This window comes from Apteryx mantelli, chromosome 3, assembly GCF_036417845.1.
Source record: "Apteryx mantelli isolate bAptMan1 chromosome 3, bAptMan1.hap1, whole genome shotgun sequence".
Taxonomy (NCBI): domain Eukaryota; kingdom Metazoa; phylum Chordata; class Aves; order Apterygiformes; family Apterygidae; genus Apteryx; species Apteryx mantelli.
The window spans coordinates 105,467,358-105,705,013 of record NC_089980.1 but is presented as its reverse complement, the minus strand read 5'-3'; the positions used below and the strand labels follow the sequence as shown (position 1 = coordinate 105,705,013).

The window sequence follows — 237,656 nt, the reverse complement described above, 5'->3', positions numbered from 1 at the left end:
TGAAGCAACTGTGTTCAACTTCACTTTAATACCTGTTTTTCAGTGTCCAGCTAGTGTATATGATTAGTTCCTTCTCGTATACAAACAAGCAGGCAGCTAATGCTCAGTATACCTAGGCTCTGAAGTTAACCTGATCAAAGCTTCTTCATTTAATGCTTTGACTGTGGAGGAATCACTAGATAGCTAATTTTTTTTTCTGTAGCTTTAGTTTAACATAAATTCAGTAACCACCCACTTGTGCTGCTGTGGTTTATCCAGGTTTAGCTTTCCTGTTAGCCAAACATTTAAACTATTTACTTTGTTTGTGATTCTACTACTGACGACTAAGAAAATGTGTTGCCACTGCAGCCTTCTTTCTTAACCCACGGTAGAGGGCTCCTGAATCTTTCATGGCTCTCTTTGCTGTTAGCATGCGTGCTAAATAACAGAGTGATCAGTGGAAACCCTACTTAAACAATATGGGAAAATCCATGAAGTGTAATGGAGCCTAAACAAGAACAACCTTCTTAATTCCCTGCAGCATTATTAATGGTCATCTGTTAACTTATTTTTTATGGTCTTTTATGTTAAGTACATTTGTTTCAAATAAACTGATTCAAGTTAAAGAATATGAGAACGATTGGGTTTTTTTTAGTTAAGAAAATTTCAGCAACACCTTGGAGTGTAATAATTCCTCCCCTTGCAAAAACTTGTCTTAAAAAAATAAATAGTGTATTGATAAAATTTCAAAGGTCAATAAGGCTGTTTCTGAGAACTTTATTCCACCTCCTTCTTGTATAATCTCATATGCATTGTAGATATCTATATATGTGGTTTGTATATATATACATAAACAAGTATTGTATATATCTTTGTGTATTCCTATATATATTGTGAGGATACATGCATACCAATATAAATATAGTGTATATTTTAACAGAGGAAGTACAGGGCAGACTAAAGCTCTTATGGACAACCTTACTGAGCTTTCAGATCTTTAAATCATTGAAGATAATTAAATCAGTTAAATAGTCATTACTTATGTGCTCATTTGTCTTTCCAAAAAATACAGTACACTAAAAGAACTTGCTCCTAACAACTTGGAATGTATATCTTTTGACATGCATGATGAAAAATAGAAGATGCAGGGATCTTTAATGCTATTTTTGTTACTTGTTTCCCCATAGTAACTTCACACCCTATAAGCTTGTCAAAAGTAGTCTATGCAAATTCTCCTTAGCTTCTGCTAGGGAATACTTCTGTGACTTACCACTTTTGACAAATGAATTCCAGAATTTTACAGAATCATTCAAAAGAAGCACTAAAAAGTACTAAGCTTTTTTAGCTCAGTGTTCAGAGAGAAGGAAAAAATAAAGCTACCAGATTAAGCTTTTTGTTTCCCTTTAAAGTAGTATTTTTACCACTAACAAATTCACATTCTGTTTGGTCCAATTAAATTGGTGATATAAAGCAGAGCAGCACTAACAGGAGAGCTGTAGAATGATTTCTCCCAGGAATGCTCTGTAGCCTAGCAATTAGGACATTTTCTTAGACATGGGAGATCGCTGTTGAACTCCATGGGGATTAAAGCTCGCTTTCCTAGATAGGAATATGGTGCTCTCACCACCGAAGTGAAGAGAAGCACCTTCCTATCTGATTTCTTGTGTCAGTCTCACCAAAGAAGTTAGAATGGCAAATGCTGAAAAAATTTTTTTTCTGACTTTGTTTTTATGTGAAAGTATACATTGATTTAGTATTTAGATTCAACTTTTCTGAAAATGTATTTATTAGTATTTTTTAAATCAGTAACTCTACTTGACTTTGAGAGGTGTGCCTTCACAGTAAAAGATACTAGCAAATTAAGTTCTGACATTCCACACTTTTAAAGCTAGATCTGCTTAAATAGGCGTTTTTTAAAGTAATGGGTAAGACCTCACTTTTTTTAGTGAAACATAAGTGTGTGATTTTTCACTGTTATTTAAAACAAAATCACATATGCTGAATATGTAAGAAAAGTTTAATCAGATTAAAAAAAAAGATATCAGCTTTTTTATGGTATTAAGCAGAAATGGTACAGATACCTGATCACAGTAGATGCTCCATTGTTTTGCTCATTCTACAATAAAATAATCTACTTTGCCTTCTGGGAGGACACTATCAATTTCTTTTATTTTTTCAGTGTTTGTGTTTTATAGAGTGTTTTCATTTGAACAGAGAACACTTTTTCCCAGGTTGACACTGTTTGCCCAAATGTGTGTCATTTTGTAGCACTTAAATGCTTAAGAAAAGTCTTACTTTTTTCTTATGTATTCTTATGTATTAATGAAATTTTAAAAAGTATAAAACAGGAGTATTCACTTCTCTTTTTGAACACTGTTCCTTAAAAATACTATTCCTTAACCTGGGAGTAAAATAAGATTTTGTAACTTGATTTTTAAAAAAGCTTCCAATATCTTCTGCGTCAGCAGATGTTTTCCTTTTAGTTCCTTTTTTACATTATCAGGTAATAAATACTGTTAGCTTAAATAAGCAGGTGTTGCATCAGTTGATCTATGAAAATTTGAAAGTAATAAGGATAAATGATACTAGGGGGTTGAGATATAGCTCTGGTTTTGAAAATGTAACAATATAGAAAAATATTTGTTCACTTATCCATTAAAAATGTATTAATCTATTCCCTAAATCTCTGTAAGTAAAGATTTGGGATAAGGATCTTGTGTAAGGGCAAATATTTTCCATAGCTGCATCAACTGCAAATGTGTATGGAAGAGGACAGTAAACAAAATAAATTGTAACAATTTAAACCTGAGATGAAGCTTATTGTAAATAAGTGTGTGTGTTGCACTTTAAGAAGAAAGAGCATTATGAAAGTAGAAAACATTAGCAGTGAAGTGCAATATTAAGAAGTCATGCTCATGTACCTTAAATTAGTCAACACTGTGCTATAAACAGTGAACGAGATTTGGGAGATCTCAACAGAGGGGTTATAAAATATAGGTGCTAACTACTGTCTGCATAGTTAGCTGAAACCAAAACCAATTAGAATATTGTAATTTGAACCTTTTTATAACAAAATAATAAAAGTATGTACCCATAAGTAATTGTTTACACTAAAGGCTTATGACTGTAACACTGCTACTGAATAGGTTCTGATCCCTTTCTCTTCAGCGCAGTCCAGTGTTGAAACTGAGTAAGTATGACTATATAGATTTAATATGATAATATATGTTTATCTGGTCTAAGTTAAAAGGAAGCAGCATAAACAGTTTGAATCAGACACAATTCTGATCATTCTTCATTAGTCAAAAATATTTTTATAATTTTATAAAATTAGGATAAAAGAATCAGCCAATTAAAAAAATGCTAAAATGATGCAAGGAATTGTGTTCACACACATAAAATCAGTTTTTCTTTCTACATCTCATTGCTTAGAGTTATTAATACTGAGAGGTTGAAAATATGTTAGTAGTATTTAGTCATCCTTTTTCCTGTGATTGTGCCATCAAAAAGATTTGTAGATAGCTATAATGAGAGTCATGTATACAATTAAAATCCTAAATTTAAATTAGGCATTTCTTCTTTTGGGGGGATTTCTTCTGTAACAGGACCTTTTAGAAATAAATTATTATTGCTAACTCATTGCTAACCCTCTCAGTAAACACTAAGGCTTATATTATAATAAACATTTAAGGCTTATACGGTAAATACTTAAGGCTCATATCTTCTGTTATTTTGGGGGGTAGGGTTGCTTAGATGCTGACAGCATATCTGTGTAAATGATTTTGGGCTCCAGAGTTATACAAACAATTGTTTGGGAATGTGGCCAAGTCATTCAATTGTCTTTGATACCAGCTGACACCCATTTTTCCTCCTGGAGATGGTCATTATATTTAGCTTAGCTGTTAAGTGTGCTGACTTCTATTTTGCCAGAATGTCTGTCTGTAGGTATGATAATTGTCAAAGCATGGTCACTCCATGGATCTGTTTCTACTCCTCCAGAGCTAGAGGCAGAAAGCAACACAAAGTAACCAAAGCAAAATTCAGCCTTAAATCCATGAAAATATAGTATATAGTAAGCTGCAGTTTCAACTGAGTTGTCACCATGCTCATTTGAAACTGTTCTTGCTGTCATTCAGCATATGTACGTTTAATTGTCTTAATTTTCCCTAAGATACTACTTTTTCAAGTCCTTTAATTCATTATGAGTTCCTTTGCATTTATTATTACCTTTTGATAACAAGGCAAGTCCAATCTCATTACCCTTAATGAAGAGACTCTTACCTTTCCAGCATCATATAGCCCAAAATTGCACTGGCTTTTTCATTGCCATTATCCAATTTGCAGTCATTATAATTTCTGAGTTTATTTTGCCCTATTCCATTTCAAATTAAGCCAACAATGTTCTTTGCAAGGTACTGTGTATTTATGGTGGTTTTGTTAGCTTCATTTCTGTGATGGAATAATGTGTTAGTTGTCAGCAGTACAGAAATGAGCGGTATCAGTAGAGATTTCTAAAACACTATATACCATGTATTACAAATACAGAAATTTTCTCTTTTCAATGAAATACAGAACTAATGAGCAAATACACTATGTTAATAAAAGAGGTGTAGAAGCGCATCTCATGTTGTTCGTGATATTCCATGGGAATATACTTATATTCATGATATGACCTTTAAAAAACAAATTTTTAAAATATCTGTTAGTTTAATACTTGTCTCCATTGTGCTGCATGTCATGTTTTGAATCTCAGTCTGTAAGAAGTCATCTTGGAGTACCAAACCCAGGAATTTGAAGTAAAGAGATGGCTAATCCAGAGATTGCGAATGGTATAGGTAACTTTAGTTTGTCCATGCCTAGCTCCTCTGAAATCACACTTGTATATATTTATTGTATCAAAATGTTAGGGAATAATTTTGTTTCATTAGATAGACTTACAACTGTTTGAAATTAATGATCTGAAAGGTTAGGTGGAGGACAATGTGGAAGCCAGTGTCTCCTAGCTGAGTGAGGATGGGGTGAATGTGGCTATAACCCACTTTCCCACTGTGCATCTGTACAGTGAGTCTAATAATTGGAAGTGAATTAATGTTGTGCAATGCTTTGGCAATAGAAATTCAGTAGAAGTACCATTATTGCTGTTAACAGCTGTGTAATGTATATACTTGTATTGTGTCAGATCACGGTTGCCTAATACTTACCAGCATTTGTTCATGTTCAGAGGCAACCTGATAATTGAGAAAACATGTGGCAGTTGGAATCATAGATGTGCATAATCTGGAGCTGTTCCTTGAATTTTTCACTTAAACGTATCTGAAATTCATACGTGTATCTATGAGGAGGACTGCATGTGCAACATGGCAGCTCTGGCAAGCCCAGAGAGGTTGCTTTTGTATTCCATCATCTGCAGCTTCAGGTAGGATGGGAAAAAAGTCTGGCAGTTAACATCTAAGGAAAAATTGAGTGCACACACGTGGGGAATGTCCAGGAGCATGGGGTCAAGCAGGCAGCATGTCCCAAGAAGACCTCAACATATAAGTAGAGTGTGAGGAGCTACAGCCAAGCTACAGGGGTTATAGGAAAAAACTCCAAGGGAAGACTGCAGAAGTGGTTTCATGGAAGCCACTGGAAGTTGCTGGACATGGAACAGGGCTGAAGGGAAGGGCTTACTTTGCGAAGACAAACTGGGCAGGCAAACATTTCAAACCTTCTGAATTTTAATCGATTTCACCCAAAAGCTATGAAACTTGGTATCTGTTCTAATTGATATTCTAATGGAATTTAGCCTGAGAGACTGGAGACACTGTTGGTCTCCCTTTTTTTTAAAGACAGGGTGGAGGCAGATCTGAATGTGCAGAAGACCCAGCCCAGGAAAATGCCTAGCCTTTGTTTAGGCTCAGGCCCTTGAAGGAATTTGTTATTCAGTGGGGTAGCTGGGGGGATATCATACAGCAGCAGAACTGTCTCGTCATGTCCAAACAAAGAGCTCGGTCAGAATTATTGGTCCTCCAACAGTGCCTGATGGAGGAGTTTTTTATCTGAGCAATGCACCTTCAGTTTTTTCCAGTAGCAGGCTGTTTTCTAGATATACTTGTTTCTTATTGCTGTGAAACAGTCTATCCTAGTTGAAATTGTGCCAGACAGTGGTATTTGAGAACTGTCCTCTTGTGTAAGGATACAATTTTTAACATGCTTTCATTAAAGAGTTACTGGAAGGTTTCTCCTGGTCCTGGTCTCCTGGACCATCCTTCTGTAAAAAAAGGTTTTGCTAACCGAACTGCCAGAACCCCCTGTTCAGCTTCTGACAATCTAGGTTCTTCATGGTCATTACCGAAACAGTATGCCACCCTCTCCTGAGCATGTGAGAACTCTTTCATTTAAACTCAGGTTGATTCGACAGCCCAGAATGTGCCCCTCACTCCCCTAAGAGATATTCTTAATCAGTTTATTTTCTTCTTGGAATTTATATCTTTCAGCTTGAATTATTATACCTTGATTCATGTAAGATCCTTTCAAGTGGTGGGATTTTAAACTGATATATAGATTTTTTGGACCAAGTATGACTTTATTATACATTTAATGTTTCTGTAGTTATGAATGCTGCAGAGTTACAATTCTTTGTTCTTAGTTGTTACAAAGTGATGTGGAGACATTAAACATAACTAAATTCAGCATCTGAATTATGGGGCTGTTCTGTTGAAAGATACACACATTTTCAGTATTAGTTTTAAAAAAATTGTGTTACAAAGATTTAATAAGATTTATGACATTATTAAGCATTATGAGAAACTGACAAATAAAAAAATTTCTGGAGAACAAAGTCATTATTAGGACTAGATATAATCTGTTCTCTCCATCTCTTTTTGTAATAAATAACCTTAATCCTCATCCAGGATTAAAATTCAGTGTATTTTTAGCCAGGCTATGTCCTACATAAAGGATACTTCCATCTATGTTTTTACATCTTTTATATCTTACATCCTGGAGCCTTTCATGCTTTTACTTAACAGATGGATACTGCCATCTATATATCTTCAATTCTGCAATTAGTTAGGGCTTATGACAGTTTGTCATGGATACACCTGAGGTATATGATTTTATTAAATAGAATGCATGAGGCTGAGGATAGAACTGTGTATATTAACCAAGCAAATACATAGAGAGAATTCCTGTAACTTTTTTCCATTTGGGTTTTTTTTTTTTTTTTGATTCCCTTAATGTGTGAACCCATTTACAGTTCCTTCCTATGAAGATAAATTAACAGTCTCCCCCAGCTGTTGTATAAAATGGTATGAAATATTTGTTACTGGTTGTTTAATGACTGGTTAGAGGTTAAGAAGTGAATATCTGCAGAAAATGTAATCTGTATTTCCTTAAGCAGGAGGTAAAGCCTAATCATGTTTAAATACAGACTGAGATTTCCAAAGAGTTACAAGTTCCTTAGTCCTGAAGTTTAATCATTTATTGGGCAATTTCAGTATACCGAGCTAAATATGCATCAACTAATTTTTATGTAACAGGTTTACAGAGAACCTTGGAATTAAATGTTTTTTCTTTGTGATTTATTACATTTGTAATTACCTTGCCCATAAAGCAGAGTCCCATAGCAAAAAAATTTTATTGATCAGTTTTGTGAAAATGATTGGAGATTATTGCATTGTAAAAAGTTGGGCATTTTGGGAAATATGTATTAATTATTGTAGACCAGATGTTGCTAGGAATCTCTATAAATATTTGACGCATGCACATGATGATTGTGTTGTCATGATTAGAGGAGATTTTTTGAATGTTCCTGAGATGATATTAACAGTAGTGTAACCGGCATCTCTGCAACATTTGGTAAGTGATCAAAACTCATGTATTTTATTACTTACATAGGCATGTATCAGTCAGGTTCATTTTTCTCTTCTGTAACCTTTTCTGGCCAAATAGCTTCTACAAATGGACACAGGGCAGTTGAAGATCAATCCAGCAAACTGCTCACAGGAGCTTTCACAGCCCGACAGCTTTACCCCTTAGGATAATTTGGATCAGGCTGTATATCTGCAGAGAAGTCAGCTTTCTTAGCCTGTTCCAGGGACTGATCTGACTATCTTTGTGGGTGGGTTAAAGAAACCACAGGGACAACTTCTTGGCTGTGTAGGGGCAATGCGGCAGGAAAAGCAACAAGCTGGAGTAGTGAATTAAAACAGAGGAAGATTTCTTCCCCCGCTTTTTCTGTATTGTTTTGTTTTTTTCTCACTACCCTTTTGGCATATAAATTAAGTTACTCTTGCATATCTGTGGATATCCTGTGTTGCCAGTTATACCCCTTTGCTGTATACCCCTATGCACATGTTTTTCTGATGATTCAGCTAGGATTCCAGATGAGCCTGTTGCTTACATCAAAGGAGCTACCCTCCTGGTCTTTTGTGTGGACTGTTGAAGTGAAGTCTGCTGGGGTGTCCAGGAGAGATTAGGTTAACGCACTTACCTGCCAGCCTGGGTGGGAAGCAGTTCCAGCTGAAAACCCAGCATTATATGTGAGCTGTGTCTAAGCTTTTGTTACACTTATTGGAGATGTAGTCAGTGTCCTCTGAGTGACAGGTTGCTCTGAATTACACTGAATCTGCTCTGAATCTTTCTCTGGCTCTGTTAACTGTATTGATTAAGGGCTCTGTTTGTTTGTGGAAACATAGGCAACCAGTGTCATACTAGATGCTGTAGAGTCCTAGCTTTTAGCTTTATGTATAGTAACTGCTTTCTTCAGTAAATTTACTAGATTTAATCCTTTGATTTGATGCACTAAATAATAGCTCATGTTCAGTGTAAAGAGTGTAGATTTTTGAAACTTTGCTTTGGAAAGTTGTCCTCTTGAAATCCTCATTTAATCCTTTTCTTTTTTTAAAGGGAAATAATACTTTATACAATCAGTGATATACAGTTTATCACCATCGTTATTAGTTTGTGTTCATTTTTCATTTTGTTCTCAAATTTAAGAGATAGCAATCTACATTTTATTGTTTCGTTATAGAGCTGTTCATATGCCACTAAGAACTCTCTTTTTTGGCTGCATCTATGTTATAAATGTAGATATGACAATTGTATTTTTCTATCCTTTTAAGCATATAACCTCCCCAGCAAATACTTTAACCATAATTACTATTTCTCAGCAGTTTATCTTACCGAATAGCTGAAAGGTATGTATTCTGTTAGTTTTTTTTCCTTTAGGTCTATGAGCTTTCTTGGATGGCTAACTTTAGCTGCCCAGTAATTTCCTTTTCCACTTTAAATGTCACACGTATTAAACAAGTGCAATGATTCATGTATTTCAAACAACAAGGAAAGAGAACAGTATTCAAGATTAATATAGTATATAGCAACTTTCAGGCTTCTGTCTTGTAAACTCTTTGAGGTGACTAAGTATGGCAAATACTATACATGTTTCAAAAAGAAAAATCTCTTGTGCTTGCACACCAAGTGACATAGCATAGTCTCAGCAACAATTTCAAGCAAAATGATTACATGCCTATATATAGTAATATTTCTTATGGAGGATAAGTAAATATATACAGATTTAGAAACTGAAAGGAAAAAGTCTTTTCTACTTCAATTTAGTTTGAAAGACAGCCATTAAGATCATATAAAAACTTGCTGCAATAGTCCGACTTCTATGCAAAGAGCTTGACATTCAGACAGGATCAAAGCAGCAAATGCTTCAAAAAGGAAGAACAAGACTTACGTATAAATCAAAGGCTAGAAATATTCTTATCACCAATGTTTTAAAAAAAAAGGTTTCTTCTATTGGTTGAACATGAAACTTCAGAGTAGTTCTTGTTTACTTAAAATAGGCAGGACAAAAAGAAGTAAAGGATTTGCAAATAAAAGATGGTAATCCTGAGTGATTATTACAAAAGCAGCTTGAAATGCTGTGTTTCCCTTCAGAGCTTTAGTTTCTCACTTTCAATCTGCCACTGTTTCCTACTGAGTAGTAAGAATCTTAGTAAGCTCTTTTGTTAGGTGGCTTGTTTTAGTGCACATGTGTGTGTGTAGGTTCATTAATGTCACTCTTGATTGATTTTGCATGAATAGACATAAAGCTTGCCAAAAATGCATTTGTCTTAAAAGAGAAAGAAAACCCCAAATCCCCCATATATCTTCCTTCTTTTCTGACCTCTAAAACCAAAATAAAGTATCTGAAAAACTGTAGAATGAAACTTATAAAAATCAAACAAAATACCATTTTAGGTCTGAGGAAAGGAAGAGCCATTCCCTTTGAAATAAGTTATATCTGTCCATGCATCATCTCTGTTTCAAATGAAATAACCTTTGAAGTGTGACAACATGGCAACCCCATTTTGCTGCTTCTCCAACAAACTTGCTTCGTTTCAATTTCTCGTATTTGTCTCACTTTCTCCGTATTGCCTCTCTCTGAATTTTTCTCTTCCATTTATTCTTGTCTCTTTAGATTTATTTTCCTCTTCACCGTACTTTGAACCTTTGCACCTGTTTGTCCCTATCCCTGTGGCCTTTCTTTGTTCTACACGTCTCATCCAACAGGTCTTCCCTTCTTTCTCCATATTCTTTTGTCTAGAGACAATAAAGAGCAGAAGTGGTTAAGAGAAAGTTATTAAAGAGCACAGGGCCAGAAGAGTCTGACCTCCACTAAACCAGTTGTATTTAGCTGGGATAAACCTGTGGTTTTAGTATAATCACTAAAACTTACTGAGACAACTAGAGTAGAACAGTACTAACCTTATTAATATGTACTCTATTGACTTGATTAAAGTATTTCAATACGAAGTTGAAATTAATTGTAAACTAGTGAGAAATATAAATTAATGGTTAAACTTGCATTTTAGAAACAATAGATACTAATGGAATAAAATCTTCTAGTAAACCCTAAATAAAAACCCATGTCTGTGGATGAGGGCGAAATTGTGTGATTTGTCTATTATGTCTGTTTTGGATTTAAATAAACAAAGTTGTTTTGTTTGGCTGGGCTGATGCTGGCAGGTATGTTATGTAATCTGAATTATTAAAAAATGTTCTAAAATGGATCCAGGAGAACATGCATAGGTCAAATCAGGACTGGGAGGAAAGGTACTGTGCACAAAAGATTATTGGGAATGGTTGGTTAAAATGGTCTTTTCAGCTGGAAAAAAAGGGTCAAGCTTTTTTGAATCCAGCAAAGGGCTGGGTGTATCTGAAAGCTGTTTTTTTTCAGTTGTGTTTCATGATCAACTGATAAGAAATACTGCTGCTTCCTACAAACCTCATGGCTTGTGTTTAGTGTTCAGTTATGTTAAATATGACTGAATACTTAACATTAAATACACTTAAGATGTAGGAAAGATGATTATGCTTTTACACAGGAAGAAGAGGGAAGTGTATGTCTCTACAACTCAGTAGTTATCTGGACTGTACGTTTGATCACAAAACATCTTCACCAATATATAAATGTGGACCAAGGGCTCATGGTCCCTATATTTGTACCACCATGGAGTACACATCCCTGTTTTTCTGATGCTGAAGGAGCTGGATATACTTGACTGTGACTTCTTTCCCCCCATACCCTTAAGTCATCACTACACAATGTCTTTTATTTGTTTAGGAAATACAAAGCCTCATTAGATATCTGTGAATGTACATGTAAGTGCAGAAGATCAGAATGGTTGTCTAATCATCTAGCAAAGTTCTGATCTCAATTCTTGAACCTGTTTTTGTAACAGTAGCCACATTAGATAATGAAATATCATCACTGTTTGAATTTCCCAACTGTAAAGTTCTGCACTGCTTTACATCTTCTTACCTTACTGAAACTCTCCTCTTTCCCTGTGTGATCTGCCAGTGGTATTGTAAAATCAGGACAGCAGACTTCTGAAATTGATACCAGTGATGATCTGTGGAATGGCTGTCAACAGTGCATTGTTTTAGATCAGTTCAAAAATTTAAGATATTCTTAAACTGTCATGAAACTTCTACTGCATTTTCCTGCCCTGTTTTCCTTTTTCTTATCTTCTGAATCTTCCGTGTTCAATCTCACAGTTGTTTACCCCTTTCTCAGTCATCCTGCAATCTTTACTCTCCTAAAAATCTACACTTTTCCATACCAAAAATACATTGCTTTTCCTCAGTTTTTTTTAAATATTAGATATCCACTCAATTTTGTTGTAGAACACTGATATTCTCTCTTCCCCTTCCTCAAATCTTCCATCCCAGATTTACTGAGGTTCCTTTGTGCTCGAGCTTGATAGCACAGATAGCACAGACTTAATCAACTTAGCCTCAGACTTTGCACCTGGAGCGAGAGGTGGGAGAATTAAGAGAAAGGACCATGGGCATCCCAGAAGGTAGGATCAACAAAGGTGAAATTAAAAAAAAAAAGTCTTTGTCATCCTTGCAGGAAGGGCATAACTGCAAATAACATGCTTAGCTAACTCACATGGTATGCTGTGATTTGTCAGTATAGTCAGCTTTTTCAGAAGTGGAGATCAGGCTGCTGATCTGTATAAGGCAGAATGTCACACAAAAAAGAAGCATATGTTTGTTTTCAAAATAGCTGTTGCAAATATTTAAGAAGCTACAGTGATCATATCAAAGTTGGGAAAATGTGCCTTCTGTAATATAAACACTTCATGCATTTACAGAAACTAGTTTACACCTAGCAAATAACATAAAAAACATAAGTATCTGTAATTATATGAAGGAAGCTACATCATGAATTTGTTTATCATGGATAGGGCATAATCCTGTTTTGTGTTATGTTAAAATTCTTACTGAGCAGTACTAACTGCTGCAAAATATTCTGTTATAAGTAGATGCCATCTAACACTTAACATCCCCCAAACTTGCAAAATTCTGTATATATATTTCCACTGTGGTGATATTTTTTTAATTCTGAAGACTGGATACACCAACCGCATATGAATAACCTAAAACCAATGTGCAGTCATATAATATGATTTTGCTGTTTCAGTATGAACATGTTTGCACTTGCTTAAAAATGTTAAAACATAAAGAGTCAAGTTGGTAGAATGCTACCATTATTTAATTTATTTAAGCTTACATTTCTAGGTTTATCTGGATTGTGTTCAGTCTTGTATCTGTATGTGATATTAAAGAGTATTTGTAATAAATCAGTTCAGGAGGATTGCAATGTCTTTGTTTGGCTCTCAGTCTCTGAGGGGCAGCGACAGGGGTCCTCACCATCCCCAGCAGCAGTGGTAGGGCTGGACTGGGCTGTGTGCTGGACTGCTGGGCGCAGGAGGAAGCATACCTTTTGTGCCACCCTCTCCCTCACTGAATCACGTGCAAGCTAGAGGCCTGATTTCACAATTTGGTTATAAGGCTCTGAGAGTCTTATCTAGGCTTCATGTGGAACTGAGGACATGGGAGCTCTATGCAAAACTCAACGGCCAGAATCTCCCAGCGTATGAGTTGGTGGGGAACAGAAGGAGATTCTGGGTAAGCAGAGTTAGTAATCATCCACCTTGATTGCCTGCAAGACAGCACGTAGAAAGACAGTCAGTCAAGATGGTCAGAGAAGGCCTCAGTCAAGCTGTACAGCAGAGATCACTGCAACGAAATTATTCTGCAGTGTGACAAAATTTTTCTCCCCCTCTCCCCAGCCAGAGTGCTTTGGATATTTGTTTAAATAGATAGATATGCACTGCATATGTTTCCTTACGCTCCCTGGGCAGGTAGTTCTCATGTCACCAGGAAGGATCTTTGTCCTAACAGAGTTGTTGCTCTGCTATCCATTCAACTCATGAGACATTCCCACTGGGGAACTCCTGACCTGCCAGCCTTCATCTGTTGCTTCCTGTCCCTACTTTCACAACCATCCTCTTCCTCACAACCCCTGGATTTTTGCATCCTGTCTGCATAGCGCTCAGTCACTCTCAGCTCTACTGTCCCTTCCAAGCAGTTTCTGCAAACCTCACTTATCTCTTGTGTCCACTGCTTTTTTCCCCTGAATTGTCCCTGCAGTCAGAGCCACCCAGAACAGGCCTCCTTGTCACCCCGTGCTCCTAGCAGTTGTTGAGGCCACTATGGTCTTCTGAGTTGCTCAGTAGCAATGTACATTTCACAGATTGGAAACCCTTAGTTTAAGTTTTAGGCAGACATTCTCTGGTGAATCTAGAGGGAACACCTTCAGCTCTTCACACCTTGTTTTGACACAAAATAAACAAACCAATTACTGAAATCACTAGAGATTGTGTATGATAAATTTAAGATGACCTGGTTCTCACTTACTCATATGGGAGGCTTTCAAACACTCAGTCACTGCACCAAGATGTGGTGGTGTTAATCTTCAGCTCCAGGATAGCTGAGGGAAGTAGCTTATAGATACAGACAGTTTATAGACTGTCGTACACTACTGGAAGCAAATACTTCAGCTTATTCACTGCTGTGGGCTTGCATAATCACTTGTGTGAGTACAGTGTCTCTTCAACTTTGAACTTTTCAGATTTTGTGCACTGTTTGCTTTAAGGTAGAAGTCTATGTAGATAGACAACAAAGAGGCAGACCTTCTAGCATGAAGAATTACAAGTGTAGTAATAGTTAATGTAGTTAAAAATCCACTGTGTTGAGATATTTAGATTTCTCAGTGCTTCATTCCTACAGAATCACAGAATAGTTGAGGTTGGAAGGGACCTCTAGAGATCATCTAGTCCAACCCCCTGCTCAGAGCATGCCAACTAGATTAGGCTGCCCAGGGCCATGTCCATTTAGGTTTGAATATCTCCAAGGATGGAGACTCTACAAATGTTCTGGGCAACATTATGTTTTCTTTGTTTTCTTTGAGTTGGGGAAAATAAAATCAGAATTTAGTTCATGCTTATCAGGTCTCTTATAACCTCTTTCACTTGACCCACTCACTGTTCCTTCCAACATTTTATCTTTTACCTCAAGAATTCCACTCTGCTGTTTAACTGTGTTTTCGTTTTGACTCATCTTCTTCAGCACTTCTCTGCATCTACACATTTCTAATTTCTTTCTTCATGAATTATTTTTTATTCTATAAAAAATGCTCTCTTGTCTCTCTGCTAGGTATTTTGACATAGTTTGTATGAAAGAATAGTATTGAAACATAAATAATGTTTTAGTGTAAGCTTCTGCAGAAAAGATAAACACACTCATGCACTGTTAAAGACAATCTGGTTCTGTGGGTATATTTTTACTACAATTTGTAATGATATAAGTTGATAAATGGAGTGGAAAGTTTCTGGTGGGAATCTCTGTTTTTTGAAAGACATCTAAAATTTGATATCAGTACTAACTGTAGGCTGTTTCATGACATTTATCTTAATTTGTTAGACTTCTGTCATTTTAAAAAGTATTCTTGTTGATATTCCATGTGTATCTGTAACTATGGAAACCATGAAGTAATTAAAAGGAATATAGTTGATGCCTCTGTGGCTCATCAAGGCAGTCAAATGTTCAAATAATTAGACAAATCTTTTTGTTGTTTTGTATGGTTAGAAGAAGGAACAAAAAGGACCTATCAAGATAATGATTTCTAGTGTAGTCTAATGGACTGTGGAAAATGGAGACTGATATTATGGAAAGTATGACTAGTAATTTGCAGATACTACATTACCAGAAAGATGTTAAAAAATTGAAGGAAGTTCAGGCAAGAGAAACAAAATTGAAAAAGAAATTGATAGATTGATTTATGAGGAAAATGTGAAAGCACAAACAGAGCTTTCTAAAGCAGTGATTATTGTTGGGAATTAATTCTATAGTTTCTGAGGAAGTGAAAATATAAAGATTGAAGCTAGGTATTACGGACAAGATGAGTAAGGGGGAGGGAGTATAGCAATATGGAAAAAATGGAATTAAGTGGTATAAGGCTAACTACAAGGCTTGTGGACGAACCGAACCACTGGGATGTTTGGGACTGTTGAGGAGTGTCAAGAAAAGTGGTGTAAGCCTTATCATGATGACCTGTGGATGAATAAAGACTGTACTGTCTGACACTCCATAAAATTTTCTCGAGAGTTTGCTTTGTTTCCAAAAATGAAATTCTCAAGCCCAGAACAAATCAATCCAAACTATTGACTACTACTTCCTGAGTCCCTTTGAATTTCAACCAGCCAAGTTAAGAGACAAAACTCTCCTTTCGTCCTTTCCCCCCTTCTTCTCGTATGATAGTCTCTTCCATCTTTCTCAAAATTATAAATTTATAAGTTTTGATCATTTTAGTTAGAAGCAGACCTAAAAACAGTCATCCTGAACACAAAAAGCTGAGCTGCAAGGAAGCTGAGGTCAGGATTTCAAAGATTTGTCCAAGCTGTAGTCTTGCTTTATAGGATTGCAATTGTAAGAACATCAATCAATGCAATTTTTGTAGTATGTGCTTAGTGAAATGCATTAATTCATTTATTTGTACAGTAGATAAAGAAATACTTGTAGAGAGGGAAATTTTAAAACTACTGCAGGTAAATCTGCTGGTAGGAATTTTTAGACAAAAAATATTAATTCTCCAGTAGCAATGTTGGTTTCTTCCTTGCTTGAACTGCAAAGGCTAGAGATTCTGCCGTCTTCTCAGAGAAGTACATTGTGATTCTGACTTGCACCTGGATGTGGGCTATTTTAGAGATATTATTTCCTATGATAACTTTATGGTTGCCTGAAATTATCACTTTTAATACTCAGTTTGCTGCAGGATTACTTTAGAGAATGTCTAATTTTTGTGGTAGTTGTTGGGAGCATTCAGAAAGATTGGCAGCTGTATCTGAGAGATTTTGTCAGCAAGGCATGTGTAGAAAGTCAGTTGTTTTCTGTTTTAATTTTATCTTAAGATGACTAGTAATGCTGTTGCTAGCAGCAATGTCAACAAAACTGTCTTAAAAACTTTTGGTGTTAACTCTTTGAATTATTACTCCACTGCACATTTTCCACCTGTCTGTATTGGTAGTTTGTAATTGTGCGTTTAGAAACATAGGCCAGGGATAAGTTTCTTAAGATTAATGTGGGATTCAGTTGCTTAAAAGTAGATCTCTCGTGCTATTCTTGATGCCTTTTGGTATGAGATATATGCATATGGCTGGCAAGTGTGACAGAGGTCTTGAGGTAGGCTTGTGCCCTTTTTAAGTGGCATGTGGCAGCCAGGTGGGGTATGCTGACATATTTCTAATGGCACGAGTTTATGATTAGGAAGGTGATTTCATTTTATTTTGATGTGTACACTTCAGGGTGAGTGGATTCTCTTTGGATTCTGTTGACCTTATTGACTAGACATCAGTTGACAGTAATGGGAAGTTAAATACCTGGCATGCCTATAGGCATCTACATGTAGACGAGTCTTCCTGTCATCCTTAATCATGCACAGAGGGTTTGATTTGGAAAGTTAACATCTCAGTTATTTAACTACGAAAGACAAGCGGAAAAAGAATATGAAATGATATCTCTGGTACAAGGGGAAAATTCTGATATGGTAGGCTTTTAAAGCTACCTCATGAATGTTGTCAGTGCAAACATTTAAATGACAATACAAAGTTTAAGATGACAAGTAGTTCTGTGAGCAGTGAGGCCTCTTTCCTTATGATCATGTCTTGCAGTTGAATTGCTGCATAGATTCTGTGATCCTGAAAGGATTGTACTAATGAAATATTTATAGGGCTTTTACAGAGTTGCCTATTTCATGAACTTATAGGAACATAATACCTTGAAAACTTCTGTGCTTGTGTAAAATTTTATTGCGGTTGTCCAGTGGGTTGAAACATTATTGGAGGGTGTGGGGAGAGAAAGGGGAAGGGACCAACTGTTTGCATAACATATCAAGCTGAAAACCTAAGTTCTGAAGAAAATCAGCTCCACACAGGAATGGAAGAACAAGGAATGCTAAGATGGTGCTTTATATCATGATCCTGAAGTGGCTGAGTCCCTTATATCTGATGAATACCAGTGTGGGCAAAGCAGTCGGCTGGCTCTGTTTTTTGTCTTCTGCATATGGCTTCACTTCACCTCAAGAATTTTATTGTCCTTTTGAATCCTTTGTGCTAGAGGAGAGGCTTCAGCAAAAGCAGGAACTAGACTCCTAGGCTACTTTTGTACGAGCAAACTAAACAAATCTGGGACTGTTCCTAGATGTTAGAATGTCTGAACTAGTAAGCTGACCAGTAAATTACTAAACTGAAGGTTACTTGGCAAGATTTTGGCTAGCACTTGAGTCTCATCAAGTCTTCCTGGTGGCCTGGGAGTTGGAGTGCTCCAAGGCCTGTTCCCAGGAGGCAGTTTGTATGCAGCTACCTGGTTTTGAAATACAGCAGAAATCCTAGTATAGTTGCAGGTTATTTCATGTCATTTGGCTTTGGTGCCCAAAAAATTTCTGTCCAAGTTTCATGTACTGGTATTGATATGGCTTTAAGATGTAGTTCTACAAGAGATAGTAAGCCGCTGCCATGGAAAACACTTGCTCTTCTCCCCATTTGCCTGCTTGTTCCTGGCCATATGGTTTCACTATTCATGATAAAAATGGATGTGACATAAAATGAATCCAACAAAAAATTACAGGTAAATTTCTACTACATTTTTGAGTTCAAGTGGCTCCTAGGAGGACCTGATAATCAAGAGAGGTGGTACAAGGGTGCATGTGGTACCGTGTACCTGGGAGTAAGAAAGAGAAAGGAAGAGGAAGAACAGGGAGAGGACAAACCAGTAGAGGGAGAAGAGCATTAGAGGAGGGAAGTGGTGAGAAGACCTTCCCGTTTGGTGGTCAGAAGCCACTGGATGGACTCAACTGCCTGTACAGTTTTGAAAAATGTGTTTAATGAAAACGTGTATTCACAAGTACATTTTCATAACAAAGGGAGTTGATTTGCTTGTTTTGCTTATCTAGATTTTGGATTTGTTGTGGATGGAGGGATTTGAGTAGATTTTCAGCTGCTTTTATTCAGATTTTCATGGAGTGAAGCAGTCATGAGACTTTAGCTAGGGTTATGTTACATAATTCATTTTGTAATACTGTATACTAATTCCATGTTTTGATATATATATATTATGTTATCCCAGAAAAATTAAGTGACCTTTGGTCTAACTTGATTTTATGAATGAAAAATTTCATAAGAGAAAACTGATAATGTTCCTTCCCTCTGACTTTCAAAAGACGACTTGTAGGATGTGGCAGAACTCCACTGAAGTTAATGGGGCCTCAGGCAGAGAAGAGGGTCTGCCTGATTGGGTCTGCTTGAAGTAACTAAAGTCTTCATAGAAGAAGTGGGCTAAAGGAACATGAGCAAAAGCAATAAACTGATAAGAAATTGCATATACACCCTTCAGAAGGGAAATGATTACTAATGATAGAATGAAGGTACAGTAAGGAATAGCTTGTGGCCTGCCCTTTTAACACGGCTGGTAAGCCTAATTTCCTGTACCTAGATGAAGCGGAATGCATGGGAGTCAGCATATTGTGAGTTTGTCATTCCCAAACTGAAAACCATGAAGGCATGTGTACATAATGAAGCCACCTAAGAATCTGGGCTTGCATATAGGCTATCTGTGGAAATTGCACTGACGTCAGTGAGAATTTTGCCTGGCATGTGTCAAACAAATGTAGAATAAAGTTTGTTTTCCCTCAAACATGACTTTAGCATCCCACTGCATGTTTGGAAGGAAGTCATCAAATTAGAATTCAAAGAAGCCTTTTTCTCCATTCTAAAATATAGTTTGTAAATATACAATCTTAAAGAAGTGTTCTCATTTTTCTAACTGAAAATGCTCATTTTCTCTGTGTGTATAGTTGTATATATTATTTACTATGGGATCTTTCAAGTTGGAATTTCATATTGTGTTAGTACAGGAAAACTGTTCCTACTCATTGTGGATCACATTCAACAGTACCTGTAAGAGTAAGTTTGAGGAATACTTTTTCTGTGAATGAAATACACCATATTCCACATGAAGGCAAGCATGCTAGCATGTTTTCACACAGCCTGTAATGTTTTCTATGTGAATCTGTGTGGGCATTGTTGACCCACCTCTGCCAAGTCCTGTATGTACCACTTTGTTTTTGTTATGTAGCAGTAAAGCCTAGAACCCCTTGCTGTGCTGTGAAAATGCATATTTTCCCAGAGTTGTGCATATGAATTCTTTGAATGAGGAGTACCCCTTTAGTGGTTCTCTTTAATAGCTTCATGTGCAGATATGCATTGATTTATGCAAGGGTCCAATAAACCAGAAACAAACCCAGCATCAAAAATCAGACTATGGATGTGCTGAATGACTTACTGTAGTGCTGCATCAGAGCTCACCATCCAGAAAAAAGTAAACAGAAACCATTTTTGAAGTGACAGGCCAGAGTAAAATTGTCTAACACTCTTCATTTTACTGATGCATTGCATGGAGGTCCAGAAGCCACATTAGAGCACTGTAATCCTTCATCAGAGCATTTGTTTGGTTGCCTAACATCTGTGGATTGTTAAGATAAGTTATTACACAGACCTGCTTTAGTTTAGATTAGTTTGGACCACATCCCAGTATATTCAATCAGGATATAATTCCTGCATGCTGCTAGATTGCTTGCTCCACATACTTCTCTAAAAATGTTTTTCAATATACAGTTTTATTACTGAAACTGTTTTGTCACCTCAAGTTTGGGGGGTTTTTTTTCCTCTTAAAAAAAGGCTTTTATCATTTTTCCTTTTGGACCGAATATAGCTCAAGGCAAACATAGCATTTATTAAGTCCTGAAGAGAATCTTGAACAGTGATGGTAGCGTAGCTTCTATGTGAGTATAATGCAGATTTCCTACATGTGTAATCTGTAGTGACTGGTATGTATTTTGTGTTGAAATGGTAGTGTTTAAAGACAGCTGTGGAAAAATATTTTTGTATTTACATGTCTAGTATTTCTTTCTTTTGTATTCTGTATTTATCTGTGTCTATTTGTGCATTAGCTAATCCTATTTGTTTGAATTTCATAATCTTTTCCATAAAAAGTAATTACAGTAGCAAAGGTGAATATGTAAATTAGTTTTTCTAGTTTATTACATACTTGGTATGTACTTTAAATGATCAAATACATTAAATTGTGAATAAAATCTGTCCCCATCTTTACTATTTGAAATATGCATGCATACATATATTTCAATTTTACTGTAGTATTCTTTTCCTTCCTTTAAACAAACTCCAGTTCATGTAATTTTTAGTAAAATTTGTTTTTAACATTTCTGTAAACAAGTAAAGTATAGGCAATGGCATATTTTTGGTTCATGGCTTTGGTTTATAGCATTGACATAAATTTTATACACAAACATATGCATGCACACATGCACTGTCTAATGAGCTAACAATTGTGCTAGCGTCTGTCAAGACAATTTTTTAAGTTTTTTTTTTCCTTTTAGTCTTCCCAGTATTTGAAATACCTGTAATAATAAGACCAGATAGACTAAAAATCTATTTGATTATATATATAATAATAATATTCTGTTTGTCTGATGGACTAAATCTCTGTTTTGAGATGTAAATTAGATGGAGGAAATACAGTGTTTTAGAATTAAGGGATTTTTTTTAAAGGACTAGCATTTTTTTTGAAGAAGTTGCTGTTCCTATTATCCTACTGAGGCTTATCTGTCTATTTTTAACATAAGACATGTTTGTGCCACTGCTGGAATAATTGTAGTTTTTGATTAGATTTTTTTTTTGTGAATTAATTAAAGTATTTTAATTGCTATTTTATTATCTTTCTTAAATAGAAGAAATATAACAGCCTTCTTTTGATAAAGGCACAATTCAGATACAGGAAGAAGAGAGTTTGATATTTTCACAGTGTGGTATGGTCAGACAGTGCAGAAATGGTATTGGAAGTTCTTAGGTATTCTTCAGAACTAAACAGCTGGTCTCTTCTAGGGTATCTTAAATAAATCTGAATTATGTTGAATATGCAAAATGCCTGGGAATTTTCATCTTACCTTGTAGGGCACGCACTCCCCCCCCACCAGAGAATTAGAGAGCTCCCTAACAGAGCCTTGTCCTGTCACAGTTTCTTTCCTGTAGTGGTTGTTTTTTCAGTTCCTTTTCATTACAAGCGTTTTATCATTTTACCAGTGTTGTATCATTTTTGTGTTTACACAGAGATAATAATTCAAGCATATTTTTCATTCCAACATTTGTCATCCTACTGATCTTCTTACTTCAGAATTTTACCCATTCTTTTACTCCTATCCACATTAAACTCATAAGTTTTCTTTTTTATTTTCACAAATAGCTTTCAGCCTTTTTTCTTCACATCTCTGTCTTTGCATCTGTGACAAAATTCCTGCCACTTTTATTTTCTTCAGGTATTTTGTCCTTCTTTGTTCTTCTGCCTCAGAAACTCCTTTTGTCTTTGTCTCAATTTTTAACATTCATGCACTTTAGTTTCCTGATTAACCTCTTACTTTTTCTCTTGTTACTTGCTCCTGTACATAAGACTGTCTTGTACTGTATCTAGACTTGAAGTGTAGAGTCTGGCTTTATTGTGTGTGTTGGTGTTTAGCAGTGTATCTGGAATTAAGAAAAGCATCCTAAGATTCTAAGAAGCACCCTCTATGTACACAGCTTGGTTGTGATTGCCAAGGACACATGGTTATTATTTATTTATTATCTGTAGCTGTAAACAAGACAGATGGTATATGATCATTTTCTAGTAGTACAAAATACGGTGCTTTTACATTCTATTAATTGGTACATTTAGTTCTGTATTAGTAGATTTCTTTAGGTCTTACATCTCTGGTAAGTAGTTGTTATGGATGTAGCTAAAAATGCAGGCAGTAAATGATGAATTTATTTGAAGGATAATGTTATACTTTCATACGTTATATGAAAGTAGTTATATGTTATATGAGAGTACTTAATTAAAGAGAAACACTGTATCAATTGTCTGTAGCAGGGGAGTAATTTGAGGTTGGGAGTTGGTTGCCCAGAGCTCTGGCACGCTAGACTCAAGTCCCATCACAGTTCGGTAGGCCTGTCCCGACAGTGACTCACACCAATGAAAACAAAACAAGCCCCCAACTACCCGAACACCAGCAGCAAGTGTTAGTCACGTTGTCACTGTTTACTCAGCTGACAGCTAGGGCTGGGGTGGGGGGATTGCTACAGGTAGGATTGATGTATATTGACAGCACGTTTTGGAGAAGCTCACATAGCATGTGCCTGTAGGATGCTTGGCTCTCACCAGTGCAGTTAGCACTTCCAGCAGCATGTTCTGAGCACTGTCATGAGCACAAACTTCACCAGTGCAGAGGAAAAGAAGAGATCCTATCTGATCTGTGGTAGAATAAGCGTGTATTTTAGGATCTGAGGGACAGCTGCACTGACTCTTCTTATCTTCAACTAGGTTATGTGGGTATGCAATTTATGTCGAAAGCAACAAGAAATCCTAACAAAATCTGGAGCATGGTTTTTTGGAAGTGGACCACAGCCGTCACCCAGCCAGGACGGAGCATTGAGTGATACTGCGACTGGGGGAGGTTCTGACGCACCTAGAGAAAAGAAAGCAAGACTTCAAGAACGATCAAGATCACAGACTCCCTTAAGTACGGCAACTGCCTCATCACAGGAGATCTCTTCTTCCAGTGTGCAGTCTGATAGGAGGAAAGGAGCAGAAGTATCACAGCCTGCTATGGGCCTGGACCAAAAGCAAGCTTCATCAAGGTCTAGAAGTGAACCCCCAAGAGAGAGGTAATACTTTCTGTCTTGACAGAGCCACGGAATTACAACTGCTAGATCAGTAGTATTACCCAGGGCTTTCAGCTGTGCCCTGTATATACTTAGAACCATGTAAGAACAAAGAACAACTTTTTTTACTGACCAGGAATTGATAACTGTTCACTAGGAAATGCATTGTCTGAAGCATGTGTTTCATTCTGCATAACAGAAATGGAAAAAAGAGCAATAGTTGTATTTTAAGGGTATTTCCATATACTTCAATGCATTTGGGTGTATACTTTCAATGCAGAATTATAGTTTACTTTTTAATAAAACTTTAAATGTGGCAGGTGTTTTTAAGTTACTGAACAAAAAGCAAACATTTAACTTAATGAAATAATGTACTAAATTGGAAAAATAAACCCTGTGGCATTCTGTGAGATGTCCCTACATTTGCTACTTCATTTATCATTTTATCAATGATTATATTACTATTAAGCAAACTAGTATATTAAAACTCAATGAATGAATAAACGCCTTAGCTGTATTCACTGTAATGAATTGGATGAAGAGGAACAAGTCAGCAGAAGATAATGTGATGAATCAGCTGCTGTTCTTTTGGCTGCTGACTGGCAGATGACAGAGCAATTGAGAGGAGGGAACCTCTGGCAACAAAACTGAATTTGCCATAGAAGATTCTCCCTTGATCACAATAATTGATGATTTTTTTCATAGCTATCGAAGCTGAAAATAGATGAGGAGAGTTGTCTAGTAACTTGCTGTGTGGATGAGGTCTGTCTTGGTTTAACAGGAGCAAAACTCGGGTTTGTGTTTTGTAAATGGATGACATAAACCAACAAATGATGCCCTCGCTGATTCCACTGTCATTTTTCCTCAACACTAGGAAGGCCCTCAAATCTGTCATCACCAGCTGAACGACACTTTCAGGGCACCAAAATTTTTTCTAATTCTGCTTTGCTGTTCAAAAATTAGGTGGCTATATTAATTATACAATAGCAATGTTTTCTATTTGTTACTGAGGCTTTCAAATGAAGTCCAAAGGTTCTGAATGGAGAGCATCTATGGTAAGCTCAGATCCCATGTATTGCAAATAACTCAGGAGGAAAAGGGGATAGAGAAAAAGGAGATAGATGTCTTAGGTGGATCATGCCCACCTTTGCCTGTCCATTAGGATGCATATGTGAAAAAGGTATATGTAATCTGAATATGTAACAGTTAAGGTAGGAAAGATTCAGTGACACAATACAAAGTACCGGTGCAGTTTCATCTAAAATAAAGTGTATAGCTGTGTTTGGTCTTCTTCAAAACAGATGGATTCAAATGTGAACTGGTATAAAAAAGGGCAATTGGGAGGATTAGAACGAAAAAAAAAAACAGTTCTACAAGGGGATTTGATGATTGTTTGACTTTCTTACTCTTCCAAAGCAGAAGATGAATGACGAGAGATCATAATTTTCAGGCAGCTTCATTATTCATTACTTTGTACTTCGGTTGTATAGAGAAATAAATTACATTTTTTATTCTCTTTCATTACCAGCGAAAGGAATGGTATTAATTTAGCTCAAAGAGTCAGTCTGGCTTTCTTTATATGCTAATGAAATGGGTACTTCTTTTCAGGGTTTTAATAAGATAAAGGAAACTAGATCAAATATTATTGCCTCTGAACATATTCTATCTTTTGCATTTTTTGATATCCATGTTAATTCTACTTGTAATAGAACAGATGAGAGATATTCCATTTGGTGATATTTATATTTATACTGGCAGGGTGCTTGAAATGAATTGTGTATATGAGTTTAGACCATAAGCCCAGCCTCTCCAGACTGCTCCCAGAAAAATGGAATAACCATACTCCAGTATTCTGTCATAGGGCTGCAGTTACTACAAAGATGCATTTGATTCTTTATCCACTTATATGGATAAAGATTTTTTATCTGCCTTTATAGTTGTTAATATTCTTTGCAATTTTATTACTTGGACCTACTATAATTTAGGTTTTTATAGAGTTCACACTAGCTGTTTTTTGTATTGGAAAACAGCAATACTGTTGAAAAGACTGGTAGATTCAGTCCATGTTAATAGATTCAGTACCCTTCTGTATGTTTTGCCATAGCTTTCCCCAGTTTTACAATCTAATTACCACAACAGTTTACACAAGTATTTTTATTTTGCATTAAATTCTTCAAATTAATGTACTCCTTTTCATGGTAGGAAGAAGACATTATTGGTTTCAGACCAGAATGGCAAAGGTTTAAAGAGTGAGCGTAAGCGTGTGCAAAAATCCTCACTTCAAAAAGAAGGACCAGCCGATGACAGGGAACGTAAAGAAAGGCGTGAAAGTAGAAGACTGGAGAAAGGGAAGTCACAAGAGTTGCCAGAAAAACCTGAGGAAGGCGAAGTGCCTGATGATGAAAAACAAAGGAAGGAAGATGAATATCATACTCGATACAGGAGTGACCCCAATCTGGCGAGATATCCTGTAAAACCACATCCTGAGGAACAGCAGATGCGCATGCATGCTAAAGTTTCTAAAGCACGGCATGAAAGAAGACACAGTGATGTGGCTTTGCCACATACAGAAATGGAGGAAGCGGAGGTACCTGAGAATAAATTAGGAAAACGCTCACAGTTACAGGGAACTCAGGACAGGAAATCTCTTGTGGAAACTCAGAGGTCATACTCTATAGACAGAACAGGCGATGTAAGAATTTCTGTTTCTAAACAATTATCTAATCATAGTCCACCAACTCCCAGGCATAGTCCAGTTCCTATAGAACACGTAGAATACAAGAACCATGATTCCTTTAAAAAACAGAGTCGCCTTGATCCTAGCTCTGCTATTCTCATGCGAAAAGCAAAGCGGGAGAAAATGGAGACCATGCTAAGGAATGATTCCCTTAGTTCTGACCAGTCGGAATCAGTGCGGCCATCCCCTCCAAAGCCTCATAGAGCGAAAAGAGGTGGAAAGAAAAGGCAGATGTCAGTTAGTAGCTCAGAGGAAGAAGGGGCATCAACACCAGAATATACTAGCTGTGAAGATGTGGAGATAGAAAGTGAAAGTGTCAGTGAAAAAGGTAAGGACCTTTATGTATATTATGCACATAACCATGGTTTGGGAAAAATTTTCATCTGTATTTTCTCTTTTGCCTGTTTTTTGGTTGTACACCTTTGTTTTTCTCTCTTTTTTTTTTTAATTGAGAAATGACTTATAGCTGTTTACATTTCATTTGCAGTATGTTTCCTTTTGCAGTTTTACATGAGGTGGTTATAGGTAGCATTAGCTGATCAGTTTCTTTCTCATTCTCTTTCCTCTTTCACCTAGAACTGATAGAGTTTAAGGGTTCTAGTTTATTTTCTTGATAACATCTGTTCTCCTTTGGTCATAGCTTCATTCTTTTATCAGTATGCAGAATATTTTCTGTGAATAAATTGAAACTGAAAATGAGTTCTATAAGAATCTGAGAACACCATTATAAAGCATAATCTTATTGACACCCCAGTCTTAAGTTATGCAATGTTTTACTACTTTTAATAAAATATCAAAGATCTGGCCACGTTCATCATTGACAATGATAGCAGATGCAGGGGAGAGATGAGAATTGGCCAACCCGTCATCTGGATGCATTTACTCCCAAGCTAACAAATAAATCGTCTTTCTGTTATTTCAGTTTGTCTTCATGTGTTCCTGGTAACACTCAGCAGTAAGGATTAAGTATAGTACACTGTATGGTTTTAAACATAGCCTTTCTTCTTTCTTGAACAAGAAATTAGTCAAACTCATGAATGGTAAACAGATACAATAGGCATAAGCAGAGAATGCTGTGATAGAATACTGACTGTCTCATAACAGTAACTTGTCTTTAAATGTCATTGTAGTGAGCTGAATGCTTTTTGTGTCTTTGGAAGTAGCTTTTTGCTCTTTAATTATTTATGCTTGTTACGTGAAAATTTTCTGCAGGTTTTCACAGTCAAAATGTCAATAGGTTGTCTGTTTTATTCCTGGCAGTGACATGTCTTTGATTCAGAAATGCAACTCTCTCTGTCTGTCTTTGTCTGATGGTGTGGTCTCCTGTCATCCCCTAAACCTCCACATATGCATATAAAAAGAGACAACATTTAACTCCAGTCCCATCTGGTAGCACAGTTTCTGTATGACTTTGAATAGGTGCCTGTGTAACTTTCAAAGCACAAACATTTCCAAAGTTCAAAATACAGAAACTTGCTTTTCTGCTCATTTTTAAGGATAGATGACAACCATACCTCTGCAATCTTGACCCCTATTCCACTTAAACATAAAAAAGCCTTTTTTTGCTGTGAGGGTGGTAAAACACTGAAACAGTTTGCCAGGAGAGACTGTGGAGTCTCCATCCTTGGAGATACTCAAAACCTGAATGGAGAAGGCCCTGAGCAACCTGCTGTAGTTGACCTTGCTCTGACCGGGAGGTTGGACTAGGGACCTTCAGAGGTCTTTTCCAACCTCAATAATTCTGTCATTCTAAGAGAACACATCTTTTCCCCTACTTTGTGGCAGTGTTTTATGCTGAAATTAAGATTTCAGTAAATTTCCCTGACTTTCCTCTGTTGGCATTCATGGTCTGTAACACAGCATTTACTTTCCATCTGTGTTATTTGCTTTCATTTATGTGCATCAGTTTAAAAGGTTGCTAATGAAATAGAGAGTATTTCCCATATACAGTGAGGGATATTATTGTAAACTGGAAGTTCATTTGTGTGAAAATAAAGTCCAGGCTAAAAATGATAAATACTGATATACTGGTATCAGTATATTGATATAGTAGTGTTATTGGCACAGCTGTGTCTGTTCTGCAATGGTGCTTGCTTCCTAAGTAAAATCTTTCAGGAGTTGCTTTCAGGCATGCGACTTGGGTCTCTTAGTTTTTGACAGATTTCCTGTTGCATTGTTAAAGCATTAAAGGTTGGACTTTTTGCACGCATTGTTATGAATCTTTAAGTTAGCTACCTAGTATGAATATACTGATAACACCTACCATCATAAAAGTGTTTAAAATAGGTGGGATGAATTACTTTATCCACTGATTACAGAAGAAGCCTGATTCAGTAGCTTAAATTAACTTCTAGATGCCTAGATCATGCTGTTTCACCTCCAACTGCTGCTAGAGAATGGCGCAGGTCTCCTGTGTATCCTTTGTCGTATCTGCCAGCCCTGCACAGATGTTGCCAATACATTTTGGTGGCTCAGATGAGGAGAACCTCTGTGTGAGAAGTTCAGCCTTGACACAGGCTCCATTGACTGTATTGACAAGATCTCGTAGTGGTAGCGTGCAACCTAGTGTAGCTGTCATGAAAGAACTTAAAAGAGCATCTGTATCTTGAATTGCATCCTACAAGTTTGATTTGGTTGCCTTAATAAAGGCATTTGAATATTACCATGTGAAGTTCCTTAGGATATCCTGCGTGCTGCTCCAGAAGGGCTAAATCCTTTGCCATATCTGCCAGTTCTCTGTAGCTACCTTGGAGAATCTCAAACGACACTAGATGTGTATGTTACAGATAACTGAATCAAGCCCTCGGTGTTTACATCTGAGGTAGATATTTAGGCTTCCACTGTAGACAATGGAGGCCTAGGTCTGTATCATAGGGGGCTATATGCTACCCTACAGTATTTGAGTAAACATTGCAAATAGGTAGTTGGTAGCTGACCACTACCAACTCAATAGGTGGTTAACATTGTTACTGCCTTCCTTGCTAACTTATCTCTACTTGTCAGTAATCTAGGACAGTGTTATTAATCGGATATTTTTTATATATACATATGTGTGTGTGTAAGCTTAGGGGTATGCAATACATTAATTCCAGAAGTATACTTACTCATTTAATAGCTATGAGATGTAGCTGTGTTTGTTTTTCTGCCTTATCTTGGTAAGACTGTTACAATCTTTGCCATGGAAGAAAGAAGTGGAAGGTCTTTGAAGTTGGGGTTATAGTAAAGAAAAAGAACTAGACAATGTGAATACAAATGAGAAAGCAGAAGAAGCATTTTTTGATATTAGAATATCAAATTATTTTCATAATTAGAGTGGCAGGAAAACAAAAAGATGAATCTGCTGTGTTTTTATAAGAATAGATATCAAGGCAGGAATTTTCATTACCTAAGAAAATCTTTCAGAAATCCTTAAAATAAAAAATACCACAGAAAAGGATGTGATGTTAAAAAATAATTAAAAAATAGCCCTTGTATAACTGAGATCATAATCCTATCCTGTGCAGTTAAACAGTATCATTACAAGCAGAATTTCACCCATCATTCCTTTAGTGCTTTGCATATAATTTGGGAGCGATACTGCATAGGTCCTTAGTTGAAGAGCTTTGGTTTACAAGCCCAGGAGGGTCTGGAATCCATCTACTTTCCATCCACTCTCTTATCTAATTAATGCTCAGTCAGAAATCTGGTGCCAAAGTAATGTAAATGGAGCTAGAAAGATAGAATTATTGCAAGTAAAGTTTTGAACTTGAACAGCCTTACCAATAAAACCCAAGAACTTAAAATACCTGTTTGTTACTCAATTGCTGATTGCTTTATATTGGCATTCACTAAATGTGTGCATTAATTTTAATTGTAATAACCTTTTGTACTAGCTTCTATTCTATATGAAACAGCTAAAATAGATTTACTATATAGAAAACAGTTTACAGAGGTGTTTAAAAGAAAATGATGCCCCATAGGAATGTAAGATGAAGCTAGAGTGTGTAAAACTGTATTGAAAATCAATAGCCAAAAATGACCTATAAAGTAGATATGTTTTTGCATCATGGTACCTAGATGGTTGCCCACCTTTATTTCCAATTCTAAATCTGTAAGAAAACTAACAGAAAACCTTACAAATTACTGCATGTTTAAATTACTAAGCTTGAAAATAGGTAAGCAAGTTCACCTGCAGTCAGTGAAGACAGGGAGGCACCTTCAGAGGGCAATTTGTCTAAAATTAGATAAATTGATAATCAATAAATTGAATGCCAGATCCTTAGCAGCTATTATAAAAGCCCTCTTTGTAGCTCAGATAGTGTCTCTTGGGATCAGAATCATTAGCTGTGTACTCTCTACTTTCAGAAATGCTGATTTTGCAATTTTCCAGATTGCAGTCTTGGTTGAAGCAAATTGTGTTTAACTGTACAGGGTGCTCACGAGAGATCTTTGGTCCTGAAGTTTGTTGTATGAACTGACTGGGTGAATGATCAGCGTCTGCGATACAATTAGTTCATGTAATGCTAGGCTACAGTGTTCAGGAAATGACTATTGTTTCTTTTCCTATAATTTAACATGACTTAAGAGTGGTTATTCCACTACATTTGTTCTTCCACTTCCACATTTTTTGCCATACAGAGGTAAAACTCAAATTCAGTTTTGAGATGATCACATCAAAATACATTAACATGTATTAACATCATGTATGGATCAATATAGAAATTTTCAAAAATGAATCCAATACTTTAATAATTGTTAAATTTCTCAAGACATTTGTATTCCCAGATGTCTTCAAAACTGTGCAAAAGTTACATTTGAACATTTGCATTTGCTAGAAAAGCTGTCTTTGGGCTTTCCTTAGTGTCAGGGGATCTGTTAACAGCTGTGCTACTTGAGATTTGAGAGGAATGACTGTGCCCAATTTTTATGAAGAACATGCAAACAGAAAATAAAACATAATTTTTGGCATACATTTCTATTTTATTTTTGTCATCTTTGAGCAGATGTTTATGCTCCATCAGTTTTTAGATGCAGAGTATGGAAATTAAAAATATTTTACCATTGGAAAATCACAAAAGAGTGCGAGTGAAAAAGAACTGTTACTGGGGAAATATGCAAATGCATATGCATGTACCAAGACCGCCCAAAATACTTGTTTGTAGCACATGTAAATAAAGCTGGAAAGTGAACAGTAATTCTGCCAAGGTGGGCAAAGTCTCATTTATTATGAAATCAGGTGTTATAGAAATGAAATATAAAAGTATATGAAAACATTTTGAAATGTACGGTAAATGAGAGTTAGTTCTGTTGACAAAAATACACTAACTGCTTCCAGCCCTCTAAACTCTAGAGTTTCATCAACCATTACATAAAATGTATGATGTTGTGTCCATTTCTTTTTTGGTGATTGTCAAATCTTCAGGAAAATGTTTTATGTCAGTTAATGCCATTTTGGACAGGTATATGAGGCAGTTGAAATCTTTTTTTTTTTTTTACAAGGTAAATGGATGACTTGTGGTATTAAATGAATTCACTTAGGAAATCAGTCGTGAGATTTATTTCTTGATACATATTAACTAGAGATTTCAGTTTTCCTTTTAGTGAAAAGTTGGCTGTGACAGTGGAAAGAATTCCTTCCTTTACACCAGTGAATTATTTGCATCTTACAGTTTTAACGTCTCATGATAAGCACTTTATAATTTTTAATCTCAGTATTTTAATTCTCTACAAACTATTCTGGGGATTACCCTCTCTTCTGAACATAAAAACCCCTCAAAAGGTGATATTCTTAAACACAAAACAATCAATGTAATTTAGCGAGTACGTTACCTGATCTTCACGGTAAGCATTTAATATGTATTTCATGAAAATCATTAAAAATAATTCATAAACACTGGAGGTATTTTCTTTCCAGAAGATACACGTCTTTGGCAGTCCACTGGGATTTTGTCTCTTTGGCAGAGGACCCAAAAATTTCTTTTGAGGTGTTTCTGTGTTGGAGTAAATTTAGAGACAGAATTGTTTAGCAGTGTCTAAAAAGGTCATCCCAAATTTTCTTTTAAAAAATTCTGGACCCTTTAAAGGACATTGTTAGTGATTGCCGATTAATCATTTTTATCCTGTTATTATTATAGGCTATAGGACTAGTTATTCTAAAATCTGTAATAGTTGAACATTCTGGGGACTGAGTTTCCAGTGACAACACCATCATGGGAATGCGAAAGTCCACTTAGAAGGCATAAATTACATTTATACTCACTTCAAAGGCTCCTGCTAGAATAACATAGAGCAGACCATTATAAATGAAATCCAGGCCCTCTCATTTTAAAGCTGAGACAGCTTCTGCCTACTGCCATCCAATGAAGAAACAAATCCTGTTTAGATCTGGACTAAGTTTTGACTGTTTTCTTTAAAAACAAGAATTTGTGTGGAACTAATAGATTTGTGTCCAGACAAGGTTGTACTTAACTTCTTCTTATCCCATGATAGATACAGGAGATATTCTAGATCTCTGTCATGCGGTCTTTGAAACAGGAAAATGAAATGGTGTTGAAAATTGGAGCAGTCTGAGTAGACCTTGAAAACTGCTTATATAATTTTACGTAAACAGATGTGATAATGGTTTTTACATTTCGCATTCTTGTTATTCGTAATTACCTAAACATGTATTTTATTTGCACATTTTATGTTTGAAAGTACACCTAATACCCATGTGTTGTCTGCAAAATAGTAAAAAGCAAAGTAAGACTCACTTTGTGTACTTGCAGATGGATTTTACTGGAAGAGGAGAGGTCATGGCAGAGCTGGAATCTTGGTTAAAAAAAATACTGACACTACCTTCCAGTTTCTTTTAGTGAAGAACAGACGTGAATGTTTCATTCATAATGCCTTTCTTGTGATACCAGAAGGAACAGAATGACCTAGATTAGTTTAATTCTTACAGCATTACTCTTCTGGTCAGAAAGTGTTATGGGCAAAAATTTTGCTGCATTCTCTTCTGGGTCTCAGTGTTGGTGCGTGTGTGAGATGGAAGGATTAAAAGCAAGGAGAGAGTTATTGCAAGATGAAAGGGGAAAGTGATTCCATCGTTAGCGGGCAGATGTGGCTGCACTCCCTCTGGTTCACAGAGGAGCAGACCTGACAGATCTAATCTTCCTCCCTAAGTCTTCTGAATTCTGCATTAGAAATTCATGTGTGGGGGTGCTTCCATAAGAAGGAAAGCATAAATTAAATCCCTGCTGCAATGATTTTTCTAGTGATGTAACATTATTGGCAGTAAAAATAACCTGTGGGCTAAAAGAACATGTGTACACAGCACAGTGTGTAAATGCAGTGAAAGAAAATGTCAGTAAAAGGCAACAGGGAAGAAGAGGCTCTTTTTAAGTGTTTTTAACTAACTGTTTTCACTGATGTATTTTAAATCTGTGGTGTAGGCAAGTCAAGTTGTACTGTAACATCTGTTAGCATATTTTAACATCTGCTAGCTTGGAGAGTTGGACATGAAGTTTTAAAAAGAGCTGGATTTGTTAAAAAATGCAACTGAGCTGGAACTTAGTGTAAAATGACAATCTCCCTAGAAATGGTATTTTAGTTCTTAGAAATTAGTTCCAATTTATGTTCTGGTCCTTGCGGAATAATTTAGATCTACCTCTATTTCAGATCTTAATGAAAATCTAGTAGCTGTATTTTCAGAATTTTAGTCCGTGTTAACCCTTGTCAGTGCTATCAGTATTCACAGCCACTGTTCACAGCTACTGTCCAAATTAGAGTTGGACAGTAAGAAGTAAGTTTCATGTATATGCAATTATATAAAGTTCATGCGTTCATATGCAAATGAAATGGGCTGAACATGAGTGGGAAAAAAGTCATACAGTTGCAAAGAAAACCCAACATTTTACTGACATACATAACCACATAAATGGGAGCTTCAGGGAAGATATGCGACACAATTCTCCTGTGAAGTCCTAATAAAGTCTTTTGGCTGGTTGACCTTAAGAAGGTTGTGAACCTGTTGGAGGGAGTCCAGAAAAGAGCAGTGAGAATGACCAGAGATCTATAAAACGTGATGTATAAGGAAGGATGAAAAGGATTGGGGTTGAATAGTCTAGGAAAGAAAAAAGAAGGAAAAGAAAAAGAAAAGAAAAAAAAAAAAGACTGGGAGACATCACTGGACTTTGAACAGGAAAGAGGCAGCTGTAGAGAGAGAGAGAAGCTTCTCTATTTCCCTGCAGAGTTAAGTTATAGCTAGGGAAATTTAGGCAAGCTACCAGAAACCATGTCAACTCTGAGGACAGCTAAACAAAGTTAAGGACAGTTGTGACCATAATTTCTTATTTAATTCAAATAGAGGCTGCCTGAGAACAAAATTGATTTCTTTGTAGCCTGCACTGAAGTTGTTCTGTTTTAGAAATGCTACTGTCAGTCCTAGGGCAGGCTCTGGGCCAAGGTGGTGAAATCTGGGGCTAATTTCACAGTACTCCTAACTGTAGGTTATCCTTTTGCCATCCTTTAAGTAATGACATTTGATAACCATTTCCAGTACAAACTTATTGCAGTAACAGTCTGTTTTTTTAAAAGGGAAGAAGATGTGCATTTTGTTTTATCAAGAGACATGGAAGAAAAGGATGTACCCTTCAGTCTTGAGTTCTTTCTAACAACACTGGAAGTTGGCAAGACATTGTGTTTCTTTGTTATTAAAATTCTCTATCTTCTGCATTGCTTCATTTTTGACATATTAATCATTTTATTAATTGGTTGTTCTTTGCTGCTGAACGTTCCCCTGTGCATCTAATTCATAAAATGGTAATGAAATCATCCTAACATGTCCAGTAGTTAGATTGTTATTGTCATTACGTACAGGGGAACTAAGGCCTGGAGGAATTAGGATTGTATCGTCAGAAAGACTGAACACCTCCAAGCAGAGTAGCTTTAATTTCAGCAGCCAAGTATTTGGACCTGTAGGGAAACTAAGGACTTCTCCAGGTTTCTACATGAAAGACAGATTTTCAAAAATTCTCAGTAGTCAGTACTTTGCATGCAGAATGCATTGGAAATAGGTGCTAGATAAACACTGGGAGCTGTTGGCTATGCAACACTTTCCAAGGTCTAGAGGGAGCCAAAATCTTTTGAAAAATTTGGCCCTAATTGTAGCTGTTGAGCACTTTTTAAAATGCAGCTATGCAATGAACTAGAGTTGAAACTTGGCTTGAAATAGGACATGGCATTATAGCCAGAAGATGATCCTTTTCCCCAGTCTATGCTATACAAAAGTCTATTGTGTATTTTCTATATGCATGTATTTTTGTATATACAATAAAAAGATATTTGAACAGCTACTCAGGATCTACTGTTATTCTTTTGATCTGAGAGCTTAGAGGAAAAGGCGAGCTGCGAAAGAGAACCACACTGTGTTAATTAGGAAAGCTGCCTAACTGTGGATGGTCTCTGCGGCGTACTGAAGGAAGGGAGCAGGTCCTGAGACTGGAGTCCAAACCTTTTCTTTTTCCTCCCTGTATGGAGGAACCTCCCTCTTTTGGGCAGAAAAATAAAATCCTGTGAAAGAAAAAGATAAATTAATTATAGTATAAGGCATACACTTCTTTTTTAATACGTAACTCAACTGTCATGGATCCCTGATAGTACAGTCTTTTATCTTTCCTCGTGCAGATCTGGGAATCATTTTTCTGTTCAAAGGCTGCGTAGGGAGGGAGTTGCTTAACAGCGAAGGCATAAATCAGATCTGCTCTCTGTGTCTCAGAAAACAAGAGGACTTTATTTTAGAGTTAACAAAACACAAGCAAACATCAAATTCTGTTACTTTCTGGAAAAAAAAATTCTATTTGCTTCTCTCAGTTACAGGGATTCTAATCATCATAAATGAGTATTGAGTCCAAACATAGAGACTAAGCTTGACTGGTATTATTGGTTAGTATTTTGTGTTAACATTTTTCTGGTATCTTTGGGGGTTTTTTTGCTTAGAATAGTATACTTAATTACTGTAATACACAGGAAGCAATCCAGTTTCTTTCAGTATACCTTTGGATAGACAGACTGGTGTATTTGCTGAGCTTTCTGAAGTCAGTGTGCTAGTGAATGGCCGCTATGAAAAACCTGCAGTGTGTCAGGAAGAAAGTTCATAATTATGAAGATGTCTGTCTTACCTCTGAATAAATATGCATAGTTTCATCCTCTTGCAGTCCACTCTGAATGTCTCTCTGAAAACTCTTTTCCTATCTTTGCATCGCTCTAATGTGTCCTTCCTTCCTTCCTTCTTTTTCCTATTGTACTATATATAATCTTCACATTCCAGGAAGGTGATTCTTGTCTCCATTTGACCAATGATACCAAACTCAGTAACCCAGCAGATAAGTGTTCAAATATGAGCACCTCTTATATGGCCTCATTGGCCATATTTACTGTGCTAGTAAAGTAACCATCTTTTGATGTCTTTGGCCAAGTAACAGAAGGTGGCACATTTCCATATGATGAAGCTTTTGCGTGCATCAGATGAGAAAGGCTGCATGGAAGCTACCTATGGGATTGATTGCTGGCCTGTCTCCTGCCTGCAAATAAATGAGAGTGCTAATTGACCCAGGCCAAAACTGTGTCGGGGGCTATTCTAACAATATAACAATGAAGGCAATTGAGTTGGCACTGTTTAATGCACTGGTATAAATGTAGTCACTGTTTGTCTACCTTTTTGTCTACCTGTTTTCTCTTGTCTTGCAACTAAATTGCAAGTTCAGGAGAGAGGGGTCTGGGGTTTGTTTTGTGTTTGTACAGTGCCTAACTCAGTGAGATTTTGGTCCATGACTGGGACTCCAAGTTACTATGATGATAATAAAATAGTATGCTTATTTAATGTAAGAACATATTGTTAGTAGTTACCCTTTTCTTCCATTTATCAGCATACAGAAGAAATGCAGAAAACTGTCAAATAGCCTCTTGCATTGTATTATGGATAATTCCAGGTTGCCTACTGAGTTAGGGTTCAGTTGAGTGTAGATTCCTGGTCTCAGTACTTTTTCTGTTTGGTCCCTCCCACAATTTTAAAGCCCTAAAAATAATGGTTCACTGATCACTTTGCTTCCTGGCTTCCAAGTACAGGACTATTCTAAGGTTTTAGTTTCAAAGAGAGAAGGTGTTTTGCTTTGGCTGCCCCACAGTGTTAAAGCCTCATCTTGAAAACACATCTTGGACAAAAAGTCTGTACGTCCTACACCATCTCATTCAGCCCTTCTTTCACAAGACAAAGTTTCATAGTTTTATTTTCAGTATGATTGTTGCTTTAGTCTTTTCTGCTAATGTTTATATTTAGAAAATGTTTCCTTTGCTTATTCAAGCTAGAATGTACATAATTTGCTAACTGTATATATGAGTAAAAGGCCCCCCAAACAAACAACCCTCCAGTCCAACCTCTGAACAAAAGCATCACATTCAGAACAGACTGCAAAAACATCATAGTTAGGTAGTCGATCATCCTATTACCCTCTTTTCAGCAGATCATTTTTGTTTGGGCATCTTTTACTCTGTGCATAGAGACTCTGCAAGCAGGATATGCACAATTTAAGGGCAATTATTTATTGGTTAATGCACATAGTAGACAGCTTGGACCTGTCTGCTGCTAGGATAACCATTAATAAGTTCATAACCTCCCTGTACAGACACTCAGTCTGCCCTAAATGTTAAAAAGGAGAGTTGAAGGACTTGCTTTTTAAGATACTAAAACACTTGAAGCCTCTGCATTTGTGCATAGTTAGTTTATTAAAATATCTTGTCCCTCATGCATATATCCCTCAACTCATTTCCTTGACTGACTGCAAATAGTATAGGAAAGTTTTCTAATTGTTAAACAGTTTCGGCCTTACAGGTATTTTATAAGAGAACTTAAGTCTCAGCAACACTGTGATGCTATGCTATAAATGTGTACCTATAGTAATATTTTTTAGGCCTTTGGTATTTATTATACTTCCCAGCCATGATGCAACTTCCAATAATACATTTTATTTAGAATATTTTCTTTTCGCGTTTACTTCATCTCTGTAAACATGACCTTTTATAGTTTAGAAAAGTAAATACCAGCACACTTTACTTTTGTGACCTGTAGCTTTGCCATACCTTATATGCAAATTTGATCCATTTGGTCCATTTTCCAAGTTGAGGAATATACAGTGGCATTATAGCTCATCTAAACTTCCAAATCCAATATGGCCTTTGAAAGGAAGGTGGATAATACCCTATAAGTATTTGAACATTAAGTTAAATGCCTCTTTCAGTCTAATGTGTATTGTAAGCTTCATTTGGCCTAAGGCTAGTATGGGATTATTTTACAATTCTGAATGCATTTCTGTAAGGAATTTAAGCATATGTTTAACTTTCATTACTTAAAAGACATTGGTTTCACATATGGTCCTAACTTAATCTATTTTGTTAGTTCTGGGAACTATATATAGTGGAAGAATAAATAAAGTAAAAGGGTTATATTTCTTGGCTACCTTTCAGTTTTATATGTAATTTAAGACAAACAATTTTCAGACATGTAGCAAGGGACAAAGAAATATGTAACGTATTTATCTAATTTTAATTCACTTATGTGTATTTTATCATTTAATTCCAAACACTCATTTCCAGAATTTAAGATCCAGGTTTTGAAATCTAGTAGCTTGAATTCTGATTAGTTAACATTCTCAAATTAATTATCAAAAACCGTTCCATTTAAAGCAACTTGGTCAAGTTGTTATTCCTGTATTTTTAAAGTATCTGAGTTCTCAGTGTTTTTTAGAAGAGCCATGGAAAACTCTCTGCTAAGGCAGACTTCTGGGCACGCAGAATTCCCTTTAAAAATCAGAGGTGTTCTAGATCTGTGTAGGAGTCTTCCTTCACAGGATAGGAATGGCTTTCTGAATCAGACCTGAGCTTTGAAAGTTAGTTCTTATAGATAACAGTAAGTGTATTTATTTTAATGCTTTGCTTTTTATTAATTTCGTTTTCTTACTGAAAATGTAATTTCAGGTATCTTTTTTTACTGAAAATGGGAATTCAAATATAAATGTAATTTCAAATGTAAATTTAAATTGGTAATTTTTCAACAAAGCTTTAATGATTTAATAAGCTAATAAAAATGTAAAAATAATTTTCTTAACTACGTTTATGAACTTCACTAACTTTATTAAATTTTCATGAAGTTTTTTTTATTTTTGGAGATTAATATTTTTGCATGTTATGTTATTAAAAGAACTAGGTGCCAAGAATATTTTTTCGGTGTTGCTATAAAAACAAGCAAGCGTTATACTCTGCTCCTTTTAACCCATTAGGCTACCTGTTCTTAACTATTAAAATTTTGCTTAATTAGCCGCTAGATGGAGCTGTCAAATGTCTGTTTTGTCTATCACACTCTATGCAATACAATTTCTCTTTTATCAAAGAGAAAGTCTGGAAATGCAAACACCCCTTCCCATTTGAGCTGATAATGTAGAAACCTTTCTCAGGTCTTACCTCCATCTGCATTTTTCCACCTGCAGGTTTACATTGTCTTGTGTGTTCAGTGTTGGGGACAGTATATGGAATATATTCCAGGCATGAAATTACATTAACAAGTATAGCTCAACAGTAGTACTGATTCATTGCATGGTTCCTTACTCAGAAAAAATGAGCATAGCAAGAAAAAGCTATCCTTGTTTGAGGACCGTGAGCCAAATTTTAAAAAATTATTGGGAGCTTAGAGGTACAGGCCTATAGATGACTGTCTATGCCGGTGCTTAGAAAAGCTCACTGATGCTTCTGGTTAAGAAGTCGCATATTTTTTTCCTACTCACCCACAGCCTGGTGGGATATTTTGTGTGTATCGCCTTGAGTAAACTTTCCTTGAGCAAGTCGGAAAGTTTTGGTAGAGTGGAATTTTGCTGCAGCTAATCAATACTAATACTTTGGGACATAGTTTAACAACTTACAAATGTATATAATGGAAGTGTTTAGTGTATAAAATTTATGAGTTTATTATATATTAATGAAGAGTGGACAAGATCATTATAGATTAATGAAGAATGGGCAAGAGGCAATGGTCACAATTTGCATTAATGGCTGTTGTGATGGTATATAAAGAAAAGTGGGAGTGATTAAGCTCTGGAACAGATTGTCCAAAGAGGTTGTGAAGCGTCCGTGTTCAGAGAGTTTCAAAACTCGTCTGGCCCAGTCCCTGAGCAGCCACATCTAACGTGGGAGCTGTCTCTGCTTTGAGCAGGCAGTTGGACTAGACAACCTCCGGGGTCCGTTCCAACCTAAATTTTTCTGTGATCTAATTCACAAGAAACACCTGTGTAATGAGAGCACACTGTGCTCTTTGCTTCAGCAGCTACACAATAAAGAGTGTTCACAAGCAGAATCAGTATCCTGCTTTAGAAAGAAAAGATACAATAATGTGTGTGAATGCTTTCATATTCTTTGTTTTATCACAGTTTTGTAACATCAGTAAGACTCATTTGCAGGAGGTGTACTTGCTTGTGAATATGTACACGTTTATATGAATTAGAGTGCCTGGGTGTTATTAGAACTCAGTGTGCCTTCTCATACACTCTGTTGTATTTAATTATTTAAGATGTCATGATATGTACTTTTTAGGACGTCATCCCAGAGTGCTTTTAGATACAGTGAACAGAGCTATTGAAAGAATGCTTTGTGAGTATATAATTCTGCAGTTTTTTGTTTTATTCTGTGCCTTTGTAAAACATTTGAAAGTCAGACTGTTCTGTGTTATCAGCAGATATCACAAGAGAATAAATACCATTCTAAAGCAGCTGGATATAGTCTTTGGATTGCCCAAACCCCAATCCCACATCTCAGGTGAAAATTGCAAATGCCGGCACAGGGCGCGGGAAGGTTTGGGTGGTATCGATGGGTAGCTCTGCAGAGCGGGGAGCGCAGTGCAATGCAGCACTGCTGAGCTGACTCACTTTGACCTGTATGCAGTTTATTCACACAGTTCTCACCTGAGCTGTGAGATGAGCGAGAGCCTCTACTCAGGCAGTTAATCCTCATCAGTGCCATGAGTTGAGGGCCAGTAAACAGCGAGTTTTTTCAATTCCACAAAGAGGCGTGGGTCACTCAAAGTGGTAATGCTTGTTCCTGCCTAATCCACTGTTGTGCTCCAGAGCTCTCCCACAGCAAATTCGTGTAAGTTTACATAAAAACATTTGAGATGCCAGGCAATTTGATTTTCTCTATGGGCTCAGACTTTACTTAAAATGCAGTATAAGGCGACTTGTACTAACAGATAAACAGAACCTCACAAAAGCAGCTTGCAAATACAAATTAAAATAGATGTAGACTCTCAACAGTTTCTGCCATTTGCTATTTCTACCAGTTTTTATGTAAACACTCTGAACTTTATCAGTGTATCCAGGTTGTTTTAGTTATCTATTACGGGGCAGGCATCTGCATTTGCCAACAGTGGAATCTTCATTGTGGTTAAGCGCAGACTGCTCGCAGGAGGGCAAAACAGCCAGCCGGGAACAGTAATTTAACTAACACTTAGGAACAGATCCCATTGGGCTGCTGCGTGCTCTTTTCCACAGATAAGCTGCTTGGAAATCATTTATACGAAAGGTTGATTAGTCTGTTCGTTTTTCCGAGTTTTAAATCTTATTGCCAAGGAAGTCTTAGGGGAATGGCTATTCTTGCAAGCCAGTGAAAATAAACACTCAGGAAGACGTTAATTCCTTTTCTGAAAGATTTGCTGGTGAACAGAATTTTTAACAAACAGATGTGCAATTTACATTTTGACTTCTCTTCAAATATTTCCTTCTAAAATTCTAATATATCAGTATCCTTTTCCTGTAGTCTTTTTTTTTTAAGAAAAAAACAAATAATGATATTAGTTTAGGATGAATTGTCAGAATATCAGTTATCTGTGCCATCGTGGGCCTAATCTACTTTGACCTAGAAAATTATTGTAAGGATTAAGAACTAATTTTCTGGCAATGCTTAAACAAACAGTGTGCTCACTGTTAAAGCCTGCATTTATGTGTGTGGTTTTTTGATTTGGAAGGTAAATAAAAAAAAAATAGAAAATGGTACTTAATGGAGGTTGACCTTTTAAAATGTGGTCAGCACATACAGTACTACTGCTCTAGTTTCTAGATTTAAATCTGAATTTTTTAGAGCTAATTTTTAAAATAATGTATTATCATATATAATAATATGAATTCAGTGAGGACCCAGTCATGTTTGTCAGTTTTATTGGGTCTTAGAGCGACAACATAACCATTTTAATATACAAAAATGCACTTGAAATGTAAGGATGGAGATCAACAAGTAGATTTATTTTCCTAATCAAGCCATTTCTACATGTGTCTGCTTAAATATTGCGTATTATTAATGTAATATATAATATGTAAGAATATATGAACATTATTATGTATATTTTATAAAGTGTCATTTCATTATCTTAACATACAATCAAGATGGGCAGGGTGTTTTGCACCATGCGCTAATTAGATAGTTAACACATTTTATAATGCATTAGAACAGGTTGCCCACGGAGGCTTTGGAATCTCTGTCCTTGGAGATGCTTAATACTTGACTGGACAAAGCCCAGAACAACCTCTCCCAACTTTGAAGCTGCTTTGAGGAAGGGAGGAAGGAGATTGGACAAGGTGACCTCTACAGGGCTTTTCCACCTAAACTGGTCTATGGTTCTGTGAAATATGTATTTTGACTTGGCATTAGTAGAAAATAAAGGGAACAAATATTGAAGAGATTTTAATATATTTGTTCCAATAACCTTAAACTAAATATATTTGTTCAACAATTTTTTGTCTACTAACGAAACATTCAAATTAATTTCATTGAAAAAATACAGTGAGACTTTCTTCTTCTAGTCACATTTAAATATGGCTGGTAAATCCTATATTTAATCAATATCAGTAAAATAAATTAGTAGAAATACTTAATCAATATAGGCTGTATTCTTCCCTCAGTTATAGATTTTGTAATCACAAAGGGTATAAATCACAAGGGGTATAAATAAGATCAGAATTTGTCCCAATACAGTTTATATTAAGAAGCCATCCTGAAATATATGCAAAAGTTTGTTAAGAGGATACTTTTGACAAAATGTTGTCAAAATATCGTCTATCTCTTCAGCAATTTAAGCAATACAATTTTTACATTCTTTTGGCAGATTATAGATTCTGACATATTTCCTTTGGATATATGCATCCCAGAATCCCAAGATGCATCTCCATGCCTCGTATCATACTTTACAAGATCTGTTTTCTAGAATTTCTGAATACATGGTTTCATCTAAGGCTTTTGAGAATAAGTAGTTGTGAGTTTTCTGGACAATATTTAATTCTATGTAACATGACCAAAGACATAGAAAAAGCAGAGGTGCTAAATGCCTATTTGGCCTCAGTTTTTACTGATAAGGATTGCCCTCAGGCATCCTATGTTCCTGAGCGTAGTAGCAGAGTCTGTGGGTGTATGAAACATTACCCACAATAGAGGAAGATTCAGTCTCAGTACAGTTAAGCCAGGGGTACAAACCCAAGTGCGTGCAGCCAGACAGGATACCTCCGAGGGCGCTGAGGGAGCAGCTGATGTCGTTGTGAGGCTTCTTTCTATTGACTTTGAAAGGTCATGGCTATTGTGGGAGGTTCTTGATGATTGGAACTAGGAAAATATCCCAGCTGTCTTTAAGAAGGGCAAGAAAAAGAATCTGAGAAACTATGGGCTGAGCAGCCTAACCCCCTCCCAGGGAAGGTTATGTAGCAAATCCTTCTCAAAGTCAGGTCTGAGCCCAGGAAGGACAAGAGGGTGACTAGGAACCTCCAGCATGGCTTTACCAAGGCCAAATCATGCCTGACCAACCTGATTTCTTTCTGTGGTGAGATAACTGGATTTGTAGACAAGGAGAGAGCAGTGGATGTTGTTTAATTTGACTGCAGCAAGTCTTTCAACAGTGTCTCCCATAATATCTTTGTAGCCAAATCAAGGAGAGAGGGATTGGATAAGTGGGGGATAAGGTGGGTGGAAAATCGACTGGATTGCTGGGCTCAAAGAGGTGATGAGCAGGTTCAAAGTGCAGCTTGTAGCTGGTTATAGTGGTGCCCCTCAGGGATCAATACTAAAGTCAATACTGTGTAATGTCTTTTTAATGGCCTGGACAGCGGCACAGACTGCACTCTCAGCAAGTTTGTGGAGGACACCAAATTGGAGGTTTCAATTGGGGGTACCACTGAATGGCTGAGCTAGAGAGTATATAACAGGCTGGCAGAATGGGTTAACAGGAGTCTTAATAAAGTGGAACAAAGAGAAATGCTAAGTCCTGCACCTGGGGAGGAATAAGCCCATGCACCAGTACAGATGGGGTGGCCAACTGGCTAGAAAGCAGCTTTGCAGGAAAGTACCTTGGGGTCCTGATGGACAGCAAGTTGAACAGGGGTCAGCGGGGTGTTCTTGTGGCAAAACTGGATAACTGCATACCGGGCTGTAGTAGCAGAATTATAATCAGCAGGTTGGGGGGAGTGATTCTTTCTCTTCTTGGCACTTGTGAGACTACTGCTGACTCCTTAGTGCAAGGAAGACATTGCCAGACGAGTGAGTCCAGCAGAGGGCCGCAAAGATGGTTGTAGGGCTGGAAACCATTTCATTTCCAAGGAAAGCATGAGAGAATTGGGTTTGTTCAGCCTAAAGAAGAGAAGGCTAGGGAGAGTTTTGATTTTAGTCTTCAACTACCTGATAAGAGAGCGTAGGGAAGCCAGAGAGAAACTCTTTTTGGAGATGCATAGCAGTAGGATGAGGTAACAGACAGAAGTTGGAACAAAGGAAATTCCAATTAGCTATAAGGAAAAACTTCACCATGAGGTTGCCCAGAGAGGTCGTAAAATTTCCATCCTTGGAATTACTTAAAACTTGAGTGGCAAGTGGACAGGTTGCCTTAGAAATCTGATTTAATTGGCCTTCCTGTGAACAGGGAATTGGGCTAGATGACCTCCAGATGTCCCTCCCAGCCAAAATTACTCTGTAATTCTATGATGAAAAGATTTGGTAATATTTAAGCTATGTGCTGAAACAATGAGCAAAATCTAGGAAGCTGATTACCACCAAAGTGAATGTTTAAGTAGAACTGGTGGAATTGCTTTCCAAAAGAGCCAGAGAGGTAGGAATGAACATAAGGCGTAATCTCATCCTTGGCTGGAATGATCAGACCCTTTCTCCTCCAGGAGTCTAACTGTAGCCAGCTACCAGTTACATACTTCATTTTCAGGTAGGGTTTGGCAAGAGCTGATATCTTCTGTCTCAGAGTGATCAGCTCTTGCAACTTAATTGAGTCCTGTGATATTCAGTGTCTTCTAGTCACTCCCATTCCTGTAGTCAGGCTACTAAATGGAAATTTCTGTTAAAAAAATGTTTCTGATTTGCATGGTTTCAAAGTAACATTAAAGAATTATTTTTTAAAGGATCAAAGCAGAAAAGGATCAAATGCTTTCATCAGTCCCAGCATTGTCATTTCTTACCATTTAATTGCTAAGGAAGCACATGTGAAATAGCATAGACTTGGAAGTGTCTATAAGTCAAATGTGACGTAGCTGTACCTATAAATTACATCAGGTAATTAAAAAAATTAATCAGATGCAGAGCTGATAGCAAGCATCACTATTTATCTGGAACGTAAAATGAGAAAGATGAAATAAGACAGAGGTATCCTGACAGACTTCTGTTCTCCTATATTAGCAGTTGACATTTCCTTCAGCTTTTTTGCACATATGAGGCATATCTATTTCAGTAATTGCAGAAAAAAATGAAGGTGTTCTTGTAGGAAAATGAATTTTAAAACCCTTTTTAAAACCTTTTAGATAAATAATGTAAGTTTTATCATACGTAATAACTACATAATTATGCATGTGCACATGTGTATAGGTGTATATTTGATACGTACATAACGTAATCTCATCATTCTTACTAATTATGGTTTGTGGATGAGATCAGGAGCAGACTAGATCAAATGCTCAAAAACAACATTAATAATGTAATAGAGGGATGTTTTATTTAGATGAGTGACCGACAGAATTGCACCAATATCACAGTTACATAAAAGTATGTTTGAATCAAGCACCAGTACATTATTATTTTGCTGATATTGGACACCTGTGGGCTTAGTTTATTAAGTTGCAGTATAAAGCTGCTGAATCCCAGTCAGTGGGAAGAAAGTGGGGAACTTAACCATTTGTTACAGTAACTTTTCCCCGTAATCCCTTTTTTTCTCTAATTCTAGCTTATCTGTTTTTTGAGATGCATTTACACTGAAATTACATTGGCAAAGACCTTATTGCACCAGTACCTTCATGCTATTATTATTTCAGCGATTGTTATTTGATTCAAATACAACAAATACATTTTCTAGCTTGCAGAAAATACAAATGTGTTACAACTCTACATATTCTAACCAGATCAAACTTATTTTAATTACTAGTTGGGAAATAGTATTTCTACTTAATTACAGTGGGCTGCTGTATTTTTAGAAAGTTGACTCTAGTTAAAACAGCAATGCGGTAGAAGTGACTGTGTCTGACTTACTGTCATGTATACATCACTGTGAGGTATATGAACAAGGAGGATAATCTCTCTCTCTTCCCATGTTGCCTTAAGTGGATTGGAAACCCTACTACCTTCTTTTAGCTGTAAACCCTTTTCTCAGGACTGGGTGGAAAAGACACCATGCTCTCAGAAACCCAAGGATGCCCTGACTATGTGAGAATATTCCTAAATTCCCTACAGCTGGGAAGAGGAGTCTGACTGGTGGGAAAAATTGGGAAGTAAGCCATGTTTCCAAAGCAGTAGGGGGAAAGGGAAAAAAAAGAAGGGAATGTGAATTAGGAGATCAGAGGTGACCTCAACTAGAGGACTGGAATGAACCAGTGAGATTTTGATGTCTTTCACCCTTGCCTATACACCCTTTCAACCACAGCCTGTATATGAATCAATTAAAAACATGCATTGACTTTTGTTATGTTTTGTAATGGGAAAAAAATTTTCTAGGAAGAAAAAAAGGACTTGTGTAAAGACATTTTAATAAGGTGATGTGGGTGACTCAGATCAGAGATTGTAATGATAATGTCATGATAGCTTGTACCTCCCATTTTTCTGGAACCCAAGTTTGTTGATTGCCCCTCCTGCCTAATAATACTGGCTTTTGCTTTGGCTCCTCCTTTGGCAGCAATACTCAGATGCAGGTTCAAGACATTTTGCACCTGTGATCTCTTCCTACAGGTAGTAACATCGAATTGATTTGAGCAATTTAATTCTGTGAGTTCAAGCCTCTACTTAAGCATAGCTGCCAAAGGTACTGCAGACATACTAGTGCTTCGTCCCAGCTTACCCTGCATCAGGCAGGGAAGAGACTTAGTGTGGGTCTTTCACATTCCCCGTTTATTAGGGCGTGAGAGTTTGCAGAAATCTGTTTCTTGTGAAGATTTTAGAACAACAAGTAGAAATAATAGTTGAAGTTGGGAACAAAAAGATTATTTTGATACTTTTGCTCAGTAAATTAAAAAGTCAGTGTCTGCATACCAGTTGCAGCATCTGGCTTTATCAATTGAATGGCTGAATCAAATAGGTTGAATTAGGGTTCAGTTAAAATGACTTTTGGATGAAGAAAAGGTGTCCAGCAGGTCTTTTTTAGGTATTGTAAGTTAATTTGTTAAGTATTGTTATGGTTGCAAAGAAAAATAGTCCACAAAGTTTCTTTTCTTACGGAGATCAATTCATCATGCTGTGATGTTAGGGGAAGTCCAGAAGATATTTGTCTGTAAATCTGACAATGCAGTGCTGTTGTTCTCAAACCTGATATCAGTAGCTCCTCTTTAGACAAGGAGGATCATGAAAATGATGAACCTGAGGAAATGCTAGCTTTTTTTCATACATGAAGTAACTGAGATAGATGTATTTTGAAATTACTGGATCACAAAGATCAGATAGCAGAGATCTTGGCCATTACATGTGAGATTGAATGCCCAACGTAAGTCGTCTTCTGAGTGTTCTTGTTACCTCCTTCTGAATGGTTACAACTTCTCTGTCATTATCATCTTCCTCAGATGAGTCAATACCAATCAAGTCAATCAAGGGTGGAGGATGGGGAAATAAAATAATGATGATGATAGCACCGTACTAAACTATCAGCAATGGAATTTTGGAAACAATGGATATAGAAGCAATAGATAACAGAGTGTTTCTCTACTAGCTTGTTGTGCTTGAAGGGGTCCTATTATTTGATTGTGCAGGGATAGTCTTCCAGTCTACTAAAAAAATGCCGGGTGATGTTTTGCAAAACTTCCTTTAAGGCCCCTTTGGAACAATGCTGTAAGCCACTTGAAGGGAATGCCCATGGGAAACACATTGTAGAGTAAGGTTTCCTGAAGTGTCAGACAGATGCCAGGTAACTTCACTTGCACTTTGAACTGATTGGCTGGAACTGAGGTTTGAACTAAAAGCTGTGAAGTAACGTCAGCATGACACTGATTTAGCCCAAGCTAAATAAAAGACTGAGCTTATTAGCTCAAGCATGTCACGGTCAACAATTGTCTTTGATAAGTTGTAACTATTTTGCCAAAAGCATCTGAAAAATACTCAGTCCTCTTCATTTACTAAAGGGAGGTGCTCTTCAGTTGCATGAGTGCACAGAGAACAGGAATGTTTTAATTAGTCCAGTGGCAACCGGTCTCCACCTGTGACCCTATCAGAAGCAGATACATTTTCTCCACTTAGTTTAATTCTGGAAGCACAGCCAAAGGTTACACTCAGGATTGTTATAATCCCAAGAGAGCATTTCATGGTCTGAAAGACAACTATCTAAGCAAAGGAATGACTTGATTCCTCCCCACTAATCTTTGTTCTGATACTTGCTACTAATTCTTCTAACATATGTCTCCGGTGTCTAACATATGGTTGCAAGCTGAACTTCAAACCTATGACCATTACTCCTTAAGTGAAGTGGTTCAGCCAGTTTTCCACCCACCTTGTAGAGCACTCATCAATCCATCTCTCTCTGATTTGGCTACAAAGATATTATGGGAGACACTGTTGAAAGACTTGCTGCAGTCAAATTAAACAACATCCACTGCTCTCTCCTTGTCTACAAATCCAGTTATCTCACCACAGAAAGAAATCAGGTTGGTCAGGCATGATTTGGCCTTGGTAAAGCCATGCTGGAGGTTCCTAGTCACCCTCTTGTCCTTCCTGGGCTCAGACCTGACTTTGAGAAGGATTTGCTACATAACCTTCCCTGGGAGGGGGTTAGGCTGCTCAGCCCATAGTTTCTCAGATTCTTTTTCTTGCCCTTCTTGAAGACAGGTGTGACATTTGTCTTTTTCCAGTCATCGTGAATATGCTGGACAATGGGCAGAATGCACCCTCAGCAAGTTCACAGAGGACACCAAACTGGAGGGAGTGATCAATGCAGTGGAGGATAGGCCACCAGAGGGATCTCAACAGGCTGGGGAAATGGGCTGACAAGAACTTCATGAAGTTCAATGAAGGCAAAAACAAAGTCCTCCATCTGGTGAAATAAGGCCATGCACCAATGCGGGCTGGGGTCCAACTGGCTGGAACGCAGCTGACGATCCTGGTGGGTGACAAGTTGAACATCAGTCAGAAGTGTGCCTTTTCTGCCAAGAAGGCTGATCACATCATGGGCTGTACTAGCAAGAATGTACCCAGCAGGTCAAGTGAAGTGGTTCTTTCCCTCTTTTTGGCACTCATGAGACCACATCTTGAGTACTGTTTGCAGTTTTGGGCTCCCCAGTGTAAGGAAGACATTGACAGGCTGGAATCTAGCAAGTTCAGTGGAAGGTGAGCAGATACTGGGGGGGGCTGATGAGTCTGGGTTTATTCAGCTTTAAGAAGAGGAGTCTCATGTGGGATCTATTTTCTGTCTTCAAGTGCCTAACTGGAGAGTGTAGAGAAACTAAAGCCAGACTCTTAGAAGTGCACAGGAAAAGAATGAGAGGAACATGTTGCCCGGAGAGATTGTGAACTCTCCATCCTAGGGGATACCAAAACTCAGTTGGACAGGGTCCTGAGCAACCTGATCTAGTCTTGAAGTTGGACCTAACTTTGAAGTTGGTCCTACTTTGAGCTGGGAGTTGGGCTGTGTGATCTCCAGATGTTGATTTCAACCTGAATTATTCTGTTTTTCTGTATGAAAAAGTATCTTCCTATTTTCTGCATTGAGCACCATTACTGTAGCATCTTCTGAATCTGGGAAATTCATCACTGGTGGAATGACAAATTGCACTGATGGAGTATAATTCCTTTTCTGTTTTGGGAAGGAATGCTTAAATCCTGAAAACTCTTGCTACAACTTACTACACGCAGTTAGGAATCTAATGGGCAACCGTATCTTATTTTGGAAGGTACCAGTCCCCACACATTTAATCAAGATCTATGTAGTACGCAAGATGACTATATAGTCAGTTAAACTGCCAGGGTTCAAATTTAGGTTATTCCAGCTTTCTCCTTTGATACTGAATCATCTCTATCTTAATGTTCTTGAGGATTTTCATCTCTAGAGATGTTTCAGACAGTTCTGCTGAATAGTACATGAAATCACTTAATAACATGCTCAGAGATTTCTCAAGAAAGGAAGCAGAGAAAGCACTGGCCTCCTCAGTTAATTCACACTATACTGTTTTCAATTTTTTTTTCTGATTTTAGAAATTTTATTGCACAAACAAGCATTTGATTTTGAGTAATCACAGCCAAAATAGTCAGTCTTTAGTCTCAGAACAAACAACTGAAAGCTGTGTTAGCTCCACTCCACATCACCTCATTGCATAGTTTTCCTTGGATTATCTGCTTCCCCCTTTAAAAAACAAACAAACAAACAAAAACCAAACGAAAAACAAGGAAGAGGAAGAAGCTCCCTATCTTCTTAAATGAGAATGCTCTAAAAAAGCCTAGTAGATCTGCAGCACCTTTTATTGTTCTTAAGTGTTAATTTGAATTTGCAGTGCTTTAGGTTGTTTTTCTATAATTACTGTAGTCAGACACTTAAAATTACATTAACAATCATTTTTATGCTGTCACAAGGAACAACTTCTGTAAATGTTCTTTCTTCAGTTTCTGAGGTGGGTCAGACAAGGCAACAATATGATTATGTTGCAAACAATACCTAATATTATATCTAATACCCCTGTAATTATATTAGAATGTCTACTCTGTTGTAACTTGGGTTTGAGGTTCAGAGACCATAAGATGGATCCTTTCTCTTGTTTCTCTCGTTTCCTAAAACTTCCACTTAAAACGTGTTCTTAATCCTTGAATTCCTGTTTCTGTATTATTAAATTAATGCTTGGGACCATTCTCTGGCCTTTTTCTTTCATCAAAAAGTAGTGTAAACATTTTGGTTGAGAGGAAAGCTGCATTTCACCCAGATGTAAAAGTGAATTTAATGATTGGAGTACATTTAGTAGTATATTTAAATTGTACATTTAATAGTACATTTAATGATTGGAACTAGACCTCTTAAAACTTGACAACTGGTAGAGCTGGATATCTGTGTAAGATTGTCCAGTCTTTTGTTCTTTTGTATTGATCTTCGAAAGTTTTATAATTACAGAGGTGTCATACATGGATTAAGATTTAAAACAGTTATTAGCAGGAAGATTATGAAGAAGCTAAGATATGATAGTCAAGTCTGAGCCTCAGATGCACAGTATAGTGGATGTGAGATACATCATTTATATCATCTCATATTAACCTCGGAGGACATTGGCAGTAAAATATACTATCAGTGTTTTTCCCGAAGTGTCAGATGTGACTTTGGGGGACTGAGAAAGGCTTTGAGTGTGGCTGGGAGGCATGAAAGCCATCCTTGGCGGTGTACAGCACACACTGTAGCTGGTGGCTACACTATCCTTTCTGCAGAGGGCCTTTTCTGACCTCAGGACACTGTTCGTTGCTCCTCTCTTCCCTTTTTTTCCCCAAATACTAGGAGGCATATCTATCATCTAATGCTGACACTGTTAGACACGGCTACTTAGGAAGCAGACAGATCTGATGGCTAGAGATAGTGACGGGTAGAATTGGTGTCGCGAGGACTGCCTGAGGTTGGGATGGAGGAGCACAGAGAGGTTACGCATATCTGGCACATAGGGGAATGTGAAGCAGTGAGTGCTTCAGCAACAGCACAGGGCACAAACCGCCTTTCTAAATGAAATAATGAATATTTTGGAAAAGCAGGTTTTTTTTTTTTTTTCCACAAACACATGCATGATATGGGAATGACAGGAACATTTTAAAACCTCTTCTAAAAGCTGAGAAAATTTAGGGACAAAATATGTTTTATCTGTTGAGTTGGGTCATGGCAAAATTCCCTTGCATGTTTAGTACTGGCTGTGAGGGGAGGAGAAGACTTGAGAATCCAGGCAAAATATGTTCTTTTGAAAAGGAAGCAAAGTCCTTGATGCCAGCCCTTGTAGGACAGAACAGCTAGAAGTGCAGAAGGGCCAGTGGGCGAAAGGGTGCAGACACTGTGCCTAGTCTTTTTTTGTTGCCTTTGCAAGATATGTTCTCCAGCTTTAGTAGAAATCCCAGCCTGTGTTCGCTAGTCAGTAGATGTCTAGATCATCTTCTCCTTCTGCTGGAGTATGTCAAAGCTGGACATCTTCCTCCTTCAAATGTTCATCTACTAACAAGGACATATTCAGGGAAAAATGAGGATGCAGTCGGTTATGTTGTCTTTCTGCTATGCTACTGATGACACTGAAAGTCAGCAATGAGCTGAGATGTCAGCCATGGCTTTTGCTGTTGACTGTTTGACAGGTGAGACGGTGTATGAAAGGCAATATTCAGTACCTTGTTTTTGATCATGTGACTAAGAATTACAAGGAAGCTACTTGATTTAAAAATATATTTTCATTATTACTGATAGGTCTATAGATTATTAAAGATGAAAGAATTCTAAACTCTTCTTAGCTTAATCGTTTCTTTTTCATCCCTTATTTGTTTTTCTTTGGATGGAAATTTAAACAGGTTAGTTCATCATACTTTTTTGTTCTTATATTCTGCTTTCTCTCATTTTAGTTTCAGGTTCTTTTTTATTTCCAAAGTCCTACAGTATCTAAATATACTGCAGAGAGACATATTTTCACAGTGGAAAACAAAACTGTTTCTGATAAATATTTTATTGTTCTAGGGTTTGGAAATGATTAAATTAAATTCTTCAGCAAATATGATTAGATGTAATTCTCTAATCATCTGACTTTCCCAAATCTAATGGTATACATATTCTGTTTTTCTCTTTTATTTAGAATATATGTTTCTTATACAAAGTGATATTTTCATGCACACATATATTATGTAAGAAAAGTGTTAAATCATCCCATAATTTGTAAGAAATAACAAATTAGTTTGTGGACCATTATATTTTCAGTACATTAGAAGCAAATCTACTGCTTGAGAAGTTGTATGTAACTTGTAACAGACACATTTGCTTTACATGATTGGTGTGTTTATGCAGTTTATTAAAACTTATTCAGTGTAGCACTGCTGCATACAAATAATAACTGCAGCAGTGGTATTGATTGCTCAGGTATCTGAGCCTGTGCATATTATGAGCTTTCAAAAGCTAAGAAACTCCTTTCATATTCTATCCAGAGAGGAAGCAGCAATTTTTGTCTTCTTTCCTGAGGACTGTTAGATCTGGATTCCTAAAATCGTTAGCTGCTCCTAGAGACTGAAACTCCTTAGCATTGCAGTGAGCATGTATGAACCGATGCAGTAATCGATGCTTGCACGACACTGCAGAGATTTGTTTTGATGACAAGAGCTCTCGTAGCCCTGTTTGGTGTCACCAATGTAGAATATTTGAGGCTGCAGAATAATTTGGCTTACGATCAGGACGCAAGGACCTTAGGGACTTTTTCGGTTATATCTCCTTCATACAGAAGCGGATTTTGGATTGCCTTACGGTTTTGCTACAGTTGTGGGCTGGAATTCAGCAATGTACTAGATGCCAGTTGTGCTTTTTTAACCACTCTGTTGCTGATGCTGCTATGTTTGCTGGGTTTCTTCAGTTTCTGCTCCATACGTTGCATTCAGGGACAGGTAAACAAGTGGCTTTATGGTGTTGAGCTTTTAGATATATATTTAAAATGGACAGATTTATTTAACTGTACAGTTTGAGTGGAGATGTTGGGTCCTCTGAATGTAAAATATTAACTGTAACAAATGTTCAGCTTAAGCAGGGAGTAAGGAACCATTTTACTTGTAAGTCTCTGTTTCAGTTATGTTGATATTTAGAAAGCTCATATGTCAGATATAATTTGAAACATTAGTGATGTTATGTGGTGTGTTTTCAAACACAAAGGTATATTTTGAAAGCGTACATCAAAATGTAAATGCGGTTCTTAAAAGTAATGACATTCTGATTGCCTTAAAAATATTTTGCATGTTGTAGAAATTATAGATAAAGAATTTAGAAATTTCCTTCAGGAAAATAATAATTATTCAGGTAAATTATTTTTAGCTGATTTGTTTGGGAGAAGATAATTGATATGTCCTGCATCCCTTGAATCCCCTGAATTGTGCTCTGGTTAGTAGATTTAATACCCTTAACAAATTCAGAATGGAATATGCTTCTGCTACTTTCATTTTGTATATTATTTTTGAAAAAATATTACAGAAAACATGTACATAAAACAAGAATACATTTGTTTAGCATAATATACAGTTGTGGTTATAATAATAATATAATGTTATAATAAATAACCGTACAGTTACAATTATTTTGTATATTGCCTCTGCATCACCATGTGATGCATTGCACATTCTGACCCAGTGAAGGACATCAGGCCTCTCCTCAGGACAAAAAAAGTCCAAACCCCAAACTCAGAATAAGGCTGTCAGCTAAATCACTAAGGATCATAGGGGGAAGTAAGAGGAAGGACTGATGATTGCAAAGTTCCTTGGGGATTATGCAGTGTTGAGAATAACAAAAAGCTTTAAAATCTTTTATCTACATAGCTGGTAATGCTGCTTGTAAAAGTCCATTTTGAAAAGTAACTTTTTCACTAAAAGAATGAATCCTAAAGGTTGTATGATGGCAAAAGTCATGGAAGATGGTTTACCTTCTCTAAGTTTATAGTTCTGTTAGTTACACACTTGAAAAAATCTGCGTGTGAAATTCTTTTCTTATAGCAGAAGAGCAGAAGAGTATACTGAGGGCAGAATCTGGAGAGATGCGTTAGAGAAAATGGGGTTGAATGTCAATCAGAACAGAGAGAAGAAAACAGAAAGGTGGGAATATTAATAAAGAAAGATGCTGCTAAGGTTGAAGAGACAAGGTTCAGCCTTAGCCATGAACAGAATTTAAAGGACAAGACTGGAGAAAGTCTTTGGTTAAGATCAAAGCCTTGCACTGACTCTCACACTTAGTAAGTTGTGTGGAACCACGTAAAGAAGGTGAAACCCTATTTCTTCTTCAGGGTACTCAATGTGGTAGACAGCTCTAAACTGCCTTCCAAAGACCTCTTGCAAACTTGGATAAATATGTGAAGTAGAGTTGGGATTGAAAAGTGCAGAGCTGTGACAGCATTGTGGAGATTCAAGGCTGTGCTGCAGGCATAGCATACAGCAGCACCAGGATGCTGCTGTTACACTGGGGACATCTCCAGCCTTTGGAACAGTGTGGATTTAGAAGAGCTAAAACATATTTTAAAAGCACACTAGCCCAACATTCACTGGTCCAGTCTTGTTCTCTGTTGAGAGTGTTTGACTTTATTGTGTAAAAGACTTTAGAATTAGAAAGGACTATTAGATCAGACCTTCTATATCTCACTGGCCATTAAATTTATCTCATTCATATCCTTCCTTCACAGCTACACTTCAGTTAAGCCAAACATTCAGCTCTGAAAATTAAACTGTGTGCTATAAGGAGAGAACCTGAGAGACCAAGCTGTCAGCAAGGTCACTGTCATGTTAGGGAGCTAGGTGGGTGCAAGGTGCCCAGAAGACAAACCATGATGCAGACTAAAGCGCCCCCCCCTTCCTCCCCAGACAGCGACAGCAAAAAACCTCAAGGTCCCCACCAATGTGATCTGAGGAGGTATTTAGCAGGTAAGTGGGTAGGCAAGGCACTGAGCCTGGCCTGTGGCCAACCCTGCTGGCTTCTCAAGTGCAAGGGTAATGGTTTACAGACAGCTGCCAGACTTGCCTGCTGTCCTCTCCTATTGCTGCTGTGGTCTGCTAAATCCACCTGATCTTTTTTGCGTAGCTACTCCTTACCTGGTTGACTTCCTTTCCCTGTTTCTACACTTGTTTGTTCTGGTCTAAGTGTGGAGCTTTTTACTTGTCCACTCTGAACTGTATCCTCTTCTTTCCACTTCATTTTTCCAGTTTGTGAGGGTAGATTTGAATTTCAGTCCTGCCCTCCTAAGACTAGCAGTTCCTACCTCCCTGCTTGGGATGGGGTCACCTACAAATTTAATATGCATGCTTTCTGTTTTATTGTCTAGAATGTTAATGCCAGTGTTTACTATTACTATATCCAAGACAAATATTGACGATCCCACTTAATACATCCTTTGGTTTTTATGATGACTTGCATGCTTTTTTAAACAGTTTTCCACCTTATAGTAGTTTTATTTAAACAGTTTCTGTGGTGTGACTCTAACATGGCATGCTTATGAAAAAAACCCTATTCAACTGAAGGTTTATGGCATCTGCTGTTTTTTCCCTATCAACAATCTTATTGAAGCGGTAGGAAATGAAATCATGTTGATTTGTTACTGACAATTTGACTTTAAATGTGACTTCTTTTTTTAATGTCTTGTAGGTGCTTCTTTTTCTTTTTAGTATTTTTCCAGGAATTGATACTAAGCTGACTGGTCTATAATTTCTAGCCCTGCTTTCTCTCCCTCTCTTTAAAAAATAGGTACAGTGTTTGCCCTTCTCCAGTTTTGTGGAACTTCATCCATACTCCACTGATTCTCAGAAATAATTGTTCCTGGCAATGGGATAGTTTCAGACAGGTCTGTAAGTACTCCAGGGTGAAGTGAATTAGCCCAGTGTATAACTTATTTAGATAGTCTGACCTCGTCTTTTCCTGTTTTGGCAGAAGATCTAATCTTTTTGCTACAGACGTTGTTAACTTGTTGCTGAGATTTTAGTCAAGTTTCTTTTTATGAGAACTGTAATTTAAAATAAAAAAAAGGCAGATAATCATAGCCTGCTTGGTATCATTTGCTGATAGAACCAAACGGCTGTTGTTTAACTGTTCCATAGTCTTCTTGCAGAATGATTTCTTGATCATCTTTGCATCCCTTGATGTTTACATTTACTTTGTATGTTGACCTTTCTGATTTTGTCCTGCATGCTTAATGGACTCTATCACAAACATCATAAGTTATTTGCTTACAAATAACATTCCATGGTTTGTACATCTTCTAGAAAATGAAAGACTCATGACTTGGTTAGTCAGTCGTTTACTGTACTTCTTCCTTTGTATTGGACTGGTTATGCTGCTGACCATAGTATTGTTTTTTAGAAGAACATCCATAATTCCTGGAGTTCTTTTGCTATCATATAGGAATGTTGTCAGAGTATGCAGGGATGCGACAAGAAAGGCTAAGGCCCGTTTGGAATTAAATCTGGCAAGAGATGTCAAGGACAACAAGAAGGGCTTCTTGAAATGCATCAATAGCAAAAGGAAGACTAGGGAAAGTGTGGGTCCACTGCTGAATGGGGTGGGTGCCCTGGTGATGAAGGATACAGAGAAGGCAGAGTTACTGAATGCCTTCTTTGCTTCAGTCTTTACAGCTGAGGCCAGCCCCCAGGAATCCCAGACCCTGGAGACAAGAGAGAAAGTCTGGAGAAACGGAGACTTTCCCTTGGTCGAGGAGGATCAGGTTAGAGATCATTTAGGCAAACCTGACACCCACAAATCCATGGGCCCCGATGGGATGCACCCACGAGTGCTGAGGGAGCTGGTGGATGTTATTGCTAGGCCACTCTCCATCATCTTTGAAAGGTCATGGAGAACCGGAGAGGTGCCTGAGGACTGGAAGAAAGCAAATGTCACCCCAGTCTTCCAAAAGGGCAAGAAGGAGGACCCGGGAAACTACAGGCCAGTCAGCCTCACCTGCATCCCTGGAAAGGTGATGGAGCAGCTCATCCTGGAGGCCATCTCCAAGCATGTGGAGGAAAAGAAGGTGATCAGGAGTAGTCAGCATGGCTTCCCCAAGGGGAAATCATGCTTAACCAATCTGATAGCCTTCTCTGATGGAATGACTGGCTGGGTAGATGAGGGGAGAGCAGTGGATGTTGTCTACCTAGACTTCAGCAAGGCTTTCGACACTGTCTCCCATAACATCCTCATAGACAAGCTCAGGAAGTGTGGGCTGGATGAGTGGACAGTGAGGTGGCTTGAGAACTGGTTGAATGGCAGAGCTCAGGGGGTTGTGATCAGCGGCGCAGAGTCTAGTTGGAGGCCTGTAGCTAGTGGTGTCCCCCAGGGGTCAGTACTGGGTCCAGCCCTGTTCAACTTCTTGCGGTGTCCCTGGGTGAAGGGAGAGTGCACCCTCAGCAAGTTTGCTGAGGATACAAAACTGGGAGGAGTGGCTGATACCCCAGAAGGCTGTGCTGCCATTCAGAGAGACCTGGACAGGCTGGAGAGGTGGGCGGAGAGGAACCTCATGAAGTTCAACAGAGGGAAGTGCAGGGTCCTGCACCTAGGGAGGAATAACCCCATGCACCAGTACAGGTTGGGGGTTGACCTGCTGGAAAGCAGCTTTGCAGAGAAGGACCTGGGAGTGCTGGTGGACACCAAATTAGCCATGAGGCAGCAATGCGTCCTTGTGGCCAAGAAGGCCAATGGTATCCTGGGGTGCATTAGGAAGAGTGTTGCCAGCAGGTCGAGGGAGGTGATCCTCCCCCTCTACTCAGCCCTGGTGAGGCCACATCTGGAGTACTGCGTCCAGTTCTGGGCTCCCCAGTACAAGAGGGATGTGGCACTACTGGCGTGAGTCCAGTGAAGGGCTATGAAGATGATCAGGGGACTGGAGCATCTCTCCTATGAGGAAAGACTGAGAGAGCTGGGACTCTTCAGCCTGGAGAAGACTGAGAGGGGATCTTATCAATGTGTATAAATATCTAAAAGGAGAGTTTCAAGAGGATGGGGCTGGACTATTTTCAGTGGTGCCCAGCGACAGGATGCGAGGCAACGGGCACAAACTGAAACACAGGAAGTTCCGTCTGAATATGAGGAAAAACTTCTTTCCTGTGAGGGTGACAGAGCACTGGCACAGGTTGCCCAGAGAGGTTGTGGAGTCTCCTTCTCTGGATATTCAAAACCCGCCTGGATGCAATCCTGTGCAATGTGCTCTGGGTGACCCTGCTTGAGCAGGGGGTTTGGACTACGTGATCTCCAGAGGTCCCTTCCAACCTCAACTGTTCTGTGATTCTGTGATCATATCTGCTTCATTATTTTCTCTGAGGTTTTTTTTTTTAATTCTAAAGATTTTTTTGTTTTTTAATTCTATGCTCATCCTCCTTCCCTATTTAAGGATCATAAAGCTTCACTTTCATACCCTTAACTGTTTCCTCTCCACTGGTTGGAAGCAAAGCTCAAAAAGTTCTTTTCCGATTGCTTTCTTTGTATCTGTGATTGCTCACTATGCACTCCAAGACTTTTGTCCTGCAGTATTCCCTTCTGAAGAAGAGAAAGGAATATGTTTAAAATCTCTCATTACTGTCAAATGCAGTGCTGTGGAGCAGTCTGCCAAATACTCACCAAAAACCTCACCAAGCACATCTTCATCATTTGGTGCTCTGGAGTAGATCCCATCATAATAATGCTGAAGTGTATTTCTCTTTAGTAATCAATCTTGAAGCTCAGGACAAGCAAGGCTTCTTTTTTTCTCCTCAAACTTTCTCTTTTGTAATAATATTTGAGATTAATGATCTCCCCAAGTTTTCATAATAAGTAAATCCTAACTTTGATTATTAAATGTAATTTTCTTGTTTATTTCTTGAATGGCTTATTTGTGTGTGTCTGCATGTCTGTGTGTGTGTGTATTGTATTAGATGATCAACAGAATGGCTCATTGTCTTTCTCCCTTCCCTTCCTGTGGTCCCGTGTGGACAACATGAAGCCCTGGTCCCAATTGCATTGCTCCAGTCAGCATGTTTATAACCACTGCTTGTTACCTCCTCTGTCTTTCCCCCTTCCCCACACCAGGAGAAAATGTATGTGCAAATAAGTCTCTCTGGGCCTGGCCCATTTCAGCCGCCTCTCCTTCTCTGCAGCAGGGGCTTCCAGGGCACTGGCGCCTCTCCGGGATCTCATCCCCGGGACTCGCAAGGCCTGGGCTGCGGTGTCACAGCGTTACAGCTTTTCTCATGCACGTCTCCTTGTTAAAATTCTGACCTACTGGCAATGTATATGAAACACCCTAGAGTTTGAGGGGAATTTATTTTCTGTTTGGATATTGAATTATAATACCAAAATTAAATAAATTGAATTAAATACCAAAAGAGACCTAACTGAAAATATTACCTTCTTTCACAGTTAACACTTATTCAACCATTTTTAAATCTCCACAGGAAAAAGCAAACAGTTGAAAACTATTTTGCCTATGTGGGCTTTTTAAAATACCTTTTACCACCTCTCTCTCAAAGGGAATCAAACCAAACCAAAAAAAACACAGGAAGGAAAAATTCTGTTAGTCTGAAGTGTAGCATGGCAAACTTGGCAATACTTGGATTCCTTCACAACACCAGGAGAATTATTAAGAGCTGCTCAGGCTTTTAGTCTAAAGGATAGATGTGTATCCATGTCTCCAAAATTATAAGCCCATAAGGCTTTTTGAAAGAAATAACTTGCTTTTCATTTTACAAATTTCATTATGTACTAAACAAAAATAAGATCAAGAGATCATGTCAAGGCTAAAATAGGGTTAATAATACTAAACAGGAACTCAGATAATGCATTTAAAAAAAGTTAGTGTCAGTATTGAATTGGAATTAAATAAAGTTAGTAAATCAATCAAATTAATTCAAGTAAGTTCTAAATCTCAAAAATAAGATCTACATCCATCCATCTATAGTATTAGCTCCAGCTCAAGAGTGTAATCAAAGTCAGTAAAATCAGGACTTGGAACTAGTTCTGAGAGAACAAATTTTTAAATCTTCGGATAATACAGGATCAGAAATAAATTAAAATGTTTGTCTGTTGATTTGAAGTTCTTGGTAGTACTGAACACCTTTTCTGTCATCCTCAGCAAAATGTTTCAAATAAAACTCTTAAAGGAACTTTTTGAATAAATGAAAGTTCATGTGCCTTGCTTAGTATTTTACATTTTTAAGTCCCTCTATATTCTTTAGCACTCAAAATACACTTTCTGAATATCTTACAGGACATGGTTTGAAGACCCATTCCTTTATGGGCTTTATGGCTCATCTGTGCAGACACTCACATGCATGCAACCAGACTTACACATTCTAAGAATAATATCTTAGACCATCTCTGAGATAGAAGTAAACCTTTAGCTGGAAACAGTTGATGAACTCTTCAAATCTTACAACATTTGAGTGAAGAAACTAAATACAGTCGCCCTGAATAATAAGCCCTTGGCTCAGGACTTCTCAAAAGACTCGCTAGAGATTCAGGAAGCTTAGAGTAGCTTCTTTGTGATGTGTCTTGACTTTCTCTAGGGTGGCCAGATTAAATCTGTAGAAAACTTCACAAGTCCTCAGGTTGTTAGTTGACTGGGTAGGCAGTGATTTTTGGCTTTAAATTTCAATTCGTGAGATTTGTAATCTGTACTTTCTAATACCTTCTAACAACACTTTGAGATAATTCAGGTAGGAAGTCCACCTTTGAAGCATACAAATTGGTCCAGCTGTTTTTGTGTTGGGCGGTCTTTTGCTATTACAACTTTTGGGAAACCTGCTTAATAATGAAGAAAATGCAGTAGTTCCTTATACACGGATTTGTGCATAAACTGTACTCCTAATACAAAAAAATTCACACTACACAAATAATAAAAAATGAATACTATTGATAAATAAATATCTGAATAAGAAACTCATGTTATTTTTTTTTAGCCAGTCCACAGAAAATTTACCTTATGCCCAGATAAAAAGAATACATTGAAGAAATCTTTAGTAATCAGTCACTCGCATGTTAGTCCTTAATAAAATTAAAAATAATTGTGAGCATGCATAGAGCTCACCATTCTTATAAAAAAACTTTGCAGTAGTAACTGAATGAGAAGTCAAATGGATTTCCCTTTTCACTTGACTCAGTTTAATATTTGTGTCCTTAACAAAAAAAAATAGTATTTCATTAGTGCAGAGAGCTCACATCCATGGCAATTATATATTTTCTGTACAAATAAAATCTCAACTTCATACTCATGTGGGAAATTCTTCCCAAATACCGCATGAGCTAGTCTGTCCTTGACCTGCGTGAATAGTTAAACACAGACCTCATTCTGCAAGGATTTAAATTCTTAGTTGTAGGCATATCGAGTCATTTGGTTTGTAATCAAGGAGAAAATGAACAATTTGTGAAACTTTCTGGATAAATAGGCAATAGGCAGCTTTTTGACTTCTCTGTTTGCCACTTAGATGTGAGGGTTCTATGTCAAGCCAGGGAATTCTGTGTGTTTTCTCCTTTTGTGGTTAGCCAGCATCTTGACTATAATAATTTAAACATATATTGTTTATCCAGTTAATTATTTTTTGAAGTGATAAAAAGACCTTTATCTTCTTTACTTTCTCTTCTTTTTCTTGGTCTCACAAGTGCTGTCTTAGCTTACTGTTAATGTCTTAATGATGTGATTTATCACATGTGTTATAGCAGGCAAAAGTTTTTGATGGCTGTAACAGTATCCTAAAGACATTTTCCAGTTTTTCTATTTGTAGGGTGGTCTTGTTGTAACTTTCTGTGGGTTGATAGATGGCTTCTGTTGATTTTTACATTGAGAAAATTCATCAACATTCATAAAATACTGATCCCATTGCATGAGATCTGAGGAAGACGTAACAGAGGACTAGTCCAGGTTTTCAATAAGCATTACTGTCTGTATAAGGCATGCTGTCTTTGCGCCTTTAAATTAATGAAGTTAAACGCATATATGTCTGCTCTTCATGCTAGTTGAAAGATCTGGTCTGTCCACCTTTAGGAAGGTGGTTTGCACTTTAATTTTCAGTGAAGCCTCTGAAAATAATAGTCTAAGTTTCCTAGGTACATGGTAGAACTGTGTCATTAATTAGCAGCTAAATCTTAGGCTCCCAAGAAGTGCCTAACGTGGGCAGAGTGAGCCTTACCAGTGGGCTCTGTCTGCCTGTTGTCTTAAATAACTGCTGCAGACTGGTGCACCTGCGTTTGAGCAAAACACCAGAACAGGGTTCTTCGCCAAATATCCTGGCCTTTGAATACCGCCTGGGTTTCTGGGAAACGTTTTGGGGCATTTAATCTCCAGTATTCAAGATTCTTTGGACTAGTCATACAGGATAACAATATTTCTCATATTCTGTGCACGTTTAAGCAAAGAAAAGCTTCAGCTTTGCCACAGAGACAAGGCTGTCATTTCTAGCACTTACCAGCTTTGCAGGATTTCACACAAAATCACAGCATTAGCTTGTGGTATGGGTTGTACTGTTGAAGATGAAGCGTTTTAGAGAGAGCACCGTTTCAGTGTTGTGAATTCTGCTTTCTCTCTATTTTGAAGGCATGTATGTTGCTGATAAAAAATCAACAGGAATATGTTAGAGTTATTATTCCCCATCTTGAAATTAGATTGAAGACCCCCAAACACTTCTCAAGAAATACTCAACACGTTTGTCCCTTGTAAAGTAGATGTATGATTGTATCAGTTATGTCCCAATGTACAGTAATTGAGCAGCAGTATGATATGATAATAGGAAAAGTATTTCAGTGCTGACAGGATAAACATTTTGAATTATTCCGTCAGGAAACAGGGTTTTATAAGTGTATACTTATTTCACTCCGTTAATCCTAAGTAAAGCATGAATTATAACTACAATTGTTTTTTAATCATATACATAGTATTGAGGTACGTCTATATATGTTTTATATAAATATATCAATAATGTACAACAATAATGGTACAATGTTTCTATATCTTATGTTCATAGGAGCCTATTATAGTTAATTATTTCATGTTTGTAAATTTAAGATATTATTTAAGATGTGTTTAAAAGCAGTCCAAGCCTATAAATTGATAATTTAATCATTAGAAAAGAGGATTTTTTTTTCTGTACTGCCTTAAATTTTCTTTTATTTTATTAGTTATTTTTAGTGATTTTTACCAGGGAGAGAGCACTCTGTGTATAGTTTTGTTTGGTTGTTTTTTTTTGAGAAAATACGAAATTCTGAAACACTGCTCTTAGGTTTTTGCACCTCTTTAATACTAGTGAAATTATGTGAATTCTGGGATATTGCAGTGCAAGAATGACATAAATAGATATTAGGTAGAGAAGCAACAGTGACATTGAATGATAAAGGATAAATGTTTTTTAAAACTATAGTGGTAGCAGAGTGCTTAACTGCAGATATCAAGACACTAGTTTAAGTGTTATTAGCCTTTTTAAAAATGTGGTTGTGCGCAGCTTATTTGTGGATTTTGTCCATTATGTTTTAATTTGTATGTTCTATTTTATATTAATAGATGAGGTAGGTTACCTGACACTTTCCATTGTAAAACTCTTTTTATCATTTTAGATTGAGCCAAAAATTTCCATGCCAGTGATCTATCTAATATTGAATTTTAATGGAAAGTTAAAAATTTGGTTATTTTTCAGGATTTTTTTTTCTTTTTTCTCTCCGGTTCCTTTGTGGTAGCTGCCCTCATTATCTGGAGCAGAATCTTTACTTTTGGCAGGATCTTGGCATGGTATGAGGGCATTTTTGCATCTCTCAAAATATTCTCCAAAATATAGACCAGCTGCTTTCAGTTGAGAGTTTTGATTTGATAGTTACATTTATACACTCCAAGTATATCATCGGTGCTTGCTCTCAGTCCAGCAAAGTTTGCAGTGCAATTCCTGCTCTCAGCTTCTGGGAACAGAGAGCAAAATGACCATGTCAGTGGCCAGACAGGGTGCAGGCAAAAGGCTTAAAATTTATGGAAGTGTAGAACAGATAGTAGGGGCAGAAGAAAGTAAAGATTTATGTTTGGGGAAGAAGGGCTGGTGAGGACATAGTTTAGCATGAAGAGGGATGAGGAGAAGGAGGGATTAAAATATGCAACTTACAGCCAGAAGCAGAAGGAGGCAGAAGAAGGACAATAGGAAAAAAAATGGACAGGGAGGAAGGGAGCAGAGGGTAGGCAGCTGGAGAAGAGGGAAGATTAGCAGGTAGGGGCAAGGACAGAAGATGTGTGAGGGGATCTTGCTACGGCAAGAATTTTTTGAGTTAGGATGCTAGATGCATGATCTGGGTGGTCAGGGATATGCAAAAAAACAGAGGAAGGGCCGCAGGGAGACTTGGACACAGAAGCAGAAGCTGGGGAAGGAAGAAGGGAAAAGAGAACAGGGAGCAATGGGGACAGGAGCAGAAATGTTTTTGATCACTAGGGCACACACCTTTGCATGTTGGAGATGACTGAGGCTGCTCCAGCATTGGCCTAGCAAACAGCTGTGAAACATGGAGGCGAAGCATGTTTTGTTTCCCATGTAGAAGGCCTCTTTATGTAGAAAACTGCTTTCTTCTGGACCACTGAGTCCATTACTGAAAGTTGGAGAGGGCTGTGCTGCAGCCGACTTACTGCTGACACTTGTGATGGGCAGTCTGCTTCCATGAATTTGGTGGTGGTGGTGGTGTTGCCATTTTGAAGGCTTGAAAGGTGCAAGGAACTAGACTGAAAGCAAAACTGGAAGATCTTTAATATGAAGTTAAGCCCTCAAAATTTCAGAACTGCAGTAGCTAAGGCAACCCCAAACTGCCTTATGTGGTTATGCATATGATAATAATAAGCTGTTTAAAAATAGCTTATGCATATGATCATGTATATGATAAGTTATTAAAGATTTTGTTAATTATAAAGAGTGATACAACTTGTATTTCATAATCAGCATCTAAATATTTGTGGAAAAACAGCATCATAAAAGTGGTAGAGCCTTTGTATAGATTTGTATCTTTTTCTTGCTAAATCCATCTTTGTTTGGACTTCGGTTGGTTGTCTGCGCACTAGTAGGAGTAATGATGTAACTATAGTTATAGAGATATATTTGCTAAAATAAAATAGTGAAGTTCTATTGCCTACAGTGTACATTAAAAATACAATATGTTTTCCTAAGCCATAGAACATATCAAGGGTGAAAGGTTGGGGTATCTGTAGTAAGTCACTGACTTTAATGAAAGTAACGTTTTTACCCAGTAGCTGTTAAGGGATCAGCAAAGAGTTTCTAGAAATGTCATTAGAAAGCTTATGAAGAGTTGTTCCATAATGAAACTTAAACTCTGGGACATCATTTAAAGACTTAAAAGAAAATACTCACTTGTGAGTTCAAGAAACAGTCTTGTTAAACTGTTCCGCTGACATTTCAAATGACCAAGACTCTCTACCAAAGTGAGGGTGAGAAATTACCGGAAGGGTGTCAGTATGGATATAGACCTCAGCAGTGAGAGGTGGCTGTATTTCCTCTCAGGTGAAAGTTTTGGTTTTGATTTGGTTCTTTTTTTTAAGATACTGTAAGCTAAATAGCAGAATAGTCTACTATTTCTTTTCTTGCATAAAAAATTTCACAAGTATCACTTGGCTTACTTAAGATCAAGCTTTTATGTACTGCTGTTATTTCAAGAGAACGTTATGAAGAGTTGTCCTTGTTGTTTCCAACTACTGCACTGCACTCATATACTGTGGTAATGCCCAAAGGAATAAAAAATTCCAAGGTTCAGAGATCACAGGTATGTTTTATTGAACAGGACAGAAATGCTTAGGTCTTGTTCATGTGGTATCAATCTCACGTTTACTCTCCTATTGAATCTTTTCTAACCTGTGTCTCCTAAGTCCTGCCCCAAACCATCTGCACCCTTCCCTTCCCTGAATAAAATTGCAGCCCATATTGCACTGCCCAATTCTTCCTCCTCCGATCCTTTCCTCTTCCCTTTCTTAGAGCACACAATTATATCACTCCTCTACAGCACTCCTCCCAGAGAGCAACCAGGAAAGTTGGCCATTTTTTGGTATCAAGTCGACCTCCCACAGCTGTAATATGTTAAACAACACAGCTGTAAAGCGAAGCTAGACTGAGTTTTCCTCTGCCTGCCCTCAGTTCCCGCACTGCCAGCAGTGTCCCAGCCTCACAGCTGCACCTCGGCCCTGCTCGGCCCCAGCCACCCAGGGCTTCCAGATGCCTTCATTTGTGGTTTTAGTCTCAATGTTTAAAAACTGTAAAAGTTTGTCCCGAGCAAAATGAAAGATTACAACCTTGTATTTGCTGTTTGTACTGTTTGCTCTTTTTATGTGGCTATTTAACCCTGTAATCTGTGTTCTGTTATTATTTATCAGCTTCTGTTCATCTCTGCACAGTGCCCCCTGGCACAGTATTAATCAACTCATTCGTAGTTTCTTGAGGGTGGTTTACTGGTCTGTCCTTAACTGTAGCTAAGTGCTTATTCTGTGAAGTATTCTCTCTAGTGTTATTATTAGCTGTGTCACTGTGTGTTTATTATGGAGATGGGGGAGGAGGAAGAGTGTGAATGCTATATATTGGGATCCATCCCTGGAAGATGACTGGGCAAACTGAAGAAGAGCTGGAGTACCCTGCTGATTCGGATGTGTGATTCATGAAGAAACAGAGGTCCTTTTGTTACTATGTATTTTTATTTTTAGGTTTTTAGTCTATATTTTTCAAGTTGATATGTCTAAGTTAGTTGATATGTCTAAGTTAATTTGAATCATAGTGCAAGTGTTGTATTTGCTTGATTAAACTATTGCACATTAAAAGTAATGCATACAGAAGTATCATTCATACACCTTGCTCTGTCTGAGAGATTATACATTTCTTTCCATTCATGTTCTTCCAGGTGACTTGGATTACTACTGGCTGGATCCTGCCACGTGGCACAGTAGGGAGACATCCCCTATTAGTTCGGTAAGAAATAGGGAAAAATAGGTTCATATGTATGAATTAAAATGTTTGCTGATTATTTCAGTTCAGCTTTGATATTTTGTTATTAGAACTTTATTCTATTCATAATATATGAAAACTTGGCTTAAAGATCATGGAACTCAAAATCAGAAAGAGATTTTTGTCAAAATCTATACTAGAAAAATTACCTGAGTTTTAATATAAAATGAATTCTTGTGTGTACGTTGCTACCATATTTCACCTTGCCAGTTACACACCACAAAGGAAGCTGTGAGTGTGAGGCTGCACCGACTGTGATTAGTGAATTTTTCTGTTGATTTTGAATGGAAAAGGATATTGACTTTTATTATATAGTGAACCCATATAGCAGAGCTGAATAACATATGTATTATTTTAAAGGACAGAATTTATAAAAGCACTTTTCAGGGCTATGGAATTAAATGTAAATGTTTAATTTTATTACCTAAGGTATGTTTTAAATGTTTAATTGTATTAACCTTTGAACTCCTCTATAATTTTACCTGCAGACTTAGTGTTGAGATGTTTTTGCAGTGGGCATGTTAATTATATGTTTACTAAAGCCAGAACCCAACAAATATAACAATAAAAAGCTCAGATACATCATACATCAGAAGGGTGTTTGTGTTTACCATGACATGGTGATTTAACAAATTGTATTTGTATATAAATGTACATACGAAAACAGGAAGATCGTTATTTTTTTTATTTCCACTGCTTGTTTTTTTAATAGCATCCAGTAACGTGGCAGCCTTCTAAAGAGGGAGATCGCTTAATTGGACGTGTTATTCTTAACAAGAGAACAACCATGCCAAAAGAATCAGGTGCATTACTGGGGCTAAAAGTAAGTATTAAAGGGGTTACATGGTAAAGGAATGAAATTATCACTGACCTAATATGTAGAAGCCTAACACTGAATCAGAGGCCTTTCCAATTATACTGTCATTTGGCAAAAATATATTCCACATGCTATTGCACATGCTGTATTTCCTCAAAATATGAGGTAATGCCCAATATTGACAGATCCTTTAGGATGTGAGTAGAGAGTGGGAGGTAGTGACCGCTCATCTCCCTTTTCTCATCTGTTCTGACACACAATCCTAATTCTCTAGACCTTCTCATTCCCCCCCACATTCTTGCATCTCCCTAATACTATATTCCTTTATTTCCAAGCCTGTTTGCATTGCATCTTCTACATTTGTTGTCATATAATAGGTGTTCAGGTTTTAAATGAGTTCCTGCAGCTGCTTTAGGATAGCTGCTGCTTTGCCCAAGGACAAGGTACTACCCATCCTGGTTATATGTGTGACAGCAGCCCCTGTGCCTGTACCACAGCTGGCTGATGCAGACTTGTGTCTATGAAGGTAGTGGCACCTGAAGTTTGACTGAAAATGTAGTATGGTGTTTGAATCTCAGCAGGAAATATTCCAGGGTGTTTTCCTTAAAATATGGGTCAGGAAAAGCCTTTACCCCATATTCAGGTAAAGACAACATTTATTTCCTACATATATAGTGTTATAAGCACTTGAAAAATTAAACTAGGTCCAATCAGAGCCCCACTGTAGCCCACTAGAGCCTAATACAGACCCCTAGAGCTTGAGGCTGAGCCAAAGAAACAAGCATTAGTATTTGGAAGCTGTAACAACTCATATGCTTGATGGGCTGGACACAGGGGGACACTTAATATACAGTCATCACTTCATTTCTTTATTTTTCTGTTAAATCCCTTGAATTCCAGATATTCCAGATATTGCATGCAGAAAAAAAGTAGGTATAAACCTGGGTAAACATAACATGAAATTCATGCTACTGTCTTGCCAAGCACTGAGAAGCAATTAAGGTTTGCAGGCAGTGTTTGCCTCTCAAGAGTTAGCTATAAATATGTCTTTAAACTCAAATAAAGCAAGATGCAGAAATTTTACATTTAGCTGAGGAAATTTAAAATATTTTGTTTTTAGTAAGCATTGAAAGTTATACAGATAAATTATTGATCTGAATATATTTCATCCTTTTGTGCATGTCTTCAGTCATCCATGGCAAAGGAACTGAACCATTTTGATTATGAAGTATATGTTTATTCAGCTACCTGTTTTCAAGGCATATACTATAAATTCTAGTGTGTTAATGGAGTTCTGCCTTTTCTAGCTTTACTGCTTGTATTTCAGTCAAGTAACTGTCATCTCATATTCCACATTCATTAGTGTCATCCATATGGAAATGTTTAGAAGGTCAGTGTTTAAATCTACACCGCCACTCAGAAACAGAAATCATGTACAATAAGACTCAATATTTAAGCTAAGATTTACAAAATTCCTTTTAAAAGATAGCTGAGATTGTATTAAATCCACAGTTTTTTTTCAGGAAAGCTAGTTCCAGTTAATTGAGTGACCCCAAATTAAGACATTATAAGTGACATTCAACCCACTTCATTTAAATGCCTAAATTAGGCATTGCCTGCTGGACTTTTAGGTGCTTGTCCCTCAGTTGTTTGTAAACTTAGAGAGATAGGTACTTCTGAAGCGTGGTGGGGGATCCAGTGTACTGGTTTAGGAATTTCCATCTTTTTAATTTTTAATTGGTCTACCTATTGCATTTTGGGATTTACATACCTTTGGTTTGATATGCACTTGCCGTTTACACTCATGCACATGCCAAACAGCCATCTATTTGCATAAAGTACATGTTCTTGATTATTTATCAAGAAACCCTCTTTTTGCAACAATTTTAGATACTTAGTATATTGTAACAGATTAATTAGGCAAACATATGAAAAGGAATTTCAATTTTATTAATTCTGTGTCATAGTTTTACTTCTTTTCAAGTAGGACTGGCTTTTTTGTGCATGTAACTTTCTCTTTAAGCCTCCATAAATCCCAAATTGAAAATAAAGGTTTGATTATGCATAATTTAGGTTTAGTTTAAAAATAATGCAAAAAATAATCTGTCTATAGATTTATGCTTGATGTGATGTCTGGCTTGTGGCTTGAAAACTCACAAATTTATGATTATCCAGGTTGTTGGAGGAAAAATGACAGAATTAGGACGACTCGGTGCCTTCATTACCAAAGTGAAGAAAGGTAGCTTGGCCGATGTGGTGGGGCATCTCAGAGCAGGTAAATAAACCAGTTGCACACAAAATATATTGTCTTAAATTATGGCTTTTGGAAATGCAGCTGTTAATATATATTAACATCAGTCAAGTGATAGTGATATGCTGATATCTTGTAAATACAGAAAAATATTTTTCAAGCCCTTATGGAATGCTAAAATTGCTTACATTTCTAGTTTATTATTAACTCCAGTGGCTTAGATATATGAACAAAACACAAGACGTTGTTGGTTAGGGCTGAAGTGTCAGTATTGAGTATCACCAGTGAAATTTTTGCTTGCTATCTCAGGAACTGCTTGTCACACTTCCTAAAATAAACAATGTAAACATTTTTTAAAATGGCTCATTGCAGCAACCAAACTTGCTACAGTTATTTTACTATTTTACTTATTTTTAACAGCTCCTTGGCTGACTTACGCTTGCAGCTCTGGGCTACAACAGTGTGACTTGAGACCAGGGAGCTCAGCTCACCTGAATTTGCAGCAGTGTATGGTGTTTTCCTGTTTTCCTGTCTCCATGCCTTTCACTGAGAGGAGAAATCAGAGTGCAAGCCTTAAGGACAGAATCTTAGATGAAGAAGGCAATGTAAGGCTGGTCAAAGAGGCCAAGAATTGGACCAGCTGAGCAAAAGAAAAAGTACCTCTGATGGCTGCTGGTTATCTGGTTAGAACTAGCAGGAGTGTCATCACACTTAAATCTCCATTTGGGTCTAGCCTTTAGTTCTTATTTGTAAGCATAATTAGAGCCATTTCTGTTAATTTAACATTCTGACTATGATGATATGCTTAATCAGATTGGAGATTTTTTTAACTTGTTTTCTTCCACTAGTGACTCTCCTAAGTGAAAAAGCTGCTTAGATTTCTAAAACAGCAGTACAGACATCTCACAGGTTGCTCTAGAGGGTCCTCAGCTATTGTAACCTATTCTGTCTACTTCAAAATGTGATAGATTCATTGCTCTGCAAATTAAGTTTAAATCATGTGATCTTTTTGTATTACAAATTCAGCATATCTCTCTGTTGTTTTTTGCTATTAAATTAGAAGAATTGCAAAACTTGTTCCTTTTAATGCCTGTGATGATTTTAGAAATTAAACAAATTATCTGTAAAAAAATCAGATTTTATTTTAAGGAAAAATAGTCATGTTAGTTTATAGCTGTTGTTAGCTTTAAAATATAATCAAAATCACAAAAGAAATTGGGAGTGTTTTCACTAAGTTGTATGAGTTTTTAATCAAGTTCCTCAGCAATATCTAGAATTACTACCTGTTCCCCACCCCTCTCATGATAAGACGATGTAATAAATATACAAACTATTTAAATCAGTTTCCATTAAATGATTATTTACTTTCATAGTGGAAAATTAAACTTGCCTCAGCAAGCAAGCGTTATGTCTTTCATTAGTAAACTGCCAACCCTTATGCGTTAATGAAAGCCAAAATGCTTTGTAAACTAATGTGATCCTTTTTAGAGTGCTTTCTTAAAATACCAGAATGTAGGCAGTTTGGGATGAAGGAATGACAGTCATTGAACACAAAGAGAAATTGAAGCTGCATGTTTTGGTAGTTAGGATGTCAGTTTTTATGATCATTTTCCTGGGCTTATTAACAAGCACAAGTTCTATCACTTGCTTTTTATCTCCTCGGAAGGGAGCAAAGCCAGCAGCTGACCAAATCTGATAAACGTGATATCATTCTCAGTAAAAAAATGTAAAATAAAATTATTCGTGACTTTAGATAGAGGTTGTGGAGGTTTTGACCACTGCATGATGGGATATGAGAAAGTAAACTTACCTTACGGTCCCTGCAGTTTAAATTTATATACTGATTTTTCCTTAGAAACTATATTTAAAGACTTCCCCCTTTTATAATAATGCCAAAGGACAAAGCATTATGCATATATATTTAAATTCTAGAAATGGCAAACTTTAAAAATGAGTGTTATTTAATAATTCACATTGTGTTTTGTTTTCGATCCCCTCTAACATCTTCAGGAGACATTGACTCATTCTTTGCTTTTGTTTTTTGTTTATTTGACATGGACAATGAAAGCTGTCGTTTTTTGTGGAGAAATCAAAATGCACAGTGTATAAATTGTAATAAAAGGCATGATTTTAAAAGTTTTAACATTAGATATTCACACTTTTCATTTTTGAAGATCAGCCTGTTTGCAATGTTCATTTCCACTAGTTTATAAAGGACCTCTCAAAAAGCACTGTTTTTTCATTTCACAACACAATAACTGGTGCTATATTATTTCTGAAATATTTAAAGTTTCCACAGATGGTTTCTTTAACGTGTTTTGTGGTGTACAAATTGTAGCAGTGTTCTGAGAAAGGAGCCTTGGTAGTGACTCAAAACCTTTGTCTGATTTCAACAGTGTTTTATTTTATTTCATTTTGGGGAATGAAAGTTAGTTACCTTTGATTTCATGAATGTTTTGCACTTCATTGTAAAAGAACGTGGAAATGAGATAAACTTCTTTTTAAATTCAAGGGGATGAAGTTCTAGAATGGAATGGTAAACCCCTGCCTGGAGCTACAAATGAAGAAGTTTACAACATTATTTTAGAATCAAAATCAGAACCTCAAGTTGAAATTATTGTTTCAAGGCCTATTGGGTAAGGCTAAAGACTTGCTTCTTAAGCATAGTTATTGCTTCTACTAATGCAACTTTTAAAGGGTTTTTTTGTGACTTCATTAGCTTTTATCTTTTAATAATGGAATGATTCACTTTTTATTATTAATATTGTGTATATTCCATTTTCTTTACTGCCTATTACAGTCTTGAATCTGTACAGTGATATATATTAGTATTTCTGTGTGGTCAAAATACTAACAAGGTTTTTGCCAAATGGCAAAAGAAAATTGTTTTTTATTGTTTATGATGAATTAAGCAAGGCTTCTCTCAAAACCGGGTGGACCTGCGAGTGAGTAAAACCTATTTGTCAGGTTCTTAACTTTGTTAAATCAGAATAACTTACACAAGTATTAGTGAGTAGAAGGAAGCATCAACAACATTGAGCGTTTTAGAATTTGAAATAAGTCAGTACTAGTAGAACTTTTTAGAAAGAAAAAAAAAACTTTTATCTGTTTTATTTAAAAAGGCTATATATAGTGTCAAGTGATACTGTCATCAGAATCAAAAATGGAAACATAAAAATACCTTTATGAATATAGTTTTAATCAAAAATTAACATTAACACGTGATGTTTATAGTCTTAATGTTTATTTATAATAAATCCAAGTTTGAGTTTATTGGTAACAGTTATTCTAGATTTGATTTCCCAAATAGGCATCGGAAGAGTCAGAAAATCTGATTCAGCTGGTAAGCTTAACCGGGTGGGCCCTGTCATTGTCACACTTGCTTTACATCACATCGGGCAGCCCGTCCCTGAACAGGCTGCTGCTGGGACCGTTTTGAGCTGAGTCGGACGGGTTTCAATGTGAATCATTTGTTGTATATCTCAGTGCCATGTCACGTGATTAACACCAAGAAGTGAATACTGGCTAGTTTCGAAACAAATTAAAAAGATGTAAATCTATCCGTAGTCTGTCAGCTTCCCAGAGTTCACATACAGTCACTGTGCATCTCCCAAGTCCGTATCTTGTAGGTAGATGGTAAACTATTTCCTCCATATGAATACATTTTATTATCTCATTCTGAATTTGCCAGATTTCATCCAAATATAATTTTTCTCTCTCTCAAATCTAATAACAGCTTTTAGTTTTAGAAACGTAAAACATTTCTTTTCTGACTAGAACAGTCGTCTTTTACATTTGTTTCACATTAGCTTTTGATGTTTGATTTTGTCTGTACTGTGCAAGTGTAGCTGTTTTGCAAATGAGCTCTGCCTTTTTGATGGTGATCACCATTAACAGTCCTTAAATAAAATTAACATTTGTTACTAATTTCAATTATGAGTTTGACCTTTTAATGGAAAATGAAAGCTTGATGCAATAATTTTGATTATTGAGAAGCTAATATTACCGTCCAGATGGAGACTGTGGAGGAGCAGTACATCCTTTAGTCAGATAAGTTAGGAGATATTCTTGACTGAAAATTGCAGATTCACACCTAAATCTTTATAATTAAAAAAAAAATGCCATAAGGAGATTTTTAAAAGTCTAGATTTTCATGTGTTTAAAGCAGCAGAAGAAAAATATGTTGTCCATTGGACCTGTCTTGAACTCTTTGTCTCAACTGAAGGAAAACCTGAAAAGTGTTTTGTACAGTTTTTACAAAATGAAAGTGCTAGATTGGCATTTTCTATAGGTGAGTTTTAGATACATTTATTGCTATTGAGGCATTAAGAAATGTCATATATCCTTAGACTTTTAAGATAATTTGATTATTAAAACAAATGAGTTATTGTAATTTATGTATTTTATAAACATAATTTCAAAAAATGATGTACAGAATGAAGATATTCCAGTAGCATCTTCTTGAAGAAAAATCTAGGGAAAATACCACAATTGCTGAACTGAGGCACCAAACGCAGAGTGCAGTCTAATTTCTTAGATTGAAAAGGACTTCCATATTAAAGAATATTTCTAAATCTGAACAGTGAATTTTACCCTCAGAAGTGCACTCTGAAACAAGAAAAATGTAATGTTTTGCTTTGGATGACCCATGCATATTTCTTTCCAGACAGAGGCAAAAATAGACCACCTCAGATTGCACTTTTATTATGAGACAAAATGAGTCTTGGTATGGAAGTATTTACATAGTATAACAACTTTATTCCTGACTAGGACTGGGTCCTTATTAGAGTTTTTTTTTTTTTTTTTTTTTTGAGAGCGCAAATAAATATCACAAGTGGACGAGAGAATATAACTTTGAAATTTAAAGATATCTCCTTTCCCCAATAATAAAGAATCAAAGTCCTTTTTTTGGTATCAGATGGGATTTACCTGCCTATCATTTAAAAAGAACAAAACAAAAAGTCATACCTTGTACAACAGAAGACATATTTATGTGGGTTGACAAAAAAGAACAGTGCACAAGACTTTTTGGTTTGTTTTTTGTTTTTAATTACGATGTACGTGCATTGGGTTATGTAATGCAAAATTGTTTATTTTGGATGACAGACTACCTCTTTTTTTTCCTAGCTTCTCCTTGTCTTGTTATCTGAATTATGTGGGCATTTCAAATTCATGAAAGTGACTCTCACTCAAGCCAATGAGTCAAGCTTTGTGGCTACTTCAGGTGCTGATTCGGCAAAATTTTATCTGATTAATAGCAGCAGTATGTGGTAATCCATTACACCTCAAATTCCTGTGAGGAAGCAGATTCCCGAAAGACCTGAAAAATGATATTTCGTCTGCATAATTTAAGTGTTTTCATCTCTCGGTATTAATAATGCAAATAATGTACCAGCACATTTAATGGCCTTTATTTAAAAAGTTCTAGCATATTAGGTCTAAAAAGCCCAACTATGACAGAGTTTGACTTAAGTGGAGGACTGTAAAGGCACAAATTAGATGACTGCAAGTTACAAAATTGATGCCTGAACAATTTGCTTAGTCTTGTAAATTTGGATTTCTGTGTCTATCAGCAAATGTAATTATGAGTAATGGATAATTGAAGGGTGTTTATTAGGGAAAATGTGAAAAATGTAGTGCTATTAACAGATGAAGGCACAACAACAATAAACTGTATAACCACAATAATACCATAGAAACACCATAGGAGCTAATTGACGTTAATGCTGATGATTGCAACACAAGGTAGGTAAGTAACCTATAAAAAGTAGAATTAATGGATTGGACATCTAAATATGAGGGAAAAAAATATCTGTGAATATGCGTAAAACACCAGAGGCGGTTAACATAAGACAGCATAGAAAGTCCTCTGGCAGTATGCTGTTCGGAGAAGAAATCTGGCATGGTAACTGTCTCTTGCGTGTTCCGGTGAGCTTAGAGGAGATAGTGCAGGTAAAACAAATGCTTTTTGTTTCTTCTGTTTTCTTTGTCTGATCCTAATTATCTTTGCTTGGATTTCCACAGATATTATTAATAGTGCCAAAGTTGTTGTTTCTCTGGTGTGGTTCAGCTCCTCTGTGTAGGGGTTGTTACTGTACTCTGCGTCCTCGCAAGAAGGTTCAGCCGTAACAAAGCAGGCAGTACTAAATTCCCAAGAGTTGCTCAAGTAATATAATCGGTGCAAACTACAGACTGAGCTACAGGTTCTGGTAAGAAAGAATGGTTTGGGAAAAAGGAGGATGAATATTGGGGACAGGAACTCAGGAACTCTGAAAAATATAACTTGTAGGGGATGATGCTTCCCTAATACTCAGAAAATTAGAAAGAGCTGTGCATATGTTTTACAGAATAGTGATTGACTCCAGAAGCTCACAGACCATATATCTGCACACAATAGTCTCAACCTCAGCTACAGTTTGGATTTAGGTATTCATGGAGGAGTGGAAGGGTTGGACAATAGATGTTCATATGTAACATCACATAAGACTTAGTGTTAACTTTGCCTTTCAAAGTAGAGATTAAAAGAAAGTTTAGCGTAGGCAGTTCTTTACTGCATAGTTTCTGACATTACTTTTCTGAAGTTCACATAGCTTTGAAAGGGGAGTAAAATTTTGTTTCCATTTTAAATACGTGCTTTAACTACGTCATCCTTTTTTTACCATTGCTTTGGCTAGTCAAGTTTTGAATATTTTAAGTTGTAAGGTTTCTACTATTTCTTCTAAAAAGCAGTTTTGTAAATAATGATGTCGGAGTATTTCCTGCAATCCAGAAATAGTAGTAGTCTAGATAAGACTCATTTTGTTACCTTACAAGCTTTAGATACTAGTCTATTTTTAGAAACTTTGTTCTTTAATTAGAATGCTAACATTTGAAAGAAAAAAATTACTCATACATTTGACAAAATCCAGTACACCAATAAATTTTCTTGTGGGCATATAATATTTAAGAAATGATTATATAAACTAGATTATTAAATTTTAAAAAAAATCACATACTGATACAAGTATAGCTTTAAATTCTTTCATGTAGATTTTGAAATCAATAGCACTTATAAAGTAGAGCTGTGTATGACAGAGCCTGTTAGAATACTGTGCCACAAGTTTTATGATTGGCATTGTATTGCATACTTAATTTATTGATTTCTTTGCTTTTTATGTCCTGCATTTCTGTGTGGAGCTGTACTTAAACAAGATAAATATGTTTGACATACTTGTAGAGAAGAGAAGATTTCTTAACAATAATAAAAAAAGCACTCTCCACTGTAGCACAAAATTTTAGAGATTTGCTGAGGGTAAATGAGATCTACTACAGTGGGGATGAAAGGGGTGGGTGAGAAAGTTGCCAAATAATATTTCCATTGCAAACCATGAATTTTGTCCACAGTTGAAATTTATCTTCTAGATTCCTCTGTTGCTGTGAGTTTTGCATAAGAATTATGAAGAATTTAGAAAAATATTTTATAAATTGTACTTTCAGTTCTTTCCTGTCAGATGCGTATAGTCTTTAAAAAGGACAGATTATTTTTGTCACTCACCCTTGCCTGGTGAATATTTAAAAGGATTTTTGTATTACTAGCCTTAAGTGGAGAAAATACTATCATCCTGACCAGTTCTCTCATGGTATAGCATCTTTGTCTTCATAGTAATATTTAGTTTTTCTCTTGTAAACTGTGTGGATCTGATTCTCATATTCTTTCATTATTAGACTGTTCTGTCAGTCTACCAGTGTAAAGGGGCGTTGGTGTAAAAATGAATCAATTCTTGAGTGCTTATGTGTACATAATCATTATTTGGGCTTGTTTTTAGTCTTCTTTTCTGATCCTCCAAAGCTTTACCCACTGTATTGTGTACAATACAGGAAAAATTGAAATGAATGTATTTTATTGTCTTTCTCCACCAGCCCAGGCATATGTAACTTGACTCTGGAGGTTGAACCTTCTGTGTTTAAACACTCCTTTATCTGAAATATGATATTAATACAAATAATGCTATATTGGGGAAGAGAGTGTTCATATTCTAGCACAGGAAAAAAAGTACAAACAATGTCATATTGAACAGAAAAATCAGTTTGAATATTCTAAGTAAATATTTCAGAATGATGAGAACTGAAGAAAGAAAATATTAAAAGAAAAAAATCTGCTCCACAGACCTGCTGTGTTTATGGATATATGTTTGCGAAACAATAATATGCCATGTCGAGAATGAGTAATGCCATTATGTTTCCATGAATTTGAGAAAACCACATTACTCTTGAACTACAAAGTCAAGACAAGGAGAAGCACATTCTTGTTCAGTGATATGAGATGGAAACTAAAGTGAGATATTGGCTGGGAGCTCAGATAAGCTTTATTTAATCACATGGACCAGAAATGTAAAATAAGAGGACCTGAAATGCAGATTTACGACTAGTTGATTGGGCATCTGGGCTAAGATTTTCAAAGTGCCTGTGCAGTGTCGGTGGCTGTTCTTACTGAAATTTGGTTGTATTTGGAACTGGAGTTCTAAGAGATGGGCACCATTACATGCCTTTGCTCACTTCCACAGCTGTTTCTTTTTTGACAACGACATATACACCTAGGAGCCTTAGTTTGACTCATTTCCAAGTCAGTAACATAATGTTTCACTGAACAGAGAAATGCCTGAATACCTTTAAAATGTCCAGTTTTATACTTCAAATCCTGTAAATATTCTTTAGAAATATTATTGTAGTTTCAAGTTGGTATCATCTTATTTAGATGAACAATCTTCTTAAGTAACTCATTGAAGAGTTTTATTTCCGTTTTCCTGCTCCAGTTTACTAACTTTTGTACAATAGCCATCATTTCTTACTTAGTGCTGAGAGAAGAACAGAGCCAGGAGCTAACATCATCCAGATTTTGATGGAGGAGTAATTTTGTTGATGGCAAGATTTCAATCGATGTACATGGACTTAACCAATTTGATTTTGAATATACATATGTATTTTTATGCTAGGTATTTGTACATGTATACAGAAAAATGACCATATTCATTTGTTATATGCTGTGTGATAATTTTTTAGCCTTTGAAGAAATGCATTTTTTTTTTGTTTAACACTGCTCATGTTACTTGCCTTTTCTTTTTATTATCATAAGACATTTTCATCACTTTCATTCCATGAACTCATTGAGACGTTTATATAAAGATTACTAGTGAGTTAATCTATCTCTTTGCCTCTTTTTTCTCCCAAAATACTTGAACACCAGTAGATATAGTCCCTTTTGCCACTTTTCTCTTCATAAAAGCTCTTTGTTGTTTTATTTGTAAAAATATTGTGGAATCTATCCACAATATTAACATTGTAGTGCTCATATTGTTACTTCTGCTAGTTCCTCATTTTGAAAGAAATAGTGGTTTGCATTATTAAAATTTTCATGAACGCTAGTGGAAAACAGTCAACTGCCTAAATATTTCCCCTTTCCTTCCCTCTATTCCCCAATGCATTAGAACAAAAACAGATCTGTGTTTCTAAAAAAAGTGTCCCATAACCGTTTTATTTGTTATAGCAGAAGATCATTTCAGTTGTTTCTAATTATTATATGTATATTCATGTTTTAGTGATATTCCACGGATTCCTGAGAGTTCTCATCCCCCACTGGAGTCTAGTGAGTACACACTTTGTTCCTTTTACTGATTAAGGTCTTTCACCAAGTATAATCATTTCAGCTATGAATCTTCTGAAAGATAAGCACTGGGAAACTTTGACAACTCCTAGGATTTTATATGAAAAAATTCAGAGTATTTTCTGTTTTATATGTGAAATTTGAAACAATATTCTTTTGATTAAAAGCTATACTTATTTCAAATGTTGGCAGGATTTTATTGTTTGCTTTTGCATCCCATGCTGTTAGGGCCATACAAGTGTATACTTTTTGCATTTCAAGACTGTCTATCAGTAAATCTATGCCCCCAAAGAGTCATTTACTGTGTTAGAGCAGGGCCAGTGAGTGCTGTTGCAGTGCTGCTCCTTACCTGTGATGAGCTTGTCTTCACTAGTGAGGGCTCTGCTGCACTGGCTGAGAACTGCTGATAGACTACTTCGGCAGGAATACCCTCCGTGCCAGACACGTGTCTTGCTCCCACATGTTACTACATCTCTACTCCTTGGAAATGGAAATTACATTTCAGAGGCTACTGGAATTATAAACTGCGCAATAAATATGGGCTTATTCATCAAAGATTTCACATGCATAATTCTGTCTATGGAGAATATTTTGTTTAAAACATACAGTTTGATGTGTCAGTGTTGTATGAGAAGCACCTTTTTAATATGTTATTTAGAATAGAATAAAAAATGACCGGTTTAATCTGGGATAAGGGGGGCTAGACAGTCTTTTCTACCAGCCTACCTACATCAGTTTAAAATTCTCCTATATATAAATTGAGTCATACTGTGTATTCAAGCTTTATACAATTCGAAGAAAAAGCAATTCATAAATTATCCAAATTGGCTTCAAAATTTCAGATGGAAAGTTCATGAGTTTCTCATGTGTTTTTAGGTTCAAGTTCTTTTGAGTCTCAGAAGATGGAAAGGCCTTCTATTTCTGTTATATCTCCAACCAGCCCTGGAGCTCTAAGGGATGCACCACAAGTTTTACCAGGGCAGCTTTCTGTAAGCATATTTTGTTTTTCTTGAGTTAATAATGCAAGTTTATCAGACTGTCTCAAGCATTGGTCCCAGGGCCCTCCACATTCTCTGTTAAGGTCTGTGGGGAGTTCAAGGGGAATGGCTGTTGCTGGTAAAGTCCAACAGCTTTCAAATGTTTTTTAGACCCCCTGTACACTCTCACAAACCATTACTGTAATTACATGGGAGACAGAGTTGTTGTCATATGACTCCAGAGAACGCAGGAAGTAACGTTTGTGAAGAGCCCATGAAAGTGCCTTGTAACTTGCCATCGTGTGCCCTCTACACTGCAAATAGTAACTATTCTGTACATGTCCAGTAATCTGCAGATAACAGACATAGTACCACTTTATCATCTTTATGGGAGCATTTAAAGAGCTATATTCTTGTAACTGTTATACTGTTTAGTCAGTGATGCATTTTAATTTAGATAAACGTTGCATCCTGGAGTTCTCTGTAATGCTGATTGATGCTGTGCTTATTAAAAATATTGTGAGTACTTAGACTTTGATTTGTAGATACTTACAGAGTCTCTAAAAGACTGAAATCACTTAGTGATTATATTAATTTCTGAGTATACAGCAGGCTCAAAAATGTCATGTTGTTATGATTCATTTAAGAAACAATTTAGCTGTATATTATACTTTTCATAAGAAGGCTTGCAAGATGACAAATCAGGGTAGATGCCTTTCAGCCATGCCTCAGGCTTTGCTGCAGTCTGGGCTTCCCATTTAAAATGTAACTTTAAAGGTACACAGCTGAGAAATATACTCACTTAGTTGGACTCACAGATAAAAGATTTTGCAGGGAGTATGATAAGCAATGTAAGTACAATGGGGCAGCACCATTTTACTCAGCTTTGGTAGATACGAAAGTCTGGTATAATACCAAAATCTTTTCCATCTAACTTAACAAAATATTATTGATTTGAAATAAAATAAATCTTGTTGCCTCTTGAGAAAAAATGCTTACTTTTAGATTATAGTTAATGTGATGCAGTATGAAAATTCTTTTTTTTCTCATTTTGATTAATATTTTCTGGTAACTTGATTCTTGTAGGTGAAACTGTGGTATGACAAAGTGGGACATCAGTTAATAGTAAATGTTCTGCAAGCAACAGATTTGCCACCAAGAGTAGATGGACGCCCCAGGAATCCCTATGTAAAAATGTATTTTCTTCCAGACAGAAGGTAGCATTTCAGTTTAGAAATCTATTTTATAATTGACCATTGTAAATTATTGAATCAACTGTAAAATTAATGCTTACAAATGACAGAATCCCTTTATATAACTTGTTAAAGTTAGATTAAATACAGGAAAAACTGCACTCAAGGTATGCAAGCCGGTATCAAACTAACTCTGTGGACATTTGGATGAATGTGCTACTATACAGCAAATACTTTTCTCTTTTAGGAACTATCAGATCAGAAAGAATGAAAACAGTAAGTGCTGATAAGTAGATGGCCTTTTGTGATTTATTTCTACATGCATTTTACAAGAAATATTTATGTTTCAGTGATAAGAGTAAAAGGAGGACCAAAACAGTAAAGAAAAGTCTAGAACCAAAATGGAACCAAACTTTTCTCTACTCACACGTACATCGTAGAGATTTTAGAGAACGAATGCTTGAAATAACCGTATGGGATCAGCCAAGAGTACAAGAAGAAGAAAGTGAATTTCTTGGAGAGGTGACATATAAAATTGCATTTCTCATTAGTTCATTGTTTATTTGGTTTTAAATACATATACATATATATTTTATAGATGTGGCTCTGTGTATGTGTGCATGCTACTTAATTTTATCGTTCCTTAAAAGTAAAATTAAACCTGATAATTTTTCTACTAGATTCTTATAGAGCTGGAGACAGCACTTTTAGATGATGAACCACATTGGTATAAGCTACAAACACATGATGAATCTTCACTACCTCTGCCTCAGCCATCACCCTTCATGCCAAGAAGACATGTCCATGGCGGAGAAAGTTCTAGCAAAAAATTACAGAGTATGTTCAAATTCCATTCATCTTTTAAAATTTTTAATTAGAATTTTCATATGCGAGGTAAAAACATTATTTCAAAGTCTTTCAACATGACAAAAATGTATGGCACAAAAGAGATGTGAAATTACGACATTATGACGTGTCAATGTATAACTTTTAAGTATGTGAAACATGTTGAAAATGTTTTGGTTTTCACTAGCAAAAGAGAATTATTAGAACATTTGTTTGCACAACTCTCCTTTTAAATACAAAGATGAGGTTCATCATTACTGGATTCTTTGATAATAATTAAAAGTTTTTGTTTTAGAAGAGAAAAGCCTGAAGACTTGTGAGGCCTAAAACCAGTTTTCAGCATATAGTTAGTTTCAACCTCCAATATACTTACTGTACAATCGGATGAGAAGCTACTTTTGCAGCAAAGAGAATTTCTGTGTGTGTATTTGGGAGGTATAGTTGTTTTTGAAAAGAGCTATTTTTCAGGAATCTGATTGCATATTTGTATAATGTGTATTAATTTAGTGAATATTTCAAAATATTTGAATATTATAGCTTCTCTGTTCGTTTAACTTAATATAAAGTACATTTAGAAATAAGAAGGTCATAGGGGATGATTTTTAAATATAATCCAGAGCTATTTTTCTGATTTTTCTTCAATGTGTCATTAATTTCAGCCAATGTATAGCAAATAGAGGCATGTTCAAGAATAAATTATAGAAATGTGATACTGTTATAATGGCTGCATAAGAATACATATAGAGATAGCAAATGAAAGCTTAGTTTTTGTGAGATATTTGAACTTTCCTAAAAGCTCTCAGTGCTCTTTCCTTTTCCTCTTTCTCACCATATGGTGCCACATCTCCTTTCCTGTTCAGCAAGCTGATTCAGCTTGCTCAGCTCACTGAAATAGCACAAAAGTATTCCCTTTTCTTTATATTGAGTTAGCATTTTGCTAGTTTAGTTTAGTGAGCTGAGCTGACCTAGTAGACCTGGATTAGTGAGGGGAGGGGAAGGAGAAGAAGACAGGAGGATGCAGGAGCAGCATTAAGCTGTTGGGTTGGCTCAGCTGTCTCCTGAAACATCACTGTAAATTGCTGCAGTTTAGTTCTCCTCTTCTATTGTTTACAGTTAAGATTATCTTTTGAATTTTAGCAGTACTTTAAAAGAACATATTTTTACATTTTACAGTATGACCAGATGTTCAGGTATTTGTTTACCTTACTGTTGTGCAGGATCTCGGCCAATCAGTGATAGTGACATCTCAGATTATGATGTTGATGATGGTATTGGAGTTGTTCCTCCAGGTGCGTGGGTGAACAGCATGGTCCTGCTTTCTTCTTCTTTTTCGCTTGTTTTTTCATTATATCATTTCAGATTATTGAGAATACTGATGTTGGAAAGTGCCTTGTGGAAAAAGTAATTTTACTGATTATTCTATGGTACTTGTCCTTTTAAATTATGGGGAATTAAAAGGTTCTAGTATTCATTCATTGATATTTCTTTTACATACCATTCTTCATATGTGAACCATTAGATGGTTCAAAATTGCTTGTTACTTCATAATGTTCCAAGCATTATTAAAATTAGATACTTAGCTCAAAAAATCATTTTAAAATAGTAATTAAGTTTTCAGTGTTTATTGCAAGCATTTTTTTTATTTTGCTTTTTGCTTGAAACTTAGATATAATGCAGTCTTCCATGGACTGTATTGAAAATGCATGGCTGTAGATTAAGATGCATGTAGCATGGCTATATCTTTTAGAGTTTTCATGAGCCTTCATGAACTATCATTACCCTAAATGTTCATAAGTACATATTTGTGGAGATTATTATGATTTTAACTTGAGTACAGCACTCTTTACAGACTCAAAATTTTGAGGATCATTTTTGATGCCACATATTTCTATTTCATTTGACTGTTGCCACAAATTAGATTAATATGTTTCCCAGTTGCCCCAAACTCACTGAAGAGTCATTATTCCATTACTAAATCCATTATTAAATTACTTTATTCCATGTACTAAATCAGGTTTTCTGTGGATTCTCCTGATGAAAATTGTTGAATTAAATTATGGTGGCATTTAGAAAGTTCTCTGTTTTATTGATCAGTGTTTAAAATAACCTGATTACTTGTTTATTCATTATATATTGATTTAAACAAATTAGTTATTTTATTACGGCAACATTATTTTGATATTTAGTGAGCCAAATTCTCCTTCCTTTTATGTGGTTGCATTCTTACCTTACTTTAATACAATTGCACCTGAGTAACTAAGAGCGGAATTAGTTCCATTCTCTCCAGTAATGATATTTGTTTTAATCGGGTGATTAATCTTGAAAATTTTCCATCAGCTGAGAGAGAACATTTCAAATAAAAATAAATCATATATTTCCAAATACTTTTTCCTGTTTATTATTTTGCTTTTTTAATTGGCAATGTAGATATTGGTGTATCCATGTAGGCTTACTTACCTGTAAGATTTCAGTATGCCGTATTAAGAATAGGGGCATTTCTCAGCTGCCAGTTCTTCAAGGCATCCATTTCCCATTTAAATAAATCATTTTCCATCTGACAAAGGAAATATTCAAAATTAAAATGACAGCTGAATACGTTCGATTATATTCATTGGGTCAACACATGAGTAACTATGATTCTTATGGAAATTTCTTAGGGTTGTGCATGCTCAAGTGTGCCCTCGATTTCATCTGTAACAAAAGAATTTGTAATAAACTAAGAGTCTCTAAGCAGAAATAAGAAGGGTCTGGTGAGGAAACTTTTTTTCTAAAGTCAGCTTAGAGGCATTCTGGCAGCTGATCTGACAAAGCACAAATTTGTATTTTTGGAGCTTAATGGGTACATTTTTTGTCAAATGTGGGTGGAGTTCATCTGTTTGTGATTCCTATGAGATAAGTGGCTACACATATAAGTATGTGCTTTCTTTGTAGATGCAGCCTGAATTCTTATAATGGGGCAGACTTTAGACACTGGGGACAAAGAAATTTCAGTCATAAATCACTGTTGTGTGACAGACTAGACAGCATATGAAAATGTATTTTGCAGCTAGAACTGGGAAATGTTGCTGGTCCCTTTGTGTACCGAATTGCTCGAGAATCTTAGGCACAGATTCACAAATGTGTGTGGGCACCAAGTTCAGATTTGCGTTTCTGCCTTCCTATCCAACATCTTTCCTTAGTTACCACATTGCTAAATCTTTTAAGACTGTGGCCTGCTACCTTTATTTGCATGGAGTGATACTGTTAGTATCTTCTCCATCTAACAGTCTTTTGTGTTACATCTAAGTTGTATGCAGGTTCCTTGTGCTGCAGGGTCTTTACTTCTTCTCCTCCCTATCTCTCCAAAAGTCATGGACCTCAGCAGAGTGCACTGCTGCTCTTCTCTGGTCCAGATTTCCACACATCATTAGGGAGTGGTGCACAGCCGCGTTTCTCCGTAATGCAGGATCACAGTGCAGCCCAGGTACACGCTTGGACCATTTTGGCACAGTCTTGGTTGACTTCAACTAGATTAGTCTAGGATTAAGATATTCCTTCTCAACAGAAATAAGAATATCAAAATTCAGTTCACAATATGTGATCAAAAATATAAAGCTTTTTTTAAAAGCCCCCCTTTCTTTACTACTTATTTGCTTACATTACCAACCTTGCTGCTTATATATGGTAAGAAGCTCTGTCTTTATCAAAGGTATGTTCTTACAGTTGTTAATCTGTTCTTGACTTAAAATAGTCATTCAGAACAGAAGGTTTTTTGCCTTCTTAATATCTCAAAATTTTCACAAAGGTTAGTCCTCATTTTCTAAAGAACCAAATGCATAATTGCAAAATGTACAAGTGCAAAAGCTCGGCTTCATCATCAATGTAAGTGCAGAAGTAATGATGAAAATTTTGTGATTAATTTCACAAATTTATTGGAAATTCTTAACTATAATTTCAAATGTTATGCCAGTTGCTAAGGCAAATGCAGCATTAGCATTTAGTAATATTAGGGAAGACTGTTTTCATGGAGGTTTCAGCAGCTGCAAAGAATCACAGCTTGTAGATGAAAGTAAAGACAGCTACATCAAAAATAATGGCAGTTTTACAATTTCAAGAATATTTTAAGGAAAATATTTTTCCCTGTCATATCACACATACATTCCTTATGTTTATATAATTCTACTGCCCACAGTTATCATTTCGTATCTTGCAGTAATATATATAAATCTCTTTTTTTTCAATCAATTCATAGAATTGTTAATAAAGAGAGTTTATATCAGCAACTCAAAGCACCTTTAGTTTGAAGCTCAGTTGTAACAGAATTATTTTTAACAAGTTTCTCTGTAGTATGCCTCCATCTATTTATATGAAGAAAATATTTTATTAACTGCTGCATTGCAGCAGGAGGCAATATAAAGAATTATGTGCATTTCTTAAAAAAAAAAAGAAAAGAAGTGTTTGAAGATAGAAATTGGTCCTTTGCCTAGTACAGGGACTTGTATTGTATACTTATACTACACTAAATCTCTGGATCCAAAATAATCTTTATGCAAACCATCCAAGTTCCACGTTTTGTCACATTCCACTGTTAAATAATTCCTACACTTCCTGGAAAAGTAAAAAGAAAACTACATATAGAGGAAGTATGTGATGCAGATTGAAGTAATGTTATTCCCTGGAATCAAAATGTGAAATCAGATCTTTGAGAGCTAGTGTATATTAATAAATGAAGTTTATTCCCCTTTTCCTAGTATGCTATTGTATGATTTTGGATAAAAATTCATCACTGATTCTTTACTGTAATTTACTTCATTTAATGCATTAAATTATAAGCTCTAGGATACTTAATATGTTCTGAAATAAGTAGGATTCAGCAAAGGAAAGTCCTCCTCAATCATCTACTTTTTTATTATCGTTAAATAACTTAAAAACTGCAACTGACCAATCCTCAGTTCTTTAAAAAAGATATTTCTAGTATTTGGAAAACATTTAAGATCCTGTCAACTTTTGCAGAGTGTACAGCTGATCATTTTATAGGGACGTACCTCAACATTTCCATGCATTCAAGGCTAACTTGATGAAACATTGCCTGCAAATGAAAAATGTTATTGGTAGGTGATAATAGAATTGATAATATGACAATAGAAAATTCCCTTTCCACTTTTTTAAGGTCAAAATAGAATGTACCTACAACTCATTTTGATTATTATTTAGTATTATGAGCAGGGACACTTAGCTGTAAACAAGTATTCATCCTCATTTCCAGTAACGTGTAAAGAGAAGAGGAGTTTTCAAAACTTAAGATTAGCGTTTGTAATGGTAACACATTATCTGAGTTTCACTCATGCCTTTGTAAAATAGTCTTTGCATTTTCAAATATTTCTAATATTTCTAATTTCTAATTACTGACTTGAAAATGATCAAAAACATAAATTATTATTCTGCTTACAGTTATTTATTAAAAAAAAATGGTTTAAGTCATTAGTGTCTGCAAAAACAGGTATGTCTTTTCAATCAAATCTTCAAGTAATTTCTCAATTAAATAAAATAAAAAGCTGATATATAGTTGACAATATTCAAAGGGGTATTTTTAATAAGCTATATTGCTTGTGCTATGGGTAAATCTTCAGAATAATTTAATTTTCTATCATAAGTAATTTGTATAAATGATTGTATTGTACTTACCTTCCTCCTGTAGCAGCAGGGTGACAGTAATACCTTGTCATTTTCTGTATTGTCCTTTTTTAGAAATAACAGTTAAGACTGTATCAGAACATTTCATCATCCATGCAGCTTCCATTCCATATCACACCTGAGAGTTTCCCATGAGCAACTGAGAAATTTCTACATAAACTGCCATGAGCTTTATTGCTGCTATCACGCTGGCCATGCAAAAAATTCTCTGCTCACTCTAGAGAGCACAGAGCCTTTCTATTTGAATATATTAGGAAATGTTATTGTTGCTGTCACTGTCATGGTCACTATGGAAGTAGGCATACAATTTGACCAGCTTGACAATACTTCAGCTGATATTTAAGCTAAAAGTTATTTGCTATTGCTCTGTCTGTTCTATAAGCCTTGTGTAAACAGGATGCACAGATTTCTGATATTGTTTTCCAGACAGCTTAGCTATGAAAAATATATAGCAAATATATAGCAAAAAATCATCTTTGGATATTTGGGTGTATAGGTTTACCCTCAGTATAGTTCTTTTAGGTGGATTAGAAATATTCTAGAATTATATTTTAAACTGAAATTTATAGTGAAAAAAACTAAAATGTATTTTGTTGCCTAAAGCTTGTAAAGAAGTTTTGGATTGTTTTGATTTTAGTTTTCAAATAAGTGTAAACTAGTGTTCTTTCTGATTGAAGAGACAGGATTTTATCTCAAGCAAGCTTGTTCAGAAAATGTCTTTTAGCAGATACAGCTCAGACTTAGTCATCCTGGGAGAGGGAACACATCCAGTTCCTGTCTGGTGTAGTCTTTTGTCTTCCTCTAACAAAAAACAGGCACATCTTCAGCAGCAATCTCTTAGCACTTGAGATGAGGGAATCTCCATTGCAATCTTTCTGAGGGAATCCCTGTTTTGCTTCAAAATTTGCACCCAGTCCTTGTCCTGATGTCAGCAAGAGCTTCCTATTTTTTTCTAGTTTTACTACATGACTCTGAAACTCTTTTTCAGCAGATAAAAGTATTCCAGCATCACAGTACATCAAAACCTGTGAAACACTGGTGTTCTTTGTTAAAAGGTTGATGAACCTCAGTGAAAATTTTCAGTTTTTGCTAGGTCCTCTGCATAGATACTTTCATGCATGCGATCAACTTGCACAGGGCTGTCTTGCACTCAGCACTCACTAACCTTTGCTACTAAAAATGCCCATAAGTGGCAAGCATTTGCTGTGTATATAGCTACTGATGAGCTCTCTGGGAAGTTTTTTGTCCATGCCCTTTTCTGGTTTTCAAATGATAACACCTACCCTCCCCAAACTTGGATAATGTCACATTTTAAATATGAAACTGCATTCATTATTTTTATTTCTGGTGTCAAACTCAATGTAGTCTGAGAACAGTGCACATGTGCACACAGCATAATGGTAACTGATGTTGGTTGTTTCTGAGCTATGTGATATGTTTTTATGAAGAGCAGTTTTCTCTGGGCCCAATTCTACCCTCAAAGTTCCATCAAAAGTCATAATGCTTCCTGATTCCCTGATTTGTTGACCTCCCCCTCACCCTGCTTCAACAAATGGAAGAAAAAAGGTATGTTCCATGCTCTTGCACCAACCCTGGCTAGTATGAAGTCTAAGAAGCAAGAATTAGACAAAATAATAGCTGCATTTGCAAAGGTCTGTCTGCACATGCTTTCTAGCTCTGATGGTTACCAAAAAGTCCATAGTAAAACTGTCTAGTCATCCTTTTTGTCAGCATTGTCTACGTCCCACCTGCCTTTTCTGTCTCATATTTGTAGTGATAAATGTATTAAGGCCAGGAAGAAATTAGTGAAGCTGATCTTTTTTTAGAGATTAAAGTTGCTGGCAAGTTGATATAAGTCTGGAGGCTAGTGCAGGACACTACAACACTTAGATGCTCTTCAGTTATCTTTGGATAACTTTCACTAGTTTGCTCCATATTGAAAAAGATAATCACAGTTCTTGAGCCTGTGATATTATAAGTTATATAATCAGGGAAAACAGTCTTAGAGTTCCTTGGATGATGAAATGCATAATCTAATAGGTCCCCCTTCTCATTTAGATATTATATAGATGAATCTGTTCTGTGGTGGAATATGTTCTGATCCTAGGATTACTTACCACTTTTTAAGAAAAGTCTTCCTCCAGGTCTAATGTTAAAATAATGCATGTAGATAGGTTAGATGTCCATTAGAATAGGTTGGTAAACTGATGCCTAATTTGGGGAAAAGAAGCATGAATGCCTCCTTGATATTTGTGATCAGGTTCAGACTTGCAGTGAAACAGGTTATTAAGTTTCATTGAAAACATGACCAAGCCCAATACTGATTCTATCCAGTCCATACTTTTAAGACGGCTATGACAAATTTGGTAGAAGGTCAGAAAAGAACTACAAGAATTATACAAATTATACAAAATATGAACAAAAAAAGCTTGGACCAGCATAGCAAGAGGCTTAAGAAGAGCAACTTATTTAATTTATCTAACTGAAGATAAAGAAATGGCTAGATAACGGTCCTTTCCTGTGCAGAGAGAAGATTTCTGATACAGGCTGGTTCTTTAGCTGAACAGAATAACGTATTACAGGGACAGATGTAGGAAACTGTTGCTAGATAAATTCAGAGAAGAAGCAAAATGCTTATTTTGGAATCTAAACAATAATTTGGGAAGTGACAAATTTTCTGCCAGTGAGGGTGGGATTATTGTCAGATGTCTAGAAGTTAGCAATTGAAGTCTGAAAGATAATAGGCAGTTAATCTTACTTACCTTCATTATCTAGTTTAGGATGAGATTCAAAGTGTGTATCAAGGCAAACAACATGCTAAATGGAAAAGGCACAGAAATATCAACACTTCAAATGGAATAACATTCTGATAATTGTTTTAAGTCCTAAACAGAAATGTACTACCAAAAATCTTGCAGCTCATTCATAGTATTTGGAAAAAAATATTCTACAATATATGCAACAGCCAATATTCTATAGAATGTACTCTAAATGCTCATAGTTTTTGAAACAAGGTAGCTTTGGCTAAGTTCAGCAGGAGAACATCTGTCTATTTAGCTGAAGCAAAAGTCAGAAGGACACTTTATATATGAGTAGTGCTGGTGAGTCTCTGCGGATGCCTTCACAAGGATGCCTTTTCCATTTGTTAGATGAAATAATCTATATTGCTTAGATTCCATTCAAATATTCACTACTGTATGACAATTTTGAAATGTGAGTTACTCTGGGTACTGTTCCCCAAGTCAGAAAACTAGTTCAGTCTTCTCCCCCACTCTTCTAGTACCTACTGAAAGTCATCTCAGTTTCTTTGCCTCTGTACATGTAGACATTTAAAGGTAATGCTAGTAATTTGTCCTGACTGCATGATGTGTCAAGATATCCAACAGCTGAATGACTATTTGAAAGTTATGTGAACATTTAGATGTGTATTCCTGGAAGGACTAACCATTTGAATTCTTTGCAAACCCAGACTTTTACTCTCTGATTTCCTTTTGTTGCCCTCTTACCAGTAGGTTATAGATCTAGTTCTAGAGAAAGTAAATCTACAACGCTAACTGTACCAGAACAGCAAAGAACAACACATCATCGTTCACGATCTGTATCTCCTCACCGTGGCGACGATCAGGGCAGGACCCGTTCACGTTTACCAAATGTGCCATTACAGAGGTAGGCATCATGAAACACTGAGTGTTGAAGTTTGAAGTTTGTATAATACATCACTGGTTCCTGTTAAACTTTTCTCATGTTCAGCAATTATCCATTTTTTCACAATGCTTTCGGGTTTTTTTGTATCTTAATTTAAAGTGTAGCATTTGAACCTGAAGCATGCTCTCATTAATCACTCAAGAGCACCCATGAAACAAATTCTTAATCATAACCTTATAAAACTCTTCTTATTGATATTTTCCCTGTGATTCATCATCTTTGTTTGTTGTACCATGACGAAAATGTAGGTTCAGAAATGTTTTCAGTCAGTGCCTGAATCTTCTATGAAGGTACTTGAGTATTTTTGTTTATCACTAGCAGTTGCACTTTTCCGTAATGCGTCCTCAATAGATAGAGGGGTATGGCTGTACCTAAAACAGGCTACGGCACTTACTCCTCTTCCTATAGTTGAAAGAATGAAACAGTTCCTCTTTCTTCTTTTACAAACAGATGTATGTGCTCTTGCTGGACAAAGTCTGTGTCTTTCTGTCTGTAAGCACAACACACAAAATATTTGATAATCAGCTCCACCATCCCTTAGTCTGATACTTGGTAAAACTAATGCCTCTTGCTCCAGTGCCAGTTATTACACTGAAGGCAGAATCCACCTTTCAGGAAATGAGTAGTTTCTTTTCTTGTTTTGTTCCTTATGGAGAGAGCTTTAAATTCCTGTCATGGAGGTCAGAGGCTGCCTAAGGTTGTACAGAATTATTCCCCTTCTCTATGACACTTATTTTGGGATTAATGAAGTTTTCATTTAATTTAGTGTGAAGTATTATCAGTTCTTACGTTTTCTCAGTTATTCTTTAAGTACAGGCATTAAAAATACTTTTGCTGTGTCCGTTAGTGTACATAGGAATAGACATACTTCTGATAAAGGTAGAAATGGCTTCTCTCTATGCTTTAAGAGGGACTTTTTTCTTCAGGAACCAGTATTTTTTTAAAAAAGTTTTATATTAACAATTTACTGATTAAAGACTTCCTCCAACTGACTTGTACTGTAATCCATTAAGGTATATTATTTACGGGACAAATGAAAATTTTGTACATATATCTGCCTTTCAGGAGTTTAGATGAAATTCATCAAATGAGAAGATCACGCTCTCCAACTAGACACCATGATGCCTCCAGAAGTCCAGTTGATTACAGATCCAGAGACATGGATAGTCAGTATTTGTCAGATCAAGAAAGGTACATTGTCAGCCTGAACTTGGGAACAAGTTTAGAAGTGTCTGTGTCTCTTTGCCTGATTTTCAAGTGTTCAGTAGAAAAACACAGTCTGATAATAATGGGAAAGGAGAGAGAAATCATCCTAATGGTCAAAACTAATCGTGATTAAATTATCTATGGCTCCTTTGTGGCAAAAATGTGCACTAGGCTGGCAGTAATAGCAGGTGTCTAGAATAATGGTTCTTGAGTGTTTGTCCTTGAGTGTATTCCTTTGTTTGTTTCATGAATGTAAACCCAGAGGTTTTTGCTAGAAATCCATTAATCTACATATATGCCATAGCTATCCTTGTAGCACGGAGAACACAGACACATGTTGGTCTGTTTTGGTAGTCAACAAAATACCAGGCATGCCTTCCTACTGCTTGGGAGTTGCACATACCGTAGTTTGTATTCCTATGCTAATATATTTTGGACATCTACATATGTGGTCTCACAACATCTTATATAACATTCTCTTGAACTTGGTGCAGTAACCAAAGATAGCAAGGATAGTTACGGTGCTTGTAATTAGCAAAAATCTCTAGTCTTCAATGCTTGGCATACATACATCTCTCCCCGGAATACATGCAGTGACTACACTCCTCAGAGAACACTGGTTCTCTAGCAGTAGACATGTTCTCAATTATATAGAAATATCTTTTAATAAAATGGAAGAAAAAAGAAAATTTCTGCTTAGTTTATACCTGAAAAAAGTTAAAAAGGTATTTTAGTTCAGTGCTTGGGAAACTTAATGGTGACAGTCATATAGATTATCAACGTTTGTGGGGCATTTGTTTACTTAGCAAAATATCAGATAGCTAAGCTGTAATGGCAAAGTTTTACCGTTCATAAACTATCAATTGTCCTAGTGAAAACCTTGGAATTTTTTTACAGTAAGTTAACATTTGTTATGGGTAAGGATGACAAACCTTTCCAAATGATTGAGCAAATTCAATACAGAAAATGCATTCTATAGTAATGTGAAGACATGTGATAGAAATGAAGCATAAAAATCTCTGGAACTCTTTGTCCAGTTTTGAAGCAACATAGAAACTGAATAACAGATGGCTTTTGCAGTTAAACTAGTTCAGTTTTGTATATGATCTTGCCTGCTTTGTTTTTTAATATGATAACACACATATGGGGATTAATGAGTTATTCGGAACAATTTAAAATTTCCATGTCATATTTTATAGGCAAGAAGTATGTACAGAATTGTCTGAGTTGGATTGTGGTACTGAATTTGCTTTTAGAGGTGAATTGAAATGCTTTTTACCTGTAGTAAAATCAGATTTATCGTTAAGCTAATTCAAGTAATTTCCACTGTTGCAAATGTTTCATGTTATCATTTATAAGTAGTGATATATTCAAAATATTCCTGAAAATATTTATTGAACAGTTTGCTTATTGAGCAGATTTGAAGAGGAGGAGACATTAAACAGTAACTTTTTTCACTAGGAATAAATATAGAGAGCTGTATATAAAATTATCTTACAGTAACATCTCAAAGCGTATAAATGATATATGCGTGAATTATGCTTGGAGAACAGGGCTTGCGTTGAGGCTGTCATGGGGATAAACCATCAGAACAGAGCTCAGCACCAATGGGCTTCTGAATGTGTTAAGACTGGAGTAAGAAATGGTCTTCATTTCTTGTCATTGCTCAGAAAACACTTTTCGGAAGTTAAAGGTCAAACATGAAGAATATACATGGCTTATCTGCAGGATCTAAACACAGGTCCAGTTACTGTCCTTGAGTAAGAATCTTGTTTGCAGTGGTCTCATTTTTCCCATTTTCCTTTTTCTCTTCCTCCCAGATTTCTTCAGTTGTGGAAGCTGTTTAGCTCTTACAGCTTCCACTGTCTGTCTGTCATTAAATACAACCAGCATCATAGGGAAGGCCAAAGCAGTCCTTGTTGAGGAAGATTCTTTTTCACATCCAAGGATTTTCAAAAAATCTTTATTCAGTATTACCACCAGTATTATGTATTAGTATCAGTATTAGTATCAGTATTATCTGTTGTTCATTTACTGAAACCCTCATATAAACAAGTGCCTTCATGACCATACCTAACATACACTTGGTTAGAAAAATGAGAATGGGCCCATAGGATTTTTCTGATAACAGAAACTGCAGTTCCTGATAACTTCTGGTCATTTTCTCAGTGATCTGTAATTGGTTCCTGATTACTTCTGGTCATTTTCTCAGTGATCTGTTATTGGTCCCAAATTAATATTGAATATTCTGAATAATTTGTCATAGAAGTAGTTCTTATAGCCTCCTACCAAAGCATCTGGTGTAGTACATTTCCAGGGGAACTGATTTGTCCACTTCACCTTTTTTATATATACTTACATTATATACATATAATATAATATGTATATTTATGGAAAATAATATATATATCTACTAGGAAAAGCTTTATATTAGGAAATCTAGCTAAGCAGTATATCTTTGCTCTGAATTTAGTATCATTATCTTATTCTCAAAGTGATAGCTCTTTCAATTTTTTATGTTCTTTTTATTCCTAAATAAAATCTGTTAATCTGAGTACTTAAATATTCCCATTAGAAAACACTTGTTTTAGAAGAATAATCTTTATTGCAAAACAATCTTAATTTATTATGGAACAACCAGTATATTCTGATACTATCAGTGCCCTACTGCTATGGATTCTTTTGTTTTATTTTTTAACCAGGTGCTTTCGTGCTGGATTTCCTATTTTATATCCCTTACCCCTGGATGTATTTTATATCACTGCTTGCCATGGGCCAGTTATAATAGATAGGCTTTGGCTTAGCAAAGGTAGAGTAAATATTAACAAAGTATCCTGAGATTTAAGCTGGACTTGGCATCTACTGGCTTTCAGACTGTTGGGGTTTTTATCTTCCTTCTCCCGTAGCAGTTACTGTCTCTAATAAGTAAGCAGTCCATGAAACTGCATGTTTGTAGTGCTGATGTTAAATTTCCTCAGTTCTTGCAGGAAAATCACAGAAACTCTTAAGTATCTACAGAAAATGTTAACTTTGTCTTAAAATGAATTATATTTATTTGTAATTTGGAAACCTGAAGATAAATTCTGTTAGTCCTCTGAGCTTGAATGGGTTTGTTATTTTGCGCTTTAAGAAAAACAATTCAGTTCACCTTTAATATGTTTTGTTGCATCAAAATCAGGCTAGTGGTTCCAGATGCAAACTTAAATCTCACATGTGACTTACAAGTGATTATTTCAATTTTCCAAGTTTAGAACTTTACATAAATTTTACCTATGCTGCATCAGTTAAGTTGGTCATTTTATAATGGTAAGAAGCACAAAACTCATTGAACAACTGCTCCTTTATATGTTTTGTAATCTTTTTTCTCTCTGTCGCCATAGTACTTCATATGATTCCCAGCTTTTAAAAACATGTTTCCATGAAGTTTAGCTTTACTTTCTTGTTTATGATAATTAGGAATTTTAGGGCTTCGTCTTTGTGATTGTGTTGAAGTGCATAAAACTACAAGATAAATTCAAGCGATATGTCATATCATAGTCATATTTACCATAGGCATAAATATATATTAATTTTACCATCTTGCTGGCTGTAGCATGTGTTTGGTTACAGTAAAGTAATACTATAATAAATGGCTGGTCCGTGAAATGGAAACAACTAGAAACAAAATTCTGATGGATGATTAGCAAATTTTCTGTTTCCTTAGGGACTGCATTGCAAAATACTGTGAAGAGCTTTGAGTCAGAACTTACATTTGTCCAAACGTAATATTTTCAGTGAACATATATTTTCCTTTTTCCTAAAAGGGCAACTGGTTACTCTTCCCATTGCATTTGCTACAGCATAAAACAGTTTGCAGTAAGTTAAGTAGCCCTCACTGTGTTTTCATGTATGCTTTTGTGGCTTAAAAAAACCCAGAAGACTCTGTCTTTCCTTTTTCTAAAATATTTCTCCATATTTTAATAAGCAATTACTTCTTGAAAAAGGAGATTACTAGTGAAATATAACTGGTTTGTGGATTCCTGTTAGCTTTTATCTTGAAGAACTTGGAAACAGTACTTCTGAATTTTGAAAGGAGAAAACTCACAAAATTAGGTGCCAAAGCAAAAGGAATTTGCTGCAAATGTAGTTGTCACAGGCTTTTTTTGGCTCACATTCTTTGAGAAGTGCTGCCTGGGTTTGAACATTATCAGGCTATCTATCTGGGTGCAAGCTTCTTGTTTCTTTTTATGTTTTCATTTGCATATCATTGGCATAACTCATGTCATCTAATGCTTCATAATTATATCTGTTTCACTCACCACCCATCCTGTCTGTGCAGTGAGCTTCTTATGCTGCCCAGAGCAAAACGAGGAAGAAGTGCAGAGTGCCTACATACCATCAGGTAAATACAGGAATTTGGTAATCATGAACACATCTGGTTAGTTTTGTATACTTTGCGTGCCCAACTGTTTTCCATATCTGTATTTATGTCCTAATAAGTAAAGAATTTTCTAATGTGTTGTAATTTGGGTGTCAATTATTCTTTTTCGCTGTTTTCTTTTTTTTTTTAATCAGATCGAAATAAGTGTATGTTTTTGTTAACCTCAGTAGTAAGGATAAAGTAGTTGAAGTACTGATTTTGCAGCTACGTTTTGTGGTAGATTATCTGTCTAGTCACAGAAGTCCTGATCTCCCAATGCATGCCAGTATTATTATAGTTTTATACATTCCTATTTTGTTGTTTTTTATGTTCGTTTCCATTTTTATTTATTGCACAGTGCTAAAAGCCTACATACAAAGACCCGTCTTCTTAGAGTTTTGACAGCAAGTTGTTGAAGATACATTTTCAGAAGAATGATGAGCTGGGCAAGGGTTGCAGGTTCTGTATGTTAGCATGCCAAATCCCAGACTGCAGGACTGATGTACAAAACATCTCAGACTCCTCTAAGTGCCACAGCACCTAAAATTCAAACAGAATAGATCTAGTGTAGTTCAGCTAGGCTATTACTTTATTGTGAGGAAAAAGAGAAAGTGGGATTTGGGCTTTTGTTTAGCTTTTATGTCTGAAATTAAGCTTGCCTGCAGGTTTAGAATGAGAGTCTAAAATGTTTTGATGCATTTGTAAGTGTTGTGCAATATAAGCAATTTACTACCTTGAAGGATGTAGAACCTAATTTTGATCTCTCTCCTTGCGTTATTTTGAAAGATTTTTAAAAATTGTAGTCAGGTAATTAATCTTTTAAGACCAAAATAGACTGTGCTGGTCTAAGCAGAGAACAAGTTAGAATTAGAACTTCCTGAAAATTCTTTTCATCATTTAAATGGAAAGTAATTTATTCTGAATCAGAATGAGCAAGCTGATAGGACTGACCTTGTGACATTTAAGAAGTGATACATTTCTACTTGCTAAACAAATAAATAACAAGGCCAGATACTTTTGAAAGAGCTTCTTAAAATTGCTGCTGACAGTCATATTTTATCTCTTCCTAACTTGAAAAGCATTCCATAACTATTTGTGGATTGATTCTTCAATAGAGTATACCAGTCTTATCCCATTTCATGTGTCTGATATTAGGGAATTACAGTAGCATAAAATTATAGTAATGTATTAATAAATAAAGTGTTTGGCTGCTCATCCTTATAGAATGAGGGCTTCTTTATTGCCATAATGAAAAACTTGACCTTTCCAAATATTTAACTTAAATCTTATAGAGTATTAAGTGTAGTATAGCCATGGAGAATGGTGATTATAGTCTACACTAGCTGAAAATGTCCATAGTACAGCAGAGAACAGGCCAATGATCTTTACTTTTTGTGACACCTGATACTAGGCTGGCTTTGGTCATTTGTAGAGGAAAGAACAGTGATTTATGAGGGCATGACTTAAAGGCTCCTTGGAATCCCACATCTGAGGGGATCTCATTACTTGTTCTTTCATTTCAGAATTGTGCTAAAAATTAGATCCATGCATAAAATTTGCAGTTTGGGCTCATCTTTAATCTTTAGTAGTATCTCCCCCAGTGCTTGAAGCTCCCTATTCCCAGTGTTGCAAAAGTAAATGGGACTGAAATACCCTTGACTAATAAATCTAACTCTGTCCCCCCACCTCCGCTTTTTTTTTTAGCACATCTGGTAACTTTACTAGGAATACATGTCAGCTTGCGGAAAAGATCTTTCAGTTAGAATCAATAGAATCATAGGTTTTGTCATCTGCAAGTGGTATAAATGAAGTAGTTAACCATTTTTTGGTTCAGGAACTGGGTGTTATTAAGGGTTTTTAGGTCGGTGTTATGTATTTAAAACCATGGAACTTTTAAAACCATGTTATCTAATGTACATCCCCTCTTGTAGGATTTTCTCCTACATAATAGTTTCTAGTAGTTTCTGCCTCCTTTCTACTGCCTTTTTCTTTCAGATGCATTTTCTACAGTTTCCTCCCCTCCCAGCTATGGGATTGTTCCTTTTCCTCTCAAAGGTTATAATTTGCTTTGCAGTTCTTCAGTGACAATGTTTAAATTGTCACTTAATCCATGAATTAAACATTGTGTGATGAACTTTTGATGAACTTTGCCCACCCACTATAGATTTCCAATTGCATTACAAATCTGCTACTCAGTCTGTCCTGATAACCAATTTCTGATAAAAATTTTCCATAGGCAGTCTTAGATTACGTAAGAGGAACAAGAGGAACACAAAATTCAGACAGTGCAGCCCTTGCTCACCTTTTTAGTTTGCCATTCTAGTTATTGCTGTTATTTTCTTATGTTCAAATAAGTACCAAATACTTGAATAGTTGCTTTTGGCATACTGGTTTTGCATATCTTTTCTGCTTTCTCATTTATAATGGCCTGACAAACATTTATTCATGTTAGAAATAGCATTGTATGGCATTATTTTTGTTTTCTAGACAACTTTCTGAATAATCCTTTTATGAATAGTTGACAGCTTCAGCTTAAAATGCGAAAGAAAAGTTGAGGGTCTGTCATGTTAACCTGAGATGCTCCAAGCTACCAAGTTGAGTCATGTGGTTAGTTTGCTACATCAGTTTTAAATAACACTATTCCTAGCTGTCCATCCTGTCTGTCCGCTGGCAGGTATTGCATTGTAGCAGAGGCGGTGGAAAGGAATGCATACTTGTGCTCTAGACCATGCAGCTTGCAGTCCACCTCTTAGCTCACACCTGCTTTGATTGGTAATATCTGCAGTAAGCCAGGATGAACTGAAGCATCTCATGGACACCAATTCCTTTTTTCCAACTTCAGTGACTTCAGCAGTAATGACAACTAAACCAGTACGACAGCTGTCAAAGCTCCTCTGTTAAATCCCTTAGGATTTTTCTGATCTTAGGGTTTCCAGAAAGGGGGTTGTTTCATCTCTGGATGACATAGCCAGGTTCGTAATGTTGATCTGCTGTACCTAGGTCTAAGTGTCAGTAGGAATAGAAATGTCCTATTGAGAAGGACTGTTCTTGAAGCTGGCAAAACCCTCAAAGCTGCTGGTCCTTTTGCTAACACCACCGCAGTTCTGTCCGGGTAGGGTATGTGGAAAATTGCTGGAACTTGGTTATTAACCCTTAAACCATGAAATGCTCCTGGTTATAATGTAGACAGCCACCATCTGCCTTTGCATTTCTCATTTGTTCACCTGGGCAGAACTGGATAAAGCAATCTATATCCCCTGTTCTAAAATAATATGTACTCTAAGTAATCATATGATGTTAGACAGTTGTCATATAGCACCCTTGAGCTCTGCTGTGATGACTGACATAAGAGTTCTTTTAGTTTTTAAATTAGTTTATGATTATTAATAGCATTTAATTACTATGAGGTTTTTGAAGCTGATACACCACTTCCAAAAGACTTTAGCATTCTAAAGTGCCAGATGCTAATGCATCTATAATTGACTTTGGGACACTATATATATAGATGTTTTAGCAAGCTTTTCATGCTTAGCTACTGGAGAAGTTAATGTCTTTGTAAGTCTAAATAAAGCATTACTGACAGAAATAAACAGCAAGTTTAATATCAACCTAATATTTTACAACAGCTTGTATATTTTAATTAAAAATATCTATAAAAGGAATTTAGATTACTTTTAATACAAGGACAAAATCTGGTCTGTGCTAATATTGTCATGATTTTGTCTATACTAACAAAAGTGTAAATACATAAATATGTCCCCCAAATGCCTATCACCATAGCTGAATTGAGAAAAACATATGAGAAATCTACTCATCAAGCTCTTCAACTTAGTAGAATATCCTGCATTTATTTTAAGTTCTGGTCAGTCTTGCCTTACCTTTATCTGTATTTTTATTTTTGGTATGTTTTTGTTCTGTTCTTTTCTGCTTTGTTTTCTGTTCTGCCACATTCAAGAAATTCTGTTAGGCACTATAAAACATTACCACCCAAGATGCCTTTACTAGAAAATGGTACTCATTGGAACATATACAGGTAAGAAGTATTTAGAGTCCCCTTTAAGTAGTTAGTTGTCTTTTAAAAAAATAAATAGCATTGCCTTATAAAAATTCATGTTTCATACAGTTTTGTTAATGGAGAGATAAGGGATGTAGTCCTAAAATAACTTGCTGTAAGTGTCTAAATTAACCCTTACCTATAAAAGACAAACACTTTATATTAGGGAGAATTTTCTTCATCATTAAACTGTACTAAAATATCACTGTTAACATTATATGTTACACTTTTCTTTGTTACATTCTTTTCTTTATGTATATGATTTTGGTTACATGTCAGATTTATTTTCGTTTTGTTTAAATAGTTTTAATTTACAAAGCTCAACTCTGCCTGCATGTGCTAAGACCAAATCAGTGATTAGACAGGATATTTCACTTCTTCGTGGTTGCCTTAATTCACGAATACCAAAATTTGGAGATGACCTACAGGTTAGGTAAGAAACTGAGGATTAATTCCCCCTCCTGTTTAGTATCTAATATGGCTTTGCAGAATAAATTAGCTTCACTGTAAACTGCTCTCACATAATATATAGTGTATCACATCCTTTTATGTTGGCTTAAGGTTTGCTACTGTTAATAAGGGTTTAGATTTATTGTTTGGTATTGCTCATTCTACTTTCTTACTAGTGGATATTGTTTAGACTCATTTAGTTTTAAACATTTCAAGAATTTGTAACAAAAAATTTCTAGCAGTCTTTTGTTTGGCTTTATTTTCTAAGCAAATCTTTGCACTGTCATCCAGTCAGCTCTTTTTATGTTTTTCTTAATTAAATCATTGTGATTCTACATTTTCTGTAAAGAGAGCATTATTTTATGAGTTAATATCTAACATTGTATTCCTTTCTTTGTTTTCTTTTTCTTTCTCTTCTACCATTGGATGCAATGCACTGGCACTAGTGAACTACAGCCCTCCCTTGACAGGGCTAGGAGTGCTAGTACCAACTGCTTGAGACCAGATACTAGTTTGCATTCACCAGAACGAGAAAGGTATAAAATAAAGACTTCTGAATTTTTTGTCATCTGTGCTGGTGATCTCTATCAGTTTTGTTTTTCTTCACATGAGTACTCTACATATCTGTACATTCATGTCTGCTTTGGTATTTGTAGACGTTTTTGCTCCTATATTCATGTATGTCATGTAAGTTGTGTGTTGGAGTTTATAACTGCTTCTGGCTTCTTTCCTTGTTTTAGTTCAAGCTGACGTCATTGCTTACAAAAGTCCTCAGTATGCTGATAATAGCGTTGCAGTGTTAAGTGAAGTATTTTGAAGAAGCACCACTTGATTGTTAATCTTCATCATCATTGCTAAAAAGTATAACATTTATTTCTTGCCTGTTTTGTGGACTGCTCATAAGGCAGTGACATAATCTACAAATTAGATGACAAAACTCATATTTCAAACCAGAACTTTAGTTTGTATAACGGTGTATTTTCTACAAATCAGTCAGCCAAACTTCATTGCTTTCTTAATCTAATGTGCTGCATCTGCTTTTGCATCTGTTTAAATAACAAGGTGATCAGTGCATTAGTGTTTTCACTCTGTGACTTGATATTAAGGTTCACATAAGTCTTAGGAAGACATGTTCTACAATTTAAATTAAATACTGATTAATTCCTTAAATTCTGCAGGTTTATTATGGATACTTTCTTAATTTTTCATATTATAATAGCTTGGTTCAAAATCTTAAGTGAACCAAATACTAATGATGTGTTTGATAGGTGGGATTGTTCTACAAGGGAATTTTTCAGTGCCTTCAGCATTTTTGGGTGAGAATTATTCCATTTTAGGGTGAAATTCTGGCTTCACTAAAGGCAATAACAGATTCCCATTGACTATGGTGGAAATATAATTTCATCTGTACAATTTATATTTAATTAGTATGGCAGCTAATAATATGAAGATGATCCATCAAGCAACCCACAATCTGGTTGTTAAATCAGTTGCCTCATTTTTCATTGTCAGGAGAGAGGACCTGTAACTAAAAGCAGTAAGAATTTTTTTCTTTTAGATAAATATTCTCTTCTTTTGATGGTATGTGGAATTTCCTTCTCCCTCTGCCCCCCTTCCCACTGCTCCCTGACTGGAATTTTAGTATTCTCAAAATTGTGCTCTTGTACAGGAGTGACTAAGTCTTCTACTGATGATGTCTCAACTAAATATACACTAGTTTGCTCTTTTTAAAGATCTAGCCTGAGATATCATAACTAATATATATGTGGTTACCAAAAAATATGATGGAAATAGGGCAATGCACAATGAAATCCAAGATACTGTTCTAGATTAAAAAAAATTTTTTATAGCAGCAGCAGATTAGTAACTATGTGTGTAGATATATACAGCTGCATTCATATGTAAGCAGCTGTTTAATAGTGTATGGACATAAGTAGTGTATGTTTTGTAGTTTCGTTTCAAGATGTCATCCATCAAGCTGAGCATTCAATGAAATGATAGTTGTTAATTGTAAAATATTTTGTTAAAATATTATAATTGAAACTAAATTTGTCATTGTCGCAAACTAGATCTATCATGTTCTTAGGATTCATCTCCAACAACTTTTATCCACTAGGCACTGAACAGAATCTGCAGCTTTTTTTGTGAGCGCCTCATAAAAAAAAAATTTAGTCTGTGTTAGTGGCCTCTAACATCACTAAACACTAGGTTTTGCTGAATCATCTGTGGGCATGATCCAGAAAAATAGTGTGTCACTGTGAAATTTTTCTGTCTGTGCTTTGAGAAGTCCCAGAGGGTGATTGAATAGTTGCTTTTGGCTTTGAGTTCTTCATGGGGGTAAAGAAAAGCTCTTTTTTATGACATTTATGTTCAAAATTTCCATGATGGTTTTACTGCAAATAATATGCACCTTTGTGGTTCTGTTAGGGGATTAGTGACATGCATTTCTTTCCTTTGGACACAGATGTCATTATTCCAGTGGACCAAATTTTTGGAGCAAGATGTACATACATGTACATACATAAAAAATATTGAATTTTTTTTTGGGGGGGGAAGTAGTTTTAGAAGGTTTCATCCTTTACTGTTGAATGCTTTAGCGTGAGATAAGAGATCAGTCACTTGTAATGATAGCGGTGTCTTTTAGTTTGAAGAACAAAGAATTAAGTTCAAGGTATGCAGAAAGTATTTTGTGTCTGTGCTGGACAAGACAGGAATAATGGACTTAAATTACAGTAAGATAGGTTCCTGTTAAACATCAGAAAATGCTTCTGAAAGTGAGTGTAATTAAAAACTGGAATAGATGATATGGAAAGGTTGTCTAGACTTCATTACTGGAGATGCTCTAAGAAGAGATTAGACAAAATTCTGTAGTTGGTCCTGCTTATAGCAAAGAGATATACTACATGGATTTGTGAAGTACAGTTGGTACAGCACCACTTTTTTATTATTATATGTAAGAAACATATGTTGAAGGTTTTGTTTTTTTTATTAAGTGGATTTTTTTTCCTTAGAATAGAATTGTAGATTTTATTTAAAAATACAGGCTTTTAGACCTCAAAATATAAAAATAGAATTCCAAATGTGGCATTACATATTTTCTTCGATGAAATTATGAGTATACTTATTTATGGAAAATTTTTTCTACTCCATCCCCCCAACGTTTTGTCTCAGAAAGTATAAAATAGATTGCAATTGACACCACAAGTTAAAACAGTCCACTTGACTTTTTTAATAAATGATATTAGCTCTATGTTACTGACTGGTAATAGAACACCATTTCTCTGTGTTAATGCTTTACTGGAAAAAAATTTGATCCTTGAATTCTATATAACATTCTTCTTGTCATTTGGAATGGTTGGAGCAATTGTTATTTCTAAGAAGCTGCTGTGCCAGTAAAAGTCATTGTATTGCCAGCAGAAAAGATACTTTTAGCAGTGTATGTATTAGTTTGGAATGTATAAGCCTTTTCAGTTGCACTAAAAACAAATTAGAAAAAAAGTTCTTTCTCCTGTTGTAAGCTACATCATTTGAAAAAGGAAAGTCTGCTAGTGTAACTGGACTGGCAAACTGACCTTGCCCTGATGCAGGCCTACCTAAGCACTTCTGTAGGTGCAATAGTTTGGTACAGAACTTAATCCTTCATATATTTGGCACAGTATGCTAGGATATTCAAAAAGATCTAGCCTTTATTTAATACATGTATATACATTTACACTGTGCCTGTCTTTTTTTCCCCTCCCATTTATTCCTAACTCCTTTGGTCAAAAAAATTGTCTTGTTGAAGTTTCTGTGATGATGTGCAAGACATATGTTAGTTTATAAAATAGTCTTAAATACCCTCTAATGCCATTGAAAATGCTTTTGTGCTGCCACTGCTTCCTTTAGTGTGTTTTTTCGTTCTTGATCTGTCCTCTTCACTGTGTCTCAAAATTTCCACTTTTTTTCCTTGTAAATTGAGTGTCATGTCTGTAGAAGAGAGAAATCTGTGCGCAGTCAGCAGCTTCAGCTCAGGAGGGCACCCAGGCCCTGGGATTTAAGTGCATTATCCTGAACCAGTTCACTAGTGATTTCTCATCATGGTATCATCTTCCCTAGATGATCTGGTAATATTTGAGATATTAGCCAGTGATAGTTATTGAATAATACATGGTGTGGTTTTTATTTACTTTCTAAGTTTCTTGTATTGCAAGCAAATGTGGTGTGTCATAGCAGTTAGCACAAAATGGGTAGTGCAAATTGGTAGTATTTGTAAGCTTTGGTCCTGGGAGGTTTAGTTGGTGGAGTTCTGAGCAGCACATCTGAGCAATCAGTTGATACAGAGTACGCTCAGCACACCTGCAAAATGCAGCCCCGCTCTGTCAGATTCATTCTGAGGTGATTGGCTGCAATAGGAATCAAAATGTTGCAAAAACCTTTCGGGATTTTTTCTGCCAGCTGGTCACTGCCACCTAACAAATATACAAAGCTAAAAAGTTACCTGTTACCTATTCATAAATAGATGATGGAGAATTTGAAGCAGTCATTCAATCCAGTTAAGTCCTATCCTGCTCCAGGCTTTTATCGATTTCAGTGCGATTTTATTAATGTTTTTTAGTGACTTAGGAATATTAGCTGTTTATATTGCATGCTTTTAAAGGTTATTTTGATTATCACTATTTATATTTAAAATAATGCATAGGAAAATAGCTGTTTATATTAGGTGTGCAATGTACTGTGGGTTTTTTTCCTTTCAACCATGTAAAAGTATAGGTTGTTGCATGTTTGTCTGCATTGTAATGTGGCTCATGATCATTCAAAATTCAATGAAAGAGAGCATATTCTCAAAGTTCATACTGCATGACCTAGTTAATTTTATCAAATGCTATTTAATATTTATAGTAGATATCAGCATATTAAGGGCTTTGACTGAGTGCACTGATGCATAACATTTTCTTTAACTCTTGCTTTGGAGAGAAAAAGAAACTAACTACTAACAACCTGTTTCCTTTCAAATCTTCTGAAATATATTCCTAGATGTTCAAGTGATGCTAATCTCCTTGAAACCTTTGTTATTTGCATGTTCCATAAACTAACCCTCTTTTCCTTTTTACATGGACTGGAAAAATTCCTCAGAAATATTAGATAGTTGTGCAGAGTTTATGTAGTTTATGTTTTGCTGTTTTTGTAAATTAAACAGTATATTTTGGCACTGTAAATTGTTGTACTCACAAGTGCACTTCACAGCCATATAACATCACCACAAAATAAGCAATGCATGTCTGTAGTATATTATTTATCATTCTAAATTAAGTGAGCTGTTTAAAGAAAAAACATATAAGACACCAGTGTTCCTTCCCAAACCAGATCTTTTTATTTAATTATATAACACGTAACCTAGTGGCATGCACTTCAGGGCTACCAAGAAATGAACAAAAGTTCGCTGCATGCAGCTTTAGTATATATTTTAAAATGAAAAAAATTACCTCAGTTCTTGTACACAGACATGAATAGCTTCGTTGTAACTAATTAATGTGCCTTTACAGTATGTAAAAATGACAGTGTTTAATGAAAAATGGATACAGTATTGCTCACTTCATTTAAATTAACACAATAAATTAAACATTAGCATTAGTACTTTAAGTTACTTAAGAGAGTAACAATGCTTACTGAGTAATGTTCCTGTGAGAAATCACCACTTTAAACTTTTTATCTTCTTGGTTCTGTGAAAGAACTTTTTTAGGAAGTAATCAGTACTGTCATATTGCATCTTTAAAATTTGTGCTCTAGTTTCTAATAAAGTATTCAGTTAAGAGAATACTTGAATGGATGCAAAGGGTCTACTGCTAGAAAAACTTCAAAAGGAACAGAATATGAAGATGCAAATGCTTGAGACAGTCATTCTGTTTTGTGATATATAGTATAATCAAAAGTATAGCCTTTAAAATGTACAGAGCTTCTTCGTATTAGCAGCTATGCAGTACATAAGAGGCTATTCAGGCCCATCCATTGCAGTTGGAGTAAGGGAGCTTTAGAACTGATGAACAGAGCGGGAGATGACTCTTGTCATTGTATTGGAAAAAAAGGGTCACTTCATGCTTTAGAATTTTTCTCCTAATTTGTACCCCTACATTTTTATTGAAAATGCATTTTTTTCAATGCAAAGACCTAGGAAAAACTAGGATGTCAGCCAACAGTCAACAGAAAGCGACCATCATACAGTCTCTGAAAAGCTCTTCTAGTTTGGAATTACAACTTTCTATGTGAGTGACAGACTTCTAGATAATCTATCATTTGAGAATATTTGAAAACTTATGGTACACTATGAGAAAGATTTAAAGCAGTCTAAATCCTGTTTATTTGGGCACACATTCTATTTGTTTCAGCTATAATGTTTCTGCAGTAAACAGACGTAAGGACAGTACACCTGGGAATTAGAAAACTGTTAGAAAGAAAAATTATTAAATGACACATTATCCATTTCCTTACTTTTGAGGGTATTTTTCCAGTCCCAAACCCCATATATTTTAATTTTGTCACAAACTAAATATCCTATTTTTTTCCTGTTTTATTGAATGGGCAAACAGGGGTAGATGGTCCCCCTCCCTAGAGAGGAGACGACCTACTAGTCCCAGGATTCATATCCAGCATGCATCTCCGGAGGATGACAGGTACTGGTCAAGTCCTCCCAGCTGAAAAGTGACTTACTGCATCTTGCACTCTCACAGGAGTATACTGAAATTTAAAAATAGACTTCTAACTTCCAGAAGCCCAAAATAAAACAGCAACTTAGATATCATCTCTGCATTTGTTGAACTGTTATAAAGCACCTAGAAATTAATGTCTGTTCAAATTTTCTGTTTGTCTGAACAGTGACAAGCCATGAAATAAGATGTCTAATACAACAGAGCAACATCTGTGTCAGTGTTCTTCAGTCTGTTTTTACCTGCTTCTGTAAATGTTCGTGGCGTTTTCACTGTGGTGCTTTATAATATGATAAGTATCTGTTGTAGAGCCTGTTTTTGTCTAGGTATTTATTTTTATCTGAGTTGTTGTTCTTCTTTTTTAACACACTGTTTCTAGAGAAAAAAATCTGATATGTTGGAACTGTCTGTAACGCGCATTAATTGGTGTATGTAAAAATCGGCACTGTTATTGAGTTCTGTCCTAAATTAGGATGGTCTTCATGGAACAGGTTTTCCTAAAAAGGTAGGTTTTGCTTAAAAAAGCCAGTGCCTTAAATATATTTTTTTGCTGAATTACCAACTATGATGAATAGAAGCATCCATCTTTATTTATTTTTTTCCTGTCATGAACTTCCTACTCAAATCAGTTTTGGTAGTCTGTTGGTAGCAGTAATTTTTTATGTCTGTCTTTATAGATATATCCATTTTTTAATCAAAGCAGATAGGTGATAATTGTACTTAAATTCAAAATTTGCCCTTCAAGTATTTTGTGTTATAATAAATGACAGGATAAAGGTGATTCATGTAAATAATCCATATTTCTGTAAACTCTTATGAAGTTGGTCTTAAAACTGTAGGACAGATATATGGATAATTTTTTTTTCCAATTACTGTAGTGCTAGTGTTTACCTTTGCTTAAGACTATCCACCATAGTTACATTTGTACTGTAATCTGTCTTTCTTACTTGATGCTGGCTGTATTCCACTAATATAAGGTGGAGAGTGTGTGAAACCTATAACTGTGTTTGAATACCGTTTCTCTTTTTCCAGGTGTAAGCCAGCACTATAAATTACAAAATTAAGTTTGGGAAACATTATTTCAAACTCTTACAGAGTTCTTACAGATACGTCTTACAGATACTGCTTTTTACCAACGCTAATCCTGGGCCCTTTGATGGGACAACTGTTTACTGTTCACAGATGTACTCTGGAAATTGTAGAGGTTTTTAAGTAACTTTGTTTCCCATTTTTGAAGTCTATGGAAAGACTGCCTTTGGCTTCAGTGGATCAGACCTAATGTTAAAATCTTGTTGTCTTTAAAGTGACTGGTATTTATATCATATACATCAGTGAAACAAGGATTTCATCTGAATACTCTAATTCTTGCAGAATTGTAATTCTTTCAATGTCAGTCGAAGTTTGGCGAGAGTATCAAAGACTGAAATCATCTAATACATGTTAGCAAACACATTACAGTAAAACATCTGTAGAATTAGAAACTGTTATGAGTAAGATTTTGAATCAAAGAAGAATGGCAGTCTGACTTTCTTAGTGAAATCTGTGCCTTTCTGTAGCTCTTGCAAAAATCAAAAGGATCAGAAGGGATGCTGTGTTTGGAAGTCTTGTGGGTAATCTGGTAACTAAAAGCAGTGATACAATGATGAAGCTCGAAGCAGCTGAGGCTGACCCCATCCTGCCGGCTGTTCGCAGCCTCCTTGCTCCGTGTTCTTTCTGCCTGATTAAAAGGATTTACAAGAACATGGGGTTCTTCACATTATGTGTCCAATAGAAAATGAGGAGGAGTCCAAAACATGCAGTTTTGTGTAACTGCCCTGGAGTGGTTTAACTTTCTTCTTCCAGAGAGAAGAGGATTAATTAAAGGAAGGTGAGCACTGTAGAGCTTGACTAATGTCTTGACCTTTGAACCTCCTCTGCAACTTGACCTTCCTCTGAGGAGGATTCCAATTTCACATGTTTTTTCTTATCACCAGGATAGGTCACGTAGTGCAGAGTGGTGGGACTAGGCTTTCCCAGCACACACTGTTCCAACACAGCTCCTGAGAAAGTATGGTTCTTCTATAAGGCCCATCAGCAGATGAATTAACACAACTCATATTTAAAGCTAGATAGTCTGCCTAGTATATAGAATATCAGTAAGAGCATCAAAGCCCTTACTGTAAAAGGTTTTTTTAGCTTAAGTTTACATTCATTCTGATTATTTCCCATAGCTTTATATGACAGGTAGTGCTGACAGTTGGTCAGAACAGCTCAGTTGTGACATTTGTGCTTTTAAGATACATTTTTATCAAATTAACAACTAATGTAGTGGGCATCAGGGGAATATATATCTGGAGGATAGACTAGGGTAACTAACTAACTTCTGATCACCACTTTCAAATCACATTTTCACAGATTAATTGACTTGGACAGATGTCATCTCACTCTTCATTTGCATACATTCCAGAATTATCTTACAAATTGGCCCAATTTGCATATAAGGTGGAATCAAGAACTATTCCTGAGTACATTTCTTAAACATGTGACTTGTGCATTATTTTTAATTTTGATCATTTAAATTCAGTATTTGCAGTATTGTATTTATTGATAATCATACCGTAAATTGTACTAAAGGTCTTGGCAAGATTATTGTTATTCTGGAAATCATTCACCTGCCATATCAGAACAAGTGACTTGATATACCTTGACAAAATGAAGAAATGAGTTATGTTTCAATGTTTAAGAATTGTATCATTTATTAGTATCAAATTAGTATCAAATTCATATCATTTATTTCTTTCAGACATTTTAAAGAATAGGCTTTGGTTTTATTTTGCCACTTTGGTTTTTGGGAGTCTTTTTTGTTTTTATATTAGATTACAGTTAGAAAGCCTTTCTAAAGTGCAAGACTTCCTGGTAACTGGAGAACTGTGAAAGGATGAAATAATGAGAATGAAAGTTGAGCACTTAATGGTAGGTGGGAATTTTATTCAGACTGTGCTTTTTGAGAAATCTTTATATAATTTCAACATATAATCAAGACTAGATAAAATAAACCATTTTAAATTTGGCTATCATATACTTTCAGTTAATGAGAGGTAGCTTTTGGTGGTCACATATGCTTGTGTAAGAGTGATTTTGAAGCCAGCTGTGGGGTAAGTAGCCTACCGATACTTTCTTGAAGAGAACTGGAGGAGTGCCATGTACAGACTAATGGCAGACTCATTTGGCCTGGTAGATTCTGTCTTTCCTGTCTTCCCAGCAACACTGTGAGACAAAATTGCGAGACATGAATTTGAAATGCTTTGTGTGAATATGAGGCGTGACCAAGGTTTCAGAGTAGTTGTGACCACTCAGCTCACATGCCACATAGGTACAGCCTTTCAGAAATCTTCAGGAAAAATCAGGGAATATTGAACATAACATTCTTGATATCTTAAGGCTAAATAAGTAACCTAACCCACCAAAAAACACTGAGGTCTCTTTTACAGTAGTTTATAACAGTCAATAATCGGTTATTTAAAAAGTTAGATTCCCAATTTTATAAAACGGTTATTTTGTTGCTTTGTGAATATTAATTTTTAATTTTGATGAGAATATTAATGCATTTCTGTTTGTAGATTTTTGTTTACACTCAACAGCAATAACTTTTGAAGCATGTGAGTCTTCATCAAGTGTGCATAGCCTGTCTGAATATTGGAATGCCTTCTTGATCTGTGATTTGGTACAAAATACATCCATAGGAAATACACTAAAGCCCCAGATAAGGGAGACGTACCTATCAGAAACCTGCTACAAATATAACTCGCTGTTATAAAATACATCCAGATGACTCGATTTTTTTCCCCATTATTTAAATCAAAAGCAAGTTAGTAAGTTTTCTGGAAGGATCAGAAACTAAAAATATCCATGCTCAGATTCAAGAATATCCAGATGTAATAAGATGTGTTAGAAGTATGACAAAACAAACTGCAGCTGTAGTTTTCTAGCAAAGTTATGGCCTTTGTGATGTCTACTTTCAAAAAGGTAGGAAATGAAGAGGAAAAAAATTACTCTTTTCCTGTACCATACGTAGCTGATCTCATCATTCTTTAAAAACATCTCCATGTAGTGTGAGAGTCTGTCGTGACGTTCATCCCCCATGGTGATCTGATGGTATCAAAACCTGTAGGTACTATGAGTGTCAGTAAGAACTTTTTTTTACTAGCAAACCATCCATTCTGAATATATGAGATGTATCATCTCTTTTTGTTTTAGAAGGTATTCTTCAAAGTACATGTTTCCCCACTAGATGCAAATTTATGGATGTAGGTATTCTTGACCTCCTTTACTTGGTGCTTAGCAAGAAAGTGTCTAGTGGGGGAGTTTTCAGGAATGAAGAAGTTAGGAGAGGATAGGAGACCACATGTTTACTGTACGCTCTTACTGTTGAGTACAGGGTCTTGTCTAGAAGTGGCAGGAGACGTAAGTGAGCATCAGTATATAGACTGAGGTTTTCTCTCCAACGCATTCCATTGTATCAAATTCTCTGTGAAAACGATACAGAGACTCAGCCTTCACCATAGTTAGAAAAAAAATCCTCAATGGCTTCAGCAGTCCCACAAAAACTCCTGGGTGGCTGGTTATGTTTCTACATAAAAATCTGGAAAGATCCCACTATGCAGACATATCCCTCTACATCAGAAAAAGAAAATCAGCATAAATATAGCATAAAGGCTCTCTGTGTCCCTATTCTTATGTTGCCATAAAGAAACATTTGTTAATCTCTTTCTGAAAAAAAAAGCGGTATGTTATAGATTTTTGAAAGAAGGCTTGCTTTGGAAATGTAAATAGCAAGAAATAGAATACAATCTTGATTAATTTTCATCTCTTGATGAAAACTCTAAAAACTATAGCAATTATTTCACAAAACACAGGTTTGTTTTTTCTGTGTTCTGTGATTCCACTTAATTTCTGAAAGCAAGCCTGACAAATTTTACTTTGCCCAAAAATCTTGTTGGCCTCAGAATAGATATAGTATTTATTCTAAATGCTGTATTTACTATGTAAGCTTATCTATTTCAAAGAGTTTCTTGCAGAGACCTCTTGTGTTTGGCTCTAATTCCTTTTACCCAAAATGCAAATCCCACCCACATGTAAGATGGAGTAAGTGGGACAGCAGCTTTCACAGATGTAACAACTCCTGCAGTGTTTCATGAGGTTACTCAAATGAGAAAGTTATCCATGTGTTTGTAGGATTATGTCCAAAATGAGAAATATTTTTCCCAGTTTCTTAGGAGGTATTCAAATGATAAAGAAATAAATTTCAAGCATTCATGCTAAGAAAATTATTTTTGTGTGACATTGTCAAATGTTAAGAATATGGCTGAATGTAGAAGTCAGCACTTTTCATTGTATTATGATTCGTAAGATAACTGTTCACCTTCTTCAGTGGTTGTTTAGCTTTTACATTTATGACCTTAAAAGGAATGTTAGCACTTGCTCACCATACTAAAATTTTAGATGCAAATTTAATATATACCCTAGATTATTAGTAGACTACAAATTTTGCTGAGTTTGCTCAGTAAGAGGTATGTTTTAAAAAATCGTTCATTAATACACCTTATCCTGAAAAAGTTTTATTTTGTACCATGTGCTCCATTTGGTAACCAACAAGCTAATAATATTCATGGCAAATTGGAAGCTGTGAACAAATTCTGAGGTTCTTAAACAGCTTCAACATAAATAATAATACTATAGAAGTTAAGAAATATTCTGAACATCATTTGAATTTTTAAAAAATTTAATAGTGCTGAGACAGTTTTTTCTGCTTTTGTTATTGGATTATTATCATTTCTCACTTATCACTGTAGCAGAACAGTTTGCAATAGAATATGAAATTTTCATCTATATATGAAATTTGCTTGCGTTTTCAGGAGAATTTGACAATGTAATGGCAAAATATGTATTTTTGAAATCCTAAGGGGAAGGTGTTGGATATAGGTTAATATATTAGGCTAATGAACAAATCCTGTAGATTAATTCTTGTGAGGGATAATGGTAAACTACAGTGCTGCCTTTCAAAATATAGAATATAAAGATTTTTTAAAATGTCTTGTGCCTTTCATTTTTTACTTTATTGCACCATATATTGTTAAAGTGATACCTCAGAATTTCAAAATTCCCTTAAAGTATATCGATTATATCAACAAAAGGGGAAATGAGGATCATAGCCTTGCTCAGCAGATAGTGCTTTAATGCTTCTGGTTAATATATTTGACTGCATGTCTCCACCTTCACTGCATGTGACCATCTCTCTGTTTCTGCTCATTCTGTCCAAATTCACATCCATGTTTCCAAATTTTGTGAAGAACAAGGACGCTGGAGTCTTGCATTCCAAAACAGGACAGTGTAGACCACCTAAGTGCTAAACCTGGAGCAGCACAGAGGTATCCTTATTTACTCAAATTTTAGTTCCAAGTAAATGAGGCATTGGTTGTACTTAAACGCTATGAGTACCTTCTTGATATGCTCTGCCTAATATTTTTATGTATTTGGCGTTTTATTCTCTTTATGTATAAGTACCTGGTATGCATGTATTCTTCATACATAATATATAATCCTCTATTAAGTACATTTAAAAACTAAATTTTAATGTGACATGAGTGTCCTCCTTATCCCCAATGCACACTTTGTACATTTGGTATGGACGGGAAAGAATGCCTACCTGTGAATATATACTTGCTGAGGCCCATAGTTCTCTAGAGCTGAGCTGGGACTGAGTGTGCTGTAGTGTGCTATTGAGATATACAGCATGCATACAGCGTCATCTGAGCAAGAGGGAAGAAGCAGAAAGGAATTAGTGACTTAAAGCGTATTTCTGAGATGTGCTGCTCTCAGTGGCAGCACAGAGAGCAGAGAACTAACTATGTTCAGCTCACTAGGACTGTATATTACTTTGTCACTTTTCACGGAGCGGCTTTCTTACTCTCAGCTTTTCTCTGCCCGGTCCTTTTGAGGGAACAGAATGAAGCAAAGAAGTCACTATGTGCTCTTTTTTTCCATTGCTGTTAATGTCACAGTCTAAGCAAGTGTAAAGGCATAAGGGGAAAATAAGCACCCTAACAAAGCAAATAGAAGGTGAAGGTGGTGACAGAGTATCTTTTGAGTGATAATGCTGCATGCAGTGCATCTGCACATAAGTTTAAATAATTTGCTAACCTTAGGGTTTAAATAAAAGTTGCAGCATTTAATATGAGTTTCCTTGTGTATGCACCTTGTATTTGTCCTGGTAAAGAAAAAAAAGATAAAGACAATAAACGCAAAAGTTACTGGAGAAAAGAGTCTGAGGAGAGCAAAGGGAATTTTAATTTGTAATCTGAGAGAGTATTTATTGAAAGAACATGTAGTCTTTTAAGAACTGGAAACCATGCAGTAATGATCTCTGTTCCTGAAAAAAAAAAAATTAATTTTGCTTTACTATTTTGTATTCTTTTCTTTGTTGTGAGGCATACTGTGTTACACTATAATGCTGTTCAAATACTGCAATGGGTACAAATCATGAAAATCCACTGTGATTGTATTCCTTGAGCATAATTTGGTATAACAGCCGTTTAGGTATCTTCCAGCTCAGACACTAGATTTCTCTTCATAACCACCAAGGTTTAAAATGCAATCTTAAAATTTTTTCTTTTAATTTTTTTGTCTATTTGTTTTGCCCTCAGTAATTCTTTTCTAGCTTAATATATGACATTGATTATATCAGTGCAAGATCCTTACATATTTCTTTGTCATCTTTGCTGTGTAACATGCAAGTTAGGGTTTGTCAGCATTTCTGGTTTAACCATGAATAATCATCACTACCCATTTTTGTCCGCTCTTGAAATAGTTTATGCACTTTTTATTCCAAAAGACTAATGTATGTTGATGATTATCAGAGGTTTCAACTTGTAAATCCTAACTTGTAAATACCCACATTGCCATGGATAGTAAGATAAATTTTATAACATGGAAGACTGTTGCAGAGATTTCTCATAATATATATCTAGGTCATAAAGGTGAAGCATGCTTTACCGTCATTCTCAAATTCATTGACTTGTATTATTGTTCATTGTTACTATTTACTACCAAAGTAAATCCTTATATCACAAAGGTAACTAGTGCTTTATCAAAATGTGGCCTTTGAAAGAAAGATCTGCTTTGCTGCTTGAGAGGTGATGACTGACCTCTGGTCTAGGTTAAGGAAAAAAAATGTTTAAATTATATTTAATATTATTTCCTGATCCTTGCTACAACAGTTTTTTCTTGCTGCCTACTCTGCATTTGGTTTTTGGTGTTGTCGACAGAGGACTAAAAGGCCTGTGAGGAAGGCGCTGTTTCTAATCAAATACAGATTTTTAAATGGGAACTAGCTGAATGTTCAGTCAGGGTTAATGTTACGTTCCCTATTTTGGTACCTTGTAGCCTTCACACCATCAGGCTCAAACAAAGCTAATCAAGGTCCTGTGATTTAAACCCCCTGTTCACCTGCCTGTTCAGGAAGATAGTTGTCACTTCGTCATCTGTCAGCCATTTCTGTCATTACCTTTACAATACACTATTAATAATCTTCATATAATCTTCATATCTTTTGTATTCTTTTTCTTCTTTGTTTATTTCTTTTCTGACATCTCATTTCACAGGCAGTCCAGAAAAGTGGAAAGATATAGCAGCCAAAAACAAACTAGGAAAAGCTCCGCAACTGAAACAGAAAGGTAGGATTGATGATATAATATGCAGTAAACATCTCTCATAATCAAACTGATTCCACTGTTTCGAGTATACATCTAATATAACTGTTAAAGCAGAAAATGTGTAACAGTACCAAAAGCTATGTTGTTGTAACTGACAATATTATTTAGTCTGTATCTATATTATTACCACTGCTTGCTATGTTGCCATACATACAAAATTGTTCTGGCTTTCTCCACTGTTGCATATAAACTGAAAGGTAAAGATCAACAGTCCATTTAATGAGCCAAATCTGAGATCCGTTGCCACTAATTTGGTCTCTGTAAGATGAAATTTGGAGCAGAATATGTAGCATATTTAATTGGTATGGAATTAAACATTTCTTGTGCTTTACTACTAAATTTCTTTCTAAAATCTTTGTCTTTTATAATGAAGATGAAAAAAGTATATAAACAGATTAATAATTCAAGAGATCTGTGATCAAATTCCAAACAAACAAATGGCATGGCATAGTGTACTAACGTAACATAAAAGCTACAGCACAACTGATATCACACATGCACAAAAATGGCAATTTCAAATATGCATTTTACCTGGGGAAAGACCTTTATTTTCAGAGAGACTAATTTAACTTTATAATATACAAATGGTAAGTTCTATGTTTAAGTAACTATAGAAAATCTTATAATCTGTCATTACATAAAGTTAAAATCAACATTGGGACTTAATTTCTGGTTTCATTGAATCTTCCTGTACATTTATTATGATTGTAACTTTCAGCTTTGATTCTACAGTAATTTAGGGTTATGTATTCAAATTCTAAAGAAAAAGTGAAAAAAATAAAGGAAAGATAGGTACTGAAACATGGCTAGATCTAGTTAAGTTCTAAAGTTTGTGTCAGCTTAAGTATGAATAGTAACAAGGGATGAGATCCTGCTCTTGCCGGAAACAGATTTATATGAGTTTTGATTAGCAGAAGTGCACATCTGTTTACCTTGTGAGGTTTGAAAAACTTCCATGAACAACAAACATTTTTATTTTCAAAGAAAATGTGCATAATGCAGCAAAAATTCACATCTTTTATTTCATTTTACCGCTTCATGTTCCAGATTGGCTGTTCCTAACCTAAAGTCAATGGTTATATTTTTCTTGTTTTTGAAGAATTCATTGTCACAACAGCAGAGTTTCTGTTTCAGGTTAGACCAGAGACATTGCCTAAATTATGGATGAAATCCTTTCTGCTTTTAAAGCAGGGAGGGTTTTGCCATTGAGTTCTTTAAAGTCGGGGGGGGGGGGTCCCCCCCTTTTTTTTTCTGATTTCTGAACAGTAAAGGGAGCTACTGCTTCCCTGACTTCCAGTGGGACTGAGGCTACAGTGGTCTCACAGTTGTTGATAATCATTCATGCTGTATGGCTAAAAAACTTGAAAGAAGCTGGGAAAGAAGAGAATATGAGAGAGGGATAGAAAGTAAATGGAGAAGAAAAAATAAGGGGAACATAAATAGAAAATATGGGAGCATAAAGGATAAGTAAGAGTTTAGAAAAGAAAGTGGTGGCAAAAGGACAAGGAAAAGAGAATGAGAGAGACTGGCGGAGTCCAAAAGAAAATCCCACAAGACCTGCATCTGGAGAAGTCCGTGTATCCGTATGTATGCTTGCATTTAAAACCTGAAATGACATTGTACAACCTGAGGGTGTCTTTCTTCTAAAATCATCATCAGTGCATACATCAAAAAACATTTACTTCACTAAATCCTGTGGTTTAATACTAATCTTATATGGGGAGTGTGAATCATAATTTTGAAATACTTGGAATTTCGAATATTGCAGATGGTAGGAACTGATTTGCAGGGACTATGATTGTGAAGTGTTACGCTGAATACATTAGCAGCACATGTGTTCTACCTCTAAGGATAAGCATGTAGTTATATTTAGGAAAAATGGGCTATTTGAGGTGTAGGCAATGTGTTTCTCTGCTTAAAATGACCACCCTAGGTCTGATTTTTTTTTTCTGGACATTTCAGGGCTTCTTACAGTTTTAACTCAAAATAACATACATCTGAGCATTTCTTCATGTATATGAGAAAAAGTGACTCCAGAGGCAACTGTGAAATGTTGCATATAGTGTCTTATATGCAGAATTTCTGTGTGATTTAATGGTTTGAAAGTTGGTACTAAAGAGGCCTTCAGCTGGACTAATGATTCATGTGCTTTGATGAACTTTTTTCCCTTTTTTCATTGATCAGTCACCAGGTAATGGCTGTAGTCACCACTTAGTGCCAAGTGTATTTTTTTTTAAGCAGTGTGAAAACTTTTGACAGGTGTTTAGGAAAACTAGAAAAAAGCAGTCTGATTTTTTTTGCCCCAAGTTAAGGAAAGTTTCCAAAAGTGTCAGTCTGCATAGCTACTTTTTTTACATTCCAGCAGAAAAGAGAGCGCTGATTCTGATGATTTTAAAAGCAATGAACCCAGTGCAACAGCAGTGTAGGGGAAAGTGAATTACGCCTGTTCCTTTTACGCCTCCATAGCATGTGATGTAGGCTTCTGTTTTCCATAAAGTGATTCACTACTGCTAGATGTTAGACACAAAAATGTCTAAACAAATCCGAGTGCTCTAGTTTAGTATTTAATCAAAAAGTTAACATTGCATTAATGCCAGAAGGTTTTGTTAACAGGCCAGTCAAATGGCAAATACAGCTCAATACTAGTTCTTCCCCAAATATCCATTTTTGTCTTAGATTTGGCCCTTGTTTTCCAATTCACAGATCTTGTCAAGTTAAGGTGATTACTGGGAATAAGAACCAGCATACTGTCAGCTTCTTTATAAAGCCCTTCAACATAATATGTAAGGTTAAGTTTCTATGTATTGTGATATCTTAGGAAATTTACATAAATGGAAGAAAGCAAATCCTTTCAGAATAGTTTACAGAGGTTAAGAGTTCTCTTAATAATTCCATGGTGAACCTTCAAAATGGGACTGTAACCTTTTCTGAAGTGGTAAAACTGCTTACTAGAACATCTAACATTTTTTGTGTCTGTATGAACAAGACTACAAAACTATGATGAAAAATTGTTTCACACCACTCTTGATTTGTTTTCTTTTACCCCTAACTGCTCACCCCAGAAATGCCAGAGTTGAGGCTGCCTGTCAGGTTTTATCACAACATTATGATGCAGTGTTTAACTGTATGGTACCTCCTGTATTTGCCATAGGATGCGCTGCCAGAGGTGTGCTGGATCAATGGTTATCACTTAGTTTTAGTTTTTCTTCATAGTGCCCTATGCAGCAGCATGTTTCATTTAATACATGGCAGTCAGGCATGAGTCTCAAGAGAAAGGAATTTGAGTTTTCTGGTGGGAAAGCAGTGCTGGAATATTTAGATTCCCTGACAGACGGTTGCCAGTTGGGTTAACAGAGTAGCTGCTTGCGGGGTTGCGTTCCTCTGTGAGGACCAACAGTGCCTGGAGATGGCATATGCTCATACGTGCTGGTTGCAGTCTCATTGCTCACCATGTCTCATTCCTCTCCTATTATACCTCACTTCTGCCTCAGTTCCTCAGTCATACACCAGCTTTTGTCTCTCATACTTGTTCCTTTTTGTCTCATTCTCCTGACCAGCTATTTGCAGGATTCTTCCTTTCAGCAACTGGTCTTTCTTCTAACCCAGTAAATCCTTAATTGCATTTTTTTTTTTTTTTTTTTTTGCAGTTTCCTTTTAGCTCTAGTCTTCATTTTCACCCCAAGCATTTTTTGTCGCTATCTAAAACCCCAGGTAATGCAAGTCTTGAGTCTGATTTGTCTTCATTTTGATTAGGCAGATTCTCTATTTTTGTCTAGTGGAAGGAGACAGGTCTGTAAAGAGTGTATTACTGAAAGAACAGCAGTAAGTTTCTGAGTCTCGGGTCAGGTGCCTGTTCTGTAGCTGAGGCACAAGTTCTCCTAATGCTTCATTGGATTCTTAGATAAATTCCAGGATAGTGAGCCTCTAAAGTGAAACAGATTGGAACTGAGCACATGATGACCATGTTAAATTTGAGCATATTTCCATTGTGAAAACAAACAGAGTGGGCTCTGTATTGCCTTATATTAGATGTTTAAAAGCAGGTTGTGTGCAATAGTGTGGATTCCCTTTAAGTCAACACAGAGAAACAGGCATTTTCAGAACTCAGTTCATCTTCCTTATCTTTGGTTTCTCTTGCAACCAGGTGAATCAATCTCTGCAAGAATGTTACAGGTGTTCCCCACGCAGGCCTGGAATTAATGTTAAGCTTAAAAGAAATCCAGAGGATGGAAATATGCAATTAGAGCATTCAAGCAATTTATTGCAATCCTTTAACAATGTCATAAAAACACTCTGATTATGGTTGTGATTAGAGTGGTTTCCTGTCCAGAATACCACCAAAGAACAAAGTTCAAGATGGGAGGCATCTTTGTGTTATACTCGCCACCTTCTCAAAAGATGTTGTTTTCAAATTTGGCACTGGCTTCGTCCTTATCTAAAGAAATGAGGCCCCCATCTACAGTTAATAAAATTACTGAAGGGTGACAGTAACCAGTCTTGCTTGTAGCTTCCATTCATTGAGGACAAAGTGAGAAGACAGCTGTTTAGAGAATGACATCTTAACTGAACCAACTGTATGACTGAGTACAAAAGAGATAGCAGCTATTTCAGATAATTCTTATTTAAATTCTCTGAAGTAGAGAATTAACTTTCAAAGAAGTGAGGAAGTTTTCAGTTATGAAAAATAAATGGAAAGGCTTTTTGGTATGTTTTAAAAAACACCAAAGGTAGCACACACTTAGAAAGTTTGGGGAGTGCGTTCTTCTGTTGTTGTAATACTTAGAAGGAAACAAAAGCTCAAACACTGGGTGCTAGATTTACCTTATCACTCTCTAAACCTGTAGTGTTTCAGGTTATCTTATACATACAATATATGCAATTATTAAACTACTAATAATTATGCTTTATTTTCCTAACACAATCATTTTACTGCATATGTTAATGATGTTTTCATTAGTGTTCCTTCAGAACCTTTCTATTTTAGGGATCACTGCAGAAAGATACTGAAATACATAACTTATTTCAAGCTCCTAAGGAAACCAAGGGAATTACATATATGCTTACATATTGTCCTTTTTTAGGACATTAATTGGAATCTAGTTAATATTTTTAATCAAAATAAAACATGTACTTTGAAAACAGAAATGTGTTGTGTTAAAACTAGATATTCATAGCCTACTCTGTGGTAGTACTTTTCTGTGATGTGTGTTAGCCTGTGTTTGCTGTGTTCAAGATGCAGCTGGAGTTTTTGGCTAACTGCTCTACTCAGTGCAGTATATCAACTCCACAAGTAGAGTCATGTGTATGTGCAGTTGTAAGTGTTCTGCAGTTTGTCATTTTGAAAACTGATTTGTAGTCTGAATTAATAACCTCAGTCTGAAATGTCAGCACTGGTCCTGCAGCTGGGCTCAGTGGTTTGTTCATTGGTGGAGGGGGGCATGGGGAAGTGTGCCTGGAGCTAACAACTGAACAGTTTCTTTTTGGCCCTGATGTTTTAGGGGTCTGCTACCATGTCTTTCTGGAAGGGAACTTCCAACCCCACGAACGACTGAACAGCCAGTCATTAGGGGAAAACATCACACTCGCTCAAGGTCGAGTGAGCACTCTAGTATCAGACCATTATGCTCTGTACATCACCTAGCGCCCGGAGGGTCGGCACCACCTTCTCCACTTCTGACAAGGTTGCTATTCCATGTACAGCCCAGCTTTCGTGTTCTGCCTCCCAGGTGTCAGTGTGGTGTTGTACTTTCCTGAGCATACATGGCGCGTTCACTCATTCTGGCACTGTAGATTATCCTCTCTTCATGGTATTTACACTTCTCCCATATCCTTTACTCCGCCTAGCTTCACCATCCAGACGGTACTTTTTACTGTTGAATTTAAATAGTTATGCAGTGTAAGAGTAAAAATTTGGCTGTGTTTTGTCCTTCCATTGTTGTGTTTTGCTTTGTATCCATATGCAAATTATCAAAGCATTTTGCTTAAACACTGTGCAGGAAATAACATGCTGTTCACACAGCTAACTCTCATCCTACAGGCTAAGAGAAAGTCAGTTGATCTACATATTATGAACCCTAACAGTATTTTGAACACGTACAAATGTTTTGCTTAAAATTGCAAATGGTTGGCAAATTATCTACTTGCAACTTTAGTGTAGTAGACAAACAGTGCCTCTCCGCTATGATGAGTGTGACATTACTGTAACTGGCAAGAAAGTTTAAAGGTAAGCTCTCCCTGTGAGTGATGCGCTTCTCGCCTTTCCTTTCTTTTCCCCTAGTTGTTGGAAGTGGTCTGCCTTACCAACTTAGAGCGTTCCAAAGATGTGTGATGTGTTAAACTCAGATACTCAGTATATCTGTAAGAAACCAAGTAGCCAAGGGGCTCTGAAATAATACTAGCTAGAATTCAGCCAAAGTTAATGGGTTTAAAATATTTATTTAGGTGGGAATATTAAAAATCTTACACATTGCTCTTTGCACTTTCCATTTTGTACTGTGTATGCACACACACACACTTGCACACAATACCAACATTAATAAAAGTTTTCTTTTTTGCTCAAATTCAGGGAAAAAAAAACATTATCCCATGGGATTAGTTGCTTACAGTCCAATTCTCTGTGGCCTCACACAATTATTGCATCAGCACAAAGGGAATACAAATGTTAATAAAACATAAAGGTGGCATTTTGTGCTGTCTTTGTACCAGTGCAGCAGAACAATCATACTCTTAGAATCGTGTGTTATAATCACAAATGATTCCTAGAAAACTGCTTACAGTTCATTGGGTTTTGAATAGTACTTTCTCAAAGAAAAAAAAAAGACTGAAGCTCTTTTTCCTGAGTTGAAGATAGTTAGAGAAACTAAAGATAAAGCCATATAAATTCACTAGGTATCCAGACCTGAGTATGTGCGTATGGCATACACCAGAAGCTAACTACTTCAAACCTATCTTCTGTATATGCAATTAAATATGTGTTTAGAACTCAGAATATATAAATTCTCTTCATTTGGGTTATTTTATTTTTATCTTCATTTCATCTGCAGAATACATCAACAAGGAAGTCCCACACAGTCTCCTCCTGCAGACACATCCTTCAGCAGTCGCAGGGGAAGACAGCTACCGCAAGTTCCAGTAAGAAGTGGCAGTATAGAGCAAGGTATCAAATAATGAGCTCATCATAGCTCAGACTCTTTGATTTCTTACCTTTCTTTGCTTTACTCAAAGTCTGCTTTTGTAACTACATATTCAATGCTCTATTTCTACCCATAAAGCAATAGAAGAGAATGGAGGCATATTTCTAGTCTGGAAAGTCCAGCAGAGTTTGACTAGCAGATTATTACACATGATATAATTGCCTTAATTTTTTAGTACCCTTTTTTGTCTGTCCACTTTAAAATTTCTATTAGAGTCATTATAGTTTCCGTTCACATTTTTCCATGAACACGTTTAGTTTGTGTTCAACTAAAGAAATCAAGAGACAAAATTTTCACAACAAAACAATATTATTAATTTCTTATTTTGTGATTTATTTTAATTGTTGTGCATTGCTAACATAAATAAATAATAAATAAATATCATAATTTTTTTTTCCTGTGGAGTGAGACATTGGTCCAGTGAGTAAAGAATGAAAACAATGAGCATGAGAAATGTGAAAGAACAGGTTATCTGCTGTTACATTCGCAAAAATAAATTAGTCATGAAAAGAGAACCGTTCTTTTTTGGAAAGCACAATGTAGGCCTAGTGGTTGTGGAAGATGTTTTTTGCATACAAATATCAAATGAGTATGAATATTGCTCTTTTCTAGCAACAAACTCTACACACAGTATGAGCTATTATGGGAAAATGAAATGTCTGTAAAATTAGTTTTAATATCACAGTGGGTAATATGTGTACATTTAGGATTTTTTTCTATCTTTAAAAGCCTGTTTTCTCACTGACTACAAGCAACAACTCAGATTGCCATATACTACAAGGTTTTCTTCGACATGGGAATGAAAGGAATGTTTCTAATGTTGATATATTGTAGTGCTTCTACAACAGTTAATGGACCTTTTTCTTCAATACATAATGTTCCTGACCATGACCTTTTTATAAAGTTAGATTACCATAGCTTTTTTATATGATGCACAATGGTTTATGTTGACATACAATCAGCTTACATTAATTTTGTGGCTTTGAGCTGTGATGGCATACTACACTTTCAAATAACCTTTTATCAAAAATGTTTTCCTGTTTAATACATGTTTATTGTGAATGATTACTATACTAATACAAGTGGCTCTTACTCAGTTTCAACTTTATATTTGAGCGTTCTAGTTTTGTTTCCTAATGAACGAAGGACTCTCTGGGTTATGAACTAGCAACAGACTACATTTACAGCTTCTATTTTTACATATTAGTAAGTTAGGAGTTTTTTAGGGAAACATAATGAGAGATGAATTTCGTGTTTATTTCGTATTTCTTTTGCAATTCCAGAACTTGGTAGACTATAAATGATGAATTAGCTTTTAATTTAATTTTAATTTGGTTTTCCTTTGGGTATTCATCTATCATCTTTCTCTTGTTTTTGGTAATTAGTATGCTGCGAATAAAATGCCATGAAAATGAGTAGAGGTGGGTTGTAATTATACAGAAGAACAAAAAAAAAAGAAAATTTGAAAGTTAAACAGAAGGCTAAAGCTGTTGTAAGTTTAGAAAGTTGTTGATACCATGAACATCCCTGAAGTAATGCTGTTTCATTGAATACTTATTTACATCTGTGATTGATACGCTTGTGACATGTATAAAATGTACAAGGAAGACGCTACATATCCTTCACTTCACTGTTATGCATTATACCCCCTATGTCAATATGGCTGTATTACTGCAATGCAATCCAAGACTAAAGAGATTTCCTTCTCTACATCCTACTTTGGTTTCGTCTAGGTGACTGACTTGTCCTTTTGAAAGAGAAATTTTCTATTTTTTTCCATGTTTACCAGTTTTTTCAAGCTGAGACTATATTTGCAAATAAGGACTAAATTTAGTAGAATTTCATAAAATGACACTATTTAATTTTTGTTGTCAATATCTTCTGAAATACCTATGACAGTATGAATAAACTTCAAGCTTCTGTAAGAAAATAAATTCAGTGAGGCTATAAAACCATAATATTTGCTCTGAATTAATGTATCAAATTTTGACATCTATTTCATCTCTTTAATCCTTGGCAATTCCGTATCATGGTCAAATGGAGTGACTAGAAGACATTTGACCCTAATGTAGGATTGAATCCAAAACATGTTGAAGTCAGTGTAAAATTTTCCATTAACTGTGTTTGGAACTGAACTATGTTCTTAATAATTGAAATTCACAGTCACTGTGGATATAAATGATGTTAAAATCTAGTGCAACCTACAGCTGTTATAGGGAGTAGCATTTCAAAATTCTTTTCATTTCCCTCATTTGTAAACAAAGCTATTTGCTCGTGACACATCCTGTGTTTCAAGGGATATCCTGTGTTTCAAGAGAATTCTCTGTAATACACTGTGAGTTATCATTTTGATATTAAAATAATCCTTTAGGTTTTACGCTCTACACAAATTCTCTTGTGTCAGAAGGGACCAATACACATCTGAATATATACATCTGTGAATCTAAATCTGTTTTACAGATCATAGTAATTGTTGTAAAAAGACTGAATTTCTTTAAATCAAGAATGTTTTTTTTCCTTTGCTATTTGCATATTCAGGAGGCATAGGAGACTCTATTAATGTAGTTTTATTACTCTTTAAAGCTCACTTTATGAAAAAATGAGAGTTAATGAAGGAGCAAGAGGCTGTTAGTAGTTTTATCTTGAGAAACAGTGATACTGTAACATTCAGTCTTCTCTTATAAATGATAATGTCCATGCTAATATAAGGCTTCTTCTAGGACTGACATTGTATCTTAGACATTCCATTTTGTCATTGTCACATTTAGAACTAAAAAAAACCCGTCATTTCATTGTCTGTACCAGGTCATGTCTGATTAGTTGCTGCTCTGGTCAACAGTTTGAGGGTCATAAAAGGTCAACTTGTGAGAAAACGAGGTACAAGGTGCTACTGATCAGGAACCATAAATGTAAAGGAAAAAGTCCATTTTAATCTTTTTACTAAACCTCAGAATAGCATAATTAAAAAACAAACAAAAAAGTTCTTGGAGATTGTGTTCTAAAGGGAATAGCTGCCTAGGATAGTTTGGAAGAAAAAATAAATGCTAGGTATTTTCACTTGGAAGAGTTGTAAAAATTTAAATAATGTTTTTAGCAAGTCCAATACATAAAGACTTTTTAAAGCAGTTAGTTAAGATTGTAAACTTCTTTTAAGCAAGGGGATTTTTATTTTAATTGCAATGATATTCAAGCAAGGCATGGCTGTACCTGTTTCCAGTGCAGCCCCATCAGCACTAGTTCCCAGACTCCAAGATGCACGGAGATCTTACATCAGGATAAGGTTCTGAGATGCTAGATTATGAAATTTAGTCTATATCAGTATGGCTGGGTGCCTTTGTTTTCAGTAAATCACAATTCAGTAGTCATTATCTGAACTTACTCTACTTAAGAAGCATTTTTTATTTCTTTTTTTTTCCTGACAATTTTGTAAAAGGACCTAATAATAAGGTATTTTCACTCAGTGCCTAAAGCAGTGAAATTCTAAGCCATGGTAAGGACAATGCCGTGTTCTCAATATGTCATCTTGTGCCAAATTGTAAGAGATTTGCATCAGTGTTTGTTACTGGCGCAACGTTGGAACGGAACTTTGCAAATCGTGTATGAAAGTTAAGGGGGGGGGATTCTGCATTAACTTTGTTTTTCGTGCTGTTTATCTAACAACTTTGTTGTGTAGTTGCATGGGTTTTTTTTAATGATACTTTTGCATAAAGCTTATTTCTGCAATCTTTGCTCAGTCCATTCTCTGTCATAGCGACTATGGAACTTCACAGGAATTCTTGCTTGAATAGGATTTTAGGGTGGGTCTGTGTACTTTTTGTATAGTGGTTAATCATCTTACTGATCAATGAATACAGACTGAAGATCTGTAGCATTGTTCTACACTACTTGTTAGCTGCCGTAGATAATATTAGGACAGAAATCAAACAAGTGAATAAGAAAAGTTATATTATGTGCTGTTAAAATTTATGAACTAGCAAGATAAAGGTGTGATAGTTGTTGGTTTTCTAGAAATGATCTTTTGGAGTGAATTCAGGCCAAACATCATTCTCCTTGTGTCTGCTTTTATTTGACTCTTTGCAGGACAGTTGTTTTTCATATGCTCAAGAATGTGGTTTCATGTTTCAGAAGTCCTATAATGACAGTAAGGATTGTGATAATCAGCAGCCTATTTACATCTAAAGAACATCTGTAAACATGACTGAACTAGTGTTTTTGTATCTGTTTACAGTGACATAAATAGCAATAAGCCTTATGCAGTGGCCTTTAAAGAAGTGGAAGTGTGACCAGAGAAAGAGAGAATTATACCTCCATTAAGTGTTGCAGTATCTTAACCCGTGTTAGAAAAAAACTGCACGAGCCTTGTACATATCTTGTATCCACGTTGAAGTGCATGTGTGTGTGTGCGTGTGTGTGTGTGTTGCTGTTTCATGAAGGAAAACTACTTTGAAGACTGTGCTTGTACTGAATGGTGATTACTTTTATAAAGTTCATGTATATAATATATATGTATGTAAACATATACAAATCTCTAAAGATAATCACAACATAGAGGAATGAAGTGTGTTGATGTTCAGTTTCCTTTTAACAAACAAGAATCAGAATTTCATATGAAAAAACAGTATGTTGTTAAATAATACATTTGAGTTGCAAATATCTTTTCATCATTAATCAGCTTAAGAACCTAAAATATGAATAGTTAGAGAAAAGCAGCTTTATGTATATGTGTTTGATCATTGAAGTCTCATTGTAGCCAGTGAGAGTTTTGCTTGAGTAATGGTAAAAGATCAGACCCTTTCATTTAAAACCTTTTTTCAAATCTATCAGTATAAAATTTGAGGTGCCAAAGGAAAAGAATAAGTCATTTTAATTTTAGATTTTAATGTTTTAGTATTTTTTTTTTGTCTTCATATTTCTGGTTTTATTTTGAAATTATTAGGTGGCACTACATATTCTGAGGCAGCTTGTGGAATCTTTACTCACACTGAAGAGTATTTTCTGTCAGCACTGCTAGCTCTTGCAAATTAATTCAAGCCTCATAATGTTTTAGGTTTTCCTTAAAGACCCTTTTTCAATAGTCAAGTAATTTGAATATCAGTTCATAGAAAGTAAATATGTAAAACTCATTATTGCAGAAAAAGGCTTCAAAACATAAAATAGGGCTATATGATTCAGAAGTTAGAAAGATACTTAATTTTATGATTTTATATCGTTCATAAACTTGGGTTTGACAATACTACTGTAGCAGAATACTTAAAGAATCCACAATCTGGATCTTAGTGACTTCATTGTTCCTGTTAATTTTAAAGAAGAGATCATAGGCTTTATTATTTGTCATGGTTTATCATTTTAATTTTCTACATTACTTTTACATATGCTGTAGTATGCCTACTGTACATGCCATTGTCACTTGTAACACATTTCTTTATCTAACTTTAAATTTGCTGATTTCTTTTTCTGTTTCCATCATTCCGTGCATTTAATTCATTGAAGAACAAGAGAATTTTAACTCTTCCACAAAAGGTAAATATTTATGTAATTTTTTACAAATGTTTGGCAACTGTTAATACTGGCTTTTCCCTCAATATATTCCATGTCAGTATGTTATATTTAGTTAACAGTGTTTACCCAGTGATAAGGTTCTTTCTTAAATATCCGTATGCTATCTGATATCCCTCTTTCGAATCTGAAAGTGATTTCTCTTGTGATGTCTAATTTTCCCATGGAAATGCTATATGCTGGAGTATAGTATTAACAGGAGTGGTCATGGTGTTTTACCTGGCTCAGAACCTGCTAGTTTGGGTTAAAGTTTATTCAAAAACTAAGAGTTAATTAAGAGTTACCTAAGCCCTTCTTGAGGTCTGAATGTCTGCTTCTAATATAATGGTAATGACGCAGCCATGGCTACAGGCATCAGTGAAGGATGTTTCATAGATCTGTGGTTAGGATAGTTGAAAGTGACGCTGGCCAGACACTATCCGTTATATGCAGAGACATTCTGAAGAAAAGTTAGTTCAACATGACCTGTTTATTTTCATGACAAGCCCTTAACCCTCTCAGAAAGCTAAGCATGATCTAGGGCAGGTTTCTGCAGGCAGGCATAAAATTCTCGCAGGTGTAGTTTTGACCTCCTATGAATTCTCCATGGTCTGTGCTAATATCTGTCAGTCAGTGAGCTTTGATGATACTAAGTCTGTTCCAGGAAGTGAATAGTGCAATCTGTCTTGTCCCTATCAAGGCAATATTGCAGATAAGTCCTGTTTTTATTTTTTTTCTGGAATTAAGAGTTATCTCAAAGTCAGGATAAAACTTGGAGAGGGAAAAAAAACAATCCTATTTAATGTTAACAGCAAAATACTATACCACATAAACATTAATAGCACAGATGAACCTTTAGTGAACTTCAGTGTTGAATTCTTTAGATCTGGGGAAATTCTGGTCTGAATCCAGGCTTTGGTGGACCAAAGCCAATTTGTATCATGGATTTGAATCAGAATATCTGCTACGACTTCTTTATTTTGTGAAAGGATGGATCCCACTGATCCATTCAGAGTTTCTTAGGTAAAATGCAGTAGCTGTTTTACTAGCTAAGAACACCAACATCCATGTCAATGCTCAAGAGTGTTTTCATCACAATCTGAAAATAATTAGATGAAAAAGAAATAGTGTTGAAATCAGATATTCACTCTCACAGATTATTTTGCAGTATTAATAGCACTAAGAATGATTGATTTTACAAATTATTTGAGTCCATCATTTTTGCTTTCTTCTGTCTTTATATTTCTCTCAAACAGAACAGTGCAAATCAATTATTCCAGTTTATTGTTTATGTTTCTTTCAAGTTCTGAGACCTCACTCTAATTTAGACAGCAGTGGATGTTTCTTTGTTAAAAACAATTTATTTTAGGCAAAGAAACTAGAACATGCCTATATAACTGTAGGTTTGTAAAAGAGCTTGTTTCCACCACATTTGGAGGGACCTGGCCAGATTCTGGGAGTTGACAGAAGGTGATGGGATCTTTCCACACATAGATTCCTCTGGCTCAAGGGGTTTCCCAGGCAGGATGGGGCTGAATGCAGCTGCAGCCTGGAGGCAGAAGAGTTGAGCAGAATAAGGGGAAAGTGGAGCAGTGGCCATTCTGGGGGACCAGGAATAACTTGAAGCTCAACTGACTGGCACTAGTAGCCCACTGTCACCTCTGACTTTCCCCAGGGAAGACCAAGAGATAAAAAGAATGGACAATAGATGAATGAGAGATAGGGGTTTTGGATGTCACCAGATATTGTATGAAAAGAGAAATAACTGTGCAGGAGAGAGTATGCTACAGATGTGAAGAACATTTCAGCCAGACAAATACACAAGTCAAGCATCTGTTCCACTTAATCAGTGGGAAGGGTCACTGTAAAATCTTCAGATTGCTAAAGTGCCAAACTGACTTGGATTGCTGCCAAAATCAGTGGATTAATTTTTTTCAGATTCTAAAAAGTATGTGTTTTCTTGTTGTTTTCTTTTAAATAGCAGCTTCTGTTTGGGCCTTCTTTGGAACTGCTAGAGGAAAAAGTGCAAACTGACTGCTGCAGCTGCCAGTTCAGTTTTTTATATTAGCATATCTTCCTTCAGGAGTAAGTTGTTCAACTTGAAGTGGCCGCTATGCCTCTGTGTATACTGGGGGACCCAAACTCATTTCCGAGCTTGACAGCTTGAATCTGTGTTTTGGTCATACCTCACTTCTATTTTGGGAAGAGACCTAGAGTCATATCAACTGTCATGGAAGTGAAACCTATGCACACAAGCTTAAAGGGAGCCACAACACATTCTAGTGATGTCCAGGGATCCAGGCTGCAGGGCCTGCTTCAGAGCATGTCAACCTCACATCCAAATCTAACTGATAGGCACTTTTTAAAGTTGTATATGCAGAGAAGCGATTAATGAGGTCTGTGTGTTAGTAATAGATTGATTTTTCAGTATTAGGAACCCTAGATTTCAAAACACATTTATCTGCTCATGATTTCAAATTTTGGGGTGTTTTTTAGATTTCACATTTTAGTTTGTTGTGAATTTTTAAAGTCATGAAGCGTACCACAAGGATGCTTTGTGTGTGCACATTGCAAAATTTAGCCTGAAGGCTGCAAAGAAGTAACTTGGAGACTCTCCTGTATTATTTCTAAAACACTCTTTCTGAGTCCAATACCATTCTCGGTTCTCTCCTTTCTGTTACACAGCCAGTCCTTCCATGAATACTCCCCTTCCCTCTCACTCACTTCCCTTACGCACTCCAGTGGGTAATTCTCCAATCCAACTCTTACTGCTGTTTTGTTCCCCTGCCTTTGTTCTGGCCATTGGTTCTGCCTAGTTTCTTCTCCAGTTTCCACTTCTCAGTTCTTAAAAACAAATACCACTTTTTTCCTGATTTCAACCCACAGAACGTCTAGGCAGTGTAGAGAGATAGAGCTCCTGGCCTTTGCAGTGCAGAAGGGCTAGCTACTCATGCTTCTAGACCTCATTGTAGCTGTTTGTCATTGGTTCACCTTTTTTTCTTAGTATGAACACTGAGATTGAAGAACAGGTCAGATCTCTGTGTGCCAGCTTCTGTAATGAGGAAGAGCTTCCTGAACCTGCTGTTCCCTTGACTGTGCGCAAACAGGGAGAAAAGTGCACAAGAGCAGAGTCGTGGTCTCTGTTGCTAATTGACAGATCTGTAGCCTCACAGTCCTGGCAGTAGATTCCACTGATTGTTGCCAGTAATCCCGTATTTGTTATAGCGCTTGTGGAAGTCCTGAACTTCCAGGTATACCCTGGAAGATCAAATGAAATCCATTTTATTGTTAAAGCATAGGCCTTTAGCATATTAGCATATTGTTAAAGCATAGGTGCAGTGGGAGTTAGCAGTGCTCTTAGGTAGTGAATTAAGCCACAGTAAAAACACCTGGTGCAATATAGGAATGCCCTGATACATTGCTACTGTGAAATAGGTTTTATGAGATAAAATTTCATTTCAACTTACTTTTCAGTAGCTTCCATGTGTATGCAAATCTTTCTGTCATTTTTCACTTTCAGACTTTTTCACTTAAAGTTTGCATCATAAAGAATATGATATATACTGGTAAGGGTTACAGCCATCTTGATGCCAATTTCTTCTTTTTACCTAGCTTACTCCAGCAGTTAATAGTACAGGTAAGACTTGGAGGATTTCCAGCTTGTACTGTTTGCCCACACCTCCTTTCTATTTTCTCCACCTTGTGCAGATATATGCTCAAGAGCAGAATCTGTGTTTGTTGCAGACATTGCCTTTACAGGAAATGGTATAACCAGTACTAAAACATTCATCGGTTTTATATAGGCTAGCAAAGAGGACTGTGATTATCTATTTTAATCACTGACCAGGTAATGTCATTTTTGGTTGTGGCATTAAGCTTATATTTGTGTTTGAGCAAGACTGCCTTTCTAGAAAGGTATCTTCACTTAATGTAATGGCTGCAAGTGATGGAAAATTTTTCCAGTGCTTAACTACCTGACTTTTTAAACATAGATCATATTACTTGACTGACTTTTCTCTAACTTCTTTTTAGCTTTTGGATATTATTGTACCTGTATCTGCTAAATTACAGAGCCTTCTACTCTCAGAAATCTTCCAACATGTAAATGATTATGGACCGAAATCAAGTCATATATCTGCTTTCTTTTTAATCACTAAATCTGTTTTTGCAAGACAGCTCTATGGACCTCATATAATTCTCATGACTTGTCCCTGAATCTTTTTTGACAGCTGTATGCTTGGAATGATAGTCTTCCTAAAATATCTGAATCTCTTTGCCCTTAGATAAATTGAGTATCTTCCAGTTTCCAGGAGTTTTTTGATGTCCTAAAACTCCCTATCTTTTTCATCTGTATGGCATTTAAGGATTTATTTTTCTTTTCTTAAGTATAAAGACTTATCTTGATATACTTTGCCAAAATTTCCCTTCTGATCTCTTGCTTTATTGTTTGCTAGATAGCAGCAAGTCTCCACTTCAGATATTGTGACTTTTCACTAGTGGTACATGTGTAGTATGTCCAGCAGTTCAGTGTTGGGTGGAAGGTTGTTTGGCTTGGAATTTGAAGGTGGTCAAGAATCAAGATGGTCACATTGCTCCACAGGAAGTAGTTTTAGTGCTAAAATAATTTTAATCCCTTCTTTCAAATGTTTAAGTGAGTTCTTTTTAAATGTTATTTATTATCAAGATCCAAAGCTTTCTAAAGTCTGCAGAATTTAGACTGTCTTTGATGACTGTTGTAATGTGAAAGAGATGGATATCTAAACATGCAGGTTTGGGAATTAAAAGCTAGAGTTAGAAAGGCAGCTGTCACATTTTTGCTGTTCCTTAATAGTTCAGCCTGTGGTACAGTCCTTATTTAGATGAACCCACATATAAATATTTTATAGATTATACTGTCAACTTAGTGTACAGGTGTTTATAGCACCATACCATTTAAGATAATTTACAAAAATGCATTGTTTACTCCCACTTTCAGACCTTAAATAGAGGACTTAAAAACTCAAAATTAGTTCAGTTTCATTTCTAGTTTCAACTAGCTAATGCTATCAGATGTGACTCTAAAAACCTTACCATAGCACTGACATATTAAAAGGGGTATAAAATTTTAGTAAAAAGATAATCTTTTTGAAAAATTAAGAAATGGCCATCTCCTTTAAGATATTGGTCTGGCCTAATTTTCTCTGAGAGTAGGTTGTAGGCTGCAAGTGAGAGAGCTGTAGCCATTTTCTTTAGTTTATTCCCTGCCTCCTATTAGTAACCTATTATGGATTTGTATATTTTAGACAATTGAAGGAGATCATATATTTTATAGGCTGTCAATAAAAAATGAGAAGTGCTTTCCATATAATGGAAGCATGCATCAAGAACTGTCCTTAGTTTTTAACAAGAAATATTTTCAAGTTTTTGAGATTACTTTATGAGTAAAAAAACCCTCTTCCTTTATGTACGTGTGTTAAATTGTTCTTTTACTCATACCAGTAGCACTTCTACAAAGATTAGAAGTCCAGATGTGTAGTTGTACTTCCAATATGTCACATATTTAGAATCCTGTAAGCTTTCTCATGAATTACAGTACAGGGTGCAGAGTCTTCAAAAGGATGTTTCTTGAATGACATCTGAGGAAAAGACCCCGGAGGAGCTGATGGATGCTGCTAGCCTATGGGATAGGAGAAAGTCTTCATCTTTGTAGACCAAGTCTTCTTCCTTTAAATTCCATTCACAGTGGAAGCGAAATGAGACTTAGCAGTGAGTTGAATAATAAACTAAGTAATAGCTAAGGGAGGTTTGTTTGCTGGATAGAAGACCATTCAGCACTACATTGGGCAGTTAATTCTTCGTAGCTTGGGAATACGAGGAATCAGACCGGTTTATAAATATATTACTGGAGCTCAAGTCTGACGTTTTGATTCCATTCATATGTCTGTCTTTTCTCTTCTGCATGGCTTGATTGCGTATGCACATCATTGTTATACAACCTTCATGTGGTTTGCATAAGAAGAAAATGAAAACCCCTTATAATAAAAGCTTTGACTCTAAACTTGCTGCTCTTATTTAAGCAGTCTACTTTATGAGCTCTCCTCTTTCAGTTAGTTGTGATCTTGATTCATCTCATGTCTGAATCAGCAGCTGTAAAAGAGATTAGAGTGTGGCTTCTGACACTACAGTGACATGTTGGCCCAACTGATCCTGGTGGTAGCTGTACCACTAATTTGAGATGCTTGTAGTACATCTCCATATTTTTAATTTTAGGGCCACTGTGGAGTTTAGAGGTCTTGGGATTCCAGTGCATAGTCCTACCTCTCAAGAGCTCCAGGAAAAGCACTCTGTAAATACTCATATCCGTGAAGAAGTCAGACCCATATTTTTCTCAGAGGCAGTTTAAGTTCTTGAAGTATTGTTTATGTCAAGTTTGCATTACCTGTGGTAACTAACCGTGTTCCAAGAAAGCAATGTGATTGCATGGTGATGTTGCCTATGGTTGTTAGAGCTTCTGGTAATGTGCTTTTGCTCCTGTCTCAGATTCGTTCTGCTTCTTGTGATTAACGTGTAAAGAGCAGACCAGGCTGCTTTTTGAGCTGACTAAACTTTCCATCACAGAATTCAGTTAGATGCAGCAGATGCTCAGATGTGCATGGTAAACAAAGTGAAAAAGAACACAGTTGTATTTTCTAGGAGAACAGACTTACATTTTGGACAATTGCTTGCTTAGAAATACATGAAAAGAGCTAACTGATGAGCTAAATACATTTTACTGTGCACATAAAACCAAATTTCTCCATTAGGGAGTTCAGATTTTCTTCACAGTCCTCATTAGTTGTTCTCATGTTACTTTATATAACGGTATTTAATAATGTGAAACAGGACATAAGTGTGGGGTTCGGGTTAAGGATTAAAAGACAACAAAATCAGGGATTACTGAGTTAAGGTTGAATATTTACCTAACCTTGACTGCAGTAGTTTTTTTGCATAATCACTGAAATAATGTCTTCTATTATATGATAGAATATTCTTTGTCAAGTATCATAAGTAATAGAATAACATTCTTTCATACAAATTATTTAGTATAATGTACAATTTATAGGGTATAACACCTAAAAGTCACACAATGAAAGGGTTATTTTTTAGCGTAACTATAATCTGTGCACAGTACACATATAGGGCCAAATTTTTAAAGGGGTCTCAATATTCCCTCTTATCTTACATCCTCAGTCTATTCCATGCATGTATGATAGGATTAAGATATCTAAATTTTTGAGTTCAGTCACTAATTGACATATCTTAATCCTTTCATACCTGTCCATAAAATAAGAGGCCATCTTTAAAAATTTCACCTAAAGTGATCAATTTTGCCTTCAGATACCTCCATGCAACTTCCATTGAAGTAATTGGAGCTGTGCCTGCATATCTGATGGTGGAACTGGACTCATTGCAATTAAGGTACACATTTACCAACATAATTGGTCATCTGGAATACTCGCTGGGCCCAGAATGACGTTCTGCATGTGCAGAATACCCTCTGCAGTGTGGGAGATTAAAGATTACTATGATATCTTTATTTCTTGCCTTAAATTTGTACCTGTAGCAGCACTTTAATGTAATTTGCTATATTTAATTCTCCTATTTTAAATAAGAAATGTGTAAGTAGAACATGAAAACAACATATTTTTCAAAGTGATATTTTCATATATTTTTTCATACCCAACTAGTGCACAGACATCCTGTGATTTCCATGACCACATTACAGGAGGTATGTGTGTGCACAATCATGGTTTGGGTAATATCACACAGTTTAAAATATCTAACCCTATGTGTACTGCTTTCTTTGTGTATCTTTGTACTTGCAAAGTACAAAGAAAAAGTAAATAAAGAATCTCATAGTTAACTAGCAGCATAAAACCCATATATGATAACTTTGGTACCTTTTAATCCCCAGTACAGATCTATAAACACATGATAGAGTGTTTATTTTTCTGGTATTTGAAATTTTATGTGTTTTTTGATTGCAAATCAATTCCAAGCTTTTTTTAAAATTAGTGTCTTTCTCCTGTCACTGATCTGGGCAGTGACTGTTTACAAAACTATTGACTTTTAAAATTAATCGTTTTGGAGAGAGTCATATAAATCCATGGTTGACCCAAAAGCAGAAAAGCGTTTTGGAAAGGTTTTCCACATAAATATCAGCTTTGAATTTGTAACTGCACAAAAAAATCCAACTGAAAGTTGTTCTTTTAGAATGTTATACCATGTAAAAACTGATAAACATAGTGAGTGTTCCTGTAATTTAGAATAGTTACTAGCTAATGTATATTTGGGTCAAGTTCTAGAAATGTTACAGAGTACCAGTTTTCAAAGTTTTGATTTTACTGGAATTGCTTTGCATTTATAGTGCTACTAAGTTTAAGAATGTCAGAATACATAGTTCTTTCTGAGAATTATGTACTACCACAAAGGTTAACTTATTTTAAGAAAGCTTTTCATAAAAGAACCCAACAAATATTGAACAAAAGTATAGGAATAAATGAGGAAATGCTTTCACATATGTACAGTGGCTTTCATATACATCTTTAATTTAAGGTTATCTTCCTGTGGCAAGCACAGCCAGTATTAATTGTCATAATGATTGTCATAATTTGTTCAAAGTAAAGAAGATGTTCTTTATAGCACCACAGCTTCTTGAAAGTTTAGGATTAGATATTTTTAAGCAAACATTATAGTAGGGAAATTGAAAATATAGGAACATACAATTTCTTTGAAATAGAAGTGAATGCTAGAGAGCAAAGAAGTTTTTTTAAAGGACTTTTTGTAAATAAAATTATTAGAAACTTTCTTCTATTTATTGCATTTTTTACTGTCTAGTTAAATAGAGAAGTTATTCCTCTTTAAAATAATTTTTAGCTTTGGTAAGCAGTCATGTTTTAAGATAGCAGTAGGAGTTAATTATTTCAAAAGAAAATTTTCATACATGTTTGATGTATTAACCCTTAGAATGCTACTATAATGTTTTCTACAGTTAAGCAAATGCATGGTTAGGTGACCATGGATTTATGTCCCCTGCATCCAGAGGGCTTAACAGGTTTATAATTCAGCCTGTCACCTAAATTCTTTTGCTCTTTTCATATCTGTTGCACCAACTTGATTATGTATAGAAAATTGGGATGTCTGCCCATTTTCAGGTAAAGACTCTTGGCAACGGAAGTGACATTAGTGTTCCTTCGTTCTGTGTTTACACCCTGCTTGTTCTACATGTTTGTACATTTCTTTGTTTTGTTGAGATGGAAATAAGTTAAAATTGTTGCTAAACTATTTGTTTTTCAAAAGTTTTTCACTGCTTTTAATTGATTTTCATTATGTGTTTTTGCAGCAAGCTTAGTAGTGGAGGAGCGCACGAGACAGATGAAAATGAAAGTGCACCGTTATAATCAGACATCAGGGTCTGGTTCTAGTCAAGAACATGAGCGTGAGCAATATACCAAGGTAAAATTAGTAGTATGAAAATGCTATTTTGTTCTGGAAATTGAAGGAATAAACATGATTCTTTAAAATATTACATAACCCTCAAGAATACTGTGTATAAAGCCTGACAGAAGTATCTTTGAGTAATAGCTTTTCAAAATCCTTTTTAGCCCCATCTGAAGTGCAGTAGACTTAGTCTTTGATGTCATCTAAAGTGAATCTGCAAAATGCAGAACACTTCAAAACTATCTCAGGGAAGAAAAATCCATCAACAGTGGTTAAACAAAATCATGTCGCGTCTAGCTTAGGAAGTCCATGGCCTGCAAATTACTGGAGGCTGGAAAAGTGGACCATGGAAGTATTGTTGGATGATGGCCCTATTCTTTTATTCTCCTCTAGGCCTTCACTGTTGCCTGATGTATAGAAACCTAAACAGAGTTAGATCTGATCTTGTGGGCCTGTTCTCATATTCATATAGTATTTTTGCATCCAAATATTGTTCACAGATAAAATACTTCCTTTCTGGAAATGCATATTAATTACTCTGAGTTTTGATCTCCTTTTCTAATGAAAATATAAAGGTTTCCTCTAATAATTATGTGTATATGAAATTGCATTAATGAAGTTATATAAAGCCACCATATGTTTGTTCTATAAAATGATGAAATGGTATTCCACAGCTGTGTAACTTTAAAACTGTACAGGCTTCTGAGCAAATTGTTGAAAATGTCTCATGGATCTGCATTGCCTCTTACAAGTGAAATTGTGAGGGGCTAGAGCTGCATCTTCTGTGTAGCTGCTAAAGACATTTTGCCTTTAGCAAAAACTGGCGGTAACTGCAGCCAGGCTGAGGGGGATCATTTGCAGAACTCGTGAGGGAAGACATTTAGTTACACTTTTATGTTTCCTTCTTAGAGATACAGCACTGTTTGTGCAGTCTAAATAAAGGGCAAAGACAAAACCAGCCATAATTCGGGTCTGCTGGCAGCATTCCTGCCATTCTGTTCTTTCACTGCCATTGAGAATTGCAGGATAGTAGTGTGTTTACAACAGGGGACCACGGGATGGCAGTAAAAATGTAAAAGTGTACTGTAAAAAACAGGACATTTAACAACAGCATGCATTAAAAGTAAGATCTCAGAATAGAAGTTGTTGAGAGAAAATTACAGCTTTGATTAATTTTGCCTTTGATGCCTTAGGAGCCATATTTGCAAGACTTCCTCCATATACATAAGAACTCAACACTTAGGTTTTTATTTCTATGTTTTAAAAGAGATGAACTCTCCATTTGCAGAATCATTGCCTTACAGAAAACAGCACACATTGTCCAGCTCTCAGCAGCTGAGAACGTCAGAATGCTCCTGACACTCACTGTAGTAGCACCATCTGACTTTCTGTCCCTACCCCTTCAGTATCACTTCCCTGTGTTTCACAGAATTGATGCATGTTCCGGGAGGAACAGGTTAAAGTAATACATATCAAAATTTGTTCAGCAGTTTGAAAAATCAGAGAGTCACTTAGGAATGGATAAATCAGGAATCAGACATCTAACTGATAACATCTAATGGATGAAAAACTTGGTCAAGATCTTGTTACGGTTAAATGTGAAGGGAACTTTAATAAGGATGTTTCTATTTTGAAACCACCTCACTGTGAATGTAGAACTTAAATAAAACAGTTCTCAGAGGGAAGAGGAATAATGGAAACAATGCTTTAGGCCCTCAGTTGCCGAACTGCCAGATATCAGTGCTATAAAAAAAGAATAGGATGGAAATTTCCAATGAGATCATCTATAAGAAGCCAGAATTTGTATAATTAAAATAGTTCATTTGATATGGGGTTTCCTATAACATTCACAGGAGATCCACTCTGTCAGCTCAGGACAAGAGGGTGACTTTATGCACTGTGTCTGTGTGGCACCCCCAGGCAGTTAACATTTTGAAAACACAGTAAAAATGAGCTTGATAAAGTTTGCTAGTGAGAAAAGTAATGCGTGATATGAGGACTTTGGCCGGGATGAACAAAAATCAACCTCAGTTCATAGTTAAAGGCCAGATTTCTTATTTGGATTAACCATGTTTACACATTGATTCAAAAGTTCATAAACTATATTTTCCATTACAAAACATATTTTTAAGTCTGACTGTCTTTAATATTTATTGTAAGCATGATTTCTGCTCCTCAATGAATTTTTCAAACTAGGGCTATTGTGAATCTGGTATACAGTAAAGTGGTTGTTGGAAAACATCAATCTGCCATGCTACCAATTTCCCTTATCCTCTAGTGTCTGGAGTTTCTGTCTTTAGGTTCTAAGTATATGTGGAAATGAAATCCAACTTGAAATCTCAGCATGATGAGTACTAGATGGAAAGAACTCTGTTGAAGTATTGTTGATTCAGAAACTTTAAAAAATGTATGACCACAACGTTAAGGAAGCAAATTCTTTGTCCATTCTGGTGAGAAAAACACGTTCTGGGTACCTGGTGTTCTGACAGATGTGTGCTGCTTTCCATGATAAAAAAGAAGTAAGGAAAATGAATTACTTCTACTGGATTTTAAATCCTAACTTTTCAGGTATTTTCTACATGTTAATAGTGTGGTCCTTACTCCAACTGGAGGTCTTTGGTTTTGCATTAATTTTTGCCTGGATAGGATAATCCAATCTATAATAAATTTTATATCTATATGAATAGATATATCTATTTTATATGTATCTATAATAAATTTTTAAGTGATAAGAACAAATTAGCACATACTAACACTCTGTACAATATTCAGTGATGTAACTGTTTGCTTCATGTCACTATGATGACTATATTGTTAAACCAAGCAATCTTCTTCTTAGTGCTACTGTCTTTCTTTACCTTCAGCAAATGCTGAAAGCGTCAAGAAAATAGACAAGACAGATTCAGATTAGGCAGTTCTGAGGAAGATCTAGTAAGTCATATCAAGTGATGCAGTAAAGCTGATGAGTCTGACTTCTAAGGACTTAAGACTATGCCTAATTTCTGGTCCCAAAATCTGTGAAAAATCTTTGAAAGTTGCAGGAGCAGGATTTATTTTAACTGAAAAAGACAAAATATATAGTGGTCTAATAGACATTTTAGAATAGTGAAAAAGAAATAGTAACTATTAAGAAATTGTTCATCATAGTTGCAAGCATAGGTTGTCACTTTTTAACAGAAACGCTTCCTTTTTCAAGTAGCAATGTTGGCCTAATGCTTCAGGAAAGAAGTGGTTATATGTATTTGAGAAATTATGCTGTGCTGTACATAAAGAAAATACTCCTTTTGCTTCTCATATCAATCAGCTGACATGGATGGTGTATGCATGTTTTTCAAGCACACACTGTGCAGATTAGTGTGTAAACATTTTTAAATAGTTCTTGGTTGTTTTTCAATGAACACACTGGGAATAGGTAACTGTCTGCTCTAGAGCATTTATATAGGTCTTGATGGCTCTTCTACTCTAATTGTTTTGAGATCCTCACAGATATGTCCTCACATACTTACTTCCTTCAGTTCCAGTGGAAGAGGTCCGTAATTTGTATGAAACAGTTCAGTTCTAAAAAGCCAAATTAAAAAAATACTGTGTGGATTTGGTAAAAGCGTTTAAAAAAGAACTTTAAATAAATTTCTCTTCTCCTTTCTTGTATGTTGGTAAAGCTGTAGTGGATAGTATCCCTGTCATATGTTTGTGCTGCTTCTGTGTCTAGGAGAATCAAAACACTTCAGTAGCATAATTCTGGATTTGCACAGATATTAATAAAAGAATATCTTAGTTAGGATTGTAATTCAAAATTCAGTAGGCTTTTATTACAGATACCATGAACACAAACACATTGCTACAGTTGCTCCGGCTTTCCAGAGAGTGCACAACACAGTTTTTTAGGACTGTTTATTTAAGAGAGTTATTAATCAGAGCACTGTAGTACTTACTTAAAATGGCATCACTCTATAGTTGAATGCACTACTAACTCAGTTAACAGTGTGTGTGATTTGAAAGCGTTTAGCTTAAAAGCAAGTGAAGTACAATGGTGGCATTAATTTAATGGCATTCTATACAGATTTAACTTGATAGTTAAAGTCCACATGGGCAGGCTGGACAGGAGACTCAGGATGATAGGAAGCTTTGATTATCAAAGTTTTATGTGATGCTGGGCAAGGTACTTAGGGCTGTGTATAGAAAGGGATTCTCCAGGAGATCTCTCAGATATTTTCCCTTCATCTTCTTTCCTCCACCTTCAAGAGAAAATAGTTAATAAGTAGCATATTGATATTACAATCTCTCTTGTACTGATACAATTTCACTAAATTCAATAAGATCCATTCATTTGATTCCTGGGCTTTGCTTACAGCTTTTCTGTTGTTTGACTTGCTTATTTTTACTGTTGGCCGTTAGACATCTGAAAGTTGAGTGATGTTCACAGTACTTGAACTGGATACAGACCTGGGAAGAGTTACCTAGAAGCAGTTACTTACAGTTCTCTGGACCATCACGTGAGCTACTCCTAAGACACAGACCCTTATGCTGGCGGGGGTCACAGATGGTGGCCCAGAAGCACCAGGATGCTGACTGCGGGGCCATGAATCCATGCAGCCTTTAGAGGAACTCTGTGCTAGAGTCACTGAAAAGTTGTAAAACTCAAGGTGCTTCATGGATGGTTCAGCATGTTTGGGCAAAATTCCTTTTTAGAGTAAGGTGCCTCAAAAGATAGGTATGATCTCAAGTCTTGCTTAAGTCTCTCTGTTAGCCCTTAATGTTTCTGGTCTGGATTTATTTTTCCTCATTTTAAGCACTTAATGAGGCATGCACTCACTTTTAGAGGTTAGTTGCCTGAGCTTTTTCTGTAGTCGAAGAAGGGGACACTCCTTCAGTTTTCAAAACCCTGAACTATTCTATCATCCATGGGGGTGGAGAGAGAAATGCAGAAGTGCAAATGCTTATTAATATATAACATAATTACAGTAGTTTATTAAATTACTTCTAAAACATGCCTTATAATTAGTAAATTTCTAACTTTGTTAGTCATTGAAGAACTGTAACAGTATCCATGATGTACAGTCTTTTTTTTTTTGCATCTGTGCTCTTTCCATTGGCATTAACATGTCTGGAGTTCATCACTGCCCTTTTTTCTCCTTCTGCTGACATAGAGGAAGAGTAAGAGGCTCCATAGGTGGTAAAGTGAATGGAAGAACTGCATTTCAAGTGTTTATATTTGAGATAGTTATATTGAAAAAAATGTCTGTCTTTGTAATACAGAAGCAGACAGACAATGCAGACAATTTGGGCTTTTCAAGCTAGCTACTATTAATGTTTGAAAAACAGAACTCTTTAGTAGTTGGTATCAAAGTTGCTGCAAACCTTAGCAGCTCTCCTCATGTGATAAATAGTACACTTTGGAATGGAAGTGCTACACAGGCTTTAACTGCTTTAGACACAGAGTTGAGAGAGAAGTGATTGCTCTGAAAATTCACTTAATCTTGAAGCTTCAAAATTATTTTTGTGTTTTATGTAAGTGTAACAAGATAGGGAAAACTGTAACAAATATATTTATATTTTTAAAACGTGGTGTTATTCTGAAGAGCAGTAGGATTCCAGATGAGTGGGACTAAATCATATTACCTTTGATCCCAATTGGAAACCTTCAGGCATTACTTTAGTGCACGTATCAAATAAGTGGGTCTCTTTTAGACTATAACAATTTTCGTCTGAATTATAAGTTCAGGTGTATTGCAACAGTAAAATACTCTTCTTTTAATTAGCAGTGATGTGTGAAAGAGTACTATTCACTTCTGTCTCTTTTTGAAGGAAAAAAAAGTAAACTTCGAAATTGCTTTCATTTTGTTCATCTGTTTTTTTCCCCCAAACCATTCATGTTATTTGAAATATCGGTAAGGAAAATAAAGCGATCTTTCAAAGGAATTTTAAAAAGGTACTTGATTGGCAGTAGTGCAAATTATTTATATGAATTTTCTGCCAAGAAAAGTTCACTAGGAACAGAATAAACTGGCTATATCAGCTGACTTCAAAATTCTCAAGTAGTCTATACTCTTCCATGGGAGAATCTGCAAGAAGGAAAGGGAGAAAGACACAGGAAAAGTCTAGGTTTTTTCTTCCTTCTCGCAGTCTTCTTGTAAGTCTCTTGGGATAAGGAATTGGGGAGGAGACTGTTAGCTGAGGGTATTGTTTAATTATCAGATTGTACTGAGAAGAGGTAGACGTTTGTAAAAGTTGTATGCTTCCTGTACAGGATGAGGAATTCAGTAGAAACATCTGCTATGAGAAGAAAGGGCAAAATTCATAACAGTAACAACTAAAATGTAAATGCTACAGCACTCAACATTATCTGTCAACATCACCACTTTCTGTGTTAATCCCAATATCTCTGAAAGGAAAGGGTCTCTCTCTCTCTCTCTCACTCTCTCAGGAATCACAGTCCTGGGAAAGGGTACAAAGGGACAGTAAAAGCTGAACCATTTCATGCCAATCTCAGCAGAAAGGGAAGCTCCATGTTTTGTACAATAACTCTGTGGTTGGAATAGCAAGGCAAGAAGTAGAAGACCTGTATTTAGTTTGTTATCATCTCCCAGCTCACTGTGAAATACTTTGTCTACCAACACCTGAAAGCCACTCTGTTAAGCCAGTCTGATATTTAAAACAATTCCATTTTGTGTAGACTGTATTGGACTAGGTAGGAAGACAACTATATAGCCTAGTGAATAGGCACTCAATTAAGAGAGGGGATACCTGGGCTCAAGACCCTGTTGCAACAAATGGTTGCATATTTAATATTGAACAGACATTCTATGAGGCTGAGTTCCTAAACAGTCACTGACACACAAGCTGGGACCCAGATCTTCTCTCTCGCAGGCAAGTGTCTTAACCAGTAAGCAGGACAACCATGCTTGATGCTGCTTTTTATCTCTCTTCCCCATCCTTCCCAGCCTGTATAAGTGGCCCATGAAAAATGGAGCAGGTGCAGCAAGAGTGAACCAGAGGGTCCTCCCATTCCCCAGGTAGCATATATAGTCCACTGTGTTCAACTTCTCTTATTCTTGTGTTTGAATATTAAATGTTAAACAAAAGGCCAAATTCAGATTTGGCATGGGAGAAAGGCCAGCAAGCCTGTATGTCCCTCAACATTAAGAAGAAGAAAGGTTTAGAGAGAGAGGTAGGAAAGAAGTGCATCTGGTTATGGTTGCTCACTGATGGAGTGGAGAGCTCAGATTGTGTCAGTCTTCTGAACTAGCACATTATTCCTGCCCAGGGACCACGTGAATCTTCTGTTATCATTCCAGATTCACTGTATGCACTTTCCAGTTTCACTGTATGCTTTTTCAAACCAAGACCCGTCCTCCACTGAAAGGGGGCAAAGTTTCAACTTGCACAGACGATACATTGTCACGTAACAGCTATATACAGACTCATTAAGGCCACAATGAGAATGTAAACTTTCTGGTGAGGAAGAAAAGTAAATAGACGTCATTGTGATGGAGAGGGGAAGTCGGATTGTCTCCAGCAAATGCAAATAAGGCATGGAGACATTTCTGGAGCACTTACTCTGTTGCCATGCATAACAAGCCATGTATTTCAGAGAGACTTCATTTTTATATTGTAAGTATTTTTAAAACTTTACTGTGGAGAAATCATTTCTAGATGTAGTTTAAATAAATATGTAGAGTAACATTCCTATTCCACTGAAGTCAACAGAAATTTTCCTATTTATTTTAATATGGTCAAGATTTCCTTTGCAGATTGATCAAGTTCTGTTTAAAGTAATGGAAAACTAGAACATTCCTATGTTTAGAGGCTTTTCATATTTTTAGATGTCTCATTTTAGGAAAGTTTTAAGGATTCCTTTAGGAATTCCATGGGAATTTTGCATAAAATAGCAATGCTGGCTAAGGAGTGGAACTCTTTAACGTAAACTGGAAAAGAGTAACCATTTGGTTTCCAAGCCTCTGAACATGTACGTTTAGCCATAAAAGTAAGAAATTTTTATCACTTTTACTCTTGCTTAGAATTTTTTAAAGTATACATTTTAGAAGGAAAATGTGATATCTACAGAGATGAAAATGTTTCATTATTATGAAATAGAGCTGATAAGAATTGATGCGTTTTGTATTTTAGTTTTGGAGAGAGGCTTTTTGCAGTCTGGAAGAGGGCAAGCAGTGAAAATATTTAAAAGACCCTGTGAGCTATTTCCAAAAGATGGTCGGGATAAATATATCAGCATAGTTTCACCTTAACCCCATTGGTAATTTATATTCAGATAAGTCACACAAAGTCACTTGGAAAGAGAATCTTCAAATAAATCCTTACTGGAGTTGAAACTGTTTTTAAATATCGGCATTCCTGAATCCTCTGTGTCACCTACTTTATTAAATCAGATTTCTGCTGCATATGTTTCCATGTCACTGCCTCTGAGACATTTTATTTGAGCTCCAAGGTGTTGTGGTATTCTGGAATCATGCTGCTGAGTTTCACTTAGTATTTGAGGTTGAAAATCTACCTTTAGTGAGCCAGAGTTTTTTCTATCTCAACAGTTTTTATTCAGGCAGTCTATGCAAACCCCTAACGTGATATTGCTAAGAGTTTCTGCAGGGCACACTCCTCAGGTCAAACCCACAGGATTTTATTCAGAAGTTGGTTTGTGTTCTGAATCTTGGCTGTACAGGAGCTGAGTGACACTGAAACACATGCTGAGAAGCTAAACTTTAAATAAACTTTTTGATTTTTTCATCAGGAATCCCATATGTAAAATCAGTCCTTAGTATCCTCTTTATTTCCTCCCCTTCCTTACTCCAATTAGCTTCCTTGTCTTGCTTTTGGTTGTTTTACAAGAGGTTCCCAAGTGTGTTGTGGAGACCTGTGAGGGAGCTGCTGAAAAGCACTGGGGCAAAGGAAGAAAAACATGGCTTGAGGACAGGAACTGTGATACATTCATCTGCACAAACTTCAGCTCATGTTTGCCAGGCTTTTAAAGTTAAATCATGACATTTGCTGACTGACTCAGCCTGTAACCCAGTGCTAAGTTCAGCTGGGGCTATTCATAAACTGTCACACCTTTGTGTGCAATTCATAAATAAACTTTTATGACTTGCAGTTTTACCTAGCACAGATCTGGAAAATGGACTCCCTAGAGTTGTCATGTCAAGAACTGACTAATGTTAGCACTTGTTAATAGTTTTCACATAATATGCACTGGAAAAGTATACCACTATTTAAGTCACTTTTCAGCCATAGGTCCCTTTCTCTCTAATGATAGTGAATTTTATTTTGGGGAACCTGACTACGATTTGATCCTTATCTGTATGATTGAAGATTTAGGTAAGTGTGACATTACAGGGGCTGAAGTCCCTTTTTGTATATATTCTTACTGATAATGTAGGTAATATGACTGTGTGAGTAGTATGTGATAGAGGGTGTGGTGTTGCAATCAGTTTCAACCAGTCAAAGCTTCTGCTGTTAACAAAAGAGTAGTAATGTCCACCCCGACCACCTATTCCTGCTGCTGGTCTTCTGCTAGTTCTCATATACACCCAGCTAGATCAGGGAATTGATCTCCCTGAAAACAAATACTATTTTTTGCTGATTTAGCTTTGCCAGACTAGTTCTCTAGTATCATGATACAAAGAGATATCTGAAAGTAGAAAATGTACTCTTTTTCTTTTCTGATAGAACTTAGGTATTGGAATCAACCCTAAATGCAAAACTCATGTAGCATTATATTTCATCCAGACCCATATGAAGTTCTCTTGTTCCCAACTGATTCTGTGCAGGTATTTCATAGTGTATTTTTAATATTTGAAAAAATGGGAAAAAAGTGCATAGTCAAGTAGACAGTAAGCACGTGCTTGAGAAGGTGTGCATCCACTGCATAAATATATTATTATTATAATTATAATGTACTGAAGAACCAGCAGCCTATTTAAATTTAAATACTGTAGTTTATTTCAGGTATCTGTTTTATTCCATAAATACCATTTTTCATTTCTTCAATAGACATAAAGACATTAATATAAGTGTTCCACTGAATTTCATGAAATTTTGTTGCATCTAAAAGCAGTTAGAGAGATTTGTCATACTTAGGTCATTTGTTGTCTCAATATATACATTATATCATGATGAGACTCCTCACCCTTTCTTTTCTTGATCTTTAGTATAATATACAAACAGATCAGTACAGAAGTTGTGATAACGTCTCTGCCAAATCATCAGATAGCGATGTCAGTGATGTGTCAGCCATTTCCCGAACCAGCAGTGCCTCACGCCTCAGCAGCACAAGTTTTATGTCAGAGCAATCTGAACGCCCTCGGGGCAGGATCAGGTGAGTTCTCAATGCAGCTTGAATTGTATCACACATCTTTTTCTTGTTGAAGTGCCAAAATACAACTAGAAATGATGGAAATTAGATGACCACAGCAACATAAGAGTTTATGAAATGTATCTGTGTACATACAGTCTTCCATTGCTAGCGTAAGATGACAGTACTTTTTGCGCCTGTGCTTCTAAAACAGAAAGCAAAAATTGCCATAAAGAAAGAGCAGATTAATATATTTATTGCAAGTGGAACTTGCACACACACTATCATCTCATCACTAAGCATGAATCAGTGTAAACTATATGCCAAAAAAGTATTAGAGCAGAAATCTTGCTATAGTTGTCATCCGAAGAATTTTCTGTCATAAGACAACTCTGTTGTTCTTTCTTTCTATCTCTGTATTTATCTGCCTACCTACACACATGATAAATCACTGTCATTGAAACAAATATTTATATAGTAATCTTTAATCTCTGCTTCAAAAGTGGTTGTAGTAGTTTATGTTATCAATAGTCAAATATCTCTTTCTTCCTTGATAATAATATACTTCTCAGTTTAGTACTTCTTGAGATATACAGATGGAGTCCTATCTTGATTTAAGTCAATGACAAAACTCCCACCAGCTAGAATAGATGTAGGATTGGGCTAGTAGTCTATGATCACATCCACTAGCATCTGAGCTCTCACACATTTGACTTTACATAAGTGTTACAAGACAGGGGATGAATTAAGAACTCTAAAAAATTGTCCCTATGAAGAAAATGAGTATGATAAAAGTCTGGATGTGTTATTTAGTGCTTCAGAACATTTCTAAACAGATTTGCCAACAAAGAAGTTCAACTGCAAGGTATAGTTTGGTCTGCTTCCTCCATGGGAAGGGATGTTAGGGGGACTCAGAAACTGAGCTCTATATTTGAACTAGGCCCACCTCATTTTGTCGTTAAAGGAAGTTCACAAATATATTCAAAAACATGTTTCAAATGGGTGAAATCATAACCTGAGACTTGCATTAATAATGTAATCTATAATCCAGCAGAACATTGTGGTGGAACTGTAAATGTATTTAAAGTTATTTGTGTTTTTAAAATTATTTTAAATCATGTGTTTAAATGCTACATTTCATTGGAGCGTAACTTCTTAGTGCTTGTCTCTTACAGAGGACTTTAATCATTCCAAAATGGCTATATTTTCAAGACACCGAATTTCCTCAACTAGGCACTGTCACAGTATCTTTGACAGGTTGAACAAAATAGAATTTTTTCCCATAAATATGTCTCTGGTGAGAAGATTTTATCAGGAAAGTTCATTGGGTTCAGAATGTCTGATCACAAATATCAGAAGGGTCTTAGCCGCAGGAGAATCAATAACCTCATGCTAGGCTGGAAAGGGGGAAACCTAGAGTCAAATCCTTGTTCTGATTCAATCTCTTGCAGAGAGAGCACCTTGGGAACAGGTGAACAAATATGAGAAAGAAATTAACTGCTTTTGAAAGTCAGTCATAATTTTTTTTCTTCTAAGCTTGATGTGTTTATTCTCCCCCAAAATCCCATTAAAATCAGTGGGAGATGCCTAGTATACTGCCTTGGCAGTTAATGCAATGGAGCAAAATTTTAAGATCATGAAAAGTATAGAGATGGACTGGATTTAATCACTTTCATAAATTTATCACATTGAAATCTGATCTTATCAGTGGTTCTCTACTGTTTCATCCCAATTCTTTGAGGACTTTCTGTATAAGACTGACTTTCCTTACATGAGCTGACCCATTCACTTCAGTGGAACTTTTTAGATTATTTGCTTGTAAAAGTCTTATCCTGGACTGAGTCCCTATGAATGTACATGTTTCTTGGGCATATAAAACTGCTGAAATCAATAGGGCCATTCATGTGAGCAAACATTGCAAGATCAGACTTTTAATACTGTTTTTGTAGAATGCTGTACTTGATCTTTCTTTTACCATTACTGATAATGAATCTGGTCTTGTGATATAGTATGTCTTAAAATTAATCATTTAATTCATTTTTAGATTTAACTCATAGGTACTTATAATGCTAGTCAAATACTGTTTCTTACTGAGGTTTAAAATCATATTCATGTTATGTTGTTAGAAAGCATTGTATCCAGCAGATTTAGGATTAGCCTCTGCTGTTCATAATTTTCCATGCGAGCTATCTATGCTTATTTTTGAATATTTGCACTTGGTGACTAAGGAAAGGCTGAAGTCCTTAAAGACCTGCAAAAGTGATGTATCATGGGAATTAGATATCAAGAGAGGTCAAAAAGGAAAGAAATTAGATGTTGAAGAAAAGAAAAGAAGGCATTTTGCTGATGACCTGAGGCAAAGTTAGCTTCCACCACTCCTCTGTCTCTACTGGTAGCCTCTGTCACATAGGTTTTAATCACTTTTTTGTGCAGCTTACTTTTTACATGGAAGTGAAGAGTAAGTTTGGGGTAAGGGGTTGATTATATTATGAGCAGTTTTTCAGAGCGAGATTCATCCTGTTTAACTTCAGCCTTAAAAGCTACGCATCTACAGTGGAATTCATCTAAAACTTATGTGTTAGATTATTTGTCTAACTTCCCTAAGTCATCTTTAGAAAGAGGCAAAGACCTCTTATCTTGGGTGGTTCACCTCATCTTCAGATAGATGTCAAAGATGGTCAAATTGTTCTCTTTTTACATTAATTTTTGAAAGAATCCTAAAGGACTAGTTTAGATAGGTTACTTTAATTTTAGGCATAAGAAATGAAGTGAAATTAATTCTTTCTTTTAGTTACTAGTATTTCCTTGAGTTCAAGTAAATACTGATTTGAAGTTCAAAGTTTATGAGTAATTTGATGTTTAATTTTATTTTTGTCTCCAAAGAACCTGATGTTAACATATATCAGTCATGCCGCATGTTAAGGTTAGAGCAGGAGGGGCAAGAAAAAAAGCATTTTTAAACTTCCCGTCTTCTACTTTATTGAAACCATATTTCCACAATCATCTTCATCTGCAAGTGCATCAGCCCAGTGACCATGGCAAGTGTGTGAGTTTGTTAATGTTAAGTTTAAACACAGAAACTTACTTAAACTGCCTTTTTTATGCAGCTACTTTCGTACCTTTTGGAGATGAGAGCTATGAAGAACCTAGTAAGCATGTAGAAGCTTAAAGCAGGTGACCCAGTTTTAGCCACTTCCCTTAACTAACTCATCCAACCAGTATCCTTTGGTGCCCTCTGTAGTCAAGAGAAAAATACACAAATTCAGAATACACAAGGAAGGTTCCTGCTCTGCATCACTCTCTCTCTACATTGAGTAGAGGAGAATGAAGCCTAGGGATAATCACCAGCAAGCTGAGTTAACTAAATTAAATGGAGAAGTGTGGCTGGAGATTAATTACTCCAGCCATCAGATTAGTAACCTGAAGTTAAACTGTACCCCTTTAACATCACTATGTGAACTGAAAAACATTGGTTACTTACTCATGTAAAGGGTTGTGGTGTCAATTTCTGAACGTGAAGTGGGCTAGCTGTTTTTAAGAAAGCAGTAGTTTTAGTTAATATTATTAGTTAATGTAACCTGATTATCCCTCAAATTAATGCATCTGTGAAAAGGGTTATAAGTTAAGATTCTAGGCATATAAAGGTACAACACACTGTCTTGTTTAGGCTGTCACTAGCAAAACAGCAACAGTTTTCTTGTAATTCTGTACAAGGTATCATTATTCCTGGATGTCAAAAGGGCGGCGGTTGCTGGTCACAGTGAATGCAATTTATATCCACTGACTTCACTGCCACTCCTGCCAGCATAAACAGCTTCCTGACCTTTCTTCCCAAATCCTAAAGGGGGAAATATCCTTAAAAAAGGTAGCTAATGCTTTTTTCCCATCAATCCAGGCAGAATTGATCAATAGCTTGCTCTCTTTCAATTTTGAGGGGTTTGTATTCTTTCATTTCAGGCAATGTATTCTATATTACCTTATATTTATAAATAGTTATTTCTTTTTGCAATCAGTAAAGGTTTTAAAGCCTGGAACCACACCTTTTTCTTATGACTTTTATAGCGTATGCATTAACTGTAAATGTGTAACAATTTGCATTTGTTCAGTAATATTTAATTTTCATGTATAACTCCTTGAGTTACATTACATTCAAATTACATTGTGTATTTCATAATACACATCATTTACAGAACAAAATACTGTCTATATAATAAAGATAAAACAAATTGAAGCATAACAACACAGAAATACTGTGCATCTTATTTGAATAGATAGATGACACACTATCCATTCTTTGGTTCAAATTCCAAATGTAAAGTTTTGTAGTATTAGGAAACTTGAGAATGCTGAACAAGTTAGTAACATTGGGAGAATGAAAGCAAATCTTGATCAACCACAAGACTCTGTCTAAACCTTTTAAGGCACCAGGCTAATCTCATTCCCACAGTATATTTGTAATTGAATTACTTGTCAGAAAGCTGTGACATAGCCTGCATGGCAAATACCATTAGTTCATCTTCAGTCTGAAGATTTTATTGATTAACATTTCTAATAGCTTACAAGAGGGAATTATGATTGATGCAAGTTCTACATATAAGTATATAAAATAGCTTCTTCATTTCTAACTTGATTAGCATTTTCAGGTGGATGTTTCAACAAACAGCTATGCATGAGTAAATTTGTCTAGTTATGAAATTATTTCAAACATCTTTCTTGTTACCGTACTGGGAATTTTGCTTAACTGTCATGCTTTCTAGTGGAAGTCCAGGCAAATATCAGATGTTCTGGGAATACTGACTTAAATCAGAACCAGACTTCTGTATTTGGCTTGCAGTAGTATTTGGAGTCAGTTTGTTTCATCACTAAAGTCAGGTTACCAGATGGAGCAAATCCTCCTGGAAACCATTTTCAAACATCCTAAGGAAAAGAGGGTGACTGAGAGTAATCAGAATGGATCTATGAAGGGGAAATCATGCCTGATCGACTTGATAGCCTTTTATAGTGAGATGATTGGCTTGGTTGATGACAGGAGGGCAGTGGACATATTGACTTCAACACTGTCTCTTGTAACATTCTCACAGACAAAATGAGGAAGTACATGTTAGACGGGTCGACAGTGAGGTGGACTGAAAACTGACTGAACTGCCTGGCTAAAAGGGTTGTGATCAGCAGCACAAAGTCCAGCTGGAGGCCGGTCACTAGTAGAGTAACCAGAGGTCGATACTGCAGCCAATACTGTTTAACATCTTCATTAATGACCCGGACGATGGGACAGAGTGCACCCTCAGCAAGTTTACAGACAATATAAAACTGGGAGGAGTGGTTGGTACATCACACTGTTGTGCTGCCACTCAGAGGGATCTCGACGGGCTAGAGAAATGGGCAGACAGGAACCTCATGAAGTTCAGCAAAGGGGTATGCAAAGTCCTGCCCCTGGGGAGGAATAACCTCATGCACCAGTACAGGCTGGGGACCAACTAGATGGAGAGCAGCTTTGCAGAAAAGTCCCTGGTGTCCTGGTGGACAACAAGCTGACCATGAGCCAGCAATGTGCTCTTGCAGAAAATAAAGTCAACGGCATCCTGGGCTGCATTAGGCAGAGCGTTGCCAGCAGGTCAAGGGAGATGATCCTTCCCCTCTACTCAGCCCTAGTGGGGTTGCATCTAGAGTACTGTGTCCAGTTCTGGGCTCTCCAGTACAAGAGAGACATAGAGCTACTGAGCAAGTCCAGTGAAGGGCTACTAAGATGATTAAAGGACTGGAGCATTTTTCATATGAGGAAAGTCTGAGAGAGCTGTGACTGTTCAGCCTGGAGAAGAGAAGGCTGAGGGGAATCTTATCAATGTGTATAAATATCTGATGGAAGGGAGTAAAGAAGACAGAGCCAGACTATTCTCAGTGGTGGCCAGTGACAGGACAAGAGGCAATGGGCACAAATTAAATACAGAAAATTCCACTTAAATGTAAGAAAAAGCTTTTTTACTGACTGACCACTGGAACAGGTTGCCCAGAGAGGTTGTGGAGTCTCTATCCTTGGAGATATTATAAATATATAAAACCTGAGTGGATACAGTCATGGACAATGATGGAAATTCCACATCCTCTCTGCTCTAGCTGACCTTGCTCTGAGGAGGAGGAGTTGGACTAAATGATCTCCAGAGGTCCCTTCCAACCTCAGCAAGTCTGTTATTCTATGAACAATGTCTTAGGTAGGTAAAATTCTGTATCTGGAGTTAACTTCTAATTCAAGCCAGATTAGGTTGAAGCTAAATGAAAGTAAAATATTTAGATACAGAATGAAAAATAGATGACAGTTAAAAAGTATGAAACAACACAAGTGACAGGAAAGAAAAGATATGTTTCATCTGCGTTCAAAGCCAGAGGTCTTTCTCCTATTTTCATATCATCTCTTGTAGATGCTGACCCTTTACCTCACTCATGCGTACTTTGCAGCTCAGTTTGCATTCATCAAAGGTAATCCTCTGTTGTCATAGCATGCTAGCTTTTAGCGTTCACCTCTTCCTTTGGGTTTCCTTATGGCCTCTTTCAGGTTCAGATCTTCACATTATACACATGCACGCATGCACACACACACATGCACACACAGAGAAAACTGTTGATTCTTAACCAATTTAGGAGGCTGTTCTTGAACCCTGTGCTTTTTGCTTTACTTCTCTGGGCATGAACGCTCTTATGCATACATCTACTCTGAAAATATAAATAATCCTTTGGACTGGAAGGGACCTCTCTAGGATCAGTGAATATAACCCATCCTGTCACAAAGAACTATTGCATATTAATATATTTTCAAGCTCCATCTTGAACTTAATTAGTTGTTTTTGATCTTGCCTGCTTCTCTTAGAAGGTATTTCCAGATCTCATTCCTTTGATGTTCTGAAAATTTATTTTAATTACAGCCTAAATTTATTCACAAAGAGTTTAAACATTTTGTTCACATTTGTCCTTGTGCCAATATTGGCTTCTTATTTAAAGTTTTTTCTCCCTGCTGTTTACTCCCTGATGTATCATAGCAAGCAACTGTAACTTATTGGTTAAACTAGCTGTTCTTTTAGTCAGTTGTATATTATATACTTTCCATTTTCCTGGTCATCCTAGCAGCCCTTCTCTGTCAGTTTCTAATTGGAATTAAACCTTCTTGAATTTTTGTTTCCAGAAGAATATAGTGTAGATGAAGTCTCACCAGTATCTTATATGGTGTTGTTAATTCTGCCCTAATCAACATGTGAAAGATTCCATTTGCTTTTTTCATAGTCATAACATTTGGTTGGAACAGTTGCTTAGCAAGTGGCAAAAATGGTCAAAAAACTACCATCATGTCAGAAGCCGTGCCTTTGGAGACATAGCTACACCTGGATGGATTCCTTAGTTCCCAGCATCTCCCTCAGTGTCCGTTCTCTGCAGATACTGAGCATCTCTGAAGAAATAGCCATTACCAACATGGACCACTGCACAGTGCTCCCTTCAGAAGCTTGCTCCTGGCCTTTTCTCCATAGGCCCTCAATGCCATTAAAATGGGGAGGAAATCTGAGAAACTTATGTCTTTTACTATCCCCTCTCAGATTTAATTAGCAATATTTACTGAGAGGGAAGACTCAGTGAATCCAAATTAGCTGTCAGTTATAACTGTAGTTTCCAAATATACTTAAATTTTTATACTGAAAAGAAAATGTCCCATACTAATGAATCTCTTGTTCATTCTTTTCCTTTAAAAGGAATGAACTTATTAAATTTTGATCTGACCGTGTCTGAGGATGCACAGAAATTGATGCCTTCTGAATGTGGCTGTGAAACTGAAGATAACAAAGCCAGTATATCATGCGAAGTTAACTTTATGGACTCACACTTCTGGTTCAACTCCAACAATTCTTCTGGTTTCTCAGCGGGCATTAGAAGTAACCACTGCTATGTCTGTGTCAGTCTCTAAGAAACTAATCTAATGTTACTTCTGCTGATGGTACTGTCATGACAGGAGTTGACAGGAAATAAGGCCATTTAAATGGCATTTTCTTCTCAATGCTTTTGAGGACTTTCCTAGTTACTGTGACAGTTCTGGAGACTCCCGCTTTTTGAGTCGGCAGTCTCTGGCTTTGTGTAATTGCAGGAGACTCCTTAGCATGGAGTAGGATCACCTGTCCTTTTCATCCTGTTGTAATTTTTGTTCTGTCGGTTACTGTGGAGCCAGCTTCTTCAAGCTTGTAGGGAGATGAGCTTGCAAACTCTAAGCCAGACAAAATGTCTGTTTTGCCCAGTGGTTTGAATTAAGACCTCTCCCTTCCCCTCTTCTAGACTGACACGGGGATGTTCTGCTTGGAGTCCCTTAGGACGTGGTGAGTGCTGACTGGCTTCTTCTCTGTGCTTGTAGCCCCCTCTTACTTGGTAACATTTGTAAATGTATATGCTTGTTTCTGTTCAGTTTCATTTTACACTCCTTATTACACTATTCTCTTACATAAAATGCTCAGTGTCTTGAATGTGGAGCCAGATAGAGGAACTGGAGGTTTGCCGTATCGTTGAGGACAAGACAGCAGTGTTGATTTGCAAAGGATATCTCAAGGAGGTGTAGCCATGGAGGACTCCCTGGTTTGGAAATAGATTTTATCCCATTGGTTTTCCATCCTGCCATGTTGAAGCTAGTTTGACATAATTTACAGTGATATGGGAGAATGAAGTGGAGAGAGTCTGAAGGATCTTCTGACCTCCTCTCAGCTTTCCCAGTAGTGCAAACTGTTGCCACCATAAGCATATATTATGTGAGCTGTGCAATAAAGTTATTCCTTCCTTCCCCCACCCTCCGTTTAGATTGGGGCTGTATCCATCCTTGTCGGTTCAGTAATTCACTTCATATGCATCACATAGCCAGCTGAACAAAATTTAGCTTCATGTCATGACAGTCCAGGAGAATATAACACACCAAAGGCTTTTAATGTATTTCAGTTGATGAATCGCTGTACTGTCTTGAAAAAAAGAGACCCATTTGTTTCGTGTTAATTACAAGAGTAATTAAAATCTGTATATTGAATTTGTGCTGCAGTGTACAGTGTAGTTAATCTTTTTCACTGATATAGAAAAAATTGAAATGTAAAATCTTTTAATGTTTATTATAGATACTTACAGGCAGAATTAGTGGAAGCTACAGCAAAAGAACACTGCTATTTATTCATCAAAAAAAGCAAATCATCTGGGAAAAGGGAACAAATTCACAGGCACATTCAAACTGGTTTTGTTTGGGGTGTTCAACATGCCATGCTAAGCGTCTAAACCTTCTGAAAATGTGTTGGATATTGCAGAATTTTTTGTACCTTACATAGGCTTGATACCATCATCCTTGTACAAACCTGTTTCAGGGGTAGTTCACATTATATACAGAAAGAAGGATTGAGCTATATAAATTTGCAGTGAAATACTGCAGCTCCTGTAGTTTAGCACAAGAAGGATGGATCTTAGACTGGATATCCTAAACTAAATTGGGTGTTCCTGATTTCTAAAGCTCTCTATACTGGTATGGTATTCTGTATTCTGTATAAAAGGGAATATTCTTCTAGTTATGCAAAATGCCCTCAACCCAGATCCTTCCTTGTCTGGCAAAGGAGACGTTCTCATGCACATGGAAGTGCGGAGGTTCCTCTTTTGAGGATTTTGGGAGCCTGCAGGATGTCATAGTCGAAAACAAAATAAATTCATCTTGTATGTAGATGTTGCAGCATCCCAATTATTACAAATCTCCACAGCTTCACAAACCACGGTGTGGCAATACCAGTCTGTATCAAATTGAAAATCTGGTCCTTAAATCTGCGTTTTCATAGAGATGTTTCTTGCTTTTGTGGTGGAATTCAACCACGCGCAGCATTTCAAAATGTCATTGTGGAGAGTCTGTCCCAAACTTCTCAGGCCACACTTCTAAAGCCACAGCTTGATTGCGTATTTGTAGCAGTAATAGAAATAATGCATTATGCTGCATCTGTTTTCGCATATGAATCAGATCAGCCTTTCTGCTTGGAAATTTTAACTCACAATTATTATATGTAGTCACATTTCTAAAGGATTTTCATATTATATATGCTTTAAAGCCTTCATAGCTAAGTATTTGCATGTTTACAGATGGCTACAGTTGTAATCTATCAGAATCATGGATCAGAATCCATACATTAATATGACTTTTTATCAACTTTGAAAGCCCCTATGCAAAGGCACTCTCATTGAAACAATACTCATTTCTGTTCATAATATGAACTGGCATGGATTTGGAGAGTTTATAATGAAGTTGTCCTCTTTTCTGAAGTTTTTCTTCTTCTGCATGATTTTTAATGTTCAAAATGATGAGAGATTTCCCCAATTTATTTCTAAAACTTTGTCTGTAAATTTAGCTTGACTGAGGACCTGAGTATTCTTCTTCATGACAATTTGTAGAACCTGTAATTTTCAGGTGCAACTTCTAGATGACTAGACTGCACTTCACATATATATGAAATACATCATCTTTCATGAAAACAGGTATCCCTCCTTTCTAAGAAGGAAATATGATTAATTAGAACTGAATTATACTGGCTAAAATAATTCATATATTTATAATGCAGTAATATATTTGTTTCCTGCTTAAATGTACAAATAACAAAAATAATCAGAAATATGTGGCTTTTCCTTCTAATTTGAATATTTAAATCTTACTGATTTTCATAGGTATTAAAGTTCAAAATCAACTTTCAAATGTCATACTTCATACACCTACAAGATTAACCTTTAGGTTCTGAGTTACAGTTCAGTAAGCTGTAACTAGGATAGTGTACACCATTTGTAAGGACATAAAATCTCTAAACTTCTAAGGAACTAAATATCTGTTTTCCAACTTAAATGTTTAGCAACTGCATTTTATTATACTATTGTCTGTTAGGTAATAGTCCTCTAGTACTAGATGGCTTTCAAGGGCAAAGTTTTTAAACCTATGTAATTTCCCACTAAATAATATAATGAGTAGAACTGAATTCTTCAAAGCCAGATAAAACATACTTGTTTCTTTTGTTGGTCCCTGTTCAAGCTTGTCTCCTACTGGTGAGGACAATGTACAGTGTTCCCCATTGCCTATTTGATCAAATTTGCTGAATGACTTTCTGTTGCTGGAACATCCTGTAGTCCATTTTTTCAGCTTTGACCAGTGGGGGATTTTTGTGTGTTTTTATGAGAGAGAGAGAGAGAGGGAGAGAGAGAGAAAGAGAATTACCTTAAACTGCTTCACCTTAAAGAAAATTCTATTGTTAATATTCCTTCTTCTTTGGAAATTTTGAGCAGGAGGTCTCCCTTCCATTTTTTGTCATACAAAAAAATAAAATAATACAAGTGATTTAAGAGAGACTTCATTACAGTTTATCACCTTTACTCAGCTAACTCCCACACAAGTGCAAGGTCATACATTTATGTTTATGATTCAGAGATTCTAACAGAGCAGAAAAACATATAATTCTCTGTCTTACACATTCTTGTTTAACTTCATAGGCCCTTGGAGTTTAGAGTAAGGAAGGAGAGAGTTTTGCAGAGAGAGATCAGACATCCGGGACTCTGACTCAAAGAGTCATCAAACCAGTGACACTGTACGAGTGGGGACATTTGGAGTAGCTCTGTCAGAACAGCCCAGTCTGACCTTGCATTGAGACCACCTCTTTCTTCATGGAAGGAAAGGAATTTTTAGTTCAAGAGAATATTACAGAGCTCAAATTGCTTTCCCTTGAATTGTACTGCCCTGGTGACCTGGGATCTCGGTGTGTTTAAACAGTCACTCTGAATATTGAAAACAAACATCGCATAGGGTAGCCAGCCAAACACAGTGGTTTAATTCTTCCTCGGAAGGTATCTTTCTCTTCTGTGTGCATTTGTCGTGTTGACATTTGTACTAAGATAACTATTTGGGGTTTAGAGTTTTCAGCAAATTGAACCTTTAAACATATCTTAATGTCAACAAGCTTCACAGTTTTGAGGGGAGGGGAGAATAAATGGGAAAATGATTAATAGGGGTTTTTTTTGTTGCACAGTAGCAACAAGCAACAGTGAGTGAGCACCAGTAACTTGGAGAAGGATAGTAAGACACAGCTTACATGTGCAAGAAAGACCAAGGTGTTGCTTTGAAAGGTGTATGAGAACTCCCACACAACCAAGGAAGGGTTATGGTTAGCGACTGGTGCAGAGGTTCAGCAAAGTACATATGCTATGCTTTGCCATTCATGCTTTGCTGGAAAGGGATAGATTGAAGTACATGGCAACTGTTCTGCTGAATCAGGATGTTTAACATTTGTTTGTACTTTTAATTCTGGCTGGTTGGACTTCTGCATTGTGTTGAGTACTTGTGTTGAATTGTCAGGCGCTTTCCGTTTCCCTTAGCTTCAGGAGTTAGACTCTTTCAGCACTTGTGATAAGAAACTAATTGAGCACATGTCAGTACTGACTATCTGTTTTGATTTCCCAGATATGTTTTTAACAACTCTTTATTTGTCATTTATAAATACAAACTATTGAAGTCACTATTAGAACTAAAATATTAGACTGTTTTAACTTCTGTACAGCATGACTAAAAGATTAATGGAATTCCAGGTCGATCTGAGAAAGACTGTTATAGATACCAGCACGACTGTTGTATTTACAACACTAATTATATTGCTGACAATTTGCCTGTGTAGAACTGTTTCTTTGTAGTCAAGGTTTCTACTGTAAACAAGACGTTTAGGATCACTGAGTAGAGACTCATTTTTTATTTAATGTAATAAGCAACATTTATGGTGAGGTTACTTCAGTGATTTATAGTTTTGTGTTTAAATACTGAATGAGATTAATTAGTTGATATTACTATGAAGAACATACTCAGTTGCATAGCTCAAATGGCACCCCATAGCATCCAGAATGTAGCCAGTGCTGCTGACAGACTGAAGACTTTCCATGGCTCCTGCCCGTTAAAAATAAAATAATAAAAGTCCTCATGAGATTCATGCCATATGTCTGCCATGTTTTCAGAAGATTCCTTTTCATCTTGGAATTTTCCATTACAAAGTCTTTATTTAAAAATAGGATGTTTAAATTAACATTTTACTATGTGACTGGTGTTAGCATTTATTCCATCCAAAGAGTCTCTCAGTATTAATGAAACAAAGGATGGCATATGGGGCAGCACTATAAAAATCAATATTTTTAAAAGTGTAGTATGCTTTAAAATCATCAACTGCACTTATCCAGTCCATAGTTGCTAATAAAACTCATATTGCAAAAATAAAATGAGGTGACATCAAGACCATCAGTAGTGGGTACTAGATTCAGGTTTTTGATGCAGGCTTTCCACATTTAGTATCCCCATTTGCAGTGTATGTTATGTGTATACGTTCGTGTCCCTGGTACATGTTTGTGTTAGTGCTGTGCTCACCAAACACAAACATGTGTTAACCAAAACATGGAGGGCTGATAAAAAATAAACTCAATTCAACTATAATATTTATCCCAATGAAAAGACCATGCATATAAGAAGTGTTTGAACAGGTCAATTAATGAAGTGTTGCATCCTGGAGCAACCTTCTCTGCAACCACCTCACTCCTCCACTGTATCTCCCACCATTCCTCCCCTACCCAGACTGTTCCTGGCAATTTTCCATGTCCCTTAAGACGAGGTAAGGAGTAATACCATTATGGGTGGTTTTGAACTACGCTTGTGCTGACTGGCCAGCTGGTAGACCAAAAAGAATAGATAACTATTGCTGCTATAACTATAGTAGCCTTTCTTCAGAAAGGGACCCTTTTTAGGTCTCTCTTCTCTGCCTAGTTATCAAACTTCACAAAACATGTTACAACTTGTTATCTTTAACTCCTTTCCTCTGTAGCAATTCTGGTTGAAACTCACCACCATGAGTCATCTGGGGAACAAGTGACAGAAATGAAAGATTGCATAAGGAACACAGGAAACAAGGCTAAAGATTCAGAAAATTCAATATGAGTTAAAAATACGATTCACTGTAATTTTTTTAATCTTTCTGAATTGGAAGTTTATGAGCCAAAAGATAACTTGACCTTCAGAGGAGAGTGTGATAAATAGCACTTGAAACTCTCTAAAACCAGCCTGTACTTAAGATAGTGATCTATTTGCTGTAGACATAATTTACAAGCATTACTACACTTTTAATGATTATTTGGAAGATTATGCTCTGGAAAACATGAGCCTAGGGGCAGCATTGTGAATCTGGATTTCAAAAGCACATCAGCTCATCTTTTTATTTTAAAGCTCAGAGTTCGACTAGTTTCTGTGACTAAGAAACTGATACTTAGAGACCTTTATTTGACGTTTCCTAGAGAGATAACCTGTCAGAACAGAGAGATCTTTTTAACAATCAAAATACTCTTTAATTTTTTACACATATCAAAAGGTCAAGCTGATAGAAAAGTTGTCAGTCTTCAGTGTAACTGAATGTTGAGTAGTAGTGGTATGCTGCTATTTTGCTTAAAATAGAGTGGTTTAAAATTGAGAAATATGAATGTAAGTCCATTCAGTGTGAGCCGAATAGTGTTGAAAAATATACACAATATAGTGCAAAATGCAACTTCTAACTAATGCAGATTTCCTAACGGCTAGCATGACTAGAGCTTCCAGATGTGGACAATTGTGCGTGTTAGCTGTGATCAGATCTGAGAAATGGAGGAGCATCTACTTGTCAAAGCTCCAGGATGATAACAGTGTTCATTCTTGAAAAGAAAGAGCATTTATGCAGCAGGAAGCCTGTTCAAGACCTTTAGATAAAGTCATAAGGATAAAACCTCTCTAGGGATCTTTCCAGCAATGGTCAGCTTTAGGAATTGGTTGCCCCATCTGCATTCCTGACTGTCTGAGAAGGAGGGAGTACATGTACTCTTTCTCAGTTTTCGTATACAGGCATGTCTAGAATATTGACTGTGTGAATGTATTTATGTATGCGTAGATAAATATACATGCAGTAAACTCTTCTACTTTCTGTCTATTAGTATGAAGCCATTAAGTTAAAAGGATGAATATTTTTGATAGGGATATATTTAGGTAAAACTCTGTAAAATTCTTCCTGCCTTCTGTTAGCAGGAGAGAAACTATCACATTGTGAGCTGGTCAGACTTTGTTAAGAAAACTAAAAGAATATAGCTAAGGGGAGCGTGATGTCTGAATTGTAGGACGGCTTTCCTAAACTGCAACAGAGTGTAAGAAACAAACAACAGGAATAGACAGTTGGAGCAGAAGGAAGGGATTTTTCTAACTGACACTGGGGTACCATTGTGCTGCCTATTGTCCGTACTTATCTGTGTGTCCGGATATTCCCCTGGGTTAGTTGTCACAGTGGCTGAAAGTATGTCTCTGTAGTTTGCAGTTTGATTCCTTTTTTAGGGTGCCTGGTATAATCACATAGTGCATCTGCAGCTGCTCATATATAGCAGCCTTATCCCAATATATGTGCTTGTGTCAGCAACTTGCCCTGCCCAGGCCAGGGGTCCTGCCTTTCAGGGCTCCTGCGGTTGGGCACAGTGCCATTAAGGGCAGCTATATGGCTTCTGATTTCAGAGCTACTTTATTTACAGGAAGTTTACGGTCCCTGTGTTACTTCATGTCTCTGTATGAAGAGTGACTCCACAGAACAGTAACCATGAGGGCTGTTTTCTGTTGAACAAGCGCTGAAGGAGTGTATACACTAATTTGGCTTGAATGATTTTTCACATTACTCTGTGATTTTATAGTTAGCCTCCATGCCTCCAAATAACATAACTTATACATAGCTAAAAGAGAAGATCAAGCACAGAGAAATACTAGAGTTCAGACAGAATAGTGAAGGTATGTTTAAGTTTATCGATAAAGATTACTCAGATGTAGAAAGTTAGAAAATTACAACTGTAATAAAGTTTGGCTGGCTAAGCAATTCAGTGCACTGACTGAAACTGATAATGACCAGAAACGGAAGAATTACCAGCAAATTGACTTAAAGAGCTGTCAGGATAAATTTAAAATCACCAGAACCCCTGAGTCTACAATACTTCACCTGAAAACAGAAAGAAAAATTAAAGTTTTTAATTGATAAGTTTACAGTTGATCACTTTAAAAAGCATCCTATGGCTATTAGACTGGCATACACTTTAAAAAAAAAAAATCATGAGAAAGTGACTGGAAGACAGCAGGATTGTTGCTTGTGTACATGACCAAAATATTCCGTCAGTGCTTACATGTGCCATCCTGCTTTCATGTGACTGTTTTAATGACATAAAGCACTGAATTCAAATGTATGTGCAAAGCTGGCCTTTTTGTGTGTAGACATACTCAGTTAATTATCTTACCACATTTCTCTCCACAGATATTTTATCAATCAGTGCACAGTATGGGCCCATCCCAGGGATGAATGAAGACTGTGCATATAAAGAGACTGTCGTGTTTAAAACTCTAATTCTGTTTGTTCCAGAAGCTAGAACATGTTCAGTGAAAGAGGGGGGAATTGTTGGCTCAGCTACTTAATTATTGCTCTGGAAAACTGAAATCTCTTCAGGCCTATGTCCCAGAGCTTTTATGTGATGATGGACAAGTCACTTCAAACAAGTACTCATCAGTGATCACATGCTCGAATGCCTATTGCATCTGAGTTTACTCTGGCTTCATGCTGTGCGTTCAATCCCCTCATCATGTGGAAAATTGGGAGCAGAAAACACACATATACACATGGTTCTTTAAAATTCTAGTTTACTTAACCCAGTTGTATAGCAATGGCACCTGAAAAAGCATCATGCTTTCTGTGCCGAAGTGAGGGGACCTGCTGTAGATAAGCAGCAGCACTGGGCAGGTGCAGTGCCCTGTATGGGGGCTGACCATGCTGGAGCAATTCCTCTCTCTCTGCTCCTCTGTTGTTCCATACTTGCAGGAGCTGTAACTGCTTTTGTAGTTTCTTGTTACCTCCTCTGTGTTTTCATCATATATAGTTTTACATGTGTTGGATGTATGTTCTTGGTTCTCTTTGTTATACCCAGAAACTGGCTCTAGTCAGCTCTCAAGGCTGTATTATTTAGTGACCCAGAACTGACCAGTTGTGTTTATACCCTAGGGGGTGTCTAGTGTCATCTTAGGTTTCTCCTCTCAGAGGCTGCTGCTACATGCTTGCATAGGTTGTTTTGTTCCCCCAAGGGTGCTACCAGAGACTTTGAAATCCAGTTTGTACTCACTGTTCAAGCTGAAGCCATGTGGCTGGTTGGACATATGGAGGGCTATATACTACCTAACAAGCTCACTGAAAAATCATTGATCCCTCAGTGCCTCTGTTCTGTTTACAAAAGATAATTTGACTGTCTCATGGGAGGGTCATAAAATAATAAATATATGTGATGATATAGCGGAAAGGCTCACATTCAGTTTCAGAGATTCTTAGGAACCATTTTGTCTCCAAAAGAAGTTGTGAAAAAAATGTATTACCAATTTTTCTTATCCCCCCCACACACACTTCAGTCTCACCGTGTACCAGTTTCTCTCCTTCCAGAGGTTATCGTCCAACTCTGTTCTCTTTTGCACTCCAATCAGGTGACTTTGTCTTGAGTTTTGTCTGATTTCCAACAAAATAGATGCAATTTTTCTGCATCTTTGATAGGCCAACTTCTGCCAAGTTTCCCAGCTCCACAGTAGCCAAGAGAAGCAATTATTGGAAAATATTGACTTTCTGTCTCTCTCCTTGAGCTGAAATTGTAATATTCAGGGAATGTACAGTCTGATTAGCAATAGGAGCTGTGACTGAGTGAGTGCAACGTGGTTGTATAATAAAAAGTCTTCTGGTATTTTAACTGTTAATCTCTTCCAAGTGTCTGAACGTATGAGAGGTTTTTGTTTAGTTTTGTTTTGAAGTATGTTAGTTTAACAAGTTTACATAGATATTCCAAAGAACAGGAGTCAATCTGTTCCTGATAGAAGGGCCACCTCCCTGGCATCTTTCAGTCAGGCACTGCCACAAGTACTTTTTAGAGTGAAGTGAATTTATTTGTTTTTTTATGCTGCTGTACAGTAGTGGGGAAGGGGGTGGAGAGGAGGGGGGTTTTTAGCTGCCTCAAAATGACCAGACATTTTCTTCACTGTATTTCAGCTGGAACTTAGAATAAATAGAAGAAACCAAGCATGAAAAATTTCTGCCCAAATTGCTGATATTTGTCAAAGTTATTAATTAACTGACCATATTTTTGGATAAACTTGAATGATAGATGTTGCTAAGAGCCAAGCAACCAATAGGATAATTCACCTGTATTTTGGATCTAAAATCTCTACGGTCTCTAATATCTCTACAGTGTAAGGGTCCACCATAATATCTGAAGTAAATCAGCAATCCTGTTTTGTTTCTGATTATCCACAAATCAATGCAGCTCAAAAACCAACATCAAAACTGTTTCATTGACTAGCTCATTTCTCAGTTTCATTAAAGAGACAAAAATATTGAATGTGTATGGAGATTAATTACTATTCCTCCTTAGATGATCTCTTTTGCGGCAAGGGTAAGCAAACTGATGTAACTTGAGTCACAACTCATGCTTTTATGGGGGAAAATAGAGGGTGTTAGCCTCCAAATGATGGACATGGAGGCAAGACACATGAAAACAATTAAGCTAAACTATTTAAAAATATAATAATGTATCCTTTCTATCCCTAAACAGTTTATTACAGATAGAAACGTCTGGTTCGGAGGTCATTTATCTATAAAACCAAGGTGAAGCCAGAGCAATTAATGTTCTAATTATTCATTATCTAAAGATAATGATTTTTTTTAAATCCATCATTATTATAAACTGCTTTATGTGTCTGTCAGGGAGGGAGAGAGGGAGATGAAGTCTGTAATCCCTTCACAACATCTGTACATGAAAAATCTACTATGACGCACTGCTTGTACATTTTTAATTATCTAATTATGCTTCCTCTTTCAAAGAAACTGTCATGTTACCAGCCACCTGTCCTAATCATTTGAAAAAGACTGAAAAGTAATTTTAACTGTTTTTTCATTTAATTATTGCAGTTGATTATGATAAAATATAATGCATAGCCTTTCAGTATAAGAACATTTTTAAAAGGCAATTCATGTTATTTTTAGAATGAGGAAATACAGGAAGCTAACTTTTGCCATGGCTTGTGACATCAAAGTAGCTCTCACCTGCTTTACCTTCATCTCAGTTCTGTTTATGTTTTTAAAATGTCCTCTATTTGTTCTCCGTTAGTCCTGTCCTTCCACTGTTTCCTTTTGCCTTTCCAATTTTCCTGCTCCATTCCCTATTTTGTTGTTATTATCTGTACAGTTATTGCTACGGTTTGCTTTTTGTTAAGGAACAGAGAATAATGTATTTCATAGCAAAGGTGTAGCCTTCTTAAAAGAAGAGCAGTGAGATCACAGGTACTTTAATACCTCATGCATTAGAGGGGAAAAAGCAGTATAGTATGTTATAACACGGAGAATAATATGCCATTGCTTAAAGTTTTAAAAAGAAAGAAAAACTGATTATTTCAGTTCTCTTGATACTGAAGAAACTTTCCTCCATTCAATGGTGAGCATAAATTTATTCTGAACATTTCAATAAGAGTTTAAAACATTTTTCTCTGAAATGTCCTTCTAGCCAGTGTCCTAATTTAGTGAATTTTATTTTTGTTCACTCAACTGTCCACAGAGAGAATGCTTTCTGAGTGTGATTTTATTTGGTAAGCAATTATTCAGGAAATTGTTGATCTGAGCATATTTCTGCCTCTGATTTGTTTTCAGGTAATTTATTATTGCTATTGCTTTGTTGGTTTTGATCGTTGTAACTCATTAGTTGTGTTGTGTCATCAGTTATGTGAAGCATTTGGATTGATAACTAAATGGCATTCAGACTGTCTTTCAAGAGAGCTCTTAATTTTATCTGGCAGCAAGATCCTGCTTATTGGCATTTCTTCCAAGACCTACCTTTCCTCTCAGGAACTCCTCAACTCTCTAGTTAGGATTTTAGTTTAGTACCAGAACATTCATTCAGGTTTCCTTTATTTAGTCAATATGGAAACAGCAAAATGGCACATTTTTCTTACCAAATAATTTATCTGTGGAATCAGCAACTAGAATCTGAAGTTTATGAGTCCTGACTTCTGATAGCTACCATTAATGGTCTAATAAATTGCATTATATGTTTGATAATTGGCTGAAAAACAACACATTTTTATATTTGGCACACACAATGCACCCCCACACACTGCAATGAATACGTTCTTTATATAGATTTAAAAATATATATATGGCTATCTGCAGTCTAGTTTGGGTCAACTGACCTGTTTGCAGCTTGATTTCATTGGCCTATCCATGTCAGCATTAGTAGCAATACTTAACCCTGTGTAGAGCCCCCGCAGTAGCTAACTGCTTTTCTGTTGGTTTCCATTTCTGATTTGTATGATTAGTTGGCCTCAGGTCAGTGGTGCCATGGGTGTGCACACCCTCACAGCCATGGTTAATACACTCCTACATGCAGAGACAATTTCTATGCTTATTTCAAAGAATAAAAACTAACTTGCAAAAATAGTCTTGCAAAATAGGTGCAATTTGCTCATTTTTGGTAATGTTCAGAATTACTTTCTGAATTATTATTCCTTCATTTCACTAAGAAATGTTAGTTTTACAAGTTTGAAAAATAGAAGTCTGTCAGAGCTGTGAAATTTGCACAGTTCGCTGGTTAGTATGTTACTGAGAAAGGCATTTTCAAACAACTGATTCTGATGCTGTATTCTAACCTGGAAATAACCTGATCTTCCAGAGTAGGTTGTTAACCAGTTACACTCCTAGAGGGTACATCTGTGATGAAAGTTTCCACAGTCCTGACATCAGTGAGAGTTTTCCCACTGAACACAATGGAGCCGGGATTTTGAAATTCCGGGTGAAATATCTGTGTTCCTGGGAGGCACTTTTTGACAATATACAAAAATTGTCAAGAGCAGATACGATCTACAAGAGTGGCTGTATTTCAGCTATCATAATGTGGCAATAGGACTCTATTTGGTGACTTTACAGGAGAAGCAAGTAGTTTCAGATTCTAATAGCTATATCATGGATTTGATGTACGATCAATATGCATGCTAGTTCAATATGTAACTGCAGTTGTACAAAATGCAGACTGTTCAGAATGTACAAAATTATTATTTCATTGAACTAACTAACCTTGTGGTGTAAAAAAAATCCCTTGACTTGTTGGAGAGAATTTTAATAAGGTGTGTGTTTTTGTCCTTTGGTTTGTAAAGCACCATGTTTCAATTAATTTATGAAATACTATGAATTGTACAGTCATTAATCTTACAGCAAATGCAATTCATCATAGGTGAATATAGCTAAATATTCAGAGACTGACAGAGCAATTTGTCAATAGGTAATTTACAGTTCAGATTTATTAATTAAATTTGATATACTACTAATAACAAGATTTAGTTTATTTTTAGAACTGTAATGTTCCTCATTGTAAAGGAGTGCTCATCTTCCCTTTGTTCCACAACTATAAAATGTTTAGGAGGTTATTAGTATTCATGAGTTACCTCATTGCAACAGGGTGCCAAAGGGGCTATGAAGTAGTTCGTGAGGCTGCATTCAGCAGAAGAGACAGGAAGCTTACTGGCTCCTGCTGGTGAGGCCAGGGATTCTGCAACTGTGCGAAAAGAACTTATGTTAAAATATCATCTGTACAGCCAGGAATACAAGGGATTGTTTATTTAATCATGGCTTGCATTATTGGAAAAACAGATGGAGTAAAAATGAGTGACCATGAGCATAAACACCTAGAGTATTTCTTTATAAATCTTCAGTAAGTCTAAGAGAATGAAGGAAATATTATAATTTGAGCAATGGCTAATCACTTAAGATTTTTTCCCTAAAAGGATATACTTCCAGACATTATATAGGTGAGTTTATGGGTAAAGTTTGTTCTAACTTCGTGTGTCTTGCTCCCTTTGTTTTTTGGGTGATATGTATTATCGGCAGGTATTGATACAGTGAGAAATGCTAAGTGAATAGCTATATACTATATTTTTAATCCAAATCATTTTTGCAGCATCTTTTTATGCATGTTGAATATATGTAAAAGGTATTTATATTCAAACAGATATACATTGATTTAATATGCATAATTGACTGGCTTTGTTTCAGTTTTATATAGTTGTGTACACTACAGTGTATATTTTAAGCAAGTATAACCAACCCACAATGTTCTTGTACTGTATTTATTTTATGGAATTTACCTCAGGGTTAATTATAGAAGCTTCTAGCTCTTACTGCTCTTTCAGTAAGTGTTTTTATCGTAATAGTTCATTCCCACAGATATAAGTGAAGTAAACTTTCATGTATGTGCAGTAACTTACAAAACTGAAAGTGCTCTTTTCTCATACAACACTGACTGCTTAGATGTAAATACAGCTTTAATTTTGCCTTGTGTAGCACAGATATCATTTTAGATAAGCTCCATCTCAACTGCATACGTTTTTGCAGAAAAAAATAAGCATTTTTTTCCTTCGGAAAACAAGCAGTTTGCTCCCAGGCGAGGGGGCGGTACCTGAGCGCGGTGCTGAAGGACAGCTCCGCGGCGCGGAGCCCAGCCTTCTCCTGCCAGGTCACAGGGGGTTTCGCTTTAGTGGTTTGCTTCAATGAAAGACAAAGCAGGTGATTCTTTGTAGTACTAAATATCTTTGAGGCTTGTCTGTTTTGAAATGCTGAGCTTCTTGCAGCATGTTTAGCTGATCTAGATAAAAATACTTGCTTTAGCAGGAAAAAATATAATTGGTATATAATGTCCTCCAGATATATATAATTTTCATGTAAGCCTTTTTAATTCTACTCATAAGCAAAGAACTTGTAAGATGCCACTAAAACATTTGGAACAAAGTTCGAACATTTGTGCTGAGAAACAGCTGCTAGTGACTTGATTCATTTGTCTTAATATATCGCGCATGGCCCAGAAGTACACAGAATCAGCGGTTTGAAAACTGAACATGACCTCTTGTTAAAAAGAGGGAGCTATCAGTGGACAGAATGTATTTAGGATGAACTAAAATTTAATTACAAATACATGTTATCATTCCAGTATTTTTGAAATACAAGTTCTGTCCATAAAGCAGATGTACAAATAGGTTCTGTGTAACCATTGTTAATATACATATTGATGATGTTACTGTGCCAATAATTAAAAATAATATCACTTTTTTTTTGCTGAAATAGTCTCTGAAAGACTTGCTAAAGAAAATCAATAATTTTAAAGAAAAATCTAGATGAATTATTTGATTTAGAAATAAATGGAGTATATTGATTGAGATGCTAGTCTCAGTTGCCCTGTTATTGAAAACTCAATTTATTGATATATCATATTGTGATAACTTGATTTGAATTGACTTCATAACTTCATAATATTCCAATTTTAGCCACAGGCCTGCAAAAATTTATGTCTGTATATAAATTAATGCAGTAATAATGCCAGCAAATCCAATAGAGTAGAGTAAGATTTTAGATATGTTATTATCAGAAGGGTTAAATGCAAAAGGAAATATGTGAATTCATGCAGGTCTTTTGCTTCATAAATTAAACTCTATGTGTATTGACAAAAGTAGCAGTTTGAGCTGCGAGCCATTTCTCCAAGTGATAGCCAGTAATGTAATGGAAAAATGTTGTGTTTAAGGGTATTCAATCAGATGGTGTAAGATGTCTGAATTTGAAATGCCAGTTCTTTTGAAACTATTGCAATTAATGTCAAAGAATCAACTAGCTCAGGGATTAAATGAATGCAAAGGAAGCTTAATCTTTTCCCTATTTGCTTAGTTACGGCAGGTGGAAGTATCGGACAGCTGAGGGATTTGACACTCAGAATTCTGGTCCTATCCCTTTAAGCTCTGTTCTAGAAAACTAACAGCTGTTTTATGCATACTAGAACTTATTTAATCAAGACAAGGAAAGCAGGACTTGATATTTGCAAGGTAAGAACAAGCACAAGATTAATTTGAATTCCAGACTCCCCAATCTTTTTTTTAAAGGTGAATTTCTAAGTCCCTCTATCTGTCACAAAGAATGAAAAACTGAGATAAATGTGGTTCTTCAAAAAAGTCATTTACCAATTAATCAGAAAGTATTTACAGCCCTTGAATTAGGAACTTAATACATGAAAAAATAGGATTTTCCTCAGGTTTATTAAATTATCAGCTCTTATTTCTCATTTGGTTGATATCACTCTATCCTAAACTCTTATTAGTAAATATAAGATTAGTAAGTGTAAGATCAAAGCATCAACAATAGGAGCTTCATTACACAGAAAAGTAAGGTTTGTCATAAAAATATCTTAGCATTAGCCTCTGTTATATTTACAAACACTTGAAATTCAGTAGAGCAAAGTCAATAGTGTAATGAACAATTATTTCTTTAATTCCATGGCAAATTTTGTTGTCCCTAATCTTTATTGCTCTAAATAATAATGTTCTATAAATTAGTATGTCAACAAACTAGAGGTCAACAGAAATATTTGCAATTTTCTCCCTCTTTATTGCTAAGGTAGTGATTCATAAACTCAGTTACAGAAGTGACAAGAACTCTGTGGCTCAAAATGGGAACAAAATGACTACTGAATGCTTTGAACAGGAGGCATCATCTGTATCACAGAAATAGTCACTGAAATTTAGTCTGAGTGCTAGTGGAAACGACTTACCCATGTTAATCAAAGTGGAAAGTAGGTCCCTGTAAAATGAGGCCTGTGTGATTCTTCCCCCCCCAGTTTTCACCACTGCCGTCTGCTTGTAATAGCAAAATGCTGCCTCCTCCAGAGAAGCAAAGCAATGAATACTCTTGCCCTATGAGCATGAGTATGGGGTCTTGTCCTCTCAACAGAGGAGGTGAAGGGACATATTGTTCAGAACCTGAAGGGTGTAGGAACGCCATTGGCAAGCTCTAGTGTATTGTGTTACAAAGCTAAGACTCTGTTTGAATACTTGGATTTGTTCATACCACTCTGAAATATTGCTGCAGGTTGATCAATTATTCAGGCAGTATTATAACATTATATTTTATTTGTATTTTCATTCTTGATAAGTATAAAAGGTAGCAGCATCACTTCTCTTTAAAGAGAAAACGTTCTATGATTTTCTGACCATAGTCAGAATCCTGTGGTAGAGCTATAGACCAATATCTAACCGCATGTAGGACACTATGTTTAAATATATGTATATATAAAAATATGTATTATGTATACTGTTTTCAATAAACACTGATGGTATATTGGTAACACATTACTCATTTCAGTTAAGTTCTTAAGGAGTGGTTGATGACCTTAGTAGAGAAGTGAAAAAGAACTAGAAAAAGCAAACCTTGCAAGTCTGGATTAGAGATATTTTCTGTTCAGAAAAACCAAGTTTCTTCATGCTCTGCTTCAGTGTCTGTTGGCTGACATATAAATATGTGCTCTGACCAGGTTACAAATATTCTGAGAACCTGTTTTAGAAGATTTGAACTAAGTGTTAACATGAACAACCATCACCACTACAGCATGGGTAGGAGATACTCTAAAACAGTTCAAGTAATTGTCCTACCAGTAGCCCCAAATCTCCTGAAATCCTGCTACTAAGGAGATTTTTGTTTTCTAACAAATAGGTTAGATATCCAGGAAGAGTTGCATCTGCTGTCATTTAGAAAAGAACTGGAGTGAGCACAGCCCGCAGTAGTTCTTCAGCCTGTACAGTAGGGCTGCTGAGAACAAGCTGAACAGTATTTGTTTAAACTTGTTCAACACAAGCTAGTATTTTCTAGTATAGCTAGAATAAAGGAGGGCCTTTCTGTCAAGTCAGAGTCCAGGTAAAGAACAACTTATGCAGTGCTCAGGTGCTTATCCTGTGGCTGTTTAATATGCCTTCATTCTATGAATATGCTATCTGGCTACAGCGGCTGAACTAGTATTCACTTACTTTAAAAAGGTGATTGAAGTGTTTCAAAACAGCCCAATACAGTATTAAAATATTTAATGGGTATGATTTAACTTAAGAATTCTCATCTTTCCAATGAAATTAAAAAAGATAATCTTCCCTAACTCTTCTCAAATTGTAGAAAAATTATTTTATTCATCAATTTTATCAGGCACTGATATCAGCGAAAGTTTTGTAACGTTCATCACTGCTTTTTAAATCAATTTGCTATTTGAGGAACAATGACTACTATGTTCTTAGATGTTGGGCAATCCTGACTCATTTTTGTTTCATATTGGAAAGGGAAAGAAAGAAATATGTGTATACTTGAAACAAAAGTAACTGCTAGCTTACATATTTTGTAAAGTTGAGCTTGTGGCGTTCTATGAACAATAAAAACCTCATTATTTAGTGACCATCACTACTTTAAAAGACAGTAGTATAGGTAGCCTATGAAGTAAGCATCTGTAATATGTTACAGACATGATTTTTGTTAAGGCCAAGAAAAGATTATTTATTTCCCCCAGGAAAATCTTGTTTGATAACTTTTCATTAACTGTCCAATGTGAAGAACTGTAGAGATCACAGAGATCTTCCTAAGATTTTGTCAGAATTAGTAGCTGGATAGGGGAGAGAAACACAGTGCCCAGTGAATGAAAGACTGAATCAGGAACTCCATAGTTACCTGCTTCATTTGGCCTGCTGATTAGCCATGCCTCATTCACACGGCTTGTTACCAGCATTAGCATGCGCTACGTTCTTCCCCAGGTGGTGTTTAAGGTATATGGGAAAAAGTTGAATGCCACGGATGGGTAGGGTCGCTGAAGGTTTTGTGGGGGAGAAAGGGCCATAGGAGGGTTGGAGAAATGGGTTACTGTGCTGATACAATACAAATCTAGAGTTATCTCTGAGCTCTGTGAAACAGGTTGTTAGTTACTATCATGACTGCTAAGACATATACCACAGGAATGTGGGCAATTAATTGCCTTTATGGAAATGAGTATTTGAATGGCAGATACTCATTGATTATGAGTTTATGCTGCTTCAGATTAAAAAGATGCTCTCTATGACTTCTGGAACTGTAACAGAATCAAATCCACCCTCTTGGGTGAGATACAGAAGAGATGGCATCATTCATCACTTGATTAATGAGTATGCATTTGGTAGGGTGCTCATTTACTAAAGCATGCCCTCCCTCCCTCCCCCCCCGCCGCCCAAATTAAAAGCTGTTTGTTCTAGAACTGAAAGCAAAAACAACAGTACTGTTTTTCAAAAACATAGCGTAGACACATTTTTATAAACCATAAATTTCACTAATGACAAATGTCAATAAACATTTTATATAAAATAATATAAAAGAAAGAGCATCATAAGAAGTGTTTCTATTCTATATTGCATCACCAATAGCTTAAAGGGAGTAAGTTAAGTGTTTGACCCACATCTAAGCAATTTCTGTGTTCCCGTCTATCATCTAGTAATCATCTAGTGACTTCAGACTCTGCTTTTTGCAATGCACAATGTTCCTAGAATGCTGTTTTCAACCATAGCGGACATGCTTCTGACTGAAGCACTTGTCAGAAATGTTACATGTCCAAACCTTCTGTCTCTGCACTGTGCATGTTTTCAGCCAGTCAGTCTGGCCAGTCAGATTGAAGTCTGCCATGGAGAAGTCTACCTTCAGATGTAGATAGCAATATTTTTATTTTATTGTTACTTCTGTATGTAAAATGCATTGAAATGAAGCTATAACTTAACTTTTGGAAACATGCAGTCACTCATGAGAAAGCTTCATATAATGCAGGTAATATAAATAATGGAATTGAGGCAAATTAGGAGTGTTAGGAACACTCAGGTGCTAATGTATTTAATTCTTCTGTTTGCACCATCTGAACTTAAAATTGTGGGCACAGAATTAAAGTATTTTAGCAAATGTGTCTTTCATTAAGGCAAGAACGTTGGAGCTTTACAAACTCTTACTAGTACGAGTGACTTGAGCTACTGCTCAAGCAAGAGAACTACTCATGTGAGAAGAATTTGCAGTCAAGAATGTCCTTTTTTAATGGCACACATTCATTTTAATATTTGCCTAAAATATGGCGTCATTCTTTCCATTTGTATCTCATCTGTTGAGTTTTATAACTTCTTACAGGCTTTCAGGAAGAAATCTCTCTTATTTTGAAAGTGGAAAATATTGTAAGGCATTTTTTGCCTTGAATATGTGTGTGTGAGTGCATGTGTGTGTGTGTGCACATGCTTGCATGTGAGGAAGTGTGTGTTCACAGAGATGTACAACAAAATACAAGGGAATTTTACATAGGAATATGAAAATACAGGTGTCCTTCCATCTTTCCCATGCAAAACCAAAAGCCAATCATTAAAGCTACAGCAGGGTGGGAGGGAGAAAAAGAAAACCTATTTTAAGCTCAGTGTGCCTTGGCTGGTCCCCTAAAATGTATCTGTGAGCACTGCAATGCAGCACAGCACATTGTTGTGTCTGTAAGGCAGGAAATATTTTTTATCGGGGTTTAACAGGAGGAGATCCTAAGTGCTGAACACAGTTAAATACCTACAGAGATATTGATAATTACCTTTCTTTTGAGTGTTGTTTATTCAAAGATGTTGCTTTTCCTGCTGCTTCTTGGAAAATATTGTCTATTATTTCAGCTCTTACATATTGCACATTAATAAATCTTGGTAATCGTAAGTAAAACACAATTTAGATATACAACATTTTATGCTTCCCTAGGATCTGTCTTTGAACAGGACTGATTTAAGCTGTAGCACGGTCCAGATCCATAGAACGTAAGGTCCTCACCACATGCTGGTTCCTCCTTCTGTAAACTCCTTCATTCCTCACTGGCAAAATTTCCTAGCTCTCTGAAACTCTGCAGCCTGTGCCTATGCACCCTTTCTTTCTTTTTTTAGGGTGATGGGGGTGGAGGTCATCACATCTGCTGGGAAGGGAATTGGTTTCTAACATGACTGTCCCTCAACAAATAGATTTTACATTTGACTTCAAAATATAGAATTACTTTTAAAAATCCCTAAAACTGATTTAATGACTACCTATGAAGTGAGTCAGGCTACATTTTAAATTTCTAGGTCTCTGCAGAGTGATGGCTAACTTAGTATCACCGTAACAGCTAGGGCACCACTTGCTCTTAGCACTGTCAGGACTGTATATTAGTATGTCTGTGCCTATAAGAGATTGTTCTCTAGAATGTGTTTCTGAATACTTCATTCAGTCTTTACGTGCAGGACCAGAAAGGCAATTCATATGGAAGCATTCAAATGCAATGAGATGGCTAAGGAAAATGAAACAGAACTGACAGGTCAGTTTGTCTCCCTGTCAGTCAATGGAAGTTTGCTTGGGTTATTAGTTGTTTTTGCCTGAAAATTACTTTTCTTTCATACTAGGACTGTTGCATTTACTTTTTAAAAAGTGAGAGAGCAAAAATGTAGAAAATACTACTGGTTATTTTCTCTTTTCTTTCTGTGAAGTATGAAGACATAGAAGATGATAACTTCTTATCTGTTGGAGCTTAAGGCTATTACAAATAACACCTACAAGATATATGTATTAACCTAGATGTGGTCTCTTGACCCATATACATTTTCTTGGGCAGTAAAATTACTGTTGTATTGCTGTCTATAGTTAATAGATACATACAGGAGGGCTCCAAGTGACTTTTAAATGTCATGTTTCTTTGTTTCGGTAGCTTTGAAAAAATTTCAGGAAAGTGTTCTTTCTTCTTTTACGCCTCAAAAAAATGAAGAATAAATTGCAATGGTGGGAATATATGGTCTGAGGAATGTCAAATTAACCACATATATGTGAATCAAATAAATGAAAATGTGTCAAGACTTAAAATTAATTTACTAATAAAAAGCTTTTGGTTTTGGAAACACTGTTACGCAAGCAAATTAACATGTTTGTTTTTGCTTTGTAACTGTAGTACATTTACTCCTAAAATGCAAGGCAGACGGATGGGGACGTCAGGGAGAATCACTAAGAGCACAAGTGTGAGTGGCGAGATGTACAAGCTGGAGCACAACGACGGGAGTCAGTCGGACACCGCTGTTGGTACAGTTGGAACAGGTGGGAAGAAAAGACGTTCCAGCCTTAGTGCCAAAGTGGTTGCCATAGTGTCTCGCAGGAGCAGAAGCACATCTCAGCTTAGCCAAACAGGTGAGTGAGGCACATGCTGTTTGGAAACAGGACTCACCAAGCATAGTTTATCATAATTTCATCTGTGACATCTGTGTTACGTGTATCTGGATATAGTCTTCTCAGGAGAAGCTTTTCCAGCTCTGAAAGGATTTTTGAGATACTAATTTTGTCTGACCATTAGCCATCTACAAGAAATCATATACAAACATCTTTTACAATATGTACCATCGCAACTTCCTGGTTCTGATCAATAAAAAATGTATTTATGTCTTAAAAGCTTTGTTTGCAGGTAGGCAAAGAAACACAAAGAGATATATGTGGGTATCAACAGTGGATAATGGTTTGGCTAAGAGCAGTCTTTTATTTATATGAAATTTCTTTTAGCAGGATAGTTGAGTGCAAATAGGGGAATTGAAATCTGAGCAAATGAATGTCAATTATGTAATTCATATAAAATGTTATACCTGCAGTACCAAAAATATGCTTTAAGAAACTATTTTTGATTTCTTAGTTGAGTAAACCTGATATTTTTATTTAAAAACAACAATGGCAAAATAGGGTCAGTGAATTCAGATAAGTTAGACTACAGCATGTTGCTTCATTAGGAGCATAAGAGTTCCAAATCCTTATTACTACTTCAGAAATCTTAAAAGAGTCATCTCAGTGGCCTGAAGGAAAAAAAAGCTCATACAGACAGACACAAAAGGAAAAATGTTTTAAAGTCTGTGTCCTGCTCCTATTGAACTGCAGTGAAGACTTTTGTTCTCATCTTGAGTTGGAGCAGGATCTGACCCTAAGGGTTCTTTCTTACTAAAAGAAAGGGGTGAAAAAAAAAAAAAGCTTCAGCCTAGCATCGAATGCAATCATATTGCAGCACTCCATTCTCATAGTCAGGATAATCTAAATTAAGGTAAGTAATGATATTGTTTATTCATATCATAAAATATCTCATCCTTTTTCCTTGTTTTTCTTTTATTGCCAGATGAGCTGTAGGAGTGGTTCTTTCAAAATGTAAAGTTCAGTCAGCTTCAACAAATAGATTTTAATACTTTTCTACACTAACTGCTTATGAATTTTAAGCCAAAAAGCACTTAATCATGCAGCTGGACTGAATGAGAAATATAGTAGGCATATCTGAAGCCCAGAATCGGAAGTAATATTTTGTTGCTCAAAAATGCAGTAGAATCATTAGCATTCTGCCTGAATGTAGAAACTAGAATATAGAAAGTTATATACAGTAAGTTTTTATTTCAGATGCATCAGAATCAATGACAGGTTCTTAAGTATTTTAAATTGATGTTTTACTCCACTGAATAAAGAACAAAATATTTTAACTGTTTTACAGAGCATTCTTATGATTTGATCTGGCATTCCTTTTAGCTCCTAAATCACATTGAAATAGGAATGGCTGTACCAGAACATATCTTTGCTCCATCTTACTCAGTAGTCCAGCTCTGACCAGGAATCAGGGCTATATGGTTAAGAGGAAAGCATAGGAGACTACCAGACTTAGGATAATTTGCCTTTCACGAACCTTTGGTCTTACTCCTCAAAGGAAGTTAGTAATTAACTTAAAATCTAAACTGTGACTTCTGAACATATTTTGGCATTATCTATTTAAAGTTCAGATGTTCTCATTTCTCACATAAAGATAACATTGCTCTCCCAATTTTGCTGAGTTCAATTTTCAAAATATAGGAATTCTGCAAAGAATGGAGCCTCTTACCTTAAAGTGATGATGTAGTGTAAACACCAAATCAAATACAAAAAGTATGATTATGTATTATTCAATATTGTAAAACAGAGTTGAGAATGATTTTTAGTTTGCCTTACATTGGCTCAGGCAAACAGTACTAAATATGGTATAATGAGAGCAAATAGTATGTGGCATATTTTATCACCCAATATTTTTGCATTTAATTATGTGTCATAAATAAGTGAGTTGAATTAATACATTTTTTAGGTTAATATACACATGAGACTTGATAGGGATTTTTTTTCAAAGGAAACTCATTGTTGGAGACTAAATACTCATATCCTAAATCAGGGAAACACTTTCTTTCAAAGATGAAAGGTAAAAAGGATTTCGGCCAGAGAGTCCTTGTGAGGTAAATATCCCCACAGTAATTTAGTTTTGCTTCTGTCTAAACTCTTTACCCATCCCTCCTGGAGTGTAAGGCTAATGCGTGAGAGATTGTTCAAGACACAGATCTTTACTTCTGTGGGTTTTTTTCTTTTCAAGTGGTTTCAATGGCACTTGAAACAAACTCAAGATCACAGCTTAGATTAAAAAAGCTGCTACTGGGCTAGAAATTAGAGGGTACATGAGGGGAAGAGGAATCTAAAAACAATTCTAATTTATTTTAATGTGTTGTACCTAGGTAACTGAATACTGTCTCCACCATTCACAATAAAATATCTGTTTTCCTGATATACTATAAGCTAGACCCTTAAGATTAATGATGTGAAAATCAGTTCTAATAGCCACATACTGAAGTATTAAAACTGGTATGAGAGTGTACAGGCCTCCACAAAAGCAGTGTCAGATATGAACTTCTGCTACAGATCTTCAGTAACTGAAGGTATGCTGTTGACATGGAGCATGCGTTTTAAAGAAGTATAAAAAATGCAGAAATGTATAAGTAGGCTCCATTACTTTTCCTGAATTGGTCAGGTAACTTGAAAAGAAACAATATTTTTTGAGACTTTCATGTCTGAAAAAATTGCTCATGATTTATATATACATTTGTTTCTGAGAACTCAGTTAAAACAGAAGACTAGAAATAAAAGGCTTGATATTTGTTGAAAATATGTGGTTCCATGTTTTGGAGGAACACACAGATTGAAAATTGCAGTTTACTAATCTCTTCCAAACTAGTAAAATCAGCTTTCATCATTCTGTTTTCCATTTGAAAAAATGGTCAGTAAGGGCTGAATGCCACTTTTTACAGAAAATTCTTGCTTTTAGTGTATTGTACATGTTTAATCTTATGTAAGTAGAGAAATGGTTTGTATGAAATAGCTTCTAGGTAGCAGTTATTGCTCAGAGATAATCTTTTTTCTTTAAATGGAAAGAGAAGCGTGTGTGTGTGTGTGTGTGTGTGTGTGTGAGCCTGTGCATGCATGTATGAATGTAGATATACATACATGAACCTCTGTGCGTAAATGTGGCAGATACACTTGCATGTTAGATTTAGAAGGAATCCATGATCACCTTATTTTATGCAAGTACTCCTTCTTGTTCAGTGCTGTTGGAAAACATTTCTTTCTGAGTTTGTGCCTTATAGGATTGTTGGTGAAAAGATCTTTTTTCAATTTTCCATAAATCTACAAAGAAAAGTATATATTTCTATTGCACCTTCCTTTCAATTATATTTAAGATTTCATAATGCTTTTTGTAATGGTACATTAAAACAATGAAATTTTTGCTTCATATGGTTTGCTCATTGTGCCCACAAGTAGGGTAGATTTTTTAGTTTGTTGAAAAAAGCTTGCAATCTGCTGGCAGTATTCCTAGTGAAAATCCAGCTCTGCTTGTGCTATCACAGCTAAAAAAAAAATAAATAAGACCATAAAAAAAAAGAAAACAGGTCCTGGTGTATTTTGTAGTATTTCATTTATAATACAACTTACCCGGCTTTCTTGTCTTTGCCTGTTGAATTTTTATAACCCTTTAACTGCAGATTTTTCAAATAATTACAGCAACTAAATTATAATTCTATTTAAATTGACTAATTACGGATAGAATTCACAGTGCATTAAGAAATTAAAAATAGGATGTTATAATCTGTTGTCTTGATTTGTGATGCAGTTGTCTCTTTCCCTATGGATATTCTTATATTATAGCTTTCTTGCCAAACAGTGACTTAGGGCCATATTGATTGTACTGCATTTTGGTTTGGGGTTCTCGGTGTGTTTTGCAATAGATAGAAACTACCACTTTTGGAAGAATCTCACAGATGAGTATTAAAGAATTTATACCATAAATGAAGACGTAATAATGCAGGGCAGATGGCCCTACTGGTAGGAGGATCACCAGTGAAAACTGTTCTGGAGGAAGGGAAAAACTCAATCTCACATAAACAGAAGTATTCCCATCCCAAGTGCCTCTAAATTCTCCAGGTACACGCAGAGGTATGGATTTCTCCATTTTGCTTGCTAACCACTGGTCAGCGGAGAGGGGTTCAGAAGAGCACATTTTTTCCTTTTTAAGTGCTTAAAGCGTTTTGCAAACATTCTGCCATTGTAACTGCCTATCTTGCTACCCTAGATTAACATAGTGTCACATTTCTATGACGTATTCAGCCTGATACAATTGCCTACTGAGGAAGGAAGAGAGATTTTTCTCTTTAAGGCAAATTGGAAGGCTGGCTGGCTGTGTTTTTTGTTCTGTTGAGGGACTTAGAGGATTTTCATTCTTCAGTCACTTGTAATGGAGGCCAACTTTCAGTCAAAAACAGTGAGAAAGGAATTTAAAAGGAATTACAAAACAATTTGGGAGTGTTTGCTTAATTAAGACATCCAGAACATGATAACCAGTACAGATAGAAAGACTGAAAATGCCAGTTCTGAGAGAAATATGCATAAAACCACCAGAGATGTGACTGGTGAGCTTTCTGAGACATGGACTCTGTTTCTTCAAAATATGAGCCCTTTGAGATTGATTTTATTTTCCAAGGTGCTGAACACCGTTAACATCAGTATTCTGGCTAGTTTTCCACTTGCACTGCTTGAGAAGCATTAATGATTTCACACAAGACGCTGTGGTGAGACTTTGCCTGTAATATTGTGTCCTGGTCCCATGACTCCGGTGACAAACAGGTGAAAGTGACAGAGATGCAGGGAAGGAGAATACGGAGGTTAGAAGAATGGGAAGCTTCTCATATGAGAGGAAACTGTTAATATTTGGTTAGTCTAACAAATGATATCTGATTTTGCTCTATACTGGGACAAGGGACAAGAGAGGGGAGTCTACAAGGGATTACTCCTTCCTCCAAGGAACTAGATAGGGAGAAGAGGCATTTTGACTGTAACACAAGAACAGAGCCCATATAAGCTAGATACCACAAGTATGTTCTTAACCATTAAAGGAGTGAGATTTTCAAACAGCCTTTACATGAGAATAGTTGAGGTAGGTACCTAAACTGGTTTTAAGATGGCCATTGTGAAAGGGTTTGAATGATACAGGATATGCAAAGTCAGGAGACTGTACGCAACAACCCAGTCATCCTCTCCAGTCTTGTGTTGAATTGATACTGAGTGTTTTTTCCAAATGGAAATACCTTGCCATGTATATGGTATGAACCATGATGAGCTATTGCTACATAAGTATCAAAGTTATTAACTGCCTGTCTCCTCTTTGTAAAGTTTAACTTCAGCAACCAGAAATCAAGCCATAGTCATAAATGTTTCAGACAGAGGTTTTTTACTACAAGGTGGAGCTGAAATCAAGTATTTTCACAAACTGAAAACAGATGGTAAAACACTATTCACCTGTGTGTACACATGTGAACTGGATACATGCAAAATACATTTAAACATCGAAGAGATGGTCTGTTCATGCTCATGCAGACAGACTTTGAAGGGTGTCTGATTGCTGCACTCAGAAAGTAACTAGCAAACTGAGCAAAACCACTTGAGAGACTTACAGCTATTTTTCTGTTATAACTGCACATACCCTCCCATGCAATTTGCTGCTACAGAGTATATTTTCTGTAATTTCCTGAAATTTTCCCCCTTGGAAGTGGCTTTCTGTGTATTCTCTTGAATTAAATCAAGATTCCCAATTTTGGAAAAGAAACTATCATCTGAATGAGGAAATTGTCAGCAAGCAGTCAAGTCCTAATAATCAGGTTCTCTACAGTACAGTAGATTGTAGCAGTGATATTTTTGTGTGCTCATTATAGCTTTAAGAAAACTTCTGCTTAGTCTGGTTGACTCTCTCACATTTCACTTTTTGAGAACAATCTTAAGAATTCCTTGTCCCGTGACTTTGTTGGATGATTGTAGTTTAGGCAACATTTAGGAAAGACAGCCCCATCCATTACACAAAGAAAGCATACTCTAGCGATACAGAATATGGTGGCTCACTAACAGACTACTTACTGTCTGTTAACAAGCAGCATTATGCTGTGATAAAAATAACACTGTCTCAGAAACATGAAAATTAAGCAGAGCATAGCAGTCTTCCCACCTCAGAGCAACATCATTTCAGAGTATATGCCGAAAGGAAAAAACCCAGTCTTTCATTTTTGCGATGTTTGGTCATGTCAGCAAGGATAATTTTCTGTCCATCCTTGTAGTAATTTTATAAGATAACAAGAGATTTCATACAAGTTTAGATATTAGTAGGGAAAGATAAGGCAGATGATATATCAGAAATAAAACATGCCTGAGGATGGGGGCTTTGGGGAAAAAGAGGAGTAGTTTGTTTGTTGTCTTCCTCCAGAAAGCCATTTCTTCTTTTCATCAGCTCAGGGAAATAATTTTGTTACTTTTTTAGAAGGGTCACAATGACCTTTTCTTTTAGTGGTCAGTCTTCTTTTTTTTTTCACATTTCTTTTTGATTGATCAAGTCTCAACTATAAAAAATGACCCGAATACATTTCTTAGAATCTGCTTCTTTTACCTCACAACGTCTGAGTTAACTTTTTCATCACTGTAGTGAAAGAAATTGTGCTTATTAAAAAATTACATTTATTTTATAAGAAATCTGTTTGGTAGACAAAGTACAATAGATACACTTTACCTGGACTTCAATAAATCATATATTATTATTAGATTGGATGGAGAATATGCACATTACTAAGGAAAGCTGTATGTCATGGAAGACACTGGTTAAGAGGGAGGCAGAAGCTGGTTTTAATAAAACAACAGCCAGATAATGCTTACTGGTTGAGTTCCCAAGACAAAAATTGTAGGCAGATCTTGTTAGTATTTTAATGAGAGGCAGTAGGTATGCTGCTAGAATATGCTACTGACACTGAGTTGGAAAGTATATCAATTCCAGGAGATGTAAAGGAAGGGTTGATGAATCTGACAGCCAGAATAATAGAACTAGGATAAAATGTAGTGATATACATTGCAAGATCATTCCTTTCAGAATGACTAATGAGGATTTCCAGGTGTAATCTGGGAGCCTGTCATCTAGAAGGATCAGAGGGAAACATGGGTATAATAAAAATCTCCGGATGAATATAAGCTAGCAGTAAGATCTGGCCATGAAAAAAGCAAATACTATCCTAGATGAATCAGGCAAAGTATTTCCCTGAGAGCTAAGGAAATGTTAACATTGTCGTATGAGTCTCAGTTGACAACTCATCTGGAATACCGGTCACTCACATTCAAGAAAATGAATGCTGGCTGATTGTGGGAATAGAGACCTTGAAGGATGATTTATTGCCTGATTTGTTCGGCCTGTAAAAATGAAGGTTGAACAGGGATATGCTTGTTCTATAAAAATTTGGTGAGAGTAAACATCAAAAAGGCAGAAGAGTTTTTGAATCTGAAGGGCAGTGTTGTCAGTATCTGTGGTATAAGAAAAAATGGGTATAAATTGGTCGTGAATAACTTCTGACTTTGTCTAAAAATTGGAATAAAGTTTCTAACAGAACAGAGAGAAAGGTATCTTAAACTTTCCAAGGCATTTAGCATGGTAGGGATGAAATAGGCTATTTTTTTTGTTCTGTTAGCTAGTAGAATATCCTGTCTCTGTTTTTGTAGGATTTCTTTTCTTATGTTGTGTTTGTTTTTCATTACTATCTCCTGTGCATCCAGGTAAAATGCTACAAGATCTCAAATTTTCTGATAGTGAAGTAGATCCAGAAAATCTTCTTAGAAATCAGAATTAGTATGAGTCTTACAGCTATGCAGTTATTCCACAGGGTTAATTTTTCTTCTGTAATTCACTTGTATGTCCACTGAGTTTTGGAGGAGCATTTCCAAGGTTGTTTTTTGCACTGGCTGTTTATCTCTGCAAGAATGCTTAGCATTTGCATACAAGCTTCGTTACCTACAGATATCTCCATTTCATTATCTAGGACTGCACACTTTGCAAATCTTTTCCTCAACATTAGACTCTTTGTACTTGTAAAGTAGCTCTCAGCAACCTGACAGAAGCATAGCGTTCCTGCACCTTAGCCCTTCCTCCTTCCTGCACCTTAGCCATCAGCCCAGATTTGTCTTGCTGTTTAATATTGTCTCATTGAGAGTCTTTTCTGTCTTGGTTGCTAATTTTCCCAGAGCAGGCCATTAAAATTTACTTTGCATAATTGTGGTGATCTGTGAAGATATTTACTCTGTTCCACAAAAAGGAAGAGTGAGGGGAGACTGACGTTAACATGGGTTTTTCTTTTCAGCCAATCTTAAAAAAGTCTTTAGTGCATCAGCATGCTGGTGATGGTGCCTTAGGGACAGTGACAAGAGCTGGGCTCTAAACGCGACAACCCAGTAGCACCGAACACCCCTTTGGAAGTAGCAAAAGTTTCATTCTGATCCTTTGTGCACTCAAATGTTTCTGCAGCAGGAAGAGGGAAACAACAGATGAAGAATAATACTAAAAACACAGAAAAAAGACCTGATTATTTTTGTAAGAGGAACTCTTTGTTCTCATAGTGACACTTACTTCTTTGAAACTATTGAGTGAATGTAAGCATGTTCTCTTTTATTTACTGTTGCCGTCTAGCTGAGGAATTCACTACCCTTAATAGAAACATAATTCAGTTCCAGTTACTCATCTTCCAAAAGATTTCCTAATAAGGGCTAGTATTTTCAAACAAAGTCCAGCTGCTCTGTTGAATGTGTTACATGTGGTTCTTTTCCTTTTTCCTGAAATATAAATTTTGGCTTTGGCTCCTGTATGCAGTTGGTTAACTTGTAATCAGAAGTATTCATTTGCTGTTCTGTTTATTTGCACTTTCTCCCTAGATTTTTAGCAGAGATATTACTACAGTAATTGACCTCTATTAACTGTACTTTCGGCTGTTTCCAACATATAAGTAGTATGGGCTTCAGGACACTTTATTCCTTTCAAAAAGTACAATCTTGATTTTAGCTAAGCTGTGATACACATATTGCAGAAATATAATTTCAAAATATGTCAGATGTATTTAATGAAAGTGTACATTATGTTTCTGTTCTATATTAAAATGGTGAATCAGTCTATAAAATGATGTTTATGAAATATTTTATAGAAAGGCCTACTGATAATTCTTAGTGGATTTTACTGAGCTTTGTTTAAAGAGAATTATCGTTTACTTTTTCATCTGATTCCCACTTAGTTCACAAATTGTAATGCAAGTATAAATGCTAAGTTGAAATATTATCAAAATTATGACAGAAAAAGGAAATAAAGCAATTCCAAAGAACTGTCAATAGGGAAAAAAATCTCTCTTCAGATTAGGCATTTGTATGTAAATGTCTATCTGTAACAGAATGTCATGCTTAAACTTGAATTTTATTACTCCTCACCTACTTTTTGCCCGATCACGTCTGCAATATGTAACCTTCTGGAACTGTGGGATTTTATAGAAAGGTTTAGAGTACCTGCAGTTCTCCAGAGGAAAAGTACTCATGCTCTGTAGCCCAGGAATGAATTCTTGTCTCACAGAAAAATAAACCACTCCTACATAAAATCGTATGATCTGAATTGGTAGTGATAGACCTGAAATTAATCTTTTTCTTTCTTTTCAAAATAGTCCTCCTGTCAACTAGAATAAAGTTTGATTTTGGTTTGAATGAAATGCCTTGTTCAGCATGAAACAACTCATTCAATTTTTAAGTGCTGATTTGGGAGCTAAGGCTGTCTAGTTTAAAACCAGGAAGAATAGAAGTGGATAGATCTGCAGTATTTCCTTCACAGGAATGTTCCTACTGTCTAAGTGGAGTTCAGGAAGAAGTGACTGGTACAGTCACATAAAATCTTCTACTCAAATGGGTGCTCAAGACTCTGTTAATGTCACTACGTTTTGTTGAATTTTGCAGACTCTCACATGATGGCCATTTCCCTGCTACTCTTACTAAATGTAACCCAGAGCTGTAGAGAACAGATCAAAATATTTGGGAGAAAGAGAAATTTTGAAATCTGGCCAATATAGTATGATATTTCTTACAGACCATTTATGGTATTATTTCTCTCATATAACTGAATTTGCAATAATTTTTAAAAATGTTTTAAAAATATTGTTAATTCCTCCCTGCAAACACACAACTGAAATTTTCTTTGCAGTCTTTCCTTTTACAAATCATCTTTAATATTTTGCTTACTTGCTTGTAATTTCTATGTAGCTTCAGTCAAGGTCAAAGTGGGACTCTGCATCTAAATATGAACATAGCTTATTCTCTGATTGCAGCATATTAGTTCAGATCCCTTCACCCTAACCTACTTTTTAATAAGTTATTATGAATATAGGGAGACACTTTTTTCTTTTTTAACTTGCCATCTACAGGAGGAGGGCCTGATCCTTCTCTTTTGCTCAGCACTGGTGAGGCCACATCTGGAGTGCTGGGTCTGGTGCTGGGCTCCCCAGTAAAAGACATGGACATACTGGAGCGAGTCCAGTGAAAGGCCACAAAGATAGTGAAGGGATTGGAGCGTCTCGCATATGAGGAGAGGCTGAGAGAGCTGGGACTCTGGGACTGTTTAGCCTGCAGAAGAGAAACCTCATTTATCTTACCAATCTTATCAATGTATATAACTGCCTGGTGGGGGAGAGTGAAGAAGACAGAGCCAGACTCTTCTCAGTGGTGATCAGTGACAGGACAAGAGACAATGGACATAAATTGAAATACAGAAATTTCCATTTAAGCATAAGAAAAAGCTTTTTTACTCTAAGAGTGGTCAAACACTAAAACAGGTTGCCCAAAGAGGTTGTGGAGTCTCCAACCTTAGAAATAATCAAAACCCGTCTGAACATGGTCCTGGGCAACCTGCTGTAGGTGACACTGCTTTGAGTAGAGGATTGGACTCCATGGTCTCCAGAGGTTCCTTCCAACCTCAACCATTCTGTGATTCTGTGAATTAAGGCATTATTTTATGAACTGCACAATAATGTACTATATCTGTAAAAAAAAGTGAAACACTTTTCTGTAGTCTGTGATTAAAACTTTGAGTGCACAGGGATTTAAATGCGAATATGCATATCATATCTCTGCAACTGTGTAGGCCAAGAAATTATGTAGTTTTGAAATTTTTAGAAAATAGAATTTACTTTTAAAAATCTTAAAAGTTTGGTATAAGAGAGAAGAGTTAATCGTACATTTGATGCTAAGATGCTGGCGAGTTCAGAAAAAGTGCATTGAGCTGAAAGGAAAGAAGTACTAGATTCAAAGACTCTTTATATTTTAGCCTTTTATTCAGAGACTTTTACAACTGTGAATGTGAAGAGACCTTTGAGGCAATTTTCATTTTTTTTGGCTAGAAGTAGAAATACCAGCAACAGAACCCACATCAAAACCAATAAACATAATCTAGGACAAAGCAAAACATCAGCAGATGTTTTCTAAAGGATGTTCAAGGATCATATCATTTGCTGCTTTTATTGCTGCTAATGATGTTAATGTATTTATACATAATCTACATATCTGTAAAGTAATTAACAGAATTCTGTGGTACAGAGTAATCAGATAATAGCTCTTAGATACTATGAATTTCAATTCATAAATAATGAAATAATCAGAACTCAGTAAGATTATTACAGAAATTCAATTTCATAGGATTTTTTATAAATAATTTTCAAGATTTTCAGCAAATCATTAAGTCTGAGAGTTTATGATGTTCAACTTGAAAAGACACAATTCAATTTGATTATTTTCTCAAATAAATATGAATAAATATGAGTGAACTTTTAAAACAAAAATCTGGCACCAGCAGGTGTAACAGATATTGGTTCACAAAACATTGCACTGTTGCTCCTTTTTTTTCTTTCTTTCCTGTTTTTTTGCTGAAAAAAACATTTCAGCTGACAATTTTCACCCAGCTCTGGAGAGCCGTGCTGGTACATGGGAAGAGCAACTGTGCAGTAGCATTGTCTTGCCATGCAGGAGCTCTGCATATGAATAGGGAAGTGTCTGGGCAGCAGCCACCCTGCACAGTGTATCTGCTCTTTGAGCACACCCAAGGCACAGTGCTAAAAGCAACTCCTTCCTCCATTGCTTTTTACAGATTACGAGGGAGTTTGGGTTCAGCTGACTGAGACCCAGATAGCAGCAATGCTGCAGGACAGGAAAGGACAGATGATGAATAAAGGCAGTCACAGAACTGAGAGAACCGGCCTCATGCCCACGTGCATTGGTCTCTCGGTGTATCCCCTAGCCAGGGCTAGTGGCCAGCCAAATATGCTGTTGATTTTGCTGCCAAGAAGAGAAGGAGCAACAGTCTAATATAAACTGTGTGACAAAGGAATTTGATCTCTGGTTGTGTCCTGGGACAGTTATTGCCCAGAGTCTCCTCTGTGCTTTAGATAGCACATAAATTAAACTAGTATCAGTAATAACTAGTTTGGCAAAGTCTTAAAATAGAACAAAGATAGAAGAGATGAAAATGAGCACATCATAAAACTTGCTAGTCCAGAACTTATTTACATGCAAACTTGCTTCCTGCCAACCAATGTGGTATACAAAGGTAAAAAAAGGGTTGAGGCAATCAGTGGAACTGTGGAACTTCAGAACAAAGCTCAGATTTTCACTATCATTCACTGCCCCATCTGCTGGAGTACACTTGCACTTTTATGTGTGAACCCTATTCATGAGCAATGGGGATTATCCTATGGAAATGATTGCTCTCTATGCATATGAATGACTTTTTCATTATAAAATAGCTGGTGTGATTTCTTTTTAAGGAAATCATCAGAGACTAGTAAGAATTTAACAGAGGATTATATTTGAATATGCTTTATTATTTTTATACTCACTTTTGCCTCTTTTCCTCTGTACATGGGTGAGTATTTCAAGATATGTTTAAATTACACTTTTAGTAATTTTTAGCCACTCCATTAAATTAGACAGTTTGTGGCACCTGGTAAATTTTCTTCAGATTGCCAAGAGAAGGCAAAGAAAACATAAAGCCCCAGAACTTAGAAATCTTGGTATCTGTGACTAAGTTGTTAGCACGTTGTCAAAATGCAAATATTTTTGTCAACTGTGGCATATATTTACACTTTTCATCAGAGTTTTGAATGTGGTGCCAGCTTTTCTTTAGTTTGACAAGTATGTCATTTTTGGAATACAGTGGTCATATAACTTCCAGAGGGAACCAATAGTTAAAGTATAAACTTTGTTTAAATATGTATTGATTTCTATTGCAGTGATAGGTGCTACATGTATGGGTTATTTGTCTAGCTTGCTCTAAGTAAGCAATGAAAATACTATGCAGTATTGAAGTTGAATTACTGCTTCCTATTGAGCAGACCTGAGTAGAATTACCTGCTTTGACCTCAGTATAGAGTACATGTTGCCTCTCTTTATTTCTTCAGGTCTCCTCTGTTGAAAGGCAGGTTCATCCTTACATTAACTTGCTGTTCATTTAGCTAAAATATGACAATATATTTAGATTTTCAGACTAGATTCTACAAATATTTCAGTGCAGTGTGATAGACTTATAATGAGACATTCAAAGAACGGAAAAAGTAAACTATAGCAGTTTTTTGCAATGATCTGTTTTGTGTTTGTCCTCTTAAGTTATCTGAGGATTGCTCTGAAATCACTCAGTGGCTATAAAAGTCCTTGATACTCATTGGCAGACACTCATACATATTTTATTTTATTTACAAATGCACAGTCATTTTTCATATTGCAAAATTACTGAGTTTCTGGTGCCTGATACCCTTAACACCATTGCTTTAGAAGAAATGAAATCATAGAAATGAGGTAGTTTTCTTTTGGGAAGCTGTAAATGTCTGGCAATTCCAGTAGAAATTCCATGTGTGATGGAATTTTGGCAAGTTAGAATTACTCTGCCATTTTTGCTGCATTCCAAGTTAAGAAAAATGCAAGATTTTATATTACTAAAGAAAGAAACCAAGGCAGAATGGTCTGTGTGAGAAGGCAAAGTGAGATAATGCCTCTTCACATTGTCAGGAAAGAAGAGAAACCTCCTTTCCTCTCCTTTGAGCAGCATTGCTGCCTCCTCTCTGGTTTCCTCATGGCTTACAGCTCCCAAGTGTGGTTAGACATAAGCACCCAGGGCAGGTAAATGCCAAGGCTAGAGGAAGCAGTTGTCTTTCTGCTTTACTTTGTTTTTGTGATTTGTGAAGTATGAAAGGCATGGATGGACAAGATAGGGTGGGTGCCCAAAACAGAAGCCCAACTTCTGTTTTTGAAGGTTGGGATAACTGGGTAACTTGTTCTGTTTTTAAACAAATACTGTGTGAAACAGTATTGAAAGATATTTTATGGAGGCTTTTGTGTCTTTGGGGTAAAATTCAGTGTCTTGGGAATCCATTTATTTGGAATGTTTTCTCTGGTCTCAGGACAGAACTTGTCAGATTGGCAAATTATCTTAATGCAGGTACATGCAAATAGATTTCCTTTCGTAAAGCAGGTTAAAATATATGAAGATCTCTTCCAGGGAGGAATCTCAGTGCTGCTGTTTTGATTAGTTTTGATTTCACATTGCTGTTGATGGCTTGTGAGTTTATTTATAGCTCTGCAGTTTGATTAGATTTGATGGTGTAAAGTGTTCTGTCTCAGATCTTGGCCAGACTGAAACACTGAATTAGATATAGAAGTGACCTAGGATTTATATATAAATCAGTTTTACCTGTCACTCTCCCTTTGAAAATTATCCTACTATCCATCTATTCTCCCGTGCAGCTCTCTCCAAGAGATCATGGTTATGGTGAGGGATTTCTTTGACAAGATTCATCTGCTTTCTTCAGTCCAGACTCCAGAATGACTGAAATTTTAATGAGGGAAGATATTCAAGGGGCACTGAAAACAAACTGATGGGTAAATGCATAGTGGGGTAGGCCTGTTTTTTTGTTGTTGTTGTTTTTGGGTTTTTTTTGTAATAATAGAAAATTCTGTTAAAATTTAGTGGAAAGGAATAATTTAAAGGAAAATATTTTACAGGGAAATTTGCAAGCCATATTAAGAGCCTGGTTCTTCTGCTTAGGTAGATGTGTTCCACATGGTCCACAATGCTGTGAAAGGGTGACTTAACAAAGGTTGCCCAGAGGATCTGATTAATCTAGGGACCAAACTCTTTCTCTGGAGTCTCAGCAATGGCTTTGCGTGTCACAGCCATTCCCACAGTTAAATGTGACAGAATTGAGTTGCACTTATGTTGCACTTACCTCCCCCTTGATGTGAAAAATTTACAGCTCTGGCAACAGCCTCATTACAGCAAGAAGAGAGCTATCATCTCTAGCATAAATTGGAATTGGCAACCTTGATGTATTTATGCAGTCATTATAGGGCTAGGTCTGTACTTAGTTCTTAACAAATGAGCCATTGTTGTTGACTGGGGAATCCAGGAAAAGAAGTGACAGAGAAGGTGGCATAAGACACCGAGGTGGAACTGAGTGACAGTCCATGCTTCGATTGCACTTAAATAGTTCTAAATACAGTTTTACCTATTTTTCTTCAGGCAATATTCATATTTTCCGTACCTTTATTCTGTTCTCTATTCCAAGGGAGCAGAAAGGTTTATGGCTCAGCTGGTAAAACAGCAAGAGTTTCGTTAGGTTCCCAAAGTCTCATTCTTACCCAAGGTTCAGGCTCATCCAGTGGGCCTTCCACTGTTTGCTGTTCTAAAGCTTGCCAATGGCCAAAATCCCTGGCCCAATAAATTGTCTTGTGCTTATTCTGGAGCATGTGTTTTTAAACATCTGACCATATTCCCCAAATATTCAGAAGAGTGGCCTTTTCCCAGTGACCACCTCCAGATTGGGACAGACTAAAGCAATATCCCTTAAAGCTTGCTGACATTGCAGGGGATACTATGAAGAAGACAAAAAGCCCCTGTCCAGTCCTAGTCACTGTGGCCCAGAGAAGATCTTCCTCTGCAAATACTGGTGCCTGAATATTTAATGGTATGGATTGTTTCACTCACACAGCGTCATTCAATTGAGTGTGGCAGCTGCCTTCATTTCTTTACTTGCTCTGGTTCCAGGAAAAATGTCTGGAATAAGTGTGCATGAGTAACTATGTACTGGATATCCCTTAGATGGCACCAATGAGCCAGTCACACTCATCTGAGATGGCCTTATCTCCCTTCCTTTTCTTTGGGTCCAGCCAGCCTTTTTCCTGAATGTCAGCTGGTGGCATTTTTATAAGGACATGATGCTGAATGCAGTGAATAATGCATAGACTGGAGCTGTTAATAATATGGCTCCCACAGATTTTCTGTACCTCAAAATATGAAAGGTCACTTAGGAAATTTTACCGAATACAGATGACCTGCTCAAGGCTGAACAAAACTCCTTATGCACAGTTTAAACTCAGGTCTAATTATTTTAGATACAAATTCCCACTCTTGCTGGCCTTTGCTAAGCCACATTTTTTGTGGCACTGGAAATAACAGGCATTCATTGAGGAGTGTTGAAAGCCGTTTCCAAAGTTCAGTCATATTTGTTCATCCATTTTTGGAAAACAGTTGCTTTTGAAACAATATATTTTACCATTGTATTACATTTAAAAACAATTATTAAACCAGTATTGAACCAAGATAGAGATTGTATTTTTATGGGTTTTACTATTCTCTGGGGTAAAATCTGAGGCTATATCTAGAAAGGATTGAGTTCTAACTTCCAGACGCTATTTTCTTCTATGGCCAATCCCATGTGTCCATGTCTCTCAGATAATGCCTTTTAGATACACTTACATGGTGCAACCTGTTCTTCATGAGCTGGAGACAGACTGTGGGATAGAGAGCAAGAGCACTGCTAATGACAACTAGAGAGGCATCACTCTTCAAAGGCGCAGACCAGGAGCAGTAATCACAAAAAATGGGATTAATCTAAGCAAGTATGGGTGTCCATGAAGTAGCTGTCCATCTATCACTTCAGGCTTGCTTTCTAGCCAGCAGAGAGAAATGTGCGCTTTTGGGTGTGGCATTAAGTAAATGTCTGAAATACTAAAAATGAACCACATCTTCAAATGAAGAGTCTGGAATGACTAGCTCCAATACAGCGTCTATAGACTTGTAAAGTCAGAATTTTCTAGGCCTCTGCGTGAATACTAATCAAGAATTGCGTGTGTATGTGTATCTGTTTTATACCTTTGCATTGATTGTTTGCATGAAGGGAGCCATTAATATATTTCTATACAGGCTAGTGAAACATTTAATCTCAGATGAAAAATATTGCCATGAGAAGCCTTCAAGAAGGCAGTTGCTTAATTATTTTAAATGTGATCAAATCAGAAGAAACAACCAGAGGTGTTTTTTCATCTGATGATTGTCTCAAATATCTTATTTATTCTGATGAGCAAATATCTTCATCTTGTGCTTGGTATAAATCTTGCCAGTCAAACTAAATTGAATGACTGTGTAGATGGAAGTAATCAGTGAATTGTAATCCTGTTGTAACTTTAACTAGGAAATGCTATCAGCAGAACTGTCATGATCCAAGACTTTCATACATTGTCATTCATCAGGCGGAATATGTAATAATAGCATTTTCCTGTGATCCTTTGTTTCTGATGAAAATTTAGGTAATTTCACTAATAACGCTCTTTTTTGTAGAGTACCATTAACGAAAATACAAAGTTTTCTCTATTATGTGACACTAGGCAACAATACTGCCAGTTTCTACAGGCTGGGAATATGATGATGCTTTTCCATTTCTTTTTGAAAGGGCAATCTGAGACGATTATAACCACCACTGTGCTGCTACTCATCTAGTGCTGCCGTGTGTTTGGTGCTGCATATAAGAAGAAGTAAACATGGCTATCCTGGTTTTGCTGGGGGGGCTAACTTTTCCATGTGTTAATGCTTTTATTTGAACTATGCTTTTTTAGTATTGTATTAATATTACTTTCCATGTTTCATTGCAAATAATCTGCTGCTAAAAGAGCAAAAACATTTGGACAACATGAATTTTTGTTGCATTAAAAATGAAGGAGAAAAACAGTGAGACAACCCAAATCTCCAGTTGGATCAATGATTGGTCCCAAAAGCAAGTCTGAATGATGTCAATGTAGAGTGACAGACTTGACTTCTCCTGGCTTTCTTCTCATCTTTTACGCTTTATCTGTGTTCATGTGGTACCTATCATTACAGTGTCAGCAATAGTTATCACAGAAGCCACGAGCAGTAAAGAAGTAGGATAATCAGTGTTTTTAAAAGGAACTGAGAATGGCACAAATTAGTAAAATTGAAAAAGTGAGACCCTGATGGTCTGCATCCCAGCATGTCTTTATTAATTACAGATGTGCTGCTCAGTGTTACATGCACAGGTATTTTCTGGTTATGCATAAAAAGTTCTCCTGTTTGGTGGGATATGTTTATTTTTAAGGAATAAATTGCTTTTGAGAGCATGGTGCTGAAAAAAAACCTATTGATTTCAAAGCTTCAGAATTTGGGAACCAAGAGGATGGCTCCATAGAATAAATCTTTTCAGATTTTTTTTTCTGTTTGTTGTACAGAGTTTTCTATCCTGTTCAGACTTGCAGTAACAATGTTTTTGGCAATCATTTTGCAGTCCTAACTGGAGCAAAGACTGCCATGGACACTGTAAGCGTGTACTTTTGAACTTCACTTTCTACTGCAATTTATTTTATATGTTCTTATTTAATATACCAAGTTTTATAGTTCATCTCAGAACTCTTTAATAGTAGTGATGGTTCTTTGTTCTTTGTAATGTTGACAATCATAGAACTCAAAGCATTTCACAAAGGAACGGTAAGTGGCATTGCCCCATTTTACTGAGGCACAAACTCCTGTGCTGGAAGTGACCTACTGAAGGTCTCACAGTCTGCAGAAGAGCCAACTTCCTAAAAAACTATGGTTACAATTACCAAATTAAAAAATATTTTGAATCGTTTTATTCTAAAAGACTCAAAAGTGTGTTATAAGAGATATAGTAATCTTACTGAAATGCTGTCATGTGTCCAGAAATAACCCAGAGTGCCGACAGCGTGCCTGTATGTGAGCATGTGTGTGTGCGTGTCATCTTTATTTAGACATACTGTTCAAAGCAAAAATGCCATGAGACCTTAAATGTCCATACATTAGAACTTATCTGACTATCACATATGTATTAAATGTGTTTATAACTCAAACTAGAACAGTGTAAGCCTTATTGAAATGGGAATCTATGGCTAAAAACATCCTTGGCTTTTTTTAGCATTTTAATTTCTTGTATCCTCCTAGTGAGAATGTGTCTATTTAACAGGAAGGACTTACTCTAATATAGAATAAGTTATAGAATTTATAATAGAATAGAATAATAGAATGAATTATTCTCCACAGTAGTAAATTAGCTGTTAATGAGCAAGTAATGGTACTCATACCTGATTATTTGCCATATTTTAGTGATATTACTATACAAGGTATGTTGACCACATCTGAGTCAGGACTTAACTGTAGAAAGATCCCTAAAATCTTTGGTGAACTCAACTGAACTGTGAAGAAGAGCATAGGATATGTGACTAGGTCATTAGTTCTAAAATAATTACAAATAGATTCATCCATCACTGGGTAGCCTTGAAAGTTTAAACATTTATACTCACATTCTGTTGACCATTCCTGCAGTTGATGTTTTATATCTCAGAAAGTAGCATGGTGACATTTATTATCGTACTTGATAGTACAGTGGTGAACTGTCTGTAAGATCTTTATATTCAGATTGCCAGTATTTCTGTCAAAAGTTTATTGCTGTCATAAGTTATCTTTGAGAAGTACCTGAATATACTGTGATAACCTGCCTTGCTGAATAGGAAGATGCCTAATGTTCTCCTTTCCTTTTATAAATTCTGGAGAAAAGCAGACCAGAATTTCACTCTGACTGTGGATTGATGCTTAAAGTATTATTGTGCTATTGGGATCGTTAGAACAGAATATCTTATAAACTAGTGGATTCATATTAGTAGACTGATTGTGAGTTATATTCAAAATATAGCATTATTTTATATAAATGTTATCTCTGTAAATAGGTAATTATAAATCATTTAAATTTTCAGACATATTGTGCTTGAGCAGGAAGTTATGGGAAAGTTGTCTTTCATCACTAATGTACGTAATTTTCATCACTCTAATTGAAATACTATATTGTCACATTAAAAGCATGTTAGTTTTATTTAAATGTGATGCATTAAGTATTCGGCTTAGGCTGAGCTCTGGTCAGGGAATAGTCCCATGGAGATCCACACAAGATGAACTGGGGCCTTGGGGAAAATTCTGCATGCTTTTATGAATCATTATTATAAGACATAAAAAAGCTTTCTTCTGGATATAAAGGGAAGAAAAAGTTTCAGTAGGACCATGCACTTCATATTTGTTTCAAATTACCCATGCTTTCATGTTTGGTTTGATGCAGTCAATGAACCTGTGAAGCCCTAAGATCCTCTAAAAATGACAGAAAATGGATAAAAAAATTAAGGCGTTTGAAAAAGCTTTGTTCTTCATTGTGCATCTTCCTACGTTCCCGGCTTGGCTTGCACATAGTAGAATCTTGAGAGAAGGAGATAGGACTATCACGTCAAGGGTTAGAATGATTGCATTGGCTTAAAAATCCCTGCAGAAGCAAACATGACTGTATTTCTGCCCATATTTGAAGTTTCTGATTTCACTATTTCTCTAAAACATGTTATTTTAGTTAAAATATTAAATACATATATTTAAAGCTGGGAATAAAGAGATATTGTGAATATACCTCCTCTTGGAAACTGTATCAGTCAGGCACATTTATATGAAAGAATTTTAAAGTAAAATAATCTTTAGATATGAGTCATGGTATGGTGACATTGGCTCCCCACTGAAATGCACAACGAAACTCACTTAGATAGAAACTGGAGCTTATCTTCATATGCGTTTCTTCAGAACAGAAGCCAACACACTCTTCAGTTGTATCACTAATGCACAGGTTAAACCCTGTGACTAGATTCTCCTTTCTAAAAATATTCCCCCTTTTTAATACCTAACGTGCTGGTTTTGATATTGTTCCTACTCTAAACATGGTGTATTTAATTGAATGTAATCATTATTATTTAGAAGGCTCCAACACAGTTACTAAACTAATTATGTATCTTAGTTAAGCTTATTCAAAATAACTCTTCTATTATTTCTTACTCTGGCAGTAACTATGTCATTTAACCTGTCAAGAAACTTCCCAGACTTTCTCTTTTGTGATGCCTGACCTTATCTGCAAGCCATTGATGTCATCTTTCATTATGGTTTTATTAGAAGTTACCTGCCAGTTAGCTAATTTTATTATGTTCATCCTACCTTTATTTATTCAGGAGGCTAGTAATGTCATTTTTGTATAAATGAGCTAGGGTTTGTACATATTTTATTTTTTGTTGTTTGCTCTACAAATTTCCATCACATTAGCTTCTGTTCTATTCATGGAGTTGTAAAATGTAATATACCGTAGAGGCTGTAATAAAAAATATGAATGTTTCCTTAAACAATATTTGTTAATGACAGAGCAAGATCTTGTTCTGATCTAATGTTCTACCTTACGTGATTTTGATTCATATTGTGTATAGCAGTCTCAAGCTTCGTTTTCTGTTCAGCAGTTATGTTTAATCCTTATTCTGATGATGTGTTATCTGCATAGAATTTACGTATCTTATTTTTGCCTAGTGTTTTGCTGGAGATTGCTATTTTTATAACTGTCTGATATTCAGTACCAGCTAACCTCTCACAGTATGAACACACCCCAAAAGAAGCACTCTCATTAATGATGATAGTAATCCTGAGCAGCAAATAGAGCTTTATCTGTCATTTCCAAGAAAAAATAAAAGCTATTTGAAATAATTTGTATAATATATGATAACAAGAGATTAGTACATCTGTTCCAAAGACCCTGACTTTCAAACCATTAGCTCTGCAAGACTCAAGCACCATGGTGTAATCCTGCTATGAAAGGCAAGTTTGTTTTACTTTTGTGTTTTATGATCTTCATCTATGAGCTAATATATATGGAAATCTCTGGAAGGATGTAGTACTACTTGGTTTGAGTTATTCTGTGCCAGGATATAGAAAAAAATGCGGTAAATAAAAAGTCCTGTTTAATCAAGAGTAAGCCTAGCACCATGAAAATAAGTTTGGCTTATTATATTTTCATTTGGGAGCCATCCTTCTGTATGCCACAGACAAGTAAATTCAGACTTTGAAATCTGTAGTTCAGGATAACTGTAGATTTTTTTGTTTGTTTGGATGATACTGATTTGCAAGTTTCCATTCATATGCAGCTGTTTGATTTTCTGCCACCTCTTCTCATTTTCTTTGGTGCTGATATTCATATGCAATTTTGATTTCCAGTTTACTCATTTTCCATCTCTTTCTTTGTGATATGTTTGTCAGTGCCCTCTATGTCCAAATAGCAATAAAATTTAGTCCTGAATCTCAGCTTCTGCTTTTACATAATGTAGAAGAATGAAAATGGCCTGTTAAATAGTTAGAAAGTATTGGAATTTGCTTCATTTTGTACTGTAATGACAGGTATGTATTAGCATATGTAGAGCAACATTTGCAGATGTCACACTAGTTCAACAAATGTGTATTTAATCATTGAACTTACTAATATACCTGCACCATTGCATTGAAAAATTGCAGTTCAAGTAAACCTGTTTTTCTGTTGATGTAGAGCTTTGGAAGCATTTTCACTTCATAAATAGCTAGTGGTTGTTTTGGGGGGGTGGTTTTTCTATAAAAAATAGGCAATATAAGCACCATTTCATTTTCTTTTTTCAACTCATTCTGCCTGTTTTGAAAGGGCTTTAAAACTTGGTAAACAATTTGCTTAAATTTGTTGGCTGTAATTCAGATACTCTCAAGTATTAATTTATAGTATATTGCTAATTCTCATCCTTATGTTTGTCTTAGCTTTTTATCATGTTTGTAACAGATGAATTATACACAGAAATGTATTATCACACAAGCCACCGGTTGCAATAAAGAAATCTTGCCTTGTAATGAAAATTTAGCATAATTTACTGGAGAAGACACAGAGCTTCTCTTCTGTTTGTGTAAGTATTCTTTTTTTGTTGGCTGTTGTCTCATCTTCTTTGCCTTAAATAAAGACAGTGCTTCCTCAGTAAGCAAGGTTTGCAACCCAGAAAGGAGAACTGAGAAGAATGAGAAATGGGCAGCCATAGGAAACTATAAAAATAACCTGAATTCAGTTTTAATGGCAAAAGGAAAGGTGTTGAAAACAAAACCCTTCTATCTCACATTTTGCCCTACCTTGCATTGCAATCAAAGCAGTACTGTTGCTGTGGTAATTCTTTGTGCTGGTTTCTGTATGCAGCACCTTTGCATTTTGTCAGCAGAGTTTTCTTCAGTGCATATTTGATAACTGACATAAACCAGCAATATTGGATGTAAAGCTTACAATTTCTTAGCAGAGTTATTCTGGAGCATCTATTTGAGAACTTTGGCTGAACGGTCTGTCTCTAAACTGAGTCTTTGTGTACAGTCATCCACTTTCAATAATATAAACACAAAGGGAACAATTATATCTTCCAGTTATGCAGTGTTTATCTAGCACAGACCCATTGCCCAAGTCTGTAGGTGTTTTTACATACTGACTATTGTAACTCATGTAAAACAGTTTGAACATAATGCCAGAAGCGGCTGTCTTACAAGTGAAATATTCAGTAACAGTCTCACTCACTACTTGCCTGTCCTAACTACTGCTAAGATAAAAACCTGATGAAAAGATAAACTTTGCACCAACTCTGACATTGAACAGATTGGGGCTCTAGCCGAGCAAAAGAAGGAGCCTCTCTGGCTTTTCAGCCCCTCTTCTGGCAGCTGTTACCTCAGCTGACCTTGAAAGTGAGGGGTTATTTCTTCCTATCATCACAACAGAGCTTGCTTGGGACTTTATATATTTATATTTCAAACAGCACTCAGAGGTAATGCAATGAAGTTTTGAAGTTCAAAAGCAGAATAAACCTTAAAGTAGATACTTTGGATGAAGAAGAGCATTGCTGTATTTTACTGTAACTGAAATGTCCATGTGATCACTGATGATGATATATGCAAACTTGTGTTTAGGAATGTGGAAAGTTTAAAGGAAGTAGTTTTCAGGTTCAGTATTTTGCAGACTGCTCAGAAAAATTTACCCTATTGAGAGTCTGAGGCTAATATTTCAAGAAGCAGATGAGCTTGAATTCTCTCTTCCTGCAGTGGTGAAGGAACAAGCCAAGCTTTTGGTGAGCCTTTTTGTTACTGATCCAGAAGAGCAGGTCAAACAGTTGTAATCCTGGAAAAGATTCCTGGTAATACCAGTAAGAAATATAAGGAATGATTTTTCCTGGGACAAGGAGCAGGAACCTAAAGGGGGAAAGGCTGTGATGGGAGTGGGGGCTTCTGGGAGCATACAGCATGAAAGCCTTCCCTTCGTGGGTTTTATGTGAACCTTTGTTAAGTTTCCACTAGGTGCGCAGGCTTAGAGAAGACACCTGAGTGGGGAAACCCTCCTGCACCCTTGGCAGAAGTGACCAACTTCATGTTAAACTGCTTGTGGGCCCCAGCCTTGTCCAGGGTGCTTTCCGTACACGTGCTGACAGCATGTCCCTTGCAAAGGTGATGTGTGTGCATTGGCGGCTAGCAATGCAAACGTTTCACTCCTAGCATGCCATTGGACTTTGGAAGATGACTTTTATCCATTTGGTTGTATTTTTCTTTTTTTTTTTAATACATCATACAAAGCTTGTGAACAATCCTTTCTCTGTAGTGTTCTGAACATCATTTTTGTATGTGTACTCCAGAGCAAGAAGATAAAAACTGCTTTAACTGTTGCAATCTTTTGGGAAACTTCTGTGCCTATACAAAGAAAATACCTAGGAGTTTCTGAGTAGGCATGACTTGAGATGTACCACATCCCTATTGCATAGGATTTTAAATCTATTAGTCACCTATAGAGCATTTGAAATCAAAAGTCTTATTATATGTTTGTTAAGTGAAATCCACAATATAATTTATGGCACTTTTCTCATTAATAATTTTACAATACTTTAAATCTTCAGAACTGTACCATAACTTGAACTGAACATCCATAAGAGAGAAATGTATTGCATACATGTTTTTTTTTTATTTTCCCATTATAATTTGTGTTGAAATAATTTGTCTTCTTTTTGCTTGACAAATGCTAACTTGCTTCCTTTCCCCCTTCTGTCTTTAATTGGCCTAATATCCTAATTCAGTATGTATCAGCAGTGATGAAATCAAAGACATGTTCTTTCAGTACATTAAGTTGGACACCTCCTCTTACTTTGTAAAAGGGAGTGAGAGGAACCCTATAATGCTTGACCAAGCTTTTTTGAAGTGAGTTAGATTATTTGGTTCTAAAAAAAAACCAATTGCCAGAGGAAAACATACGACATGTTTAGAATTTAGTGTGAGGGAAACTGAATAACTTGACAGGGAAACAACCCCAAAGCAAAGTCTGTTTCCTCCCTCAAAATGAAGTTTAAAGATGGAAGGAGTATTTGCATAATTAAATACTATTTTCAAAATACAGATAGGCACTTTAAGACAATAACATCACTAAGATTTCTTGCAATGTAACTGTAAATGAGTGTTGATGATGCTTTCTCAGTTTTGCAATCTCTCGGGTGGATTTATACCAAAATTCATGCAGAATGAGTCAAATTCAACATGATAGAGAAATATGTTTCTGGGTTTATCTGCCTCTACTGATCTAGTTCTGAACAACTATATTAGAAAAAATGCATCGAACAAGGTTGCCAAGAATGTTTTGTGCTCTTCTGTACTTACACATCCCAAGAAAATACACCGCTGACTGAATTTTTGAACCTTTCAGCAATATATTATGAAATATTAGCTGGCAGGTAGTTCAGTACTTTTTCACTCCAAGGCCCTATAATGTAATCACGGTTGTAAAAGGAACTGGTGGCTGAAGCAACTTGATCATTCCTCCCAGAGCTACAGTGCCAAGTGGTTAAAAGAGAAAGAGAAAGAGAGAGAGGCAAAGGAGGAACCCAGAGATTATTCTACCCAGAAACAACTCAAGACGTTTAAGCAAAGGTGAAGCTTCTTTAGGTGCTGACTGCTTGCTAAGGATTATATCATAGCTGACATTTAATTTTGCTTAAACCAAAGAGGTAAGCCTGTAATTTCTGTGTGTTAGTGTGCTGAGCCTTTGTATTAGTTTGAATTAGCAGCGTGTGTTAATCTGTGGTTATAACTTTGCAAAGCTGCAGGCACTGAGAAAAAAACTAAGAATTTGATACTCTTGATTTGATATACAAGAAATGATTTCTAAAGGCAGATTAGAAACATTTTTAAAGGGAAATGTAATAGCAAACTGGAGATGTTGGTAGTGATTAAATACAACTAGAAAAGCTTAAAGTTGCAGTTTAAACAATCAAACTACGGAAGAGCTACAGAATATTCCAAGCAATTAGCAGAATGGAAGTTCTGAGGAAAAAGAGAACTGTTGTTTAAGCTGTAACGTGTTGTGATTCCTGTTCTATTTCATTAAATTAGCTCTGAGTTATTACTCAAATACAAATGTACAGAAGGGAATATAATATTTTTTTCCTGGAAAATACTTTGGCAAGCAGTGTTTTTGTTAGCGTTTCAACTTACAGTCTTTATATATATTATTAAAAGAATTAGACTTTTGGTTTCCATTATGTACATCACATAGTTTTCAGGAAATTTTGAAGAAGCATAGAATTAATAAGTTGTCTTATTAGTGATGTCTTAAAAATTATCTTATTGGTCATCTCATCTTATAAGATATTCTTTTTTAGTAATCATACTGTTATTTTATGTTTCTGATTATAAATGCTGCTTTGTAACTGTGAATTATGTATATCTGAAGTATGTTCAACATTTTTGCACTCCTGGGAGCTAAGGAAGATAGAGCACTTTCCTGAGGTTTTGTTTGGGCTTTTTACTGAGTGACTTGGTATTAATTTTGATTTGAAATCATTTTGTGTTTTACTTTCTTGCTTCTACCCTTATTTAAAAAGCAGTCTCAAAGAAATATACTAAAATTGTTATGGCTCTCCATAAACAAAAACGACTTCAGGACTTCATGTGGTTATTTACGTATATTTACATCCTTAAAGAAATAAAACTTTGTTTTGCTTTATCTGAAGAATCTCTTTGACTTTTCTGTATTCCAATTTTGTGTTCCCCTCTGGCTCTAACCGGCATCTGTGTCCCAGCACCCTTTAAGTGGACAAATGGTATCTCTACGCCATATGCCAGTTTTCTTGTAAGGGTTAGCCAGCAATAAGCAATGTGATAATATAACACTATGTTTTGCTCTAAAAATGTTAATGTTGAAGTGCAAACAGCTCTTGTGAGCTGCTCATTTCATTCCATGTCTCTTTCTTCACCATTCTATAACAAACCCAATGAGTATATGAGAAAATGAGTGCTTGAAATTTTATAAACTGTTTATGTAGGAAATAATTTGTTGAAAACATGACTTTGTTATGTTACTAATTGAATTTCATTGAAATAGGCTTTAAGAGTTGAAGAACTGGGCATGTATGCATATTATCAGTTTCATTTACATATTCTAAATTTATACAGCTCATTCCATGTATGTGAATAAGAAAATTAGGATGATGTTATTTCTGTATGTTTATAAAGACTGTTTAGCAATCCCAGCAGTAAAAACTCATTACCATACATCATCACTGATTGCCTCATTTTGCCTGACAGAGTGGCTCATTTCACCTCATAACAAGTATGTGGCCAAAATTATTAATTTAAAAACCTTGAGACAAAAAGTGTTAGTATTTTAAGAAGCTGTAAGTGAACTTCTCCTGAGCAGGTATCCATGCTTTTCCTTAAGATACATGTGTCTGATACAGTTAGACCCAGCTCTTTTCCCTGACATGAGAAAATCATATATGTCAGGAAAATCATATAAAACCACATGCTTGTTTTTACATATTTTTTTTCAGTCAAATATGACCAAGACCATCTTTTGTTAAGGACGCAGGATTTGGAAAGGTAGTTGCCTAAAGTTTTGAGGCCATAAGTCCATTGCTAGGTACTAAATAGTGGCCTTATTTTCAGGTTCTTATTTACTTTTTTTTTTCTTATTTTAAACATGGAGCTTAAACAGTTTTTGTCATCTATTCACCAAGTACTACTTCAGCTTGGTAGAAATCAATAGGAGCTGTTGGGTAACTAAAGTTACTTTGCTTTGAAATCTAAATTTAAACTATTAAGAGTTTGAGTTTGCAAGTTTGCCTTTGAGTGAGTAACGCAACCAAAGGCTGAGATTCCGCAATGCACTGGCTAAAATGCCATACATTTTGCAAATGGCTCAGTAATGAAAATCGAAGCACTAACATAACTGTTAATAGCATTTCAGTCAAGCCTCCTTTTATTAGGTTTGGTGTTTTTTATTCCTTTGTTTGCATCCAAATATTTAAGAAAAAATATTGTCTATATTAATGGATTAATTACATTGTCTTTTTTGTATTACTTGAAGATATTTGTTGGGAATGAAACTAGTTTGCCAGCTGAATGTGTGAATTTGCTAATATTGTTATGAAATGCAATTCTTTTCAAACTCCTGATAATTTATCCCAGCTTAAAAAGGTTAGCATTCTTTCTAGAAGGTTTCAAAACTTTATTCATTAATTTATTGGTTTTGTTATTTATAATAGTATAAATTTTACTTGTGCATATGTTTTAGTAAACAGAAATAGGAAAAAAGACATGATGCTTTATATTTGGATTTTAAACCTCAGGATCAAACTCTACAGAATATAAACAGTATTCTGCTTTCTTTGAATATATTGTGAGATACACAGTGTTGGAGGAAACATTTGAAAGCCATTTACTGGAATATTTCAGATGTCTTTCTATAAACAACATTATATGAATCAAGAGAGTATGCCAGAATAGGCAAAATAGAAAATGCTGCAGATCATTGTAGGATAAAAAGTCTAGGGAACATTTATATTTAAATGTCATCTTCTTTTACTATTTATCTTTGATCTCAGCTTTGAGATCAAAGATGAACTGTGCCCATCTGAGAGGTGTACACATATAAAAGGAACAAATGTCATTTAAACTGTTTCTTCCCTTCTTTTGCTGCCTGTTTTAGGACTACAGGCCAAGGGGCGCTTTGCTGATTCATGTGCAAATACGATTTGTTGTTGTTCAGAAGTCTGACATGCAGAGTGAGGGGGATGCTGCAGAACAACTAACTCAGCGGGTCTCCAGCCAGGCAAATTGGAGGCTGCAAAGTCGGTAACACAGCAGAAGTGGCCAGAAGGCAGTGTGCCGCTTTGCTGTTCTTGTTACTCTTCTTTGAATTGAGGGTGAACCTTAATATGCTAGTTGGCATAGTCTTGCTGATGTCTCACACAGTGAACCAACAGTACGGTCACGGTGCTGCCATATTTCGGTCAGAGCTGGCTTGGAGCTGCAGTCCTTCTAGGCTTGTTTCTCTGCATGCAAGAGCATGCTTGATACAATGAATCATTTACCCTTGAGTCACGCAAGGACACTAGCGTTAGTACCTTGCTTATTATCACCTTTCATTAGTGGATTTAGCAATGGTCTATGCTTTGTTTTCCTTGGTGTTCTTTTGAGCCATTCATGAATTTTCCATTCCATATATCCAGGTCAGGCATAGGTGCTGCATGTGTGTAAATTTGCTTCCCAGATCTTTTTTTGGTGTTAAGCAACTAATTGCCCTCAGGTATGATTCTGGTCATGGTCACTCAGTATGCATAAGACCATAACGGATTTGGCTTTTTCTGTTCTATGCAGTTTGCTAACAGAGTCCTATTGACTAAGCCACCAAGCTTGTGTCCTGGCACATGCCCTTATGCCCCCAGCCCTGTCCCATGAAATACATACTGTTGGCATCACACGATAAAAGCTTTACTCCAGCAGGCTGTGACACAGCCCCTCCTGTTATTTCACACTCACTGAACTGAAACAACTGCAAAATATAGTGGTTATGTCTGAGGACACCATATGGGGCCCAGAGGAAGCCCGGGTGATGCCTTCATTGGGGGCAGTCATGGCCCCAGAGCAATGTGGATATGAGTCGTTTTGGGTTCTTTGTCCTGGGACCCAGGGATTGCTCTCTGGACTGGATGCCTTTAGCACCGTAAAGTTAGCCTTGATGTATCTGTAGTAGCCCATCCTAATTCTATAGATACAATCACTGACTTGTTCTCGCTAGTATAATTCTGCTTTCAACAGTGTTTTGCTCCTGGTTAATATACTTCGAGGTGATTTGGAAATACAGAAAGTGGAACATATCAATTGTGTTGGTATTTTGTGTAAATTTAAGATAGTGAATGCACTAAGAAACTTGTGTTTTGCTCTTCATCATTACATAGATCAGGATCTTCATTAATTTATTCTTGTCTGAGAAAACCAGGGACAGGAACAAGTTTCTTGTCAGATCAACAGAGGAATCACTAGACAGGCTGTTTTCATAATAGGTGGAGTGAAACAGCAAAGTGCACACATTCATCGGTGTGTTGTAGCAAGGGTGTTACAACAAGGCTATTGATAAACTGCAAAAAGCATACAAACTAAGAATATTTTATAGCTGCAGATGGTTACTTTATGATCCCTTTGCATGTTACTAAACCTGCCAAAATGTTCCATCTCAATTGCTCTGTAATAGCTTTTCTCTAATTTGTAGCTGTTAAACTGTGTTTAGAAGCAATTTATGCACATTAATCTGCATTTCTGCACACAGAAAGCTTTACACAATCGAAGCATACAGGCCATTCTGGAGTAAATTTTGCCCCTAAATGGTATTCATTATCGAGTCAGTTTATCTTCAGTCTGCATGATGAATATAGTGTAATTTACATAGTGCAGGCAAATATCTGTAATGTATTATAAAACTTAATTGTACATATCAAACAGTAATAAAAATCAGGAGCTGGAGCAAGCACTCTCCAGTACATATCCAGACAAGAGATGAAAATCTTCGCAGTATATCATAGCATAGATATTGAACTTAAATATTTTTACGAATCTGTACTGTTTGTATAGGGACAGGGTTTCAAAGGTATACACATAAGTGCTAGATTTAAAATAGTTCAAGATGAAAATGAAAGTTTTAAGCAGACAGACATTATAAAGAACTGGAGAAAGACTGGTAATTGTCCAGATCCTGCATTTCATTGTGCAGTCAAGGTATGACTGGAAGTTGTACACCAGAATGACTTGTACCAGTACCAGAGGGGCTTAAGAAGTAACAAAGACCAGTTTCTAATTCAGCTGTATTCTAACCACCCCTGCTGCAGAGCTAGGTTTTGCTGAGAAGCTTATAAGAATATACCAGTGAGGTAAACTGTTCTCTTTTCTTTTTGTGCTATAAGTGGATTAAAAAAATATGATGTGTATAAGTGACTGGTGTAACACTTGAAAAATCTGTGAAATGCGTGTTTCTTAGTCATGGGTAAAGGCAATTCTCTTTATGCCATAAAACTCATTCTGTATTTTATCATTCTGTCTTGGGTTTCTTTTATGTTATATTTCTGATTTTATTAAGAATGTTAAGACTGTGATTATAAAATAAAATATACAAGGGGGCTGTGTAGTTTTCCCAGTAAACATTGTGGATGTTTCCAGGAAACATTGTGAATACTGTTAGCAGTTACAAGAGGAAGCAAAAGACAATTCTTTTTATCTTCAACCTGAAAAAAAATGTTGAAGAGAAAAAAAGGAGTGGAATCCAGTACAGTAAGACAGAGAACAGTGACTTGTAAAGTATCCCGAACAAGAAAATTTGGTATTTATAACATAATAAGATAAGGTTTTAGGCTTGCACATGGCCATGCACAAGGTTTCCTACTTCACCGTCTGTACATTTGAAATCTGTGGTGAAAAGAAGTATGTTCAAGCAGCAACACTGATGCTACCCATGGTAATATTAACTTACTCTGTCATAACAAAGTGCTTCTAATTTGTAATCCCAGTTTTGGCTCAGACCTAAAATATTCACTTCTGTAAATTAGTCAGTGGATATTTTTTCAGTGATTTTTATTTTTCTGAATATGTTTTTTAATTATGCTTTCCTAACAACCTGGCTGTAATTGCTAAGTTTCTGCACCCACAGCATTGTCCAGGTGGCCCAGAGCAGACTCCCTTTCCCCAGTTTGTGCCAAGCTCGTGATGAGCTTGTAGCCCCCTTCAGTGTCTCATTTCTCCTGTTTCCTGATCCGAGAATGCTCACAGTCCTCAAGGCAACCCTGTTTGGCTGCCTGCATTTCAGGCTCTACTATATTTTAGCTATCTGGTCATGCTGCCTGATCTGACTGGCTCCAGAAAAGGATACAGGGGGTGAAACACATAATCAAACCCCCTTTGTGGGAACAGATGGAAACAAGCAGGCAATTTCAGGCAGGTCCCAGCAAGACAGAGAGAGGCACAAAACAACATGGGTGGCAAATGCGTAGCTACCGAAAATATGAGACTAGTGTTTTGTCACAGGGTTCTGCATGTGGGTTATACTTCTTGGTCTGCCTTATCATTCATTTTTGATGCTCAGCTCACATTTCAAGGTTGATGTGCTGGACACATCATCTGTTTTAAAGGTTAGGGATTCAAAATATAATGCTCTGATTTTCTGCATTAGAATCACTTAAGTTGCAGGAAATACCTTCCACAACCATCTATGCTGTCTAGGAGTGTAGCCTCGTCTGCTTCATACTTAGAGATGTTGAATAGTATGTTTTAAGCTAACTGAGAACCAGGAATCTGGATGAATTTCAGTTGCCCACAGCAAAAACTCGGGGCTGCTGGCCTCAGAAGGGAGTGAAGAAACTACGGCTGTCCTGGACGTAGCTGATTTCTTCCATTCAGAGACATTTGAGTCTCTGCTGCTGGATGGCCACAGACATACAACCCACTGTCCAGAAGGCCTAAAAGGAAAACCACAGCTACTTTTGCTGTGGCTGTGTCTCTTCTTAGCCCAATATACAAATTCTTTCTTTTGCATTTTGGCCATGTTTTCTGTCTCTCTGATAGCTCCAAAGAGGTTATTGTGATAACCCATGCAGAGGGAGAGCTGCTGTCCCCTGTGTGATTTCTTCCTGCTCTCTACCAGCTCCGCAGACCCAAAGAGTGCAGGCCAGCTCTTCTCCGCAGCAATTTTAATTATCCTCAGCCATGGGCAGGACAGGGTGCACTACCAAATCTGTGACTTTAATGTGAAGAGAGGTCAAGATTTGTCATAGCCTCAAACATAACTATATCTATGTGAAACAGAAAAGTGGAAAAGTTTTCAGAGCAATTCAGCCTCCACAGCAGGTGGAGGTGGAAGAGGCATTTATTTTTCAGGTATTTCCCTAAGCTGACTGTGAAAGGGAAATAGAGACTTTGGGGACAGTGAATGAAAGAGCACCTAAATGAGTGGGAGAAACACTGAAAAATGGTTTTGCATGCATTTATGTGAAACTTTGTCAAATCTGCTACTTCCTGAAAAAGAATAATGTTGCCAGTTGAATGAAAACAAACAGGACACTGAGTCTGAAGTCAACACATGTGATTACATTACATAGAGACTTTGCTAGAAATATTTCAGTTAAACATTTTTCAGAGTGATCATTATCATTTAGAAGCATGTTTTTTTTCCCCGTGCAATAAACAAATTGTTTTTAAATCAGCCACTGCATCCTGAGCTCAGAATTACCCCTGGAATGGGCTGGGACCTCTCCTTGCTCAAGTGTAACTTGAAATTTTCCAAGTGGAACTCAAATTTAATTTTAAAGAATGTGTGATGGAAGCTTTTCCAAATGGATCAAGTCATTAAATAACTTCACAAGAATTACGCTACTTTATAATGTTCAGTTGCAAGCCTAGATTCTGTGAAGGCCATTATCTTCCAAATGGATTCTCAGAGTTAATTCTGCTTAGAAAGTGCTAAGATCAGAAGTTACATAAAGTTCACAGTTTACTTTGAAGAATTTCAGAGGTGAAAAGCAAGATTTTGCTGGATCAAAACACATCTTTTATTTCTGATGCTAAGCATTTTAGTACTTAACATTTTTCTATTGAATGCATGAAGGGTTTTTTCTATTTTTTTTCTGTGAGAGTTGTAAGTTAACTTTTTTTGTGGTCACCCAGCTGAACTAACAAGGTGGCTAGAGATATCAAGTATGCGGTTAGCAAACACTATCACAGCCATTCTGTCTACATTCTGACTGTATAAAGGATATTATAACATACCTAATTTCTAACAGTTTACCCAAAGAAAGATCTTCAGGCTTCAGTTCTCTTTAAAAGAGAAACCATCACCAGTTTGGAGATGAAGAAGGGGCATTCCTTCTTTGATCAGAATAATCTTTTTTAGTTTGTATTTTTGAATAGTAATGGTCAAGTCAGATCATCATTGTTAGGGAACAGCTATAAGGAAAGGTTTTGTGCTAGACTGTCATTATAACCATCACTTCTCTTTCTCTGCTTTCAGAGGCTGGCAACAAGAAGCTAAAGAGCACAATACAGAGAAGCACAGAGACAGGAATGGCAGCAGAAATGAGAAGTCGTATGGTTCGACAGCCAAGTCAGGAATCCACTGATGGCAGCATAAATAGTTATAGTTCTGAGGGCAAGTAAGTGGCATTAAAATATGAATAATGTTGGAAAAGTTTCTTGTCTTTGTAAGAAAACTACTGAAATATTAGTAAGAAAACTTGGTCTGTGAATAGAAGTCCCAGACTTGGTTTGCTTTGAATAAGGGGATAGCAATTCTTCCTCTTGAGAAAATGTTTGCAAAACTGAACTATTTTAGGCATGTAGACAATTTCTTGAAAATTGAAACTGAGAGAACACTTCTTAGAGATTCACATTTTGCCTGCCATCCACTGAGGTATTTTGTTCACCAAGAAAGAACTAAATTCAGAACATATTATTCAAAGAAAAACATAGGAGTAGTTTTTCTTTGGATTATGTTTGGATTAATTCAGAGTTAAGCTTCAGATATTGTATGTAAACCCCTGTGATATGAAACTCCATTCAGTAATACTGTATACAAAGAAAGTTTAGCTTGGAGTTAGTCCAATTCTCTTGTGGAGAATTCTAAAACCAGCATCCAACTGCACCATCAGCTAAAATCAGGCACACAACTGTGGGTAATGGGGCAGCTGTTTTAATTCACTGCTGACATGACTAAGTATGTAGGAAAGGCAAACAAAGGCAGATTTGGCACAAAAATGTGCATGAATACTCCAACCTCCTCCAGACTCCAGCCACAGATCTTAGTGAGACTCTACCTTGTTTGCGAATGTATTGTGGTCACTAGAGAATTCTTGGAAGTGAGAAGATTGCTACGTACAAAAGTGGAAACAGGAGGTAGGCAAATCTGCTTTGTAGACCAGAAAAAAAAAAAAAAGAGATTGGGACTTATTTGGCATCATCTTTCTGTATGCCTACCTTGTTGCCACGATTGTTAGTGGATTTTGTATTGTAAGGGCTATGAGGCATGCAGAGCCAGAGTAGCCATGATGATGGCAAGGAGCTCTATAGTGTTCCATTTCTCCATCATCAGACAATAGGTCATTTTCTGCACTACACCCTGCCATCCTTCCTCTTTCTACGTTGGTCTCTATGCCACCAGTCACCATGGTGAGGCCCCAATAAACTGGACCCTGCTGGGAACTGGCCAGTTTCCCTGGTCAGCTATACGGGAGAGGTGGGAGCCCAGCACTGAAGATGAGGGCCCTTTCTGGGAAAAAGCCTAATCCCGTGCTCCACCCTGAGTGTGTGAGCACATTTGGCAAGGCCAGACCAGCCAGGTCCCAGCAGGCATCTAGAGGGCAGGTACTGCAAAGTAGAGGCTTAAACTGTTGACTTGAGAACCAGCCTCTGGGCAAGGCAGTGAAGAGAGCAAGCCCAGGAGGTAAACAGGGTGCTTGTTTCTTATTGCCGTCTGTAACAGGCTGGGCATGTGTATTGAGACTTAGTTTGAAAAGAATCCTTAGAAAGAGGGTCCACATTCAAGTTAAAGTGAACTGTCATAAGCTGGTCCTGTATCTTATGCCTTGTTTCTGCCTCCTCAGCTCCTATGCCTGCTTCCCACCTCCACTGTCCCAGCACCCATTCTGCCTCTGACAAGCCTCCATACCTCTCTCAGTTCTTTCATACGATAAATTTCCTATCATCTGACCACATTTGGCTTGCCTTTCAGATCCATACTTTTGGCACCAATTCCCTAACTTTTGATTACATTTCTGTCCCAGACTTTTGGTCTGGTAGAGTTCCCATCTCTTCTGGTTGATTCCTGGCCCTCAGTAAACCTCAACTAGTTTCTGGCTCCAAACCCAATTTTAGCATGAGTTTAACCTTAATCACTGTCCCTGATCTCCACATCCATCTTTCAATTCCTGGCAAGAGCAAAGAAACAGTGACATGAAAAGAAGACCACTATCTAACAGTGAATATGATGGGAACCCCAAGAGGATGGGCCTAAGAAGGCAGATAGCATGTAACAAAACTTCCTGGGTTGAAGAGTAAACAGTTAAATGTATCTTTCTGCACTGAAGAAAAACATTCCTTGAACAGGATAGAAAGCCACAGGTAAAAGGGATAATGACTCAAGCCAGAGGAATGTGTTCATTATGGTAGTGTGCTTTGTAGCTTAGAAGACTTTTCTGAGGTCTTTCATTTGTCTGTGATTCTGTGATTTTACTTGAGATTGAATGTCAGGTGCTCTGCAAGCTTGCAATTTGGTAGACTAGTGTAAGTTTACAGCAGCTCTGGATTTAGTCCATGAAGAGTCCATGAAGAATGTATAAAGCATTGTAAGAAAGACAACCAATGAAACAAGCTTCTACTATATAATCACTTCCTCCAAGTGCATCACTGGCTTATATTTAGAATGAGAACTAGATGCAACTGCAAGGTGGAGGTAAAGCTGCACAACTACATCACATAGTCAGGGGTACATACACTGCAGCAGCTGATCCTAAAATCTTCTCCTTCCTTCCCTCCATCCTCTGGACCTATTTAGAAATTTTAGAAATGTCACCTTTAACATTAGATGTTACTTTCAGTGTGACCATGAATCCATTTTTAATAGTGCCTTATATTCACACTTAGCCTACATTCGAATAGCAAAGCTGTTTGCCTGGTTATTCCTGTCTCCTGTGAGGTTCCCATCAAAATCAATGAGAACTTTATTTGAGTTGGCTGAGTGGTGTTTCATGTGCTGTTCACTCTTGACATTATGGTAGACAGGTAATAATGACAAGAGGAAAGCAGCTTGAAGAAGCATATGTTCGCTGTGCCAATGTATTATGGTTCAGTTTGTGTCCTGAAAGATGGATTGGCACCTACTTGATTGGCAAGACTTGATTAGCATCAAGATCTGGCTACCAGAATATTTTGGCTAGGGCATTATTACCTTTGGATTTAATCCACAGTAGCAATGTCTGCCTGTTTAACTGCTTTATTAAACAGCTACAACAATCAGATTTAGTGTATACATGAGTTTTCCCTGTGTATCCTAACTGATGTAGATGGTGTTTGGATGTACATATAGAGATAAGACAGTATTACAAATTAAATCAAGCATTCAGGAATGAAGAAATGTCAGTGTTGAGTGATGTGCAGTCAGCATTTCTCCATTTATGGGATATAGATTTGGATTTGGTCTTTTATAACCTTCATCCTTATAAATGAAATGGAGAGAAAGAAAAAGATACTCTTTCTTGTGACACATTTGCTTTGGCAGAAAGGCTGGAATCTTCTGAATCTTGTTGCAGCCCTTTGCCATTTCTCCTAGTGGAATGGCTGACAGCAGCAGTATCCCACTATCCTGAGCACAGGCAGAAAGTTAGGGCAAGCAGAAATGCAGAGCCCTGAATGGACAAAAGCAAATGGAAATATTTAACAGGAAGTAGGGACTAAGAAACTGGAAAAGGAAGGGGAAGAAGTGGACAATTCTACTGGGTGAGAGTGAGGGAAGAATCTGGAAGAAAGGTGAAGAAAATGAACAGGCAAAGAGATCTCATTCTCATTTTTGATGGGTTCATATTTCATAGTTGCAAGTAAAGTTACTGTACACAAACCTTCATGTTAATGTGAGTAAATATTGGAGAGACTCAATTTGATACTCCATTGATTGCTGAGGAAATGGGATCGTTTCTGGATTCCAGTTCGTCTCTTTGAGATGAATACCAGTTGAAACAGAGCTCTTCAAACATACAAAGATACTGAAATCCTGAAATCCTATTTTAGGTAAATTTGGACTAAATGAAGAATGATAACTGGAAAACCATAGCAGAAGACCAAAATCAAGTTAACACATACAAATATGCAGCATACTACCCTTTTCAATTGTCTGCTAGAATTTCAAATATGTTTCATAGTGTTCCCATAGTGAAGATCATCAGAAAATCCTGACCAAGTGAAATCTTCTGTTTGTGTGTGTGATTTCAGGAAGTCGCAATTGGCTATCCATATAAAACTGCAGTGAGGGAAATATGCAGAAATTATAAGAAATGCATAAAAATTCTAAAACTGACATTTTTGAATCAGCTGAATTGAGGAACCAATGTGAAATACCAGAAGCATCTCATAAAATGTTTGCATGGCCTGTGTATTCAAGCAGAATATATAGTCTTGTATATTGAACTCAGTAAGTTTATTAAATCTTGTGAGTTTTTTTCTGTTTTCTCATACAAGGTTGCTCATAGTTTATTCACCTGTCAGGCTCTTCAGTGCTCCTGGAGAACTCCTTGGCAAGAAATGTTTGCGTGGACTGCTTTGGTTCCATATGTGGAAGTTTCACTATACTTCTTTGGGGTCCACGGGAGATAGCTTGTTTCTAGCTTTGCAGGACACTTTGTGGTTACATATCCTGAGCTGCTTTCACTGTATAAGAAGTACTTTAGAGAAAATACTACAGGACAAAAGGAATTATTACTGTACTTATGCTTAACCAGCTTTTATTCTGCTTCAGCTTAATATTCCCTGGAGTACGGCTGGGTGCTGACAGTCAATTTAGTGATTTCCTCGACGGACTTGGACCTGCACAGTTAGTAGGCCGACAAACACTAGCAACCCCTGCCATGGGTAAGAATAATACATTCTCCTATGTTAGATGAGTAATAGTCATTAACTAAAGCATAATACACACTGCCAGACTGCAGCAGCCGAAAAACTTTTACACAGTGACTTCCTTCACCTTAAACATGAATGTCCTGTCCCCGATCACTAGTATTGCTGGCACACTGGCATCTAAAATGAGGTGAAAAACAATATTTTATTCATAGGTGAGGTGCCTGCTAATCTTACTTGCATTTTGAAATAGGGGTTGCGCTTTCCTTCCCACTCACAATTATTGCGGTTTCTCCAATCTTAGCTTACTGCCAAATCTCAGCAGTTCAAAGTTTATGCTTGCTTGCCACAGATTATATTGGATGTGACAGTTTCTTGCCAAATGCTGCATTCGTCCAAGCTTAGTTCATCCTGAAGTAACCTCAGGATTTGAAATTTCAGCCCACATTTGCAGTGCCCAAAAATCAGCTGTTGATAAAGCCAGTGTTTATAATGAAAGTGACAAAATCCTTTCTCACAGCAGCCGCCTGGGGCTGTCTGTGATCTGTTCTGTATTCCAAACCAGTCCGGATTTCCCTATAGTAGCATTAACTGTACACTGGTTACAAATAGGGAATAAGTTTATAAGCTGTGCAGCAGCATAACACTGTGTAAGTATTTTTGGAAGAGTTTGATGAATATGTAAGCAATTCTTAGATATGCTTCAAATGTTACATGTTTAGGGTGCAAAGTGTGGAGTTCTTCTCATCTTTGCTACTTTGAACGTACTCCTCATGTTGGAACTCATGAATGGCCAATGCTTCAGCAAAGTTGTCTCAGATCAGGTGCAGGAAGGGCCGCTGAGACGCTTCTGAGGAAGGAAAGAAAGACAGAAAGAAAAATCACACAAGAGGGTGTTTCCCTCTCAACTCATGAGCAGAATGAAAAGGAAACTTTCTTGAGAATGCTTTGAGTACTCCATAAAGCACAAATAGCTGCTGCTTGGCTAGCACATTATTAAGCACCAAATTTTATAAATACATACATTTTTTTATTTTGAAAGAGAAGATATTTGTGACATTATTCACCTAATAAAAATCTAAGTGTCTCAGTCAGTATGGATTATCCACATATATAAGGATCTAGATTTTTTCCATCTGTTTTCTTATTTTAATCTTGTTTCCTGTGTAAATATTTTCCTGCAGATTACTTGAGTAATATGTTTATTTCCACTTCTTAGAGCTGTTTTCTTACTAAAGGCTCAAGCAAGGTTTTGGCCCCCAAAAAGCACTCAGTGGTGCTTCTTAGCAGTTTTCAGAAGCTCTTTCATGTGACATCCTTTAGTCGGTGATGATCTGAAAATGTTTGTATTATTGCTCCCCCTGCTGTCTGCCTGTAGCATGTTTTTATTCGGATATGCAACATTGAGGCGCACTCTCAAAATGGTTCGTTGGAATTTTCCTAGGAACTATTTTTAGTGCAACACAGAATTCTGTTTATTCAAGCAAAATTTGATAGATAAAAAATCTTCTTTGCTGTTCTGTCATACCTCAAGTACCAAGATATAAACACTGCTACAATACACTGTTAGACAAGCACATGAAAATCTCATCCCCAGTTAATTTCAAAATGTGGTGTTTATAAATCTGGATGCCCCAAATTCTGTAGTTCAGGACTGCCTATACTGGGATTTTTTTTAGTAATTCAGGGTTTGCATATCAAATATATAATATATAAAATCAAAGCCAGGTGTGTCATTGATATAGATTATTTTTTTAATTTGGACAAGTATCATATAGCTGCATATGTCATACTGTGTGTTTCTGAGTCTAAGCTGATGCCATTATATATGAAGCTAAAGAGATCTGGCGTTTTGAGCATCAGCCCATTGTTAAGGCTTTCTCTCTTCATTTGCCTTTTATTAGTCTGATCAGAAGAGTGCTTGGTCCCAGACTAAGCAGTTTTCCTTTTCTGCAGCTGTAACTGGAAATGTCGTTCGTCAGAACTCAGCTAGTGAGACAGCTGCTTGGCTGCTCAGTAGTCTGTGTGAGAAAGCAGCTGATTTTTTGAACATGTTGGGTGATTTTATTCCCACCAAAATGGGTGTGAAATATTGATAAAAACAGGGGAAATCATCACCCCTGCACTTGTTAAGAGACCTTTGGAGGAAAAGACCTCATTGTGAGCTCCTGGAGGGCAGCACATCGTTCTCTGAAGCTGTACTATGACCTTGTGCCTCATCTGCTTGATCAGTCTGCCTTACACTGGGGATCCCGTCACACAACTGTAATTACTGAGGTTTACAAAGTTAGCCTGTTTCACCCGTTGTCCCTCCTGTTGCATCAGATGAGGAGTGTTCATACTGTCAGCTCCTGCATCTCAGCTTGGAGGCAGAAACTTCCAGCTGAGTGGATTTCTGAACCTGAACTTGGGCTTTAGGCTCCATGAGAGTGAGACTGCTCTCAGGGCAGGGCATGTCAGGGACTGGCCCACAAGGACAGTGGTCCTAGGTAGGAAGTTTCCACATAGTTCACCCATGCAAAATCAGAAGGTTGGTGGTGATACCATAGCATTGCTGTAAAACTTCTTCCCCTCCCTGGATCAGAACATCAATACTGAGCTCTGGTATAAGCTGTTCACCAAGAGGGCACAGTGCTTCCTAAGTATGCATCTTTCATTCCTGTTTTAAGGATGGAGAAATGTAAGGACTAAGGAGGAGAAGTGACAACAGCACCCAGCAGACTAACAGCAAACTAGTCTTTGTGTTTCTTACACCCTATCCCCCAGGCCATACTTCTTCTCTAAATGTGAGTTTCTTTCTTCTCCCTCTCAGGTGATATTCAGATTGGAATGGTGGATAAAAAGGGCCAATTAGAAGTAGAAGTCATTAGAGCCCGAGGCCTCACGCAAAAACCTGGCTCCAAGTCGACACCAGGTAAGGGAAAATAGACAATATATGACTGTAAAACAAGAATATGAAATATGCTGATGAACTGGGGATTGGAGACCTTTGAGCTCTTCGTTAGCTATCACTACATTGGCATTAGTTTGGTTTGTTTTTCAGCAATGGGGGCATGCATGGATATATTCTTTATATCTACGTTCACTTCTTACCACCTTGCATGTATTAATTGCATGCAATATTTCAAGGAGTGATTTTTGTCAACTCAATATGCTTTCTGGAAGGAATCTTTGCAGAAGTATTTCTGCATGTCCTAGGCAAATCTTATCTCTCAGAGAGGCTTTGCTGAAGAAGTCCTTTGCATTTTTTCCTCATCAAAATAAGAGATGGAAACAGATGAAAGTGGTTTGAACAAGCAGGGTGATAGAGCCACATGCCATGGTCTTCTGTGGTACAACAGTGCTTCAACATAGCAGGTTGCACCAGTGCCAGTGCCAATAATTTTTATAAAGAATGGGATTTAATATTGTATCATTTTATAAGAAAATTATTTTGAAACTGTAGTTATTTACAAAAATCTTTATTAGAAGAGATTTATATTTCCACCACAGCCGCTGCTTACCAAAACAATTGGAACAATTGTTTTCAGAGTGCATTTTGCCAAAATGGTACTTTATAACCTCCTTAGGAGCTGAAAATGAAAGAGCAATGAATGCCCTTGTTATCTGAATGTCTTAGTTTTAACATTCCTTTCAATGAAACATCAGTCTTCTGGAGTTTTTTGATATATCTGTGACCCCTAGATATACATAGAGACTTCAGAGTAACTAACAGTGACACCTAATTCCTGGCAGAGGAAAGTGTTTTTAAATTGACAGACATGAAACAGAATTGTTATTAGTAACATCTTGGATCATTAAATTCAAGGTTTATAAAAATCAAACTGATTTCTTATGTTCTGTGTCATTTATTTAATGAAGGTAGTTGCATTCAGATTATATAGCGAAGATAGTGTGTGTCATTTCTTTCCACTCAACTTCCTTTTATGGCATTTGTCCTCCAGCTCAGAAGTGCAATGTAGAAGTTTTTATGTCCAAACATAAAATTCATGATGTTCTGTTTGCAGCTCCCTATGTCAAAGTGTATTTATTGGAAAATGGAGCATGCATAGCTAAGAAGAAGACAAGAATTGCACGGAAGACCCTTGATCCTTTGTACCAACAGACACTGGTTTTTGATGAAAGTCCACAGGGTAAAGTCCTTCAGGTCAGTTGCTTCTTAATCCCATTTAGGCTATCATTTAGTAAGCACATACATATTTACTTAAGTTTAAGCAATATGACTAACCCCATTCCAACTCACTTAGCATTTGATTTTATAAATACCAGCAAACACATCCTTGTGGCTTGTGGTTTCAGACCTGTGAAATGTCTGGCTGTATTAAACATTTCTCTTTTGTTGACTCTTGCTCCAGTCCTGCCATTAGGTTTTCCCACAGGAAGGAGCAATCATTCACTCTTAAGAATAATATTTTCTTTACAAAACACATAATGAAATACAGTAGGAATGAACATATGAGCACAGGTTGTGGGACAATGCTGAACCTGCATTTCTGTTCTTACAGGTAATAGTTTGGGGAGATTATGGCCGAATGGATCACAAATGCTTCATGGGAGTTGCCCAGATCCTTCTGGAGGAACTTGATCTGTCCAGTGTGGTAATAGGCTGGTATAAATTATTTCCGCCTTCATCACTAGTGGATCCAACCTTGACTCCCCTGACACGCAGGGCTTCCCAGTCATCTCTGGAGAGTTCAGCTGGGCCTCCCTGCATTAGATCATAGTAGCAGGTGCTGTCTAATAAAAACATCACCCAGGATAACAATTGGAACTAGATATTCACATGTTCAAAAACACTGTTGGAGAGAGACAATCGTTTCTGGTTTTGCTTGTAGTAGTTATCCAAAAATATGTCTGAGTTGTTTGCTAAAAGATGGCTTAAACTGACAGAATAAAGGTGTATCACATACATACAGTCAATCTATTAGCAACTGTCACTGATGCTTATATTGATCCAAAAAAAGAGAGGGGGACCTTTAGATTCAAATCAAGTCAAAAATTAGTCAAACTGGAAGCTCTCACATTGTTAACAATGTTGTATTTTTCACATTTTGACAGAGCCCTCAAGCAGTGTTATCTTCCTGGTGTTTCAGCAGTTTTTCTGTACTTGTTACTTCCACTAGTTTTTTTGCCATGTGATTCTGTTAGTTTTGTAGAAGTCCTCACAATGTTAACAGAGACCCTTCCTTTCTTTTTCTAAACCAAACAAAAAAAGGGCTGAAGTATATCTCTGTAAGCATTGCTTAAAGTGTTCAACAGCCACAATTTTATTCCAGCAAGTTCAAATTATTTCTCAGTTCTGGTACTTCAAAGTCTTTCATGTGGAAATCCAGAGCAAATGACCAATCAAGGTTATATTTTAAAAATAAATAATCATCACAGTGTCACTTTTTCTTTGTAAAAAGCAGATACGTTTGCATTATATATAGTAACTTTTATGTTTATGATGTTTTGCATGGAAGAATTTTGAAGAATTCTGCAACTAATGCTGGGGACTGGTAAAAAGCAGCTTTAGTCATAATTTTGACATTGAATATGTTACTGGTAATGGAATTTTCCTCCTAGAAATGGAGAGGAAATATTTACGTTTCTGTGTATAAATGTATATTTGACTTCCCAAAATGTTGACCAGGAATGGATTGAGCATATGACACTTTCAGCTGTACCCAGGCTTCTCTGATGTGTGTCACTTCAGACACACTTGTCTGCCCTGGATAGAGCACGGTATGAGTTGTTCAATGTTTCACTGGAAATTCCAGTTGAAATATTCTGCACTTACTAATGTTTTTATCAAATTTTAGTTTACATTTCTTTGATGCAAGCACAAGGCTTGATTTTTTAACGCAAGATATCTTACTTTTTGGAGAAAAAGAAGTCAAATTTCAATTTGCTTTTTATTCGTTTGAGTTCTTGGCCTTGAAATCCCTTGTGATTTTCTGTAAATGTGCTAAAAACTGCAGACTCTGCAGGTGCATTGATATGTTTCCCCTCCTTTTACAGGCCATTCAATTTTGTGATCACACAAATAGAGCAGCATGACTTGGAACTGTTCAAAGCTGCATGCACGTTTTGTAAAAAGAAATGAAAAAGGTTATTTAATAATGTATGTTAGTTCCACATAGACCAGCTTGTATGTTGCATGTACTTGTACAGTTTGCTCGTAATTACTATACTGAAGTAACCAAGAAATCTAAGCCATCCATTTTTCTTATAGACATTTTGCAGGTTTTAGCCAGGCTAGGTCTGTGAGTCTGGTGCTAAATGTCTATAGATGGACTTTATTTTTTACCCTATGGAAAACGTGATGTAGTACGGACCAAATTCCTTCTAATAAATATTTTGGTGTAGATTCCTACTGTGGGGCTGTAACACATGTAGAAACTGTGTACACACTAGGTTTTAATTCATAGACATACTGCCTGCACCAAGTGAACTATTTGTTATTCAACATGTCGGAATTATTCTGCCCATCTTTCCATAGGGCGCAGACTGATTACTGCTCGACCTGCTGAGCAGGAAGAACTCAAGCATTGGTGCACCACTACTAGCTTCCATTCTGTCTTAGTGGCCAAAAACCAACTAGTTATAATTCAATAGTATCTTTCTATTTTGACCACTTGTCTTAACACTCCCCTGTGCTTTTAAATGAACTTCCAACTCATGTTATGTAAACATGTTTAATAAAATTTCCTTTTCATGTCCAGTGTAGTGGTTGTGCTCTCTGTATGTTCTGAGGTTCATCTGTGATTCTGCTCAGTGCAGGACTGTGTGAAATGTGTTAAGGAACAGTAAAATGATAAGTAATTTCTGTGGTTCTTTTGACTGATGTAATAGCGTATGTTGAAATCTGAGGCCAAAAACTAAGGCCTGGTGAAAGTCATGTTTGGTTGGTTTCCTTTGCACCAAGAAAGAAGCCAAATTGTGCTCTCATTCATTGAATCAGGCAAATTGAAGTCAGTTAGCCAAATTATATTCTGGTGAAATCAATCAGCAAATTTTGGTTGAGTGATGCTGCATCTGCTTACTCTAGGTCAGCTGAGCAGTATGTGTTGGAACTAGGCACCAGGTCTGTATTTGGTGTGTGCTGAGCTTGTAAGACATAAGAACATTTTCAGATCATTTGCACTTGTTTAAATCCAGAAATATGCCAATGTAGTGTCAATGTATGCCATTGTTCATTATGAATAATGCTTTATAACGATTTACCCGAGAGCAGAATTTGGCACTAAATTTTACTATTAGAGAAGCAAAGATTATGTACTTTGTTTGATTTTAGTTTTCCATGTCCCACAGATACCTGAACACAATTTTTAAATAACCTAAAGACAATATTGCCTCACTTTGAACACTTTTGTTAATTACTTTATTTAACTGAATACATGGTTAAGCTATTGAAAAAAATGAATAATTTAATTAAACATGGTAAATCTCTGAACAAAAGACATGTTACATTTCTGCTTCTGTGTGGTGGGAGTGCTCTGTTTAAATATAGAATTTATCACAGTGTTGCAAAAGCCCTCAGTTTCATAAATCTCATGGCTTTGGATATTGTGTCCAAAACTGGGATATCTTTTCCTTTCTGATCCTGAACAATACAGTTTAGCATTTCCAGTCCCCCTAGACCACAGAAAATGTATCATCAAATAACATATTGAACTATTTTATTTATGGTGTTTTTTCTGATCAACAGGGATCATATATGCGAAGACTTCAGGAAAGAAACAGTAGACTGTGCTAGGACAGATAAACTGTGTGCACTGCTCTCCTTTCCAGGGACTGTTGCCTTTTGAAAGCTCATTGCTGAGTGTTGGGATTATAATACAAAGATAAATCAACTTTCACTTCCCTTCTGTTTTTTCCCTTGAGAACACTGTACTTGCCTTATACATAATAGGCAGAGGAAGAAGCAAAGATACTAAACTCATAACTCCTGAGATGTAAACAGGCATTTATTTTCCTTGTGATGAGTAAATGCTCTACATTTTTGTACTGAAATGCAAATTTAGTGTCTCTCTTGTGGGAGAAGAGAAAGCTTTTGGCCTAGACCATTGTGGTACAGATGTATCAGAATTGCTGAGAGTGGGTAGAACAACCAGAGCTTCATGACCTTCCTTCTTTGTAATTCCCAGAGAAATTCTACATGCACTGTTGTTGCCGCCTGTTTTCATGGCCGATTACAGTCCTGAAAGTCGAGTTCAGCCCACGTATGATATGCTGTATATGCATGCTAGCCAACATGAAGAAAAGTTCAGAGTGGATCTGTTCTTCAGTGGCTGTTGAGAAATGTTCTGTATACTCCAACATTTTACTAATAGCCTGTAACTTGCCGTTTATGAGGTCTTCTGTTCTACCAGTGGCTGTTTTCTGCTCGCTCCTGTGTAGTCACTACTCTACTGTCTATCACCCGTTTAATTCCGGCAAAAAGGATTATGGGCCTCAATACTCTTGTCTTGCCTTAAGTGAAGAAAATCAGGCCAGAAAGCAATGTGGCTCTTCCTATTAAAGGCTCCAACCACTCATCCCATGTGACCCTACTGTAATTCTGCAAACATAGTAGAAAGCAACTGGCAACAAAGTAGATTGTTGTTAAAGGACATGGTTTCTCAACTCAGGCAATGAGTATTCTGGCTGTACTGAGTGATTAAAACTCCAGTAACATACATCAAGCCTAACAACATTCTCAGTTAAAACCTCCCTCCCAGCCCTACCACTTCTCTCTGGAAGAAAAAAGAAAAGGAAATACATAGGTCATGTATGTATTTTCCCAGTGGATGACCACATATGCTGGTAGTTAAATGCTATGGCTATGAAAGATGCCTGGGTGGCAGAAATGTCATATAAATCAAATGTTTTTTCTGCGTTTTGTGATCCAGATTCTTCCTGCCTGAGGTGCCAGCAATAGGAGGGGAACTGCTTTGACTCTTTCTATAGTTTAGCTCCTGAGGATGATTCAGCTCCTGAATGCACAGCCTGGTGCCTAACTAAATGCCCCTGAGTTAGGCACTTCCTATTAGGTGGTATGATTCCAGCCATAGTTGTTCATCAGAACATTAAGTCTTAGACATCCTGCCTTGTTCAGTCAAAACATCTAACACTCAGCACTGGTAGTAACTAAGGGAAAGGGTAAAAAGTAACAATCTGTAGACTGCAGTGTAATGCAGCAGTCCAGGCGAGTCAAATTTTACATACCTGCAGTTATGTCTTTTCTAGCACAAGGAAAGCATGCTCCAGAGCTGAGCCTCCCAGAGGTTTCGGTTAATAGTCTGCTGGAAGCAAGTCAGCTGAGGGCTTAGCAGAATCCCACAGGCGGACTCTGGACAACTTATTTTTAGAAACTGATGAACAGCAGTTACTTATTATAATGTTCCTTAGACAACTCAGAATTATTCATTCTGATTGCCTTTCTTTAACAAGTCTACAATTTCAGAGCCCTGCCAAAATGCAGTTACAAATCAGTAATGGTTCACTTTGTAAAAAAAACACTGGGTACATAGTGAAAGGTTGTGTGATATCCACATCTGCTATGTATTTCCTCTGTCTGCAGAAATTCATTTAGGTCAAGATTTAGAGTCTTTTTTTTTCACATTTCCTCCTCATTTATGGACGTAGGCTTCTGGTTGACTTTGAGAACCTGGGTATCAGTCTCTTTGTACCTGCGTTTTCTGATGAGTAAAATGGGGATAGGTGCAATACCCTATTTCAGACATAAAGGTGGAAAGGGCAGAGCATAAATGTGGAAAATGCAGCTGTGAGGTCTTCAGATACTAGACAGGCTTAGCAGTATCGCATCTTGTCCTGCATCCTAAAGTCTTTCTTACACTGGAAAGTATCAGAAAACAATGTTTTCCATACAAAAACTTGTCACTAAATTTCAGCTGCAGCCAAATAAAAGCTCTTCAGCCACACACCTAAGCAGAACAGCGTGGTCTTCTTCAGTTTATAACATCCCCATATAAAAGAGTATTTTATACTGAAAATGTGTCTTGTCCCAGGCTTATGCTCGCCAGCAAGTATAGCAGCACTATCATCTCTGTATTTCCAGTATCCTCACATTGTCCCTAGTCAGTACTGTCTGGTCTGACTTGCCTAGGCTGTTTCTTTATATCAGGTCTCCACAGACTAAAGCTGCTCATGTACATGCTACAGTACTAATTATAGAAGATGGAATAATCCCATTTAGAACAAGCCTACATACTCATACAAGGGTCAGTAAGACTGTCCTAGGTATTTTAAGAAATCTTGTCAAATAATTAACCCCAAAATATTAAGATTTGTAAATGCAGCAAGTATTGTAAATCAGAACTTTAATTAAATGTTATGGTATGTTCTTAAAAAAGAAAGGAAATCATTTTTAATATCTGTATTTGCATACTGCAGAAACAGTGCCTACAATGCAAACAGGGCACTATTACATTAATATGTAAGGACAAAACAGACTGATTATTAGTTTAGTAATGTGTGTCTGTTGGAGGGGGGATTGTCAGGAGAGAAATGTTTCCTAAATATTTAGTTACCAAGCAAAGTTTGTTAGAAGCCAGCAGCAGCATTATCCACTCTTTGAGCTGGTATTTGTTAAAGCTCCAGCAAAAGGAATCAAGAGATAGCATAAGAACTTCACTTGCCAATTTTAGGAAGTACTCTATTTCTTTCAGAGAGAGAGATAGTCTGAGACTAAGTGAGCAACTCCTGAATGCTCGGGAATGAACAGGCAACTCAAAAGAAGCTGATGATGGTGATTAAAATAAAAGGCAGTACTTCAAAACCATTTTTATGACTTGTGAAAGACTTACAATTTTGAAGGACTGAGAATGTAGCTGCCACTGGATGAGAGGAAGTCTGGATTTAGAACGAGTCCACAAATGTCCTTCATATGCTACAGCTTAGAAGGACTGGATGTCCATTAGCAGTCAATGCTGCAGAGCTTTTGAACATTTGTAAGCTTTTTTTTTTAATGGAGCAGTTTGTAGATATAGATCATCCAAGCTTTTCTTTTTGGAGATGGTCTGATGCATGCATGAAGTGGCAGCTTAACTTTAAGGGGACTTAAAGTGTATATTTAATTGTAATCTCAAAAAAACATGTTGTGGAAAAGGGGATGTTGCATCAGCCCTCATGAAGCATCAGCTAGGATGGAAAAGTCAGGTGCTCTGTGATGGGCAAATCAATGAGTCAAAAATGCAGGCACTCACAGAGGGCAGGGCAAGAGCCTCGAGAGCACAGGATGGGAGAGGGGAGAAAATGGCTGTTCACTTCAGGGAGGAAAGGGCAAGAGCCAGGAAAAAGAACGAGGCATAGTTCCTTAGCTCCTGTCTTTTTGACTGAAAAAGAAGAATAGTGACTGTGGGAATTTGGTCAACTCTTTAAAGCCTCACAGATGGCAGAGGATTTCTTCCTGAAGAAAAGGTCTGAGGATTTGGCCCATCTCTATTAATTTAGTATTGGAAACAGAATGTCTGGTGCCAGCAATATAGATGGGGCTTTTCAAAAAAGTAACAGGGTGGACAGTTTTCCTTCCTGATGGGTGGCTCTCTAGGAGTTAACAGGCAGTGGAAAATGAAGTTGATGGCACAAATAACTTTAGAGCTGCTCTGTACCTAATCTCAAATGGCACATACTGACTGCCATTGCTGGGAACTGTGAATATCAACAAGCTTATCACAGCAGCTTAAGACTAGCTTGATGACTTCTGCTTCTTTTTACCATGTATGAAAAAGGCCCAAAGATTTTAGAGGGAGTTAAAGTATCTGGTCTCCTACCAAATTTAAGAAACACTGTGGTTCCTTGCTCTTGCCCTTTCCCTACTCATAGTCTGCAAACTGTGAAACACAAAGTTTTGTGTAGTTTGGTACCTGGACTCCAGTCTGAGTTGCTCAGCTTTAACTCTCTGCTCTAGTTATGCCAGCAGTTCATTTGATTCACAAGTCCTTTGATGGGAAAGACCAGAATTCCTAAACCATTAATGTTAAAAAACAAAACTTCAGGCTTTTTTTATCATCATGTACACAGAAAAATAAGGGAAAAAAATCATTGTGTTTTCTTTTGTTAGAAAACTTGAAACATAATTCAATTACAGCCACATCAGAAGTCACTGCTGTGCTATCTATATAATCCTTCAGCTTCTCTATACATGCAGGCTTCTTTGTTAAGTTTCTGTTATGTCATTCAAATATTCCATAAAACAAATCCCAAAATGTAAGTGAGGAGAAGAGATATTTTTCCATGGTGAGTGACTCTTCAGGGCTTAACCTTCTTTTGTTCTTTAGGCCAATATCTCTCTGCAGCACTAATCTTTGCCTTGTTCTTCCACCACTTACTTGCCTGATACCAACTCCGAACTGTATCTTTGGTCTCTAGGGAGTCCCTGTTGGATTTGATAACATTTACATTCCTTCAGTGAGTAACTGTGAATAGAAAAAAAGTCGAGAAGAGTTTTTCAATACCTCACCTCTGTGGGGCTGCTCTTCAATTTGTATATGACTCTCTTAAGACCACTCTTTTCCTTTGTATTTGCGGATCTCATGCACATTGTGCATTTCTTACAGGCTTGGGATGTGATCCTTTTGTGCTGAGAAGTGTGTTGGAATTCTGCTGCTGATTTCAGTGAGACCAAACTGAAGGTGATTTTGTGACAAAAGGTGAACAATACATACAGTACAGAGAGCCTCCTTCAGTGAAAAGAACCCCCCCAAAAAGCAGCAGACCAGCCAATAGTTGCAGTTGCATAAAAGCAAAGAGCCATGTTTTCTGTGGAGGCAGTGATCAGTGGAGCCATGGCCGAGGTGACAGTCACTGGTGGCACATCCAGCTGAGGTGACATGCCAGTGATCAGAGGAATTTGCCTGGCCCATGAATTATGCCTGGCTTTTTTTTTTAGAGTGCATGTCCTAACAAGTAAGACCAGCTGCTGGAGTTTTCTGGGTAGTCTGGAATTCCCAAAGAGTGATCACAGAGCAGGTTTGACCTGAAGCTTGGTGACAGTTCAGCTGGGGAACGACGTTGCGTTTGGGAAGGAGCCAGACCTGAACCTTGGGATGTGCCTGTGTAGCACACTGGTGCTACGAGGGACCTGGATGCCGCAAGGGACCCGGGTGCTGTGTGGGACGTGGGTGCTGTGAGGGATGCTGCAAGTGACCTGGGTGCCACAAGGGACCTGGGTGCCATGAGGGATGTGAATGCTGCAAGCGGCCTGGGTGCTGTGGGGGGGCCTCGGTGCTGCAAGTGACCTGGGTGCCATGAGGGACCTGGGTGCTGTGAGGGGCTGGGTGCCACGAGGAACCAGGGTGCTGTGAGGGACCTGGGTGCAGCGAGAGACCTGGGTGCCACAAGGGACCTGGGTACCATGAGGGACCTGGGTGCTGCAGGAAGCCTGGGTGCTGTGTGGGAAGGGGGTGCTGCAAGGGATGCTGCGAGGGACCTGGGTGCCACAAGGGACCTGGGTGCTGTGAGGGTCCTGAGTGCTGCAAGGGGCTGTGGTGCAGTGAGGTCTCTTTGGCCGGGGGAACCGTGGCTGGGTGATGCAGCAGCCCCTGTGCTTTGCCTGCACCGTGCTCTGTGCACTTTTGGCGCAGCACCCAACGCCCCACGTGAAAACCTGTAGCTGTGTGTAGCCACTGTGTAGCAGAGGCTTATAAATAAGAAGCAGTTTAGAGAAAGCGCTGGGCTGCTATCGCACTATCTGCTAACAGCGAAAAAGGGCGAAAACCCTTGAAATCAATGATTCAGGATGAGCGATTCGTCCGGCCCCGCGGCTGGACGGCAGCCGCGCCGGGTCGCGGCCGCTGGGGGGCGCCAAGGGCCGCCGCTGCCGCTGCCGCCGCTGCCGCTGCCGCTGCCGCTGCCGCCGCCGCCGCCGCCGCCGCCGCGCGGGGCCGCCGGTCCCACGCGGGCCCGGTACCGCGCGGGGCTAGCGGCTGAGGGCGCCCCCGCACCGCGGGCCCCGGGGAGCCGCCTACAGCAGCTACTGCTGCCTCTGGGCCCGGTTCGGGGGACCCTCGGCTTTGCAATCACAAAGTTTTCAGCTTTAATGTGGGGGGGGAAAAAAAGAAAACAAACACGTTAAGCACTCTTCAGTGGAAAAACGGATAGTGTGGGTTTTTTTTCATGTGTTGAATGCATATCTGCAGATGCAGTGGCGCTGCGCGCTTGCTGGCTGTGCGTGTGTGCTGGTTTCACGTAACAGCTCGCAAAATAGTCAAAACTCATTCTGAGATGAAAAGTTAGGGAGGAAAATTCATAATGCAAAAAATAAATCGTTTATATTTAACAGTCTGCTCTTATCTCTGATTCAGTAGTGGTTATGAACTCAAGTAAATCAATATAGTTGCACTAAGTATGTTAAAAAAGCACATTTGTCCCCGTTTCTGCATTACTTGCAGTGCCTGATCTGACAGATTATTGTCAGACTACTTTGTGGTTAAACTACAAACTCTGTTTTGTTTTCTGAGTACAACTTTTATTATTAGACTGTTCTGTATCTTCACTACAGCTTTCTAACTTTCACAGTAAGCTGAAAGTCAGGTATATTAGGAGAATTTCTTTTGTCCAGCAAAAGCTTATGTTGGAGGATTATGAAACTCTTTTATGATAATCGGTTTAAGGAGTAAAAAGACATTACTTGTGACAACCCAAATGGCTTGATAACCAACGTAGTGTTCATCTAACAGCTGTTTCTGAAAGGCAGCTGACAAGGGCATAGGAAGGTCATATAGAAATGTCTTGCTCATTGAGACCAAGGGTGGACAAGGGATGGTAGGCTGGGACTAGGGAGCAAGGTCTCATACCTGGAGCATAAAAAAGCATGCAACATGGTAAGCGAACTGAAGCAGGGAGCTGCACAGAAGTGTTTGTTTTGTGTAGCTCCTTGCAGCTACTGTGGTGTTTAAACTGCCAAATGAATGGCCTAAGGCTTCCATGGCTTCTCCTATACCTTTACACAGCAAAACTGTAAAGTTTACTGGGATTGAGCTCAGGCTGAAAGGACATGGAAGATCTGGCAGCCCAGCTAACCCAGCTGTGGTCAGACAGCGGTGTATGTACACGGACTGAGCCTTGAGGCCAGTGCTAGAGCTTGTATCCCCGATTCCCAGGGAGCTATAAATAAACATATTGCCTGGTTTAGGTATCCCACCCAGCTGTCAGGAATGTGAAAAGGGGAGCACCACCAGAAGGGCAACATTCACCCCAGTACAGTGCCGAGCTCCAGCAGGAGACAGCATGCTATACTGTCCCATGCTAGTGGCAGCAGCACTGCAGAAAGGGGGTCCTGGTAGGCAGCAATGACAGAAATGCTCACTTTACGTAGTATAAAGTGGGGAGCTGGCTAGCGCACTGCAATCGCAAAAACTCTCAGCTCTCAAATTAGCTAGTGCAGCAGGGCAGCTGCAGTCTGTGGCAGCTTGGTGACAGGCGGCAGCACAAAACTTTTTTAACCCTGCATGTCCAGCATCTTGAAGATCCCCTCTCCTGTGCAAGACATCGCAAAGCCAGTCTGCAACCAACAGAAGGTGTCCCTGGCCTTTCTTCCCCTAGCTCCTGGAGCAGAGACTGTTCCAGGGGACATGACTAGTGCATCCTTATGTCCTGGCAATGCTTGACTGCCAGAAAAGCTTCTTGAGATAACTGATGGCTGGCATAGCTCACATCAACCTTTAACCTGCTATAACATGCTCTGAAGCAAGGACAGCTGCAGGCAACACTTACTTCTCTTCAACTATACTCCAGTCCAAAGCGCACATGCTGCCCTTCAGCAAACTAGTGCAATTACAGCTGTAGAAGGGAGGGCCTTGCCTGGAAGGTAAAGCCTTCAATTATGAAGGCCTCTCACTTCCTCATTTATGGTGCTGGCGAAGGCCTGCCGAGTTTGCTTCATGTGGGTATGTGAGCAAGATGCAGCAAGACATGTTCAGGGAGGTTGACACCAGACCAAGCCCTTCAGAAGCACATTCCTGAACACGCTCCTCCCCTTTAGGGCATTTTATACCAGCCACTCCCAGGTTTCCCCTCTCCTTAATTACCTTTTCTGCTGGGATGAACTCTGTATGTGTGTGCATGCATATATGGATGTATGCTTATGCTAGGAAGAGCTGTCGGTGCAGCTTTACAGCCCAATATCTTCTAATATGCTCCTGGCTTCAGGCTGCAGCTTTTCTTCAGCGCTTAAATGCACCATGTGTGGATACTAGGCAAGGGCAAAACTTTGATATTCTTGCACACAAAACACGGAAATGCATTCTGCCTCTCCACAGCTGCCACAACCATAGCTTTGCTGTCCAGGCGCTGCATTTGCTGGTTTGTAACAAGGTAACATGAGAAAACACAGCAGTCATTCAGATGGCTAAAGAAGACGTTGGTACAAAGCAATCTGAGGAAACTTTCTCCGAAACCCACTAATAGACTGGATATAGCAGTCCTTGCCCTGTATCCCTTGTAAGGCCCCGTTGGAGCTTGCCTCTGATAAAAGAGGCTGGAAGACTACAGCCTCAACCTATTAGATCCCAGCATGACTCAGATATATCCATCTATGATACATGCATGACTCAGAGCCTAGAAATGAGAAAGGTGTTTGGGATCTATGAAGACAGCACAAAATGGTCCAACCCTTTAGAAGTGGTTTGAGACCTTAGATTGTTCTTGTCTCCAGATCTGAGCTAATTTTTGATGGATGCAGAATTTCCTGTTTGGAAGTTAAACAGAGGGGCTGAATGTACATTGCCACGGGCTTTCTTGTTATCATTTTTCAGTGCTTCTGTGGAGGTTTTTTTGTATCTTTGCA

At 36.7% G+C, this 237,656-nt stretch overlaps 1 protein-coding gene across 1 annotated transcript; it reads left to right on the top strand.

Annotated features, from left to right (window-relative positions):
* The first annotated feature begins 20,658 nt into the window (after positions 1-20,658).
* LOC106492516 (regulating synaptic membrane exocytosis protein 1) lies at positions 20,659-228,312 on the top strand. The gene is made up of 27 exons (XM_067294112.1): positions 20,659-20,695; positions 23,287-23,630; positions 25,830-26,692; positions 68,396-68,463; positions 69,212-69,322; positions 71,492-71,591; positions 74,080-74,203; positions 81,143-81,189; positions 82,084-82,196; positions 83,271-83,401; positions 83,728-83,899; positions 84,058-84,214; positions 85,441-85,512; positions 93,409-93,562; positions 94,667-94,792; positions 99,126-99,188; positions 119,030-119,101; positions 126,184-126,296; positions 131,824-131,853; positions 141,230-141,342; positions 151,488-151,654; positions 181,523-181,755; positions 216,297-216,438; positions 220,788-220,900; positions 223,698-223,799; positions 224,893-225,032; positions 225,391-228,312. The coding sequence occupies exons 2-27, from the start codon at positions 23,290-23,292 to the stop codon at positions 225,607-225,609; spliced, it is 4,086 nt and encodes a 1,361-aa protein (XP_067150213.1). The 5' UTR covers positions 20,659-20,695; positions 23,287-23,289; the 3' UTR covers positions 225,610-228,312.
* The last annotated feature ends 9,344 nt before the right edge of the window (positions 228,313-237,656 follow it).

Excerpts from the sequence above, each read along its gene's own strand:
- LOC106492516 (XM_067294112.1), top strand. The coding sequence starts at position 23,290 with ATGTGGGTATGCAATTTATGTCGAAAGCAACAAGAAATCCTAACAAAA. Across the intron at positions 82,197-83,270 it reads TTTTACCAGGGCAGCTTTCT|GTGAAACTGTGGTATGACAA; the intron begins GTAAGCATATTT and ends TGATTCTTGTAG. Across the intron at positions 119,102-126,183 it reads TCCGCAACTGAAACAGAAAG|AATACATCAACAAGGAAGTC; the intron begins GTAGGATTGATG and ends TTTCATCTGCAG.